The sequence below is a fragment of the Armigeres subalbatus genome, chromosome 1 (genome assembly GCF_024139115.2).
Source record: "Armigeres subalbatus isolate Guangzhou_Male chromosome 1, GZ_Asu_2, whole genome shotgun sequence".
NCBI classification, from domain to species: Eukaryota; Metazoa; Arthropoda; class Insecta; order Diptera; family Culicidae; genus Armigeres; species Armigeres subalbatus.
In genome coordinates this window covers 230,386,972-230,670,661 of record NC_085139.1, presented here as the reverse complement: position 1 = coordinate 230,670,661, position 283,690 = coordinate 230,386,972, and the positions used below count along the sequence as shown (strand labels likewise).

Below are 283,690 nucleotides of genomic sequence, written 5' to 3'. Positions count from 1 at the left end.
AATGTATTTAAATTCTTGATCCCACCAAAGGGTATCAACTTTAAAATTAATGCCGTTTGAATGTGTGGAGCCTGTAAACATATCCCATTGCATTGGAAAAGTGGCAGAAGAGGTGCGTCTCGGTTTATTTGCGTGCTATCATGCAAACGCCAGCAAAAATAAACAAGACGCAAATTTTCTCTGTGAGTTATGAGAGGAAGAAAAAGGGGGAAAACTGGTCCGGTAGCTCTGTTATCCTCGGTGGCAAACAAAGGAAGCATTCACGAAATGATGTCGACAACGATGACGACGAAGGCAAGCGGCTTGGGTTGCGGAATGCGAATGCCGAAGGGCTGGAGCGATCCTCGAGGAAGGGAGGTTTTGTGACGATTTTTCATGCTTCTGCGCAGTTGCAGGTGAAAAAAGGATTCGACGAGGGGTGTGCAGATGGAAGAGATTTATCGATTTATATATTGGGAAGCTTTAGAGATTCGACTGAAATATTTCAACGCGATGGGGGAATCGTCAAATAATTCAAAATGAAGTGTTGCATATTTACGTTACTGTTGGCGCAGTAACCATCGAATTGTTTTGTATCATAGTATGCCAGTAACATATATGACATTAAATATATCATTTTAGCCTCTACATTTCGAACCAAACAGACGTGTTATAATTTAATTGTCCATTAGGTTATGGGCTCCAGGCAGTTGCTAAGGAAACAGTTCTGTTTGGCGAGGTGAAAATTTTTTCAACCCGGAGAAAAGAAAATGGTTGGAGAAGGAGGAAACGGATCTCAATATAGTTCCGGGGAAACCAAGTTCGAAATGGTACCAGGAATCAACCCGCCATCGGAGGTCGTTAGCCGAGCAGCTCGGTATCGTTACCGCGGCTAGTGTTAATCGGTTCGGAGAATTACAGCTCGTGGTCTTTCGCGACCAAAATGATCCTGATCAAGGAACAGACGTGGTGCGCAGTGAAGGACCAGCAGGATGGTGAACCGGCGGTGAGCGATGAGATTTCCAAGCAAGCTTTGGCCACGATATGTCTAAACGTCCGATCCCAAGATCTACGAACTAATGCGGACTGCCAAAACCGCAAAAGAAGCGTGGGACTATTTGCTGGATTCCTACGAGCATAGCGGCTCGACACGAGAGGTTGTGGCCTGTTGAGAAGACTGACGGGAATCCGACTGATTGGCGCTGAACGGGATGAAGAAATCATTTGCCAAACGACACAGGAGTACGTGAACGAACTGTTTATGGCGTGTCACCAGCTTTCGGAGGTAGGTTTCAAAGTGGACGACACCTGGTTAGCAAGTTTGTTGATGAAAGGCCTGCCGAAGCAGTACGAACCGATGATCCTGGTATTGAAGTCGCTGGGAATGCAGCTTACGGCGGACATCGTCAAGGCGAAAATCTTGCAGGATGTGAAGGTCGGCAATAATAATGGTGCGGAGCAGAAATCTGGAGAAAAGTCTGCGGTGAAGTGTTTCCGGTGCAAGAAGTCGGGACACTATGGATCCCAGTGCCAGAGGAAATTTAGTGAGAAGAAGGAAACCCGATTAGAAGCCCGTGGAAACAAAGTGATCACGCTGCATTCAACGCATCAACGTCGTCAGAGGTCAATGCCGACTGGATCTTTGATTCCGGTTCAACGACGCATCTGTGCCGGAACAGTAAGTTTTTGGAAGAAGCTGAAAATGTGTCGTCAAGTATCAACGTAGCGAATAATGCGAAAGCTGACATCATCTCCAGGGGTGTCGTCAATATGGAAGTAGACATCGGAGGTTCGTTGTGTAGTATCACCATGTGCTGTGTGTTCCAGATTTGGCCTTGAATCAGGTGACGTTCGACAGAAGCTCGTGCAAGGTCGTTAGCCCCACGAAGGAGATCGTAGCGGTTGGACAGTATTCGGATGGTCTGTACAAGCTGAAGCTGGTCAAGAATCCGAACGTTCCGAGCTATGACATCGTCGCTCTAGCAGCACACATATTTAACATAGGTTACTGCAACTCATATGAGACCAGATTAAGTCACAATCAAGTTGCTGCAACCATTTTTGTCTAACTTGGGTTGCTCGGGCGATTGGGACATCTTTCGGCCAACAGGGTATGAAGCGGCTGAGGAAAATAGCCACAGGCATGCAATTTGAAAACGAAGAATTGGAGAAATGTGTTCCCTGCATTTAAGGTAAGCACCAGTGGCAACTGTTCAAGGTAAAAGGACATCGTGCTGATCGGATGCTCGAGCTGGTCCACTCCGATCTCTGTGGGCCAATGAAGACGGTATCGTTGGGAGGAAGCAGGTAATTCCTGACATTCATCGATGATGCGAGCAGGAAGGCGTTTGTATATTTTTTTCAAATCGAAGGCAGACGTTCTGGAAGCATTTAAAGATTTCAAGTCAATTGTCGAGAACCAAACAGGAGAGCAAATCAAGCAGATCAGAACGGACAACGGCAAGGAGCACGTTAATTGTGCGATGCGGCGGTGCTTGCGTCGAGCCGGGGTCCATCACGAGACAACGGTTCCATACAATCCGGAGCAGAATGAGCTTGCAGAACGGAAGAACCGAACGTTGGTGGAGCGTGCCAAGAGTATGCTGTTAGATGCTGGGCTTGGAAAACGATTCTGGGCAAAAGCGGTAGCCACTGCTTCATACGTCGTCAACCGTTCACCGACAAAAGGTCTTCAAGTCGCTCCTGAAGAGAAGTTTACGGGAAAGCGTCCCGATTTGTTGCACCTACGTGTGTTTAGAACCGAAGTCATGGTGCACATTCCGAAGGAGAAGAGACGCAAATGGGATGAGAAATCAAAACGTTGCAGCTTAATGGGCTACAGCAAGAGCTCAAAAGCGTACAGAGTGTACAACTTCAAGACGCAGGACGTAGCAGTGAGTCGTGACGTGATATTTCTGAAGGAAGGTCAAGTTACTCCGAGAGAAGAAGATCCCACCTAAGAAGCACCTTTAGAAATGGTTGTGCAGAACGACATGGATGTTGCAGAGAAACAGTTCGTAGACGGTGAAGAAAACGATCTGGAGGCGCAAGATGACGAGCTCAGTGAAACCGAGTCCGAGGAATAAGAAGACGCCGACAAGACGCTGATCGACCCTGACCTACAACCTGCTGCGCTCCCTCCACAACCAGAGGACCCACAACTTCCACAGCTTCGCGTAAGCCCAGGTGATGCGAGCGTCAAGCCACAGACGTTCCAGGAAGCGATTTCGTGCGAGGATAGAGATGAAGAATCAGACCTGGGAGCTCACCGATTTGCCTGCTGGAAGGTAAGCACTCCGTTGCAAGTGGGTGTATACGGTCAAGACCAATCCAGATGGATCCACCGAGCGGTACAAAGCCCGTTTAGTGACTCTCAAGTCAAGGGTGCCGACTACGAAGAGACCTTCTCGCCCGCTATTTGATATCGTTGGCTGCCAGGTTGGACCTGAAGATTCACCAGATGGATGCAGTAACAGCGTTTCTGCAAGGTGAGTTGGAAGAGGACGAATTTTCTATGGAGCAGCCAGAAGGACTCGTCAACCCTGCCGGCCGAGGAGTGTCTGCAAGCTGAAGAGATCGCTATACGGACTGAAACAATCCAGCAGGATTTGGAACCAGAAACTGTATGGCGAATTGAAGCGCTTTGGACTAAAGCGATCGAAATACGACACGTATATGTACTATCAAATTGAAAACGGCCAGATCTTGATAGTAGCGGTGTATGTCGATGACCTCCTCATCTTTTCCAACAACCAGCGTTGAGGGAACCATCTCAAAAAGCAGCTTACGTCGAAGTTCGTCATGAAGGATCTTGTGTGTTTGGACCAGGAACAGTATATTCAGCAGCTACTCGAACGGTTCGGCATGGGGGACTGTGATCCAGTTGCGACCCCGGCGGACCACAATCAAAAACTAACGAAGCAGATGAGTCCTAGCAGTGAGGAAGAACGAAAGCAGATGAAGAAAGTTCCGTTCCGTGAGCTGGTAGGAGGTCTCCAGTTCCTGGAGTGTTGCACGCGCCTTGACATCAGATGATGCGGACTGGGGAATCGACATCGAGACGCGACGGTCCATCACGGGAGAAGTCAGGCGGACCGATATCGTGGAATTGTCGAAGGCAATCGACGAAGCTATCTGGTGGCGATGACTACGACAGGAGCTATCCGGCGTTTCTGAGAAGATTACCATTTTTAGCGACAACAAGAGCGCGATCCACCTAGCGAAAAAGGAAGTCGGTTACTCTCCACGCAGTAAGCACATAGACATTCGTCATCATTTTGTACGCGAGAAGATCGACAAAAATGTGATCGGTTTGCAGCACGCTGGAAGTCAACAGCAAGTTGCGGACATATTTACAACGGCGATTCCGGCTCCCAGATTCGAAACTGAAAGACGAACAATAGGCATTGGACGAACTCTTTTGTATCATAGTATGCCACTAACATATATGACATTAAAATATATTATTTTAGCCTCTACATATCGAACCAAACATACGTGTTATAATTTAATTGTCCATTAGTTACAAACAGCCTTCTTCAGCAGTATTCAAATGAAAATTTATATAAATCGTGGTGAAGCATCAAATGGCCATTCGCAACAATCGTCAGTGGATATGTATCGAGGCGCGTAAACCGGTTCTGTTCAGGATCGGCATTTTTAATGGAAGATAGTGGATGTGTAACGAATATTTTTACAGGACTGGAAAATTTGATGACAATAATCAAGCATCAGTGACGGCCGTCAGTGAATTTAATCTCACGGTAGCGTCTGTAACCATTTTACATTGGAAAGTAAAATTTTATTGCTGGATTGTTCTTAATATTTGAAAGGCGCATCTTTGTGTATAACTTTCTGTCGCATCTATCTTCCGACGACCGCTACAGATGTCAAGAACGACGCCATCCTATTTTCCACCATTAGCTTGTGCTTAGTAATGTGGTGAAAATTTCTCTCAATCAAATTTGCTTTTGTATATAATAGTGCACTAAGAAAAATCTCATATGAAAAATAAAATATTCTTGTAACATTGGGACAAACAGTTGGTTGCTGTTATTGTAGGGTGCTGTCAATACGATACACCGCACCGCGCGGCTGTTGTAATGTTTCCAAAAGCGCATTTGCACAAGATTCCACGCGGCGTTCCACATTCGAAAGAAACAACCGCACCCTAGGAAACGTCGCAATATTATCTCTCCATAAGAATCGAGTATACGGGCAGCAAAAAATGCTGTGCGTCGTTTCCTTTGGGGAGCACCGTGTGTACTTTTGGACAAATGCGTTAATAGTAGTTGTTGTAAATACTCAACAAGGTCTCAAGAAGCATGAAGCTATGTTAAATATCAGATTAGAGAGCGCATCGCCCTGCTTCACGTAACAAACAAATCGAATGTCTCGCCACATATTCTAATGCTCGATTTGGACTCATCCAACGTCACACGAATCTGCCTAATAAGCTTTGCCGAAATGCCATGTTATAGAATTATCTGCTACAATTCGTTCCGCTATCCATCGACAAAGGTCTCCGAAAATTCGAGAGAGTACCTCGCCGAAGTGGCCTGTGCGGTATATAATAGTCTTCGTCGTCATCTGCAGCCCACCATAGATGGTACGCAGCACTTTCCTTTCGAAAACTCCAAGTGCGCGTTGGCCCTCCACGAGCATCGTCCAGGTCTCGTGTCCGTAGAGGACTACCGGTCTAATGAGCGTTTTGTAGATTGTCAGTTTGGTACAGCGGCGAACTCTATTCGAGCGTCTTGCGGAGTCCAAAGTACGTACGATTTCCAGCCACTATGCATCTCCGAATTTCTCTGCTGGTATCATTTTCGGCAGTCACCAGTGCACAGTGGTCCAGGTGGTATACAAAGCGGTAATAAGTTGTTCAAGCCGAACATAGCAGAGCTAGAAAAAAAAACTTTGTTCTACAAAGTTGCTCCTAACGGTGAGGGGCTTATTGAGGTTTTCATAAAAATTAGGGTGGGCCACATTTGAAAAAAATGGAAAATAAAACTTTTTCATTTGCAGAGATACGGCTATACAATGTTTCGCAAAGCTATAGTTCAGCTAGATTCCAAGAATTTTGCTAAAAAAATTATTGCTCTAGCTCGTAAATTGACTGATTTAGAGCAATTTTCCCAAGTTTACTTAGGGTGACCCTTAAAAAAACAGTTTTTTTGCTCTAACTTTTTTGTTTCAAACTTCTCAGCAATGTGATGTTCAGACCACTTTTTGTGCTTTGCAGGGCGCAACTTTTCATGGACTTAGCGTTGCCATATCTCATGCGGATCAAAAGTTATTGAGGTTTTTCTTCGAAAAAAACGTTTTCTTCTAACGGCTGTATCTATGAATGGCACAAACATTTTTTCAATCTGATTTCTCGACCTTATTCTACTACTTTCAGGCTTCATTTCAGGGTGTTTAAATCGAGGGGATAATTGAAAATAACCCCATATTATTGCAATGAAAAATTACAGTTTTTTCCATTTTCAAGCAATAATTTGCTATTTTTAAGTGTTTTGCTTCCATGGCTTACTTCGTGATATGGCAAACGCCACACCATTTTGTTATAGAGCCTGAGTAGAAGCTAATATCTTGAAAACAGCAGTAATTAATAAACTTTATATAAATAAGAGGTAACATGACAAAGAATAATAACTAAAATTAATATCCAAAATAAATACTTTAGGCATAACATTATCAGATATTTTAATTCAAAACGAAAAATAATTATGTTTTGCCTTTGATATTGTAATAACAACATATGTTATGCCTTAAATATTTTGTATATTACTTTTTGTTATTTCGTATCTTATACATGTGAGTAATTCTCGCTGAGACCGGGCCACTATTTGCACGAGGTCTTTGAAAATGCCCAAATTTATGTTCATTCGAATGCTTTCGGCGAGTTTATTAGGGATCCGAGTTAAATTTTTCAGAAAGATGGACCCCTCGTTAGTTATGGACGAAATCACTTTTATGGACCCCTCGATTTTTGTCAATTCTTTTTTTTTCACCAAAACTGTCATAACTCCAACATTTCTCAACCGATCTTAGGGATCAGCATATCGTTGGAAAGAGGAAGAGTGTATCCTCAATTTGCAATAATAACAATGGGGCTGCCATATTTGATTTGGCTGCCAACTTGGATTTATTTTTTAAACTATTTTTCCGCTAGATTTGCAATCACCGATTTTGAATATCACCACATCGATGGAAATCTTAGCTTATATAGAGCTTTGTGTTCAAAAATCTCAGGTGTATGCTTTTTTTTATCAAATGTTATGTACAATTCGCCAAATTATTTTTAAAGGCCCATCTGACGAAAGAACATTATTTTTATGGTTGATATGAGACTACGACATCAGTTCATTGATTTCATACACTATTCTACGCCAAATATATTTTGAAAATGAAGAGCATATCTACAGCAGAAATTTATTTGGAAGGCTCAAAACTTTAATCCAATACCAAATCCAATATGGCTGCCCCATTGTTATTATTGCAAATTGAGGATACACTCTTCCTCTTTCCAACGATATGCTGATCCCTAATGTCGAATTCGTTTTTAAAAAGTTCCAACCTAGGTTGGAACCAGTTCCAACCTAAGTGCTGTCAAAGTGTTTTTTTATTCGCTCAGGTTGGAACTAGGTTCGCACTAGTTCCAACCCCAAAGCTGCCGGGTTCGCACTGTAAGATCGGTTGAGAAATGTTGGAGTTATGACAGTTTTGGTGAATCCAGAATTTATCGACAAAAATCGAGGGGTCCATAAAAGTGATTTTGTCCATAACTAACGAGGGGTCAATTTTTCTGAAAAATTTAACTCGGATCCCTAATAAACTCACCGAAAGCATTCGAATGAACAGAAATATTGGCATTTTCAAAGACCTCGTGCAAATAGTGGCCCGGTCTCAGCGAGAATTACTCACATGTATAAGATACGAAATAACAAAAAGTAATATACAAAATGTTTAAGGCATAACATATGTTGTTATTACAATACCAAAGGCAAAACATAATTATTTTTCGTTTTGTATTAAAATATCTGATAATGTTATGCCTAAAGTATTTGTTTCGGATATCAATTTTTGATATTATTTTTTGTAATGTTACCTCTTATTTATAACAAGTTTATTAATTACTGCTGTTTTCAAGATATTAGCTTCTACTCAGGCTCTATAACAAAATGGTGTGGCGTTTGCCATATCACGAAGTAAGCCATGGAAGCAAAACACTTAAAAATAGCAAATTAGTGCTTGAAAATGAAAAAAAAACGGTAATTTTTCATTGCAATAATATGGGATTATTTTCAATTATCCCATCGATTTAAACACCCTGAAATGAAGTCTGAAAGTAGTAGAATAAGGTCGAGAAAACAGATTGAAAAAATGTTTGCGCCATTCATAGATACAGCCGTTAGAAGAAAACGTTTTTTTTCGAAAAAAAAACCTAAATAACTTTTGATCCGCATGAGATATGGCAACGCTAAGTCCATGAAAAGTTGCGCCCTGCAAAGCACAAAAAGTGGTCTGAACATCACATTGTTGAGAAATTTGAAACAAAAAAGTTAGAGCAAAAAAACTGTTTTTTCAAGGGTCACCCTAAGTAAACTTGGGAAAATTGCTCTAAATCAGTCAATTTACGAGCTAGAGAAATAATTTTTTTGGCAAAATTCTTGGAATCTGACTGAACTATAACTTCGCGGAACATTGTATAGCAGTATCTCTGCAAATGAAAAAGTTTTATTTTCCATTTTTTTCAAATGTGGCCCATTCTAATTTTTATGAAAACCTCAATGAGCCCTTCACCGTTAGTAGCAACTTTGTAGAACAAAGTTTTTTCTATCTTTGCTATGTTCGGCTTGAACAACTTATTACCGCTTTGTATGCTACCTGGACCACTGTGCAGTGAGCCCAAGTACACAAATTCTTCTACCACCTCGATTTCGTCACCACCGATGCAAACTCGCGGTGGGTGGCTCACATTGTCTTCTCTTGAACCTCTTCCTATAATGTACTTCGTCTTCGACGTGTTGATGACTAGTCCGATCTGCTTGGCTTCCCTCTTCAGTCTGATCTAGGCTTTCTCCATCTTCTAAAAGTTATGTGCCATAAATCTATGTCGTCGGTGAAGCCAAATAGCTGGACGAACTTATTGAAATTTGTACCACTCGTGTTAATCCCTGCTCTTCGTATTACCTCTTCCAAATCGATGTTGAATAGCAGACACGAAAGACCATCACCTTGCCGTAATCCTCTGCGGGTTCCGAAGAGACTCGAAAATGCCCCTGAAACTCGAACTATGCACATCACCCGATCCATCGTCGCTTTGATCAACCGTGTCAGTTTATCCGGAAATCCGTGCTCGTGCATTAGCTGCCATAGTTGGTCCCTGACGCAGACGCTTTTTCCTCCGGAAAATCGAGTTTTGTCTGTTCCGCGCCCATTTATATCGTGCCTTGTTAGCCCTCGTGCGGTGTTGCAGCAATCTGCATTGAGCCCATGCTGCATTCTTCTATTCCACTAACTGCTTAGATTCACCGTCATACTAGTCGTTTCTCTGATCCGGCGGCACCGTGCCAAGTGCAGCGGTTGCGGTGCTACCAATGGCGGATCGAATATCTCTCCAGCCATTTTCAAAAGACGCTGTTCCTATCTGCTCTTCCGTTGGGAGTGCCATTTGCAGCTGCTGAGCGTAGCCTTGGGCTAGTCTACCGTGTTTCAGCCGCCCAATGTTAAGCCACGGCGTCCGACTTCGACGAGTGTTGTACACCGTCGAGAGTTTTGAGCGCAGTCATACTGCAACGTTGTAGTGATCGGATTCAATATTTGCATTGCGGTAAGTGCGGACTTTCGTGATGTTGGAGAAGAATCTACCGTGGATTAGAACGTGGTCGATTTGGTTTTCCGTTTCATGGTCAGGTGATCTCCATGTGGCCTTGTGGATATTTTTGCGGGAAAAGACGGTGTTTCGGACGGTTGTAGGACAAAAGGTTGAAGATCAAAAGGTAGAAGGACAAAAGGTCGAAGTTCAAAAGGTCGAAGGGACAAAAGGTCGAAGGACCAAAGGTTGAAAGGACAAAAAGTCTACCTTCTATATTATTTCTTCTTTCTTTTGCCTCCGTTCTTCTTTCCTTCATCTTTCTTCCTTCTTTCCACCTTTTTCTTCCTTACTTCATCCTTTTTTTTCCCACTTTCTTCCTGCTTGTTTTTTCTATCCTTTTTTAAACTTTTTTACTTCCTAGTTTCTTCCTAATTTCTTCCTAATTTCTTCCTTTTTTTTCCTTCTTTGGAAGTTTCTACTTTCTTTCTACTTTCTTTCTTCTTCATTTTCTCATTTCTTCCTTTTTCCTTCTCTTTTTCTTCTTTCTCTCTCCCCCTTTTATTCTTTCTTTTTGTTTCCTGTCTTTCTTCCGTATTTCTTTTTAGTTTCTTCCTTTTTTTCCTTCTTTACTCTTTCTTTTCTGCTTTTCTCTTCTTTCTCTTTTTCTTCCTTCTTTCATCCTTTTTTCTTCCATTCTTCTTTATTTCTTCCGTTTTTCTTCTTTCTTTTTTCATACTTATTTCCTTTTTTCCGTTTTTCTTCTTTCTTTCTTCCGTCTTTATTCCTTCTATCCACTTGTCACTTCTTGTCACTCTTTACTTCTTATTTCTTCCTCTCCACTTCTCACTTCTTATTTTTCACTTCTCATTTATCTATGATCACTACTTCCATCTTGCATCTCAATTTTCAACTACTAACAACTACCATCTCATTTCGTGTCTTTTTATTCTTTCGACCTTTTGTCCTTCGACCTTTTGACCTTCAACCTTTTGTAGATCTCCCTTCGTGTGGGCAGTGCACGTTGATGATGCTATAGTTGAAGAAACGGCCTTTTATCCTCAGCTTGCACATTCTTGCGTTGATTGGCTGGTGCACTTTTCCCAACACTATGGAGCTGGTTCCCAGCTCGTTGGTGGTGCCACAGCTTTGCTAAAAGGTAGCCGCTCGATGCCCGCTTTTCCACACTTTCTGTCCTGTCCAGCAAATCTCCTGCAGCGCCACGACGTCGAAGTTGCGGGGATGTAATTCATCGTAGATTATCCTGTCGCAACCTGCGAAACCGGATCACTACCTTGTAATTGCAAAAATTCGGGCGCGACTTTCCAGCGTCACGAATTCACGAAACAACAGAACGATGCGTTTCAATATCCAACGCTTGTCAGTTGAAGGAGTTACTGAACAGTACCACCAGAAGCAGGACGAGCGGATAGGAGATGTCACCAGATGTGGTGACGTCAACACATTGTGGGAAAATATTTACAAAGCTGTGACTACAACAGCGCAGGAAGTGTTAGGCACTGCACAGCGACGCCAACGAAATGTTTGGTTTGATGAGGAGTGCCAGCGAGTGACGGACGAGAAAAATGTTGCTAGGAGTCGAATGCTAGTTGCTCGTACCCGTTCCAACAGAGAGCGGTACATTGTAGCAAAGGCAGAAGAGAAACGAATCTACCGCAGAAAGAAAAGGCAACACGAAGAGAGAGTGATAGCTGAAACGTAGGAGAACATGGATAGAAACGATATGTGGAGGTTTTACGCAACTGTCAATGGCGCGCGGCATAAGACTGCGCCAGTGACCGCAATGTGCAATGACCGAGAAGGGAATTCGCTGACAGACAAGACTATGGTGGCAACCAAGTGGAAGGAGCACTTCGAATATTTGTTGAAAGGTGAAAATGAAGTTGTATTAAAGAGCAGGATAGACATAGTCGGCGACGGTCAAGATGTGGAACCACCATTGCTGGACGAGGTGAAGAAGGCTCTGAACGAGCTGAAAAACAGTAAAGCTGCTGGGAAGAACGAGATCCCGGTCGAGCTTCTCAAACACGGAAGTGAGCAGCCGCATCAATCAATCCACCACATTATCCAGGAAATATGGCACGGCAGGTGCACGGCGTGGAGCGCAGCGAGCGAGATGGGCAGACCAGGTGCAAAACGACTTGGCGAGCGTGGGGCGTATCCGAGGATGGAGAGATGCGGCCTCGAACCGTGTATTGTGGCGTCATATTGTTGATTCAGTGTTATCTGTTTAGATGTAAACTAAATAAATGAATGGGAGGATGAAGAACTGCCTACCGGCTGGTTGGATGGCCTCATATGCCCAATTTATAAGAAAGGGCACAGACTAGAGTGTGCCAATTACAGAGGGATCACCCTTCTGAACTCGGCGTACAAAATCCTGTCGCGTATCCTGTTTAACAGACTGAGACCGCTTGAGGAGTCCTTCGTCGGCGAATACCAGGCAGGTTTCGACGGATCAGATGTTTAGCTTGCGGATGATCCTTGATAAATTCCGGGAGTACAACTTGAAGACTCACCATCTGTTCATTGATTTCAAAGCAGCGTACGATTCAGTGAAGAGAAATGAGTTGTGGCAGATAATGTCCGAACATGGTTTTCCGGCGAAACTGATTAGACTGATACGTGCAACGCTGGATGGCTCGAAATCAAGTATTCGGATTGTAGACGAAGTGTCAACCTCATTAGATTCGATCTCAGAGCAGTAGTGGAGCCTTTTGTCCCACTGAAGAGGGAGACGGCGAGGATAGGCTTAACCATTAACTCTACCAAGACAAAGTACACGGTGGCATGTAGAGATAGAGGAAGACCTAGTGGTGTTGCTGCAGAGGTAGTGCTTGATGGGGATGTGTTTGAAGTTGTTGAAGAATTTGTTTACATTGGAACGTTTGTGACATGTGAAAATGACGGTTCCAGTGAAGTGAAAAGACGTAACCAGCTTAGGTCCCGCAGCATGCAGACGGAAACGAAATTTGCTTTATATACAAAACTCTGATTCTACCAGTGGCCCTTTATGGACATGAAGCATGGATGTTAAAAGAGGCCGACCGGAGAGCTTTTGGGGTTTTCGAGCGAAAAGTGCTGCGTACAATACTCGGAGGGAAACTTAAAAAATAATGTGTGGCGCAGACGCATGAATCATGAGCTGTATGAAGTATACAAAGAAGAAAATATTGTGAATCGTATAAAATACGGCAGACTTCAGTGGGCTGGTCACTTAGTGCGAATGTCTCAAGAAAGAATAGCGAAAACAATATTCAACAGAGAACCAGATAGGGGCCGGCGACTTCGTGAAAGGCCACGAACACGTTGCCTGCACGCGGTGGAATCGGACCTGGGGACCCTTAACGTTCGTGAAAACTGGAGGAACATCGCCCAAGACCGACGATTATGGAGATCTACAATACGCCAGGCACAGATGTGATGTAGCCAACCAGGTATACAGGTAGGTATTAATGGAGTGATAACCGAGCGACCTGAAATATGAGATCACATTCGGTTTTGTTCCGGACAACACGTAGTGTACGACTTTCACAGGTATAGGTAGGTATCTAAACAAAATGATCACGGTGTTCTTACAAGAAAAGAGATTTTCTTTTCGAAATGAAATACGATCCATCGATTTTAGGTTGTATAAATATGCGTTTATTTACCACTTCTTCTCATCTTCGGTAGTATATTTGCAATAATAGCTTAATAAAAAAGAGCATTTACCAGTCAGTGTTTAGGCTAAAAAGTTCGTGCCCTTCGCGATCATGTTAAAACGTGACATAATTTCTCGAAAAAATATCAAAAGAAACAATCTAGAATCTAGACAAAACTGACTCGACTAAACGGATTCGAATACTTTCTTACTTAGTTCTGCATCGACAACGTTACTTACTGATTACTTTACAGAGTAGACTACGGTAGTACCACATCTATACACAAATGCTCTGCTTTGGCTTACACCCGTCCTATATCTTAACAATGGCCACGAGATTGCAACAAATTATGGAACCTATTCCACGAGATTAGTGTGATATTGAAACATGACTCAAAGCTTGAAGCGTTTACGCAAAAACGGATTGAAAAACTTAATGCGATTTAATGTAAAACGGTTATCATTTTTTTCTTTCACGATTTTGGCAGATAAGCGCGATGGAAACGATTAAATATTTACATTCGTTTATGTGTTATTTTTTTGTGTCGTATATATCTGTTTATAATAATGTTAAAAATTTCCTCAAAAATTCAATAAACAGCTCAATATGCTTTTTTGATTACATGGTCTTTCCTATTTTGATTCATATTAAAATGTCTGATTAAAATGTATTGATTCGTTCGGGCGGCGGTAGTCGGTACAAAGAACGGTGCGCTTTTGTTGATCGTAACAAATGAGATGAATTCGGTTTACATAAATAGCTAAATGTTCCCACAGTTTGTCATTATCGTTTGACTCGATTGTTACTATTTGCTACATGTGTGGTTCTAATCTGACTGAATCGGTTCTGTCTCTTTCCAGAAATGCGCGCGAGTTTGTTGTGTTTTTGCCATTCGATTCCAAGTTGGTTCCATTAGGGTGATGCTTATGCGCTCTGAATGACCTTACCAATTTCGTTCACTGCAATTACATGCAACCGTCATGTACACCACACAAAAAAAGGAAAAACGTCAATCAAGTGCAATTGTTTTAATTCAGAGCGCAATTTTAGATCTTGTTCCACCCTATTATGCAAATGTTAACGACAACCCATCCCAGGCAGTGATCTAATCCGACAAGAATTCTTGCTGTCCAGAACCGCAAAACTCTCGCTACAGAATGCTTCCTTTCGTTCACCACATCACGATTTCAACTGCGATCACGGTGGTCGTGCGCATCGATCGTCTTGTTTAAAACCACTAACTCGGTTGACACAAATGGATCACGCTTCCGTCTCACACCAACTCCAGCTCATCACGCTTGAGGATGACCGCACAGTTTCCCCGGAGGAAAAACATCGCACCGAATGTCGATTGTTGCCTCTTTTCGTTCGGAATGCTGTTCTAGTTTCGAATTTTCCCAATGCCCGTTTTATTTGTTTACCAACGAATCAAATTTTGATGATCCGCTCCCATTGAGGATGCCCCATGTCAATTGTGGTAAACAAATCGCCAATGTCGACGTTTTAGAATCACGCTTTGTTAACCGTTGGCGTTGTTGTAGCGATGGAAACTGACCTACTGATGACGACGACGCGCTCTAATGGCGAGAGGCGCCGCCCGTTATTATAAACCGGGGTACGCGTGGCCGAATTTCGGTTCGGTTTGTAAAGTAAACGTTTTGATAGCTTCCGGTGTCGTCGCCGCGCCGCCGTCAGGGCCAGCTCCGGGGGATACTTTCTGGTCATGATCGTCACGGATGAGAGATGATGGTTGAGTTCCTGTATCTACGCGTGCGGAGTTTGACATTGACTTCGAATCATCGTCGAATGATGGATGGAACGGTATCGTGCGTTTTCTTTGTCTGGTTGGATCATTTTTTCTTTCGGTTTGTAACATATGAGTGAGTTAGGTCGCGATCGTTTTCCATTTGTTTGCTTATGAAATGCTTCGAAAAGAGGGATTGTTAACTTTTTATTTTCAATTTGGAACTAGATCTTGGCTGGCGTTTGATTGTTTACATCGACGAACACTTGTGAACACATGTGTAGTGTAATGAGACGATATTTATGCGATGCGGAACCTTTTCTTTGTGGTGTTAGCATTTGAAAATGTTTTCTATTCTGATCCTAATTCGACCAATGGTTAAAGTATAGTTTACTGTAAACTACGTTTTAGAACCTATTGCATTGCTAATCTAAAGCTATTTCTAATGGGCGCATTGTTATGAACGTGTTTGCAACAGCTTAACGGTAAACTAATACTTCACGATTTCAGAAAAAATGAAGAACAAATGAACAATTTTCATTCAAATAGCTGAAAACAGCTTTTTAAAACTTTATATGATAATTGTTAGATCAACCTTGACCTTCTCAACCTTGAGAAGTATCACTTCGAGCTTTTACCTTAATTGAGGTACCCCTTATTTTTTGCTGCAAATGAAAATAGGCATAACTTATAGGAGATATGAAAAACGGACCTGAAAACTAACTGGACATACGGCTCTCAAAAAAATTGTGTGATATTTCCGCCATTTCGTGAAGGATTCCAATACAAATTAAGTTTACATGCCAAGCTTTCTATAAGACTTTTAAGACTTGGAGGTTTCCGAACCATCAAAAACGCTTATGACCCTCTTAAAAGTAGGCTTCAACGCCTCTTAGAAGAAGGCTTCAAAGTTTCTTACACGAAGGCTTCCGATCTTCTTGAAATAATGCTTGTAAGCTTCTTGAAAATAGGTTTTCGAGCCCCTTGAAATGAAGTTTCTGAGACTCTTGAAAGGAGACTTCCAAGCCTCTTGAAATGAGGCTTTCGAGCCTTTTGAAAACAGGCTTCCGAGCCTCTTGAAAAAAGACTTCCGAGCCTCTTGAAAGGAAAGCTTCCGAGTTTTTTGAAAGGAGGCTTGCCGAGCCTCTTAAAAGGAGGCTTGCCGAGCCTCTTGAAAGGAGGCTTGCCGAGCCTCTTGAAATGAGGCTTCCGAGCCTCTTGAAAGGAGGCTTCCGAGCCTCTTGAAAGGAGGCTTCCGAGCCTCTTGAAAGGAGGCTTCCGAGCCTCTTGAAAGGAGGCGTCTGAGCCTCTTGAAAGGAGGCTTCCGAGCCTCTTGAAAGGAGGCTTCCGAGCCTCTTGAAAGGAGGCTTCCGAGCCTCTTGAAAGGAGGCTTCCGAGCCTCTTGAAAGGAGGCTTCCGAGCCTCTTGAAAGGAGGCTTCCGAGCCTCTTGAAAGGACCCAACAAACAACGGCAAGCTACAAATAAGCATCTAGGTTGAATTATTGTTTATTTGTGATCTTCGTAGCTGAATAAAATGGATGCTGAATAATTTGCTAGACAGATTTCATTTCAGCATTTAATCTAACTAATATTCGACATGGCCTATTTATTTGTTTACTACCTTTATTTGAAGTCGAACAAACGTTTTCGTTTTATCACATTTCAGCACATTAGGGAAGTTTAACAATGTGCTAAACTAATGATTTTTAAAGTTCCCTGTTCGACTATGATGTGATGCTCTGAAAAGGTGGTCGAATTGAGTTTGAGTAGTAAGTTAATAAGCAAGCATTAGACATCCTTCTTAACCGTTGTCCTTCTTAACCATTGGATTTCACATTTATTTGATCTATCGCACAGTGGAAAAAAACATTATGCTTTTTAGTTTGAAAGAAAATTTGAATTCTAGATCTGGAAAATTTGATTTATAGGAAAATAATGATTTTTTTTCAAGACATTCTTTTTATATTCGTGATTTATTAAGCTGTCGGAGATTGTAACGAACAAAACTGCTGGAGCAATGAAAAAATCATGCATTCATGCGCAACTAAATTTACTAAAAGCCGGACATAACGCCGTTGAATAACGTCGGAAAATTATTGAATCTTTGATGTGTGGAATCCCAATATTATCGCATGGATGTTGATCTTTATTACGGCGAAATTGGAATAATCTTAGCATTTGACAATCATATCGCAACCGTTTATCGGCCGAATATACATTGAATTTATTTTCTTCATAAATTCATAAATAGCATTGGGGACGTATTTTATTTTATCGTTTTTCGACATTATTTTTACGTACTTTTCCTAGTGTGCGATGGTTATGACTGGCTGAATAATGGTTGAAATATAAATCATGTACAGTTATTAACAAACTGTGGTTTGACAGATCGACTTATTGAATAAGAGTCCAGTTATGATTCATATTCAGCAATAAGTTTATTTATGTTATGCATTGAGTGAGCCATATCTAACAAATCAAGGATGGCGCAGATATCAACGTTACTGGCAGATGATCAAATGACAGCAGTTCGAGACCCGATTTAGGAAAATTTTAAAATGATTATATGAAAATAGCAATTGCTTCAAAATACGTTCATTGGAGATGATGTTACCTTCTATGTGTTATTATTTTCGAAGAATTCACATGTAGCTGAATTGAGGCTTAGTAAAATGCTTATTAAAGGTTTAATGAATCAGTTAATAAATTTGTTTTTCAAAATGAGATGTTGTAGTTGTATAACTTCGCCAAAATTGTGTGAACAAAGCTTGAACAGAAGTTGTGATAAGAAATAGTACAGACATAATTCAACACAGCGCTGAATTAAATCATCACACTGATGTTAGTTCAACTAGTGAATGTTTGTTGGGGAGGCTTGAGCCTCTTGAAAGGAGGCTTCTGAGCTCTTGAAAGGAGGCTTGAGCCTCTTGAAAGGAGGCTTCTGAGCCTCTTGAAAGGAGGCTTTGAGCCTCTTGAAAGGAGGCTTCTGAGCCTCTTGAAAGGAGGCTTCCTGAGCCTCTTGAAAGGAGGCTCTGAGCCTCTTGAAAGGGAGGCTTCTGAGCCTCTTGAAAGGAGGCTTCTGAGCCTCTTGAAAGGAGGCTCTGAGCTCTTGAAAGGAGGCCTGGAGCCTCTTGAAAGGAGGCTTCTGAGCCTCTTGAAAGGAGGCTCTGAGCCTCTTGAAAGGAGCTTCCTGAGGAGGCCTCTTGAAAAGAGGCTTGAGCCTCTTGAAAGGAGGCTCTGGAGCCTCTTGAAAGGAGCCTGAGGAGGTTCTTGAAAAGAGGCTTCTGAGCCTCTTGAAAGGAGGGCTGAGCCTCTTGAAAGGAGGCTTCTGAGCCTCTTGAAAGGAGGCCTGAGCCTCTTGAAAGGAGGCTTCTGAGCCTCTTGAAAGGAGGCTTCTGAGCCTCTTGAAAGGAGGCTTCTGAGCCTCTTGAAAGGAGGCTTCTGAGCCTCTTGAAAGGAGGCTTCTGAGCCTCTTGAAAGGAGGCCTGAGCTCTTGAAAGGAGGCTTCTGAGCCTCTTGAAAGGAGGCTTCTGAGCCTCTTGAAAGGAGGCTCTGAGCCTCTTGAAAGGAGGCTTCTGAGCCTCTTGAAAGGAGGCTTCTGAGCCTCTTGAAAGGAGGCTTCTGAGCCTCTGAAAGGAGGCCTGAGCCTCTTGAAAGGAGGCTTCTGAGCCTCTTGAAAGGAGGCTTCTGAGCCTCTTGAAAGGAGGCTCTGAGCCTCTTGAAAGGAGGCTTCTGAGCCTCTTGAAAGGAGGCTCTGAGCCTCTTGAAAGGAGGCTCTGAGCCTCTTGAAAGGAGCTCTGAGGAGGCCTCTTGAAAGGAGGCTGAGCCTCTTGAAAGGAGGCTTCTGAGCCTCTTGAAAGGAGGCTTCTGAGCCTCTTGAAAGGAGGCTTCTGAGCCTCTTGAAAGGAGGCTCTGAGCCTCTTGAAAGGAGGCTTCTGAGCCTCTTGAAAGGAGGCCTGAGCCTCTTGAAAGGAGGCTCTGAGCCTCTTGAAAGGAGGCTTCCTGAGCCTCTTGAAAGGAGGCTTCTGAGGCCTCTTGAAAGGAGGCTTCTGAGCCTCTTGAAAGGAGGCTTCTGAGCCTCTTGAAAGGAGGCCTGAGCCTCTTGAAAGGAGGCTTCTGAGCCTCTTGAAAGGAGGCTTCTGAGCCTCTTGAAAGGAGGCTTGAGCCTCTTGAAAGGAGGCTTCTGAGCCTCTTGAAAGGAGGCTCTGAGCCTCTTGAAAGGAGGCTTCTGAGCCTCTTGAAAGGAGGCTTCTGAGCCTCTTGAAAGGAGGCTCTGAGCCTCTTGAAAGGAGGCTCTGAGCCTCTTGAAAGGAGGCTCTGAGCTCTTGAAAGGAGGCTTGAGCCTCTTGAAAGGAGGCTTCTGAGCCTCTTGAAAGGAGGCTCTGAGGCCTCTTGAAAGGAGGCTTCTGAGCCTCTTGAAAGGAGGCTTCTGAGCCTCTTGAAAGGAGGCCTGAGCCTCTTGAAAGGAGGCTTCTGAGCCTCTTGAAAGGAGGCTGAGCCTCTTGAAAGGAGGCTTCTGAGCTCTTGAAAGGAGGCTTGAGCCTCTTGAAAGGAGGCTTTGAGCCTCTTGAAAGGAGGCTTCTGAGCCTCTTGAAAGGAGGCCTGAGCCTCTTGAAAGGAGGCTTCCTGAGCCTCTTTGAAAGGAGGCTTCTGAGCCTCTTGAAAGGAGGCTTCTGAGCCTCTTGAAAGGAGGCTGAGGCCTCTTGAAAGGAGGCCTGAGCCTCTTGAAAGGAGGCTCTGAGCCTCTTGAAAGGAGGCTTCTGAGCCTCTTGAAAGGAGGCTTCTGAGCCTCTTGAAAGGAGGCTTCTGAGCCTCTTGAAAGGAGGCCTGAGCCTCTTGAAAGGAGGCCTGAGCCTCTTGAAAGGAGGCTCTGAGCCTCTTGAAAGGAGGCTTTCGAGCCTCTTGAAAGGAGGCTTCCGAGCCTCTTGAAAGGAGGCTTCCGAGCCTCTTGAAAGGACACTTCCGAGCCTCTTGAAAGAAGGCTTGCAAGCCTTTTGAAAGGAGGCTGCCGAGCCTCTTGGCAGGAGGCTTCCAAGCTTCTTGGAATGAAGCTTCCGAGCCTCTTGAAAAGAGGCTTCCGAGCCTCTTGAAAAGAGGCTTGAGCCTCTTGAAAGAGGCTCTGAGCCTCTTGAAAAGAGGCTTCCGAGCCTCTTGAAAAGAGGCTTCCGAGCCTCTTGAAAGGAGGCTTCCGAGCCTCTTGAAAGGAGGCTTCCGAGCCTCTTGAAAGGAGGCTTCCGAGCCTCTTGAAAGGCTTCCGAGCCTCTTGAAAGGCTTCCGAGCCTCTTGCCTTGACAGGAGGCTTTCGAGCCTCTTGAAAGGAGGCTTCCCAGCCTCTTGAAAGGAGGCTTCCGAGCCTCTTGAAAGGAGGCTGGCCGAGCCTCTTGAAAGGAGGCTGGGCGAGCCTCTTGAAAGGAGGCTGGCCGAGCCTCTTGAAAGGAGGCTGGCCGAGCCTCTTGAAAGGAGGCTGGCCGAGCCTCTTGAAAGGAGGCTGGCCGAGCCTCTTGAAAGGAGGCTGGCCGAGCCCCTTGAAGGAGGCTTGCCGAGCCCCTTGAAGGAGGCCCACCGAGCCGCTTGAAAGGAGACTTGCCGAGCCTCTTGAAAGGGGGCTTGCCGAGCCTCTTGAAAGGAGGCTTGCCGAATTCCGAGGATTCCGAGCTTTTGAAAGAAGCTTCCAAGCCGTTTGGAAGAAGGTTTCCGACCCTCTTAAAAGGAGGCTTCCGCGTCTCTTGATGATGCTTCCGAACCTTTTGAAAGAAGCTTCCGAGCCTCTTGAAAAAAGGCTTCGTGGTCTCTCGAAAGGAAACTTACAAGTTGCTTGAAAGGAGGTTCAAAAGCCTCTTGCAACGAAACTAATGAGCTTTTCGGAAAAGACGTCATGCCTTTTAAATGAAGGCTTCCTAGCCTTTAGATTCTAGAATTTAGTCACTCAACATTTTGTTCCACGCTGTGCTGATTGTAGTGACAGGATTTAAAAGGTGATTTATTGATCGACATGCATATTGTGTACCCCGTGCAGCACACATGTTACACATTAATCACAATAACTTAAATATGACCACCAATAATCTTCCTGAAATCAGCAGAAGAAGTCAATGTTTACGATTGCGACTTTCGCCCTTATGAAACAACAATGTCGAAATATACTAAAATATGTTCTTGTAGTACCGGTACTTTGGCTGCCAGGTCGAAGTAACCCAGATGTTAGTCACGCGAACAAGAACGATATAAGCAATCTTGTACTTTTGAATCAACTGTCAAACTGCTTGACCGTGTGTACGTTCTATTATACAAGTGACGCAATACTCCTACATTTACGCAACCGTTTATCGGCCGAATATACATTGATTTTATTTTCTTCATTAATTCATAAATAGCATTGGGGACGTATTTTATTTTATCGTTTATCGACATTATTTTTACGTACTTTTCCTAGTGTGCGATGGTTATGACTGGCTGAACAATGGTTGAAATATAAATCTTGTACAGTTATTAACAAACTGTGGTTTGACAGATCGACTTATTGAATAAGAGTCCAGTTATGATTCAAATTCAGCAATAAGTTTATTTATGTTATGCATTGAGTGAGCCATTTCTAACAAATCAAGGATGGCGCAGATGTCAACGTTACCGGCAGATGATCAAATGACAGCAGTTCGAGACCCGATTTAGGAAAATTTTAAAATGATTATATGAAAATAGCAATTGCTTCAAAATACGTTCATTGGAGATGATGTTACCTTCTATGTGTTATTATTTTCGAAGAATTCACATGTAGCTGAATTGAGGCTTAGTAAAATGCTTATTAAAGGTTTAAGGAATCAGCTAAGAAATTTGTTTTTCAAAATGAGATGTTGTAGTTGTATAACTTCGCCAAAATTGTGTTAACAAAGCTTGAACAGAAGTTGTGATAAGAAATAGTACAGACATAATTCAACACAGCGCTGAATTAAATCATCACACTGATGTTAGTTCAACTAGTGAATGTTTGTTGGGGAGGCTTCCGAGCCTCTTGAAAGGAGGCTTCCGAGCCTCTTGAAAGGAGGCTTCCGAGCCTCTTGAAAGGAGGCTTCCGAGCCTCTTGAAAGGAGGCTTCCGAGCCTCTTGAAAGGAGGCTTCCGAGCCTCTTGAAAGGAGGCTTCCGAGCCTCTTGAAAGGAGGCTTTCGAGCCTCTTGAAAGGAGGCTTCTGAGCTCTTGAAAGGAGGCCTGAGCCTCTTGAAAGGAGGCTTCTGGAGCCTCTTGAAAGGAGCTTCCTGAGGAGGCCTCTTGAAAAGAGGCTTCTGAGCCTCTTGAAAGGAGGCTTCTGAGCCTCTTGAAAGGAGGCCTGAGCCTCTTGAAAGGAGGCTTCTGAGCCTCTTGAAAGGGAGGCTTCCTGAGCCTCTTGAAAGGAGGCTTCTGAGCTCTTGAAAGGAGGCTCTGAGCCTCTTGAAAGGAGGCTCTGAGGCCTCTTGAAAGGAGGCTTCTGAGCCTCTTGAAAGGAGGCTTCCTGAGCCTCTTGAAAGGAGGCTCTGAGGCCTCTTGAAAGGAGGCTTCTGAGCCTCTTGAAAGGAGGCTCTGAGCCTCTTGAAAGGAGGCCTGAGCCTCTTGAAAGGAGGCTTCTGAGCCTCTTGAAAGGAGGCTCTGAGCTCTCTTGAAAGGAGGCTCTGAGCCTCTTGAAAGGAGGCTCTGAGCTCTCTTGAAAGGAGGCCTGAGCCTCTTGAAAGGAGGCTCTGAGCCTCTTGGAAAGGAGGCTTCTGAGCCTCTTGAAAGGAGGCCTGAGCCTCTTGAAAGGAGGCCGAGCCTCTTGAAAGGAGGCCTGAGCTCTTGAAAGGAGGCTTGAGCCTCTTGAAAGGAGGCTTCTGAGCCTCTTGAAAGGAGGCTCTGAGCCTCTTGAAAGGGGAGGCTTCTGAGCCTCTTGAAAGGAGGCCTGAGCCTTGAAAGGAGGCTTGAGCCTCTTGAAAGGAGGCCTGAGCCTCTTGAAAGGAGGCTTCTGAGCCTCTTGAAAGGAGGCTCTGAGCCTCTTGAAAGGAGGCTTCTGAGCCTCTTGAAAGGAGGCTTCTGAGCCTCTTGAAAGGAGGCTTCTGAGCCTCTTGAAAGGAGGCTTCTGAGCCTCTTGAAAGGAGGCTTGAGCCTCTGAAAGGAGGCTTCTGAGCCTCTTGAAAGGAGGCTTCTGAGCCTTGAAAGGAGGCTCTGAGCCTCTTGAAAGGAGGCTTCTGAGCCTCTTGAAAGGAGGCTTCTGAGCTCTTGAAAGGAGGCTTGAGCCTCTTGAAAGGAGGCTCTGAGCCTCTTGAAAGGAGGCTCTGAGCCTCTTGAAAGGAGGCTTGAGCCTCTTGAAAGGAGGCTTCCTGAGCCTCTTGAAAGGAGGCTGAGCCTCTTGAAAGGAGGCTTCTGAGCTCTTGAAAGGAGGCTTCTGAGCCTCTTGAAAGGAGGCTCTGAGCCTCTTGAAAGGAGGCTTCTGAGCTCTTGAAAGGAGGCTTGAGCCTCTTGAAAGGAGGCTCTGAGCTCTTGAAAGGAGGCTTGAGCCTCTTGAAAGGAGGCTTCTGAGCCTCTTGAAAGGAGGCTCTGAGCCTCTTGAAAGGAGGCTTCTGAGCCTCTTGAAAGGAGGCTCTGAGCTCTTGAAAGGAGGCTTCTGAGCCTCTTGAAAGGAGGCTTCTGAGCCTCTTGAAAGGAGGCTTCTGAGCCTCTTGAAAGGAGGCCTGAGCCTCTTGAAAGGAGGCTTCTGAGCCTCTTGAAAGGAGGCTCTGAGCCTCTTGAAAGGAGGCTTCTGAGCCTCTTGAAAGGAGGCTTCTGAGCCTCTTGAAAGGAGGCTTCCGAGCCTCTTGAAAGGAGGCTTTCGAGCCTCTTGAAAGGAGGCTTTCGAGCCTCTTGAAAGGAGGCTTCCGAGCCTCTTGAAAGGAGGCTTCCGAGCCTCTTGAAAGGAGGCTTCCGAGCCTCTTGAAAGGAGGCTTCCGAGCCTCTTGAAAGGACACTTCCGAGCCTCTTGAAAGAAGGCTTGCAAGCCTTTTGAAAGGAGGCTGCCGAGCCTCTTGGCAGGAAGCTTCCAAGCCTCTTGGAAGGAGGCTTCCGAGCCTCTTGAAAAGAGGCTTCCGAGCCTCTTGAAAAGAGGCTTCCGAGCCTCTTGAAAAGAGGCTTCCGAGCCTCTTGAAAAGAGGCTTCCGAGCCTCTTGAAAAGAGGCTTCCGAGCCTCTTGAAAGGAGGCTTTCGGGCCTCTTGAAAGGAGGCTTCCGGGCCTCTTGAAAGGAGGCTTCCGAGCCCCTTGAAAGGCTTCCGAGCCTCTTGAAAGGCTTCCGAGCCTCTTGCCTTGACAGGAGGCTTTCGAGCCTCTTGAAAGGAGGCTTCCGAGCCTCTTGAAAGGAGGCTGGCCGAGCCTCTTGAAAGGAGGCTGGCCGAGCCTCTTGAAAGGAGGCTGGCCGAGCCTCTTGAAAGGAGGCTGGCCGAGCCTCTTGAAAGGAGGCTGGCCGAGCCTCTTGAAAGGAGGCTGGCCGAGCCCCTTGAAGGAGGCTTGCCGAGCCCCTTGAAGGAGGCCCACCGAGCCGCTTGAAAGGAGACTTGCCGAGCCTCTTGAAAGGGGGCTTGCCGAGCCTCTTGAAAGGAGGCTTGCCGAATTCCGAGGATTCCGAGCTTTTTGAAAGAAGCTTCCAAGCCGTTTGGAAGAAGGTTTCCGACCCTCTTAAAAGGAGGCTTCCGCGTCTCTTGATGATGCTTCCGAACCTTTTGAAAGAAGCTTCCGAGCCTCTTGAAAAAAGGCTTCGTGGTCTCTCGAAAGGAAACTTACAAGTTGCTTGAAAGGAGGTTCAAAAGCCTCTTGCAACGAAACTAATGAGCTTTTCGGAAAAGACGTCATGCCTTTTAAATGAAGGCTTCCTAGCCTTTAGATTCTAGAATTTAGTCACTCAACATTTTGTTCCACGCTGTGCTGATTGTAGTGACAGGATTTAAAAGGTGATTTATTGATCGACATGCATATTGTGTACCCCGTGCAGCACACATGTTACACATTAATCACAATAACTTAAATATGACCACCAATAATCTTCCTGAAATCAGCAGAAGAAGTCAATGTTTACGATTGCGACTTTCGCCCTTATGAAACAACAATGTCGAAATATACTAAAATATGTTCTTGTAGTACCGGTACTTTGGCTGCCAGGTCGAAGTAACCTGGATGTTAGTTACGCGAACAGGAACGATATTAGCAATCTAATACTTTTGAATCAACTGTCAAACTCCTTGACCGTGTGTACGTTCTATTACACAAGTGACGCAATACTCCTACATTTAAGAAGCTTGTGCTCGATTGGAACAACCGATTTGACAGCAAGCGCGCTGTTACAATTGTGACACTGCGTCTCTCTGTTATTAATCCAGCCTCGTTACTACGAAGTATATGAGAAAATATAGTCAAACCTCCATGAGTCGATGTTCTATGACTCGATATCGACTCATGGAAGCAAATTATGCCATATTAAAAAAATATTTTCTGGGTTACTGTGATGGTTCCTTCAAGTGGCTTTCCAAAGATTTGCTATCCCTCATCTTGATATTTCCATGAGTCGATGGTCCTTTCAATATCAACTCATGGAGGTTTGACTGTAATTAAATTCAACCTGATTGATTGTTTGGCTACCGGAATAGCGTCGTTGCTCTTTTTAGGATATTCTGATATTGCACAGCCAGTAGGGGAAGTGGGGGTAGCACGCCCATTGGGGTTAAAACGCGCCACCCCTGAATAAGGTTAAATATCCCCATTTTAATTATTTTCAATAGTCTATACGATAAAGCAATGAAAAATATTGCCATTGGATACATATATTTCATGATTTTTCTCTAGTTATACATGAAAAACTCGAAAAAACGATTTTTGCGTGTTTTGATGCAATTCTAGCTCGGTGGAATTTAGTCTTTCTGTCGCTGTTATACATTGATAAATTAATAATTGAGCCATGAGCCATGCTGCTTACTCGTGTTCTTTATGTTCCACACGAAATCGTCGTCAAAAATGGTTTTAAAACGATTTTATGGGCCTTCAAACTTCTGAGGTCGGTGTGGGGCATTACGCCCATGCTCATTTCGTATGACCGAAACAGCTGAAACATTCGGTTTATTGCCTTAATGTAGGCAATTAAAATGAAAATCAGTACGATAAGCACATGCGCGTTTTAACCCATCCACTGGCGCATCTCACCCCGCATGGTTTCAAAATCATTTTTTTTCGGGTGCTTTGCAGGATATAAATGCCCACTACCCAACCCTCGAGACATCGATCTTCTTAAACCCCACCTACCGAACTGAACTCAATGGCGGAACGCCGACCCTCTTCACCGGCTATTCCACAGAATTTGGAGAATTTGGCTTCATAACCGCCAACCGTTCATCTCCTCTAGTGACTGCTTGGTGGTCATGCTTTCCATCCCACTACCTCCAAAAGACACCGCTGGGACTACGTTGACACCGACTGGATTGCGATTGTCTGCTGGTAAATTTGCTCGAAATACAAGCTCCTTTTTTACTACACTCATCCTTGACGTAAAGTTTCGTTAAGTTCTGTAGAGACGAACAAGGTCATCAAAGCTAAGAGAAACGCTCTTTACAGCTCTTAGGATGCGGCCTCCGAGGGACTCGCATAAAGTAACTGGTTTGGAGACATACCGGGAAAAACACGAAGGCAACATGCACCAGGGCGCGAAAAGAAAGCAGTGGGAGGAGTTTCTTGACTCGATCAAACCGGCTTTAACTGAAGCGGAACTGCGAAGGAAGGTAACCGACCTTAACGGAAACGACTTCCTGTTAACCGGCAACAAGGGAAGTCGAGACAATTTCCAAGCCGAAAATTGCCTAGTCCGGTACCGGGATTCAAACCCAACCATCCTCAGCATGATCTTGCTTTGTAGCCGCGCATCTTACCGCACGGCTAAGGAGGGCCTCTAAATCGGCAACATGATCCTAAAGAATTTCTGAACACCTCCGGACCCATACTCATTTATTATGAATAAGCTCTTCTCACCACCTATGCTACGCTTAGACAAGCTTAGTGCCTAGTGATCGTGATATCGAAGAGCGACATCTCTACCACCGTGGATGTCTCCAAAAACTGGTCGATTTTTCACACATCTTGTATATCAAAGGTCGTGCAACCGCCGTCTATGAGAGAGATTAAAAGCAGATTTGTAGGTATCTGGCAGCACGCCTTTCGTCTTGATATGGAACGAGTTCCTACCTGAGAAACACACATGTAACATAGAAGTTTATGTTACCTATCTACCATCGAATATTGTCACATTTGAGTTGTAGCAACCAAATCGGTCCAAGTTGTGCTGCTCCTCCTGCTTAGGTGATGCCCTCAAGGACGCTTTTGATCACGTGGAAAACATGCGGATATCGTCTCTCTCGACATCACAAAGACGTTTAACCGCACCGGAACCTCCTAGTGCTGAAGCGACTCAGTGGTGGGACTTTACCGGAATCAACGGAATTTCCTTCCTCTTGAGTCGCTATATCCGAGTTCTCATTGGGAACACACCGTCGAAATCCTACAGCAAGAAAACGGGACAACCCCAAAGGCCGGTATTGACGGTCACACACGACTACCGCCTTTGGCAAAACCGGCATCAGCCCAAACCCAGGTTTCATAGCACAACACGACTTGGTACATCTAAGAGGTGAAGGTCGATGGTAGAGTTGCTGCACACGAAATACGACGGCTATGAACACCGGAACGCGGACAGGTCCGTTTTCAGCATGAGAGTCTCTGGCAACCTCTCAACAGTTCACAATCCAACACTTTTTTGCGAATAAAACCGCTATCTTTATAGCTGCTAAGCAAAAAGTGAGTTTTGTGCCAGTACACGAGCAACTACGGCAACTACGAGGATCTCTGGCAGACACTCTTAATTTTGGGAGCAGCTCTTTCTAATAAACATATAAGAAATGTGAGGGACAAACGCCGTCGAGCATTCCATATTTTTATGTCTCTTATTGGTATCGCATGCCCTACTGGGATACTGCCACCTCGCAGCCTTATTAAGCGCTTCCACTGTTATGACCAGCAAGGTTTTTAAACCATGTTACCAGTTTTGTGTTCGTATATCATGACGCTGACACGATGATTCTTTTATGCCCAGGGAAGGCGAGAAAAAATATCCAGGACCAGACGCGAATCGCACCCAGCCACTTACAGCATGGTCTTGCTTTGTAGCCGTATAATTTACCGATTGATATCCCCACAAAATCACGCTGAAACTAAAGAGAATTTTTCGTCAAAAATACCAATGATTTTCTTGAAAATTCCATAAATCCATACAATTTCCCAGTGAAATTTCTAAAAGCTTACTGTAAAAACTAAGAAGAAGTAAGAGTGGACATTCCGAAAGATTTCCTATTAAAATAAAAAAACAAACTCGTTAAAACAGTATGGTTGAACGCACAGATAGAAAAAGTTGTTGAAATTTACATGAAAGTAATGCAAAAAGGGAATGCCAAAAAGAGTTTAAATTTAAACGATATTATCATCTGAATGTATGCAATTTGTATTGCATTATGTCACGTTTTAAACGAATAAGTGTCATAATGCTATGTACAATGCATACATTTGGGGCGAACTTGTAAGAAAAGATCCATGTACGCCCAGAATAGTGTAATTTTCACGTCGATTACTTCAAATACTATGAAACTTTCTGACATCTCGTAGAATGTTGAGACGAAGCGACGGGTAAAGTTTGGGTTGCGATTAGAGCGCATATTAGGGGTCGAAAACTATTTATACCCCTTAAGCGGGTGACGGGGTACCCGGGTACCCAACCATATAACAGTGCACAATGGTCCCAGAGTCGAATCTAGAAAGACAAAAATGTTTGCGCCAAAACTATTAGTTTTAGATATATAGTGTCTTTGTGAAAAAATTTCATATTTTTTGACGATTTTTTTCCATGTAGTGAAATTAGGGTGGTACCTATATTTCAGAAGTTCATAATATCAACTTTTTAATTTTTCGGGAGAGACTTGAGCAATGTTCCACAAAGTTGTAGAGCAATTAATTTTGAGCAACTTTGCTGAAGAAACCATTTTTCTATCACTTATGGTTCACAAGTTATGAGCTTTTTAATAAATACGTTAGGGCGGCCCCTAAAATCGGTACTCTTTACATAACTTTTTATACATTCATTTCTCGCATAAACTTTGTTCCGAGCACTTTTAGGACTTTTGAAGACGCACATTTTTGTTAAAGAATCATGGATCTATCTCTTATGACAAAAAAGTTATTCGAGTTTTTGTATGAAAAACATGTTTTTTTCATATGCGTATATTTCAAAATGGAGCAAACCGATTTTCAATCTATTGGTTCTATTCGAAAGCTCACACTTTTCTGCGTTTATGGTGGGAAAATTGAGAGAGCGTTTTTTGTTCAAAGCGTTTTATTTCATTTTGAAAAAAATATGTTTTTAATCGAAAAACGGCTATAACTTGATAAGTAAACGAGATAGGTACATGGGTCTTCAACAAAAAGATGTGTCTTTAGAAGTTCTAAATGTGGTCCATACAAAGTATCCCTCAAAAATCAATACATAAAAATATATTTAAAAAAACGGTTTTCGTAAGGAAATAAACGTTAGATCGATAAATCGGTTTGCTCCATTTTGAAATATACGCATATGAAAAAAAACATGTTTTTCATATAAAAATTCGAATAACTTTTTTGTTATAAGAGATAGATTCATGGTTCTTCAACAAAAATGTGCGTCTTCAAAAGTACTAAAAGTGCACGGAACAAAGTTTATGCGAGAAATGAATGTATAAAAAATTATGTGAAGAATACCGATTTTTAGGGTCCGCCCTAACGTATTTATTTAAAAAGCTCATAACTTGTAAGCCATAAGTGATAGAAAAATGGTTTCCTCGACAAAGTTGCTCAAAATTAGTTGTTCTACAATTTTGTGGAACATTGCAAAAAAATTAAAAAATTGATATTGTGAACTTCTGAAATATAGGTACCACCCTAATTTCACTACATGGAAAAAAATCGTCAAAAAATATGAAATTTTTTCCCAAAGACACTATATATCTAAAACTAATAGTTTTGGCGCAAACATTTTTGTCTTGCTAGATTCGACTCTGGGACCATTGTGCAGTGGGCCTGTATATTTATATGAGTGTTTGATTATATGAATCTTTGCGTATGTCACTGGGACAAAGGGTGCTCAAGTGCATGTATGTATTTTTGAAGGTGTGTGTGTTTTAGATGCCACTTGTGGCCACCTGGAAGATCCGGAACATCCGTGAAAATGGTCAATTCGTAAATTCCATCGTAAAGCGCCGGGATTTTTTTTAGAACCATTTTCTGCCAAACCCTGAGTATGGAATTGATGCTTTGACCCACATACGGACCATTGTGTTCACTGGGTGGTACCCTGGAAGATCCGGAACATCCGTAAAAATGGTCAATTCGTAAATTCCATCGTAAAGCGACGGGATTTTTTTAGAATTATTTTTTGTTAAACCCTGAGTATGAAATTGATGCTTTGACCCACATACGGACAATTCTGTTCACTAGTAAAAAAAAAGACAGGAACACCGTCTTCGACCAGAGGTCGTACAGACTGAACAATTAACTCCTAACATGAGACAACGAACAGGACACAGAACACCCAGTGGACCAGTGGAGAATTTTTCGTTCACGAAAAGTTTCCTCCTTACGGTGGCGGGAATCTGGGTAGTCCCCTGCAACATCCGGAATATCCGTAAAAATGGTCAATTCGTAAATTCCATCGTACAGCGACGGGATTTTTTAAGAATTATTTTCTGCCGAACCTTGAGTATGGATTGATGCTTAGACCCACATATTGACCATTGTGTCCACTGGAGTGTCCCTCGGAAGACCCGGAACAACCCGGAAGATCACTGAGTATGGAATTGCTGCTTCGTCCTACATACGGACCATTGTGTCTACTGGGTGGTCCCCTGAAGATCAGGAACCTCCGGAAAAATGGTCAATTTCTATATTCCATCGTACAGCGGCGGAATTTTTTTTAGAATTATTTTCTGCCGAACCGTGAGTATGGAATTGATGCCTTTACTTACATACGGACCGTTGTGTCTACTGGGTGGCCCCTGGAAGATCCGGAACATCCGCAAATATGGTCAATTTATAAATTACATCGTACAGCGACGGGATTTTTTTAGAATTGTTTTCTACCGAACCCTGAGTATAAGCCTTGACCCACATACGGACCATTATGTCCACTAGGTGGTCCCCTGGAAGATCCGGAACATCCGCAGAAATGATCAATTAGTAAATTTCATCGTGATGCGTCAGGTTTTTATTTCAAACAATTTGTTGCTAAGCCCTGAGCATGAAATTAATGCTTTGACCCACAAACGGACCATTGTACCCTTTGGGTGGTCTCCTGGAAAATCCGGAGTTCCCGTAAAAATGGTCAATTCGCAAACTGAAGCGACGTCATTTTTATAAAACTAACCATGTGCGTCAAAGCATCAATTCCATACTTAGGGTTCGGCAGAAAATAGTTCTAAAAAATCTCACCGCTTCAGAAGGGAATAATCGAATTGACTATTTTTACGGATGTTCCGGATCTTCTAGGGGACCACCCAGTGGACACAATGGTCCGTATGTGAGTCAAAACATCAATTCCATACTCAGGATTCGGCAAAAATAATTCCTGGCGCTTAACGATGGAATTTACGAATTTATAATTTTGACGGATGATCTGGATCTTCCAGGGGACCACCCAGCTTATACAATGGTCTGTTTGTGGGTCATAGTATCAATTCCGTACTCAGGATTCGCCAAAACATGTTCTAAAATAATCCAGTCGCTTTACGATGGAATTTACGAATTGATTTTTTTACGGATGTTCCGGATCTTCCAAGGGTCCAATGGTCCATATGGTCAAAGCTTCGATTTCATGCTCAGGATTTGGCAAAAAATGGTTAAAAAAAACCCGTCGCTTTACGATGGAATATTCGAATTGACCATTTTTACGGATGTTCTGGACAGTGTTGTAAAATGTCATTTGCATTCGTTCGTAAAATTTTCCCAGGACTTTTTTCAGAAGTTAGCTATTGATTCTTGATGTATGACGAACTCATAGCGCTGAAATGTGCCTACAACTTTATTTAACAATATATTGCCGTTAATATGTAATCTGTGGCGTGGGAGGCAAAATGTCATTCAAATGACATTATGTCAAATGACACGTGACATTTTGGAGAGTTTTCACTCTCCAGCCTTAGATGTTATATTTAAAGCAATGTACCCTTGAACAAAAATATAGCCCTACTCAAGCTTCATGAGTACATCTAAAATTATGATGTGAATTTTACTTCTGAAGAAAGTTATTAACAAATTAGTCAAATGACATGCAGATGACATTTTACAAGCCTGGTTCTGGATCTTCCATGGAACCACCCAGTGGACAGAATGGTCCGTATGTGGGTAAAGGCATCGACCCATGCTCAGGGTTCGGCAGAAAATGGTTCTAAAAAAAACCCGTCGCTTTACGATGAAATTTACGAATTGACCATTTTTACCGATGTTCCAGATCTTCCAGAGGAACACCCAGTGTGAGTCAAAGCATCGATTCCATGCTCATGGTTCGGCGAAATATGGTTCTAAAAAAAATCCCGCCACTTTACGATGGAATTTACGAACTGACCATTTTTACGGATGTTCCGGATCTTCTAGAGGATCACCCAGTGGATACAATGGTCCGTATGTGGGTCAAAGCATCGATTTCATGCTCAGGGTTTGGCAGAAAATGGTTCTAAAAAAATCCCGTCGCTTTACGATGGAATTTACGAATTGACCATTTTTACGGATGTTCCGGATCTTCCGGACCACCCAGGGGCCTCTGAATACACACACTTCTCAGAAACCTCACTCACACACATGCGTATACATAGACACAGCGGGCAGCAGGGACTTTGTCCAAGGGCTTGACGACCCCTCCCCATGGCCACTGCGAGTTAGACCGGGACCATCGTCCCTAACCCCTAATCCCAAGGCGTCAAGCGACCCGTGCCGAGGGGATGCATGGCCAGGGGGGTGAAATAATAAGCTAGGCCTTTAGAGGAGCCTGTGGGGTACCTGGGCACCCTCCACAGTAATTGTCCCTTACCGCGTCATGCTGGGCTCTGGCGTGGTGGACCTCTTTTCCCGAGCAACTCGTGGGACCAAAATGGAAAACCAAGGCAATTCTTCAACTAGTGGTAGTAGTGTAGGCGACAACCCCTTCGCAAGAGGTGGGTTGTTCAGGTCTTCGAGGGCCTTCGAGGTGGCAACGGAACAGCTGGACGCCATCATCGACTTTGCGTCATCGAAGCATAGTCAAGAACAAGAGGAAACCGAAGACGTCAAGGGCCGAAAAGGAGGCCCAAAGGTAGGCGCCAATCGCTCCAGGGGCGATGCCCTAGTCATCACGGCGGACGAGGCTAAGTACTCGGATGTTTTGAAGGCGATGAGGAGTGACGTCAAGCTCGGTGAACTCGGCGCCGACGTACGTCGAATAAGACGTACCCGGATGGGCGAGATGATACTCGAGCTGAAGCGGGGCGTCTCGCAAAAGGGCGCCACCTACAAGAAGTTGGCGGAGGAGGTCCTAGGCGAGACGGTCAAGGTGAGGGCACTCACGACGGAGGTGAATCTAAGGGTTAAAGACCTGGACGAGATCACTGAAGTCGAAGAGCTCGTCACGGCACTGCGGCGACAGTGTGAAGTGGAGACGACCACCGCAGCCGTTCGGCTACGGAAAGGTCCGGCAGGGACGCAGGTAGCATTGGTTCGGCTATCTGCAGCGGACGCCTCCAAGGTAGTCAAGTTAGGGAGCGTCAAGGTAGGATGGTCGGTATGCCCTGTGCGCATATACGAGCAACCCGAAGTTTGCTTCAAGTGCCTGGAACCGGGGTACAAGCAATGGGACTGCAAAGGCCTCGCCCGAGTGTTTGGTGTGCGCAGGTTTAGAGGAAACGGCGGAACACGTGTTGTTCGTGTGCTCACGTTTTCGCGCAATGCGTGACCACATGCTTGCCACATGTGGTCTGGACACTACCCCGGACAACCTAGTTCGGAGGATGTGTAAAGATGAAGTTGACTGGAACGCCGTTTTATCGGCTATCGCCCAAATCGTCTCGGAGCTACACAGAAGGTGGCGCGTGGACTCAAGGATGGCTAGTTCAGGCGCAAATAAGAGGTGGTCCAAAGGATCGGAGTCGGCTTCATGGGTCATACCGGTGGTCATGCTCTGTGGTCGAACTCGATCCTTTTATCGAACAAGTGGCCGCGCGAAGAACAACATGGTATCGTCGCTTTCGCGGCGTCGGTCAACCGGGCGAGTTCCAAGCCCGAGGACGGAAAGGGGTCCTCGTCAAGCCTGGGGCAGGCGTAGGCCTCGCGTCGGCAAGTCCCTCTGTGTGCTGGCGAATAGGCCCTATCGCAGAAAGGTCAATTTGGGGTGCACGCGGCATCATCATTCTTGATACTAGTCGTGCAGAGGGAAGCAGGCGCGAAGTCGACCCTTCCCACCTTCCGAGGACATAGGGCGTGGTAAGGCCACCTGGAAAGCCGGCAACGCGCTGGCACGATACCATGGTGTTCTTCTAGAAAAGCGAGTTACGATATTCGGTGCTGCAAGGACACGCAGCTAACCTCGAGGGTGCGTTGTGCACTGGCCCCCCTTTGAAGCATTACTTTCTGGTTGTACCGAAGGGACTATGGGCTTGGCGGCAATTCCTGGTCAACCCAGGATGTCTGTTGAGCAGATTCCCCCTCCATTGTTTAGGAAGAAAAAAAAAAAACATAAATGCCCATTGTAAAGCGGTTGGGTACCCGGGTACCCCGTCACCTATCTACGGTGGGAAAAATCGCCACTCACATAAGGGTTAAAACTCGGTAACCCGAAATGATCAGAAAGTGTCAAAAAGTACGGTTCAATTTAGTAATTGTGTTTGCTGACTGTTTCGGTAAACTTTTTGTTAAACTTTTTGATTGCTCAGTTTTTCAGTAAAAAATATCGCCTAAGAAAAATGTTAAAATATTTAAATACAAACTTATTCTTCTTCCCAAATTTATCATAATAAAAGATGAGAGAAAAAATATGACTATATCACGTAACGTTGCCATCGCTAAGTTATTGATGTTTATTGTTTACGTCAAATTAGTTATGTTCTTGGTCCTAATTAGTAACCCCGGGTAGTGGCTCAGCTCCACAGAACAAAGTTCGCTGATTTTTTTCAAATTCGCTGTTCTATCATGTTCTAAGCATTGCTGTACAATTACAGTAAATTATGAAAACGTTTACAGGAAGTCGGTAATTTCCAATGGAATAACTGACTTTCTCGGTAGATTTCATGATTTACGGAGCAAACCGTAAAAAAATCACAAAAAATATCGATAATAAGTGTAAAAGTTTTTAGGCCGAATATGTCATCTGAAGAACAAACCATTTGGCCGAAGCATATCTAGCCTAGGGTTATTGGGCCGAAAAAAATATTTGATCCAAAGGAACATTGGGCCGAATAGTTCTATTTACTGAAAAAAAAAATGGTTGGCCAAGCGCTCAATTAGCCGAAAATTCCGTTCGACTGATTTGTTCATTTTGCAAAAAAAAATAGGTAATTTGATAGAAAATGCCTTTTGGTCGAAAGCAGAATGGACATTTTCGGCCAAATAGTCAGTTCTCCTTATCGACCATTTCCACCAAATGGCATTTGCGGTCAAATGATCTATTCGATCAAACGACATTTTCAGTCAAACGACTTTTTCGTTTCACGACTATTTGACAGTTTGGTCGAATGTCTCTTCTGGCTGTATGTCACTTTCAGCCAAATACTCTACTCACTCTTAAAGCAAAAACTCAATGCTATCTGGCAGACTGTGCGTGAAACACGGCCGCCAATCACCCCTTCTTGTTCCTCTACAGTAAAACCCCATAAGGAACTGTCAGACTGTTCGTGATGAATTTACCTTCGTAGTCGCGAATTAACCACAAAGCCGAAAAAATGTTTGACCATTAGATTAATATCCATCTGGCTGAAAATGTCATTTAGTCGAAATGGACATACGGTTGTAAGTGTCGATCTGCCGAACTGGTAATTTGGCCGAAAAAGTCGTTTGGACAAACAGGTCATTTTACCAAAAATACCAAATGGTCGTTTGGATTTTTTTACTCTGTCAAATGACCATTTTGGCCAAATGGTCTTTTTGGCCTGATGACCTATTCAGCCGAACAACTATTTCTGCCGACGACTTATTGGGGAAAACCAATATTTCGGCCGAACTACCAGTAATTCAAGGTAATTCAAGGTGGTAGTTAATACCTGTGGAGGTGCTCATAGACATAGAAACTCTGCACTGGCGGCGCCAGCCATTGGTATTCAATGGGGGAACCACTTGGTGCAAGCACGCTGTCTTTGAGAACTATAGCGTGCTTGCGACAACTGGTGCCACACTTCTCGCTCCGGTAGCGGAACTCTTGCTTACAGATCGGTCATGCCAAGAAGATGAACCATTAAGGTCACTCCTGACGGAATCCAAGATTAAAAGTGCTCGCGTTTTCGGGGGCACACCACTCGATTCAGAGGCGGCGCATAACTGTCATTTTTGTTAATTTAGCTTTGCTGCGTCGCAGCAAGCGTGAAATAATAAGAATGACAGTTGTGCGTTGCTTGCGTATCGAGTAGTGTGCCCCCGAAAACGCGAGAACTTTTATTCTTGGATTCTGTCAGGAGTGACCTTAAATGAAATATCCCAATATGAGACCTACTAGACCATTTTATTTACTTCTAACGTTTTTGACCGTCTTTTTTGGAATTGGTTCCAAAGACTATTTTCGTGACCAATTCAGGAAAAAATATCTCAAAGTGGAAGACTACCAATTATTTTTTTTTAATTTTATGTTGAAATTTTTTCATTGATTAAAATATGTAAAAATAAATTCTTTGATACTTCCTAAAAACAGTGAATAGTTTTCGATTATTCAAGTTCAATGTGATTTCTGTGTCAGTCAATGAAAAGCTGTCATATACCAAAAAGGCGGACCTTGGAATTCAAAATATAGGTTATGTGTGTCAAACTATGTCCGCTTGATCGATCAAGGTGTAGGTGGAACCAATAAGCGGTTAACAAGGTCCTATACATTTTGTTTTGTCAAGCTGGCAGAGAGCAAACTCCCAGCGACAGTGGTGATCATGGTATCGTTGCTAGAGTCTGTAGAAGTAGCCAATAGGAAAATAAGTTTTTTTTAATCATCGAATATAACATTTTGTTTTTACTTTCCTTGACCCAGGGGGATCCGGGATAGCGGCCATAAAATGAATTAGTTCGGACTAATATGGGTATCAAACTTTATGAGTTTCAAACGTCTTTGCGGATATGACATTTTTGTTTTTCCTTTCAAGTCAACTAGTCACTTTATAGCCGGTTCAAGAAGTCCTTGGAGATCCGAAATAGTGGCCAAAGAAGGAACCAGACAAGTAGGTAGTTTTTTTTGTTCCAACTCATCCTGTGGTCTACAAAGTGGCCGGTTCCGGAAGTCCTTGGGGAACCCTGGTTAGTGGCCAAAAATAGGTTTCAAACTTCATGAATTTTCAATGACATAGTAAATATGACACTTTTGTTTTTATTTTATTCAACTGGCCACTTTGTAGCCGGTTGTGGGAGTCCCTGAGGGACCCGAGATAGTGGCTAAAAAAGGAATCGATTCCGACCAGACAACGTGGGTATCATACTTCATGAATTTCAAAGGACTTCGCGAATATAAAATGTTTGTTCCTTGTTTTAACCAAGGACGGAAATCTTCGTTTTACTATCAGTTGCATCGATGCTCAGTAGGCAGCTTCGTCATAGATTCGTGTTTGTTTTGATCAGACGCTCGGCGATGCAGGCACGAACATCTCTCAGCATGCTGTCAAACTTCCATACCAAATTTACCGCCCGATCTTCAATAGCCGATTGATAATCGAGCGCAAAAAATGAATATCTTACCGGGGCTAGAATGAATATTTTGAATTGCGGTTAATTTGCACCGATAAATGATGATTATTTTACTTTATATACTAAACAGATGCATATATTTCAGGAATCTGACTTCAAAATGTTGAATCCATGCACCGCAATATGAAATGATATTCATATTTTGAGATTTCAAATTGAATATCAATGTGCCAAGCTGAAGATTCATTTTGACACCGCACAAAACAACGCTGACACCGAGAGTCGACGCTTGCTGCTGTTCGTGCACATGCCGTCCTATTCATTCGCACATTCAAATTCGGGAAGGACTAGCAACTTGATTGTGTGTTGGATGTCAGCTGTTTGAGTGTAGTTGAACTGACTTTTTCTGTCTTTAACTCAGTCGGTTTCAGAAGCTGCCAAAAATAGAAGCAATCTGTACCAGGCAATATGACTATAGTGATTCTTTAATTTCAAATGACATTGCGAATATGACATTTTTGTTGTTGTTTTCAACTCAACTGGCCTTTTTGTAGCTGGTTCCAGAAGCCCCTGGGGATCAAAAATGAAATTAGTCTGACCAGGCAATATCCATAATTCAATAATATCCGAGACCTATCTAAATACAATACATCAAATTTAATAATTTAACAATTTAATCATCCTTTTCCAACGAGCCATACCGGAATCCATCAGTAGCTCCGGACAAAGAGCTTTTCGCTAAAGGTCTGTAGGGACGCACATAGTCGTCAAAATTAGGATAAAAGTCCTCCAAGCTCTTAAGAGGCTTCCCTGGGGTCCGCGTAAGGTAAGTGCTTTAGAGACATACTAAGGCCCCCACAAAACAATCGTAATACAATAAAGGTAAATTTTGTTTGCTAGGCCTAAATACTCTTCTTAGTTGCTCTGAGAAAATGCAGTTTTCTAGCTGATGACTTTGTTTTCCCTTGTTTGACTGCATTCAGACCAAGTATTTTGTTTCTATTTTTGTTTTGTGGTGTCAATTGTTTCATAAACGTTTCACTTGCCTACCAGCCATAAGTTAACCTAAAGCATATCTTGATTTCCCAAAACAATTTTGCTTTTGCAGCGTTTTGTTTTCATATTACATAAAATTATGCACCACTAGTTTTCCAAGAAATTGTGGTAGTAGCGGATATTCGGATATAAGGATATTCGCTCGGCCCCGACATGGCGCGGTTGGTAGCTGGTCATGATTCGGGGTATTTTTTTGTGTAAAAGAGAGAAAGTAGGAGGAGTAAGAAAAAGAGATAAGAAATGCTCTCCGGTGGGAATAGACGGAGGAGCAAAGGTACAAGATATGATATAAAAAAAAGAAAATAAAAACAGAAAAATGCGATGAAAGGAATTGAGAAATGCTCTCCGGTGGAAATAGACGGAGAAGCAAGAGTACAAGATGATCTGAAAAAAAAGGAAGAAAAAAACTCAGTTTTGAACTTTGGTAGTGATGGACAGAGTACAAGGACAAAAAAAGAAAGAAAGAAAGGAAACAGTTGGCCTTTGCCTGAGATAGACGTAGAGCCACAAAAATAATATGAAATGCAATGAAAAAGAACGATGGTTGAAGATTTTCTGATTTTGTTGTTTGATCGATGTTTTTGGGACTAGATAACTAACATGACAGAGAATTGAAAATTCAACAAAGTGTTGTTTTGCGATTTTTTAAACCAAATACAATCATAGAAAAGAGTAGAGGTGAGCGGGATTGTGGTAGTAGCGGATTGTGTTAAAATAATAATCGGAGATACGAAATGAAAGCATGGATTATTTGAATGAGATTTGAATTTCTAAATCGAAGCAATCGGCGTTCGAATAGTAGGCGCCCATTAGCACACGAATATGAACTCGATTGACAGAAAAAAACAAAGAACGAGACGATACTAATTCGAATATTGGGTACATCTTCTATGTATCACTAGAGCTACTCGTTCTGTCAGAGCATACATGTGAGTACACAGCCCATGATAATTCAGATATTCGACGGATGTCCTAAGGATATTCGCTCGGCCCCGACAGAAATATGACTTAAATAATAAGCTTTGTCAGTCAGTTTAGCACGATTTAGTTTAGCAATGCAACAAGCCCTCAAAGTTCCCTAAAAACCTGGTTGTGTGTACGCTAAACGCTACCCGCTAAATACGAACATCATCGATTTTAAAATTCCTATCAAAAAAGTTGCTGTAAAATGTGTCTCAATTTGGTGTGGTCGTGGTGTGAGTATTCAAAATTAGAGTCTCAAAAACCGGATTCGGTGGGCTATTGGTTTAATGTTTTACAGCTTGGACAATTGTTTCCTAGTACTACGTCGTCCCCCGCAATATTGTTTGACTTTTGGCTAGTATCGATTACAAAGGTACATTTTTGGTTTTTTTTTTGAAGATTATCAATACGTATTCCTATTTTTATTATACTTCTTGTGTCGACAGTTTCTATTTCGTTTCGATCCAACGTGGTTTACATATTTTGGGTTTCATTTTTCGTTCCATAAACATTGAGTATTAACCTTCGGAGTGGTCGAGATTAGTGAGAGAGGGTTACAAATGGGAGATCGATATCCATAGAACAGATACATTGGTTGCATAGTTGAGCAGAGTTTCCTAACAGTTACAGAGAGGAAATAGATAGGAAATACTGGTGAGTACATAAAGGCTATAACGAACAAGAGGGGGGTAATGGATCTTCCGTTTCGTCGGTGCGCAGCACCGCAGCTAATCACATTTAACGACCGCCGACCAGCAACAACCGGCAGTAGTCGGGATCGGATTACATATAAGCCGGTTTCATTTTGTACGCTCGTTTCCAAATTTCGCACAGACAAACGGTGCTGTGGAATCGGTAGAAGATGGCCAACGGCATGGAGACGTGGGTGATGATGGTCCACGCCCAGAGCCCGTAGAAGTGCAGCTGGATTGGGTGCGACTCGGCGCGGGACTTTTCCAGCGTGTTGATGGCCCACATCGCCAAATTGCTGACCAGCAGAAAGGTCACGATCTCCCGACCGGGTTTCTTTCGTATGTGCTCCTGGGTGGCGGCGGACCGCCGGCTGGCATCCAGGATGAACATGGTTTGGCATGCGGTTTCCACCAGGGAGGCCAGGGCAGTGATGAGGACCAGCACCGTGTCCCTTCGCATCATGAACTGACCGCCGATGACGGTGAAGGTACTGTAGAGGAAGGATCCGGTTTGGCCTCCAACCAGCAGGATGTCATCCAGGCTGAAGCTCCGGAACGCGTCGTACTGCATGTGCCGGACCTGAATCATGCCTATGAGGGTGGCAGCGGTCGTCGTGCCGTACAGCGTTAACTCGCAGATGTTGACTTCCGTGACGGCCAGATTGATGAACTCGGGTCGCGAAATGAGCACGAAGAATAGGATCAGCGAGATGATGGTGAGAACCAGGATGAGAATGCCGATGAATAACCCTTTGTGCGCTCCGGCGCAATCGACCGAGTAGTGATGGGGAGACCGCTTCAGTGGATGTAGACTCTCCTGCCGCTGGGGTGGATCGGCTTGGGGTCGACTGATACTGCGCCACATCACGTACAGAATGGCGGCGCAGATTAGCGAGTATTCGATTGTGCATGGAAACAGGAAAGGCGAAGCGTCCTGGACCAGGGTACCGATGATGTTTGACCGCCGACATTCGAAGATGTTGTGCGGGCCTTTGAGTCCTCGCGCTACCCGGAGATGGGCTTCGGTGTCCGCCGGGTGCGGGATCATTTTGTGACCTGGAATGATTAAGAGGTTGATTAGAGATGTTCCTTCACTACTGGGAGATTATTGAGATAAAGTTTCTGTGCTTGTCTCCTGACAACGGATGCCAGTTTCCGAACTGAATTTCCAGATTTGTTAAACTACGCTGTTTCGAGTTTGAGCATGCGAACGCTACAAATCGAGTCCACGCGTCGACAAATTAAACATCCGGATCGCATCATCCGTCAATATTTAGAAAAATTGAATCACAAATTGATAGTTTTTAGGATTAGTATAAAAACTCGTGTTGGATTCGAGTAGCTGGATTTAAGTTTTAGATCTTGAATTCATGAACTCAAGTTGTTGGAATCGAATTGTTAGACTTGAGTACTTGAACCCGAGATCTTCGATTCATGTTCATAGGCCTATCTTCGAATATATTAAGTCTTTGAACTCGACTGAACTCGTTTTTCGAACTCATTTCGAGATCACTAGTTTTTGGACTACAGTTTATAGGAGTGCGCCAGTGGCGACGTTTGTCACAATCCTAATCAGCGGCGTCGTGAATCGGTGTTCATTAGATCGATTTTTTATCTTCTTGGAAACAAAAATAGTGAAGTTCTACGGAAAAATAAAATATTCCGCACTTTTGTGTTGGACATTCTTTTTAATTTCGCAGACATTTTTGAGAAATAATTATTGAATTTCTCCATGATTTTTTAATAATTTTAAGAAAATTAACCAGTCATCTGGTTAATTTAACTGGATTTTTTAAAATTTCCACTGGAAATTCATCGTAATTTCCAAAGTAATATCATCCAAATTCTCACGGAGATTTGTTTCCATTTTTTATGGAATACTTTTTTCAGAACTCCCACGTTGAAATCATCAGAACTTCCAATGGTTCTGAAGCTCCTCTAATTGTTTATTGAAATTAGGAAACAGCACTTGCTGTTTACTAAAGCAGATATTCAATAGCTTCAAAACCATCGAAGTAGGCCTAATGCAAACCAGAACTGACAACCACATTATTAGAAATCAAAGCAATCGGGAAATGTATCGGCAGTCACATGTAGTGAATTATATTTGGCATAAGGTGTTTCAAGAGGCTCCCGTACTGCCGTAATCTGATAAAGTGACGTATGCGTCAAATCACAAGCTACATGTTTTTCATTTTTCTGTTATAAGAGCTCGATGAGTTAACACCATTTTTGGAAAATGGCGTATACGTTACTTTTTCAGATTACGGCAGCGTAGAATCTGGTTTTAGGCAAGCGGGAGCACTTATAGTGAAAATGTGTTGTTTTATCTTATGTGGAAGTGATGTGATCGTACAAAAGAAAAAGAAGTCTTAAAAACGGTAACGATGTTGAGTACATATTTTCATTGTAATGCTTTGATCGTGAAACAGAACACAATATCTAAAATTAACGTTTTGACTCAAATTCCGAACACTGGGTTTTAAATGGCCATTTTGGCTTTATTCGTGTAATTTTCTTCACACGAGTTTGAATTTGTTTGTAATCTTGATCCTCAATACGACAAACCGATGGAAATTTTGGTTTGAAGGCGCTATAACCCCAGTGCTCAGAATATGAGTCATGTTCGGGATTTGAGCCAAAACGGTCCAAAAAAAATGTAAGTATATCTTTTGAGGGGAATATCCTCGATTACTGAGTCAAGAAATGGTAAGAATTAGAACCACTACACATTATTTTGTGCTTAAATTTGATTGATTTTTCATTGGCACAACTCCTTTGACTAACTTCTTCTTCTTCTTAATTGGCATTACATCCCCACACTGGGACATTGCCGCCCCGCAGCTTAGTGTTCATCGTTAAGCACTTCCACAGTCATTAACTGCGAGGTTTCTAAGCCAAGGTACCATTTTTGCATTCGTATATCATGAGGCTAACACGATGATACTTTTATGCCCAGGGAAGTCGAGGCAATTTCCAATCCGAAAATTGTCTAGACCGGCACCGGGAATCGAACCCAGCCACCCTCAGCATGGTCTTGCTTTGTAGCCGCGCATCTTACCGCATGGCTAAGGAGGGTTTGACTAACTTAACATCTGTAATATGTACCTAGGGTCATGATGAGTGCAACTTAGTGACACAAATTTTCGTAAAGAATAAGAGTGTTGCTCGCATATAAAAAGCTCAGTATGGCTTAGTGTTATTAATAATTGTATGATCGCGGGTAGCACTCGCATAATGTACTCAGTGTGACTTACCCAAGTAACATTTTGAATTCTATTTGGATTTATTCAAGTTTTATTGCAGTTTTATCAAGGATTCGCATAAACTGTAGAGTTTTATCATAGCTTTCATCTAGTCCAAGTTACCTCAAAGCTAAATTCTCTTATAATAGTTTTATGATATGCTCCAGGTCCATTTTAAGCTGTTTATTTTGATAAATTATGCAGCAAGAGCACTATATCCCAATTGAAACCAAATAGTTTTGAGAAAGTTTTATGGTACTCTTTATTAAGAAAGAACGATCTTGAAAATGCCATTATAAAACTTCCTTAAAACTATGTGGCTTTGAGTGGGAGAAAGTGCTCTTGTTGAAGAATACATCAAAATAAACAAAACATAATGTCAAATTGGACGCAAACAAGTGGATCAAAGACAAAAATAATGTAAATTTATCCCATATATGGAAACTCCATTTGCGCAAGCATCTGTTTTTTTCTATCGAAGCTTTCTTTCTATCGGATCATCAGCTGCAGTTTTCTTTCTATCGGATCAAATTTACCACCAGCTCCATCAGCTGTCTTGATCTTCCAATATCAGGCAGATTTCATATCCTCCCATTTATCATATGATCGATAAATTTTCTTTAAAATACATTTTCTCGATTTTTGGGCGTTCGTAATCATAACCAACTGGGTACAATACACAGGAGAATTTCTCCAGTTTTCAACGGACGGTTGAGCTACGCAACAAATACTAGCAAGTTAAGTAGATTTTTGAAATCTTTAACATATTGTTGCAAAATCGCGACCGAAAATCATTATCGAACTATCAACTCTACTCGTATTTCGAAACTGGTTTATTTTTAATAAAGAAGTATTAACCATTTACTCTTTGATTAAACATAACCCTATAGATGTTTAACTGACAGGTAAACAAATAAGTTATATGCATTTCTTTTTCAGTTGAATTGCATGTTATTATATGACAATATTCGCAAAACGGATGATTTCGGATGAACATGGAAATCAAAACATTTGGCGCTTTAATTATTTGTTCTCGATTGTTATTGATATAGATAGATAGGTATTATGGACCCCTAGGAGCAGTAACCCTATTGAGTTTTCATTCAATTCAGCATTTTGTGCAGATATTTAGTTTAGTTAATATTTAACGGCGAACTCTTTCCAAATGAACGACTTGTTTTCGTTGGAATGAATTGTTGGCAGTGGCTGATTGTCGACCCGCCGCTATCACATCCAGGCGCTATGGTATATGCGCAAAATAGCCATCATGAGTTAACCGCCATGAGTTAACTAACGCGGATTTTCTCAATATTAGGAACTTTTCATGAAAAACTATTTGGTACCTGTTATGTAGGAAGGTGTCCGCTACTACGCCTACCAAATATTTTTTCGATGAAAGTGCTTAATTTTGAGATATCGAACCTTAGACGCCTTTCGCCATACTGAATTCAGAAAGTTAACTCCAAGTGTGCCGCTGTAAGCACGCTCAATGCAGGCGATTCATTGTAAACAACATGTTATAATGAGAGCACCAAACTTATAACGCTCTTCAATACAACTTCTTAGTTTTGACCAGTACTAGTTAATTTTATTCAAGACAAACTAAGCTTCGTCAAGATTGCGATAAGTCTAGTTCAATTTATCATGCTCCTGCATAAACCTAACAGGTTTTGTATGAGATAAAGTGGTTTTAATCCAATCTTATGATGGTTTTCGATAAAACTATTGAAATCATGGCGGATTATCGTCTGCGTCAAATTTCTTGATAGAAGCCATTTCTATATGAACGATGAAAACTATTTGTTTTAATTTTACATGCATGAGTCATTTCATAGATTGGGGCATAAAACAAATATTGTTACATCTGCGAAATAAAAAGTAGAGCAAAATTTATTTTTTTTGGTATGTACAATATTTTAAATAAAAATAGTTTTTAAAAATAATATTTTATAAGGCGCATTCAATATTTGTTCGAAAAAGCATCGACAAAGTGGTTGTGGTATGTGGAATTACACGATCACAATGCAATTAAGTTTCAATTTATCAACGTATCCATAAGAATTTTCATCATTATGAGATACTGTTCGATTTGGTTCAGACAAAATTCAATATAAACAAGTATAAACATCAGCGGATCTAGATAACGAAAACACATGCTGTCAAATTCCTTAGTAATCCTAAAAGGGTTTTATGCTGATCTTTCATGCCATCATAAGCTCACTTTGATAAAACTAACAAGTTTTAAGCGAACCTTGGAAAATGGTCTTGAACACCTTCTCAAGAGTGGGCCTCTTTCGTCTTATAGTGGTTTTATGGCTGTCTTGAAGCAAGCTTGTAGGACAATTGGCTTTAAATGTGGTTTTAAGGCACAAGTCTAGAAGTGTGCTTCAAGTGCATCATAAAATTAATTTTGCTACTTGGGTTAGTGTTGCTGAATCCGACTTCCGAGATCTCCAAGTGCGATGCTTCCACTGGCACTGACTAGATACCGCAAATATGTCAAATACAGGCCAAACAGCAGTTTTGTTTTGCATCTCCGTTCATACACATGTAGTTACATGTAGTGAACCATCTCTGGCATGAGGTGTTTCAAGAGGCTTCCGTTTACCTATAGACATCCTCCACAGAAATCCCAATAAATTCTCTCTGGGTGTTCCTCTGATTTTCTTTTTAAATATCTTCTGATTTTATGCTGGTAGTCCTTCTGAATTTCTCCACAAAAATTTCCTGAGTTTTCACTAAATTTCTAATAAGTTTTCTTTCGTATTCCCTTCAATAATCCTTTCGAATTCCCCCGACAAACTGTGTTTCACCGAAAAGTTTTCCCAAAATTTCACGAACATTTCCTCTGTGACATGCGTGGATAATTATTTAACATTTTATAAATTCCCACAAAACAAACTCGAAGTTCTCACAAATATTTCTTAGAAATTTCCTAAAGAAACCATTTGGAATTTTCTCCTGAAACATTAGGGGATTTCGTCGGGATATGCTTCCAAATTTCCTAAGGAAGACCTTCGGAATACATTTGAAAAACTCTTTCCTCAGGAAACGCTTCTAAATTTTCTAAAGAAAATCTCCTAAATTTTCTCGAAGAACTCTAAGGAAATACTCTTCAGAATTTTCTATGGAAACACTTCGAAAGCTCCTAAGGAACGCTTCGACATTTTTTTTCTGGAAACTGTTCGAAGTTGCAAAATTCCCTAAGAAACGCTTCGACGTATCCTCGGAAAACGCTTCAAATTTTCCTCGGAAAACGTTTCGGAATTTCTTTGATAAACGCTTAGAAATGTTCTGCGAAACGCTTTACAATTTCCTCGTGAAATCCTTGGAAATTTCCTCGGGAACGCTCCAAGATTGTCTCTTTGGAATTCCTTTGTGAATTTCATCGAAATTTACTTAGGAAACATTTCACATTTTCATCGGGCAGCGCTTCGATTTTTTTTCTAGAAATTGCTTCCAAATTTCAACTTGAAACCTAGGGGCTTCAAAATTTCCATTGTTTCAAAAAAAAATCCTCGGTAAGCACTTCAAAATTTTTTCAGGAAACGCTTGGAAATTTCCAAAGGAATCGATTCGGAGTTTCGTTGAATTTAGAAAAATTCGAAATTTTCTGTGGAACGCTTCGTAGTTTCCTCGGAAAACATTCCGAAATTTCCTCGGAAACTCTTTGGAATTTATTAGGAAATTGCGTCGAAATTTTCTTCGGAAACGCTTCGTATTTTTTTTTTGAGAAAGCACACCGAAATTTATTTGGGAAACGCTTCGAACTGTCCTCATGAAATGATTTCGAATTTTCTCAGGAAACGCTTCGAATTTTCTTGTGAAAATATCCTAGGAAAAATCTCCGGAAAATCATTGGTAAGCGCTTCAAAAGTTTTGTGAAAAACACTTCAGAATTTCTTAAGGAAACTCTTCGGAATTTCTCCGGGAATGACGTCGAAATTTCTTCAGCAAGCATTCGAAATTTTCTCATGAAACACTTAATCCTTTCCTTGAGAAACTTTACGCGTCAGAATATTTCCGAGAAATGTTTTTTCGTTTTTTGGAGAAATCGCTTGAAAATTTCTCCTGGAAACGTTGAAAAATATCCTCCCAAGTGTTTTGAAAACTCCTCGTAATTTCTTCGGGAATTGCGTCCAAGTATCCTCAGGAAATGATTAGCATTTTGAACGGAAAATGCTTCGAAATTTCCTCGTGAACGGTTCGAAGTATACTCGGGAAACTCTTCGGAACTTCTTCAAGTGTGGTGTCGAAATTTCTTCATTTACTTCAGGAAACACTTAGAAATGTCATCGGGAAACGCTTACAATTTTTCCCGAAAAACTTTCTGGAATTCACAATAAATAATTTTGAAAATTCAACGACGTGTAAAATTGCAGCTTATCCCATCAAACGAATTAACATTCGATATTCAATTAAATTTGATTGAATTTTACAAGCAAGCACCGTTTCAATTTATTTCGCTTTAAAAGAATAGTGAGATCGATTGAATGTTACGTTTATTTGCATGCTCCAAATATGTGCATGAAAATAGATTTAAAATCACAACATATTTTTATCTGTGTTTCTTTGGAAATGGCTTACATCTAACCTCGGAATTTTCTCAGGAAATGCTTCGAATTTTTATGAAAATATCCAAATTGCTTTGGTATTTCATTGGAACCGCTTCAACTTGTCGTTGAAAACACTTCAGTTTTTCTTTAGGAAACGCTTAGAAATTTCCTTGGAAAACCATTAGAATTTTTTTTTAGATTGACGTCAATTTTTTTTTTCAGGAAACATTTCGAGATTTCCTCGGAAAATTCTTCCAAAATTTCTCGCGAAAAGCTTAGACATTTTCTTGGGAAACTCTTTGGAATTTCTTCGTGAGTGGCTTCGGGATGTGTTTCGAAATTTTCTCAGAAAACGATATTCTAAATTTCTTCTGAAAAGGCTTGAAAATTTCCCCGCAACTCAAAAACTCCTCAGGAAAATTTTTGGATTTTTTTTTTCAATAAATGATAAGCATTTTAGACGGGAAATGCTTTAAAATTTCTCCAGGAAACAATTCAAAATTTCTTCGTAGACGGATCGAAGCATCCTTGGGAAACTCTTCGAAATTTCTTCAGGAGTGCAGTTTTTATTTCTGCAGCTCGGCGGAGTCCGCACAGCCGTGTGCTCAGCAAAATAAAAAACCGATATCCCGTCAAATTGAGGTTTGTTAGCTGGATTTCGGCAAATTATTTGCTGATTTTCAGCAACTTTGACAGATATCTCAGCGAAAAACATGTTTGCTGGGGCTCGACTGTGCGAACCTCGGTAAAAGTTGAACAAATAGCTGAGATCCCAGTAAAAAAAATATGTGTTTGGAGTCGAAACTTCAGGAAACACTTAGTAATAACCTCGGGAAATGCTACAAAGTCTTCTCGGGAAACTTTCTATAATTTCATTTGGGAATAATTTCGATTTTTCCTCGGAATTTTCTCAAGAAACGCTTCGAAATTTTCTCCGAAAATTCTTCAGGATTTCTTCGGGAATGGCGTAAAAATTTCTTCAGGGAACACTTCGGAATTTCCTCAGGAAATTCGTGAAGTGCTTCGGAAATTCCTCGAAAACGCTTTGAAAACTTTTGTGAAAAATCTTTCTTCTCGGGAATTCTTGTTTGGGAATTGCTTCGATGTTTCCTCAGGAAACGCTTCGAATTTTCTTATAGAAGTTTCCACGGAAATCGATTCGGTATTTTATTGGACAACACTTTGACATTTTTTAGGGAAACGCTTCGAAATTTTTTCAAGGAACCCTTCGGAATTTCCTTAGGAAGTTTTTTGAATTGTTTCGGAATTTCCTCGCTATCGCTTCAAAAACTTCTCGGAAGAATCTTTGGAATTTCTTCTTCTTTTTCTTCTTTGGGAATTGCTCCGAACTTTCCTCAGGTAGCACTTCGAATTTTTTTTATGGAAATTTCCACGGGGATCTGGGAAGGAAAATGAAATTTTCTCGTGAAATGTTTAGACATTTCCTCGGGAGACTCTTTGAAGTTTCTTCATGAATTGCTTAGGAATTTCCTCGGCAAATGCTTCAAAATTTCGTCAGGAAATGCTTTGAAATGTCTTCTGGAACCGCTTCAAAATTTCTTGGTGAACGATTTCAAGTATCTTTGGGAAACTCTTCGGAATTTCTTCGGGTATGGCGTCGAAATTTCTTCAGGTAACACTTCGAAGTTTTCTCAGAAAACACTTGAAGTTTTCCTCGTGAACGCCTCGAAAATTCCTCGAAAAATTGTTTGAAATTACTTCAAAAGTTGCATCCAAATTTTCTCCAAAATGATTCGAAACTTCCCGGGATTCAATTTTTCTTATGGATATGCTTCGACATTTCCTCGAGAAACGCTTCAGAATTTTATTGGAAACCGCTTCAAAAAATTCTAGGAAAAAACTTTAGATTTTTTGCGGGAAACGCTTTGAAATTTCTTCAGGAAACACTTCGGAATTTCGTCAGGAAGTTATTCGGAATTTTCTTAGGAAGCGCTTCGAATTCCCTCGTGAATCGCTTTGGTATTCCCTTCCTTTTTGCCTTTCTTGTACAACAAAGTTGTACCGAAAGGCTATCATTTCACTCCAAAATCGAACTTTTTATAGAAGTCTCGGAGACCCATGATGTTATATACCAATCGACTCAGCTCGTCGAACTGAACAAATGTCTGTCTGTCCGTGTGTATGTGTGTGTGTGCACATGAAAACCGAAAAACATTAGCCACTTTTTCATATAGTAATTCTTAACCGATTTTCTCGCAACAAGTTGCATTCGACAGGGGACAAAGCCTTGTTGATCACTATTGAATTTGATAACGATCGACCATTGCGTTTAAAAGTTATTAAGAAAATGGAATCGAACTATATAAGCGCCATATAAGGTTGGTGTCTTGGCTAAATGCGAGAAAGGCAGTATCACCACTCGGTGAATTAAGTTGGGTTTTTTTTGAAAAACACCTCAGATTTTCAAAAATTGCATCCCAATTTTTTTTTTAAATGATTAGGAATTTCTCGGGATCCAAATTTTTCTTTACATGCTTCAAATTTTCCTAGAGAAACGCTTTGGAATTCCATTGGGAAGCGCTTTAAAAATTCCTTGGAAAACACTTCTTCGAGAAACGTTTCGAAATTTCTTCAGGAAATACTTAGAAATTTCCTCGGGAAATGCTTCGAAAATTTCTTCAGAAAACATTTCTTTGAAATTTCGTCAGGAAATTATTCGGATTTTCCTCAGGAAGCGCTTTGAATTTTTTTCAGGAAATGTTACGAAATTTCCTGGGGAAGCACTTCAAAATTTTATTCGAAAGCGCTTTAAAAACTTCTTGGAAAACACTTTTTTGAGGAAAACGCTTCGAAATTTCCTCGGGCAACGCTTTGCAGCTGTTTTGGAAAACGCTTCGAAATTTCCTAGGGTCGATTATTTTTTTTGGAAAACTCTTCGGGATTTCCTCAAGAAACGCTTCGAAATTTCTCCAGCAAATGCTTTGAAATGTTTCCTGTCGAAAACTTCTCGGGAAAGTCATTGGAATATCTTCGGGAAATGCGTCCAAATTTCCTCAGAAATGATTCGCATTTGTCTCGGGAAACGCTTCGAAATATACCGCGAACGCTTCATTATTTCCTCGGAAAATGCTTCGAAATTTAATTGGGAAACACTTAGTCATCTACTCTGAAAACTCTTTCGAATTTCATTGCGAATTTCTTCGGAATTTCTCCTGAAATTCTTTGAAATTTCTTCATGAAACGCTTCGAAATTTCCCCAGAAAGCGCTTTGAAATATCTAATGTGAAATGTTCAAAGTATCCTCAGAAAACTCTTCGGAATTTCTTCGCGAGTGGTGTCTAAATTTCTTTAGGAAAACCTTAAAAATATTCTCGGAAAGCACTTCGAAAATTCCCTGGAAAACACTGGAATTTCTTCGGGAAATACTTCGACATTTCCTTGGAAAAGGCTTCGAAATTTTCTCGTGAGTTGCTTAGACATTTCCTCGGGAGATTCTTTGGAATTTCTTCGTGAGTTGCTTCGGAATTTTGAATTTTTCTCGTGAATGCCTCGAAAATTCCTCGGAAAAATGTTTAGAATTTCTTCAAAAGTTACATCCAAATTTTCTCCAAAATGATTCGCAATTTCTCAGAATTCGAATTTTCTTACGGATATGCTTCGAAGTTTCCTCGAGAGACGCTTCGGAAATTTATTGGAAAGCGCTTAAAAAATTCCTTGGAAAACGCTTTGGAATTTCTTCGGGAAACAGTTCGAAATGTCTGCAGGAAACACTTCGAAATTTCCTCGGAAAATACTTCGAAATTTTCTCGTGAAATGTTTAGACATTTCCGCGGGAAACTTTTTGGAATTTCTTCATGTATTGCTTCGGAATTTCCACGGGAAATGCTTCAAAATTTCGTCAGGAAATTATTTGGAATTTTCCCAGGAAACGCCTCGAATTTTCTTCAGAAAACGTTTCGAAATTTCTCCAAGAAATGCTTTGAAATTTCCTCCGAAAATGCTTTGAAATGTCTTCTGGAACCGCTTCAAAATTTCCTCGTGAACGGTTCGAAGTATCCTCGGGAAACTCTTCGGAATTTCTTCGGGAATGGCGTCAAAATTTCTTCAGGTAACGCTTCGAAATTTCCTCAGAGAACGCTTCGAGTTTTCCTCGTGAAGCGAAAATTCCTCGAAAAAATGTTTGGAATTTATTTTAAAAGTTGCATCCAACTTTTCTCCAAAATGATTCGCAATTTTGGAAAGCGCTTTGAAAATTCCTTGGAAAACACTTTGGAATTTCTTGAGGAAACACTTCGAAATTTTCTCGGGAAATGCTTCGAAATTTCGTCAGGAAAATATTCGGAATTTTCTCAGGAAATTCTCCGAATTTTCATCAGGAAATGCTTCAAAATTTTCCTTGAAAAACGCTTAGGAATTTCATTGGAAAGCGCTTGGAAAATACTTGGTTTTTTTGCGGGAAGCGCTTATAAATTTCTTGAGGAAACAATTTGGAATTTACTCGGGAAATGCTTCAAAATTTTTTCGGGAAACGCTACAAAATTTCGTCAGGAATTTTTTCGGAATTTTCTCAGGAAACGCTTACAATTTTCTTCAGGAAATGCGTCGAAATTTCATTCGAAAGGGCTTAGGAGTTTTGCGAGAAACGCTTCGATTCTTTTTCAAGAAATCCTTCGAAATTTCTTCGGGAAACGCTTCGAAATTTCTCTAGGAAATGCTTTGAAATGCCTCAGAAGAATGCTTTGAAATATCTTCTGGATCCTTCCTCGTGAACGGTTTAAAGTATCCTCGGGAAACTCTTCGGAATGGCGTCGAATTTTTTTCAGGTAACGCTTCAAAACTTCCACAAAAAACGCTTTGAAATGTCCTCTGTTTCCTCGGAAAATGCTTCGAAATTTCTGCAGGAAACGTTTTAAAATTTCATCGGGAATTTTTCGGGATTTTTTCAAGAAACGCTTAGAAATTTCTTCAAGAAATGCTTCGAAATTTCCTGTGGAAGCGGTATCGAATTTCATTAGAAAGCGCTTCAAGAATTCCTTGGAAAACACTTTTTTGCGAGAAACGCTTCAAAATTTTCTCGAGAAACACTTACGATTTTTTGCGGATAACGCTTTGAAACTTCTTCATGAAACACTTTGGAATTTCGTCAGGAAACGCTTCGAATTTTCTTATGGAAATTTCTCGTGAATCGCTTCGGTATTTCAACTTTTCTTGGAAAACACTTCAGATTTTCGAAAACTGCATCCCAATTTTCTCCAAAATGATTCGAGTTTTCTTATGTATATGCTTCAAAATTTCCTCGAGAAACGCTACGGAATTTCATTGGAAAGCGCTTTAAAATTTCCTGGGAAAGCACTTCTTCGAGAAACTGTTCGAAATTTTCTCGTGGACATTACTTCAGGAAACGCTTTGGGGAAATGCTACGAAATTTCTTCAGGAAACGATTCGAAATTTCATTCAAACGTGCTTCAAAAACTCCTAGGATAACACTTAGGTTTTTTGCGGGTAACGCTTCGAAATTTCTTCGGGAAACGCTTTGCAACTTTGTCGCTGGAAACGCTTCAAAGTTTCCTCGTAATGGTTCGAAGTATACTCGGGAAACTCTTCGGAATTTCTTCGGGAATGGCGTCGAAATTTCTTCAGGAAACGCTTCGAAATGTCCTCAGAAAACGCTTTGAAATGTTCGGAGACGAGCCAGCCTAGGGCTGAAAGTCTCCTTAATAAAGATTTAAAAAAAGGTTTCAAATGTCTTCTGGAAACATTTCGAATTAAGCTCGTGAACGCCTAGAAAATTCGTCATAAAAATGTTTGGAATTTCTTCAAAAGTTGCATCCAAATTTTCTTCAAAATGATTTACAATTTCTTAGGATTAGAATTTTCTTATGGATATGCTTCGAAATTACCTCGGAAAACGCTTCTTAATTTCATTGGAAAGAGCTTCAAAATTTCTTCAGAGAACGCTTAGAAATTTTCTGCGGAACGCTTCGCAATTTCCTCATGAAATGCCTCGCTTCGGAATTTCAGTGAAGAGAGAAACACTTTGGATTTTCTTCACGAATACAGTCAACATTAATTTCGAAAACGCTTTGAAATGTTCTGTGGACCGCTTCAAAATTCCCTTGGAGAACTCTTCGATATTTACTCGGGAAACAATTTGGAATTTCCTAAAGAACCACTTTGAAATTTCTTCTGGAAACGCTTTGAATTTTTTCAAGAAACGCTTCAAAATTTCCTTGCGAAACGATTCAGAATTTCCTCGAGAATCGTTTCGAAATCTTCTATGGCAGCGGTTCTCAACCTTTTTCTTGAGAGGTACCCCTTCGAACTTTTGTATTATTTGAGGTACCCCCTATTTTTTTGCTGTAAATGCAAATAAACGTAAACTGTAAATGCAAATAAGATATATAAAAAACGGACCTGAAATCTAACAGGATATATGCTGCCGCTAACCGCAAATCAGTTCCATATGTGTATGGATGCCACATTGCCACATACAGACGGGACTGACAGGTTAGCGGCAGTATAGCTCTCCATAAAGTTGGCTGAAATTTTCATTATTTCGTGAAATTTTCTTATTAAATTTAAAATTAGGTTTACACATCAAGCTATCTACTGGAGTTTTATGACTATTAAGACATCCGAGCCTCTTGAAAGGAGTTTTCCGAGCCTCCTGAAAGTAGGCTTCCGCTTCTCTTGAAAAGAGGCTTCCGAGCCTCTTGAAAGGAGGCTTCCGAGCCTCTTGAAAGGAGGCTTCCGAGCCTCTTGAAAGGAGGCTTCCGAGCCTCTTGAAAGGAGGCTTCCGAGCCTCTTGAAAGGAGGCTTCCGAGCCTCTTGAAAGGAGGCTTCCGAGCTTGAAAGGAGGCTTGAGCCTCTTGAAAGGAGGCTTCTGAGCCTCTTGAAAGGAGGCTTCTGAGCCTCTTGAAAGGAGGCTTCTGAGCCTCTTGAAAGGAGGCTTCTGAGCCTCTTGAAAGGAGGCTTCTGAGCCTCTTGAAAGGAGGCTTCTGAGCCTCTTGAAAGGAGGCTTCTGAGCCTCTTGAAAGGAAGCCTGGAGCCTCTTGAAAGGAGGCTTCTGAGCCTCTTGAAAGGAGGCTTGAGCCTCTTGAAAGGAGGCTTCTGAGCCTCTTGAAAGGAGGCTTCTGAGCCTCTTGAAAGGAGGCTTCTGAGCCTCTTGAAAGGAGGCTTCTGAGCCTCTTGAAAGGAGGCCTGAGCCTCTTGAAAGGAGGCTTCTGAGCCTCTTGAAAGGAGGCTTCTGAGCCTCTTGAAAGGAGGCCTGAGGCCTCTTGAAAGGAGGCTCTGAGCCTCTTGAAAGGAGGCTTCTGAGCCTCTTGAAAGGAGGCTTCTGAGCCTCTTGAAAGGAGGCTGGAGCCTCTTGAAAGGAGGCTTTGAGCCTCTTGAAAGGAGGCTTCTGAGCCTCTTGAAAGGAGGCTTGAGCCTCTTGAAAGGAGGCCTGAGCTCTTGAAAGGAGGCTTCTGAGCCTTGAAAGGAGGCTCTGAGCTCTTGAAAGGAGGCTTCTGAGCCTCTTGAAAGGAGGCTTCTGAGCCTCTTGAAAGGAGGCTTCTGAGCCTCTTGAAAGGAGGCTTCTGAGCCTCTTGAAAGGAGGCTCTGAGCCTCTTGAAAGGAGGCTTGAGCCTATTGAAAGGAGGCCTGAGCCTCTTGAAAGGAGGCTTCTGAGCCTCTTGAAAGGAGGCTTCTGAGCCTCTTGAAAGGAGGCTTTGAGCCTCTTGAAAGGAGGCTTCTGAGCCTCTTGAAAGGAGGCTTCTGAGCCTCTTGAAAGGAGGCTCTGAGCCTCTTGAAAGGAGGCTTGAGCCTCTTGAAAGGAGGCTTCTGAGCCTCTTGAAAGGAGGCTCTGAGCCTCTTGAAAGGAGGCTCTGAGCCTCTTGAAAGGAGGCTCTGAGCCTCTTGAAAGGAGGCCTGAGCCTCTTGAAAGGAGGCTTCTGAGCCTCTTGAAAGGAGGCTCTGAGCCTCTTGAAAGGAGGCTTCTGAGCCTCTTGAAAGGAGGCTCTGAGCCTCTTGAAAGGAGGCTCTGAGCCTCTTCAAAGGAGGCTCTGAGCCTCTTGAAAGGAAGCCTGAGCCTCTTGAAAGGAGTTTTCCTGAGCCTCCTGAAAGTAGGCTTCTGCTTCTCTTGAAAGAGGCTCTGAGCCTCTTGAAAGCAGGCTTTGAGTCTCTTGAAAGGAGGCTTCTGAGCCTCTTGAAAGGAGGCTTCTGAGCCTCTTGAAAGGAGGCTTGAGCCTCTTGAAAGGAGGCTTGAGCCTCTTGAAAGGAGGCTTGAGCCTCTTGAAAGGAGGCTTCTGAGCCTCTTGAAAGGAGGCTTCCTGAGCCTCTTGAAAGGAGGCTTCTGAGCCTCTTGAAAGGAGGCTTCTGAGCCTCTTGAAAGGAGGCTCTGAGCCTCTTGAAAGGGAGGCTCTGAGCCTCTTGAAAGGAGGCCTGAGCCTCTTGAAAGGAGGCTCTGAGTCTCTTGAAAGGAGGCTCTGAGCCTCTTGAAAGGAGGCTCTGAGCCTCTTGAAAGGAGGCTGAGCCTCTTGAAAGGAGGCTCTGAGCCTCTTGAAAGGAGGCTCTGAGCCTCTTGAAAGGAGGCTTCTGAGCCTCTTGAAAGGAGGCTCTGAGCCTCTTGAAAGGAGGCTTCTGAGCCTCTTGAAAGGAGGCTTCTGAGCCTCTTGAAAGGAGGCTCTGAGCCTCTTGAAAGGAGGCTTCTGAGCCTCTTGAAAGGAGGCCTGAGCCTCTCGAAAGGAGGCTTCCTGAGCCTCTTGAAAGGAGGCTTCTGAGGCTCTTGAAGGAGGCTTCTGAGCCTCTTGAAAGGAGGCATCTGAGCCTCTTGAAAGGAGGCTTCTGAGCCTCTTGAAAGGAGGCCTGAGCCTCTTGAAAGGAGGCTTCTGAGCCTCTTGAAAGGAGGCTCTGAGCCTCTTGAAAGGAGGCCTGAGGCTCTTGAAGGAGGCCTTTGAGCCTCTTGAAAGGAGGGTTTCGAGTCTCTTGAAAGGAGGCCTGAGCCTCTTGAAAGAAGGCTCTGAGCCTCTTGAAAGCATGCTTCCGCATCTCTTGAAAAGAGGCCTGAGCCTCTTGAAAGGAGGCTTCTGAGCCTCTTGAAAGGAGGCTTCTGAGCCTCTTGAAAGGAGGCTTCTGAGCTCTTGGAAGGAGGCCTGAGCCTCTTGAAAGGAGGCTTCTGAGCCTCTTGAAAGGAGGCTTCTGAGCCTCTTGAAAGGAGGCTTCTGAGCCTCTTGAAAGGAGGCTTCTGAGCCTCTTGAAAGGAGGCTTCTGAGCCTCTTGAAAGGAGGCTCTGAGCCTCTTGAAAGGAGGCCTGAGCCTCTTGAAAGGAGGCCTGAGCCTCTTGAAAGGAGGCTCTGAGCCTCTTGAAAGGAGGCTTCTGAGCCTCTTGAAGGAGGCTTCTGAGCCTCTTGAAAGGAGGTTCTGAGCCTCTTGAAAGGAGGCCTGAGCCTCTTGAAAGGAGGCTCTGAGCCTCTTGAAAGGAGGCCTGAGCCTCTTGAAAGGGAGGCTTCTGAGCCTCTTGAAAGGAGGCTTGAGCCTCTTGAAAGGAGGCTCTGAGCCTCTTGAAAGGAGGCTTCCTGAGCCTCTTGAAAGGAGGCTTCTGAGCCTCTTGAAAGGAGGCTTCCGAGCCTCTTGAAAGGAGGCTTCCGAGCCTCTTGAAAGGAGGCTTCCGAGCCTCTTGAAAGGAGGCTTCCGAGCCTCTTGAAAGGAGGCTTCCGAGCCTCTTGAAAGGAGGCTTCCGAGCCTCTTGAAAGGAGGCTTCCGAGCCTCTTGAAAGGTGGAACGCTTCAAAATTTCTTATGGATATGCTCCGAAATTGCCTCGGGAAATGCTTCAGAATTTCACTGGAAAGCGCTTTAAAAATCCCTTGGAAAACACTTTGGAATTATTTTGAAAACTTTTCGAAATTTCTTCAAGAAACACTTCGAAGTTTCCTCGGGAAATGCTTCGAAATTTTCATGGGAAATGCTTAGACATTCCTTCGGGAAACTCTACGGATTTTTTTTCGTGATTTATATACTTCGTAATTTCTGGGGGCCCTCCTTAGCCGTGCGGCAAGACGCGCGTCTACAAAGCAAGACCATTCTGAGGGTGGCTGGGTTCGATTCCCGGTGCCGGTCTAGGCAATTTTCGGATTGGAAATTGTCTCGACTTCCCTGGACATAAAAGTATCATCGTGCTAGCCTCATGATATACGAATGCAAAAATGGTAACTTGGCTAAGAAACCTCGCAGTTAAAAACTGTGGAAGTGCTTAATGAACACTAAGCTGCGAGGCGGCTCTGTCCCAGTGTGGGGATGTAATGCCAAGAAGAAGAAGAAGAATTTCTCCAGAAAACGCTTAGAAAAAAATCCTTAGAAAACGCTTCGAAATTTCTTCTTGAACGATTCAAAAAAAAATCTTGTAAATCGTTGGAATTTCTTCGAGAATTGCGTTCGTAATTCCTCAAGAAATTATTCGGTCTTTTCTCGGGAAATGCTTCGTTTTTTTTTTGGGAAACGCTTAGACATTTCTTCGTGAAAATCTTTAGGATTTCCTCTGAAAACGCCCCTAAATTTCTCTGGAACGCTCCGTTATTTCCTTGGGAAACGCTTTAAAATTTTCTCGGAAAACGCTTTGACTTTTCTCGTGATTTCTTTTTAATTTCTTCTGGAAACGCTTCAAAGTTTTCTCGGATAATTCTTTGTAATTTTGCCAGAAGTTGCATTCAAATTTCAAAAGTTGCATTCAAAAGTTTTAGAATTTTATCAGGAATCGCTTCGAATTTTTCTTATGGAAATGGCAGCCAAAACCTGCAGGCGGCAGCAGCGTGGCGCATCGGCGCACACCTCTACTTGACTTTTAGGAATCGACTAAGGCTCTTGAACTCGACTTGAATGCGTAAACTCGACTCGAGTTTCTGGACTCGATTTCGGTTCTAGAACGAGACTCTAGTTCTCTTCTTGGATTTGATTCGAATTTTTCAAATCGATTGAACTAGGCTGAACACGTTCTTGGACTCGACTCAAGTTTGTGAGTTCGACTTGATTTCTTGAGCTCAACTCGAGCTCTTGGACTCAACTATGAAACTTCATTCTTGCCATTCATGCATCGGTCTTTGTTACTTCAACATCACGATTGGGAATAATTAGCTTCGTATGGGACGACTTCATTGATTTTCCTGCACACAGATGGTTTCAAATGGTTTCAATTAATAAATCACTCACCCAATCGATGCGATATCCTCAGCGTCCTATTCTCCGGATTGTAGAAGGTCAATATTTCGTGTTTGGTTTCCTGGATCAACACGGAAAACCACACCGACAGATTGGTGCCGATCATGTGCATCAGTCCGAAGCGAGCCATAATCTTGTGTCGGTAGACTTTGATTTGCTGAAAAACAAAACAATCGCGCCCCAATCAATCATCGATTCCATCCCGTGGCATTAGCTCATCAAACCGAAAACGAAAAGATCACCGCCTTACCTCATTGTTGAGGAATATGAAATACATTTGGATGAAGATGAATGCCATCCGGGTGGCCGGGGTCAGCGCCAGGAGCACGTTGTGGCATTTGGTGTCCCGTTCCAGCTCGAAGTACTGCCCGAACTCCAGGCCCGAGTAGATCATGCTGCCGATGCCGAACGCTGAAATGGCGAAGAAAAATAATCGTAAATTAAATGTTCAAATACTGAAATTATGCACCGCTTCTATTTCGCATCCATACCGACGGCCCCCATCCGGAGGTAGAAGCTGCCAAAGTGCTGAATCCGGGAGGACGATGTCGCCGACGCGAGAGACATTCGTCGCGTCGGGAGTATGACCTTGGGCTCGGAGCTGGCCGTTTCATCTTCGCTGTCCGATCGTTCGCCGCTGTCGGAGGAACAGGTGGTGCTGGTGCGGCGGATGATTTTCGCTTTTTGAGGAGTCTCTGGAATGTTGGGATTTGATTTAGATTGATTGCGGCACGTGATCGCCAAATGGAAAGCTGGTGCTTACTTTTTACCGGTGAAATGGGAGGCGTTTTGGGCCGGCCCCAGAGTAGCGTTACGTACATGAATAACAGGAATACCATACTGCCTATGTAGAGATATAAATAGAAGCCCTGTGGAAAAGATGAAAATCAGCAAAATGAGTTCCCCACAAAGAAATTCAGTAGTCACTCTTCTATAGCGTTAACGAAATTTCAGCAAAAAATGTCAGCGGTTCGCATTTCCACTCAACTTGTGAAGCATTAAATTTATGATTGTATCAAATTTAGCCACTCTGTCATCGCTCCCGTTTCGGAGTCACACTCAACACACCCATTACTCGCTGCTCTCCCCATCCGATCCATTATCCACTTTCCCGCGCACTTACCTCATAAAACGAAGGCGGAATGTAGGTGGAGATAACCTCGGCCATCGGAAAGGCAATCCCCATAACGACGAGCAGCTTCCCGTAGAGTGCCGATAGCGTCGTCGCCAGAGCTTCACCCCTGTGTGAATCAGAATCGGAGAGATGGGATTAATGAATGATTAGTGAAGGGCTCGCTGGCACGGAACTTACGGTTTAATCTCCCGCGGCGGCTGATGGTGATAGTAGATTGGTTCGGGTAATCGCGAAGGTCGCCGAGTGGTGTTCAGGATCGGGTGCAGATGGTGATGATGGGAATGGTACAGCACGGCCAGGTGCTGGGTGGTGGTAGTGGTTGACCCCATCGCTGCAGGCTGCCTCTGCATGATGCCCGGTGACGGTTGCGGCGGGGTGGGTGTAGACGATCCAGGAATGATGACCACGGGATTCGTTTTGACACTGAGAGTTGGCGTGTGGATCCGCTGGAAGGCGGAAGAAGTGGACGACGAACCAAGGTGCGTCTTGCTCTGGGTCTCCAGCGAGGAACCGATACGGGACTCATCCCCCTGGAGGGGAAAGTCCTGGGTATGAACTTCGTGTGGTAGCTGAGGATGCTGGGAAATCGAAGGAGGCGTTGGAGTGGTGGCCATTGCCAAATGCTGTGACGATTGTGCCGGTGACGTGTGATTGCTGAACGTTTCCGGTGAGACGATGGCATTCTGTGGTACCGACGGGGATGGCATCAACGGCTGCAGAGGGAGGTCGATGTCTCTGGAAGAATGTAAGCAAACAAAATAATTGTTATATTTCTTAAAAATATTTGAGATAGCTGTTAGGACCCATTTATAACAATTTTCGGAACAGCTGCATAAGGTTGCCGAGATTTATGCAGCATTTTATCCCGCTCGACCGTCGTCAACAACTGGCAAAAGCTACAAACCGACTGAACCGGGTGATTCCGGACAGAGTAAATCGTTCCATGATTGTCGTAAACCAAAACGGAAGAGACTGCGTAAAAAAACATCTCTTTTATTTCGTCAATTGTATCCACATTAAAAATCACCACACCGTAGAGACGCCTCATAATTTTTGCATCGTCTGACCCATTAGCAAGATGAATAACACCCCGGAGGATAATCATGGCAAGAGTCTGACATATTTTGTATATCGACGGATTGTTAACAGTCTTCCCAACTGGGTAACTCAGAACAGCACTTTGTCCGAAATCCGAGTTCAAACTAGTTGTGATTTGCACGCAAATTGATACACAGTGGAACAAGGTCGCGAAAAGCTTGTTTGTTCTTAGGTATCTCTTTATTTTGTGCAAATGAATAGAATCGATCAGATTATCATATGTCTAATTTAAAAGATTATACCGATTTCAACTTAAGCGAATATTTGTAAAATTTATGTATTATTTTATTATTATTTTAAATTCAAGCATGATATCTGATAGTTTATAACTTCATTCATTCTGCTGCAGAAGTTTAAATTTAGCCCCACAAATGTTTTGAATTTTAGGTAAATTAAAAGAAACTTACGGTTGAGCCCAACCAATTTTTATTTTCTTGTCCATCTTGTCAGTCGAAATGCTGACCAGGATTCACCCCGAATGCATTGGTCCATGTTCCACTAACTATTAACTATTAGAGGATATAAGTTTTTTTTTTAATTAATTGCCTTGCGATCCTTACAAGTGGTACTGACCCTTCTTAAATTACGCATTTCGAATAACGTTTGCACAGAGCTCCGCCACTGTGTCCCAACCCACCATCGTCCGTCAGTCAGTTGGACGGTAACGAGCGACCATGCGGACGCTCCACGTTCAATTTTTTGATGGGGATACTTTATTTCTTTTATTGGCTGAGTTCATCTCACTTCGCAGCCGGACGAAAAGCGTTGACATAATGGAATTTAGGGATTCATCCGCTTGTTAACATGTCGTCACGGTGAACCGGGAAAGAACGTTGTCGAGAAATCTGTCTTGAACGTGCCCAAGGAATGTGAGGAGATTTTGTACTCGACGGAGCGAAATGGATTAGATCTGCTTAATGTCCCACGAGTTGATGCTTGCTGACAGAAATGGTGGGATTGTTTGTTGTTCAAGCTAGTAAACTTTTGATCAGTAACAACGAGGAATGCTGTTGAGTAGTTCCAATACATATCGTAGCGGGGAATATAAAACCCACGAGATGTGAAATTGCTAATTGAAAATTATTCTGTCTTTCGATTGATACAACATCACGAAGAATGTTTGACTGCCGACTGTAAAAAAAATATTTGGGGGAAAAATTTCATTCCGAGCGTGCTGATTTTTAACAACGATCTGGAATACGAACTTTTCAAGTGTAGTCGGCATCAGTAGCAGGAAAACAGTTCTAAAACAGTAAAAATGGATAATACTATGAAATCTCATATGTGAATATGTACGTTATGTGGCAGATATTGATTTGGAAAATGTATTGGAGGTAACCACTTTCCCTTCGATGGGACTCGAACCCATGACCCTACAGTACGCTAGACTGGTGCTTTAACCAACTAAGCTACGAAGGACCTCCGTCGGCCTTCGCAACCTAGCGGCTACTGAACGAGCTCGAGAATGTGGACGTGTACAATACACATGTGGAAGTATTGGCTTGATAAATGGATTGCGAGTGATTTGACTATGCGTCCAATTTGGGAATCTCGAGCTCGTTCAGTAGCCGCTAGGTTGCGAAGGCCGACGGAGGTCCTTCGCAGCTTAGTTGGTTAAAGCACCAGTCTAGCGTACTGTAGGGTCATGGGTTCGAATCCCATCGAAGGGAAAGTGGTTACCTCCAATACATTTTCCAAATCAATATCTTCCACATAACGTACATATTCACATATGAGTTTTCATAACATTGTAAATTAACGTCCAAGTCGGGTGGCTTAATCCCCGGAAATAGGCAATTACCTTTGATTGAACTGGATAATACTATTTGAAAAATAGTGTTGCTGATGTTGTACAAACCATTATAAAGAATCCTCACTCTTAAATGCAGAGTGCCGAAATTGAATTATTGTATTTAGATCAATTGTGGGGTTAATTCGACAAAGAACGGTACATATGCCAAGTTTCCAAACGAATTGAGTCCTTGAATAGAAGGAGTTTTGATTTAATTTACTTCTGATACCTTTGGCCCCATAGTTCATACACTTTTGTGACCGAGTGAGTGCCGAGGTCGGTCCAAGGATTCTGAGTGTAGGTATCTGTTCCGTTATTAATAACATGCTCCTATGTCAATAACTTTCGCAAAACAGGCACTTTAGCTCAATTTTTGTCGTGTTTTATTGTTATCCGGCGTGCTCACTCCTGAAAAAAATCACTAGAAGGAAAAATAAAGCAATTTGCGCACCAAATCTTTGTTTTCGAATGGTATTGATTTGGGTACATGGTATGAATTCAAGGAGCAGTACCATTATATAGCTCTCGTTTCAATGGTGACCCGACTACCCGATGCCGGTGCATTTCACCCCATGATCTATTCAAATAGTTCCCGGCGGTGGACGTAGCCTATTCCGATTAATCGATTTCGTGCGCCTACCTCGTTTAAGGATGTCAGCTATCTTGGTCATCACCTGGAAACCGCATTCCACTGTTCTGCATTCTGGCATATTCTTCCGACGATGTTATCGGTGCTGGTTTCCATTTTGAATGACTCCAACATTGCATTCCTCTCTTAGAGATGTTCGCCATCACCCTCAATAGTGCCGCTATCGCTGTTGACGCGCGCTTTCATATGCAGTTGACATGACTTTTGAAGCTCAACTTATCGTCGAGCAGCACCCCCCCTTCGCTTGGAGGTCGCAATCCGGTTTTTGTCAACCATCATAATATTATATGTATTATGATGCGCCAACTGTAGCTTCTTGCTATACGCAACCAATTCCTCGACGAGACAAATCGAATATGCTGCAGTCAATTTAACCTCCTGGATGGACTCTCCGTACACGGCCATGGTTACGTCATCGGCAAATCCCACTAACTTGACTCCTGGCTTCAACCTCAGCAAGCCATCGTATATCACGTTCCACAGTAGTAAATCCAGGATTGCTCCCTGCGGGACACCTGTCGCGATGGGAGATCAAGCCAAACCTTCTTCTGTCTCGTAAATCAATACTCAATTCTGAAAGTAGCTTCCCAGAATTTTGTACTGCCCGTCCGGTACTCCCAGCCAAATTAACTAGTTTGCGATCTCCATCCAGCATGGACTGTTGAACGCATTCCACACGTCGACTGTTTTGACTGCTCAGTAACGGATACCACGCCGCTTGCATTCGTTTGTGACCTCTACAGTATCAACCACCAGCCGTTCAGGAATTTATTTGCCAACTAGTTGGCCCGGCAGATGTTGTCCTGCATAGTAGGCGTAAATGCATGTAACGATGCATAAACGAAATTCTCATACGAATCTTTGTTTTAGTTTTTTACGATTTACTCAACTTTGCTTATGATTTTCACATTGGGAAATATCATATAAACCCGTCGGAAACTATAACGAACGTAACTGCTGAAGGAATGAAGAAAATCCGTCCAGCCGTTTTCGAGTTATGCGGATACGAACACAGACCATTTCATTTTTATTATATAGAAGAAGAAGAAGATAGCTTCCCTACAGATTGGTGTACACTTGGGGCTTTCGCACCTCTAGGCACCTCTTCAAGTTGGCGCACTGACACAGTCTGTCGAAGCAGGCTTTTTTGCTTACTTTGATAGCCTTGCTTAGAGCCGGTCTTGTCGCTTCCGCCGAGCATGCCCTTTGCACTGTCATTCTAGCCCTGAGGCAGGCTGTACGAAGGGCTACAATATGCTCGCTCCACCAGTATACTTGTGGGCTGCGAAATGGTGAGTTGAAAACTGGGAAGGAGCGACCTACACAGCTCTGGTCCTCACAAGGTTCCAATCTCACGCTTCCACGGGTCTTCCGATGACAATTGACCGCCACATTGCGGTTGCGTACTTAGCTGGTAGTGCAGCCTGGGCACTGTTGTCCTTCTGACATCAGCTAGAGTGAGTGGGTGCGACCAAGGGGACCATCGTCCCTAACCCCTAATCACAAGGCGTTAAGCGAGCCGTGCCGAGGGGATGCATGGCCAGGGGGGTGAAATAACGGAGCCTGTTTGGTACCTTTGGGCTAGGCCTTTAACGGAGCTTGTGGGGTACCTGGGCATCCTCCACAGTAATTGTCCCTTACCGCGTCAAGCTGGGCTCTGGCGTGGTGGACCTTTTTTCCCGAGCAACTCGTGGGACCAAAATGGAAAACCAAGTCAATTCTTCAACTAGTGGTAGTAGTGTAGGCGACAACCTCTTCGCATGAGGTGGATTATTCAGGTCTCCGCCTAGGAGGCCAGAGGCAATAGTCGGCAGCTCAGTGCGCAGCGCCAGCGTGGGTCACTTAACCATCTCCCAGACTCCGCCAGAAGAGGTTATTGACGGCCCATGGCTTGTGAAAGCGATGAACCGCAAACGCGATGGGCTTTCGGCCTTCGAAGTGGCGACGGAACAGCTGGACGCCATCATCGACTTTGCGTCATAGAAGCATAACATCAGTAAGAAACTCAAGAGGAGCTTGCTGAAACTTCGAAAGTCGATGCTGGAAGCCAAGCTGGAAACGGCGGTCAGGACGGCCAAGTGCGAACCCGTGAAATCTGTGGAGTCGAGGTCTACCCAGACTGAGGCCCAAGAATTCGCGGATTTGGGCAAGGTCAAATCGACCGAACGCGGAGGGTTACTACCCCGAACAAGGGTAGTGGGGCTGGGAAGCTAAACCCCGGCCAGGTACCTCCAAAACCGGGGGAGGAAGGACCTGGAAAGGTCCGTCCACCCATGAAAGACAGTGGTAAGGGGTTACGGCAGGCTGAGAGCTCCCAGTCGCACCAGACCAGGGAAATAGAGGGGGGTGACGCCTCCTGGATCCTGGTCAAGAACAAGAGGAAACCGAAGACGTCAAGGGCCAAAAAGAAGGCCCAGGCGAATGAGGGTAGCAAGAAGTCTAGGGTAGGCGTCAATCGCTCCAGGGGCGATGCGCTAGTCATCAAAACGGACGAGGCTAAGTACTCGGACGTCTTGAAGGCGATGAGGAGTGACGTCAAGCTCGGTGAACTCGGCGCCGACGTACGTCGAATAATACGTACCCGGTTGGGCGAGATGATCCTCGAGCTGAAGCGGGGCGTCTCGCAAAAGGGCGCCGCCTACAAGAAGTTGGCGGAGGAAGTCCTAGGCGAGACGGTCAAGGTTAGGGCACTCACGACGGACGTGGATCTAAGGGTTAAAGACCTGGACGAGATCACCGAAGTCGACGGGCTCGTCACGGCATTGCGGCGACAGTGGAGGCGTCCACCGCAGCCGTTCGGCTACGGAAAGGTCCGGCAGGGACACAGGTAGCATTGGTTCGGCTATCTGCAGCGGACGCCTCCAAGGTAGTCAAGTTAAGGAGCGTCAAGGTGGGGTGGTCGGTATACCCTGTGGGCATATATGAGCAACCTGAAGTTTGCTTCAAGTGCCTGGAACCGGGGCACAAGCAATGAGCCTGCAAAGGCCCTGACAGAAGCAAGATCTGTCGACGCTGCGGATTGGAGCGGGACATAAGGCACAATGCTGCACGAACCCTCCCAACTGTTTGATCTGTTCCAGCAAAGCTGCGAACAGCAAGCACCCCATGGGGGGTTCGAAGTGCCCGGCGTTTAAGCGTGCTGCAAAATCACAGTGCAGGTAACGCAGCTAAACCTGAACCACTGTGATGCAGCCCAGCAACTGCTGTGTCAGACAGTTGCTGAATGGGGGACGGATATCGCCATCATAGCAGATCCTTACAGGGTACCCGCCAGGAACGGTAATTGGGTCACCGATGGGTCTAAAATGGCGGCGATATGGACAACGGGGAAATACCCAGTCCAAGAGTTGGTGTCTTCAACACACGAGGGCTTCGTCATTGCCAAAATCAACGGGGTCTTCTTCTGCAGCTGCTATGCGCCTCCTCGATGGTCGATCGAGCAGTTCGGTCGAATGCTAGATTGCTTGACGCAGGCCGTAGGCCGGTGGTGATAGCGGGGGACTTCAACGCTTGGGCCGTGGAGTGGGGAAGCCGATCCACGAATCAACGGGGGCAGATCCTGCTGGAATCACTGGCTATGTTGGATGTGGACTTGGCTAATGTCGGTACCAAAAGTATCTACAGCTGGAACGGGGCCGAGTCGATTATCGACATTACGTTCTGGAGCCCTGGCCAAACGAGTAGTTCGAACTGGAGGTAGGCTACACTCACAGCGACCACCTGGCGGTTAGCTACAGTATCGACTTTACGACCAGCATTCAGCGGACGGAAGAAGGGGCGAGGCCTAGCCCTCGTATGTGGAAGACATCATACTTCGACGACAAGGTGTTTAAGGAAGCGTCACGACCCAAGTCCCTGGCCTCCCTTTGTGGAGCTGCCAGAGGCCAGGGTGGCCGACGAGGGAAGAGTAACTGTGGCGGAACTTGCCGGGATTGCACAGTAGTGTAGGTAAGGCGCCAGGACCGGATGGTATTCCGAACCTGGCCATCAAAGCGGCCATTGCTGAGGCTCCCGAGATGTACAGATCTGTCATGCAGAGATGCCTGGACGAGGGAGTCTTCCCTGAAGCATGGAAAAGGCAGAGCTTGGTCCTATTGCCAAAGGCGGGAAAACTATCGGGGATCCGTCGGCATATAGACCAATATGCCTGCTTGATACGGCGGGAAAGGTGCTCGAGAAGATCATCCTCAACAGGTTGTTGATACGCACGGAGGGTGCGGATGGTCTATCGAGTAACCAGTTTGGCTTCCGAAAGGGTAAGTCGACCGTAGACGCTATCTTGTCGGTTACCAAATCCGCGGAGATAGCTATCCAGCGTAAGAGGAGGGGTGTTATGGGGAGTTCGCTATTGTGCAGTAGTGACTCTCGACGTGAGGAATGCATTCAATAGTGCCAGTTGGGCAGCTATTGCAGATGCGCTCCTGCGTCTTGGAATTCCCGAGTACCTGTACAAGATTCTCGGAAGTTACTTCCAGAATCGAGTACTGGTATACGACACGGAGGCGGGTCGGAAATGCGTTGACATACCTCAGGGGTTCCGCAAGGTTCCATACTGGGTCCGATGTTATGGAACGTCATGTACGACGGTGTCTTGAGGTTGAAGTTCCCGGTGAGCGTGGTAATCGTCGGCTTCGCTGACGATATTACGCTGGAGGTCTACGGCGAATCGATCGAAGAGGTGGAGTTGACTGCAGCCCACTCGATCGCAATTGTGGAGGAGTGGATGAGTTCCAGGAAGTTAGAACTGGCTCACCACAAGACTGAGGTGGTTGTTGTTAACAACCGAAAGTCGGATTAACAAGCGGTGATAAGGGCAGGCAACTGCACGGTCACCTCTGAACGCTCCATCAAACTCTTGGGGGTAATGATCGACGATAAGCTCACCTTTGGTAGCCACGTCAATTACGCCTGCAAGCGTGTCTCCACAGCTATGTTGGGATTGTCCCGGATGATGTCCAATAGCTCTGCGGTTTATGCCAGCAAGTGCAAGCGTCTGGCTAGCGTTGCTCTGGCCATACTGAGGTATGGGGGGCCAGCTTGGGGCACGGCACTGCGTATTAACTGCTACAGAACGAAGTTAGAAAGTACGTATACCTAAGCTCATGTGCCTAAGAGTTGCAAGCGCGTACCGTACCGTGTCGCACGATGCACTTTGCGTCATCACCGGTATGATGCCTATTGACATCGTTATCGGTGCAGACATAGACTGCCGCTAACCGCAAGTCGAGCACATCTGTATATGGGGCTCCATATACAGATGTGCTCGACTTGCGGTTAGCGGCAGTAGAGTGCTTCGATGATCATTTAGTGATCTAATGGCAGCGTGCGTGGGACAATTCCACTGAGGGTAGATGGACACATAGACACATAGGTTGATACCGGAGATAGGTACGTGGGTCAAGAGGCGCCATGGGGAAATCACTTTCCACCTGACCCAGGTCCTTACATGCCATGGTTGCTTCAGACAGTAGCTACACCGGTTCGGACACTCGGCCTCGCCCGAGTGTCCGGTGTGCGTAGGTTTAGAGGAAACGGCGCAACACGTGTTGTTCGTGTGCCCGCGTTTTGCGTGACCACATGCTTTCCACATGTGGTCTGAACACTACCCCGGACAACCTAGTCCGGAGGATGTGTAAAGATGAAGTTGGCTGGAACGCCGTTTTATCGGCTATCGTCCAAATCGTGCAGTTTGTGCTCAACGTCGACAAAAATGTTTTCATTCTCATTTCTACATTTTTGCATGTTCTAGACAGTTTTAGATAATTTTAAAATACGCTCTTTGGTGGGTATTGCGACATGAAAACTTTGAAAATAAAAAAGTTAAAACAGTTTTATTGGATTTTCTTAGTCATATTTGATTTAACTGCAACTCGACAATGGGCAAATTGTGCCAGTCAATCTCATACGCATAACGAAGTACAAGTAATGAACTTTAAATTAATACATGGACCGTTAGAGTTGTAAGCGAATGTAAGGAATGTTTCATAAGCCGTGGTGTTCTTCCATGCAAAGCAGAAATCAATCTCCCATCACAAGGAGTTGATGAACCAATGCACCATGCGTCTCCATATGCTTGTACATATGCTTATACGTCAAACACGTTCAAAGCTTGTTGGCATAAAAAGCAAAAAATCTCTAAAAGTAATGAAATTACGAAGATGGTGTCTTCGACAAAGTTTTTCAGGAGAACTTTTGCTACAACTTTCGCGAGATTTTCCAATCAGAAAAATTCTGATTTCAATCCGCCAGACTTTATATCTATAGGGACTTTACAGTCGACTCTCTACATCTTGATGTTCTATATCTCTATATCTCTCCCTATGTCGATGGTTTTCTTGGTCCCTTCTATTTACATACATATTTACTTTCTACTTGTCTATCTCGATGTGTTCTGGTTATACTTGGTTCTAAATTTTCTCTCTAGGCTACTAGACCATACTTGAACAATAACAAACACTTCAAAAATAAGAGATGACAGTTGTTTTGTTGTCGTTTTTCAAAGTGTTCGCGCGTCACTTAGACGGGTTCTTTCGGACACCTTTCAACTTTTAAAACTCGCGACGTATTGAACATAAAAACACTTTATTGCGCGAACATAGAAAACGTACTCTTTTATTGACGACACGAGAGGCGAGATAAATTAGTTCTTCTCGCGACGGTTGTTTATTCTGAACTAAACTTTACATATGTGCATGAACAGCTGATCAACGATCGGGAAGCGATCGCAGCACAAGGGATGCATACCTACACGACACTTTCCGTGCGACATGAAACAGACCAAAAGTTTGCTGCAGAGAAAAGAGGAAGACTAGTTTTACAGATAGTGTGGAACATGTTTGGTCACTTATTTTCTGTCTGCTTCAGACTGGCGCAACCACAAAGCAACGAGATTTTTTCGATCTAGTGCCCATTTCAATATTCCTTCTATATCGAGATATGGAGAAGCGACTGTTGACTGTATCACATTGGCAACCCGTTAACCAAATTGAACCTTTGCCATAGCAGCTGTTTTCGCTAACGCGAAGCGTTCTGATTGTATTTAACCTTTCAATAACCTCAAGCCACCGCGAGTATCCTGGTTCCCACTTGCCAACTAACAAAAACCCGTTCCTTGCACACCACTCGTTATTCAAACCTACAAGCAGCAGAGACGTTACAACATGCTTGTGAGACGCCTACCGTTCAACCAGACCACGCCCAAAAGGCAGCGAATTACGCAAGCACGACAAAGAACGCCATAATTTTGCATACCTTTCACGTATATAAAAACCATGTCCCCTTGTGAGTTGATTAATTCAGTTTTCAATCATTGTATCAGACACAACAAGAGAAATAATCCACAAATCGTCCTCCACCTGCCCATTGTGCACCTCGCCTTCTTGTTCCCGTCGGATCGTTGTCGAGAACCATTTTCACCGGATTACTGTCCGACATTCTGGCTACGTGCCCGGCCCACCGCAGTCTTCCGATTTTCGTGGTGTGAACGATGGATGGTTCTCCCAACAGCTTATGCAACTCGTGGTTTATTCGCCTCCTCCACGTATCGTCCGCCATCTGCACCCCACCATAGATGGTACGCAACACTTTCCATTCAGAAACTCCCAGTGCGCGTTGGTCTTCCACGAGCATCGTCCAGGTCTCGTGTCCGTAGAGAACTACCGGTCTTATAAGCGTTTTGTAGATAGTCAGTTTGGTACGGCGGCGAACTCTATTCGATCGGAGCGTCTTACGGAGTCCAAAGTACGTACGATTTCCAGCCACTATGCGCCTCCGAATTTCTCTGCTGGTATCGTTGTCGGCGGTCACCAGTGAGCCAAGAACACGAATTCTTCAACCACCTCTATTTCGTCACCACCAAAACAAACTCGTGGTGGGTGGGTGGTCCTATCCGTTTAGCTTCGCTTTTCAGTCTGATGTAGGCTTCCTCCATCCTCTCAAAGTTACGTGCCATGATATCAATGTCGTCGGCGAAACCAAATAACTGGACGGACTTCGTGAAAATCGTACCACTCGTGTCAATCCCTGTCCTTCGTATTACTCCTCCAAAGCGATGTTGAATATAAGACACGAAAGATCATCACCTTGCCGTAACCCTCTACGCGTTTCGAAGGGACTCGAGAATGCCCCTGAAACTCTAACTACGCACATCACCCGATCCATCGTCGCCTTGATCAATCGTATCAGTTTATCCGGAAATCCGTTTTCGTGAATTAGCTGCCATAGCTGGTCCCGATCGATTGTATCATATGCGGCTTTGAAGTCCATTACTAGATGATGTGTGGGCACGTTGTATTCGCGGCATTTCTGCAGTACTTGGCGATTGGCGAACACCTGGTCCGTGCGTGGTGGAGCGTTCACCCATAAATCCCGCCTGGTACTGCCCCTGCCTGGTACTCTCTTGCAATTGGTGTTAGTCGGCGGCATTAAATTTGGGAGAGTACCTTGTAGGCGGCGTTCAGCAATGTGTTTGCGCGGTAGTTGCTACAATCCAGCTTATCGCCCTTTTTGTAGATGGGACACACGACACCTTCCATCCACTTCTGCGGCAGAACCTCTTCCTCCCAAACCTTGGTAATCACCCAGTGCAGCTCTCTAGCCAGTGCCTCACCACCATGTTTAAATAGCTCTCTTGGTAGTTGGTCAACTCCAGGGGCTTTGTTGTTTTTCAGCCGGCCGATCTCCTCCTGGATTTCCTGGAGAATCTGAGCCGGAAGTGGCATGTCTTGCGCGCGTTGTCTGCCATATCGCCATTCAGGTGCTCTTCGTAGCGCTGCCGCCACCTTTGGATCACCTCACGCTCGTTCGTAAGAAGGTTCCCGTTTATGTCCTTGCACATATCAGGCTGTGGCACGTGGCCCTTACGTGAACGGTTCAACTTCTCATAGAACTTTCGTGTGTTATTAGCGCGGTACAGTTGCTCCGTCTCTTCACGGTCTCGATCTTCCTGCTGGCGCTTTTTCCTCCGGAAAATCGAGTTTTGTCTGTTCCGCGCCCGTTTCTATCGTGCCTCGTTCGCCCTTGTACGCTATTGCAGCAATCTCGCCCATGCTGCATTCTTCTCTTCTACTAACTGCTCACATTCGCCGTCATACCAGTCGTTTCTCTGATCCGGGGGCACCGTTCCAAGTGCAGTGGTTGCGGTGCTACCAATGGCGGATCGAATATCTCTCCAGCCATCTTCAAGAGACGCTGCACCTAGCTACTCTTCCATTGGGAGTGCCACTTCCAGCTGCTGCGCGTATTCTTGGGCTAGTCTACCGTCTTGTAGCCGCCCAATGTTAAGCCGCGGCGTCCGACTTCGACGCGTGTTGGACACCGTCGAGAATTTTGAGCGCAGGCATACTGCAACGAGGTAGTGGTCGGATTCAATATTCGCACTGCGGTAAATGCGGACGTTCGTGATATCGGAGAAGAATTTACCGTCGATTAGAACGTGGTCGATTTGGTTTTCGGTTTCTTGGTTAGGTGATCTCCATGTGGCCTTGTGGATATTTTTGCGGGAAAGAAGGTGCTTCGGACTACCATTCCGCGAGAGGCTGCGAAGTTTATGCATCGTTGGTCGTTGTCATTCGATACGGTGTGCAGACTATCCGGTCCGATGACCGGTCTCGTTGGTGGTGCCACAGCTTTGGTAGAAGGTAGCCGCTCGATGCCCACTTTTCCACACTTTCTGTCCTGTCCAGCAAATCTCCTGCAGCGCCACGACGTCGAAGTTGCGGGGATGTAATTCATCGTAGATCATCCTGTCGCAACCTCAAAAACCTAGCGACTTGCAGTCGCTGTCAGTCCAGAATGTACGTATCAATCGTTTCAATCAGTATTCATAACTGTGTCTGTGTCTAAACCTGGGAGTCCAAACTATTGGAATGTTTGATTCCCGAGCTCACGGTAAGTAAACATGAAAGCCGTCATATATATGTGGTGCTGCCAGTTGGGACCAAACGAGGCCTGCATCAAGTCAGTCACGTTTCGGCGGCTATTCAAAACAAATTTTCCCAAGACCTGTGGGTGGAGGTCCTTCGTCTGTTACCCTTCTAGTACATCATCCACGCAACTACGGCAATTATGAAAAACATGCCGACAACCAGAAATGGTTGTTCGCAGTAATCACATCAGTGTCTTATCCAAATCGAATATTTTGTGTTCACTATATAGGCACTTCCCTGTATAGTGTCGACCTGTTGACGGTCGATCGGTGACGAGCCAACGATTACCAACAACTGCTGTCAAATGTTTTCTATTGAATCAAATCATTTTCACTTTGCGTATATTTCAATCCATTTTGCGCATATTCCTACAAAAGAAATGAAAGATATCAGACGGCATTAAAATTAAAATCACGGTAAGCTTTGCTATTTGCCTCCAAAAAAAAATAAGAAAAACTGAGACCTCTTTCTTTCCAATATACAAGCACTATTTTATAGAAATCCTTTGGTGCATGACTTCCATTTCCGTTAGTCTTCGCTTTCTCTTCCGCTTCCACAGGTACCATATTAACCATCAGTCATTCAGTCGGTCCATCAAGCCTACCAGTGTTTTTTTTTTCAAAGCTTAAAAGGAAATAGGAAATTGCTGACGCCCGTTTTAGCATCTACCGTACACAACAGGTTGCGAAGCAAATGGATCCACGTCCCATCCGTCCCGTCGTTATCGTTCTGCTGATGCTGACGATAGTGGAGAAGGATCCAATACACACAGAGATGGGAGTGGTGTAAAACGCACCAACTTGTCATGATTTCGATGACAAAGTGAACGTCATCAAGGGCAGATAAATTGCTTTGAACATGTTGAAATGTTATTGAAATTTTCGTAAAACTGTAAATTAAACACCGAAAAAAGCTTACAGATCATTCTTCCCAATAAAGTAGACTGCCTCGCCAACAGGATGGCAGCGCTGCGACGCGGATGTGGAAAGAGTTTCCGCAGTTGGGTTTTAACATCGTGTGGAATTCACACCGAATGGAAAAATCATCGGTTCCATGGTCGTCGTGGTTGATGCTTTTCAACCCGTTGTAGCCGGCTTTGCAGACCCCTTCCCGGTTCCACCGTTTGTCGATTTGCCATTGAAATTATTCGATGCCTGAAGCGCCGGCACTTCAGGTGTTGCCTTCAAGTGGCATTAGAGGGCGATGAAAGAGAACAGTAATTAACCGAGCTTTTTATAGATTTCCCCCGGTGGGAATGTGGGTGCAGTTGAAAGAGAAGGTTCGGAAAAGCTGAATATTAACTAGCAATCGGAATGGCTTTTTGACGGCATCTTGACTCGTCCGATTCTTGAACTGATGGGGCACCTCTTATGTCTGCTTGAGGTGGACGCGTTAGTATTAGAGTCTAGAGCAAGGTCTAGGGTCATCGACCGTAGAAAATAAGCGAGAATATGGCTTTGCCGATGGAGGGATGCGGTGTCGGGGCAATGGACACCAGCGATGGCCGAAAGCGGAGATAGTTCATCGATGTGGAAAATGAAATTGTGCATGTCTATTAGCAGACGGAAATGAAAAAAAGTCCGCTCGCCTGTGATAGCGAATAGCGATTCCGTTGAACTGTAAGGATTATAGCCGAACTTTGCTTTGCTTATATTAAGCAATATATTGAAAAAATATTAATTCCAATGCCAAATTGTAAAGTTGAAGGATAGAAACAGTACTGAATATTTAAATGTGTGTCATTTTATTACACACTCACATACAGACATTACCCAATTCGTTAAAAAGCGTTGATTGGTATGCAACACTCAGTCCAGATATCCTATCAAAGGTTTTCAAAAAATGTTGAACGCTATGCCCTTGAACAAATATGTATCCTGGCCTAGGCGTCATGTCGTACCTTTCTCCCAACAAATAAAGCTTCCCGAAAACACACAAATCTATATCGAAGGGTTGCCTCTGATGGCCTCCGGCTTGATATTTGATTTTTTCATCCACCTCCATCTTCAATCATCGTCGTCAGCCAAATCTCGCCCCGGCAACGGTCGAAAGAAAATTTGATTGAGAAGAAATTGGAATCGATGCCGAGGGAGGGAAAAAAAGGCTGCCATCGACATTCCATCAGACATGCCGACCAACAAAAGGCGGCTGCTGATGATTTGGTGGGAGGATTTGTTGTTTGTCTTTTCGTCAAAAAATAAGGGAGTAGTATGGGAACTGGTGTCATGTCAAGTCGTGAGAAGATGTTGGAGAACGTAATCCGATTTGGGTGACCAAAAATCGATGATTTAGGGCCCTTGTTAGATTTGGATGCCATTGCTGACATATTGGTATATTGGTATTACATACAGGAGTAGCGAGCAATGCTTTCCATCGATAGTTTCTTGTTCTATATTGTAATAAATATGGTCGGTCGGAAATTGTTAGGCTGAAAACGGTATAGTCTATCTTTGGCTAGAAAACTCATTTGACCCAATCAGCAACAATTTGGCAACTATTTAACCGAAGCAATCATTTAGCCGAAAATTTAGAATAGAGGCAATTTGGCAGTAGGTCCCGTAGCGTAGTTAGTAGCAAATTCGCTTCACAAGCTGATGGCCATAGGTTCGATTATCAGACTCCTCCAAACCCTTGCCGATCTTAGGAAGCGCAACCGATACTGGTGGTGTTCTGGAGAACGCGCCTTACCGACACGGCTGCCTGATGACGACTAACAAATAACTCTTCTCGGAGGCATTTCATCAACGTACCCCGATAAATGACAACCGAGCAATGCAATGATAACGAATTTATTAGGCACTCTTTGTTTGTTAACCGTTATTGTGCCGTGATCTATTTTTAGTAATTAATTGCTCATAATTGTTTTTCGTTGGCGATTCTTCTCATAGTGAGTTCATTGTGTTCACTTGTCCACATCCGGATTCATATTTAAAAACTCCAAGTACGCGTTGTTCCTCTACGAGCATCGTCCAGGACTCGTGTCCATAGAGGACTTCATGGGCGTAGCCAGGATTTTTGGCAGGGGGGGACCTTTTTTAGATCTTCTGAATTGTATTTTTGGCAAAAGATACAAAAAAGTTGTATTGGAATTATTGCATATTCTGCACACTTACATTTTTTCGCCTGTGCAAATTTCGGTTAAAGTTCATTTGCTGAAATATCGGCTTAATAAACGTTTGATTACGTCGGCTTCTATGAGTGCCGCAGTGAACAAAGTACTTTTTCAGCTGAGATATCACCGACAATCGCGAACCTCGCGCTCGGCTGGTCGGATCTCGGCAAAAGAGTCAACAAATGCTGAGCTGAACTGAATGTGTGAACTTTTATAAAAATTCATGAATTTTAGTACTTGATACTATTTCCTTCTAAGTTCGAAAAACTTTGAAACCAAATCCACAACCAACAGTAACTGACCAACTGAGGGCAGAAGAGACTATCCAGTAATCCCATGGCCGGATAGCTTTTGGGTTTTCTGCAACACAAAAAAAACTCACAACCGCTTCACGGACAGTTGTCGTGGGTGGTTCTGGACCGTACGGTACCAACGTCTTTTCTTCTTGGAATAAATGGCTGGCTTAGCAATCTTAGCTGGTCGAGAGGGACCATTCTTCTTGGCGATAAAAACCACCGGCCAGCAGATTCGTCAGATAATGAACACGGTTTACGAGAACCTGACATCTTCGTGGACAGAACCGAGTGCTGGACGGAAAATCAGTTAAAAAAAGAAGTTAATATTTTGAAAATGATTCTGAAGTTGCCTCCGTGGTATAGTACCAATGAACTTCATAGAATTTCTAATATTGAGACATTGCAACAAATGTCCAACAAAATAATTTCGGGGGGAAGGGTCATTTAGTCGAATGCCACTAGATCGAACAGACCATTAGGCCGAAAGTCAATTGGCCGAAAGGGTTGTTTGGCCGATTGGGTCATTTTGTCGAAAAAGTCGTTTCTATCGAATGGGTCATTTGGCCGAAAGGGTCGTTTGGCCGAATGGATCATTTGTCCGAAAGGGTCATGTGGCCGAAAGGGTCACTAGGCCGAAAGGGTTGTTTGGCCGAATGAGTCACTTGGCCGAAAAATTCATATGACCGAATGGGTCAATTAGCCGAATGGGTAATTTGGCCGAAAGGATTATTTATCCGAAAAGGTCATTTGGCCGAAAAGGTTATTTGGTCGAAAGGGTCGTTTGGCCGAAAGGGTCATTTGGCCGAATAGGACATTTGGCCGAATAGGTCGCTTAGTCGAATAGTTCATTTGAAAAGTGAGAAATTAGGAATGAGAAGAGACGTCTCACTTCTCACTCTTCATTTTTCTCTTCTCACTGTAAAAAGTGAGAAGCGTGAAATGAGTAGTGAGACGTCTCACTACCCACTTCACACTACTCACTTTTCACAGTGAGAAATGAGAAATGAGGAGTGAGAAGTGAGTCGTCTATCTTCTCACTTCTCATTTCTCGCTGTCAACAGTGAGAAGATTAAAATAAAGAGTGAGAAGCGAGACATCTTCCTTCTCACTCCTCATTTATCACCTTTTGCTGTGAAAAGACGTCTCACTACTCACTTCGCGCTCCTCTTTTTGACGTAGGATTTACGTCTTTCTTTACTATACTGGGTGTGATTAAGGTTTCTGGAAATCGAGAGCGTTACGCTGAATGGGAAGATTTCGAACGTTACTAGCGTGTTTATCTTTCGATGGATTTTGGAGATTTATATATCAATCGACTCGGATACTCTCCAGAAATTTGCCAATTTCATATGAAAATTTTAATTTTTGTCGAAGTCATCAAAAATTTCATATGTAATAAATCTCATCCACTCCTAACACGGACATCAAAATTCTGTGAGTCACGGACCTTCGGGTTCACAGCAAGATTTTCTTTGTGTATAAAAAAGCAGTGTCTGCCGTGTGCGATTCATTACAGTTTGTGACAGCAGCGCGTACTGACGTGCTTTTGGCTCGCGCATTTTTCGTTTCGTTCGATCGTTCGCTGTGTTCGCTACACAGCATGCAGTCGCCAGCGGGAGACCTGCCGGTGGGTCTGCGAATATGCATGAAAGAAGATGGCGCATTTTTTTGCCATTCTGTGCTTGATGATGGTCGGATGCAGTGGTATCGGTTGGAATAAATGCGATCGCCCATCGCATCGCTCGGAGCTCACCGCTAGAGACCGATGATGGCTGAGGCAGCGATGGCAGCAGAGGTAGATGAAGAAGAATAAAATTAGCCCGGAGAGATTTGGATTCCTCATCCACGGAAAGTTATGGGTTTCATAATCCATTTGATACCGGGATGAGTACGAGTCATGGCATATGACTGACCATATGTTAAGTTGTGATTGGTACTAAACGACGAACTAGTACTACTAGTAGGGTTACTGCTTCTTGACTTGTGTCTTATTGTTGTGATTTTTTTTTGAGTAAGCACGCATGTTAGCAAAAAGAAGCAACGAAATTGGTGCTATATTTCTTTGTTTGGAAAACGGGTCTGAAAATTTTATTAACAAAAATTTTTAAACTTTAAATAATATGATCAATAAGAAATCTATAAATGCCCTACATTTTCTTGAGTAAATAGGGGCTTAATAGTAAGAAACAAATCAATTCTAATTATGTATTCCAATATTTGTTTTATTTCCAGAAGTTTTGAATAAACAAAATAATAATTCTACACAGCATACCTATACCTATAATCAAACTCCATAGATTCAAAAGTTAAAAGTTATATGTAAATACGTTACGTTTATACAAGCCCTACGTCTACTCGCGGTTATGTTAAAAACATTACTAGCCACTTTTACAGCGAAAAGTGAGAGATGAGGAGTGAGAAGTGAGACGTCTCACTTCTTACTCCACATTTCTCACTTCTCACTGTGAAAAGTGAGTAGTGCGAAGTGGTTAGTGAGACGTCTCGCTACTCATTTCGCGCTTCTCTCTTTTAACAGAGAGAAAAGAAAAATTAAGAGTGAGAAGTGAGACATCTCTCTTCTCATTCCTAATTTTTCACTTTTCAAATGAACTATATTCGGCCAAATAACCTACTCGGCCTAATGACCCTTTCGGCCAAATGACACTTTCGGCCAAATGACACTTTCGGCTAAATCACACTTTCGGCCAAATGACCCTTTCGGGCAAATGGGTGGAAGGCAAAACGATCGGCCGGTCACCGTAATTTTGTTCTGCTTTGCGCGGGTGAGTAAATAGATCAGAAAGTGAAAGTTTGTTTCTGAGTTCAGTGCGAGATTTTTCTTGTTTCGGACAGCAGAACGATCGCGCGATCGGCCGAAATATTGTGTTCTGCATTGCGCGGATGGTAATAAAAATCAGTTCAGTGCATGATTTCTCGTGTTTCAGGTATTGCGCTTTGATCCGGTCGAGACAAGTGCGATCTTCTATAGCTTGCAGTAGCCATCGGGAAAGTAAGTACAGTGCGTGTGTTATTCGTCGCGAGCCGGATTAAAAAAATATCTTTTTGATATTCGGCGGATAATGCGCTTGTATTGCGCTTTGCTCCGGTCAAGTAAGGGCAAGTAAGTACAGAATACTGCACGGTTCGGTCGTCAAAACTCGATCCTTTACAGTTTGCATATGCCATCGGGCATGCATGGTGACTATTGTCCATGCTCGTTTCATATACACGTCGAATGATCTGGTATCGTTATAGTTCGGGAAGTAAATCAATAGATATACATTTGGTCGTATTCCTGCTCGGTGTACAGGTAGTTAGTTTGTTCTACTTTGTGCGGCCGAATCATGGCTAGGTAAAATCACTGTGTATAAAGAATGGCACGGTCGTATAGCTTATCAGAGTGAATCCAGATCCAACGATGCCTACCAACTAACTGATAATCCTTCCTGTGGTTTTGTAGAGACGTTTGACCCTTTTGGCCAAATAACTCTTTAGGCCTAATGACCCTTTCGGCCAAATGACCCTTTCGGCCTAATGACCATTTTGGCCAAATGACCATGTCGGCCAAATGACCATTTTGGCCAAATGACACTTCCGGCATAATAACCCTTTCGGCCTAATGACCCTTTCGGTCAAATGACACTTTCGGCCAAAGGACTCTCTCGGACAAATGACCATTTCGGCCAAATGACCCTTTCGGCCAAATGACCCTTCCGGCCTAATGACCCTTTTGGCCAAATGACCATTTCGGCCAAATGACCCTTTCGGCCAAATGATCCTTCCGGCCTAATAACTCTTTCAGCCAAAGGACTCTCTCGGCCAAATGACCCTTTCGGCCAAATGACCCTTCCGGCCAAATGACCCTTCCGGCCAAATGACCCTTCCGGCCAAATGACCCTTCCGGCCAAATGACCCTTCCGGCCAAATGACTATTTCGGCCAAATGACCCTTTCGGCCTAATGACTCTTTCAGCCAAATGACTTTCGGCTTAGTAGCATTCGGCCAAATGGCTTACGGGCGATTGGGTTTCGGCCAAATGACCCTTCTTCTTCCAAGGAACTTTTGTTCCAAATCTCAATGTATGCTTGAGTCAATGGTTCTTTCATTGTATTATAGACCCTTTTTAGAGCTCGGATCACGTGATCTATCCAACGAACCAACTTATGAATGATATATGATATGATGTCCCAGTAGATGCATTGAATTGTGTTACGGTACAGGGTAACAATGGTCGACGCACTTGCTTGAACAAAAATATGCTAATCAAATTGACAATACAAAAAAAACGGGTCGATAACGGGTCATAGAACATCGCCTCATGGAGGTTTGGCTGTACTTGATCATCCATGTCCGTGTACGCAGAACATATCGCAGGTTAACCTGATTGTCTTTGTGCATGTTGGCTCAAGATTATTTTGGCATAATGGTATATTATAATATTATTTTTATACCGATAATGAGGATATTGCGAAAGTCTTGATTGATCTAGAAAGTACTATGAACTAAATTCAAGAACATTTGAGGGGTATACCGAAGATGAGGACATTGTAAAAGCCTGGATTTATCCGGTAGATACTGTTAGCTGAACTCCAGAACGTTTAGAAGTACTATGAGCAGTATTCTAGTAGGGGTAGCGGGGGTAAAGTGTTTATCCCCTGTTTATGAATTTCTCGTATTATTTTCCATGCTACACCATAAATCAAGCATTTCATGCTCTCCGAGCTATTTAAATTCATGAAATATCTATTTAACAGCTAGATTTTAGCAAAATTTTGCGCGCCTTCGCAAAATGCTAGTTTGATGTAATTTCTGCACTGTTGCATTTAAGCCATGAAAACTCTGAATTAGTAGTTCTAAACCAAAATATCGTTCGCATCGTTCATTTTGCTTGTTATGAAGCGGAAATGGTTGATGGAAGATAGTTTTTCAAAAAAAAATTCTAAGTTTAGGTGTTATTTGAAAAACATGTAGCTATGGGGGTAAATTGGTCATGTCGCCTGGGGGTAAAGTGGGCAATGTTCTGTCAGAGAAATGGAGACAAACTAGCTCAAATTTCAACCTTAATCGGTTCGGCTGACAGTGGGATCATCAATCAGGGGTTGAAGAAATGGGGGATCTGGTCATTTACGCTTCACACACACATTTTCTTACACTCTCTACATTCCTGAGCCCCACCGCCTGACTATTTTACCCAGCCCAAAACAAAATTGAACTATTTTGGACTAATTTTAAATGATCAAAATAACATATTTAAATTTTTTTTCCAAACTTTTTTCTCAACAGGCTTTGTTAACCAATAAGATAAGCTTCGACACACCTGCATTGAACAATGCAATTTCTTGATAACCACATAATAAACAGCAGTAGCAGTTCTTAGGGTGTCCAATTTACCCCCACCACCCCTAAATAGCTTTAATTAAGTGAACACCGACGATGAGGACATTGCAAAAGCCTTGATTGAACTTATAGGTACCGTGGGCTGCACTCCTGACGTTTTGGAGTACCTTGAGCATCTCGTATTCCTGAAAATTAATCCCAGGCATAACATTCAAGATGGCTCAACTTGTCTGAGTATTCAGAACTATCAATCAAAGTGATTTAGGATTCATCCATGTCAGATTTATTTGCATGCTCTCAGAAGTGAAATATAAGGTTTCGAATATCTGGGTCTTCAGGGTATAGTTTTGCTGAAGAAAGTGGTGACCTTTCTCTCTTCTGTGATTTAACACAGCCAATCCAAAGCGCTGGGCATAATATGACCCATCTATCCTGAAAGGGTTAAAGAATATGGTAACAGTAAAAAATCGCAATACTTAATTAAGTAGTAATCTAAATTAATGATTTTGTGTGTGTTAAAACTACGTGAAGTTAAACGATTTATAATGATATGGAAGTGCTAATATCATCTTCCAAACTTAGACGCACATGTTCATGATAGAATTAGAGGCGAAAGTATAGAATTGATAGTTCCGTTAGGATACGGCAGGCATGAAGAATGTTTTATAGAAGTCGATTTGAAAGCGAGCGGAGGGCAATATTTACACGACCTTCCTTCTGCCAAACTCCCGTATGAAGGGGGAGGGAAGAATATCAGTGTGGGAGCTGATATATCTCCACTGGCCAGCATTTTCATATCATAAGTAGTAATGTTATTATTGAGTTTCACAATTGAGAATTACAATTTGCAAATAGTCAGTAACATTTCAAAGAGAATTCTTGAGCCTGAAAAGTTTCGAGTTTTTTTGAACTTTCATTTATTATGAATCTTGAATTCCCTAATAAGTTTTTACGAATCTTTTGAATTTTAACAACATATTTCTGAATATGATTGGATCGTAAAGTGCACATGTTTAGGGGAATTCATATCAGTACCCGTTCAATCTTTCTTACATTTAAGGGGAAGGCGACGGATTGAAATTGCACAAGAATATTGCGAATGAACCATTTTATAGCTGATTTTTCTCGATAATGTACCCAATACTATTTCAGTGAGTACGAGTCATGAATGCAGACCATTTTTCTACAGATGTTGTAGGTTCTCCAAACCATTCTGGATTTCAGAGCCTTGGTCTACCAGATCAGTTACGGTTGTTACAACACCAATAGCAACCCATGGTGCCCAAACAGACCCTTAGAGGCAGAGCGCATTATTTATGATCTAGATATGTTCCAACCGGAAGTTCTGCAAGTCATTCTGGAGTTCAGACAAATTGGTCTGCCTAGTCAAATTTGCTCAATACCAAGTCAATATGGGGGCAGCAGGGACTATGTCCAAGGGCTTGACGATCCCTCCCCAGGCCATCTACGAGTTGTGGCGCCTGCCTAGGATGTGGTGGGGTTTGACAGTGGGCCCTGTTAAACCTGTATAAAAAGCTGCATGAATCCGCAAATAGGCTCCGCCAAAGCGACCGTGTGCCGCTCAAAGCGCACAAGCCCAAGTCCTGGTGTTAGGTGGGACGCTAAACAGCCCTGACACGACGGCCCTCCGACGAGACAGGAGGTTTGCGCAGGCCCAATAAGCCGCCTTTAAAAACAACTATTACGAACGACATAGAAGATAATACGACTCGATACAATCGGCAACGACCTAGGCGACGAATGAAGGATCACGATTGGAAGCTTGGAACATGGAACTGCAAGTCACTAGGCTTCGCAGGCTGCGACAGGATAATCTACGATGAATTACATCCCCGCAACTTCGATGTCGTAGCGCTGCAGGAAATCTGCTGGACGGGACAGAAAGTGTGAAAAAGCGTGCATCGTGCGGCTACCTTCTACCAAAGCTGGTGCACCACCAACGAACTGGGAACCGGCTTCATAGTGCTGGGAAAGATGCGCCAACGCGTGATTGGGTGGCAGCCAATCAACGCAAGGATGTGCAAGCTGAGGATAAAAGGCCGTTTCTTCAACTATAGCATCATCAACGTGCACTGCCCACACGAAGGGAGATCCGACGACGAGAAAGAAGCGTTCTATGCGCAGCTGGAGCAGACATACGATGGATGCCCACTGCGGGACGTCAAAATCGTCATCGGTGACATGAACGCTCAGGTAGGAAGGGAGGAAATGTATAGACCGGTCATCGGACCGGATAGTCTGCATACCGTATCGAACGACAACGGCCAACGATGCATAAACTTTGCAGCCTCCCGCGGAATGGTAGTCCGAAGCACCTTTTCCCCCCGCAAGAATATCCACAAGGCCACATGGAAATCACCTAATCAAGTAACGGAAAACCAAATCGACCTCGTTCTAATCGACGGTAAATTCTTCTCCGACATCACGAACGTACGCACTTACCGCAGTGCGAATATTGAATCCGACCACTACCTCGTTGCAGTATGTCTGCGCTCAAAACTCTCGACGGTGATCAACACGCGTCGGAGTCGCCCACCGCGGCTTAACATTGGGCGGCTGCAAGACGGTAGACTAGCCCAAGACTACGCGCAGCAGCTGGAAGCGGCACTCCCAACGGAAGAGCAGCTAGGCGCAGCATCTCTTGAACATGGCTGGAGAGATATTCGATCCGCCATTGGAAGCACCGCAACCGCCGCACTACGCACGGTGGCTCCGGATCAGAAAAACGACTGGTATGACGGCTAATGTGAGCAGTTGGTTGAGGAGAAAAATGCAGCATGGGCGAGATTGCTGCAACACCGCACGAGGGCGAACGAGGCACGATACAAACGGGCGCGGAACAGACAAAACTCGATTTTCCGGAGGAAAAAGCGCCAGCAGGAAGATCGAGACCGTGAAGAGACGGAGGAACTGTACCGCGCTAATAACGCACGAAAGTTCTATGAGAAGTTGAACCGTTCACGTAAGGGCCACGTGCCACAGCCCGATATGTGCAAGGACATGAACGGGAACCTTCTTACAAACGAGCGTGGGGTGATCCAATGGTGGCGGCAGCACTACGAAGAGCACCTGAATGGCGATGTGGCAGACAACGGTGGCGGTATGGTAATGAACCTAGGAGCACGCGCGCAGGACATGCGACTTCCGGCTCCGAATCTCCAGGATATCCAAGTGGAGATAAGCCGGCTGAGAAACAACAAAGCCCCTGGAGTTGACCAACTACCAGGAGAGCTGTTTAAACACGGTGGTGAAGCACTGGCTAGAACGCTGCACTGGGTGATTACCAAGGTTTGGGAGGATGAGGTTCTGCCGCAGGAGTGGATGGAAGGTGTCGTGTGTCCCATCTACAAAAAGGGCGATAAGCTGGATTGTAGCAACTAGCGCGCAATCACATTGCTGAACGCCGCCTACAAGGTACTCTCCCAAATTTTATGCCGCCGGCTAACACCAATTGCAAGACAGTTCGTGGGGCAGTACCATGCAGGATTTATGGGTGAACGCTCTACCACAGACCAGGTGTTCGCTAAACGTCAGGTATTGCAGAAATGCCGCGAATACAACGTGCCCACACATCATCTATTCATCGACTTCAAAGCCGCATATGATACAATCGATCGGGACCAGCTATGGCAGCTAATGCACGAAAACGGATTTCCGGATAAACTGATACGGTTGATCAAGACGACGATGGATCTTGTGATGTGCGTAGTTCGAGTTTCAGGTGCATTCTCGAGTCCCTTCGAAACGCGTAGAGGGTTACGGCAAGGTGATGGTCTTTCGTGTCTGCTATTCAACATCGCTTTGGAGGGAGTAATACGAAGGGCAGGGATTGACACGAGTGGTACGATTTTCACGAAGTCCGTCCAGTTATTTGGTTTCGCCGACGACATTGATATCATGGCACGTAACTTTGAGAGGATGGAGGAAGCCTACATCAGACTTAACAGCGAAGCTAAATGGATTGGACTAGTCATCAACACGTCGAAGACGAAGTACATGATAGGAAGAGGCTCAAGAGAGGTCAATGTAAGCCACCCACCACGAGTTTCTATCGGTCGTGACGAAATCGAGGTGGTTGAAGAATTCGTGTACTTGAGCTCACTGGTGACCGCCGATAACGATACCAGCAGAGAAATTCGGAGGCGCATAGTGGCTGGAAATCGTACGTACTTTGGACTCCGCAAGACGCTCCGATCGAATAGAGTTCGCCGCCGTACTAAACTGACTATCTACAAAACGCTTATAAGACCGGTAGTTCTCTAAGGACACGAGACCTGGACGATGCTCGTGGAGGACCAACGCGAACTGGGAGTTTTTGGAAGGAAAGTGTTGCGTACCATCTATGGTGGGGTGCAGATAGCGGACGGTACGTGGAGGAGGTGAATGAACCACCATCAGCTGTTGGGAGAACCATCCATCGTTCACACCGTGAAAATCGGAAGACTGCGGTGGGCCGGGCACGTAGTCAGAATGTCGGACAGTAATCCGGTGAAAATGGTGCTCGACAATGATCCGACGGTAACAAGAAGGCGAGGTGCACAGCGGGCAAGGTGGATCGATCAGGTGGAGGAAGATTTGCGGACCCTCCGCAGATTGCGTGGAGAAGACTTTTATGTGCAGCACAGGCCACTCCGGCCTTAGTCTGATAATAAATAAATAAAACTTTCGGCTTAGTGGCCTTCAGCCAAATGGCTTTCTGCCAAACCACTCTTCTCCGTTCAAAAATTCTATTTAATGAGAATTTCTTTGGATATCAACGGATCCTTCGGAATTTCCACTTGAAATTTTTCTTCTTTTCGAAGAGCTTTACAAAATTTCAACGGAAATCGAGGCCTGTTCAAATATCACATAACGCAATGGGGGGTGGGGGGTTGTTCTACTTTATTACGATTTGTTATATGGGGATGGAGGTATTTCAAAATATTGTTAGCGTAACAAATTTATCACATAGCTTTCTTTGAAATAAAATAAACTATATTTACATTACGTGACAATTGTTTTATTATGCTTCAAATTCCATTAAAAAATAATTTTTTATTAAAAAATTAAATTTGTTACGTTACGCTTGGGGGGTGAGGTAGTTAAGATAATTGTTACAGTTTGTTACGAGGGGGTAAAGGGGTTCTTGAAAATCGGGATACCTCCCCGAAAGACATTTGGCCTAATGCCACTAGGCCGAAAGTTATTTGGTCGAATATACCATTAGGCCGAAAGGGTCATTTGACCGAAAAGGTCGTTTGGCCGAAAGGTTCGTTTAGCCGAAAGGGTCGTTTGGCCGAAAGGCTCGTTTGACCGAAAGGATCGTTCGGCCGAAAGGGTCATTTGGCCGAATGGATCATTTTTACGAAAGGATCATAAAGCCGAAAAGGTGGTTTGAACCTAAAGGATCGTTTGGTCGAAAGGGTCATTAGGCCGAAAACAATTTGGCAGAATGGGTCACTAGACCGAAAGGGTCATTTCGCCGGAAGGCTCATTCGGCCGAAATGGTCATATGGCCGAAAGGGTCGTTTGGCAGAAAGGGTCGTTTGGCCGAAAGAGTCGTTTGGCCGAAAGGGTCGTTTGTTCGACAGGGTCGTTTGGCCGAAAGGGTCGTTCGGCCGAAAAGGTCATTAGGCTGAAAGGGTCATTTGGTCGAAAGGGTCATAAGGCCGAAAGGGTCGTTTGGCCGAAAGGGTCATTAGGCTGGAAATAATTTGGCCGAAAGGGTCAGTTGGACGAAAATGTCGTTTGACCGAAAGAGTCGCTTGGCCGAAAGAGTCATGTGGGCGGAAGAGTCGTTTGGTCGAAAGGGTCATTTGGCCGAAAAGGTCATTTTGCCGAAAGGATCATTTGGCTGAAAGGACCATTTCGCCGAAAGGGTCGTTTGACCGAAATGGTCATTTGGCCGAAATGAAGGGTAATTGACCCTTTTGGCCCAATGACCCTTTCGGCAAATCGACCTTTTCGGCCAAATGACCCTTTCGTCTAAACCCAAATGACTCTTCCAGCCAAACGACCCTTACCCTTCCTTTTGGCCTAATAACCCTTTCGGCCAAATGACCCTTTCGACCTAATGACCCTTTTCGGCCTAATGACCCTTTCGACCCTTCTCTCAAAATAATTGTGAGCTCATAAATTTTCCGAAACTGACCTCAGATTGTTGATGTTATAAGTTCTCCAAATATTTCTGGAGTTCAGACGAATGGATCTACCAAGATAACTGTGCTCGATATCAAGCCAATAACAACTCATATAGGCCATTAGAGGCCATATGTAACATTTGCGATTTAGATATGTCCAAACGGGATGTTTTAAATTCTGCAAGTCATTCTGGAGTTCAGACAAATTGGTCTGCCAAGTCAAATGGGCTCAATACAAAATCAATAGTAACCCATGGGGTTCATACATGCCTTTAGAGCCCATGTGCATGATTCAATGTTGAGACATGTCCAAACCGGATTTTCTAAGTTCTCCAAATCATTCTGTAGCTCAGACCAATTGGTCTATCAAACCATGGTGTCCATGCAAGCCCATAGAGACCTTGTGTGTGATTTATGATGAAGATATTTCCAAACTGGATGTTCTAAGGTCTCCAAATCATTGTGGAGTTCAGACCAATTAATCTACCAAGTCAACCGGGCTCATACAGGCCCTTAGAGGCCATGTGCACGATTTACGATCTAGATATGTCCATGATCCATGATATGTTCAAGTCAACTGTGCTTGGTAGGAAGCCTGTAGAAATCCATAGGCTATTGACACTCAGAGACAATGTGCATGATTTACTATTTATATCTGTCCAAATCGAATGTTCTAATCTTCTAAATCATTTTGGAGTTTAGACTATCTTGTTTACCAAGGCAATTCGGTTCGATACATATCCAATTGCAATCCATGATGTTCATCCCGAGCAGCACACATATTGCACATCGACCACAGTAACTCATATATGACCGGATTCAGTCAGAACCTGGTTACTGCAATCAGATTTGCTTAACTTGTGCTGCTTGTGATATAGCCGCCTCGATACCATGCGCATGATTTACGATATGATATGTCAAAATTGGGCTAATTGGTTTGGAGAACTTAGAGCGTCGTATTCGGTAATTTCTAAACCATCTACCATGCAGACAATAATCAGGGACTTGATTGGAGTCTGTTCACCGCAACAGCCCTGCGTATCAGCTATCCCCACTGCAATCCAACCTCGTCAATCTAACGATTAAGAACAGTCGAATGCCAGATATGACGTGTATGAAGATGGTAGGAGATTATAAAGGTATAAGTAAAAATAGATCTGATTTGTTTTGATTGGAAAAATTGGAAACTATATTTGAAAGGTAAAATGAATTAAAACTTAGCGTAAATAATATTAAAAAGATCTTATTAACTAGATTACAGTACAGAAGAGTAATTCTATACTCTGTTGCGGTTGGCTAAGTATTGAATTTCAATAACGGAGACCTAAAATTGTTAGCAGATAATACCAGCTAAAAAAGCTTGAATTGCAATGAGAATAAAATATATGTTTATAGATTCAAGCTGATCACTACAGCATCACGCTAGTTTTCTGCTAGAAGAACTCCGGAATATTTCCCCGCAACAGATCTTAAAGAATTTTAGTCAATTTGACTATCGATTAAATGCCGAATGTAAGACAAACCCGATCACGGACGAGGGCACAGCAGGAAAATGCTAACCTCACTCCGAAGAATGTTGATCGGATGTCCAGTAAATCACCGAAAGATGATTTTATCCCCTCTATAGTCGATGAGGGTGAAGGTGAGTCGCATGATTGTGCTGTTTGCGATCGAGCAAACAATTCCGAACGGCACATGGTTCAATGCCAAAGCTGTAACCGTTGGCACCACTTTACCTGTGCTAATGTCAACACGGCCACGGTACGATCTTCCAGCTTTGTATGTGTGCTGTGCAAAAGGGGGGGGGGGGCTCGAGAACCAGCATCAAGTCTAATCAGTGGAGTTTCAAGCACATCTAGTACTCGAAAGGCCAGAATGAATCGTGAGCTGCAGCGTCTAGAAGAGGAGAAAAAGTTACTTGACGATTTGGAAAAGGAGCGGATTGAGAAAGAGAGGGCTTTGAACGAGAGGGAACTTCGTGAGAAGCTAGAGCGTGGTAGGCAGTTTATCGCTCGAAAACATGATCTTCTGAATCAGCAGGAGGATGAAGAAGGAAAGAGTGTACGCAGTATGCGGAACAGTCAACGAAGTGCACTACGAACGGAGGATTGGGTAACGCAGACGGAATCAGTGGATTGTGAGTTTTCCGTCCAGGGAGCCGCTGAGCAGGAGCCTGTGTCAACGTCTGTGAATGCCAATCACCACGAAGGAGCAGATCTAGAAATCCCGCAGGAAGCAGTACATCCTTCTTCAACTCCAGTGAAGGTTATTTCATCCGTAGTTTCATTACTAATCTGTCAGAAAGGGATAGCGCTGGGATCAGAGGTGATATCGATCCCACGGACCTTGGGAAGCATCACAATCGATGATGAATCAGACGAGACTCCAGAAGGCGCCATCGGTGGGGATGTGCGTGGTCATGGAGAAAAGAAAATTACGCCAGATTTACCGCTCGTGGATCTTCAGCCATACGCAGATTTACTAAAGGTTGAAGAATTAACGTCGCTTGGTCCAACCACGGACGCAAGATCAAACGTAAATCGATTTGGCGCTCACTGTTACAAACGTTGGAGTGTGGAAACTGGTGCGCTCCGGAAGCAGAATGTTTTACAACTGCAAAAGCGAACTGAATCAGAACGAGAGACCATTCAAGATCTATTGGCGAAACATGAGTTGGACATCGATACGAGACGCAAGCGGGAGATAGATCTAGTGAACCGGATTAAGTGTTTGCAGCTGCAACACGCGGGAGAATTGAGATCGGTTCGTGAATCAGGAACAGTGTTGCGAGCTCAACTTGAACAGATGGATCGGGAGCGACGAAGTTTCAAAGAACAGGTTGAGACACTCTCGAGGCAACTCGTTGAAGAAAAGGGACAAAGATGTACTTCAGAAACAGATCTGCGAAACCAGCTAGAGCAACGGAACCGCGAATGCAAAGTGCTTCAGCTACAAATAGCGGAACTGGAAAGCGAAATTCAGGGCCTACGGACAGTGGAGCTGTAGCTGCTGTCTCAAATAGAAGCGAGTCGTCAACGCGAAAATGACGTCATCCGTCAGCGGACTGAAATAGAAAAGGAATACTGGGAGTTGCACGAAGAAGTACAACAAATCATTAATCGGTACGAAGATCGGTCCGCAGGTAACAGTTCTTCCCCTCCGTTACCTCCTCCACCGGCGTCATGGTTAGAATCTTCTAATTCAACTACCATGGGAAGTTCCAATCACTGCGACATAAACTTTCCCTTGCCTCCTCCTCCTCCACCGTTCTCGGCTGCAGGCATGACAGGTAGTTTTCCGCAGTTGTCTACACATGCTTTAGGCTTTGATTTTGTAACCGGTCACGTTGGTCTATCTCCTCAACAACTAGCTGCTAGTCAGGTGGTCATTAAGGAGTTGCCAAATTTCTCGGATGATCCAATCGATTGGATTGGCCACTTTTCATTAGCAGCTTTCAACATTCAACAAATGCTTGCGGATACACTAACGCAAAAAACCTTCTGCGTTTGCAGCGTAGTTTAAAAGGGAGTGCAAAGGATGCCGTAAGCAGCTTTTTACTTCATCCGTCGACAGTGCCTCAAGTCATGTCCACTCTACAGCAGTTGTTCGGCCGCCCGGAGCAAATCGTCAACAATATGATCGCAAAGGTTCGGGCAACCCCTCCTCCAAAGCCCGATCGGATGGATACTCTAGTCAGCTTTGGATTGGTAGTACAAAATTTGTGCGGACACCTAAGAGCAGTTGGGCTTGAACAACACCTGTCAAACCCGATCCTACTCCAGGAGCTTGTTGAAAAGCTGCCAGACTCGGTGAAGTTCAGCTGGGCTCTCTACCAAGAACAAGTTCCGGTGGTGGATCTGAATGTGTTCAGTGCATATATGGCAAGAATATCTTCTGCCGCGAGCGGTGTTACACCACTTTCTAACATCCATCTGAAGGAAGAGCGAAACCGACAGAAGGAGAGATTGTTCGTCAATGCACATACGTCGACTAAACACAGAGAGAATCGTCTGGAAGAAACGGAGAAGTCTAAAACTCATGCCGGAATGTATAAAGTAAGGGATGGTGGTTTGAGCAATGCCAAATCATGAGCTATTTGCCGTGTCGAGGATCACCAAATAGGAAATTGTACGTCATTTAAGGGGCTAGATTTGGATGGCCGATGGAAAGCGGTAAAAGTGAATAAACTTTGTGCTCGGTGCCTTACATCACATACGAGGTGGCCATGCAAGGGAGAGGTGTGCGGGATAAATGATTGTCTGAAACGTCACCACCGTTTGCTGCATTTTGAGCCTCCTGAAACGTCTAAAACAACGAATGCGGTGGTTGCTGTACATCGTCAGTTATCATCATCCACACTATTTAGAATTCTTCCTGTCACACTATTCGGACCAAAGGGACAACTCGATACTTACGCATTCCTCGACGACGGATCATCGGTGACGTTCAGTTGCAGATGCCCTCGGAGTAAGCGGAGCACTGGAATCATTGAGAATCGAGTGGACTGGAGGGATTAACAAGACATTTGTCGAGGCTCAAGTCGTAACAATGGATATATCTGGAACAGAAGGGAGCAAGCGGTACAAAGCATCAGAAGTATACACAGTTGAAAACCTTGGTTTGCCGAGCCAGACTACTGACTACGCCGAGCTTTCATCACGATATACCCACCTCAGTAAACTTCCCGTAAAAAGCTTCAAGTCGGCTGTTCCGCAAATACTGATCGGTCAAAGCAATGCTCACTTACTAGCTACCTTGAAGCTGAGAGAGGGGAAATGGAACGAGCCGATTGCAACGAAGACAAGAATCGGATGGGCAGTGTGCGGTAGACTCCGGAAACAACCAACGGGCACGTTGCACAAACAGTTTCACATGCTTGCGGAACCAACTATCGTGGACCTTCATGAGTACGTCCGCCACTTTTTCGACGTCGAGAGTTTGGGTGTGGCCATCGTGCCAAATGTGAAAGGCGTAGATGAGCAGCGTGCTTATAATCTGTTGGAGGCAACAACGCGCCGGACGAACAGAGAAAAGTACGAAACGGGATTGCTCTGGAAACATGACTACGTTGAATTCCCGAACAGTCGACCGATGGCCGAACGACGCTTCAAAAGCCTAGAAAAGCGTTTAGCACGAAGTCCAGAGCTTTATGACAGCGTTCGCCGGCAAATTTCCGAATTTAAGTCCAAAGGTTACATACACGTAGCATCTGAAGAAGAAATCAAATCATTTGATCTTAGGCGTATGTGGTTCTTGCCAATTGGCGTCGTTATTAATGACAAGAAGCCAGGAAAGGTTAGAATTATCTGGGACGCAGCGGCGAACGTGGACGGCGTGTCGTTGAATTCTATGCTGCTCAAAGGTCCGGATCTCCTAACGCCATTATTGTCGGTACTGTTCCCTTACCGAGAACGCCAAGTGGCAGTTTCAGCGGATATTAAAGAAATGTTCCTTCAAATTTTAATCCGCGAAAAAGACCGCAGTGCTCTACTGTTCCCGTACCGAGATTCCCCAGATCTACCGATGAGCATCATGGTATCCGACGTGGCGATCTTCGGAGCAGCATGTTCCCCAGCGCACTCTCAGTATATAAAGAACATGAACGCGACAGAGCAAGAAGTGGAGCTGCCACGTGAAGCAGCGGCAGTGAAGAAGCGTCATTATGTGGATGATTATGTTGATAGTTTCGATACGGCGGAGGAAGCATTTGAAGTGATGAAAGAAGTGATCGAAGTGCACAGGACAGCAGGCTTCTTTATGCGCAACTGGATGTCAAGCGACAGAAGCTTTCTAGCGAAGTTGGGCGAGACACAGACAAGTCAGTTGAAAGCAATGCTGCCGGAGAATGAAATTGGACTGGAAAGAGTATTGGGGATGGCGTGGATGCAAGAAGAGGATATTTTCATGTTTTCGTTACAATACGTCATCTCATCGACGATTCCGTGATTCCAACGAAAAGAGAAATGCTACGAACGGTAATGAGCATATACGACCCTTTGGGACTGGCAGCGTCGTTCATTGTCCACGGTAAAATCCTGATCCAAGAAGTGTGGCGAGCTGACACGGATTGGGACAACAAAATTCCAGATGAAATCGCCGAACGCTGGGCGACATGGATAGGGGTGCTGAAAAAAATGGATGGTCTTCGTATTCCTCGGTGCTATTTTCCAGGTTACGAACCGGAAAGTTTAAAAAATGTGGAGCTACATGTGTTCGTGGACGCAAGCACTCAGGCCTTCGCAGCAGTATCATATTTCCGCATTAAAGACCGTGGGCAAATAAGAGTCAGTTTAGTTTCGTCGAAAACGAAAGTGCGCCACTTCGAGGACTCTCTGTATCGAGGTTAGAGTTGATGGTAGCGTTGTTAGGAGCTCGCCATCGGAAAATTATTGTGGAAAACCATACACTAAAGATACAGATGACTTATTTTTGGAGCGACTCATCTACAGTTTGTTCGTGGATAAAATCGGACACACGTCGGTACCGTCAGTTCGTCGCCTTTAGAGTTGACGAAATACTAAACCTCTCAAGTATTGATGAAAGGCATTGGATTTCTACAAAAGTCAACGTAGCAGATGAAGCCACCAAATGGGGGAATGGTCCTTCGTGCAACGTAAATAGCCGTTGGTTTCGGGGGCCAGAATTTCTCTATGACAACAGAATAAACTGTGCAATGAGCCAAAGAGAAGATACAGACAGAAGTAATGAGGAGCTGAGGGAAGCGTATGTGTGCAGCCATATAGTCATACAACCATTCGTAGATACCGACAGATTTTCACGATTTGTGGCATACGTTCATCATTTCGTGGATAACTTGCGCACTTCTAGGAATTGTGAGTCTATGGGAACTATTTGAGTAACCAGTGAGGAAATCAAGAAAGCGGAGAGAACGTTGTGGTCGATTGCACAGTCTGAAGCGTTTCCAGATGAAGTCGCGATTCTGAAGCAGAATGTGAAACGCAGTAGTACACACCAGAAGCAAGTCGGAACATGTAGTAACATGTTCGTAACGCGGACGAATTCGGGGTGTTGCGGGTAGGTAGTAGAGCTTCAGAAGCACGGATTCTAGCCTACGACACGAAATTTTCCATAATTATGCCCAGAAAACATAGAGTGACGGAACTGCTGTTGGACTATTACCATCGGAAGTACAGTCAAGTGCGAATGACGAAACCGTAGTCAACGAGGTACGGCAGAAATTTCACGTGCCGCGGCTGCGTGTCGAGGTAATAATTGACATAGTCTCAATTTACGTCCGGATTGAACATTGATGAATTCTTCTTTTTGGTCAACTCGACGGTAACTCTACAATGACTTAGTTCATTATCCTCCCAAGGCTTGGGAAACCTTTGTCGCTGACCGTGTCTCTGAGGTTCGAACGTTGACTAGGCCGCATTCTCCGTTGGATGTTGCGAGCAAATCGGATAATGCTAAGTACCAAAAAGTGTGTCTCACATTGTTTGTACACATGTTCTTTAAAATATTTGTAGTGTTCCTCTAGCCTTTACGTATACTTAGTATACAAGAAAGGAAAAACGAGAAAAAATGCTACAAATTTCCGGAGCAGATTGTCACAAATTACGATACGAATATTTATGAGAATCTTCCTCCCATAAAAACAAACACCAGCTGGTAGCTTCGCAAACATCCCAATACCAATCCCCCCTCCGTTCCGTTCGCAATCAACGACAGTACACTACGGGAGCCGGGAACGAATTCGAACCGCCAAACATCAAGCGTGAGCAAAATTGTTTAAATCACTTGACATAATTTATGCCGAGCACGCTATCACTTTAACGAGTATCTGTGCGATACAGCAGCGACAGCAGCGGAATCAGCGCCCTTCAGTACCACTGGATCTGGTGCATAGAGAGCAGTCAAGTTGATTTTTAATGAGATGATGGCACTCATTGCTCTGCATGTTGCCGATTTTTCGTTGTTTGGATTGTTTGGATTGTGTCACCGTAAGAAGACAAAAAAAATGTAAGACCGATTTGGAGCTTGTTTTCGGTTTTCCAACGAGGAATGGAAAATTGATGACGGGAGATATGGAAACCGAATTCCATCAACGACCAGGTGTCCTTTGGCCTGAGGGAGTTTCGGCACGGAAGTTGAACCGTACACGATCTCGATCCAGAATTAATTAATCTCGTGTCTGGCGGCTATCGGGTATCAACACTCAGAGGACGTCCCGAAAGTTTTTCCATTATCACGCTCCTCCCTCGTCGGATATTTCGGTTTTCATAGCCCCAGAGTACACACGAGCCCGAATGGATGACGTCGATGCGAGGATGTCAAGAGGAATGATACAACTTTTGCAGCCGATACGTGGGATACAACGGCAACGGAATAGACTTTTTTTCTGTGGAGTCCGGACAAGAAGCAACTAATCTAATTTGCTTTGGAAGTTGGGAAGATAATCAATTTTGGCTGACAACGTCGTCGGGTTCATACGAAGTGCTGTGACCTTGACAATCATCCATGGGGAATAAGACCGGCTGATAATGATTTATGTCAGACTGGGTGGGGTGTAACTTTATTTTATGATAGATGCTTCATTAGCGAAAACTTTCCACAGTATTTCTCCTCCGTTTTATTTGCACGAATGTGGAAGGAAAAAACGATGTCTAATAAAATAGCCAGACCGGCAAAGGTACGGTATTGCCGAGCCGGGTTGGATCGATTTGTCATCTGGTTGATAAGATCTTTTAACCTAGCCCTGAAGCATGAGGGTTTCCCCAAACACCTGCGACGTGATTCCCTGTCGCATTGTAATAAAAGCATCAGTGGAACCTTGCAATAACTTGCATGCAGCGACCCAGGAATAGAGTCGGCAACAGTCGTGTGTGGTTAGGAGAACCTTGATGGTTTTTAGTACTTTCACACATATTGATTAGTTTTATAACATTACCTTATGATCCTATGACTTTTCGGAAATTCTAAAATAAGACAATTCCCTGACAGTGGGCTCCGTTAAATTTCTACAAAAAGATGCGTGTATCCCCAAGCAGGTCCTACCAATGCGGCGTGAGTCACTTAAAACGTATTAGCGCAATCTCAACCTACCGAGCGTCTGTTTACCAAGAAGGTACGGCTCACAACAGCGTCTGTTTCCGACGATTGGGCGGATGATCATCGTCCGAGTGCCAGTGGGGGACTATAAAAAAAAATTATGCACCATTGTCCTCCGTCAAATTAGGGGGTTGGTGACTGGCTCTGCAAGCCAGCCCTAAAAAAACAAACAAGCAACGAACGATCAACAAGAGAATACAGACCGGAACGATCGGCGAAAACCACAGCGACGAAAAGGGAATAGCGATTGTAACCTTGGATTGTGGAACTGCAAATCTCTCAACTTCATCGGAAGCACACGAAGGCATGCCTCCGGGCCCAGACAAAACCTTATGTACCAAAATTCGTACATTTTTCGTACATCAAGGCCCCCCAAAAACTGTCGGCCCCGAGGCCCCCTTCCGGCAAAGCCCGGCCCTGAAGGATGCAATCTACGCGCAGCTCGAAAGCTAGTACAACAGCCGCCCACGCCATGATGTAAAAATCACCATAGGAGATTTAAACGCTCAGGTTGGCCAGTTTAGACCGACTATATTGGATAGTTCAGTGCCTGAGTGCTATCAGATGCTCATCGACCCCCAAAAAGCCTTCGTGACGCTAGCCGAGATGTGCAGGGATAAGAATGAGAGTGTATTGATGGAATCAGGACCTCGAGGAATATTGAAATGGCGAGGAACACTTGAATGGCAAATCATTAAAATATACCGTTGGATTGAATTTGGATTTGATTTGGATAGGATTTGGATTTGATTTGGATTGGATTTGGATTGGATTTGAATTGGATTTGGATTGGATTTGGATTGGATTTGGATTGTATTTGGATTGGATTTGAATTGGATTTGAATTGGATATGGATTGGATTTGGATTGGATTTGGATTGAATTTGGATTGGATTTGGATTGGATTTGGATTGGATTTGGATTGGATTTGGATTGGATTTGGATTGGATTTGGATTGGATTTGGATTGGATTTGGACTGGATTTGGATTGATTTGGATTGATTTGGATTGATTTGGATTGGTTTGGATTGATTTGGATTGGATCTGGATTGGTTTGGATTGGTTTGGATTGGATTTGACTTGATTTGGATTGATCTGGACTGATTTGACTGGATTTGGATTGGATTTGGATTGATTTGGATTGATTTGACTGATTTGGATTGACCTGATTGGATTTGACTGATTTGGATTGATTTGGATTGATTTGACTGGATTTGACTGGTTTGACTGATTTGGATTGGTTTGGATTGGATTTGGATTGATTTGGATTGATTTGGATTGGATTTGGATTGGATTTGGATTGGATTTGGATTGGATTTGGATTGGATTTGGATTGGATTTGCATTGGATTTGCATTGGATTTGCATTGGATTTGGATTGGGTTTGCATTGGATTTGCATTGGATTCTGATTGGATTTGGATTTCAATTGGATTTTGACTAGATTTGGACTGGATTTGGATTGGATTTTGATTGGATTTGGATTTGCATTGGATTTGAACTGGATTTGGATTGGATTCTGATTGAATTGGGTTTTAAATTGAATTTGGATTGGATTTGGATTGGATTTGAATTGGGTTTGGATTGGATTTGCATTGGATTCTGATTGGATTTGGATTTCGATTGGATTTGGACTAGATTTGGATTGGAATCTGATTGGATTTGGATTTGGATTGGATTTTGATTGGATTTGGATTTGGATTGGATTTGCATTGGATTTGGAATTGAATTGAAATTGGATTGGATTTGAATTGGGTTATGTTTGGACTGGGATTGGATTTGGATTGGATTTGACTGATTTGACTGGATCCCTTTGATTTGGACTTGTACTTGACTTGAACCGGATTTGGACCGATCCCTTAACGGATTGGACTCTGGATTGACCGGACTTAGACTGGATCTGATCTGGATCGACTGGACTGGATCTGACTGACCTGACTTGGATCGAACTGGATTTAGACTGGATCTGGACTGACCTTTGGACGATCTAGGACTGACCTGGACTGAATTTGACTGGACCTGAACTGATCTAGACTGGATTTGACTGGATCCTGGATTGGATTTGATCTGGACTGACTGGACTGACCTGGACTGACCTGGACTGATCTGGACTTGGATCTGGACTGACTTGGACTGATTGACTGACTCCTGGACTGAATTTGGACTGGATCTGGACTGATCTGACTGGATCTGGACTGGATTCTGGACTGGATCTGACTGGATCTGGACTGGACCTGGACTGAACCTGACTGAACCTGACTGATCTGGACTGACCTGACTGGACTGACCTGACCGACTGGACTGACCTGACTGGACTGGACTGACCTGACTGACTGGACTGACTGATCTGACTGGATCGGACTGGATCTGGACTGGATCTGGACTGGATCTGGACTGACCTGGACTGGATCTGACCGATCTGGACTGATCTGACTGGATCTGACTGGATCTGGACTGACTTGGACTGGATTTGGACTGATTTGGACCGACCTGGACTGAATCTGGACTGACCTGGACTGGATCTGGACTGGATCTGACCGATCTGGACTGACCTGACTGATCTGATTGACCTGATCTGGACTGACCTGGACTGACCTTGACTGGACCTGGACTTGACCTGGATCGATTTGGACTGGATTCTGACCGGATCTGGACTGACCTGATCGACCTGACTGAATTGACTGACTGGATCTTTGATCGACCTGACTGACTCTGGATCGATCTGGACTGGATTTGGACTGACCTGGACTGACTTGACTGATCTGACTGACTTCGGATCTGGACTGACTGACTGACCGATCTGACTGGATCTTGACTGACCTGGACTGACCTGACTGATCTTGACTGGATCTGACTGGATCTGACTGATTTGGACTTGATTTGACCGACTTGGACTGACTGGACTGGATCTGGATTGGATCTGGACTGGATCTGACTGGATCTGGACTGGATTTGGACTGGATCTGGACTGACCTGACTGATCTGGACTGGATCTTGGACTGATTTGACTGACCTGACTGGATTTGACTGACTTGACTGGATCGGACTGACCTGACTGGATCTGACTGATTTGACTGGATCTGGATCGACCTGGATTGATCTGGACTGGATCTGGACTGGATCTGACTGATCTGACTGGATCTGGACTGATCTGGATTGACCTGACCGATCTGGATTGATCTGACTGGATCTGATTGGATCTGGACTGGATCTGGACTGGATTTGACTGATCTGACCGACTGGATTTGGATCTGACTTTGGACTGATTTGACCGATCTGGACTGGACTGGACTGACCTGGATCGATCTGGACCGATCTGACTGACTTGGACTGACTTGACTGGATCTGGACTGGATCTGGACTGGATTTGACCGACTGGATCGACTTGACTGGATTTGACTGGATCTGGTTGACTGGATCTTGGATCGATTTGGACTGGATTTGGATTGATCTTGACCGATTTGACTGGATTTGATCGACTTTGACTGATTTGGACTGGATCTGGACTGATCTGACTGATTTGGACTGGATCTGACTGGATCTGGACTGATCTTGACTGGATCGGACTGACCTGACTGATTTGGATTGATCTGGACTGATCTGGACTGGATTTGACTGGATCTGGACTGGATCTGGACTGATCTGGACTGACTTGACCTGACTGATCGATTGATTTGGACCTGACTGACTTGGACTGGATCTGACTGACCTGACTGGATCTGGACTGACCTGGATTGACTGGATCTGACTGATTTGGACTGGATCTTGACTGACCTGGACTGGATCTGGATTGATCTTGGACTGGATCTGGACTGGATCTGGACTGACTTGATTGGATCTGGACTGGATCTGGACTGACCTGATCGATCTGGACTGACTGACTGGACTGAACCGACTTGGATCTGACTTGGATTTGATTGACTTGGACTGGATCTGGATTGATCGACTGGATTGACTGATTTGGACTGGATCTGGATCGATTTGGACTGATCTGACTGATTTGGACTGATCTGGACTGGATTTGACTGGATTTGGATTGGACTGACTGGATTTGACTGGATTTGGACTGATCTGGACTTGACTTGACTGGATCTGACTGATCTGGACTGGATCTGGACTGGATCTGACTGGATCTGACTGGACTGGATCTGGACTGATCTGGATCGATCTGGACTGATTTGGACTGGATTTGGACTTGACTGGATTGACTGGATTGATTTGACTGACCTGACTGATTTGGATTGATCTGACTGGATTTGACTGGATCTGGACTGACTGGACTGACCTGGATCGATTTGACTGATTTGGACTGGATTTGGACTGACCGATTTGGACTGGATCTGACTGATTTGGACTGGATCTGGACTGGATCTGACTGACTGGATCGACTGACCGATTTGGATTGATTGATTGATTTGGACTGGATTTGATTGATCTGGATTGATTGACTGGATCTGGATTGATTTGACTGGATCTGACTGGACTGATCTGACTGATTTGGATTTGGATTTGATTTGGATTGATTTGGACTGGACCTGACTGGATTTGATTGAATTTGACTGGACCTGGACTGGATTTGGATTGATTTGGATTGATTTGGACTGATTTGGATTGATTTGACTGGATTTGGATTGGATTTGGATTGATTTGGATTGGATTTGGATTGGATTTGGATTGATTGGATTGATTTGATTGGATTTGATTGATTTGGATTGATTTGGATTGATTTGGATTGATTTGGATTGATTTGATTGATTTGGATTGATTTGGATTGATTTGGATTGATTTGGATTGATTTGGATTGATTTGGATTGGATTTGGATTGATTTGATTGGATTTGATTGATTTGGATTGATTTGGATTGGATTTGATTGATTTGGATTGATTTGGATTGATTGGATTGGATTTGGATTGTATTTGGATTGGATTTGGATTGGAATTTATTGGATTTGGATTGGATTGGATTTGGATTGTATTTGGATTGGATTTGGATTGGAATTTATTGGATTTGGATTGGATTTGGATTTGGATTGGATTTGGATTGAATTTGGGTTGGATTTGGATGGTATCAGAACCCATATGTTTTTCTATTTGAACAATATGGTTCGCAATGAGTTATGGAAAATCTTGGAAGAGAACAGCTTTCTCAAGAAGGCTGAGAAGGATTATTATTATTATAACCTTTATTAATGAGGTTTTAGCCCTAGGCTAGTTCACCTCAAAAGGCTGAGAAGGACTTGCATGCACTCCGGGTAATCAAAATATGTCAAAGCTGGAAAGATGCTCATCGCATGTTGCAAGAATGCTGGACAGACTCTGAAAGATGCAGTTCGTTTTCGATCCGGCAGGTTATAAAAGGCTGGAAGTGCAGCTATCCAGGTGAGGGATCAGGCACAACACGATTAGGCGAACGTGAGGCGCAACCAAGGATGGAGAGATGTGGTATGTGGTCCAGATAGTTGACGCCTTTTAACCGGAACCTTCGGACCGACCTCGGTACCTAAGAAACAAAGCGTATAGTCGGGGTGCTAGTAGAGTAATCTGGGCCCCCACAATGCGGACGACTTTCCCATACTGGAATGGGAGAATTCGACGGAGGACGTTGGACTCAAACCTTCAAGGAGCGAAGGAACGCAAGAGCACAACAATCAACGCAAAGAAAAGACAAACCAAACCGATGTATCCCACTTTTTGCGGTCGTTTTTCGGTGACATTAACCCAAAGAATAAGTCCCCCTGTTTCTGCGGTCAGGAGCACCTTAACCCGGCAGGACCCAAGTCATATCCAGCTCAATTCCATTAAACAGAAGCAAGCAGTAGCAGATCTCCACGGGACCGAAGAATGAACCCCGCATCTCTTTTCCTCGTCGTAAACAACGTTACTGGAGGTAAAACTTTACTTTCAGTAAACTGTCAAGGGCTACCGGAACAATCTGCACATTCTGGAGTTGCTTACTAGTAGCAGCTTCTCCTGCGTAAGGGGCCTAATATACGCTCCGACATGTTGTACAACTTTGACTCCACCCCCAAGAAATTTGGTTCGGTCGGAGTAAAGTCGGAGACCGTCTGTAGGCAAGTTATACACCTTTTGAACAGTACAACTTGCCCACAGACTGTCTAATTTTACTTCGACCGAACAGGTTTCTTGGAGGTGGAGTCAAAGTTGTACAACATGTTGGAGCGTGTATAGGGCCCCTTACGCAGGAGAAGCTGCTACTAGTAAGCAACTCCAGAATGTGCAGATTGTTCCGGTAGCCCTTGACAGTTTTACCTCCAGTAACGTTGTTTATTGTTTACAGGAGGAAGACAGCGTCTCCTCAACCTCTTTGGATCGCTTCCTTGGAGGACGGTATATATGGGTGAGCAAGGTAGAGACTAATATCCGACATTTCGTCGCGATAGGAGTTCTCCGGCACACACCTTTCGACACCATCCAGTACAGTTATGATCTCTCCGTGATGGGAGTCCACCCCCGTGGAATTTGAATAATCACCGTGATCATGGTCTATTTCCGATGCGGACGTATACCATATGTTGCGTCATGCTGTAGTGGACAGTGCTGCTGGGTTCTCCAAGGTGGAGCGCGAATCCAAAGCTGCCTTCATGCAGCGTATCCGTCGACAAGTGCTAATTTCTCAATTGAACCAGCAGGATAAGAATTGCCTTAATGCAACAACGACGGACCAGCGAATGTCAACAAATTGCAACATAAATTAGCAGCTGGTGGACCAAAGAAGTTACTGCTGGGAGACAGAAACACATACATTCGAGTTTTTTAGAACAATGTTACCTATATTCTTTTTCTTTGGAAAAAACATTTCCTCAATCTGCCGCGCTAGCTTCTGTTCCACGATAAATCACCAGAGCGGAAGGAGAAGTGCCTGCCGTTTTTCGTGAAAGGGGACTCGTCGGACCTTCGCCCTGACCTCCGGAGACTGATTGCCCGGGGCCTAAAGTGCCCCTTTCGACTGTGCGTCGAAGGTGTGAAACTAATGACTGAGGGAAGGTCCCACTTCGACAAGGTGCTGGAGTACCTAAATGCGAAACGGTTCCAGTTTTACACCCACGACGTCCCCGGCAGCAAGCTGCTCAAAGTCGTGCTGCGTGGCCTCGACGACGAACTGTGCGCTTATGAAGTGGGAACCTATAAGCGAAAGGATAATCGTTGGCAGAAATAGAGCACAGGTTCGAAACCTTACTATAATCCAATGTGATGCTCCAACCGATGCTGCCGATCTGCAAGACAAAAAGAACTTCTACAGTCAACTCAATGCCGTCGTAGATAGAATTCCGAAGGGTGATATCAAGATCTGTTTGGGCGACGACGACGCGAAGAGAAGCCAAAGGCCCGATAGAGCGATCGAAAACCCGAGGAGCCAAAGTCTTAGCCCGTCAACGATACGCGGCTCTTGAGAAGAAAGTAAAACGCACATGTCGACGGGACAAGCGAGCGTGGGCAGACTCTCTGGCCGACGAAGGAGAGAGAGAGCCGCCGCAACCGGGGACATTCGCCCCCTCTATGATATCTCACGACGCTTAAGCGGGGCGAAGATGAATGCAACGATGCCTGTGAAAGACGCGAATGATCAGGCATCGTTGCATTCATCTTCGCTGATTATTGACCGACCCAACTGACCAGCTGAAACGCTGGTTCGAGCACTTCGAACAACTTTTTCAACTGCCAGCCAGGCCATCACCACCTCGGCATGATCTGTCTAGGATCCGACGTATAACACGCGTCAATACCGAAGCTCCATCACTGCTAGAGATTCAAACAGCCATCCAAAGCATGAAATCGAATCGGGTCGAGGTAATATCTGGGACACCGCAACTTTTCCGGTCGACTTGATGCAAGGTATCTTAGTGAAGGTGCCCAAAAAGGGTGACCTGACTGTATGCGATAACTGGCGAGGCATTATGTTGCTGTATACCGTTCTCAAAGTTCTGTGCAAAATTATCCTAGCCTGGATTCAGGAGAAGATCGATGCGACTCTCCGGCAGCAGCAAGCCGGATTCCGTGCCGGAAGATCCTGTGTGGACCATATTGTCACGCTCCGCATCATTCTGGAGCAGGTCAACGAATTCCAAGAGTCCCTTTACTTGGTATTCATTGACTACGAAAAAGCTTTCGACCGTCTCAATCACGAGAATATGTGGGGCACTCTGAGACGCAAGGGGGTTCCTGAGAAAATCATCGGCCTCATCGAAGCACAGTACGAAGCCTTTTCGTGTAGAGTGCTGCACAATGGGGTGCTGTCCGACCGGGTCGTAGCTGATGTGAGGCAAGAATGTATTCTATCACCGTTACTGTTCCTCATCGTAATTGATGAGATTCTGGTAGATGCGATTGACCTTGCGGAGCGCTCCTCCTCGGCAGGTTTAGTCATCAACGTCAATAAAACCAAATCGTTCGATGTAAACACCGTGACTCCTTCCAGTTTCACAGTAGCCGTGCAACTAGTGGAGAATGTTGAAAGCTTCCAATATCTTGGTAGCCAAATGGCGTCAGACGGCGGTACCAAGATCGACATAGGCGCACGGATCAAGAAAGCAAGGGCTGCCTTTGCGAGTTTAAGAAATATCTGAAAAAACAGGCAGATAAGTGAACGCACCAAAATACGAATTTTCAACTCTAACGTGAAATCTGTGCTGTTATACGCTAGCGAGACATGGTGTGTATCAGTGGAGAACACTTAACGGCTGCAGGTGCTCATTAACAGATGCCTGCGGTATATAATTCGGGCCTGGTGGCCTCACAACTGGATCTCAAACAACGAGCTCCATCGTCGTTGTCACCAGAGGCCGATAGCAACAGAAATTCGGGATCTGAAGTGGGGCTGGGTCGGCCACACTCTACGTAGGGGCGGAAACGAAATCTGTAAACAAGCATTCGAATATGGAACTCAGCGGGACATCGCAGCAGAGGCAGACTCAGAGGATCATGGCGGCCTCAGTAAAGAAATAAAAGAAGTCAACCGAAATCTAACTTGGCAACAGGTTAAAGCGATGGCCGGGCAACGCTCAGGATGGAGATCTTTCAAGTCGGCCCTTTGCACCACCGGAGGTGTACAGTATCCATAAGTAAGTAAGGGGCCGTACACATATTACGTAAGCACTTATGGGGGGAGGGGGGGTCGGTCAATATCTTACGCTCCATATAATTAAAAAATCTTTTGTATGAAAAAAATCTTACAAGGGGGGAGGGGGGGTCGAAAAACCCAGAAAAAATGCTTACGTAATAAGTGTACGACCCCTAAGTATATGCCGATAGCGTGGTGGTGTGACTAGAGCGCATCCCTATGGTTGTTATTGCTAATATTCTGGGCAATTTCTACAATTTTTATAATTGTTCTGCGATAATTCTTGCGAAAATTGAGTGAGAGATAAAAGTGTTGAAACAAAAAAGGAATTTCGTCTAATAGGCACGATTTTCGTTAACCTTCCAAGACTAGCTACAGAGGAAAGATTGATGGGTGAATTATGTTCCTCACCATAAACAACGAAAACAGATTCTCCCTAGGTCCTAAAAATGCTTGCTTTGGTCTCATCGAAACGAAGAGTTTTGATCAGAACTAGTGCAACTTGCACTTCGATCTCAACAGCTCTCAGATATTGATCAATAATGCCGCCGGTCAAGTCCTTGCAGCCAGTTGGGAAAGGAAGTAAATGTTATTGTGATTATTGTTGCTACTCTCTCCAGCTCCACAATAATCACGGGAAGAAAGCTGTGTTAGTTGGGTAGGGTAATCAGAAGCACAGATCGGGATGAACTATGGAAAGTGATGTGACCTACACACTTCGAAAAAGCCATGTAATTTTAGATGCTTCGAGACCAGCACCCACGAGCACCATTATTGATGCGAAATTGTGAAACTAAGTTCACCATTAATTTAACACCACTGCTTCATTGAAAAAATACTCAGAGGTGCAGCCCAATCGGGTTGTCCGCCACAGTGACGTTGAACTACGTGGGAGTACTGGTAGTTTTCGTGATTGTCTGCTGAGATTGAGTGAGCATTACAAACCACCCAAGTAACACCAAGCATTACAATATTGCACATATATAAATTACAAATCGGCATGCTAAATGCTAATTGCATTAGATCTGTTTTAACGATGTGTTGTTGCATTTATTTATCAACTGTCAGACAACGATACTCTAAATCAGCAGTACGAATGCAGCGATACATTACTGGTGCTTTATTTCAACATGCCAAAGTAATGAACCATTAATTCGGTCTTATAATTGCCCTTTTCCACTTTAAGTCAACTTTTAGGGCTGTGTTTTTTACATGCATATATAGCTTCATGGTTACTTGGGCATGGTGATGTATATAATTTTAAGAACAAAATTTGAAAAGGATGATGAAAATAAAATTTTCAAATAATCAAGGATGAACAACACTCTCAAGCGAACACATATCCAAATTATCAATTGATAAAAACTCGCTAGAGAGTAAAAGTTGTTCTATAATTGTATCTCGATTCGAAGCATTGGTAAATGCTACTTTTGAACTTATTTTCCTTATTCTAATAGATTACTGAGTTGAAAAGCAGGCCAAGTTCCAGTTGGAATGTAGTGCTATGGAAGAAGAAGCTTGCGATGCACTTACGAGTTTGACTGATTCACCAAAACCGATTGCTAAACTGTTAGCAAGTGTTCAGTAGTAAATAATCATACATAAATATTGTAACACACTGGAGTCAGCTTTTACGCGGAGGATATGGGCCGCGTAAATTAAAACAACGTAAAAAACCGCATAAATTCCAAAATATATCTAAATGAATCGCGTTAATCCCAAAATTTTAGTGAAAAAAAATTGCACAAAAAGCTATTTGTGTAAAAAAACGCGTGTACATCAGTGTACATCGGGAATGAAGCGTTGACTCTTCCTTGATCGGATGGTCCAAGAAAATTGAAAATCCATCGAGAAACGGCTGAGATATTAACGATCAAAGTCTATCATATTTTCGTGACGTTTTTCGATTTTTAGCAAACGTAAAGTGTACCCCAATATAGAAAAGACAGACGTAGTTCTACGTCAATAAAACAATAAATTTCCAGACGGGAATTGAACAATGGTGTACTACGTGAGTTCCTCTCACGCTACCTCTCAGCCATCTCAGCTTCTTGGAAGAAGAGAGATCGAAGTAAAACAGATTCTACATTCTACCGTGAATGCTATGTTCACTGCATTTACCCGTCGCGTCGTCTGCTTGAGTGTCGCTTTTGTTGTCATTTCCATAACCCATTGCACCGCTTGCTGTGTTTTGGTTTCAGGGGATGAAGTTCTTTTTCATTAAAACTGTGGTGGTTGGACTGAAACTTTCGTGTGCATCCAAGTTGACTGAAAAATACATCTCAATTCATATTACGTCCTGTGTTATTGTGTCATATAATTCATTTACGTCACATGTAAGATTCATATTTTTTTGGTATGTATGCAATTTATCAGTCAGTAGCCTGCCGTAGAGTGAAGTCGTGGGAACTTCAGTTCCCTTACCTATATACAAACAACAGAGAAGTGTACACACTCAGTTTTTATTTCTGCAGCTCGGCAAAATCCGCACAGACCGTGTGCCCAGCAAAATGAGAAACTGATATCCCGTCAAAAATGAGGTTTGTTAGCTGAGTTTCGGCAAGTTATTTGCTGATTTTCAGCAACTTTGACAGATATCTCGACGAAAAACATGTTTGCTGGGGCTCGGCTGTGCGATACTCGGTAAAAGTTGAACAAATTGCTGAGATCCCGGTAAAAATTTGTGTACACAGTAAAATATTATGAAAATTAGACACGACGGAAATCATAATTGAATGTAAAATTCGGTAGCAGAATGTGTACCAGTTCTTATTTTTCAGTTTCTGTGATGTAAATGTTAAAATCATTAAAATTTCAATCCAGTATATCTTAATTTTACACGATTCTATCAGAAACCTTGACGAGCGAGCACGTGGCTGTCAAAACAAATCAAAACAAACTTTATTGCATTTCATACAAACCGCAGCTGGCATCTGTTTTATTCATATAAGCATCATCCAAAATAGATTTCTTCACATATAAAAACAAAGCAGCCTCTATCGCATTTCATCGCTGTAACTCTTTGTTTCTTGCCTATTCCGACGAGAAATCTGTGTTGCTTTCAGAAAAATCAATCTCCAAAAGTTTCGTTTCGAAAGACATTCCGTATCGTGTAAATTGCTGTGTAAAAGCTGTCGTTTAGTCTGATGGAGAATATTTAAATCACCAGAACGCGTAACCTGTTCTATCTGGAGCGACTCACTTTCAAGTAGTGGAAATACTCGAGTGGCTAACGAGGTAGGGTCTCATTCTGCAGAGCGAAGTTCGATTCCCCATGTTGGCGCTATTTTATGTTCAAATAAAAATATGAACAAATAAATCACAGCACGTGTAAATTTAATATAACTTTATGTTGCTGAACAGGAGGTCAATTTGTTACATCTACTTCAACGGAAATTTACAGGTTTCATTCAAACTGTGTAATGTGTATGATTCTCTTACTGCCGCTAACCGCAAGTCAGACTTATCTGTATATGGGCACCATATACATATAAGTCTGACTTGCGGTTAGCGGCAGCTCACCGATAATATAAATAAAACAAAAAACAAATAAAAAACTATTTGTTGAAGTGTTTTATAATTGATTCATTCCACTACTAAAAATACTAGCCGCTGACGATATAAAAATAAAACAAGTAAGAAAGACTTGTCCCAACCAAGATCAATACAAACAGGTGTTGCAGTGTTTGCATGTTGCAGCCATCTTGAATTTTTATATGCACAGTTAAAAATTATGAAAATTACAGGCTATGAAAATATTTGAAACCATATTTTTGCATTTAATAGCCTTTAATTTTACATCCAACTTTTTCTTGTACGCAATATTTAATGCAAGCTCCATAGTAATAACGACCTGTAATTTTGAAATGTGATGGAAAATTGAGTCGAATCGAATGGAGCCTTTTTGTTACATCATATATGCTGTAACATTTTTATACTGTGTGGAATAGCCACCAAGTTTGTTTATGTTTTGTACATTTTTCACCCACGCTCTCTAGTCTCTCCCATCTACTGTCGAAGTGAGTGAACCCTGATATAAGAACCCTGGTCCCAACCAAATTCGTTTGTTTTACTTTAATATTATCTGCCCAACTAGAATTAGTTAGTCAGTCCCACTCTAGTCAGCGCCTCTAGAGGCAGAATCGCATAACAAGTGTAGTGGACGATGGATTTATCGAGAGTGTTATGTCTGTTTGTCTGTAGTAGAAGCGATAGCCTTCGAGCACCGCTGAAATTAACAAAAATTATAATCGATAATTATTGGATTCTTTCTTTCATACATCCAATAAACGTTTCTTTTATCAACATCTGAAACATCAACAACTTAAATGAAAACCTAATTTCTGCTAAAGGTAAACGGATAACCCATAGTAATGGAGTAACCACCTGTAAAATGTAACGTTTTTCCGGATATATCACATAATAGATTGGAAATGGGGATACAAATCGCTACCGATCGGGAATTTCAATTCCATCCACGTACTTCTCGTTACCAATCTAAATAAAATGTGTGTCGGTATTTCAATTGAATTGGCTTTCCATTTTTCTTCCATCCTTCTTACGGGCGGTCGGACAACAGAGCAGCACCCGGTAGGGAATACAAATCAATAAAAGATAAGTGGAATCGTTTTGGTCCTACAATTTGTTTCATCTCTCTATGGTACACGGCAAAATATAGCAGAGTACATACTTGCTCGAAAATATGGCCCTATAATATTTTCTTTTCATATTATGAGATCATTTATAACACATCCACATACAAATATGGTATGGAATGTTGCTGCTCAGAGGAAAATATGGGCCAAAAATTGCACTTATTCATTGTTAATACCCTCCGCAATCAGAGGCTCCCCCATTCAGCGAGGGCAGCGGTTCCTAACCTACGAACACATCAAAATACATCCAACAATTTGAAGCAACACACCACCAGCTGACTGGAAACCTCTGCCCTCGGGCAATTGCGACAATTGTGTTTTATCGTGTCGCGTCGACGGTCATTTCGAGTGCATCAACACTGTCTACCCGCGCTGAAACGGAAACCGCTAATGCAATCACTTTGCCCTGTACTAACCTGTCGTCTATGTCCAACGTCGGAAGCGGCGGCAACGGTAGGTCCATCCCGGCGGCCACCGACGGAATCGGATGGTCACCCAGTTCCGGCATCGGCGGCGGTACCGGTTCCAGTTCCTCCATGTCATCATCCAAATCTTCCGGATCCTCGGGAATGATTGCGGTTCCGGAGTGGCTGGTGCCGCAAGCCGACATCACCGTCACGTCCGGTATGCTGGCGGTGGTGCTGCTCGCAGTGATTGGGGCCAGGGCGCTCGGGGTGGTAACGGTACCGACCGGCGTTTGGCAACTGTGGGGAGCCCCACCGGAGGCTTGCGTTACGACGTCCTCGATGTCCGAGTCGATGCCCTGGGCGAAATCCATGTAGAATGAGTCGCGCGAATCGCTCGACCCGCGGCGCAGCTTCAACGATAGATCCGGCGAACTATCCATTTTGTTCGGGTTTGGTTTGGCTTTTGATTTACTATTCCGTGGGGCAAGAAGTTAGAGCACTTTCACTGGACTGGAATCTTATCTAGAGAGGTTGGAGGAATGAGAAACACTTGTAGATCCGGTGATTAAAACGTGTTGCAATTGAAAATAATAATAGATTCATATCGCTCGTTAGATACATAGATGTTGTTTTCAAACCATTATTTTTCATGAAATGGAAGCTCTTCATAATATTTTTTTTTATTAGATCGGCGTTTTACTATTTTGTAACAAAATTAATTTGCCCCAAACGACATTTGAAATTCAAACTAATTTATCGTTCGCATATTCCAATCAGAAAAGTGCTGCATCATTAAACACGAGTCATGGTATCTCTGTGAATTTTATAAAAAATCAGTATCCATAGGTAAAACGGCTTTGTAGTATATTTCTGAGTATCATTCAATTCAATATTCAATATTAATCATTTCGATCCTATAAAATTCGGCTAGATGACTTCCACCTTATTCGAACAAATGTCTTTCCGCCGAATGACTTTCGGTCAAACAACGGGAAGAACTGTTTTCCCGGAAGGTTTCGGCCGAAAACTATTTGGACGAAGACCGCAATGCCGAAACTTGTTTGGCAGAATATGCCATTTAGCCGAACAAACCATTAGGCCAAAACCATTCCCTGTGTCGCATCGGACCGAGTCAGACGCATTTAGTTTGGATCTCTCACGCGAACTCGATCAAGTGCTTTTTTACGTTGCCAAATAAACGGCACCGAAGTTTCGCAAGGTGAATTCCTGGCGACCAGAAGGAAGCGGGCTGTAATTGGTAAATTACCAACCGGTAATCATTACAGCGCCGTGAATATCAGCATTCGGACAGAGCATCATCCATCCCCGTACGACGACGTTCGTAGGCACCTACAAAGGCAGAAACAAAACGGCTAAGTACCTATTCGCTTTGTATTGTTTGCATGCGGTGGAGTTGGGTACACTTTTTCTCGATAGAAAGAATCGGACAGTGCAGAAAGAGTGGGCATTAGCCTGGTCCAAAAAATATTTTTTCTTAAATAAATTTATTTAAGTTTTTTCTTTGATACATGGACGAAGTGAGTGGAGGCGAAACGCCTCCCAAAGACAATGTCGTTCGCACGCGATTTTACCAGGCCACATCACCTGGTCCCTGGGTTGTTTACTTTCGGCAGAAAGTGAAAAGTATTGATTTTTAGGAATCAAACGTGACTTGACGCGTCGTTTTCCGAAAACTGATTTTCATCAGATCAATCGGAACAAACTACGTGTAACCGCAGCTACATTCCAGGATGCAAATGCTATCGCAAAAGACCAGAACTATAATGTGGAATATTTGGTTTATGTCCCCTCGCGGGAGGTTGAGATTGAAGGCGTAATTAACGCAGCGAGCCTGACTTGCAAGGATGTACTTGCAGGAAAAGGCCGTTTAAAGAATGCCCTGCAATCTACCGTGGATATTCTGGACTGCAAGGAATTGCATTCAGCAGCCATGGTAGATGGTAAAAAGTATATTCGAAGTCAGGTTCGCTACGAGTAACGTTTGCCGGTTCGATACTCCCAAAATATGTAGATATCGAAAATATGTTGTTTCCGGTGCGTCTTTTTGTACCCAGAGTTTTCAATTGTACCAACTGCAAACAGTTGGGGCACACTGCCGAGTTTTGCGACAACAAGCCCCGTTGTGGCAAATGTTTTGAAAAGCATAGGGAGAAGTCCTGCCAACAACAAGTTACAAAGTGCGCTTATTGTGGCATGGACCCTCCCCATGGTTTGCAAGAATGCCCGGTGTACAAAAAGCGCACCCAAAAAGTTAAGCGTTCGTTAGTACAGCGCTCTAAGCAGTCGTATGCAGAAATGGTGAAGTCGCAAGACACATCCGCAACTGCCAACGCAACGGCTGCTATTTCAGCTGCCGTTCAAGTAAGTGATTTTTATGATGTCATTTCCATAGACGAATCGGACTCTGACGTAGCCGATATGGATGATTCTGCGGAGGTACATGTACCCGAAAAGAGGAAGAAACTGTCTTCCCCGGGATTGCGCCGTAAGAAAACAAAAATCATCCCTAGAAACTTGCATAAATCTGATGGTAATGGGGGATTATTCAAAATTCCGAAGCAGCCTGTCTATACTGCTCCTTTTGACCCATGTTGCAGTAAGACATTCCCGCCATTGCCTAAAACTGATGTTACAAAGAAACATCAGTCAAGGAATATCTCTGAGCAGAAAACTGCTACTCGCACTTCCAAGAAAAGAATCTCGTCCAAGCGAGGATTGATATCCTTTAAGGACCTTGTGGATCGTATTTTGAACTTATTCAATATTCCGAATTCATTGAGGCCAATCATTGACCTCTTTATTCCAACAGTTGAAAGTTATCTGAAGCAATTGACTGTTTCATGGCCCTTCTTGCAGGACTTGTATCTTTCGATGGATAATACGGCCATACAAGATACAATCACTGTGCTGCAGTGGAACTGTCACAGTCTGAAACATAAATTGGACGTGTTTAAGTTTTTAATTCGCAACTCCGATTGCGATATATTTGCACTCTGTGAAACATGGCTTTCTTCTGAAGATGAAATCAACTTCCACGATTTTAACATTATTCGCCAAGATCGGAATGATCATTATGGTGGCGTTCTTTTGGGAATCAAAAATGTCACACTTTCTACAGAATTCCCATTCCGACTGTTAATGGTTTAGAGATCGTCGCTTGCCAAGTAAATGTAAAGAATAAAGACCTTTGCATAGCTTCAGTGTATATTCCCCAAATGCCTCACTTAATCGTCGGCATCTTTGGAGCGCAGTCTCTCTTTTATCATCCCCAGTTTTAATACTGGGTGATATGAATGCACATGGTATTGCATGGGGCGAAACTAGAGACGATAACAGAGCGCCTATTTTCTATGATTTGTGCGACGATTTCAACTTGAATATTTTGAACACAGGCGAAGTAACTCGAATAGGACCTCAAGGTCAGGAAAGTCGAATAGATCTGTCTTTATGCTCTAATTCACTATCATTAGATTGCACGTGGAAGGTAATCCAAGATCCCCATGGTAGTGACCACATGCCGATAGTCACCACAATCAAAAGCGGCTATCAACGATCAGTGCCAGTTAATGTTCCTTTCGACCTCACGAAAAACATTGACTGGCAAAAATTTGCATCGGCGGTAAAAAATGGTATTGAATCAACTGATATTCTTCCTCCACTGGATGAGTATCGATTCCTTACCGAATTGATTCATAAAAGCGCACTAGAAGCTCAGAAACGACGCGTTCCAAGTACATCTGTCATAAGAAGACCAGCCACTCCTGGATGGGATGATGAATGTACTAAGTTGTATTCCGAGAAATCTGATGCCTTCAAGGCTTTCCGTAAACACGGAAGGTCAGAGCTTTTTGAAGAGTATTTGAGGCTCGAAAGAAAACTCAAAAATCTTCTCAAGGCAAAAAAACGTAGCTACTGGCGACGTTTTGTCGAGGGACTATCACGAGAAACCTCAATGACAACACTTTGGAAAACGGCTCGCAACATGCGGAACCGCATTTCCACCAATGAGAGTGAAGAATACTCCAATCGATGGATATTCAACTTCGCAAAAAAGGTCTGCCTAGATTCCGTACCAGCAGAACCGCTATTTCGAGAATCAGTCACTGATCCCGGTTCATTGGGTGGACCATTCACAATGCTGGAACTTTCTATGTCTCTTCTTTCATCGAATAACTCTGCTCCGGGATGCGATAACATCAAATTCAATCTTCTTAAAACCTCCCAGATATCGCAAAAAGACGATTACTTGACCTGTACAACTGTTTCATGGAGTACAACATTGTGCCACCTGAATGGCGACAGGTCAAAGTAATAGCTATTCAAAAGCCTGGGAAACCAGCGTCTAATCACAATTCATACCGACCGATTGCCATCAGGTATCAGGTATCAGGTATCAGAACGTCGGCTCAGGAGGCACGTTCCCCTCAATTTGGGAGATTTGTGCCATCGCCTTCACTGGCCTTTCTCATCATTTACCTGACGGAAAAGTAAGTGAAAAGAGGAAAGGAAGAGGAAGTGAAGTTGGAAAGGAGAATGGAACCATTTATAGGAAAGCCAATTATGTAGACTCACACGCATTCAGCTAGGGACTAAAGAGTGGTGTCACAAAATCACAGAGGATGTAACAATTGACGAACGTCAAAGACGAAACACAGAGTGCACTGTGAAAAACGCATAATGCGAATCCATATAGGTAACATACACAAAGTACATTGTAAAAAAAACGCATAATGCGAATCCATATAGGTGACAATTTGTTGAAAACTAAGTAAAACACATATTCATAACCCCAATCTTATTTAACCTCACGTTGAGATTGAACAAGAGTAACCGAAGCTGAACGTCAAGGACGAGACACAGAGTACACTGTGAAAAACGCATAATGCGAATCCATATAGGTAACATACACAAAGTACATTGTAAAAAAAACGCATAATGCGAATCCATATAGGTGACAATCACAAAGTGCATTGTAAAAAAACGCATAATGCTTATCCATATAGGTGACAACTTGTTGAAAACTAAGTAAAACACATATTCATAACCCCAATCTTATTTAACCTCACGTTGAGATTGAACAAGAGTAACCGAAGCCGAACGTCAAGGACGAGACACAGAGTACACTGTGAAAAACGCATAATGCGAATCCATATAGGTGACAATCACAAAGTACATTGTAAAAAAACGCATAATGCGAATCCATATAGGTAACATACACAAAGTACATTGTAAAAAACGCATAATGCGAATCCATATAGGTGACAATTTGTTGAAAAAAACTAAGTAAAAAAAACATTTTCATAACCCCACCCTTATTCAACCCCAAGTTGAGATTAAACAAGAGTAGCTGAAGCCAAACATCAAAGACGAAACACAGATTACACTTTGCAAAACGCATAATACGAATCCATATAGGTGACAAAAACCCAAAGTACATTGTAAAAAAAAAACGCATAATGCAAATCCATATAGGTGAAAATTTGTTGAAAAACTAAGTAAAAAACATATTCATAATCCCACACTCACGTTGAGATTGAACAGAGTAGCCAAAGACGAGACACAGAGTACACTGTGAAAAACGCATAATGCGAATCCACATAGGTGACAATTTGTTGAAAACTAAGTAAAACACATATTCATAACCCCACTCTTATTTAACCTCACGTTGAGATCGAACAAGAGTAGCCGAAGCCAAACGTCAAGGACGAGACACAGAGTACACTGTGAAAAAACGCATAATGCGAATCCATATAGGTAACATACACAAAGCACATTGTGAAAAACGCATAATGCGAATCCATATAGGTGGCAATTTGTTGAAAACTAATTAAAACACATATTCATAACCCTACTCTTATTCAACCTCACGATGAGGTTGAATAATAGTAGCCGATTATCTCGGAGAAGTAAGAAGTCAACTACGCCATAGCTCCGGTTAGCGCAGCGAGGGCTAAAATACTGTGAAGGGGGCCCTGGTGCTTCACAGGCTCCGTTTGCGGTTAGGTTCTTATTAGACCCCCCTAACCATTCATTTGTAGGCACGGTAAGCATAAAGCCGCATCCCACCGAAAATTAGGGTGGCCGAACCTGTATGGTGGACTTTTACCACTGGAACAGGCAATCCGTAATGTTATTCTTAGCCAGATAACCAGCTGCCGACACCACACGGCTATCTAGGCTGTTCGTGGAGAGAAGTTGACATTGACTTTACGTCAACTCTCAATGTGGCCGAACAGTCGACTAACCGATTGCCATGCTATCATGCATGAGAAAATTATTGGAAAAAATGATCCTTTCAAGAGTCGACCATTGGGTCGAAGAAAATGCATTGCTTTCAAATACTCAGTTTGGATTTAGAAAAGGGAAAGGAACAAACGATTGTCTAGCGTTGCTTTCTTCAGATATACAACTGGCCTTTGCGCACAAGGAGCAATTGGCTTCAGTATTCTTGGACATTAAGGGCGCTTTTGATTCAGTTTCCATAGAAGTACTGTCAGACAATCTGCACAGTAATGGATTACCCGTTATTTTGAATAATTTCTTGTACAATTTGTTGTCAGGAAAACAAATGAACTTCACACTCGGCACTCTGACAACTTCCAGAAATAGCTACATGGGCCTTCCCCAAGGTTCGTGTTTAAGTCCCTTGCTTTATAATTTCTATGTTAAAGATATTGACAATTGTTTGGAAGGACAATGCACGCTCAGACAACTTGCAGATGATGCCGTGGTCTCTCTAAGAGGTCCATGTGCAGCTGTCTTGCAAGGACCATTGCAAAGTACCCTGGATAATCTGACTGTTTGGGCCAGACATTTAGGGATCGAGTTTTCACCGCAAAAAACTCAGTTGGTTGTGTTTACTAAGAAGCGGTATCCTGCTCAACTGAAACTAAAGCTGTTGAATGATGACATCAACCAATCTTTATCTTCTAAATACCTTGGGGTCGTGTTTGATTCCAAATGTACCTGGAAACTCCACATTGAGTATTTGATACAAAAATGCCGGAAAAGGATCAATTTTCTACGTTCTATCTCCGGAACATGGTGGGGTGCTCACCCGGAAGACCTCATCAAACTCTATAGAACGACTATTCTCTCTGTTTTAGAGTATGGCTCCTTCTGCTTCCTCTCAGCAGCTGATTGCCACCTGACCAAATTGGAACGAATTCAGTATCGTTGTTTGCGTATTGCCCTTGGCTGCATGCATTCAACGCATAACATGAGCCTGGAGGTGCTTGCTGGAGTCACTCCTTTAAAGCACCGTTACTGGGAGCTCTCGCTTAGAATACTCATCAAATGTGGAACAAGTAACACACTTGTTCTAGATAACTTCGATAATATGCTTGAACTAACTTGTCGTTCAAGATTCCTGAGAGTTTATCTCAACTACATATCATCAGATCTTTGTCTTCCGTGTTATAATCCCCCTCGAGTTCACTTCACCAACGACAGTTCCTCAATTGTATACTATCTGTCCATGAAACATGCTATTCAAGGAATTCCAGATCATCTTCGACAAATATCTATTCCCTCACTTTTTTCTGAAAAATATGAACATGTCAATTGCAACAACAGATATTTCACTGATGGTTCTCGCATCAACGGATCCACTGGCTTCGGTGTTTTCAATGTGACTTCAACCACCTTCCAAAAACTTCAGGAACCGTGTTCGGTTTATGTTGCTGAGCTGGCAGCAATTAACTTCGCTTTGGGGATAATTTCCAATCAGCCCGTAGACCATTATTTCATCTTCTCGGATAGTCTTAGTTCTATCGAGGCACTCCGGTCGATGAAACCTGTTAAGCACGCATCTTACTTTCTTACAAACATAAGAGAGCAGATGCGTGTTTTGGTCGAAAGATCATTCAAGATTACCTTTGTTTGGGTCCCATCTCACTGCTCAATCTACGGCAATGAGAAGGCAGACTCGCTGGCAAAGGTGGGCGCACAGGAAGGTGAGGTTTATGATAGACAATTCTCGAGTAACGAGTTTTTCCCATTAGTCCGTCAGAGTACTCTTCAAAGTTGGCAAAGGAATTGGACACACAATGAACTCGGACGGTGGCTATTTTCCATAGTTCCAAAAGTTTCTGGGCGAGCGTGGTTCAGAGGTGAGGACTTAAGTCGAGGCTTCATTCGCGTGATGTCGAGACTTATGTCCAATCACTATTCACTAAACGCACATCTGTACAGAATAAACCTTGTCGATAGCAACTTATGTAGGTGCGGAGCCGGTTATGATGACATCGATCACGTAGTTTGGTTCTGCTCGGAAAATGACGCCTCCAGAGAGCGACTATTGGATACCCTAGTGGCCTGAGGTAAACAACCCTTCAGGGAAATTCGAGGTGTTTTGGGGGATCGTGATGCGGTCTATATGCAGGCCATTTATAGTTTCATTTGTGATTCTGACATCAAAATCTAATTTTTTTCTTCTTCTGTCAAAGTTTTTTTTGTACTGTCTCTGTCTCTATGTTCCGTAGATCTCCGTTACTCAGGCCATCCGGAAGACGCTCCCAGTAGAACCAATCCTCGAGCACGACGACACGCCACATCGTCCCTTACGCCAAATGCCCAGATCAGCAGTCGAAATTCCTTGATTCCGAATCCTAAGCCTCGTCCATCCTTTAATATTGTAAACTAACCTCGAGTCACCACGAGCTGGCTCCTATCCCTCTCTTACTAACTGAAAAAAATGACATTGATTGTATATATCACAAAGAAATATGGCTCCGTAAAGTGTTATACACGCCTGAGCCTACCAAATAAACGAACTTGAAAAAAAAAAAACCAAACATCATGGCACCAAATCCGGCGGCGGAAGGGCAGCGACGATAACTGTTATGGAGGCTGCAACGGGCAGCGCAGCGGCACTAAGGCTCAGAAAAAACATCGTTATGGGCGACAAGCAACCGAATCGAAAACCACAGAGGAACGAAAGCCTTGCCATCTACATTTACAAGGAGTTGAAGCAGGTCCAGCTGGCCACTGGCATCTCGTCAAAGATGATGAGCATGATGAAAAGCTGTGTAAATGACATCTGTGTAAATGACATCAGCACTGCCCTTATGTCCGATTTCCGTAAAATCTTAAATTAGCTTAAGGATTAGAGCCTAGTCCGTAAGGGGTCGTACACTAATTACGTAAGCACTTATGGAGGGAGGTCTGACATTTTCTTACGCTCCATATAAATAAAAGATGATTTCTATGGGAAAAATCTTACATGGGGGAGAGGCGGTTGAAAAACCCAGAAAAAATGCTTACGTAATTAGTGTACGGCCCCTAAGTTGCACGATTTTGATGTCTGTTCCTGCGATGCACGTACGGGATTGGTTGGCTTACCAATTTGTAACAGTCCTTAGCCTCTTACTCAGCAACTCCTATCCCTACTACCTCGTTGTTCTGGCCGGGATACGAACAACCTTAGGGAAAATCGGGTAACCAACCTCGGTGGGAACTATGGTCGTACGCTGACAGGGAAGAGGGGATTTGCTCCTCTCCGGAGGCGCAAATCTCATCGAGCGTCTGTTCTCCCATGTTAGGAACGGCTCACAACAGCGTCTGTTCCCCATGTTAGGGGCGGCTGATCATCGTCCGAGTGCCAGCGAGGGACTCTAAACTAAACAGTGCACATAAGCTGCATCGTGTCAGCATCGAGAAGGCAGCCCCTTCAACGCGATGTAGGTAGCACAACCTTGGTAAAGTAGTCTACCGAAGATTCTACAGTTACCAAGAAAGGCAAAAGCAGAGCAAACGGATTGGTTCAACGGCAACAGACCAGGCAACGAATAAAGAATCTTGGAACGTGAGAACTTTGAATTAACCCGAACGTGTTGGGTTCCTGGCTCGTGAGCTGCAGAAGGTCGGCGTGAGTGTGGCAGCAATCCAGGAAATACGGTTGCCCAGAACTGGAGAACGTGAATTCTGGACGGTGGATCCCATAGCGAACACTTCATTCAAGTAACACATCTACTATAGCGGCGATGACAGAGCAGAACGAGGAGTTGGCTTAATGGTGATCGGGAAGCAGATGAAGCGCGTTATTCGGTGGAGGCCGATGAGCGACCACATTTGCGTGTTGAGAATGAAGGACAAATTCTTCAACTATAGCCTTATCAGCGTCTATGGCCCCAACAAACGATAAGCCTGATGACGTGAAAATTGGCCAACACACGACGTAAAGATTGTCATCGGGGATGCAAATGCGCATATCTGAAGAGAAAGCTTCTTTCGTCCTGTCATTGGTACGGAAAGCCTTCATTCCACTACCAACAATAATGGTCTGCGACTTGTAACCTTTGCTACTGCTAGAGGGATGGCAATGAGCAGTACCTACTTCGCACGTAAGAATATCCGCAAACACACCTGGCAACATCCGAGTGGAGACACTTGCTCACAGATAGACCACGTGCTGGTCGACGGACGACATTTCTCGGATGTTATAGATGTAAGGTCCTTCAGAGGTCCGAACATCGACTCGGATCACTACCTTGTAGTTGCAAAAATTCGGGCGCAACTTTCCAGCGTCACGAATTCACGAAACAACAGAACGATGCGTTTCAATATCCAACACTTGTCAGTTGAAGGAGTTGCTGAGCAGTACCACCAGAAGCTGAACGAGCGGATAGGAGATGCCACCGGATCTGGCGACGTCAAAAGATTGTGGGAAAATATCCACAATGCTGTGACTACAATAGGGCAGGAAGTGTTAGGCACTGTACAGCGACGCCAACGAAATGGTTGGTTTGATGAGGAGTGCCAGCGAGTGATGGACGAGAAAAATGTTGCTAGGAGTCGAATACCAGTGGCTCGTACCCGTTCCAACAGAGAGCGGTACAGTGTAGCAAGGGCAGAAGAAAAACGAATCCACCGCAGAAAAAAAGGCAACTCGAAGAGAGTGTGACAGCTGAAGCGCAGGAGAACATGGATAGAAACAATATGCGGAGGTTTTACGCAACTGTCAACGGCGCGCGGCATAAGAATGCGCCAGTGTCCGCCATGTGCAAATACCGAGAGGGGAATTTGCTAACAAACAAGATCAGGGCTGGATTTAGCCGGAAGGAGCCTCGGGTCGACAGCTTGTGGGGGCCCCAAAATGTGCAAAAAAGGTAGGTTTTGGTACATAAGATTTGTGGGGGCCAGGGGCCACGGCCTCCCAGGCCCAGCCCCCCTCTAAATCCGGCCCTTGACAATACTATGGTGGCAGCCAGGTGGAAGGAGCACTTCGAAGATTTGTTGAACTGTGAAAATGAAGGTGTATTAAGGAGCAGGATGGACATAGTCGGCGACCATAGTCGGAGTTGTGGAACCACCAACGCTGGACGACGATAAGAAGGCTCTAAACGAGCTGAAAACAGTAAAGCTACTGGGAAGGACGAGATCCCGATCAAGCTTCTCAAACACGCAGGCGAGCAGCTGCATCAATCAATCTACCACATTATTCAGAAAATTTGGGAGGAAGAAGAACTGCCTGCCGGCTGGTTGGATGGTCTCATATTCCCAATCTATAAGAAAGGGCACAGGCTAGAGTGCACTCTAGTACACTCACACTGTACAGAGGGATTATTCTGAACTTGGCGTACAAAATCCTGTCGCGTATCCTGTTTAACAGACTGAGACCAATTGAGGAGTCCTTCGTCGGCGAATACCAGGCAGGTTTTCGTGAGGGCCGATCAACGACGGATCAGATGTTTAGCCTGTGAATGATCCTTGGTAAATTCCGGGAGTACAACTTGCAGACTCACCATCTGTTCATTGATTTCAAAGCAGCGTACGATTCATTGAAGAGAAATTAGTTGTGGCAGATAATGTCCAAACATGGTTTTCGGGGAAACTGGAGGAACATCGCCCAGGACCGACGATTATGGAGCTCTACTATACGCCAGGCATAGGTGTATCAGCGCTGTAGCCAACCAGGTATCCAGGTATCTACCAAAGCTCCATTGCCCGCCATTGCATGAGTATGTATATTGTGTTGCAAGTACAATGGCATAGTGTCCCAGGGAGTCAAGAATGTTTCCCATCCGAAAACATCTTAGACCGGAACGAGAATTGATCTAGCCATCTCCGGTTTGGCTATCCTAAGCCTTTGCTCGCAAGTCTAGTTGGAGACCAAAAATAAAATATTGTTCCACAATCTGAATAAAAATAGTGAGAATGCATCTAATACTATTTTGAGAGTCTATTCAGACTACAAGCTTTATCACTTGATAAGGGGTATCTTGATACCAAAGTTCACACATCTTATTGAAGTTGTTTTTTATGTCAAGTCATAAAGATCGTAATCTGAACAGACTGTAAGCTTCATTGAAGCATTCAAGAATGTTTTAACGTATGGATAAAGAATTATGACAAACTTTCCCCTATTCAAATTTTCATTTGGATCTGGTTGGCTGTAGTGACTAGGTGACTGCTCTGGTTAAATCAGAACTCGTCATCTTCTAGTTCACATTCTAATTTGTTTCTAAAAAGTCGACTAAGTCGACACTGTTCAACAGTGACTGTTGTATGGCCAATTAGTCCTACAAACGGTTTATAAATTCCATCATCCGAGCTACCGGAATTTAGCTTTTTGTAAATTTGCGGTGGCAGGTTATAAATATACGAGACGAGCCAGCCCAGGGCTAAATGTCTCGCTAATAAAGACAAAAAAATGTTATGAATAATATTATCTTAAATTTTTAAGATAAATACACGCAATTTAAAAAGCTCACTAATTTTTAATGAACATTGAAGTTGCTCCATTATGGATCATTCATCTGCTAAGGAAACGTGACTTGAGAAAATGCTAAATATGTATTTATCGCTGACACTTAATAATTTATTTAGATTATTTGCCTACTCAGAACTCTATTTGACCATGCTCAAAACATGAGTCAGTATCGAAACGCAGTTAAAGTTATAAAAATAATATTTTGGCCATAACTTTAGAGATTGTGGTCCTATCTAGATCATTGTTTATACAAAACAATGAAACAGCACCATCGAATGCAACTTGTTGCAATAAATCGGTTAAGGAAAAAACAAATATTTTGGCGGTATGTTCTGAGCCCATAGTTCGATCTGACCCATTTTCAATAATAAACTCCCCGTTAAAGGAAACTTGTTGCCAGTAAATTGGTTGAGGATAAGTGCCGGAAAAATTAATGAGTTTTTGATATCATTTTGCGTAAAAAAAATTGTTTTTTGGCCATTACGTCCAATCCGACTAATTTAAAATAGAAAACAATGGGATAAGATTATGTGAGCAAATCAGTTAAGGGTAAGTGCCTGAAAACTGGGCGAGAGTTTGTTTTAAACGTTTTTGGCGTAGAAAATGTATTTTGACCATAACTTCTAATCCCATAGTCCGATTCGGGCAACTTTCAATAGGAATAATGGGATAGGATTCTGCGTCGAATGTGACTTGTTGCGAGCAAACCGATTAAGGGTAAGTGCCTTAAAAATGGGCGAGACTTTTTGCACACACATATACATAAAAATATACACACACAGACATCACCTAGGGGCAGCAGGGACTTTGTCCAATGGCTTGACGAGCCCTCCCCATGGCCACTGCGAGTTAGACCGGGACCATCGTCCCTAACCCCTAATCCCAAGGCGTTAAGCGACCCGTGCCGAGGGGATGCATGGCCAGGGGGGTGAAAAAATGAACTAGGCCTTTAACGGAGCCTGTGGGGTACTTGGGCACCCTCCACAGTAATTGTCCCTTACCGTGTCATGCTGGTGGACCTCTTTTCCCGAGCAACTCTTGGGACCAAAATGGAAAACCAAGGCAATTCTTCAACTACTGGTAGTAGTGTAGGCGACAACCCCTTCGCAAGAGGTGGGTTGTTCAGGTCTCCGCCTAGGAGGCCAGAGGCAATAGTCGGCAGCTCAGTGCGCAGCGCCAGCGTGGGTCACTTAACCTTAATATCGGCTAAAAAAACGCCGGTAGAGGTTATTGACGGCCCATGACTTGTGGAGGCGATGAACCGCAAACGCGATGGGCTTTCGGCCTCCGAGGTGGTGACGGAACAGCTGGACGCCATCATCGACTTTTCGTCATCGAAGCATAATATCAGCAAGGACCTCAAGAGGAGCTTGCAGAAACTTCGAAAGTCGATGCTGGACGCCAAGCTGGAGAGGGCGGTCGGGACGGCCAAGTGTGAACCCGTGAAATCCGTGGAGTCGAGTCCCAGACTGAGGCCCAAGGATTCGCGGACTCGGGCAAGGTCGAATCGACCGAAGGCCTGCCAGCGAAGACGGTGGTACCAAAGTCTACCCAGACTGAGGCTCAAGTATTTGCGGGTACGTCGGGGGTGACTGCTCTAACGGAGCAGACACAAAAACGGGGGAGACAGTCTCCAGGGGATGAGCTCCCTGGGGGCCGCTCCAAAACGCGGAGGGTTACTACCCCGAACAAGGGTAGTGGGGCTGGGAACCCCGGCCAGGTACCTCCAAAACCTGGAAAGGTCCATCCACCCAGGAAAGACGATGGTAAGGGGTTACGGCAGGCTGAGAGCTCTCAGCCGCACCAGACCAGGGAAATAGAGGGGGATGACGCCTCCTGGATCCTGGTCAAGAACAAGAGGAAACCGAAGACGTCAAGGGCCGAAAAGAAGGCCCAGGCGAATGCAGGTAGCAAGAAGTCTAGGGTAGGCGCCAATCGCTCCAGGGGCGATGCCCTAGTCATCACGGCGGACGAGGCTAAGTACTCGGACGTCTTGAAGGCGATGAAGAGTGACGTCAAGCTCGGTGAACTCGGCGCCGACGTACGTCGAATAAGACGTACTCGGATGGGCGAGATGATCCTCGAGCTGAAGCGGGGCGTCTCGCAAAAGGGAGCCGCCTACAAGAAGTTGGCGGAGGAGGTCCTAGGCGAGACGGTCAAGGTGAAGGCACTCACGATGGAGGTGAATCTAAGGGTTAAAGACCTGGACGAGATCACCGAAGTCGAAGAGCTCGTCACGGCACTGCGGCGACAGTGTGAAGTGGAGACGCCTACCGCAGCCGTTCGGCTACGGAAAGGTCCGGCAGGGAAGCAGGTAGCATTGGTTCGGCTATCTGCAGCGGACGCCTCCAAGGTAGTCAAGTTAGGGAGCGTCAAGGTGGGATGGTCGGTATGCCCTGTGGGCATATACAAGCAACCCGAAGTTTGCTTCAAGTGCCTGGAACCGGGGTACAAGCAATGGGGCTGCAAAGGCCCTGACAGAAGCAAGCTCTGCCGACGCTGCGGATTGGAGGGACATAAGGCACAATGCTGCACGAACCCTCCTAATTGTTTGATTTGTTCCAGCAAAGCTGTGAACAGCAAGCACCCCATGGGGGGTTCGATGTGCCCGGCGTTTAAGCGTGCTGCAAAATCAAAGTGCAGGTAATGCAGCTGGCTTGCTCGGCCTCGCACGAGTGTTTGGTGTGCGCAAGTTTAGAGGAAACGGTGGAACACGTGTTGTTCGTGTGCTCACGTTTTCGCGCAATGCATGACCACATGCTTGCCACATGTGGTCTGGATACTACCCCGGACAACCTAGTTCGGAGGATGTGTAAAGATGAAGTTGGCTGGAACGCCGTTTTATCGGCTATCGCCCAAATCGTCTCGGAGCTACACAGAAGGTGGCGCGTGGACTCAAGGATGGCTAGTTTAGGCGTAAATAAGTGGTGGTCCAAGGGATCGGAGTCGGCTTCATGGGTCATACCGGTGGTCATGCTCTGTGGTCGAACTCGATCCTTTTATCAAACAAGTGGCCGCGCGAAGAACAACATGGTATCGTCGCTTTCGCGGCGTCGGTCAACCGGGCGGGTTCCGAGCCCGAGGACGGCTGGGGTAGGCGTAGGCACCGCGTCGGCAAGTCCCTCTGTGTGTTGGCGAACAGACCCTATCGCAGAGAGATCAATTTGGGGTGCACGCGGCATCATCATTCTTGATACCAGTCGTGCAGAGGGAAGCAGGCGCGAAGTCGACCCTTCCCACCTTCCGAGGACATAGGGCGTGGTAAGGCCACATGGAAAGTCGGCAGGGAATGGAATGCGCTGGCACGATACCATGGTGTTCTTCTGAAAAAACGAGTCACGATGTTCGATGCTGCAAGGACACGCAGCTAACCTCGAGGGTGCATCGTGCACTGGCCCCCCTTTGAAGCATTACTTTCTGGTTGTACTGAAGGGACTATGGGCTTGGCGGCAATGGAAACGGTTTAGCGGGTCGGGGATGTAGTCTTGCCTCCCTCGTTTGCTGTTGGAGGTGGTCCCTAACCCCGCACTTCTTGGACAACCCAGGATGTCTGTTGAGCAGATTCCCCCTCCATTGCTTAGGAAGAAAAAAACACGTAGGGGAAGTGTACCGATTTTGGCCACCTTAGTGCCTAATTTGGCCAACCCTGAAATATGCATGTTTTCCAAAAAATATCGAACAGTTTCAACAGTGAAGAAGCATGAGGGATATATCTCCTGTTAGAACTAATAGAACCCTCGAAAATTGCTTAATTTTTGGAGTTATGCGAGAAACTGGCCAAATTAGGAACATGGTCAAAACTGGTACAGTTCCCCTATCAAAATCCGAAATTTTCAATTTCATCGTGAAATCTGTGCTGCTATATGCCAGCGAAACATGGTGTGTTTCAGTGGAGAACATTCAACGGCAGATGCCTGCGGTACATAACTCCATCATTGTTATCACCAGAGGCCGATAGCAGTTGAATTTGGGATCAGAGGGGGGGCTGGGTCTGCAACACCTTACACGTAGGGGCGGAAACGAAAACTGTACACAAGCATTGGACTGAATTTCCCATGAAAACAAGGATATTTTTTTATGGAAATTGGAATGAATTTTCCGTGGAAACTCGGATGAGCGTCTTTATCGACTAAATTTGAATGGATTTTTTTTTTTTGGAAACTTGAATTAATTTTCTCTGGAAACTTGAATAATTCTTACGTGGAAATTGAATTAATTGACCTTTGAAATTTAAAAAAAAAATTTCTTGTGGAAATTCAGATAATTATTTCGTGAGAATTTGGATGAATATATAGTGAAAATTAGGGTAAATCTGTAGTGGAACTACGGATGAATTTCTCTTGTAAATCTGTATGAATTTCCCGAAGAATATCAAATGAGTTACTCGAAGAAAGTTTAATGAAATTCCTTTGGAAACTTTGGAAATTTCATGGCAATTCAAATGAACTTTCTGTGTTAATTTTCCTGTAATTCCTTAGAAGAATGATTTTTTTCCGGAATTTGAAAGAATTTGTTTCTGTGTTTTCTTAGTAAATTTCATTGGAAAGTTCTTTCCAATTTCGGCGGAGAATTCTTTTAAATTTTAAAGGAAATTATTTCGAATTCCTACGGGATAGATTTCCGAATTCCACCACTTAATTACCCACGAAAAAGTTCTTCATAATTTGCGTAAGTGACGTATTGTTGAGTGTTGATACAAGTCAGCAAACAATGTTTGCGTTTAGAACACAGCATGAAGGTAATAGTTTTTTTTTAAATTCTTTATTACCGAGACTTTCAGCCCGAGGCTGGCTCGGCTCGAGGTAATAGTTTATGGAAAGCAGTGATTTCATTAACTACTGTTGGTACAGTTTGTGAACTAAATTTATTGCAACTTATCACTTACTTCTCTTAAAAAAATAATAACATTCTGCGCAGATTCATTTCCCAGTAGAAACTTTTCTTTTGCCTTCTGACCTTTTCTCACAAGAAATTTCACCCTTTCCGAAGCAAATACTGGTTTTCTTCTATTTTTTTTTTTGTTGTTAAATTGATCTTAAATATTTTAGTAAGATCCATCAATCATTTGTAACTGATTACGGAATAACATTTTATCAACGGCAGTGCTCTTACTTTGTACATTTTATTGAGTTCCTTGAAATCCAGTGCAACAGAAATGGAAATGAATAGGATGATTTTTTCTTCTTGTCCAACATTTGCGATTCCACTAAAATATTAGTCCTGCTGCTTGAGTGGTAAATGACCAAAAACCACCAAAAACATGCAATAGACGACTTCGATCAATGGTTTATGGGACACACCACTTCCAAATGTGAATCCAGAGGTTCTCTTGTCTCCATTGACGACTCAATGGCGACACTCTTACATTGCCTTCCCAGTTAATTGAAAGAACCTTACAAGCGCCGGTGTAAATCAAAACACGAGAACTATACTAAAATATGCACTTCACAATTTGGCATAGAGTTCAAACCTTTATTCTCCTATATCGTAGTGCAATTTCCCTCGATTTGTTTGATTGACGCATTGTGCAGCAACCAATGACATGTTCAAACTGTATCAACTGAGCTTAGCTAATTTAGACACCTTAAAGATCATTTTAATTTGAATATCTTATAACAGTGAAGATTATTTCATCTACACTATGCATCTCCTGACTTTAAGCATCACGCCAAAAAACCGGTTCACTCCAAAAGCCTTTCTGTAAGTGTTGAAGATCAGTTTGTGATAATTAGATTAATTCCATTTTTGAATTTTCAGTTAAAATATCAACCATCAGTTTTATGATGGTTTTATACATCTCAATACAATGTTAGAAAGAAGAGAAAAAACAGAAATGAAACTATTGGTATAATAATTTTTAACACTTCTCTGTCGAAAAAATACTTCCATTCCACGAAAAGAGGATCTGTTAAAAAAAACAAATCAGACAACATCTTACTTTGCACATAGCGCGTTCGGTGTCCTTTTCCACGCTTGTGTGGGTCTTCACACTTTTCCTGTTATCACTGACGTCACAAACACAATGCTCTCAAATGTGATTTCTTCTCAGCTTTCACTTCCTGAAGCTCCCGGTTTCTGGTAAATGCGTATCCATCTGTGTTATTGCACTGCTCATTCAGAGAAAGTCCTCGTCATCAGCTTCCTCGAATACCGATACACACCACCGTTGCGTTGTCGAGGCAGCTGAACGAGAGTGAGATCCGAGTCTCGACTCCGACGTTTTCACTACGGCCGTAGTACTACCATAGTAGGATCCTTGGGCCGCCGCCCTCTCTCCTTCTCCTCCCACGTATCCTTGCTCTCCCTCAACACTCTCACCGCCACCAAATGGGCAACACTCTTGGTATCCTCCCAGTAGGGACAATTTTTTCACCACTTGTTTCACCAGGCGCAGCAAATTCGATTTCCCAATTTGAGACTCACATGCACCGTATCGACACAAATTCCATCGCCAGCATTTTTCCCATATCCGGATGGCGGAGAAAATTCAATTATGCACAGCCGACAATTGCATTTTCCACAACACGACACCCGGCAGTGCCAGAGGGCTTCCGACGAGGACCCCGCCAAACAACTTCCTTCCAAGCCAGCGAACCTCCGAACGGCCACGGCAGTAAATCACTCTTCTGGATCCACTCCCCTTAAATCAACATTCGTGATGGCCTCCACTATGCTATCTCCTAATATCTATATGGAAAACACTAAACTATGGTGGATCACTTCAAAGGACTGGATAACCTAAACAGTGATATTGGGGAAAAACAACGGCGCAAATAATTCCGAACTGCTTGATGCTGCTGCTGCTGCTGCTCGGAGCAGAACCACGACGATACTGGCAGTGCGACGATTGACCCGTTTTCCAGCCTCAGTGGATTATCGAAACGACGACACCGACCTAGACTGGCTGAATAACGACCGTCGTCATCGGAACGGGGAGTGTAAATTCTCTTGCACTCTCTCGCACACGCACCAGATGTGGGGAAATTTGCGAGAATGTAACTTGGATTCCTTCTCGCCGATGATGATTTTCCTTCCCACATTGTGTGGAAATTTTAGCAATCGGCAATGTCCTTTATTTTTGCTGCTCCGAGAGTGCGCTCCGTTGCTCCCCGGAAAATGATCGAAAAATCATAATTCGAGAACAAGTTCGTCGAGCATGCATCAATCCATGGACGGGCAGTTTGACATAAATGGGGAACAACGATGAACTTGTGCTCTTTCTCCGCGTGCCTTAGGTGGATTCGATATCCACTACGACACATAGCTATGCTCTAGAAGTCTAGATTAATGACGACGATGACAGTTTTGTGTTTGAATGAATGAGGGAGGAAGGAAAAGTCCAAACTATGTGCGCGGGAGAAAGAGAGTTGGGTTTTATCGCGGGACCAAATTTTGTGACTCACGTGTTCGAAGATGACACAGAAGGGTCATGTTTTGGCATCGGGGTGATTCATCGCTTCGAATGATGCTGGACGGAGATAACGGACGAAAGTAAAGTGCATCTGCTTTGATAGTGTCTATTTTTTCCTGATGTATCAGGTAGTTAGGGTAAGTGCCTAATTTGGCCAATCCTGAAAAATTCATATTTTCCGAAAACTATCGATCAGCGTCAACAGCGCAGAGGCATCATATATCTCCTGTTAGAGCCAATGAAACCTACAAAAATTGTTTTATTTTTAGAGTCATGCGAGAAACTGGGTAAATTAGGAACATGGCAAAAACTGGTACAGTTACCCTAGTGGATTAAATTACCGTATCATCTTTTTCAAACTAACATGAGTCCTACCATTTAGGCCGCCTTTCAAATGACGGCTTGTCCGACAAGAAAAAAGTTTGGCCTAGTCTTCTTATTTTTAACGTGCCGTAGGAGGCTATGCGGGGTCTGTCTAGGATGTGGTGGGGTTCGACAGTGTCCTTCAAAGCTTCATGTGTCCTCCATCAAAGCGACCGTGTGCCGCTCAAAGCGCACTAGCCTAGTCCTGGTGTTGGGTGGGACTTTAAACAAATTGACCCGACTGACCGAGCGTCTGTTCACCAAGGAGGTGCGGCTCCAACAGCGTCTGTTCTGGCATCCAGCGGCTGAGTATGAAATGCTATTCCCCGGAAGCTATACCTAAGATGGCAGCCCCATCCCGGTGGATAGGGAACCTTGGGCCAACAACCAACTGTTCCCGAAACATCAATTTGTTCGAGTATCCGATAATGAAAGAATACGGACTGATTTTACGGCGACGACTCTTAGCGCGAAACAGCGGACACGAATAGGAACATGGAACGTTTTAACCCTAGCCCAGCAGGGTAAATTGGCACAACTTGCCAATAAGGCACGCCGCATGAAACTTGAGATCCTGGGAGTGAGTGAAGTCCGTTGGCCAAACTTTGGAGAACACATAACGCCGATAAGTTCTGCTATACTCTGGTTTACGAGGTGGTCCCCGGCATCGAGGAGTTGGCTTCCCACTAAGCGCCCAGGCACACTCTGCGCTTATGAAGTGGGAACCTTTAAGTGAAAGGATAATCGTTGCTAGATTTAGAACACGGGTCCGAAACCTTACTGTAATCCAATGTTATGCGCCAACCGATGCTGCCGATCTGCAAGACAAAGAGAACTTCTACACTACAGTCAACTCAATGCCGTCGTAGAAAAAATTCCGAAGGGTGATATCAAGATCTGTTTGGGCGACTTCAATGCGAAGATCGGATCCGACAACTCGAACCATGAGCGCATTATGGGACGCCATGGTCTCGGAAAAATGAGCGAAAACGGAGAGCTGTTTTGTGGTAAAAACGACATGGTGATCGGGGGATCGCGCTTCCCTCATCGACCGGTTCACAAGGTCACGTGGATCTCCCGTGACGGCTTTACAAAAAATCAAATCGACCACATCTGCATCGGCCGAAAATGGAAACGGAGCCTCCTTGATATACGGAATAAACGTAGAGCCGATATCGCGTCTGATCATCACCTCCTCATCGGCGAAATACACCTGCGCATTGCGCGGATTCGTCGGCAGGAGAAAAGAGTTGGACGACGATTCAACACACCCCGACCAGTAGATAGTAACAGATTTATATCAGGCCTTGTTATTCTGTTACAGCAGTTTTTTATAACAGCGGTTGTTATAAAAAATGTACCATTAGTAGTTAAAATAACAAAAATTGTAACAAAATCTCCTCTAGTTTTAACAAAAATATTACTGAATATGTTATTTTTTGATCAAAATTATAACTCGTTGTGTTACATAAAAATGGGTTTAAACAGCTTATACTATAACAAATTATGTTCTTGAAAATATTATGATTATCCATAATGTAGGCAATTAACTTTGTCCAACTGTTTCTACTTTGAATATAAGTTCAAGTTATACTGTAGGTGGTACCTTCGTTTTTTTTTTCCAATTGCTATCTACCAAAAATGTAGGCAATTTTTTTCGCTAGAAATAAACATAACACATTATGTTATAATCATGTTATGACGATCATTAAATTTTCTTTCCTCCATCTTTGGCAGAGAATTTATAACAAAATTATTGCAAGTTTTGTTAATTGTAACACATATTGATATAATTGTGATAAAATTTTGTTATGACTAACTGGTCGGGACGCCGACTGGAAGATGCCACGGTGAAACGATTCTTCGTTGAAGATATTCCGGAATGTGACAGCGTGGAAGACCAATGGACCGCCATCAAGAATGCCTTCATCACCACCAGCGAGAACAATCTGGGCGAATTGCGCACCCAGAGAAAACAATATTAAATTATTATTAATGGATCGCCGATGAGACCTGGAGGAAGAAAGAGGAGCGAAGAGAAGCCAAAGCCGCGATAGAGCGATCAAAAACCAGAGGAGCCAAAGTGTTAGCCCGTCAACGGTACGCGGCTTTTGAGAAGGAAGTAAAACGCTCATGTCGACAGGACAAGCGAGCGTGGGCAGACTCTCTGGCCGACGAAGGAGAGAGAGCCACCGCAACCGGGGACATTCGCCTCCTCTACGATATGTCACGACGCTTAAGCGGGGCGAAGATGAATGCAACGATGCCTGTGAAAAACGCGAATGATCAGGCATCGTTGCATTCATCGTCGCTGATTATTGACAGACCCAACTGACCAGCTGAAACGCTGGTTCGAGAACTTCGAACAACTTTTTCAAGTGCCAGCCAGGCCATCACCACCTCGGCATGATCTGTCTAGGATCCGACGTATAACACGCGTCAATACCGAAGCTCCATCATTGCTAGAGATTCAAACAGCCATCCAAAGCATGAAATCGAATAAAGCCCCAGGGGTCGACCGCATATCGGCCGAGATACTCAAAGCTGACCCCATGACATCCGCTCAACTACTGCATCGTTTATTTCGTAATATCTGGGACACCGCAACTTTCCCGGTCGACTGGATGCAAGGTATCTTAGTGAAGGTGTCCAAAAAGGGTGACCTGACTGTATGCGATAACTAGCGAGGCATTATGTTGCTGCGTACCGTTCTCAAAGTTCTATGCAAAATTATCCTAGCCCGGATTCAGGAGAAGTTCGATGCGACTCTCCGGCGGCAGCAGGCCGGATTCCGTGCCAGAAGATCCTGTGTGAACCATATTGTCACGCTCCGTATCGTTCTGGAGCAGGTCAACGAATTCCGAGAGTCCCTTTATTTGGTATTCATTGACCACGAAAAAGCTTTCGTCCGTCTCAATCACGAGAATATGTGGGGCGCCCTGAGACGCTAGGGGGTTCCTGAGAAAATCATCGACCTCATCTAAGCACAGTACGAGGCCTTTTCGTGTAGAGTGCTACACAATGGGGTCCTGTCCGACCCCATCCGGATCGTAGCTGGTGTGAAGCAAGGATGTATTCTATCACCGTTACTGTTCCTCATCGTAATCGATGAGATTCTGGTAGATGCGATTGACCGTGAACCAAACCGCGGGCTGTTATGGCAGCCTATAACCATGGAGCACCTAAACGACTTCGAATTGGCTGATGACGTTGCACTCCTCGCGCAACGGCGCTCTGATATGGAGAGTAAGCTCAATGACCTTGCCGAGCGCTCCTCTTCGGCAGGTTTAGTCATCAACGTCAACAAAAACAAATAAACACGGAGACTCCTTCCAGTTTCACAGTAGCCGTTGAAAGCTTCCAATATCTTGGTAGCCAAATGGCGTCAGACGGCGGTACCAAGATCGACATAGGCGCACAGATCAAGAAAGCAAGGGCTGCCTTGTGAGTTCAATAAATATCTGGTAAAACAGGCAGATAAGTGAACGCACCAAAATACGAATTTTCAACTCTAACGTGAAATCTATGCTGTTATAGTGGAGTACACTCAACGGCTGCAGGTCATCAACAGATGTCTGCGGTATATAATTCGGGCCTGGTGGCCTCACAACTGGATCTCAAACAACGAGCTTCATCGTCGTTGTCACCAGAGGCTGATAGTAACAGAAATTCGGGATCGAAAGTGGGGCTGGGTTGGCCACACTTTACGTAGGGGCAGAAACGAAATCTTTAAACAAGCATTAGACTGGAACCCAGCGGGACATCGCAGCAGAGGCAGACTCAGAGGCTCTTGGCGGCGAAGCCTCAATAAAGAAAAAAAAGAAGTCGACCGAAATTTAACCTGGCAACAGGTTAAAGCGATAGCTGGGCAACGCTCAGGATGGAGATCTTTTAAATCGGCCCTTTGCACTACCGGAGGTGTACAGGATTCATAACTAAAAAATGACGTAGGAGGCTTTGAAACAAATTTCAACTATTGAACGGCATTCAGCCCAATGACTCTAGAGCTAGGCCACCCTCTCTTATTGAAAGCACATAAGAGGTGTCAAAATTCCACTTTAGGGAGATAGATATTTCCATTTATTTGTGTTCATTAAAATGCATTGTAGCAGTTAAAAAAATCGTTTTTGCCTTTCTCGTACAACTAAGTTGTACCGAAAGGCTATCATTTCACTCCGAAAACGAACTTTTTATAGAAGCCTCTGAGACCCATAGTATTATATACCAATCGACTCAGCTCGACGAGCTGAGCACATGTCTGTCTGTCCGTGTGTATGTATGTTTTTTTTTTTTTTATTTATAGAGGGATGAAGGCAAATCTGCTTACAGACACCTGAAATTATCACTCAGGGAGTGGGGTTGGCGCGGTCGGCGGAAGGCCGGCCCGCCGGACCCACTAAACCCACCCAAGTAACAGAAGGTTACTTGAGTTACCCTCTCTTCACATGCCCTGTTCCCCCCCGGGACTTACTGGATGTCAGTACTTCGGATGGGGGCTGTGCTCATACACTTCACGTGTTCAGCCTCTAGCAAGCACAGCTAGTTCGCTACATTTTCTCATCGAAGCATTTTTTATTCGGTTTGCGCGTCTCTTAATCTTTGACGCTCACTGTCTCTCTTCCTCATGCCATTCAGCACCACTGCATCTTTGAGCCATTTAGCTCTCGACGTGTTCGCAGTCTACTCAGATAGTCCCCGGCGGCGAATCCATCCTACTCCGACGGGAAGTCCCCCGGCTTCCCCGAAAACCGACGACCCGTGGAAGTTTATTGCGTGTCCAACACTAATGTCTCACCTAGATAGTCCGAGGCACTTTCTCACTTCAACGGGAAACCGGTTGGGTGCCAAAGTCGGTCCAGAGATTCCGGGTGGAGCATAACGTCCGGTTCACTGGCGCTTCTACTACCCAAAGCCGATTATTCGACGCGTCACGAACTACTCAGCATAGTCCCCGGCGGTGGATCTAGCCTACTCCGACTAGAAGCTTCCCGGTAGCGGAAACTCTCCCGAACGGAACTTTTGTTAACATTGAGCTGTTCGGCTCCCAGCATAGTTTCCTTGACTTTTTGATGCACTTTTTCGTTGAGCCATTTAGCTCCCAGCTAAATCGCGGGCTACTCGGATGGTCCCCGGCGGCAGATCTATCCTACTCCGACAGGGAGTTCCCCGACGTTGGAATTTCCCTCGGAACCGACGACTCGCTTCTGTGTAAGACTTGTTGAATATTTTTACCACTTTTAACATTTCTGGTGTTTTCCAGATCAGCGCAGGACGGGAGGCCTTTCTTACTTCAGCGAGTGACCGGTCCGAGTGCCGAAGTCGATCCAGAGATTCCGGGTGGAGCATAGCGTCCGGTTCAATGGTGCTCCGACGACCCGAAACCAGTTCTACCAACGCGTTACGTTCTACTCGGCCTAGCCCCGACGATGGATCTAGCCTACTCCGACTAGAGGCTTCCCGGCGGGGATACTCTTCGAAATTAATCTTCTGTATTCTTGAGCCATTAAGCTCCCAACTGGATCGCGATTTACTCAGATAGTCCCCGGCGGCGGATCTATCCTACACCGACAGGAAGTTCCCCGACGACGGAAGCTTCCCCGTGACCGACCGTGCTATTATGATCGCTTCCAGACACCCTCTGGTCTTCACGCCATTTTCGCTGCAGCGATTTCATGATCTGCGTTACCACTCTTCCTATTTCGTTCCACGTATTCTCATTCTTGCACATTTCTTGCACGATGTTCTCGGGTTTATATTACTAGCGCTGCCTACTGAGAGCACACTTCGCTCTGTCCTGACTCGAGGACAGTCGAAAAACACGTGCTCCGGTGTCTCCTCGCAGTTCGGGCAGGTCGGGCAAAAGGGGGACTCTGCGTGTCCGAATTTGTATAAATACTTCCTGAAACATCCATGGCCTGACAGAAATTGTGTCAAGAAGAAGTTGACTTCCCGTGTTTTCTGTTAACTTACAACGACAGATTTGGAATGAGCCGATATGTCCACCTTCCTTTCGAACTACTGTCCCAAGCCAGCTGCCACTTCCTCATCGAATCGGCTCTCGCAATCATGCGAGCACCAACCGTTCCTCGCAGTCTGTAGCACTCACAGTCCTCCTCCAATAAGATGTTTATGGGGTCATTCCTACTATGGCACAGACCGCATCCATCGATATGGTACGGTATGCACTTGCCACTCTCATGGCCATCAGCCTATAGGTGCTATTGAGCCGAGTAAGGTTCCTCCTCGTGATTTCACCAGCCGCCCAGACAGGAGCTCCGTATCTGAGAATTGACGTAGATACGCTGGCCAGGAGTCTTCTCTTACTGCTACTAATCGCGGAACTGTTTGACATGATTCTGGTAAAAGCTGTGATCGCTTTAGTTGCCTTCTCGCAAGCATAATCAACGTGGCTATTGAAATTGAGCCGGTCGTCGATCATTACCCCGAGGTGCTTTACCTCTCGCTTTGAGGTGATGGTGGCTTCTCCGGCCGTAATCGTACTATGCTGTACTGCTTTTCGGTTGCTGATCATCATCACTTCGGTTTTGTGATGGGCCAATGCCAGCTTTTTCCCGCACATCCAGTTTTGGATTATTTCTATCGCCTGCCCTGCTCGTACTTCTACCTCTTCTATTGTTTCACCGAATACCATGAGAGCCACGTCGTCCGCAAACCCAACGATCTTCACACCTCTTGGTAGTGTTAGCTGCAACAGCCCATCGTACATCGCGTTCCACAACGTCGGCCCCAGAATGGAGCCTTGGGGAACACCCGCTGTTATGCCTATTCTCTTCAGGCCTTCGTGTGTTTCGTAGACCAACGTCCTATTCTCGAAGTAACTCTTCAGAATTCTGCACAGGTACCCTGGAACCCCCATTCTGTGTAGGGAGCTGGCTATTGCTTCCCAGCTGGCACTGTTGAACGCATTTTCCACGTCTAAGGTTACCACAGCGCAGTAACGGTTTCCTCTCCTCTTTTGCTTCTTGGCTGCTTCGACGACTATCCGGATGGCGTCAACTGTGGACCTGCTCTTCCGAAACTCGAACTGCATGCTTGATAATCCGTTTGCACCTTCTGTGTGGATCGCCAGCCTGTTAAGGATGACTCTCTCAAGGAGTTTTCCGACCGTGTCTAGCAGGCAAATAGGCCTGTAGGCCGATGGATCTCCAGGTGGCTTACCCGGCTTCGGCAACAGTACTAACTTTTGCCGCTTCCAGCACTCGGGAAAGTTTCCTTCGTCTATGCAATTCTGCAATGTGGTGCGAAACATGTCCGGGTTGACCTGGATCGCCGTTTTCAAGACCAGATTGGGGATACCATCTAGTCACGGAGCCTTATTAGTTTTAGGCTTTTGCTGCCGTAACTAGTTCGAGGTTAGTGACACGGGCTTCATCTCTGCTGGTGATGGCCTCACCATAAGGTGTGGGAGGCCAGACTGGTGCTTCGTGATGCGGAAACAGTCCCTCAATAATTGCTTTAAGTTTTCTGGGCTCCTCTCTAGCGGTATCGCTGGGCCTTTAATCTTAGCCATAGCGACCCTGTATGCATCCCCCCATGGGTTTGCATTCGCGTTGTGGCAGAGCTCTTTCATGCAATCTGTCTTACTGAGCCTAATTTCCTTTTTGAGAGCGGCTTTGGCCGCCCTAAACATTGGTCTGCGGTCTTCTCTTTCTACATCGCTGCGGGCTCTCTGCATCCTCCTCCTTGCTCGTAAACAGCTACGACGGAGTTCTGCGATCGTTTCATTCCACCAATAGATTTGCCTACGTGCATACCGTGGCTGTACCTTTCTCGGCATGGTTGCATCGCAGGCTCGGGTCAATGCTGCAACCAGCTCGTCTGGACTCAGATTTTGAAGATTGCGCTCGAATCGCATTGCTTCCGCAAACGCAAACGAGTGTACCCTCCCTCCGACACAATACAGGACCGCTTGATGGTCGCTATGCGGTCCTCGCAGACTCTCCAGTTCGTGTTCCTTGCTAAGGCAGGACTGCAGAAGGTAACATCAATGATGGACTCTCTGCCATCCCTTCGATATGTGCTCGTCGACCCTTCATTAATCAAGTCTACATTGAGCCTGGCAAATGCTTCTAGTAGACTCCAACCTCTAGGATTAGTGCAACGTTTGCCCCACTCTACTGCCCAGGCGTTGAAGTCCCCAGCAATGACGACTGGCCTCCTGTCGATAAGTTTCTCTGCTACCTTATCCAGCATCTGGTTGAACTGATCAATCGTCGAAGGCGGCGGTGCGTAGTAGCTACACATATAGATTCCGTTAACTTTGGCGAACAAAAAGCCTGCAGCTGCATCTTCCTACCGTACATATAGCGGCGGTTCCTGCTTCAGCCGCTACCCAATTACCGTTTCCTGGTGGGATCCGGTATAGATCAGATATGATTGCAACGTCGCATTTCGAGTCCCTCGCGGATTGCCATAGCAGGTGCTGCGCAGTATCACAGTGGTTGGGGTTAATTTGTATTACCTCCCCTGCAATTTACTTGACATCACCTGTTTGTACGCTGTCCATCGCTTCTACAGATCTGGCATTTTGGTGGCTTTTTGCAGCTTTGTGCCTTATCCGCATCTTCTACAATGTTTGGACCTATCAGGGCCCTTGCCATTCCGTGCCAGGTGGCCAAAGTCTTGGCACCTGAAGCACACCTCTGGTTGCTGAGAGACGCTCAACGAACACACCGACCAACCGACTTTTATTCTGCCGATTCGCAGTGCTTTGTCAGCAGCATCTGCCGGAAGTTTTATAGCAGCGATCTGCGTGCCTGATGGACCCCTTCTTAGTCGGATTGTTATGTCAACATCGCCCAACTCGAGTTGCTCCTTCATTGCGATAGTTACCTCGTCCGCCGTGGTAATTTCGTCCAGGTCCACACATTGGAGGCACGCTTCAGGCGTCATAGCTCTCACCTGTGCCTTATCACCCACCACCTTCTCCGTTAGCTCCTTATATGATGAGCTCTTATTCGTGGAGTCCTTTTTCAGCTCAAAGATCATGTCACCCGGCCATGTGCGCCTGATTCTCTGTACATCTGCGCCAACGTAATTCAATTCCGGAGCTATCCTTATTGTTCGCAGGACCTCCAAATACCTTTCCTCGCTAATTTTCACCACCAGTGCTTCACCCTTCTGCTTCACGCTTTTTCGGTGATTTTTTGCCGCTCGTCTATTTTGCTGCGGCTCTTCTTCGTCTTCTTTTGGACCACCTGCCAGGGGGTCCCTAAGTTGCCTTCACCAGCTTGGTCCGGCTGTGCGGCAACCATTTGTTTGCGTAGAGCCTCCCTTTGTTTTTTGGAGCCTCCTGGTCGCTCGTCTCCTGGCGAGGATCTGTTCCTCTTAGGCACAGAGACCGGTGTGTCTTCCGGCAGCCCCAGCTTCCTTTCTCCGTTATTACCAAGTCCCCCAGGGACCAATCCAGGTGTTTCCTGTAATGGCGCCGCTGATAAAAAAGCGTTTTTGGCTGTAGCCAGTTCGCTCTCGGCATTTTCTGCTTTCTGCGTCAGATTATTCCAATCTGTCATTGCTGACCCGAGGGCTTTTCGGATCTTTAACACCAGCTCTTTGATATCCTTGTGCACGTTGTGTTTCTTATCGACGAACTCGTGGAGCTCTTCTGCCCATTTCTTTGCGATAAGAACCTTCGGCTGTTGTTGGGCTATGTTCCACCCATGGCTCGTGGGCAACTGCTGTTGCGATTTGTCGCGTTGTTGCTTCTGCTCCTTTATCTGCTGATGCTCGCTTTTATGATCTTGGCTGCTCACTCTAGTGGTTTTTCGCTGTAGTACCTCTCGATGCTGTTCTTTTTGTTCTTGGGTTTGCTGAGGCAGAGACCTCGTCACTTGTTCCTTCGTTGCTTTCTGGAATTTTATTCATGATAAAAGGTTCCCCATCCGGGCCGTTATCTCTACCTGCTGTAGGTAGTCGCCTGTTGTGATCCCATGGGTCCCTATGTAAAGAGTGAGGTCCATGCAAGGGTTGACTCCGGTGCCTTATAGCACCGTGTTCAGAGCCGGATCGGCGTAAATCAGGAATGCTACATCTGAACCTACTACCACCGATATTGGTGGCAGATTTTGAGCGTTACCGGAGGCCTGCCAGGTTGTTTATCGGGACGGAGGCAGTCGAACTATTAGCCTGCTTGCCATTTCAAAAAGATGTCACTCGTTTTTACTCAGGAAGCAGAATAGCTCGACCGTCAGCTCATAGACACCTAATCCTATCCATAAATCAAGATTCATCCGATGACGTTTGCCGTTGACCAGTATACCATAATCAGGATCTTACTGGTATCAATCCTGATGTGCCGGTTGGCACTCCTGCTGGGCTTGTGTGCTTTGAGCGGCGCACGGTCGCTTTGGTGTGTGCACAAAAGCTATAAAAAACATTAGACAACTTTTCGTATAGTAACCCTTAACCGATTTTCTCGCAACAAGTTTCATTCGACAGGGGACAAGGCCTTGTTGATCACTATTGAATATTATTACGATCGGTCATTGCGTTTAAAAGTTATGAAGATACCATACCGATACCATATAAACCCCATATAAGGTTGGTGTCTTAACTAAATGCGAGAAAGGCACCACCAACGCTAGGTGGATTAATCTGGGTTTTTTGTTCTTGCTTCTGGACCTTCATTTTCAATCGACCAGAGATGCTCGATCGGATTAAGGTCGGGAGACTGTGCTGGCCACCTAACCCATAACCTTGATACGCATTTTCAGAAAAACCAGCTTGATGTGTGATTCGGAGCTTCGTTTGGTAGGAGAGTATGTCTGCGCCCAAACTTTAACTTTTGTGCACCCAAAACGGATCTATCACAAACGCCCGAACGTCACTCGCCCGAATGACAAACACCCGAATTCCATTCGCCCGAATAGACCAAACGCCCGAAAATACCATTCGCCCGAATGGACCATTCGCCCGAAAAGACCATTCGCCCGAATAGACTTTATGCCCGAATAAACTCTTCACTTTACTTGATGAAAAGATTTTTTGTGACTAATACAAAGAAATTGTATATTTGATGTCCTACTTATCTCATATTTTGTTGTACACGTCTCTCATGTATTTAAATATTCGTTTCGTTTATGTGTGAAATAATAAGAAAAATAACACGTTATGTACTTTCTTTTTCATAATATTCAAATAATGACTTGATTTCTTTATATACGTATGCATAAGCTTCACACCTCGGGAATTTGGTCCGCAGATTTTTTCGCCTGGGCACAGGGATCAAAATCCGACGGAAAACTTTCCCGAGGTGTAGAGCTCCATTTTACATTGATTATAAATAGAAGCTACTCATCACAGTCTTGCAATCCATTCACATAGAAAAAAAAAGTCAGTTTCAATCGCTTAGCATTGTTGAGAGAATCAGATATTAAAATAAGATTTATGTATGCTGGTCACTTATACCGGTCCACAATTATCCTGAAATGAATTAAAACCTGACGGAATAATTAGAGCTGTAGCGAAAAATTACGTTGCAATGGTATTCATTTAAACCAATCGTCAAAAATAAGAGGCGGAATTAGGGATTCACCCTTCTTTTCTTCATACATTATTCTTTCTAAATGTATTGAAGACATGATTTCTTCCTTAAGTATTAAGGTTCAAGCAAAATTTGTTTTAAAGATAAGCAAAAACGAGCCACGTCGTATAATGTAACGCCGGTGACGACGTGATGAACTCTTATAACCATCAGAATGTGACGATATATATGTGCATATCAACAGATGCTATATGACAACATTGGACGCAGAACCTTTCTTGCGATCGACTATCCATGGTAATTATGGGAAGATCTTTCTATTTCCTTCAACACATCATTCAGTGTTGTAAGCACAAGCCAAGATTTGGATAATTGACGGAACATTCTCAACTGCTCCACAACAATTTGCTCAAGTGTTCACAATTCACGGAACTGTAGGCGAAGGTCAACACCGTCGATTCGTTCCCTTGGTATTAATGCTAAAACACGGGAAGATATGATACAGCCTTTTGTTCATTGATGGAACGAAATTTATCAGTTTACGTTACATCCAGAGTATATACCATTGGATTTTAGGATGATTGAGATTAATGCTGAGGAACGTGTCAGCCCGATTTCATGTTTCTTTCTCCTCAACCAAAGTTTTGTTTTTTAGAAAACATCAGCGATTGGGATTACAATCGGCATACAGGAAGGATTACAGACTTCAACTTGCCTATAAAAAGTTTGTGCTAAAAATGTGCTAAGGTACATTTTTCATGTAAAGATATAACAAAGGCATTCAAGGAGGTTCGAAAATCTTGCTCAAACGTCATTTTTTTATGTAAGCAAGTATTATGTGAATGGGGTGTACCCGTTAGGCAAATGGGCGTTATACATAAATGACTCAAAGAAGGCAGAATTATCCCTAACGTCCGTAATGTGTAACATCCATTACGCCTAACGTACTTATGCCTAACGTAGTGGACTCATGTGAATGGTCGCCAAACAACGCACAAAAAGACCACTAGAGACCTACTTTTCTCCCCTTCACTATGGTCGGTCTATGAAAATACCGGTGTCAGGCCATTAGGCCGAAGGTCGTTAGGCTGAAGGCCATTAGGCCGAATTTTTTACTTCTCACTACTCCCTTCTGACGTCTCACTTGTAATTTCTCACTTCTTACCTCGTACTTTTAATTCGGCCTAATGACTACTCGGGCTAATGACCATTCGGCCTAATGACCTTCGGCCTAATGACCTTCGGCCTAGCATCGAAAATACCCTAAACAGTATTTTGATACGAGGAAGTCCTCCGTTTTACAGCGTTCCAAAACAGTTTCAACTAGAAGAAAGAAATGCGACCACTGATACCCTACGACCATCGCAGGCTAAAAAGACATCTAAAATAGCAGGAAAGAATGAAAAACTGGACAAACTGGTACGTTCATATATTCCAGGTGGTTGGCATATTTTTTCTTTTCGGGAGTTTGGTCTTTTCGGGCGAATGGAATTCGGGCGAGTGTCAATCGGGCGTTTGTGATAGAATCGCTCCGGGAACTCCACCGAACTTCTTCCGGAAGTTTCTCCAGAAGCTCTCAAGGAAGTATGAATCCGGAAGTTCCTCCGTGAATTCTTTTTGGAATTGGCCACTTTCACGGATGTTCCGGATCTTCCGGAGTACCATTACCGTACAGTACCGAAGACTTTTATTATTGATTGCAAACACAATTCGCCAGGATAGGTGGTTACGAAAAAATCGCGATGCTCTGAGATAAACTTTTGGAATTGACCACTTTTACGAATGAACCGGATCTCCCGGAGGACCGTCTCTTAAGCACTTGGAGGTCACAGAAGACTTTCCCTATTAATTTGCCAGAATGAAAGGTTAAAATCGCTGTGCTGAAGTTTTGGAATTGTTGCAGATATTCCGAAGGATTGTTTCTGCGCCATTTGTAGACCACAGAAGACTTTCACTATTGATTGCACTAGCAAACCGCCAGTATGGATGGTGACGAAAAAATCGCTATGCTCTGGGGTGAGCCTTTGGAATTAGCCACTTTCACGGATGTTCCGTATCTTTCGGAGCACCGTTTTTGTGACATTTGGAGGTCACAGAAGATTTTCATTATTGATTGCATCCATAACTCGCCAGGATACATCATTATGGAGAGTGCCCAAAGCATGACGTGAAAATTGTTATCGGAGACGTTAACGCTCAGGTCGGTAGAGAGGACTTTTTCCGTCCCATAATCGGTAGGGAGAGCCTTCACTCCGCTACCAATGACAACGGCCTACGGCTGGTAAACTTCGCTGCTGCCAGAGGGATGGCCATCAGTAGCACCTACTTTGCACGAAAGAATATCCGAAAGCACACCTGGAGACACCCAAATGGTGAAACTTGCAACCAGATAGACCATGTTCTGGTGGATGGGCGCCATTTCTCGGCTGTTGTCGATGTGCGGACATTCAGAGGTCCGAACATTGACTCTGATCACTACCTCGTTGTCAGTAAAATTCGATCACGGTTGTCAACTGTATCGAACGAAAGATCACAGCGAACGATGCGTTACAATATCCAGCGATTGTCGGCGGAAGGATTATCGGCTGAGTACCTCCAGAAGCAATCAACGTTAGCGACAACATCAACGATCTATGGGAGTCGATCCATGGAGCGGTGAGCACAACAGCACGAGAAGTGGAAGGCACTGCACAGAGGCGACCCAGGACGGGTTGGTTCGATGGGGAGTGTCAGAGCGTGACAGACGAGAAGAACGTTGCCAGAAGCCGGATGTTGGTGTTGGGTATCCGATCGAATAGAGATCGGTACAAGGAAGCAAGAGCAGCCAAAAATCGAACCCACCGCAGGAAGAAAAAAGAGTACGAAGAACAAGTTATTAGTGAGGCGCAGGAAAAAATGGAGCAGAACGATATGCGGAGGTTTTATGAGTCTGTCAATGGCGTGCGGAGAAATACAGCGCCATCTCCCGTCATGTGCAACGACCAACAAGGGAATTTGCTGACAGATAAAACCGAAGTGGCTGCCAGGTGGAAGCAACACTTCGAAACTTTGTTGAATAGTGGAAGTGACGGTGCATCGGTGAACAGAATAAATATTGGCGACGATGGACAAGCTGTGGAGTCACCTACACTAGATGAGATTGAAAAAGCTGTTAAAGAGCTGAAAAACAATAAGGCTGCGGGGAAGGACCAGCTCCCGGCTGAACTTCTCAAACATGGCAGTGAGCAGCTTTATGAAGTTCTGCACCATATTATGTCGAAAATATGGGTAGACGAGGAAATGCCTGCTAGCTGGTTGGACGGCCTCATTTGCCCTCTCTTTAAGAAAGGGCACAGACTGGAGTGCGCCAATTATCGAGGAATAACCCTCCTTAATTCGGCGTACAAAATTATGTCCCGTATTCTGTTCAACAGATTGAGACCGCTTGAAGAGTCCTTCGTCGGCGAATACCAAGCAGGTTTTCGTGAGGGCCGATCAACGACGGATCAAATGTTCACCCTGAGACAAATCCTTGATAAATTCCGGGAGTACAACTTGCAGACACAAGTTTATTGATTTCAAGGCGGCGTACGATTCAGTGAAACGGAATGAATTATGGCAGATTATGCTTGAACATGATTTTCCGGCGAAACTGATACGGCTGATTCGTATAACTTTGGACGGATCGAAATCAAGTGTAAGGGTTGCTGATGAAATATCGACGTCATTTGTTACCTTAGATGGATTAAAGCAGGGTGACTCACTCTCAAATCTACTGGCAATATAGCGCTCGATGGAGCGATTAGGAGAGCTGGCGTGCAAAGAAGCGGTACCATTATCACAAGATCGCATATGCTCCTGGGATTTGCGGACGATATCGATATTATCGGAATTGATCGCCGTGCCGTGGAAGAGGCTTATGTGCCTTTTAAGAGGGAGACAGCGAGGATTGGACTCACGATCAATTCCAGCAAAACGAAGTATATGGTCGCTGGCAATCAACGTGGGTTCATTAGTGGTGGTGGTAGTGAAATGGTGCTGGATGGTGAAAAATTTGAAGTGGTGGAAGAATTTGTGTATCTTGGAACATTATTGACGTGCGATAAGGATGTTACCCGCGAGGTGAAAAGGCGTATTGCAGCTGCAAATAGGGCTTATTACGGACTGCGTAACCAGCTTAAGTCCCGTAGTCTGCAAACGAAAACAAAACTCGCGCTGTATACTACTCTGATTCTTCCGGTGGCTTTATACGGCCATGAAACATGGACGTTAAAGGAGGCTGATCGGAGAGCTTTCGGAGTGTTTGAGCGTAAGGTGCTGCGGACAATACTCGGCGTAAACAGGTGAACGGTATCTGGCGTCGTTGCATGAATCACGAATTGTACCAGGTATATAAAAGGCTGGATATTATTAAGCTTATACAACACGGCAGACTACGGTGGGCTGGTCACGTTGTTCGTATGCCGGAAGAACGTCAAGCGAAGGTAATATTTAGTAGAGAACCAGGAAGAGGCCACAGGCTTCGTGGAAGGCCGCGTACACGATGGCTTTTTGCAGTTGAAGAGGACCTGGGGGCGTTAAATGTTCAGGGCGACTGGAAGCGATTGGCCCAGGATCGAGTCCAGTGGAGAAGGATACTCCATTCTGCGTAGGTCCATCGAAGAGCTGTAGCCCATCAAGTATCAAGTAAGTAATATCCAAATTTGAAATTCAAATAGTGTAAAGATCTGTTGCGGAATCACCGTCAAGCCATGTTTCTGTAAGCACGATTACATCCTTATTTGAATTTGCGTCTAAGAAAAATATTCTGTTAAGGCCATCGACAAGCCACCGGGGTGTTTCAAGCACACCGCACCAGTGGATGACATGCCTCATGTCGAGGCCCCAACAAGGCATCATATCACCACTTATATTGCATTATATACTTACCTCTTTTTGTCATACCTTGCTCCATACCTGGAGCATTACATAGCATACCTGAAACGAGACAAAATCCATAACAATAACAAATATAACACAATAATCAATGAAAATTACTTACCTTACAATCTTTCTGTAGATCAACAACATTTGTTTGTGTACAATGCATTGTTATTGACACTTCCAGAACAGTCAGGCAAACAAACACTAGACACAATATCTTTAGTACAATAACAGAGCTTGCATACAATAGATTAGACAGATAATAGTTGTATACAATTCTGCAATATTCCATAGGGTAGAGCTACTATAAATAAGATACCGTACTATGTAGAAAAAGTTAGTTCGTAATAAATCATCAAGTGGATCGGATCGTTTTCCTTATACCCCGGCCAGTTGGCCGGGTTCGGATTCCTTAATCCTGTAGCCTGTGTACCAGGCACTACTAAAGCGTTAACATATTCAGTTGGCTTTTTTTTGTCGATGGATATTTAAATCGCTTGGCAATTAGCATACTATTATCGTGGGTTATTTGTGTAAAGATGTACCCGGCGCTGTTAAATGTTTCGAATAGTATTAATAAGGAAGAATCGTCGCGGAATCTAAAGCCAAATGCACTTGCGTTTTCAAGGGCACACCATTCAAAACGGAAGCAACACACTACCGTCATTTTTATTATTCCAGCTTTGCTGCTTTGCATGCGTGAAATAATAAAAATGGCAGTTGTGCGTTGCTTCCGTTCTGAATGCTGTGCCCTTGAAAACGCGAGTGCATTTGGTTTTGGATTTCGGAAGTCTTGTCCTTAACATTTCGAATTTCCGCGAGATTTTCTTCCTAGGGAATTTTGATTTTAATTTTTAAGGGAAATATTTTCTAACATCAACAGCAAACTCTTCAGCATTTCCACGGAAAGTTCCGAATTTACGCCGGACATCTTCCAAAAAAACGTGAAAAAATCTTCCGTATTTGTGCTTAAAATTCTTCCTGATTCACACAAAGAAATTCTCCTGCATGGGAGCTAGTAAACCTTCTAGATATTCAGCTTAAAAACTCTTTAAAAATTGCCATGAGAAATTCTTCGATGTTCCACATGGAACTATTCCGAGATTTCATGGGAAATTCTCACGGGAAGTTCTGTATAATTTCCACGGGATATTCTTCTAAATTTCCATCGGAAATGCTTTCGAATTTTCAAGGAAAATAGTTTGATAATTTTATTCTAAGCAAACTCAATCTCAATTTTGTATCTACCATCATTCGGGACGCTCTTTTCTATGCCTTCAACTGAACAACGAATAGATAATAAAATATTCGTATGTATGGCAATAAACTAAATGTGACCAATTCATCCCGGGAGATTTGCCATTCCCAAATTACTTCGAGCTATCCAGTAGAACGATTTCTTCTCTTATACCACTCAAATGTGAGCGAACGTACATTTCTCAGTTGTGTTCTTCGATTCCATGCAGGAGAATAAACTTCGCGAGAGAAAACTTCCTTCTTATGGTTTCCTTCACGGGAAAACTATGTTTACGTTTTGTTTACGCTTTCCCGCGTGCGCGTTCTCTCGTTCTCAGATTGGGTGTGTTACTTCAATGCCAGTTCCATATCGTCGTCCTCCCCCAACCCGAGCGCGAATCGGGAAGCTGTTGTTTATCGGTATCATGTCGTCATCATCATCTGACTCGGTGGCAAAAGATACAGCGGATACGACGACGAGTGAAGTGCGCTCACTTAGTCACGCGCCACTTGAACTTTACTCCGGCGACAACGCCGATGACCCGATGAAGAGGTAAAGTGCGATGCAACCCGACCCGGGTTGAAAGGAGAAGTGGTCTCGTAACTCTCGTAAGGACGTTTAAAAGACCGTCGTTAGTCAGAATGACGAATCGTGTACCAGAGGAGATGCGTCCCTCTCGTTGCGTTGCGGGGGAAAAATAGGAATTCACCTGCATGGATGGATTGTAATTTCTATTCGAATGAGCGCTTCCGCTTCCGGCTGTGATTACAACACGGTGATGAGCTGCAGTCGACCACAATGGATCCGCCGGGATGACTTCCCCGAACATGACTTCAAAAGCGCAAGTTAATGGGGGAGGCAGATTCAACCCTGAATCAAGGGCGCCATAATGTGTAATGCAGAACCTTTGTTGGTAACATGTTTTGGAATACGCTCCGTTGGCTACCGATTGATGTGTAGTTAGAAAACAGATCAGAGGAATTAGACGCCGCTCCATAATTATGTAGGTCGCAAAAAGGGAACACGGCGGTTCCGGTAGATGGATTTCTAAATAATTTTGCGAGTAAATTAACAGAAGCATTTTACAATATTATTCCAAAGTTTAGGAATCGAATCAAATCTTTCAGAGATATGAGATATCATAAATATCAAATTAAATCCAATGATATGCCCCATGCATTTTTTTCTGAAGAATTTTAAACATAACTCCTCAGTAAATATTCCACGTCTGATTTATTCGAAATTGATCTTAAAGCAGAGAAATGTCCATTTAAAATCACCAAACTTAATTTTGTTTTTTTTTTCATACATAATGACAGCTTCCCGCCATTCTATTCTCATTTGCACTCCCCCAGAATAAACCCCGCTACACCAGTGAGCCAATGGGATGAGTCAAAGTAGTAGCAGTTGCCAAGGATAATGCTCTGTGACTCTGTTTTTGTTGTGACGCCTGGAAGCACCTGAATGCTGCTGCTTCTGTGCTACTGTGTGCCTACTGCTGCATAATCCCCCATACCGCCCAGTCATTAGACGACACGGCGACGACGACGACGTAGTTATCGGTCAAAACAAAGGAAGACCCATACTTCATCACCCGCCGCCCGGGCCGTGCACGCTGCCAAAGTTCCACGCGAGTGTGTCGGTGTGGGCTCGGCTCGTTGTTCGTACGAAATATGTAGCAAGTGGAAAACTGGGAAAAACTAGGGAGGACGACTCGACTCAACCGCACACACAGAGGTCACACAGTGCTGTGGTGATGAAAAGGTGCAGCCAGCATGGTCCACGGAGTTGACTTTCCCATTAACTATGGATGGGAGACATTGCGGAGTGGTTGCACTACAGTCAGTGCACGAAACTGGAAAATTAATGATAAAGTGTAGTTTTTTCACCTTTTTCCTTCTGAGGCTCACAATGCATTGTTGCTTAGAAAAAGGGGTGACATTACACGCTCTGTAAATTTGAGCTATAATGAAACAACGCAAAATAGTACGAAGTGATGAAGTATAGCAACATTTTGTCACGAAGGGAAGTAGGTATGCAGCCAGTAGGTATGCGGCAGATCTTTTCAGAACAATGACCCGGAGTTGTAGCTTGAGATGGATTTAGTGATTGTAGAACAAATACACAAAAAAAACAAATCTGACAATTATTGTATAACATCTTGGCATATACTACTCTATAAGCTTTTTATACAGATATTGTATTAAAACAATACAAATCTTTAAGATTTCAATACAAAAAAATGTATTGAAATCTTCCGAAATTGTATATGCCAAATTATTATACAGTTCTGTAAGGTTCTTATGCAGTATTTTAAATCTGCCATCCGCTGGTTGGGAGTACGTTTAGGAAATTAAAACATGAAAAAACTAAAGAGAATTGTATCCTCGTTTCCAACTTCATATACGTGACTTTTCATTACTCAAGACGTTTTGATACTGACGCCACAATACACGGTTCAATTCCACATTTTGCCATTCTCGATTGCTCCCCATGCTTGCCAATTCATTTTGAACCTCTTTGCAGGGTTGCTGTCCGGCGTTCTTGCAACATGCCTTGCTCTTCGTATCTTTCCAGCTTTATATACCTTCTGGATACTAGGGTGGCCGTATAGTTGAGCTCTTGGTTCATCCTTCGTCGCCAAACATTTTTCTCTTGTACACTGCCAAATATGATCCTAAGCACCGGTCTCTAGAACACCCCGAGTTAGAGTTTCCTTTATGGGGCAGCAGAGACTATGTCTAAGGGCCTTACGACCCCTCCTCCCCACGGCCTCTGCGAGTTAGGGGGCCTGCCTAGGACGTGGAGAGGTTTGGCACTGGGCTCCGTTAAACCTCTACAAAAAGCTACATGAGCCCGCAAGCAGGCCCTAGCAAAGCGCACAGGAGCCCAGGGAGTGCCAATTGGCATGGCGAGTGTCCCTACTTCGATGCTTTCTTTGTCGAATTCAGTGAAACCGTCTTCATCACAATCACTCGATAATTGCGGATAGAGCCAAAAGATATTTTAGTTACTAGATAAAGATTGTCGCTTCGGTTCCCTTGGTTCTGCTGTCCGGAACATGTTGGGTACCAAGCTGTCAAATCGTATGGATATTCCTCCTTTGACATTTAGCTCCCCTATCCTCGCCAGCAAACGATGTTCCGGACAGCGACGACAGCGACAATCTTTATCTAGTAACTAAAATATCTTTTATAGAGCCGCTTTTCTGCACTCAAGAGAGTAGAGGAATATTTTGAAATCACTCCCATAAACAAAATTATTTTGCAGTTACTTGACTGTCAAACATTTCTCGCTGAAGCTCGTAAAACTTCGTAACGAGTGCTTTTTAGTTGCATTTCTACTAATTTACTATTCGAAATATAATGTGAAAATTTTTGTTACAAAGAATCCAAAACTCAAACAAAGTTTATTTTTATTTCTGCCTCAAATATACAGTGGGTCTAAAAAGTATTCGTCTAGCTGCATATTCTTTAGTAAAATGCAAAACTTGGGCGTGATAGAAAAGAAATCAAAAAACATTCTTCTAAATTTGGTAGAAAACTTATCAACACATGATTATTATTCAAAAACAAATAGAAATTTCAATTACTTTTTCTGGTATGTAGAGAATATCTAAATTTCGTCAATTTCGCTCGCTCAAAAAGTATTCGTCTATTCAGAAAATAATCGAGTGAAACACGAATATAATAGTTTTATTCGCATGTAGGGGAACGGTTCGCCACTTCATCTCATAGCTCCTATTTCCATCCCATCAAAAACAAAGCAATGGAAAGGAATTTGGTTTGTTTATTATTTTTGTGATTTTTTTCAGCAGTGAGCACGCGTAATGACAAAAAGAAGCGACGAAATTGGTGCCGTATTTCTTTGTTTAGCGATGAGATGGATATATGTACAGTGAGATTGAGATCGGAACAGTTCCCCTAGTTACACTAGCTCTAATGATGTCTAACAACATTTTTGTCAATATTCAATGACAGATCAAATAATGTGTTTGTTTTGTTTGAACTTGGCGCGGAAAATGGAAGCACCATGGGTGGGAAAAGTAAAAAGATGAGTCAAAATGAAAAAAAAAACTTATTCTACGCGTGCATAATTAGTGCAAGTTGACTTATGACTTTGCAAGAAATGTGGGTAGGCCAAGGGTAGCAAGAATTCAACCATGTAATTGGTGATTGATCGCATCAACGCCACAAAAATCTATCAAAACAAATAACAGAGTGGTCGTCAGCGATGGTAAACTGATAACGATGAGCGATTTATTGTGCGGAAAATTAAAAAAAATCCCTAAAAACGAGTGCACCCAAATAGGCAATACGAACAGAAATGCCTGTAAAAAGTATGGGTATAATGGGCGAGTATCACGGAAGAAAATTCAAGTGAGCCATCAAATTATCAAAAACAGCTCGATTTCAGCTAAAAATATCGCTGGAAAAAGGATGACTTTCGAAATCAAGTCATGTTATCTGACGAAAGCAAGTACAGCATGTTTTGATCAAATGGCCGATGTATGGTATGGCGGAAAATGAATATTGAGATACAGCCGCAGAATCACTTTTGAGCAGTAAAGCATGGTGGGGGCTCCGTCATGGTCTCTGAGGTGCTTGAGCGCAACCGGTGCGGGAAAATTTCACATTATTGAAGGAATTATGTATCACAAAACGTTCATCCGCATTTTGAAAGAAAATTTGAACGCCAGTGCTGGGAAATTGGGCTTACAGGGAACATACATCTTACGGGGTGATAATTACCTCAAGCACACATCCCAAAGTACTAAGCTGTAACTACTCTATAATACACCAATCAACTCAAAACGTCTCCTCAGATCCCAGATATGAATCCAATTTAACTCCATTGGAAGGTTCTGGACGACAAACTTTTCGTGAAATTCGTGAAAGTCATATTTCCAACAACAACGAATTGAAATTAGTGTTGAAAGAAAAATGGAAGAATATTCCGCCCCCCATTACGGCTAATTTGGTCAGTTCCATGCCACAAGAACTACAGCCCGTCATAGATACACAGGGGAATCCAACGAAATATTGAATTCCATTCTACAACTCCTGTTTTCGTTTCATAAGCGCGCTAAACCTGACTAGACGAATACTTTTTGAACCCGTATTCAATGAATTGTAATGTTTTGTTACCTGTGTTTTTGTTATTGTTTTATGTTTCTGTTTGGTTTTTAACAATAAAGATGAATTGATTAATTTACGACACAATGTAATCGATAGTTTTATTTTTTGAGCTTACTAGATTCTATCTTTGACATTTTCTAGAAAACTCTCAGCTAGACGAATACTTTTTGGACTCACTGTAATAACAATACTTCTCAATATTGCGCATAAGCCCCAAAATTTTATTCCCACCTTTGGGTTTCCGCGCCGAGCACTCAGCGCCAGACTCGGCGACAAGGAGATAGTCGTCAAGTTGGTACTCCTGATTTTTTGACAACTGATGTCGATTGGTTGTGTGAGTGCACCGGTGTCAAAAAATAGAGCTTTTTGCTGAAAATTTAATTGTCAAATGCACATTTTGACAGTAATATAGATGTATGAGTGATTAAAATGTGTAAATGCTCAAAAACTCCATATAAAAAAAATATAAACTTTGCCTTCATGAAACTTCACTCGCCATTCCAAAACGGGTAGAAAAAATTGTAAATGACGTCATGATGCAATGGTTCATAATAGCCCTGTTTGTCTGTCCGTTGACTAGCCAAACAGACGCAGCACGCGGGGAAATTCTCACAAAAAATAAAATATTTGACACTTCAATTTTTTTTTACTATCAGATGCAGAAAACAAAACCAGTGACAACCTTAGACAACCAGACACAGCATTTGATGAAAAAAATCACACACAACAGACGTTGAAAATTTTGATTGAAAAAATCATAAGGGTTGTGTACAAGACACGACCGCCCGACGTAAACTACGTAAAACAGTTTGGTGAAATGAAGAATCTAGTGCCAGTGCAAGAATACATGTTTGCAGCAGCTCTCTACAATACGCGCTCGTTATTCTGCTACACGATCCAAGCCATAGGCTAGAATAACAAAACCAAATAAGAATCTTGAAAGAATTAAACTTGACTGCCACTGAAGCCATCCATGCGAATACATATTTGTAGCATCTCCCTCCGACGCACGCTCGTGATTCTGCTACGGACGCCAGGCAACTTTATGGCGCCTCCAAGCGGTTAATTTGCACTTTGAAAATAGCTCGCCTCGCCTCAATCTTCCTTTGTATAGAATGGAAGCCCTGAGAAGAACCGATTTTTCCAATATTCCATATGTATTTGGAATAAAATTTGCTCAGCAACTCCGCCGATGCTTAGAGATGTCGTAAAATCTCGATTAATCAATTAGTAACTAATCGATTACTCTCGATTCTTGTCGATTATTGAATCGATTAATCGTTGGGAAGTAATCGATTTAAAAATATATCGATTATCACAACAAGTAATCGATTAATCGAAGTAATCGGTTAATTTGCGACATCTCTACCGATGCTGGGACCGCTCTCCGCGATATTTCAAATGAAATGCCACGCGCGCGGGGGAAAGCAGTTTTCTTATAATCAATAAAGATGGCCCATTAGTACCGCCTCTTTGTTGGCCGGTATGACTGCAAATATTGTGTACCCGTCACACACTTACTAAAGGGCGTGACTACAGGTTAAACTTTATTGATTACAAGAAAGCAGCTCTTCCGCGCGCACGAGCCATTTCGTTGGAGATGTCGCGAAAAGCAGATCGTAGTCCCACCATCGACTTCGGCGGAGCTGCTACCGGAAATTTCATTCTCATCGATGGTGTGGTTCATGCGGTCGTTCGCGCTCAGATTAAATTTTCTTGTCTGAAGTACTAATGATTGGCTACCATCAGAGAAAGTAGCTCTTAAGTCACAACTTGAGGCGAGATGAATTTTGTTCAAAGTAAAACTTAATTACTTGGTGATGGCAGATTGTTTTCCATCGGTAGCAGAATCACAAGCGCGCGTTACGCTGCCGTTAATTATTCGCGTGGATAGCATTAACAGTCAAGTGAAATTTCCCATCAAGATTATAATTCTAGTAGGTAGCCTGCTACTTGTTTAAGGTTTTATTTCCATCTATGCGAATACATATTTGCAGCTTCTCCTTCTGACGCGCGCTCGGACCGGCACTAATGCTATGATTCCGCTACCGATACCAAACAATTATGCTTTGTTCTATGGAAAAAGTTCGTCTTATATCAACTTTCTCAATCACTTATCAATCACTGAATCATTGATCAAAATTAAATCCACAGCAAGAAGAGTAGTTAAGTGCTAGACAAACATCATATAATTGAGCTCAGAATCACGCTAAAATATTTCACTGAAATATTTTCTAGTTCCTATCGGTTGCACTATAGACAAATTATTTCAATTTAACCTTCCTCCCAAACATAATGGTGGTTCTGAAAAGATCCGATTCATTCCCAATTATGTGCCTCACCAACAACAACTACTGGACTGCGCGACAGCCATCTGATGATTCGGCTCTACGCACGCCGTTTATTGCCAGATCCAAAAATGCTGCTTGTAAAACGGATGTAAAGATGTACTGCTGTTGCCACGACCGCCACCACCATCGAACGAAAAAAATTTATCCGCACCACCACAGCCGTTGTCGCTAGGACCGCTTCTGGACGCCTTGGTCCGCTTTCCATGAAATCCAGAATGAAAATGACGCGCGCACGCAAAACACGCGGCTTTTTATACACAGGAAAAACGAAGCTGTGGATCAAAAGGCCCGTACCTTACTGCAATCTGATGTCCGTGTTGGGGATTTATGAACGGGATTGATTATTTTTGAATTTTTCACCCGGTTTGGAAGGAAATAATATTTTCAATAGTTTGCCGTTGATAATGAATAGAATAATTAGCTAATTGGTGGAAAGTTTCCGAATCTATTAATAACAAAATCTCGAAAATCCGTCGAGAGATAAAGTCGCCATTACCGTTTGAAATCTTACATGATTTCGTGACGGTCCCCAATTTGGAAATTTTCATTTTGCACCCTGTATCCGAGGCTTCCCCTTAGACGTAGTTAACGTCAAAATGCGCGAACAAAAAAACACGTCCGCACGTGCTGCTGTCTCGAACTGGAATGGACAACGCGCGCATGGGAGAGCAGTTTTCTTATAATCAATAAAGATGGCTCATTAGTCCCGCCTCTTTGTTGTCCGATATGACTGCAAATATTGTGTAACCGTCACACACTCCCCAAAGGGGCGTGGCTACAGGTTTAACTTAATTGATTACAAGAAAGCAGCTCTTCCGCGCGCGCGAGCCATTTCGTTTGAGATGTCGCGGAGAGCAGACCGTGGTACCACCTTCGGCATCGGCGGAGCTCCTACCGGAAATTTTATTCCCGGTGATGGTGTGGGTCGCGCGGTCGTCCTCATTAACATTAGCAGCGCTCAGTTTAAATTTTCTTGTATGATGTAGGAGGAATGACGGCTTCGGCAGGTTTTGTTCTATTATTTTCGGTAAGAGGGGGGGGGGGGCGGTTTGTTGACCAAATTTTATGAAATTTGTCCACAATATTCTTTGATATGCTATGATATGATATGATATTTGATATGAAGTACTAACGATCGGCTACCATAAATGAAAGTGGCTCTTGGGAGCGTCCACAAATTACGTAACGCTTAGAGGGGGGAGGGGACTCGGGGAGGCACTACACACCGTGTTATATTTCCTATCTTTTGTCTCTTTCTAACATTGTCACCTCGTAATTTTGGAGTGGCGTATTTCGGTTTTCAGTTGTTTGATGTAACTGTAAATGTATCAGCATGTAGATTCTAGATTGCGAGTAAGCACGCGCCGGTGATACTTTTTCAAAATCATATTTTTCTTGGAAAAAAAATTAAGCATTAATGATAATCAATAGTATCAATAGAATTGGCGAATTGCTGAAGGATTTCCGAATCGATTGATAAGCAAATGTCGAAAATAAGATAAAGACGCTATTAGCGTTTGAAATCTATCCTAATTTTTGTGACAGTCTCGAATTTGGAAATTTCCGTTTTAAACCCTGTATCTGAGTCTTCCCCTTAGACGAAGTTTACGTCAAAACATCAATACTGACGCCATACAATTTTTTTCAGTCATAATGCGAATCAATTGTTTGCATGGTCTCCTTCCGATACTTGCTTGAGATTCAACTACCGACGTTAGCGTTGCGCTTTGAATAAAGTTCATCTCGGAACCGATTTCTTTTTCAATCAACAGGAAAAATACAAAATTAGTCTTGCGGGAAAATTTCATGTTGTGCCGACAACATCCAAATCGTTGAAAACGCCACATTAGTGAATAAATTACTGTAGCAATCTTCCGATGACAGCCTATGCTCGGACCGGCACTAATGCTATGATTCCGCTACCGATGCCAAACAATTATGCTTTGTTCTATGAAGAAAGTTCGTCTAATATCAACATTCTCAATCACTAAAATTATACAACTCCGAATTACGCTAGAAAATTTCACCGAAGAATTTTCCAGTTCCTAACGGTTGCAGTTTAGAAAAATTATTTCAACTTAACCTTCCTCCCAAATATAATGCTGGTCCTGAAAAGAACCGATTAATTGCCACTTATGTGCCTTATCAGCAGGCACTGGGCTGCGCGACCGCCATCCGATGATTCGGCTCAACCAACGCCGTCGATTGCCAGATCCGCCGAAGATGGGACACGGATGAAAATGATGTGCTGCTGCTTCCACGACCGCCACCACCACCGACCGAAAAAATTTCATTCGCACCACCACACCGCTGAGACAGCCGTGGTCACTGGGACCGCTTCTGGACGCCCTGGTCCACTCGCCGTGACATCCAGAATGAAAATGACGCGCGCACGCGAAACACGGGGCTTTTTATACACAGGGAAAACGAAGCAGTGGATCAAAAGGCCCGTACCTTACTGCAATCTGATGTCTGTGTTGGGGATTTATGAACGGAATTGAATTTTTCACCCGATTTGGAAAGAAACAGCATTTTCAATAGTTTAACGTTGATAATCAATAGTATCAATAGAATTGGCAAATTGCTGGAGAGTTTCTGAATCGATTGATAAGCAAATGTCGAAAATCCATCGAAAGATAAAGACGCTATTAGCGTTTGAAATCTATCCTAATTTCGTGACGGTCTCGAATTTGGAAATTTCGGTTTTACACCCTGTATCTGAGTCTTCCCCTTAGACGTAGTTTACGTCAAAAAAACACTTGCCACGGGCGCTACTGCGTCTACAAATAAACAAGTTATATCAGAAACGAACATAACCACATCCTTCAATATTTGGCTCCGGCACAATAGAAGTTTTTGGCTTCAGCATGACAACCAAATCGATTCTATTCGCACCACCCAGCTCAAAACTACCACACAACTATCTTGACGGCAACCGCACTAACCCTTTGTACCTACTTCAGAATTTACTATGCAGCTAGTTAAGACCCCCGCACATAGGATACGTTTGCGTTGCGTTCGACACATTTCCCATGGGAAAACTGTCAAACGCAACGCAAACGTATGCTATGTGCGGGGCTATTTACAATTTGATTCCACTTCCATCATTGGGTAAAACATAGTTCATTTTTGTGTAAGATTCAGGGTCCATAATGCTCACTCAATCTCAGGAGCACAGGATGCTCCCTCACGAAAATTTTCGGGGAGAAATTGCTTTTCGGGAAAGAAAAACTGCCTGGAGAGTGATAACCATTTTTCGCTCACTTTGATTACCGCCAAACGTTGGTTTGCTCTTTTTCTTTCACATTCGAGTCTTTTCGTGGCACCATAAATGCAAATGGTAGTAGCTTATGTGGAACAAATAACTTATCACTTCCATACAGATAGCGTGGTGGTGTGGCTAGAGCAAGCGCATCCCCACAGCTATTATTGTTACTATTCTGGGTTCGAATCCCGGCGCGGCCATACAATTTTATAATTGTTCCGCGAAAATTCTCGCGAAAAATGAGTGAGCGGTAGAAGTGATGAAACGAAAGAAGATTTTCATCTAACAAGCAAGATTTTCGTTTATCTTCCAAGGCTGATTCTCAGGGGCGGATTTAGCCAGAGGGGGGCCCCGGGGCCGAAAGCCTGTGGGGGCCCTAAAATGTACAAAAAAGGTTAGTTTTGGTACATAAGATTTGTGGGGGCCCGGGGCCACGCCCCCCCCGGACCTCCCCTAGATCCGGCCCTGCTGATTCTTGAGAAAAGATTGATGGGTGAAAGATGATCCTCAACATAAACAACGAAAAAAGATTCTCCCTTGGCCCGAAAAACGCTTGCTTTGGTCTCATTGAAACGAAAAGTCGAAACCCTGGAAGATTGTTAAAAAAATCCAAAATGCGTGTTGAAAACCAACTTTACTCACAATACTTTAACGAGAAATTATGCTCACTCACATGTGAGTATTGGTATCCAAACTCACCTGCGAGTTACTCACTGCGTGAGTAATACTCGCTGTGAGTTTGGTATCCTACTCACTGCGTGAGTATGAGTATTTAGTGAGTAGCTCACGGCCTGAGTACTACTCACAAAATGAGTAAAGAGTGAGTATTTTTTTACTCACGAGTAAGAGTTTCGCAACACTGGATTTAAGTCGGCCGAATAGGTCATTTGGCCGAAAAGGTCATTTGGCCGAGAAGCACATTTGGCCGAAAAGGTCATTTGGCCGAATATCCCAATAAGTCATTTGACCGAAAATGTCCTTTGGCCAAAAAAGTCATTTGGCCGAATAGGTCATTTAAAATCTGAGAAAATGGGGGGCAGCAGGAACTATGTCCAAGGGCTTAACGATCCCTCCCCACGGCCTCTGCGAGTTAAAGGGCCTGCCTAGGACGTGGTGGGGATTGACAGCAGGTTCAGTTAAACCTCTATAAAAAGCTGCATGTGTCCGCAAGCAGGTCCTATCAAAGCGACCGTGTGCCGCTCAAAACGCACAGGAGCCCAAGGAGTGCCAATTGGCACATCAGGATGAATGCCAGCGACATCCTGATTATGGTATTCTGGTAGCGTGTTAACGGACCTTGTCTTGGATATAGTAATATTATGAAAGCGAGGGCTGGCAGTCTGACATTCTACTCTCTTAGTATCGCCGGGTGACACTGACTCGAAACGACGAGTGAGCTAATGGCTAGGCTGTCTTCCGTCCCCTAAAACCGTGCCGGCCTTGTAGCACGCTGTCCAATCCTGCCACCAAGCTGCTGGGTGCTGGGTGAGAGTAGGCTTAGATGCCCTTTCCTGACTTGCGCTGATCTGGCTCTGAACACGAAAGCGTCAACCCTTGCATGGCCTCCCTGCATGCCGTAAGGTATGTAAAGATAACTATGGGATCATTAAAGGCGACTACTCTAGTAGGATTCGACGGCACCCACAAGGGGGACCCAGTTACAATGAGTGAAGCAAAACCAGATAACTCTTTTGATGATGCGTTAAGCATGGAGGTGGTAGACCCCTTTGTCAAGGAGGGTTTGGCGAGGTCTCCTCCCAGGGAGGCGGAGAGCGAAGTGACGGAGGCTGCAACTAGCAGCACCGGAGTCTCCCCAGCTGTGACAGGGTCCCTAGTAGCACAACTCACGCTGATTTGGTTGCAGCAACTTTAATGTGACCAAATTTGGTTGCATTTGATTTACTGTAACTGCTCTACAACATGTGTGTTACTCGGGGTATAGCCCTATCAGCACGCTCGGCGGGCCACTACCCGGGATACGAATGGTCGCCGAGCAACTCGATGATATCATCGAGTTCGCGAACGCAAAGCAGAACAACAGTAAGGAACTGAAACAGAACCTTCTGATGCTTCGCCAAGCTGTTCGACTCGCAAGACAAGAACAGGATGCGTTTATCAGGCGGGTGGTGGAAAGAAAGAAGGCCGACAAAGATGCTCAAACTGATGCCTTCTCCTTCCTTGCAGGAGCAACCATGGCCCAAGAGGCGATTGATTCCGCCTTGACGGCCAATAAAAAAAGACTGCGCCTAACCTGAAACGGCTCAGGCAGCAATCCGGCGAAGGCGTTCAGAGCAAAGCCATAAAGGCCAAACGTCGTCTGGGCGGAGCATATCGGGGTGTAGAGGAGCCCGAAGGGCGTCGTCCCGAGAAGATTACTTCTCGACCCAAAAAGGCGAAAGGCATCAACCAGGCGCAAGTCGCTGGGCCGCAAGATGGTACCAGCCAACCTGTGCCATCGGCACAAGGGACCGAAAATCCTTGACAGCTGGTCAGTAGGGCAAAGCAGAAGTCGAACGCATCTGGACCCGCAAAGAAAGCTAAGGACAGAGGTGAGGCCTTATTGGTGAGAACGGATAAGGCAAGGTACGCTGCAGTCCTTAAATCGATGCGGGCGGCCGAAAAGCTTTCGGCGCTGGGTCAGAACGTGCGAAGCGTCAGACGCACCAAGACCTTTGAAACGATTTTGGTTCTGAAACGCGGAGCGCAGGCTAGTGGGACTGACTACAGGAAGCTGGCCCAAGAGGTCTTGGGTGACGACGCCAAGGTGAGGTCGTTGGGGGCGGAAGTGACCCTCCAGTGCAAGCAACTGGACGAGGTCACGATCGCGGACGACGTCGTCTCTGCCGTCAGAGACCAGTGCGGTACAGAGGTCGACAAGACCTCTGTACGTCTAAGAGGCGGTCCCTTTGGCACGCAGGTGGCCTACCTTAGGTTACCGGTTGCGGAAGCCAAAAAGGTAATGGAGCGAGGGAATTTGAAGATCGGCTGGTCAGAATGTCCAGTAGGGCAGTTCACATTTCAAAAATGTTTGAAAATTCCAACTCCCATATGTCTATTAGCATCATTTTGATAATATAGGAGTCCTGGCAAAATTTCAGGCAATTCGGTGGCGATTTAGGGGTGGCGCGAACTCAATTTATGTTTATATGGAAATTTGTATGGGAAAAAATTAAAATTTATTCAAGTCTCGCTACAAATGTCAAATCGTGATAAATTCAAATACACATCCCCAACCTCCATTTTTGGAATCTATTTGAGATCAACTAGTGGGTAACTCATTAATTTTGATTTATATTTCCACTGCTACGTTAAGGCTAATTACACCATTTTAGACATTTTTCTCATATTCACACTGTCAATAGAACCGTTCAATCCACTCACAACTAATGTGTTATCCCGAGGTCTCATTTATATATATTCCAAAAATGGAAGTTGGGGATGTTTATTTGAATTCATCACGATTTGACAGTTGTAAGGAGACTAGAATAAATTTTAAGTTTTTCCCATACAAATTTCCATATAAACATAAATTGACTTCGCGCCACCCCTAAATGGTCACCGAATTGCCTGAAATTTTGCCAGGACTCCTATATTATCAAAATGATGCTAATAGACATATGGGAGCTGGAATTTTTGAAAATTTTTGAAATTTGAACTGCCCTAATGCCCAGTGAACAAACTCCTGCCGCCTTCAGTGGACAGGTGCTATCGGTGCTTAGAGTTGGGACCCAAGTCCTATGACTGTAAGGGCCCAGGCCGTAGCAACCTGTGTCGTCGTTGTGGTGAGGAAGGGCACAAGGCGCATGAATGTGATAATGCACCAAAGTGCCTTATCTGCGCCAGCAAAAAGCAAGCCTAGAACCACGTCATGGGTGGGTCTTCGTGTCCCATCGGAGAGAAAAATCAGAATAAGCCGTGCAAGTAACACAGCTGAATCGTAACCACTGTGCAACTGCCCAGCAGCTGTTGTGGCAGTCGGTCTCGGAGTCGAGGACTGATGTCGCCCTCCTGTCCGACCCGTACAACGTCCCTGTCGATAATGGCAATTCGGTGGCGGACGGGTCTAGGATGGCGGTTATTTGCACGACGGGACGGTACCCGATCCAAGAGGTGGTACACTCCTCTGCTGAGGGTGTTGCGATAGCTAAGATCAATGGTGTGTTCTATTGTAGCTGCTATGCCCCACCAAGGTGGCCATTAGAAACGTTCAATCAGATGATAGATAGGCTATCGTCTGACCTAGTGGGTCGTAAGCCGGTCGTCATAGCACGAGATTTTAACGCTTTGGCAGTTGAGTGGGGCAGCCGCTGCACCAATCGAAGGGGTCAAGCGTTAGTGAAGCTTGACGCAGTGCTAGTCAATGATGGTTCCGCTAGCACGTTCAGAAGGAACGGGGTCGAGTCATGGATTGACGTAATGTTTGTCAGTCCTGGTCTGGCACCAGACTTGGACTGGAGGGTGGACGAGGGTTACACCCATAGTAATCATCTAGCAATTCGCTTAAAGATCAACTATGGCGTGCAACATCCGAGGTTCGGGGATCCCTGTCAGGTCCGGGGGGTGGAGAACCAATCACAGCGAAGTTTTCACCGCAACCCTGGGACTGGAAGCCAACACTGAAGGTCTAAGCGGGAATGCGTTGATAGCTGTCCTATCACGCGCGTGTGACGCCACCATGCCGAGGAAAGCCCTACCGAGAAATGGCAGACGGCCAATATACTGGTGGAGTCCCGAGATTGCGGCCCTTCGATCAACCTGCATCAAGGCCAGACGAAAGATGCAACGTGCCCGCACCGAGGATGAAAGAGCGGACCGCCGTGAAGTGTTTCGAGCTGCGAAACTGGCCTTTAACAAGGCCATCAAGAGCAGTAAGAGAGCGTATTTCCATAATTTCCGGTGAATGGATAGCGGTTTTGGTCATTTGGCCATAAAGGTCATTTGGCCGAAAAGGTCATTTGGCCGAAAAGGTCATATCAAGACAAAATTTTCAAAACGACTTATCTGCTTTTGTAAACAAAGATTCAAACGATGATTTGACGAATCTGATAGCTCTCATACGCAAACCAACACCATCAATAGGTAGTTGAAAATTTTGTCTTGATTTGGCCGAAAAGGTCATTTGGCCGAAAAGGTCATTTGGTCGAAAAGGTCATTTAGCCGAAAAGGTCATTTGGCTGAATAGTACATTTGGCCGAATAGGACATTTGGCTGAATAGGACATTTTCACGAATAGGACATTTTGCCGGATAGGACATTTGGTGGAATAGGTCATTTGGCCGAATAGGTCATTTGGCCGAATGGGTCATTTGGCCGAAAAGGTCATTTGGCCGAATAGGACATTTGGCCGAAAAGGTCATTTGGCCGGATAGGTAATTTGTAATCTGAGAAAATGAGGTGTGAAAGTGAGAAGGCTCACTTCTCAAAACTTATTTCCCACTTCTTACTGTGAAAAGTGAGTAGTGCGAAGAGCGAAATGAGGAGTGATAAGTGAAACATCTCTGTGAGACGTCTCACTTATCACTTCTGTCTTTTCACAGTAAGCAGAGGAAAATGAAAGGTGAGACGTCTCACTTCTCATTTCTCATTTCTCAGTTTTCACTGTAAAAAGTGATGTCCTATTCGGCCAAATGACTTATTCACCCAAATGACATATTCAGCCAAATGATCTATTCGGCCAAATGACCTACTCGGCCAAACGTCCTTTTCGGTCAAATGTCCTTTTCGGCTAAATAACCTTTTCGGCCAAAGTCCCATTCTGCCAATCGATCAAATGTTTTTCGGCCTAGTTGCATTCGGCCAAACGATCCTTTCCCATCTGGAATATATCAGTAGAGCCAAGTAGAAACAAGATCTTCATATCCTTTTCTGTCTGACATGCCACTACCTGAATCACAGTGAAGATTCAATACGTCATCCATCCTCAAAATTTCTTATTTATTATTTATGATATAATATTATCACATAAGGTGTAATTAAACGATTGGTTGGTAATTGTGGCAATTCCTTTACGGATTATCAAATAACATACAAGAAATTCTTGGTAACAACACCACTACCGCAGGAGCACTCTGTAATTTCCTCAAAGACTCCAAACTCTTGCATCAAATCTGAGCATCAGCAGATATCCGCAGAAAAAAATTCACAGTGAAAAGGCTAAATACTTCGCCGAACCAACTTTAATCTTCTCGTGGCTTTTAGCATAATATTCTATACCTAATTCTGCAAGAACTGAATAAGTATCGTAGCTCTTTATCGAAAACGTCATGAGTAATATTGTTTCAAAACCCAGCGCTTCATTTTACCGAATTTCTATTCAAATGATCCGTAATAAATGTCATATCGTGGTGGGGCATATTGAGGAAAGATTAATCTGCAAGACGTTGCCTTCAGAAAGAAATAAATGAACCAGTGCAACACCAAGTGATTTATGGCCTCGGTTCGACACGTCGGATAATGCCATACGCTTGACTTGAATCTTACTCCCCCTAATGTCTTGCTCTATAGTCTATAATGTTCGTTTGCTTCCAAAGCGTTTCTTCATATTCGGTGCAAACACTGCCACAAATCGAAACATTCCCCGATGCAGATTTCTCACTCTAGCAATAGAAGTGGGACTGGAGAGACTACACTCAACAGATAGAGGGACTTATATTTTGGAACGATGCAGCCGTAATAGAACGAACATTCGACTTTGGATGTTTGCGGAAAATATGCGAAAGAATCACGATAAGGATTTATGACCATCAGGAAACGGGAAGTTACCCATTCGCTAAACGAATTGGATTCGGATTTCCGTTGTACCAGGATCTCCTATTTACAAACCATCAACACATTTACCCTATTTCTTAGTAGTGTGACTAATAGGAATTTGTGTAAATCGCACTACGATTCAAACGCCACGGGGAGGAAGCTTTATTGTTAGATAAACTATTGTAAGGACTATAGGACCTTGGATTAGTGGATTGGATAAGTGTTTAACTTTAAAAGTGTTCTACGCCAACTTTTTTGAATTAAAATTATGAGAGAAATTACAAAATAAGATAAATAGGAACAACCACGACCTATTATTCCGACAGAAACCTAAGCCACGGACTGGCTGGACCACCAAACCCATCACATCACATTGCTTCAACGCATTAAACGTAAACAAAGTCCCCCTCCGATTTATCGCTTATTACGCAACGTTTGCACTGCAGCTTCCCATTGGGTTGGGTTGATTCACAACCATTGCGTAATTGCGATTCGCCGGAATTTGTATTCCAAACAACCGTCGTTGTCGTCTGCCCCTTTCAAGACTTCTTACTTACCACCGTCGTCGTCGCCGCAAACTCTCTCAACATTTTATGTATGGCAGAAACGATTGCGTTGTTCTAAATTCCGTCGCCCTTCCGAGTTGGGGGAAAGAAAAGATGCATCCACTTCACTCCAATCCAGCCAGCCAGTCAGTCAGTCATTGTTCCTAGACAACCCCTCGTGACTCCCGTTCCGTTCGAGCCGTCACGCGGCGCGGCACACGTTTGTCCCAGCATCAGCAGCTAACAAGTCTTAACCATTCTTAGGATCGGGTAGCGGTCTACATCCAACGCTCCCCTAACCGTCGTCACCACCGTGATGCATATTGGCGGAAAATTGCTTATGAGAGAGATTTGTTTACAAAACGTGCGCTGAATAGGTTATTCTTATGTGGAGCTACTCGTGCTCGTTATTGCCAGTCGAGTCCGCGCGGGTGAGTAAATCGCTTTCCCGACGGCGGCGGCGCGACGGTGATCATCAAGACGACGAAGATTGCGTAAAATGCAACAGCATAAGAGGAAATGTTCACACTTGAATTTTCCGACGGCTTTTGATTGCAAGAAGTCGGAGGGGAAGATCTGAGAATGATGTTTTGTTTTTCCAGTCTCTTCGCTTCGTGGCATTTCTCTATAAAATTCAATTTTATGATGGTTATGCTGCTACTGACATGTGTGGAGATAAGAACTCGAAAATTATTGTTTATTTATTATTTGTAGCCACTTTCGAATCAACTAGAATCGGTTTTGTTACTTCAGATAAATGCGAAGACATTTGGCGATTACATATTTTAAGCCAAAACATTCAGATAAACAGCGGAGTCAAATTCGGTCCGGTGATTCACAATACATATGCATCACAGATGCTTCGGGGTTTTGTTGCCTATTTACTATGATCTACAAATGAAATCACCTTTTGCTGTTGATATCTACGGTATTTGTTTCATGATTAAATGCACACCGCTAACAATTTAACTAATATGACAATTACCTTTTCTTAACATAGCTAGTTTAATTGTTCTTAACAATAACCACTTTTGTACGGGTCTATTGTGGAGAGAAGCCTTAGATGAAATCACTTATTTTTCACTTTTTTTTGTATATAACCGTACTTATAATTGATCAACCGTACTGATTGTTCTTCCCGTCCAATTTATTTTTTTACCATACTTCAAGAGAATCTAAAAGAAGAAACACACAATAGTTTTTATACACCATATATTTTTTATCAAAACTTTACGCTACTTAGTAAGAAACACAAGGCGCACACTACTATTATATTCATAGTCAGGAACTGGGTGATGCGAATAGAATCGACTTGGTTGTCAAACTGAAGCCAAAAATTTATATTTTGCCGGAGCCAAACATTGAAGATTGTGGTAATGTTCGTTTTGGATCTTATATTGGGAAGTATTGTTATTATTTGGGGAAAAATAAAAATAAACTAAGTTTAAGTTTTGTATTCCTTGTAACAAATATTTTCACATTATATTTCGAGTGGAAAACTAGTAGGAATGCAACTAAAAAGCACTCGTTATGAAATTTCCCGAGATAAGCCATCGTAAAGTCATGTAGAGTCTCGCGCAAGAGAAAGAGAAATTCGAAGAGCGGGAGATGATTGACAGCTAAGTAACTGCAAAATAATTTTGCTTATGGGAGAGATTTCAAAATATCCCTCTACTCGCTTGAGAGCAGAAAAGCGGCTCTATCCGCAGCACCCAGGTCAGGAACAGAAAGAGACCTAATTCCTTGCGGTGATTACCCTTATAAATTTTTGTTTGAATAATTCAACTCACGAAGTTTGGCAACCCGGTTTTAAGAGGTTGGCTGCCCTTCCGCGCAGGGAATCATCAGCTGACGTCGAGAGATAGGTTGCGTCCTGTCTCAAACCGCTGTAAGCAAATTATTCCAATGGAAAGGTAACAGGTGGTATTATCATAAGCGATTTGCTCTGCATTAAGACAGCTGTTGGTTTATTTATTTGATTTGGCTGCACTGTGTGAGAATATGCCACGAATGGTGCTATCGGGCACGAGAACCGAATATGTAGAGCTCTTGGACCTCTCTGGCAACACAACTTACGACGGCGACGTCGAAACCGAACCAACAAATCCTCCCGACCTGACACCCCACTCATTCGTTCGCAGACATCAAGTAAGAAAGCACCTCTTCTAATTAGATTAGTTTTTCCATGTGTCATTAAGGTGAAAGTAATAAATTACTAGTTATGTGAAATCGTCTATTTGCAATAAATTAATTAAACGAATATAAAATCCAGCGTAAAAATTATTGAATAGCTGTGCAAAGTTCTGTGTCGTATTAGAAGCAGTAGAAGATCTGTGCTGAAGCACTTGCTAACAATTTCTCCCTACCGAGTGCCTTGTGATAAGTTGTGGCTTAGACAACGACATAATTGCATGCCAAGAAATACCTGTGCGGATTCGGATTGAGGCCTGAGTAAAGGATTGATGCACCACAGGCAGCTCTCATCTGAAGGCATCGAAATTCCGTTGGATAATACCACGGAAAATAACCACAACGTAGGGGTAAGCGCCATCATATTTTTTGGTGCCGTCCCGTGACCAGTATAATAACCGGACCGCATGGTAAGCCGTCTACTGGGCGCTGCCATTTTTGATACCGGCTCGTTGGACGTTGATGTTGGTGCTGCTGATTAGTTCAACTACAAGGCTCGAATTATGGAGCGGAAGGTGAAAACCTGTCCAGTTCGATTTTGCGGTTATCACAGGTACCCTTTAGATCAGCGGTTCTCAACCTGGGGTACATGTACCCCTGGGGGTACATTCGCTGGCCTCTGGGGGTACCTCGGACAAAAATCCGTAATGGCGGACGTATTACAATTAAAATCAAAACACATTTATAAAGTTTTTATACTTGTGTAAATAATATGCAAGGCGATGAATAAATCGAAGTCAATTGAATCCTGCCTTCAACAACCGGAACAAAAGATCAAAAGGGCAAAACCTCGAATTAACAAATTTAAAAAAAAAACTGTTCAATGCAATCCAACTGATCGAAACAAAATGTTGAATAATATAAATATGTTAAGAATATGCTTCTGAACTAAAATCTAGAGTCTAAAGGTTCGGAAGCCTCCGTTTGGAAGGCATTAAGGCTTTTTTTTAATAGTTCGGTTGCCACGTTGCAAGAGGATTGAAAGCATCCTTCTTCCAAGTAGCTTGGAAGCATTCACAGATAAGAACATGTTGTGGTTTTAAATGTATTTTATGCACATTTTGGAGCATGCAAATAAGCATAACAATCAATCGATCTTACTGCTCTTTTAAATCGAAATAAATTGAAATTGTTCTTGCTTGTAAAATTATGTCAAACTTAATTGAATATCGAATGCAACACGTCGTTAAATTTTCAAAACTATTTGTTATGTTCTTCCAAGCAGCTCGGAAGCTTTATTTCAAGGGGTTCGGAAGCCTTCTTTCCAGAGTCTCGAAAGCCTTTTATCAAAAGGTTCAGAAGTCTCTTTTCAAGAGACTCGGAAGAATTCTTTCAAAAAGTTCGGAAGACTCTTTTTAAGACTCCCGGAAGCCTTTTTTCAAGTGGTTCGGAAAGCATTTATCAAGAGGCCGGGAAATCTCCTTTCAAGAGGCCGGGAAATCTCCTTTCCCAGGAGGCCCAGAAGCCTCCTTTCAAGAGGCCCGGAAGCCTCCTTTCAAGAGGCCCGGAAGCCTCCTTTCAAGAGGCCCGGAAGCCTCCTTTCAAGAGGCCCGGAAGCCTCCTTTCAAGAGGCTCCGAAGCCTCCTTGCAAGAGGCTCGAAGCCTCCTTTCAAGAGGCCCGGAAGCCTCCTTTCAAGAGGCCCGGAAGCCTCCTTTCAAGAGGCCCGGAAGCCTCCTTTCAAGAGGCCCGGAAGCCTCCTTTCAAGAGGCCCGGAAGCCTCCTTTCAAGAGGCCCGGAAGCCTCCTTTCAAGAGGCCCGGAAGCCTCCTTTCAAGAGGCTCCGAAGCCTCCTTTCCAGAGGCCCCGAAGCCTCCTTTCAAGTGGCCCGGAAGCCTCCTTTCAAGTGGCCCGGAAGCCTCCTTTCAAGTGGCCAGGAAGCCTCCTTTCAAGAGGCTCGGAAGCCTCCTTTCAAGAGGCCCGGAAGCCTCCTTTCAAGAGGCCCGGAAGCCTCCTTTCAAGAGGCCCGGAAGCCTCCTTTCAAGAGGCCAGGAAGCCTCCTTTCAAGAGGCCCGGAAGCCTCCTTTCAAGAGGCCCGGAAGCCTCCTTTCAAGAGGCACATAAGCCTCTTGTCAAGAGGCCTGGAAGCCTCCTTTCAAGAGGCCCGGAAGCCTCCTTTCAAGAGGCCCGGAAGCCTCCTTTCAAGAGGCCCGGAAGCCTCCTTTCAAGAGGCCCGGAAGCCTCCTTTCAAGAGGCCCTGAAGCCTCCTTTCAAGTGGCCCGGAAGCCTCCTTTCAAGAGGCCCGGAAGCCTCCTTTCAAGAGGCCCGGAAGCCTCCTTTCAAGAGGCCCGGAAGCCTCCTTTCAAGAGGCCCGGAAGCCTCCTTTCAAGAGGCCCGGAAGCCTCCTTTCAAGAGGCCCGGAAGCCTCCTTTCAAGAGGCCCGGAAGCCTCCTTTCAAGAGGTCCTGAAGCTTCCTTTCAAGAGGCCCGGAACACTCCTGTCAAGAGGCCCGAAGCCTCCTTTCAAGAGGCCCGGAAGCCTCCTTTCAAGAGGCCCAGAAGCCTCCTTTCAAGAGGCCCGGAAGCCTCCTTTCAAGAGGCCCTGGAAGCCTCCTTTCAAGAGGCCCGGAAGCCTCCTTTCAAGAGGCCAGAAGCCTCCTTTCAAGAGGCCCGGAAGCCTCCTTTCAAGAGGCCCGGAAGCCTCCTTTCAAGAGGCCCGGAAGCCTCCTTTCAAGAGGCCTGGAAGCCTCCTTTCAAGAGGCCCGGAAGCCTCCTTTCAAGAGGCCCGGAAGCGTCCTTTCAAGAGGCCCGGAAGCCTCCTTTCAAGAGGCCGGAAGCCTCCTTTCAAGAGGCCCGGAAGCCTCCTTTCAAGAGGCCCGGAAGCCTCCTTTCAAGAGGCCCTGAAGCCTCCTTTCAAGAGGCCCGGAAGCCTCCTTTCAAGAGGCCCGGAAGCCTCCTTTCAAGAGGCCCGGAAGCCTCCTTTCAAGAGGCCCGGAAGCCTCCTTTCAAGAGGCCCGGAAGCCTCCTTTCAAGAGGCCCGGAAGCCTCCTTTCAAGAGGCCCGGAAGCCTCCTTTCAAGAGGCCCGGAAGCCTCCTTTCAAGATGCCCAGAAGCCTCCTTTCAAGAGGCCCGGAAGCCTCCTTTCAAGAGGCCCGGAAGCCTCCTTTCAAGAGGCCCGGAAGCCTCCTTTCAAGAGGCCCGGAAGCCTCCTTTCAAGAGGCCCGGAAGCCTCCTTTCAAGAGGCCCGGAAGCCTCCTTTCAAGAGGCCCGGAAGCCTCCTTTCAAGAGGCCTCTTACAAGAGGCCCGGAAGCCTCCTTTCAAGAGGACTGGAAGCCTCTTTTAAGAGGTCCGAAGCCTCCTTTCAAGAGGCCAGGAAGCCTCCTTTCAAGAGGCCCGGAAGCCTCCTTTCAAGAGGCCCGGAAGCCTCCTTTCAAGAGGCCCGGAAGCCTCCTTTCAAGAGGCCCGGAAGCCTCCTTTCAAGAGGCGCCGAAGCCTCCTTTCAGGAGGCCCGGGAGCCTCCTTTCAAGAGGCCTGAAGCCTCCTTTCAAGAGGCCCGGAAGCCTCCTTTCAAGAGGCCCAGAAGCCTCCTTTCAAGAGGCCCGGAAGCCTCCTTTCAAGAGGCCCGGAAGCCTCCTTTCAAGAGGCCCGGAAGCCTCCTTTCAAGAGGCCCGGAAGCCTCCTTTCAAGAGGCCCGGAAGCCTCCTTTCAAGAGGCCCGGAAGCCTCCTTTCAAGAGGCCCGGAAGCCTCCTTTCAAGAGGCCCGGAAGCCTTCTTTCAAGAGGCCAGGAAGCCTCCTTTCAAGAGGCCCGGAAGCCTCCTTTCAAGAGGCCCGGAAGCCTCCTTTCAAGAGGCCCGGAAGCCTCCTTTCAAGAGGCCCGGAAGCCTCCTTTCAAGAGGCCCGGAAGCCTCCTTTCAAGAGGCCCGGAAGCCTCCTTTCAAGAGGCCCGGAAGCCTCCTTTCAAGAGGCCCGAAGCCTCCTTTCAAGAGGCCCGGAAGCCTCCTTTCAAGAGGCCCGGAAGCCTCCTTTCAAGAGGCCAAGCCTCCTTTCAAGAGGCCAGGCCTCCTTTCAAGAGGCCAGGAAGCCTCCTTTCAAGAGGCCCGGAAGCCTCCTTTCAAGAGGCCCGGAAGCCTCCTTTCAAGAGGCCCGGAAGCCTCCTTTCAAGAGGCCTGAAGCCTCCTTTCAAGAGGCCCGGAAGCCTCCTTTCAAGAGGCCCGGAAGCCTCCTTTCAAGAGGCCTGAAGCCTCCTTTCAAGAGGCCCGGAAGCCTCCTTTCAAGAGGCCTGGAAGCCTCCTTTCAAGAGGCCCGGAAGCCTTCTTTCAAGAGGCCCGGAAGCCTCCTTTCAAGAGGCCTGGAAGCCGCCTTTCAAGAGGCCAGGAAGCCTCCTTCAAGAGGCCCGGAAGCCTCCTTTCAAGAGGCCCGGAAGCCTCCTTTCAAGAGGCCCGGAAGCCTCCTTTCAAGAGGCCTGGAAGCCTCCTTTCAAGAGGCCCGGAAGCCTCCTTTCAAAAGACCTGGAAGCCTCCTTTCAAGAGGCCTGGAAGCCTCCTTTCAAGAGGCCCGGAAGCCTCCTTTCAAGAGGCCCGGAAGCCTCCTTTCAAGAGACCCAGAAGCCTCCTTTAAAAGACCCAGAAGCCTTCTTTCAAGAGGCCCAGATGCCTCTTTTCAAGATGCCCAGAAGCCTCCTTTCAAAAGACCTGGAAGCCTTTTTTCAAGAGGCCCGGAAGCCTCCTTTCAAGAGGCCTGGAAGCCTCTTTTCAAGAGGCCTGGAAGCCTACTTTCAAGAGGCCCGGAAGTCTTCTTTCAAGCGGCCCGGAAGCCTCCTTACAAGAGGCCCGGAAGCCTTCTTTCAAGATGCCAAAAAGCCTCCATTCAAGAGGCCCGGAAACTTCCTTTCAAGAGGCCATGAAGCCTTATTTCAAGACGCTTGGAAGCCTTCTTCCAAGAGGCCCGGAAACCTCCTTTCAAGAGGTCCGGAAGCCTCCTTTCAAGAGGCCCGGAAGCCTCCTTTCAAGAGGCCCGGAAGCCTCCTTTCAAGAGGCCCGGAAGCCTCCTTTCAAGAGGCCCGGAAGCCTCCTTTCAAGAGGCCCGGAAGACTCCTTTCAAGAGGCCCGGAAGCCTCCTTTCAAGAGGCCCGGAATTAGTGATGAACTCTAATTTTTGAAAAATCACTTTAATAAAGCTTAAAAAAAAAAAAAAAAGAGGCCCGGAAGCCTCCTTTCAAGAGGCCCGGAAGCCTCCTTTCAAGAGGCCCGGAAGCCTCCTTTCAAGAGGCCCGGAAGCCTCCTTTCAAGAGGCCCGGAAGCCTCCTTTCAAGAGGCCCGGAAGCCTCCTTTCAAGAGGCCCGGAAGCCTCCTTTCAAGAGGGCCTGAAGCCCCCTTTCAAGAGGCCCGGAAGCCTCCTTTCAAGAGGCCCCGAAGCCTCCTTTCAAGAGGCCCGGAAGCCTCCTTTCAAGAGGCCTGGAAGCCTCCTTTCAAGAGGCCCGGAAGCCTCCTTTCAAGAGGCCCGGAAGCCTCCTTTCAAGAGGCCTGAAGCCTCCTTTCAAGAGGCCCGGAAGCCTCCTTTCAAGAGGCCCGGAAGCCTCCTTTCAAGAGGCCCGGAAGCCTCCTTTCAAGAGGCCCGGAAGCCTCCTTTCAAGAGGCCCGGAAGCCTCCTTTCAAGAGGCCCGGAAGCCTCCTTTCAAGAGGCCCGGAAGCCTCCTTTCAAGAGGCCCGGAAGCCTCCTTTCAAGAGGCCCGGAAGCCTCCTTTCAAGAGGCCCGGAAGCCTCCCTTCAAGAGGCCCAGAAGCCTCCTTTCAAGAGGCCCGGAAGCCTCCTTTCAAGAGGCCCGGAAGCCTCCTTTCAAGAGGCCCGGTAGCCTCCTTTCAAGAGGCCTGGAAGCCTCCTTTCAAGAGGCCCGGAAGCCTCCTTTCAAGAGGCCCGGAAGCCTCCTTTCAAGAGGCCCGGAAGCCTCCTTTCAAGAGGCCCGGAAGCCTCCTTTCAAGAGGCCCGGAAGCCTCCTTTCAAGAGGCCCGGAAGCCTCCTTTCAAGAGGCCCGGAAGCCTCCTTTCAAGAGGCCAGGAAGCCTCCTTTCAAGAGGCCCGGAAGCCTCCTTTCAAGAGGCCCGGAAGCCTCCTTTCAAGAGGCCCGGAAGCCTCCTTTCAAGAGGCCAGGAAGCCTCCTTTCAAGAGGCCCGGAAGCCTCCTTTCAAGAGGCCCGGAAGCCTCCTTTCAAGAGGCCCGGAAGCCTCCTTTCAAGAGGCCCGGAAGCCTCCCTTCAAGAGGCCCGGAAGCCTCCTTTCAAGAGGCCAGGAAGCCTCCTTTCAAGAGGCCCGGAAGCATCCTTTTAAGAGGCCCGGAAGCCTCCTTCCAAGAGGCCCGGAAGCCTCCTTCCAAGAGGCCCGGAAGCCTCCTTTCAAGAGGCCCAGAAGCCTCCTTTCAAGAGGTCCGCAAGCCTCCTTTCAAGAGGCCAGGAAGCCTCCTTTCAAGAGGCCCGGAAGCCTCCTTTCAAGAGGCCCGGAAGCCTCCTTTCAAGAGGCCCGGAAGCCTCCTTTCAAGAGGCCCGGAAGCCTCCTTTCAAGAGGCCCGGAAGCCTCCTTTCAAGAGGCCCGGAAGCCTCCTTTCAAGAGGCCCGGAAGCCTCCTTTCAAGAGGCCCGGAAGCCTCCTTTCAAGAGGCCCGGAAGCCTCCTTTCAAGAGGCCCGGAAGCCTCCTTTCAAGAGGCCCGGAAGCCTCCTTTCAAGAGGCCCGGAAGCCTCCTTTCAAGAGGCCCGAAGCCTCCTTTCAAGAGGCCCGGAAGCCTCCTTTCAAGAGGCCCGGAAGCCTCCTTTCAAGAGGCCTGAAGCCTCCTTTCAAGAGGCCCGGAAGCCTCCTTTCAAGAGGCCCGGAAGCCTCCTTTCAAGAGGCCCGGAAGCCTCCTTTCAAGAGGCCTGAAGCCTCCTTTCAAGAGGCCCGGAAGCCTCCTTTCAAGAGGCCCGGAAGCCTCCTTTCAAGAGGCCCGGAAGCCTCCTTTCAAGAGGCCCGGAAGCCTCCTTTCAAGAGGCCCGGAAGCCTCCTTTCAAGAGGCCCGGAAGCCTCCTTTCAAGAGGCCCGGAAGCCTCCTTTCAAGAGGCCCGGAAGCCTCCTTTCAAGAGGCCCGGAAGCCTCCTTTCAATAAGGTGGGAAGTCCTTTTTTTTTAAAAGCCCAGAAGACTCGTTTTAAAAGCCTATTTCCATCTGACGACACGGAAACCTTTTTTCAAGAAGCTCGGAATTCTTCTTTCAAGATGCTTGGAAGGGTACTTTCAAGTTTCTCATATGCGTCCTTTCACATTCTAGGAAGCTTCCTTTCAAGTGGATCAAAAGCCGCCATTAAAGAGGCGCGGAAGCCAACTTTCAAGAGATTCGGAGACTCCTTTCAATAGGTTCGGAAGTCCTTTCAAAAGGCTCGGAAAACTTCCCTTCAAAGAGCTCGGAATTATTTTTTCAAGAGGCTTAGAAACCTACTTTAAGGAGGCTCAGAGGCGTGCTTTCAAGATGTTCAGAGAAAAGCCGCCTTTAAAGGGGCTCGGAACCCTCCCTTCAAGAGGCTCAAAAGCCTACTGTCTAACTATTCGGAAGCTTGGCGTATAAACTTAGATTGAATTGGAAAGTTTCACAGAATTAAGAAAATTTCAGCCTAACTTATGGAGAGCCATATAACCCGTTAGTTTTTAGGTCCATTTTTCATGGATTACGGAGTTACGGTTATTTTCATTTACAGAAAAAATAGGGGGTACCTCAATCAATGCAAAAGTTCGAAGGGGTACCTCCCAAGAAAAAGGTTGAGAACCGCTGGTATAGATCATCTTGTTCGCGCACTTCTGTATAGTGCCTCACAGCCAAACTTAATCTCGGATCGGATGGCGAAGACTCTACGATTGCGGAGGCAGAAGGTTAATGTAACAGTACAGGGTGCCGGTAAACTTTCGAGTTCAGTACGTGAATCAGTTTCCGTTCAGGTCCAGTCAAGAAAAGGAGACTTCTCGTGCGATATTAATAATAAGCTGAATAAGCTGACGGCCAATCTCCCCTCCCAAAACATTTTCATCGTTGGGTGGAAAATTCCGAAGGATTTGTTCTTCGCCAATCCTTCCTTTAACGAGGTAGCCAATGCTTTCGCTAGAAGATAGTCTGGAGCGATTCTGACGGAAGAATTGATTACTTTCGACAATTACTCTGTAGTAGAACGACGCTGCGAATCCATATACAAGACTACGATTTCTCGGAACACAAAGGGGAGATACATCGTGCGGTACCCTCGGAAGGAAGATAAGCTTGGCAGTTCCAAGGAAAGTGCTCGACGATGATTCCATTTTTTGGAGAAGCGCCTGGCAAGAAACCCGGAATTAAAAAAGGAATATCACGATTTCATGAGAGAGTATCTCTCCCTTGGCCACATGCGCTTGGTCGAAGCGGACGATGATGTAAGCTCTACAGCCTATTGCCTACCCCACCACCCGGTAATTAAGGAGTCAAGTACGACGACGAAGGTCCGTGTTGTATTCGACTGGCTTCTCCCTCAACGAAGCTCTTTGCGTGGGTCCGGTGGTACAGGACGAGCTCATCGATATTATTCTGCGGTTTCGAACATTCCCGGTCGCCCTTGTCGGCGATATTGCTAAGATGCATAGACAGATACTCATTCACCCTGACGATACCCCGCTGCAACGTGTTCTGTGGCGGTTTCCAGAACAGTCTTCTGTGCAAACCTACGAGTTACTCACCGTCACTTACGGTTTGGCTCCATCATCATTCTTGGTCACACGAACGCTCCAACAATTGGCAGCAGATGAAGGTGAAGCTTTCCCCAAAGGTGGCCTGGCTTTGAAAAAGGGGTTCTACGTTGACGATTTCATTGGTGGTGCGCAATCCGTCGAAAAAGCGATTCGTCTGCGCACGGAGCTTAGCACATTGCTGCAGAAAGGCTGATTTGAGCTGCGAAAATGGACATCAAATAGGTTGGATGTATTACGAGGACTTAGCCGTGAGCAAATTGGCACACAATCCGCTCTTCAATTCAATCCACATAAAACTACAAAGGCGCTAAGAATCAGCTGGGAACTTGAAGCTGGCATGCAACGATTCGATTCCCATATTCGAGACAACGATGAGCCTCCGACAAAGCGATCGATTCTCTTGGATATTTCCAAACTGTTCGACCCTCTCGGTCTAATACCTCCCGTAATTGTTAGAGCTAAAATAATAATGCAGGAGCTATGGCTGCTTCTTACGACTGGGATGATCCAGTTCCCGAACCTCTGGCATCAAAATGGGAAATCTATCACCAACAATTGTCAACATCCTCCCAGCATCGCGTTGACTGATATGCGTTACTTCCCTGCTCCGCGAATCAACTACATACCTTCGCAGATGCGTCCCAGGCAGCGTATGGTGCATGTCCTTACGTCCGCTGTGAAGACAGCCGTGGAAGAATCGGTGTTCAACTTCTAGCATCAAAGTCTCGTGTGGCACCATTGAAACGAATCACGATCGCAAGATTAGAGCTGTGTGCAGCAGTGGTTGCCGCACATTTACACGACCGCATCAAGAAAGCAATCAACGTCAGCATTGTCACTTCGTACTTCTGGTCGGACTCGGCAGTGACTCTCCAATGGCTTCGATCACCTCCAAATATCTGGCCAACTTTCGTGGCCAATCGTGTTTCCGTAATTCAACAGTTTACTCATGGCTGCCAGAGGAAGCACGTTCCAGGAGTGGAAAATCCTGCCGACCTGGTCTCACGCGGCATGTCTGTCAAGGAATTCATCGAAAGCGATTTATGGCGACACGGACCGAGTTGGTTGGTCCAACCACCGCAGCAATGGTCGGTCTCGATCCCCCTGGAGTTGCAGAAGAAGAATTAGAGATTAAAACTACAACAGCAGTCGTTCAAACATCAAGTTCCATCCATCCGATATTTCTCCGCTGGTCCTCCTATTACCGTCTGCTCCACGTCACCCCATACGTCTTGCGATTCGTCGCAAACACCCGTTCAAAATATCGTACGCATCCATCACAAGCAACCACGCCCGTCAGTAAGTCTTTGTCGACAATAGAAATTGCCAACGCCAAACCCATTCTCGTTCGATTAGCCCAAAACGATTGTTATGCTGCGGAAATAAAACAGTTAAAGAAGGAGACGGTCTTCTCGAAAAAGTCGAACATCCGCAACATGAGCCCATTTCTTGACCCAGAGGAAGTATTGCGGGTTGGAGGTCGTCTATGTTTTGCTCAAATGCCCTACCAATCAAAACACCTTGCTCTACTATCGTCGAAGCACCCTTTAACACGTCTCATCGCTGAATACTTTCATCGGAAACTACTTCATGGCAGCGGGCGCCAGTTGCTGACCGCGATCCGGGAGCAATTCTGGCCGCCACAGGGTCGAAAGTTAACCAAAACGTTGTTCGGAAATGTTTTCGCTGCATTCGCTCGAACCCAATACCTACCCAGCAGCAAATCGGACAGCTGCCTGCTCAACGTGTCATTCCGAGCCATCCTTTCCGCGTCACAGGCGTTGATTACGCTGGACCCCTCTATCTTTTTTTCCCAGTAGGGTGGGAATCTGCATCCAGACACCGGTGGGCTACCGGCGAACGGGGTTTAGCTATTGCCGACCCGCTAAAACCACCCTGTTCAGAGACCCTGAGTCTCCCCGGAACAGTCTTTTCGGCATTACTTCTGGGAGGGGTCCGTGCTACTACGCACGCCAACATACTAGCTACCCACTAGCTTCAAATCACAACTAGCTACCCGCTAGTTCCTCTACCTCATAACTAGCTACCCACTAGTTCCACTACTACTTAACTAACTACCCGCTGGTACCTCACCCTTGAGACTAGCTACCCACTAGTCGGCGCTATTCGACTGCTGCTCGGCGCGCCAATTGCGCTGCAAGATGCTGGCAATCTGAGTGGTAGCGGCCAAGACCGCGTTCCACTTAACAACCTCTTGACACATCCTCTGGATAAGATTATCCGGAGTAGTGTCCCTCCCGCACACCTCAAGCATTCCGCTCCTAACATCGACGAAACGAGGACATACGAATAGTACGTGCTCGGCAGTTTCGTCGACCCCTGGGCCCGGCAGACGGGAGAGTCCGTATGCCCAAACCTATGTAGGTACCACCTAAAGCAGCCATGGCCTGACAGGAACTGTGTCAGATGGAAGTGAACTTCCCCATGACCCCTATTAAACCATCTTGATACGCTAGGTATCAGCCGATGGGTCCACCTACCCTTCGAAGAGTTATCCCAGTCCCGTTGCCACCTGATAGTCGATGTGACTCTAATGGCTTTACGGGCTCCTCTGGTTCCGCGCATGTCGAAACTCTCCTCGTCTTCCCGTATGACTAGTCCAATGGGTAACATACACGCAATCACACAAGCGGCATCCCGTGATACCGTGCGGTAGGCACTTATCACTCTGAGACACGCTAGCCTGTGTACACTCTCCAGCTTCTGCAGGTTACGTTCGACGCTAAGCGCCGAGGCCCAAGCTGGACCGCCGTATCTGAGGATAGATACTGCGACCCCAGCTAATAACCTGCGTCTGCTGGAGCGCACTCCCGAGCTATTGGACATCATCCTGGATAATGCCGCAATAGCTGTCGAAGCTCTCCTGCAAGCGTAATCTACGTGACTGCCGAAGTTCAGTCTATCGTCGATCAGCACCCCGAGGAGCTTCACCTCCCACTTGGAAATGATCTCACAGTCGCCCACGCGAACCACTGCCTCCTGTACCGACTTACGGTTGTTAACAACAACCAACTCTGTTTTGTGATGAGCTAGCCCCAGCTGCCTTGAGCTCATCCATTCCTCTACCATAGCGATCGCGTGGGCCGCCGTGAGTTCTACTTCCTCAATCGACTCTCCGTAAACCTCCAGCGTTATGTCGTCGGCGAAGCCAACGATCTTAACACCTGGGGTGAACTTCAGTTTTAAAACACTATCGTACATAGTGTTCCATAGCACCGGGCCCAGGATAGATGCCTGAGGGACTCCTGCGGTGATAGAAGCACTACCCTCCCCTTCATCGGTCTCGTATAAGAGTACGCGATTCTGGAAATAGCTTTCCAAAATGTTGTACAGGCCCACCGGAATGCCCAACCGGAGTAACGAGAGCGCGATGGCATCCCAGCTTGCGCTGTTGAATGCGTTCTTGACGTCGAGCGTCACTATCGCACAGAATCGAGTTCCCCTCCGCTTGCGTTGTATCGCTACTTCCGCAGTTTTCACAACCGAGTTGATAGCATCCACCGTGGACCTACCCTTACGAAACCCAAACTGGTTGCTTGACAGGCCGTTCGTACCTTCGGTGTACGGGGTAAGCCTGTTGAGGATAATCCTCTCAAGCAACTTCCCTGTGGTGTCCAGTAGGCAGATTGGTCTGTACGCCGATGGGTCACCTGGTGGTTTCCCGGCTTCGGCAACAGCACCAGCTTCTGTCTCTTCCACCTATCGGGAAACTGCGCTCGTCCAGGCATCTCTGCATGGCTGTCCTGAACATGTCCGGGTTAGCCATGATCGCTGCCTTCAGAGCGAGGTTTGGAACTCCGTCGGGCCCCGGAGCTTTGTTCGTGTCAAGGGTTCGGGCCACCGCAAGCAACTCTTCGTTCGTCACCGCTGCCACTTCAGCCACTTCAGCACTCGCGTTCTGCGGTGCTGGGGTGGCCAAGGGCTTGTGGCATGGGACGGGAAGAGAACCTCGATAATGCGATTCAAACTTTCCGACGACCGTTCGGGAGGCGCCAGCCCCCCTCTGGTCTTCGCCATTACCATCCTGTAGGCATCGCCCCAAGGATTAGCATTGGCGTTCAGGCATAGGTTGTCAAAACACTTCCTCTTACTGTTGTTGATGGCCTTGTTAAGGGCCAACTTCGCAGCTTTGAACGTAAAGCGGCGTTCATCCCTCAACTGCTCAGAGCGAGCTCTCTGCATCCTTCGCCTAGCCCTAAGGCAGGTTGACCGAAGGTCTGCGATTGCCGCACTCCACCAGTATGCTGGAGGTCTACCGTTCCTCGGCGGTGCCCTCCTCTGCATACTGGCATCGCATGCACGTGACAAGACAGCTGTCAGTGCGTCCCCTGTAAGACTGTCGGTGTTACCCTCCAGTCCCAGCGCCGCGGTGAATACTTCGCTGTCGAAGCTTTGGGCCTTCCACCCACGGACTTGACGGGGATTTCTCAACCTCGACTGCTGCACACCACAGCTGATCACGTAGCGGATGGCTAGGTGGTCGCTGTGGGTGTAGCCTTCGTCGACCCTCCAGTTCAGTCCCCCGGCTAGGCCGGGGCTACAGAACGTAACGTCTATGAACGACTCCACCCGTTCCTACGGAACGTGCTGGTTGAGCCGTCATTGGCTAACACGACCTCCAAATTTGCTAGAGCCTCTAGCAAAGCTTGACCTCTCTGATTAGTGCAGCGGCTTCCCACTCCACCACCCAAGCATTGAAGTCCCCCGCTATGACAACCGGCTTCCGACCTACGAGGTCGGACGATAGCCTATCGACCATCCGGGTGAATTACTCTATTGGCCACCGTGGTGGGGCATAGCAGCTACAATAGAACACCTCGTTGATTTTAGCTATGGCGACACCTTCGACAGGTGTGTGTACGACCTCTTGGACCGGAAACCGGCCCGTTGTGCAGATCGCCGCCATCTTGGAGTCGTCCGCGACCCAGTTTCCATTATTGACAGGGACACGGTACGGTTCTGCAAGAATAGCGACGTCGGTCTCTGACTCAGAGACCGACTGCCACAGCAGCTGCTGGGCAGTAGCACAATGGATTCAGATTCAGCTGTGCTACTTGCACGGCGATTTCTTATTGCCACCACCGAAGGGACAAGTAGGTCCACCCATAACATGGTTACGGGCTTGCTTCCTACTAGCGCAGATAAGGCACCTTGGTGCTTTATCGCAGGCCTGCGCAAAATGTCCCTCCTCTCCACAACGACGACACAGGTTACTTCGGTCCGGCCCCTTGCACTCCCATGACTTGTGACCAGATTCGAAGCACCTAAAACACTTTTCGACTAAAGGTGGCTGGAATATGCTTACTGACCATTATTGACCATCCAACCTTCAGTTTCCCGACCGCCAGGACCTTTTTGGCATCCGCTACCGGTAACTTGAACCAAGCTACATGCGTGCCAAAGGGTTCACATCTAAGACGAATAGAAGACCGCTCGACTTCTATATCGCACTGTACCTTTAAAGACGAAATGAGGTCCTCTGCCTCGGTGACTTCGTCCAGCTGTTTACACCGGAGGGTCACCTCGGTGCCCAGAGACCTCACTTCCACTCCCTCACCCAGGACCTCCTGGGCCAACCTCTTATAGACGGTACCGCTCGCCTTTGCTCCACGCTTCAGCACCAAGATCAGTTCGCCTGCCTTGGTGCGTCTGACGCTTCGCACGTCCTCACCCAGTGTCGAAAGCTTTTCGGCACCTCGCATGGTCTTAAGAACGTCGGCGTACCTCTCTTTGTCGGTCTTGACCAACAAGGCTTCGCCTCTGTCCCTAAGTTTCCTTGCGGGGTGAGGACCCTCTTCCCTCCTCTTAGATCTGCTAACGAGCTGCCAGGGATTTTCGGTCCGCTGAACAGTCGTCGCAGGTTGGCTACCATCACCCTTGGGTTTAGTAGCCTGGGCCGCACCGTTGCCCTTCCCTCGTGGTTTCGCCTGATTGGGTGCCCTCTCTCGACGATCGGGCGCCCTATCGGACTCGACCGTACCGCTGTCCGTAACAGTAAGGCGCCGCTTAACGTTACCGGACCGACCCTCTGACTGCTGCCGGGCGCGTTTGGAGCGCGCCGCAGTCCCTCCCTCGCCGACACTCGGGGTGGTACCAATCACCTCTTGCGTCGAAACCTTCCCTCCAAGGAAGGAGAAGGGGTCTGCCTCCTTCTCGCTTCCAACCTCCCTCCTGGTGAGCGTGCCATGTTCGTACCAGAAGTTTCTGTTTCAGATCCTTGCTGATATTATTTCGACCACTCGTGAACTCGATGATCTCATCGAGCTGCTTGGCGACTAACCGGATACCGGTTAGAGGCTCGCCTGGTGTGTTGACTGCCTGAGCATCGCTCTGGCTGTCAACCCCTCCCGCTGGGGTAGTGCTAGTCCCGTGCAAACTAGCTACTGCCTCAACACCATTCTCCTCCCTAGTGGGAGGAGACCTCGCTAGACCCCTACTTGCGAAGGGGTCTCCCGTTGCGCCTACGGCGCCCCTACCTCTTGAAACTGGAGTACTTGACATAGCTCATGGGTCCCCCTTGCAGCTGCCATCGAATCCTACTGAAGTAGTCGCCTCTATGATCTCATGGTTGTCTATGCTTGCAAGCAAGCAGGGAGGCCATGCGTGATTTGACACTTTCGTGTTCAGAGCCAGATCGGCGTTAGTCAGGGAGTTCATCTGAGCCTACTTCTGTCTGGTCACCAGCCAGACAGTAGAATTGGACAGCGTGCCGCAAGGCCCGCTACGGTTTTATGGGACGGAAGGCAGCCTTGTCAATAGCCCACCCGCCGATTCGAGTCGGTTTCACCGGCTCTACTAAAAGAGTAGAATGACTCGGCTGTCAGCCCTCGCAATACACAATATAACAATATACAAAACACACAACCTTTAACACGCCTGCCATAACCGTAATTGAGACTTAAATGGCAGTCTAAGTCTCAATGCGCTACCGCGCTCCCTCGTTTGTAGTTCATTTAGCCGCCTAGCCCTTCAACTGCCGTTGATACGCCATCGTTTCCAGCGAGCACCGCGCGGAGGCGAACTACGCTGCCCGCCGGACCCCTCTATCTTCGTCCAATCCATAAGCGCGCCTCACCTGCTAAAGCATACCTGTGTGTTTTCGTATGTTTTTCGACCAAAGCCGTGCATCTTGAGCTAGTTGGCAACCTGACTACCCAAGCCTTTCTGTGTTGTCTCCGGCGCTTCATCTCACATCGCGGAAGACCAGCTCATATCCATTTTGACAATGGGAAAAAAATTGTAGGAGCAAAAAATGGTTTGGCTGAGCTTTTGCCAGATTTCATGACGAATCCACACATAATTGCATGCCAAGAAATACCTGTGCGGATTCGGATTGAGGCCTGAGTAAAGGATTGATGCACCACTGGCCGCTCTCATCTGAAGGGATCGAAATTCCGTTGGATAATACCACGAAAAAGAACCACAACGTAGGGGTAAGCGCCATCAACAGCTAATGATTCAATCGCCAGTGAGGCTGTCAGTTTTTATTTTAGTTTCTTTTTTTCTAGGTTGGGTGTGGGTATTAGGATCTCCCTGGCAGGCGTGATAAGTGACGAGGATGTTTGTGGAGGAGCCAATAAACTATAATTGAAACCAACAACGGTTATAGATAAAGAGACACAAACTATGATGACAAATACCATCCATTTCGTATAGCTACGTAGTCCTACGTCACTTTTGCGTACAACCCGATTGGGCTGCACCTTTGAGTTTTTTTTTCTGGTTCAACGAATAGATAACATTATCCAGAGTTTCCGACAAATGTTGCAGCAAGATAAGCTTTATTGAACATCTTCTTCTTATTGGCATTACATCCCCACCCTGGGACAGAGCCGCCTCGCAGCTTAGTGTTCATTAAGCACTTCCACAGTTATTCACTGCGAGGTTTCTAAGCCAGTTTACCATTTTTGCATTCGTATATCATAACACGATGATACTTTTATGCCCAGGGAAGTCGAAACAATTCCCAATCCGAAAAATGCCTAGACCGGCACCGGGAATCGAACCCAGCCACCCTCAGCATGGTCTTGCTTTGTAGCCGCGCGTCTTACCGCACGGCTAAGGAGGGCCTTTTATTGAGAGCTTTATTGAACTAGCTACAGCTTATCTACTTCTAATCAGATTTCATGGAAACAGTAACTCGCTTGTTATCTGTGCATTTATGTAGGTACATGCATGAATGTGGAGTCGGAAATCGCAATTTTTTTCAGTACCTTGAGTGCGCTACGTGACAGAGGTTCCATTTGGATTGCAACTGAGTTCGAGTTGTACTTAAGAAAGTTCAAAATAGTCATCTGCTGTTAACTCTATCAATACCTGAGGCCCAAGATTATCGATACTATGATGAATAATAAAAAAAGGTAATTGGTCGTCAGTATTATAAAAAAAATGATGATACTATTGAAATAGCAAGTATTGTTTTGAATTTAATACGAAACAATAGATACAGCTGTTGTTATACGTTTTATATATCACAAATCTGTGCAGTGTGCAAAGATCGTTTACCAATATTACACGTGTGATGTTATCGATGTTATTATGAACAACAATCATTGGCTTAATGCAATTATGCAATGCTTCGGGATTTTGTTAGCTAAGGAATGATTGAAGTACTGTGAAACACGTTTTTATTAATAAGAAGCTTGAAGTATTAAAAACACAATCAAGTTGGGCAATTCAAAAAACAAAATGGCGGTTGGCACGATTTGGAAAAAAAAACCGTCGCTGAGCAGGGCTGACAATAGTCATCGTCACAGCACGAAAAAAAGCAGTAGCGACAAGTTGTATTGTCGGCATAGCACCAACTTAGAATTCGGAAGTCGGGACTTCCGAACCGAACTTTATTCCGAAGTTTTATCTGTCAAACTAATTGATACGTTGTTTAGCGCATGCTTAGGGAAATCCAGCGAACCACTTCTGAAGTTGGGAAAGTTGCCTTTATCCGAAGAAAAATCCAACTTCGGTATAAAAAGCGTTCCAACTTTGTTCCGGATAGACAATAAGTGTGGACGGCTCGGCGTTTTGTTTTGGTAAATTTGCATGGCAACCATCGTCACTCAGGAAAAACTGGCCATTGGATTCCTCAATCTCCTTGAATTTAAGAAAATAGCTTGTTAACTCCTATTTCTCCAATGGCAGTTTTTTAATCATCGCGGCGACTAAGATGTTACATATTTTCGATTTATATTGATCTGGGATAGTTAGAATGTTGTAGTATTCTCCGCATATTGTATGTTTTTTGTTGTGGGAACTCAAGTTATCGTTTATCTCAAATTCATCGCTGTACAATGACACTGGCAAAATTATCTCTTTTCTATACTTTTCTTTAATACGTCTCCACACCGGATCACTTACAAAACTACTTACTTTTTCAGAATTTTCTAGCTTATGCGTATGTGCTATGGTATCTCTTAAAATATTTCCGATACTGAAAAATGCCTTCAGTTGAAATTGTACATCATTCATTATAGTACAATTTTGTTTTTCTTGCAAGTCACTTGCATTTGATTCTGAGCCGATTTTATCGGATTCGAAAGTGTTTTAAAAACTTATGGTCAGAATTGATAAAATCGAGCGGATTTTCTAATCTTCTTAAGTAGCCCCTAAGTTCAAACTCTACTTCAGGATTTTACGATAACGAAGGTAGAAGAATATTAATATAATTAAGAATATTATAAAACAGATTACTTCGACAATTCCTCCAGGCATTCTATCGGGAAATCCACCAAGAATTCTTTAGGTATGCAACCTATGCTTCTTTAGCAACTTCTTCGGAAATGTCTTCAGGTATTCCACCACAAACTTTCTTCAAGAATTGATCCAAAAATTCCATCATTAATTTCTCCACGAATCTCGTGGAATTCCTCCACGAACTCCACCAGCTCTGCAGAGAGTTCTCCAGTTATTTTTTTTCGTGCTATCTTCTGTAAAAATTTCTGGAAAATCTCATATAGAATTTCGCGAAAAATCTTTGAATTTCTTGTTTAAATTAAATAAAAACTTTCGTGAAAATTTCGAATACCTAGTTTTTTGTAAAATTTCATCGTATTCCGCCAGGAAACTAATACAGACATTACACCGAAAATGGAGAATTCCTATAGAAAGTAACGATGGAATTTTTGGAGGAATTCCCGTAATAAATTCTCGGGGAAAATCTTTCAATCCTTCTAGGAGGATTTTTTGAGGGAATTTTATACTCCCGAAGGAATTCTCGAAGGAACTCCCGGAGGATCTGCCGGTGGAGCTCCCGGAGGCAATCATGAAGGGATTCTCGAAGAAACTGTCGATGGAACCCCTGAAGAAATTTCCGAAAGAACTCGAGTTGGAATTTTTGAAAGATTTCCAGAAAAATTCCTTAAGAAAAAAAATCCTAAATGAATTCCTGAAAGAGAACCTGAATGAGTTCCCGGAGGTGGATCTCCCGACGGAATTTTCAGAAGAACACCAGGAGGAACTGCAAGTGAAATACCCAGAGGAACTGCCGGTGGAACTCCCGGGGTAATACTCGAAAGAGCTCCCGAAGGAATTCTCGGAGGAACTAGTGGAGGAATTCTCGGAGGAGCTCCAGGAGAAACTATAGTATGAACTCCTGGAGGAATTTTCAGGTAAATTCCTGAAAGAAAGCCTGAATGATTTCACGGAGGAATTACTGGTGGAGCTCCCACAGGAATTTTCAGTGGAACATCCGGAGAAACTGCCGGTAGAATACTCGGAGGAACTGCCGGCTGAGCTCCCGGAGGCAATCATGAAGGCATTCTCGGAGAAGCTGCCGATGGAACCCCTGAAGAAATTTCCGGAAGAACTACCGGAAGAATTTCCGGAGGAACTCGAGTTGGAAGCTCTGAAGAATTTCTAGATAAATTCCTGAAGAAGTCCTAAATGAATTCCTGAAAGAAAATCTGAATGAGTTCCCGGAGGTGGATCTCCCGACGGAATTTTCAGAAGAATACCAGGAGGAACTGCAAGTGAAATACCCAGATGAACTGCCGGTGGAACTCCCGGGGAAATACTCGAAAGAACTACCGAAGGAATTCTCGGGGGAACTCCTTCGGAAATTCCTGGAGCAACTCCTGGAGGAACTATAAGATGAACTCCTGGATGAATTTTCAGGTAAAGTAAGCCTGTACTACTGATGGAGTAAGCCTGAACTACTCATACCAGCGCAGTGTTAATTCACTGGGTCGGGAACGAGGGGCGGATCACTTTTAAATTTGACTGAATCCAAAATACGTATTGATAAAAATGTGTCAAAAATGTAACAATTAATCTAATGCGTTGAAAAATGCGAATAAAAGCGCAATGCATTCAAAAATGCGTTTAAATACAAAGTGCGCTAAGAAATGTTTGATGGTATAAAATACATAATGCTTTACAAATGCATTAATTCCTTGGATAATGCGTTGTTTTCAGGAATGCACGTGACAGATTTGACAGATATATACGTCATATTTTTACATTGTTGTTGACATTGACTTTAGTCATTAATTTCAAGAAAACTTGATACAATAGACGGTTTCCTCTTCCAATCGATAAAAGTCACCGAACTCTAGCTGCAGCAAGGTACTCGGCAGAACGTGGAACGTTATAGACGGAAGCAGAGACAGCAGACCCGCCTTTTTCAGGAGAAGAAACGCCGCCTGGAAGAAGCGGAGTGCGAGGAGATGGAACAGCTGTGCCGTTCTCAAGATACACGCAAGTTCTATCAGAAGCTCAACACATCCCGCAAGTTCTTCGTGCCGCGAGCCGAAATGTGCCGGGATAAGGATGGGAGCATCTTGACGGACGAACGTTTATTTATTTATTATCAGACTAAGGCCGGAGTGGCCTGTGCTGCACATAAAAGTCTTCTCCATTCATGGCTGCACTTCGCCAACCACGCAGTCGGCGGAGGGTCCGCAAATCGTCCTCCACCTGATCGATCCACCTTGTCCGCTGTGCACCTCGCCTTCTTGTTCCCGTCGGATCGTTGTCGAGAACCATTTTCACCGGATTACTGTCCGACATTCTGGCTACGTGCCCGGCCCACCGCAGTCTTCCGATTTTCGCGGTGTGAACGATGGATGGTTCCCCCAACAGCTGATGCAACTCGTGGTTCATTCGCCTCCTCCACGTACCGTCCGCCATCTGCACCCCACCATAGATGGTACGCAACACTTTCCTTTCAAAAACTCCCAGTGCGCGTTGGTCCTCCCCGAGCATCGTCCAGGTCTCGTGTCCGTAGAGAACTACCGGTCTTATAAGCGTTTTGTAGATAGTCAGTTTGGTACGGCGGCGAACTCTATTCTTACGTGACGGACGAACGTGTGGCGATCGAAAGGTGGAAGCAGCACTACGAGGAACATCTGAATGGCGCTGAGAGTACAGGCAGTGAAAGTCAAGGCAGCGGAGGAGATGACTACGTCAGTTCAGCGGACGATGGAAGCCAACCAGCCCCCACCTTGAGGGAAGTTAAGGATGCCATTCAACAGCTAAAGACCAATAAAGCAGCTGGTAAGGATGGTATCGGAGCTGAGCTCATCAAGATGGGCCCGGAAAAGCTGGCCACTTGCCTGCACAAACTGATAGTCAGAATCTGGGAAACCGAACAGCTACCGGAGGAGTGGAAGGAAGGGGTTATATGCCCCATCTACAAGAAAGGCGACAAATTGGAGTGTGAGAACTTTCGAGCGATCACCATCCTTAATGCCGCCTACAAAGTGATATCCCAGATCATCTTCCGTCGTCTGTCACCATTAGTGAATGAGTTCGTGAGAAGTTATCAAGCCGGCTTCGTTGACGGCCGCTCGACAACGGACCAGATCTTTACTGTACGGCAAATCCTTCAAAAATGCCGTGAATACCAGGTCCCAACGCACCATCTGTTCGTTGATTTCAAGGCGGCATACGACAGTATAGACCGCGTAGAGCTATGGAAAATTATGGACGAGAACAGACTGATCAAAGCAACGGTGGATGGTGTGCAAAACTGTGTGAAGATTTCGGGCGAACACTCCAGTTCGTTCGAATCGCGCCGGGGACTAACACAAGGTGATGGACTTTCGTGCCTGTTGTTCAACATTGCGCTAGAAGGTGTCATGCGGAGAGCCGGGTTTAACAGCCGGGGTACGATTTTCAACAGATCCAGTCAATTTATTTGCTTTGCGGATGACATGCACATTATCGGCCGAACATTTGCAAAGGTGGCAGAACTGTACACCCGCCTGAAACGGGAAGCAACAAAAGTTGGACTGGTGGTGAATGCGTCAAAGACAAAGTACATGCTTGTGGGTGGAACCGAGCGCGACAGGGCCCGCCTGGGAAGCAGTGTTACGATAGACGGGGATACCTTCGAGGTGGTCGAGGAATTCGTCTACCTCGGATCCTTGCTAACGGCTGACAACAACGTTAGTCGTGAAATACGAAGGCGCATCATCTGTGGAAGTCGGGCCTACTACGGGCTCCAGAAGAAACTGCGGTCGAAAAAGATTCGCCACCGCACCAAATGTGTCATGTACAAGACGCTTATAAGACCGGTTGTCCTCTACGGACATGAAACATGGACAATGCTCGAGGATGACTTGCAAGCACTCGGAGTATTCGAGAGACGGGTGCTTAGGACCGTCTTTGGTGGTGTGCAAGAAGACGGTGTGTGGCGGCGAAGAATGAACCATGAGCTCGCCCAACTCTACGGCGAACCCAGTATCCAGAAGGTAGCTAAAGCCGGAAGGGTACGATGGGCAGAACATGTTGCAAGAATGCCGGACAGCAACCCTGCAAAGATGGTGTTCGCTTCCGATCCGGCAGGTACGAGACGGCGTGGAGCGCAGCGAGCGAGATGGGCAGACCAGATGCAAAACGACTTGGCGAGCGTGGGGCGTATCCGAGGATGGAGAGATGCGGCCTCGAACCGTGCATTGTGGCGTCAAATTGTTGATTCAGTGTTATCTGTTTAGATGTTAACTAAATAAAGGAATGAATCCGGAGAACCTGGCGGTGGAATTTCCAGAGGAACTACCGGTGGAATTTCTGGTTGAACCTCAGGAGGAATTCCCGAAGGAACTCCCGGAGAAACTACCGAAGGAATTCCCTAAGGAACTACTTAAGAATTTCTGGAGGAACTCTCGGAAGAATTCCCGGAGGAACTCTTCAAAGAGCTCCCAGAGGAACTCCCGAAAAATTTCCAGATAAACTCGCAGAGGAATTTCAAGAGAAAGTCGCGAAGCAATTCCCGGAGGAAATCCAGGAGTAATTCTTGGAAGAACTCCAGGAGGAATTCTCGGAAGAGCTCTCTCAAGAATTCCAGGAGGAACTCCTCGAATAACTCCCGGAAGAGTTCGTAGAGCAACTTCCGGAGCAATTACAAGAGAAAGTCGCGAAAAAATTCCCAGAGGATTTCCCGGTGAAATTCTTTGAGGTACTTCCGGATGTACTCCATTAACAATTCTTGGAAAAACAAACAGTGGGTAATGTCTGTGACATAACCGCTAAGTGGACGTAGGACTTGACTTGACCATGCCTTTAAGATACATAATATGTCCAAATTTCTCACATCAACTATTTTGGATAAATAATCGGCGTTGCATACCATTCCTTGGCAAAATCTTCTCATCAAACCGAAACAGAAATCATATCTACCTTGAACAAGAATAATCAAAAACAATTCAGGAAGTATCTGTCCGGTCACGGAATATTAGCCTCGACAGTGGCAACCTTCCCACTGAAGGACTGCCTGAAATAAGCCACAAGTTGGCCAAGCAGGGGATGTAGGGCCTCCTAATCCGTGCGATAGCGACTGAAGGAGAACATTATTTTTAACTCTTAGAGCCTTGAAAAAGGCTGTTTGCTTCGGCTAAGTCCAAAAAGTAAGAAAACGATCTTTTCAAAAAACCGCGAATTTCTAGTGGTGGTATAAAAAAGAATGCGAGCGAATGCACTTTTCTTTTATACCTTATTTTGAATCTTCTCCGCTTCCCAATTGGTGGGCCAATCAGCCAGAGTCTTGTATCCCGCTTCTTTGTCAGCCAAAGCGTCATCATCATCAACGCGTTCGAGAAGGGCTTCTTCTTTTTTACGCTTGTTGCTCGCTGCTAGAGTCTATTTCCTAACGGGACTTTTCGCTTGATACAGGCCAATAAGCCGGGCAAGCAAGCTTAGAATTGCAGTTCAGGTGAGAAGTACGTGTTCTTTTCTGAGACAACATTGTTAGTAGTAGATGGAAGGAAAAACCCGGACATGGGATTTCGGGTGATAAGATTGAGAATTGGTAACATGGGACGATCATTCAGTCACGTTCGCTTTGTGTGCGGTCAGTATCAAACAATGTTTATCTAGATATTTCTTGATCAATGCCAAAAAATCCAACATTTGATGAAAAATCGATTGATAGTTTATTAATGTTTGAGCTGTTATCGGTGTTTTTTTAATCCAAATATCCAAATATTATGTGAGAGATTTGGACATCTTATGTTTTTTTAGGCATGGTCAAGCGAAGTCCTTCGTCCACTTCGCGGTTAAATCAGAAAAATTATCCACTGTTAGTTTTGACGCTACCGTCGTCGGGGGTGACAATGGGTCAAATGGGGGTGAGAATGGGTCACTGTTTCAACTACTTAGAATGCTTATAGAATAGATTAAATGTATCTGAGGGCAAGAAGACTAAAATATAAGAGACCTTTTTGAACGAGTTTGCTATCCGACCTCCAGGCTGCCGGTGAGAGCGTTGACCCATTCTCACCCCCCAGACCCATTGTCACCCCCGATGGCGGTATTTATGAAAATCATGCATAAAATTTTATCACTAGAATATTGGATTTGGCACCCAAGTACAATTTCTATCCCGAAGGGTATTGAAAGCATTGATATTGATCTCTATTATTGGCTCTCTGAAGAACCGTTTGTTTTTTTAAACATACATGCTGCATCATGTGGCTTTTCTTCAGCCTGTCTCGGCTCAGCACCGATGCCGGCCGGTCTCGGCTCGACTCTGCTGCTGCTGCCGGTATCTGCTTAGCATTGCTGCTTTGTCGGGTCTGTAGGGTGGACTGCTGCTGTACTGGCTAGGTTTCGGCTGATGATGGTGGCTTCGATGACTTTATTCCCTGCTAAAAGGTGTGAATGCTGTTCAATCGATGATGCGGTTGCTTCGCTTGTCCCGGTCAAAATGGAAGGAAAAAATCGCGTTGCGCTATTTTATGGCTTCTCGGCAGACCCAGCGGCTGCTCATTCGCTGGTGTCTGCACCAATCAGAACGTGGTAATGGAATGATGCAAGAATTATGCGGTACCCATATTTATAGGTTCCCTTGATCTCAATGTTTTTCATTGAAAACAGTTTCATGCCTATTGAAACAAGTTTTTCGGGTCTTATCAAGCATGGACATGAAAGGCATACTTGAAATCTGTCGATTGAGGGGCTTACCGCAGAAATTCGTCCATTGAGACGAACGCTATTAACGTTTAAAATCTTTCAACACAGCGTAACGCGGTCGATTTGAATATTTTGGAATGACACCCGGTATAGTAAAGAGAGACGTAAGTCCTACGTCAAAAATTCTGGAGGAACTTCCGAAGGAATTCCAAGAGAAAATGTCGGAGGAAAAATATCGTTGTTGCATCATCCGCCAAAACCCAAAACGGCCTTTTTTGCAGACGTCATCCATATATGGAGAAACTGGTGGAAACATGTTTTGGTGGGACAATATTTTTGAAGGAATTGCCTGAATGATGTCCTGGAGTAGTTTCCAAATGAATTTGCGAATGGAATTCTGAACGGATTCTTGAATTAAGTCATGGAGAAACTGCAGGAGGTGTTCTTGGAAAATACCTGGAGGAATTATCAGAGAAATATCTGAAGGCAGCCCAAAAATTGTTCATTAAAACAGATGAAATTATCCTTAAACAATTGAAAAATGCTCCTTAAAAAAAACTGATCATTTTTCCTTAAATTATTGAACAAATTACCTTGAAATATATAAAATGCTCCATAAACATTTGAAAAGTGTATTGTAGAAACGAAAAAAATGTACCGTAAACAATTGAAAATGCTCCTTAGAAAAACAAAGATTTGCTATTTAACTAATGATAACTGCGCAGTATATTGATTTAAGAATTATTGTGAAATAGTTGAAAAAGTACCTTGAAAGTGGCTGTCATAAAATAGAATCTTATGCACCATTGTATAGCCCCTGGAGTATGAAGCTGATTGTTTTGCTTGGTAACCCTATTCAACAGAAAAATGCTCCGAAAACTAAGGAAATGCTCCCTAAGAAGAAGAAATACTCCTTAAACCAATAAAAAATGCTCCTTAACCTGAGAAAATGCTCCTTGAACTAAAAACAGGGCTCCGTAAAAAAATGAAATGCTCCATGAACTTATACAAAATGTAATCTTAGCCTACAAGCAATTCAAAGCATTGTTAAAGAAATTGTGCATACAACTGTACATCGCATAAAAATGCTTGACGATACGAATTTCATTAAAAGCACATTGCATATAATGCTAATAGGTTTATTCATCAATTTCCCTGCATAACCACAAAAGATATCTTAGTTACAAGATAAATATTGTCGCTTCGGTTCCCTTTGTTCTGCTGTCCGAAACATGTTGGGTACCGAACTGTCAAATCGTGTATTTGTATTTTTCCTTCATTGACATTTAGCACCCTATCCTCGCCAGCAAAAGATGTTCCGCACAGCCACATTGAGGGTAACACATAACACAATACATTGAGGGTAACACCCATAAAAAATCACAAAAATCCGTAGAATCTGACAGTGGTGACCCCGTGGACGAAAATGTATGGGAAGTGCCCCTTTTGACCAATTCCCCTATAGGCAGGCGCAGCGCAGGTTCGCAATTGCTTGAGTCCACCAGTTATAATGTGTCCCGGATCAGCTTCCTGGGAGAGTGAGATGGCTTAAGCGCCACTCCAAAGGAGACCATCCACCTGATTTACAAGCTTGCCCGGCTTTGAGACCTTCCGGAGGGGAGGATCAAGGTTACCCTGATTGCGGGAAGGAAGCTGACTTTCCGGCTGTAGAACGGCCACCGTACTTCACGAGAACGAGTAAGATACCCCCACTTCAATTCGAATTCAGTATGACCAACTTTGAGATCGAGTGAAGAAATTAACTCTAGAGCGGATTTATCATCACCGGGCCAATTTCAATATTTCCACATCATCACAATACGCATCAAAATAGGGAGTTGTTTACTGGGCTGATAGTTTCCCTTAAACTAATAAACTTACCGAACTCGAAGTAACATGAGACTCAAAAGGACATTAGATAAATATTCATGCAGTAGTAAACCTCTAACTTTCTTCAGTGTTGAAATTCAAATTTATTCTCATGAGAAACACATTTGTACCGTTCGCTCTACCATAAAGCTCTACCACAAAGCTCAGTTTCGTACCATAATTTCATTTATTCTCTCTTTCGCTAGGCCTAGTCTATCTTCCCTTTCTCTCTCCTCTACCTTTCCACATTGCGTGGGTCTACTTTCTACATGTGCGTGATTATGCCGTCTGCTTCTCTCTCTTTCTCTCCGTCGAGGGCGATCTCGGCAACAGCAGTAGCTGATCTCCTACCAAGCGCGCGTGCAAATAGCCGGGCTACAGACTATTGTATTTCATCCCGCTCATTGACAATGGGATGTTTTCGATTTTGGTGTGCCTTTTACGGTCACATGGCCATGGACAACGACACAACAAAAAGCATGCAAATATAGTACTCACGACCTAGGATTTACGATGAGCATGGACGGGAGGGCGGCGACGGAAAACGATCACGGCCGTGATGTGATGTCAGCATATGGATTCTCCTCCCTCGCTGATTCGTAGACTTCCGCTAAGCGTGGTGCATACGCTTCGGTGGTCCGTTGGCGCGCAAGACGATAATGCCGCTAGTAAGTCTCGCCGTCGGGACGCTGATGTAGGGCCGCACCGGCCGTGCGCGCGATGACGTCGGCAGATGTTAAGCGACCGGTGATGATGCGTACGATGACGTCGATGGATTCTACACGGACCAAAGCTTTCTTCTCGTCGACGTGGACCGCGACGATCGAACTACGGTTGGTTTGCCTGCCTAAGGCGCGGGAACTTACGGACGCCGCCTTCTTCCTGGCCGGAAACCCCGGGAAAACTTTGCAGCCGATAGGTGGGGTCTAAGAGCGGTCGTAACGAAAGGTGTGATGTGTCGGCAATAAACCGATGCTGCTACGAATCTGGATTGTTAAATGAAACACCACGCACAATGTTTCCATTATATATTATAATTCAACAAATCTTCGGTGTTCTCTTTACCTTCTAATCTTCGTTTCTACTCGCACTAGTCGCCTACCAGAATTTAATTGCGCTTTATGCTATTGCGCTTCACTACAGAGAAAGGGAAATGAAATTTAGCTAACTACTTTTAAAGAATCATGTCACTAAACACCTTTTTCAACACACCACGGCGCGGTTCACTAAATAAGACCACTCCAGCCTCTTCCACGTATCGTCACAAAGTGAACGATTTGAATCTTGGAATGTCCTCAGATACCGCGTATTATGGTATTGTCCTCGAAATTCGCGAATTCAGACGAAGTCCAATTTGCGAACCGAATCTCAAATTCGATTGTACCCAACCCTTTGAAATAGTGGCATTTCATTCCGAAAGCCGATTCTAGCCAGAAAGCAAGCCTCCTCTCCGAGAAAGGTAGAATGCCGATGTAAGGAAAGGTCAACGTATTCCTTTTGTTTGACCCGCAGGTCGTTGGGCGCTAATTGATATGCCCAAGGAGTAGCATCATGACGCGATAAGAATATATCGCCATGTGCTTTGGCGCTTGTAGCTGAACGTGTTGGGAACTCGAAGTATATATTTTTAGCGTGGGTAACTCATATGTTCATTTTGTGCGAGATGTTTTAGCGGTGATTTATTCTAAGATTTATTGTGAAAAACGATCAAACCAGTTATATAAAGAACTAAACTACACATGATAATTACTTTAATCAATATTTCAACGAATATATACAAATTACAAAAGCGTACTTGCTACACAGTAAGCCGGTGGCCTCCCGTTCCTACACACCAAAAAATTATTAATATTACAGGTGACGTATTTCAATAAAATGACACAAAACCATTAACTAAATCGTATATTTTCCATTGTCAGGTGAAATAGAATTACATGTTAGGGAACCTAAACATATCACCGGTGCAACGCACTTAACGCATACAAGCAGTCGATGACTTGATGGAGTGAAATACTTGTTCAGTGCAAATCGTGGAACCTATTTTACTTCGATTACCCGTCGTTCAAGAAACGAAGATAGCTGAGTGGTAACATGTTGGGCTCTCACTCAGCGGGTGTATGTTCAATTCTCGTTCCAATTTATTTATTTTTTTTGTCAATAAAGTTGTGATGTAAAATTAAAATATCAAAAGTGACGCTCGTATATGTCAGCGTCACAGCACCTAAAATTACATGAATATTTTTGGGTGTGTAGGTACTTTTGGTACCGACATTAGCCAAGTCCACATCCAACATGGCCAGTAATTCCAGCCGGATCTACCCCCGTTGATTCGTGGATCGGCCTCTCCATTCCACGGCCCAAGTGTTGAAGTACTTCATTATTTTCTTTGTAGCCGCAAGATGTTGCAAATAGGCTCCACCTCTTGCGCTTTTTGTGTCACAAAGGAGTTCCAAATACGACGCGTTGTACATAAGTAAGACCTTTAGTAAGTCACACCTCAATTGTTGTTACTCACTGAGAAACAAAAGGTGTTGCTTGGGGTCCCCCGCTATCACCACCGGCCTACGCCCCATCAAGTTACCCGTCAAACAATCTAGCATACGACTGAACTGCTCGATCGACCATCGAGGAGGTGCATAGCAGCTGCAGAAGAAGATCCCGTTGACTTTGGCAGACAGACATCAACTCTTGGACTGGGTATTTCCCCGTTGTCCATATCGCCGCCATTTTAGACCCATCGGTGACCCAATTACCGTTCCTGGGGGGTACCCGGTAAGGATCTGCTATGATGGCGATATCCATTCAACAACTGTCTGACACAGCAGTTGCTGGGCTGCATCACAGTGGTTAAGGTTTAGCTGCGTTACCTGCACTGTGATTTTGCAGCACGCTTAAACGCCGGGCACTTCGAACCCCCCATGGGGTGCTTGCTGTTCGCAGCTTTGCTGGAACAAATCAAACAATTGGGAGGGTTCGTGCAGCATTGTGCCTTATGTCCCTCCAATCCGCATCGTCGGCAGAGCTTGCTTCTGTCAGGACCTCTGCAGTCCCATTCCAGGAACGGTTCCAGGCACTTGAAGCAAACTTCGGGTTACTCGTATATGCCCACAGGGCAAACCGACCATCCCACCTTGACGCTCCCTAACTTGGCTACCTTGGAGGCGTCCGCTGCAGATAGCCGAACCAATGCTACCTGTGTCCCTGTCGGGCCTTTCCGTAGCCGAACGGCTCCACTTCACACTGTCGCCGCAGTGCCGTGACGAGCTCTTCGACTTCGGTGATCTCGTCCAGTTCTTTAACCCTTAGATTCACCTCCGTCGTGAGTGCTAGGACTAGGACTTCCTAGGACTTCCTCCACCAACTTCTTGTAGGCGGCGCCCTTTTGCGAGACGCCCCGCTTCAGTTCGAGGATCATCTCGCCCGTCCGAGTGCGTCTTATTCGACGTACGTCGGCGCCGAGTTCACCGAGCTTGACGTTGCTTCCATCGCCTTCGTCCGAGTACTTAGCCTCGTCCGTCTTGATGACTAGGGCATCGCCCCTGGAGCGATTGGCGCCTACCCTAGACTTATTGCTACCCTCATTCGCCTGGGGCTTTTTTTGGACCATGACGTCTTCGGTTGTTCTTGACCAGGGTCCAGGAGGCGCCATCCCCCTCTATTTCCCTAGTCTGGGGCGGCTGAGAGCTCTCAGCCTGCCGTAACCCTCATCCCCTGGAGACTGTCTCATTGTACGTGATTGGTTGGTTTACCTATATCTAAACTTTCTATTAATTTATCAGTTATAAATATTAAAACCCTGATTAATCCACCTTGCGGTGATGATGCCTTTCTCGCTTGTTCAAAATAGTTGATAAACATATATGAAAAGTCTAAAATAACAATTGGTGAATAAGACTTATTTTTCACATTTATTTATACCAGATGAACCGGCCTAGGGTCGAAGATCTCGTAAATAAAGATAGATTGAATTGAAAATTCACATTTGTTATAATTGCTGCCGGATGCAATTTGTTGCAAGCAAATCGGATGAGGTTAAGTGCCCGGAAAATGTGATGAGGTTGTGCAATTGCACAAATCGAGTTTCAGGCATAGTATAAAAATTTGTATTTTGGCCATAACTTTTGAGCCCATAGTGAGTTCGGGATGATTTTTAATTTGAAACAATGGGACAGGATTCGCCGTTTAAATAATCGGTTCAGGATAAGATTTCGAAAAATGAGTTAGATTTGTTTGCACACATGCACATACACATACTTCTTCTGAAAAAGTTCGTATCGTTTGCTTTGAATACGAGAAAAGCAAAAAAAACGGGGGGGGGGGGAAACAAATGTTTCCATTTGTCAAACTTTCGAGTGCTTTCCTATTAAACTATTAAATCCAAGAGCCTCATACGCCTGTCACTGGCGAACAAAGCTCGTGTACTCTGCATCGAAGCTTAGAACCGGTGTTAGGGCGCAATTGTTAATGCGAACATTTTTATATTCGATTAGTTACTGTAAATAAATTCTTTTTCGTGTCCAAGTCAGGTATCTCAAGCATCCCACATCGTTATATTGCTGCATGATAAAATATCGAAAACAAAAGTATGCATAAAAATTGCCTCGCCATAACAAAAAGGTGGTAGAGAATTAACACTGTTGTTTATAGTTTAGAACCAAATCCAGATGTCGCACATGTTGGGGTAGGGAATCAGTGCTCCGCCTTCTCCCCCTGATTAAATCAAAAGATGTTTTAGTTACAAGATAAAGTTTGTCGCTGTCGTCGCTGTCCGGAACATCTTTTGCCGGCGATTATAGGGGAGCTAAATGTCAAAGAAGGAAAATCTATACGATTTGACAGCTTGATACCCAACATATTCCGGACAGCAGAACAAAGGGAACCGAAGCGACAATCTTTATCTAGTAACTAAAATATCTTTTATTAAATCGAAAACAAAAACCGAAAACGTGTACATGTGTGAACCGGTCTGCAAAAATTCACTCGATGTTCGTTCAAAGTCGGGTCAATCTTAAAAAACAGCACTTATTCGATTTTTGTTTTGAATTTTTTTAAATATTTAGTGGCGTAAAAAATATAGGTTAATTGGGAATGTTGACCTTAAATAAGCCAAAGAATCTATTAAGGGAACGAACATTTTTGACGAGAAAGGTAAATTTTTGCTGATGAGCAGTTCCATTTTTGTCATTATCATTCAAACACTTTTCAACAAGATTTATAAATTTGATCCGACTTAAAAAAATCTGAAGAGAATTCTACTGGGGTTGCTTTTCTTTATATGGAAAGCATTTTGCAGTAATTGGTATGAATGTATGGTTAAAATTGATTATTTCAATTTCTAAACTGATCCAAAATTATTTATCGAATCACTCTTTACAGGTAAACGATTCAAGCACAAAATCTGATAGATAACGCGTGACAGAGCTAGTGTTACCAAAATCAGCATTCTTGAGTTCATATTGTGCAATACTTTATATCGTAATGGTAACATATATCGGAAAATCGAAAATCGTTGCTTACCTTCGTGTAATTTGTTATGGATTATAGCAAGGCTGTTTTCGATCATTTAGTAATATAGTTTCGATAATTTAGTAGTTTGTCAATAACTTATTCCAGAGGTTAAATTTCAAAAGTGATATGTGGAGGACTTCTAGAGCGAAGGTTTTTACAACTCTGCCTAATTGTTGTTTCTATTGCACTAATAACAGAGTTATAGCGCTAGTTGCAGTAACTTATTATACAGACTGCTCGAAATTTTGTTTTGTTTATCATTTAGTATTAGTAACTAGTGCTTCAACTCTGTTATTAGTTGAATTAAAACAACAAACTATTAGGCAGAGCTGTAGAAAAATAATCGCACTAGAACTCTGCTGTAACACGTTTTGACATTTGAATCATTTGTTTGAGAAACTGCATAAGTCCATTTTACACTATTTCGAGAAAACAACAAAAAACTGTTTTTGAACGAACTTGCATCGAATAGTTTCTCAAACAAACGAAAATTTTTTCGTGCATTCCTGAACAAAAATTTTTTTTTTGTTTTTTTTTTGCCAGAATACGTATTTTTGGATGAGGATTCAGAATATATAAAAATCTCATTTTGGCCAAAAATGTTACATATGCAGTTTCTCAAACAAACGGTTCATTTAACCTCTGGAATGAGTCATTGTAGTTTGTGAATGATCGAACTAAGACTATTAAATTATCTAAAACATACTTGGATTATAGAAAAGTTTGAATACTTTTTCTACTGACTTCCAAAAATAGAAAATTTTCTCCGAAGCCTACCAAAACTCATTTTCTCCTGCATAATCCGAGTGCTTTTTATTTGAATTCTTCTAACAGACATGCTGTCACTATGAACGGGGTTCCAATTATTTGGTCTAGCAAAGTCCAAGATTTAGGACTTATGTATAGCATGAATGAATTAACTATCAAAAACCACACAGAAGGTATGCAAGCAAAAAGGTACAAGTGAATATTCATAGAAAATCAAAATCTTAAAATATTTTTTGCAATTCCTGATCATAATATCTGGTTTACAGTTCGTCTTTGAGTAATAAAACGGCCTACTTTTCCATACTAACGAAATGAATGCTTTAATGAACATTGTGCAACTCAAATGGGTTGCATAATATTCATTATCACACTCATTTGGGTGCTATAATGAAAAACCAACACCAAAACAGTCGTTACGTGACTACATTTTGCTAAATTAGCTTGGGTAAGTGCTCAAATAGTGTATTCTATGCGCCCCGTAATAAATTAAATAGTTTGGCGGTCATGACATCCAAAATTTCCAAAGGCAAGTACATCTATCGCTTCACGGCTCATTGAACTTTGCAATGTGGCACGGTAACATGGAATCTGATTCTTCTCCGCAGCAACATAATTTATTGGCAAGAATGATCATGTGGAGAAAATTAGACTACAATTTTGGAACAGATTTATCAAATTAAAGTCCATTTTTCGTCATTGCAAAAAATAGCGTGTGCAACTCGTTGCAAAACTCGATTTTTTCAGCACTCGTAGTATTTATCCAACTCGGCAAGCCTCGTTGGATAAACGTACAACTCGTGCTGAAAAAATCATCTTTTTGCAACTTGTTGCACAAACTACTATTTTTGATTTACAAACTAATTGTTAGGCCAGCCATGTTTTACATATACTGTGCCAATATGGATTATTTGCTGCAACGCCAGGAAGAATGCATTTACAGAGGATTCAAAATAAAATGTTGAAATTGATTATGAATTTGCTCCCCTGCGCACCAAAACAATAAGAATATTACATGTGACTTATTTGAATGAAATGACCCAAAAGCACCTGACGTAAACTCAATCGCACCGTTTTGACTCAAATCCCGAACATGGCTTAAATTCCGATATAACTAAACTTTTTATCGGTTCAGTTCAGATTATATGCCACCGAACCAAAGCACAGCCCCCGGTGCGTGACCGCACGTATGCACAAGCAGCCTATGTCTTGATGTAGTGAAATAGTTATTTATTGCAAATCGCGTAGCCTCTTGTTCTTCGAACACTAATATTGTAAGAAACAAAGATAGCTCAGTGGTAACGTGATAGGCTCTCATTTAGAGGATTTTATGTTCGATCCTCGTGTAAGCCATTTTTTTTCAAAACTCATATTTTCTAGGTGTGTGGTATAATACGCATTGCAAGAAAAATTTTGAATACTAGAAAATTCAAGCGCCTTTAAAAAAAAAATGTATTTAATATTTTCCATGCTAATAACCAATGGAACGTAATGCTGTGTATTGTTTATATTTATATTCATGACATTTCTATAATTGAATCCATCTAATTATTTGGAATATTTGAAAGAATTCAGGTCTTAGATGATGGAGGTAGGAAATGAAACATAAATACATAAGTTGAGAATCGATATGTACTCAACAGTTTTCTTTAATGATTGTTAGCAGAAACAATATAGCTTTTGATTTATCTTGGTAGTAATCAAACTTGCCCACCGAGTTTCAGTAGACAGTAAACATAAGTAGGAAATTATATTCCATTGCTTCAATGCACAAAAGAAAATATGCTTTACTGAATAGAAAAGGCATAATCTTCTATATAATAAAAATGAAATGGTCTGTGTTCGTATCCGCATAACTCGAAAACGGCTGGATGGATTTTCTTCATTCCTTCAGTAGAAATATTCGTTATAGTTTCCGACGGGTTTATACGATATTTCATCATGCAAAAATTACGAGTAAAGTCGAGTAAATCGTAAAAAACTAAAATCATGGTTCGCATGGAGATTTTGCATGGGCAGTTCACAAGGCGCATTTTCGCCTACTGTGCAGGACAACGTCTGCCGGGTCGACTAGTTATTCAATAAAATTAGAAGCTTGCGAGTTTATGGTGAGACCGGGGATTTCCCTCTGCGCGTTATTTCCGCGGAGCTATCCAAAATTTTCTTTTTTTCCGTAATACATACTCATGAACCAGTTTCCCCAAATCTCATTTGCTCGGATCAACATTCAACCCATCTGAGCTAAAAATAGAACATTGCCGCCCGCAATGCGATGTGTGTTGGTGATGCTTCCTTCGGCAATATTCATCCGACGGCAAGAGACTGAAGCGAATGCGCATGCGTCCCGCGTCTTCCCGCACACCAGCTGCGCTCCCATATGCTGATTGAACGCCACAAAGAATGATGCATGCATATACGTAAAAATAGAACAGAAGCACGGCTTGCCGCTGATGCTACGATGGTTAAGCCGACCGATCCACAGTGGCGGAAACCCAGACAAATCCCAAAACAAATCGTTCTTTCGTGAAGCTTATATTATTTTAATTTTGCACATTTAGTCAATGATAATTCCTCAATTTGTTAATTGTAGTTGGTAAATTTAATTTTTGGTGACTTGGTTTAAGTTGATGGTGTAACATATATGTATGGGAAAATTAAATTTGACTAAATTTTGTATCGGGAAAGATTCGGAAAGAACTGATATGATGCATTGAAATATATATTTTGTCACTTAACAGTGGTTAGTTTGGCGAATTGCGCCTTGCTGCACCAAAGCGGGAAATTTACTGTTTCAAGATTAGAATGAATCGCCTGCTTTGAGCGTGCTTACAGCGGCACAGTAGGAGTTAACTTTTGAAAATCAGTATGGCGAAAGGCATCTAATGTTTAATATATCGAAAATAAGCCCCTTAATCGAGAAAATATTTGGTAGGCGTAGTAGCGGACACCTTCCTACATAACTGGTACCAAATAGTTTTGTCTTGTCTTGTCTTGTCTTGTCTTGTCTTAGCACATGCACAGCCAGTATTGAAAAGCATCCTGGAAATGTCGGTTGTATTCCCGAGCATTTTCTTGTCTGCATTAATATTTGCAGCATATCATAAATATGACACAAGTATTAAAACGGCCAGGCCCACCGTGCAGGCTTGAATTTGGGAGAAAATCCAAAACATCCCGTCAATCATATTATTTAGTAATAAATAACATGATCAACGAAGAGTTTTGAATCTACGAAAGGAAGAAACGAGGACAACCGTACCAACCGTTTCACATTCAGGGGGAAAAATGATTGACGAAATCGTTGGGAGTGACTTTGCTAAGAAGATTAATGTACACTCCTTGGGTCCTCAACGTCTTGGGATGGAGCACAGTTTTTAGTCTAGTGCCCTGGCTTATACACTGATGGGCAAAAGTATTCGCAAAAATTCAGATAGATTACTATGAAAACATGACGAATACTTATGTACATCAGTGTACATATAGACCTAGGTTTAAGCGCCATTACTCGCTCTCTGTAACGAGAAAAAGAAAAGAAACAAAAGCGATGAAAACAAGCGAAAACTCATGACGATAAAATTATACCATATACTTACAACATCTCCATATTTTCCATGCTTGGAATCGTTTTTTTTTTGTTTAAATTACCCTCGTCAAAACACAATTTATTGAAATTGCTTACCACAAATTTTCGCGAAAACTAAAGAAAAAATGATCAAGAAAGAACAGCCCTTCCGAAAGAAAATTATGAAATAATAATAATAATAATAATAATTGAGGAACGTTCAGATTATAAACTTCATTGTACAGACCCCATGTTTCTGATATGTATAACATGTTGATTACAAATGTGTATTAGTCGTCTAACCATTCTTAATATATTTCAATGTTCTTGTTAACATATTAAGTTAACAATATTAAAACTCGTCTCATTGTACGAAATAACATGAATTAAAATATACCGTTCAATTGAGTAGATTGATAGATGTCTTGTTTTTTAACTTTATTTTTGGTAATTTTGATACCAGTGATCAGTTCTACACTTAATTCGATATATGGGATGTAGCTTAGAAGCATATAGATGAAACATATGGGAAACACTCTTGAAGATGAATCGTTTATATTTATATTATACTGAAAGCATAACAAAATATATATCTTTTACTTACTACTGGTCCATATTTTCGTGTCTGGAAACTCGACATCAATTATTTCCGTAAAAAACAATATTACATTTGATCACTGTTCGAGTAATCAACTTTGATACTCAGCAAAAACAATAATTCCTTTCAAAAAGTAACGAAAAGAAATTAAAAGAAATTGTAGCTTCCCGATACAGATAGTCACCTCAAAATAAAGTAAAAAATTGCTTTGACTCTGACGAACCCGATGAGCAGTATGAAGTAATTTTTCATGATTTGGTCAATCTTACAGGAACTCAGTTTTTATCATATTTCTCAAATTTATATCTGGTGGTTCTTGAGCAATATGAGTTTCTACTAGATGGATCGCAATCCTTTGGTGTACAATGCTTCAAAGTGTACAAAGAATAAGAAAAGAGTAATCATCTTCAAATACTATAAAATTGCAATTTCGATAAGAACTTTATGGTTTTTGAATATTGTGTCTGAAAAAAATCACATGTTTCCAAAGAAAAGCATAACATTACAAATGAAATCTTTACTTCTAGTGAAATTTAGAGTTACGATAGAAAGCCTTTCAATATGTAGAATCTATAACGATGACAGTTTCATTATGAAATACGTGTATATTAAATAATAATACTTGAAATTCGTTACAAATGCCATTGGCACTAATTTTCTTGATTAAAAACAATCACTTAAGCACAACGTGGTTACGATGAACGTAAGGTCTTTTATCTGTAACGTTATACACAAAATATTTTCTGACATAATATTATTAGATGCTCACTGGCATTTTGAGAAACTTCATAAGATTATACATAAGAAGGAATAATGAATCTTCTCATAAAGTGTTCAGACATTTCAAGCAATTCCATTCATGGTAGCCGCAAAATTGCGACGAAGAACGACCGACATTACATGGTTTTATATGTGATTATAAGTTCGCAACCTAATTGCTAAGATTATGCACACAGTTTGCTTTGAAGCGTAATTTGTTTTATCAGTTTTCCCACTATAAATGTTTGCAGACCAGGTACGACAATATTGTATTGTAACGATATGCATGAATATCTTATCATCATAAAGGATGTCCTTATTCGAGCTAATCGGGTTAATATTTTGTTTACTCTTTCGTCATACGCGACTATATTACATATTAGACCAATATCGCGATTTTAATTCATATGTTCAAAGTTATATATATCATTAGAACATGTTTTCTAAGCAAATACATATATCGAATATATACGTCAACATTTGATAAAATGGTAAAACGATATTGCACTTACCTTCCCGAGTGCCCTAAATGTACTTACCTCCCATTGATCTAAATTGACTCACTATCCATAAAATCATATCTCCAGAGGCTCTCCACATCGTTTTACCCAAAAGTTGCACTGTGTGAGTATCGACAATGAATCCTTAACGTCGATTTTCTGGGCCATAGTGCCGCAATTCCAAGAAGAACAGCCATCATATTTTGAAGCAGGATCAAATTCAACTGTAGGCTCAAACTTCAAACAGCTTAATTATCAGGTCATTGACTCTTGTAAACTTATCTTGCATTTCCTTGAATGGATTTCTTCAAAATATTAAAATCTATATTCCTAATTTATGAAATCGGGGAATTTGGGATTGAAGAAAAAATTGACGCATAGAAAATCTAACTGGTACCAAATAGTTTTTCATGAAAAGTTCCTACTGTTGAGAAAACCCGCGTTAGATGTCTTTCGCCATACAAACTTCAGGTGGTTAACTCTTGCCGGCTATTTTTACATATACGTTAGCGCCTGGGTACGGCAGCGGCGGGTAGGAAATCAACCACTGTATCTGATTCATTAAGACGCTGCTGTGATCCTAAGTCTTCGGCTTCCGGAAGTCTTTGGATAGCATAGCATATGTCGGATAACTATTTAAATTTCAAAATGAATTCAGCGTTACAAAATTACTGTTGCTAAATTTTAAGCGCAATCGTAGGTTTAGTCGAGCATTTGTATGGGGGACCACCCCTGCGCGACGGCACATTGCCATTCCTTCTTTTAGGCGCATTCGAACGGGAAAGCGTTGAACGTGTTAAACAAAGCACGATGCTTTTTGAAATTGCTATATGACGACTGAGGAGTATTTCCAGGCTGTTATATAGGGTATTTGTGCTTTTCTTAGCGCTTGATAGCAATAAGACATGAGAAAAGTTATGTCTAACGTTTAGCAGAGAAGAGGATTTTAATTATTGAACGGATATCCTATCGTAAAAAGGTTACCCGAAATTACTTGTTGCGAGCTAATCGGATAATGATAAATGCCCAAAAACGTGTCTCACATTTTTGTACACATACACACACACATACATACATACACACATACAGACATCACCTGAATTCGTCGAGCTGAGTCGATTGGTATATAACACTATGGGTTTCCGTGCCTTCTATAAAAAGTTCGGTTTTGGAGCAGTTCTATAGCCTTTCCGTATACTTAGTATACGAGAAAGGCAAAAATCAGTATTTTCATATAAATGCAAAGAAGCGTTGACTCATCCTTGATCCAATGGTAAAAAAAAAAATGAAAATCCATCGAGAAACGGCTGAGGTATTAAAGTTTAAAGTCTATCATATTTTCGTGACGGTCACAGATTTTCGCAATCGTGTACAGACGTAGTGTACAGACGTAGTCCTACGTCAAAATGTTACTTAGGTCCTTTTGAAAAGTTAAGCGAGAATTGTTTTCTGTGATTACACCGACATTATCATATTGATCGATCAATCCAATGCACAAGATTTAACAGCACAATTTTTTTTTCAGGAGCGCAATGGCCACTAAAAAAGCTAAGACCACCTACAAGAGTTGCATCCGCACAGGAGAACATGGCCATAAATACCAACGCAATCTTGCGTATGTAATATGTATGAGATTGGTTCGTCGAAATTGTGGATTCAATTTTTATTTCGAATTTGATGAAGCCGGCAAATTCGACGACATAGCTTTTCAAACCAAACGAGAAGATGCCATAGACCAAAGTTTTTATACGCAGGTAAAGCATTCCGAAAACTTTTCCAAAATCGAACACAGCGAATTGTTTCCCAACGATGACAACGAGAAACGTAATGGCAATTTCAGTATGTTTAAATACATGAAATCACATTTCATCTTTCAAAGGACAAATCGAAGCAAGAAAAAAATGATCCTTTACACAAATCGGATTTTGCACGAAAATTCTGAGCTGCTGAAATTAGTGTCAATTGGCACTGATAAGACTGAGAAACTATTGGATGAAGTACTAGGAATGATAGTTCCAGAAAGCCACCGAACCACACCGAAACATGTAACATTCATACCTACCGATAAAGCCTGCAGGCTGTTTGTGGATTATTTCAATCAGGAATTTGTTGCGCTACAGGATAGTATAGTCAATCTCTTCAAAACTGGTCTAATTCCTGATAAACTAAGCACTCACAAATGCCTTTTGAGTAGGATTCTCAAACAAACGCCAAACTATATATCCTTCAGTGACGGCTTCGACGAGCGTAACCCAAACGAAGGCATAGCCAATCTCTTTCGTTTAATCAAAGCCGAACTGAAAGTCAAGAGTGAGACGGTCGCTCCGAAAAATGAGCTTTTCAGTACTTGGCCCCATGTAAATGAACACTTGATGACGATTAAAAATGCCATGGTTGAGCTAGTCAAGACTGAAGCTGTTCCTGACATATTGAGGGATTATAAAAGTGCCTTGAAGGGAATTATTGAAAAATCAGAACAGAGGCTGTGTTTTGCGAAATCATTTATTGAAAACAGTAAATTGTGCACGATGTTGGAAAACGGATTAAAATCATTGGAAAATATTGTAATTACACCAGATCAGATGTTTCTTCATGATAAAAATGTCAATCATAAAACTTTGCCTAAGGAAGAGGAAGAATTTCAAGTTGTCGTAGATGCATTATTAGAACTTGTTAGGAAAGGAACTGTCAATGATGTCTTGAAACAGTACAGAATTCCGTTGCAAAAGGTGCTGGAAAAATCCGAGGGGAATAAATACAAGTTTAAAGAAAGTTTTATCATATCAGGTATATTGAGCAACAAGTTGATCGAATGTCTTGGGGATGTGGGTGAAAAAGTAATAACTATCAAGGAGAAGTTCTTGGATGATCGTAGTTCAAAGTTCAATATTCCTAAGGATGAGAATAAGATTCAGCTGCTGGTAGACGCCATCGTAGAACTATTTCGAACAGGAACTATTAAAGAAATACTAAAAGATTACAAATCTGCATTGAACAATATTTTTGCTGAACCGGAGGGTAATGAAACGTTTAGATTCGCAAAATCCTTCTATGAACATTATGAACTTCAAAAAATACCGGAGAACTTAAATCAACTCGAGGTAACACCCAATGAAATGTTTCTGGATAAATGTTTGCCTGAAGAAGGTAAGGAGCTTGATTCTGCCGTTGATAAACAATTGCCATCAGATTGCAACGAATTTGAGGCTTTGAAAGAAGCTATGAGGGATCTATTCGAAACAGGAACTGTGGCTGATATTTTAAAGGAATATAAAGTGGCACTTAACAGAATCCTTGAAAAATCCACAGATGGGAGAAAACTAAGATTCAAAACTAATAAAAACGGCGTTCTATGCAAGCTACTGGAAAATGATTTGGGAAATTTGAATAAAGTTGAGATCATTTTACCGTCAATGCTATTTGATGCCAAAAATTCCAAATTCAAAAATTTTCCATCGTTTGACAACGGTATTCTTCTACTTAAAAATGCAATTAAAAATTTATCGAAAAATGGTGTAGTTGATAAAGTCTTGCTCAAGTATCAAACTCCTTTGCAGGAAATTTTGGTGAAAAATGTTGACGGAACAGTAAAGTTCGCCTCGAGTTTTAATGATCAAAGTGAAAATCAGTGCATCAGGCTATTGTACGAGTTGTTGAAGGCGGATTCTGTCGATTTGAACTCGGTGATAAAACCACAAAGGCCCATTTTTAAAACTTTTTCTCTGCCTTGTTTTGACAGCGATGTAGCAAGGGTTAAAAATTCTCTCACAAAATTGTTCAGGACTGGCTATGTGGATGATGTGCTGATCGATTACCAAGTCGCTTTGAAAGATGTTCTGCAGCCATGCTACAAAATTGGATTTTCAGAATCTTTCACGGAAACCAGTAAAGAGTTTAACATTGGATTGCTGTTCAAGAAGCTGCAGGAAGACAAAATCAACTGCTCGGATAAGCAATTGGCAGTTTATGTGAAAGAGCCAATATTAGACGACAGTACTTCTGGGGTAAGACATATGCCATTTTTTGTGGAGAGAACAGATGTAGAATCATTTTTTGAACAATTCATCTTGTCGCACAGTCAACCGCATGATTTGTACCCTTTCGTGGTTGATGAACTTCATCTACATATGAAAACCTGGATGAGAACTGACATTTTTGGCAACTTGAGAGACAAGGACAGCAAGCTAGCATTCGAAACGTTCGAAGAAAATTTCAACAAGGCATTGAAAGGCGGGACAAAAGAAAATGAGAATAACATTTTAGATGAGCTATCATTTGATGGTTTCGCAGGACAGTTACAAACTGAGTTTGAATCGAAATATCCGGAGTTGAAAACAAAGTTTTACACCAATAGATATGTCATTCTGAATTCTCCAGAGGACGATGTGGGTGAAGGTGATCGGTCATCGAAGGCACATAAAAAGCGTATTGGAAAAACTAATTCACCAGCTGTGAAAATGTCAGATCAACAACTGGCAACCGATTTGAAAGACAAGTTCAAGAACGATAAGTGCTTTATTTTAACTGCTGACCCTGGAATGGGCAAAACGATGCTACTGCGTCATATTGCTCTTGGAATGCAGAATCTTGACATGGGAATTGTACTTTTAGTTCCTTTGGACAAAATACGGAAGTCATTAAAGGAAGTTACAGCCGAAAAAGTGCTGAATGTACTCCAACCAATTTTATCGCCTGGCAACTTCCAACATATTCTGGATTCTTCAAAGAAAGATAAACCAATCACGATATTGTTTGATGCGTTCGATGAAATTCACGCCGATAACAGAGATATTGTTATTGAACTGTTCAAAGTTCTTTTGCGAGCGAAAAACTTGCGGCTAATAATTAGTGGAAGGAAGCACATTGAGAAACCTCTGCTAGAGGTTTGCAAGACAGTTGATTTGGTACCAGTTATGTTGGCGATATGTCCTTTGGAAAAGGAAAGCCGAAAATATATAATAAAAAGCGTCTGGGCTGGGTTCGATTACCAAGAAGAACAGTTTAACAACTATTCTGATAGATTGCTTGTTAAATTTGAAGTAGAAATTCCGCTGGCAGTTGAACTGTTGGCTGTGCTCTTCAGAGAAAGATTTTATTCTTTTTGCAAGAAAAACGCAGAGGACCAGAAAACAGAATTGGGCGAACTCGAACGAAATCGTTTTGAACAAATTAAAATCTATGAAATGTTTTTGAGTACTATTTTCAGAACAGACGGAACACTTGCTGAGCTAGAGGAAACCTTCTCTTTATTTCATCCTTCAGTTCGAGGCAGATTAGACGAACATACATTGCTGGCAATAAAAACACTTGACGTGAAAGAATTAAATCAGGTTTTTAAAAAACATAAAAATCGTGTAATGTATAGAAAATTTTGCCAAAATTGCTTCAAGACTTCTGACAAGTCCATTATCGTTGAAATTGTTGATAGAGAAATCAAATTCACTCACCAGTCTTTTGCAGAATTTTTAATTGCTGTATATTTATTCGAAAATCTTAACGATCACAAGGCAGTTCTATTAAACATATTTCGCCAGAACGAAAATATTAAAAAAAATGCTATGATGATGTTTGAAAATTTGTATGTGGAAACTAAGGAAGGAAACGATGAAAATGAACAAATGTGGATTGAAGATCTTGAGGAAGTTTTCAGACAATGTAACGAATTGGCATTTTTCGCGTGTGAAAGCAGATGTCCAGAATTAGTTAACTATTTCCTTAGTAAAATAAACATAGAACAGCTGAAGAGTTTGGAAGGGTATGATGAAATGCTCCATGTGGCGACTGAGACAGGAAGTTTCGAAATTTGTTCCTTTTTAATAAATGATTACAAGTTTGATGTCAACAGGCCAAAAAATGGTACTCCTGCTATCTGTGTTGCGGCTAAGAATGGACATATAGAAATTGTTGAGTTGCTTCTATTGAAGGGGGCTAAAATCAGTGCACAAGATATCCATAGTCGGACGCCTCTTCACTTCGCTGCTCAAGGCGGTCACAGTGAAATAGTGCTTTTGTTGATTGATAAAGGAGCAGATATCGAACTATCTGATTATTTTGGCGAAACGGCAATGCATTATGCTGCCACCAACGGACGGGTGGATGTTTTGAGAACTTTGATTGCTAGAAAGGCCACAGTTGATGTTCAAAATGAAGACGGGAGCACGCCTCTGCTTTGTGCCGCTGAAGAGGATCACACCGAAGCAGTGTTTTTGTTGATTGATAATGGAGCAGATATCGAACTATCGGATGAATTTGGCAAAACGCCAATGCATTGTGCTGCCTCCAATGGACGGGTGGATGTTTTGAGGACTTTGATTGCCAGAAACGCCACAGTTGATGTTCAAAATGAAGAGGGAAGCACGCCTCTGCATTGTGCCGCTGATCATGATCACAACGAAGCAGTGGTTCTGTTGCTTGATAAAGGAGCAGATATCGAACTATCAGATGAATCTGGCGAAACGGCAATGCATTATGCTGCCTCCAAAGGACGGGTGGATGTTTTGAGGACTTTGATTGCTAGAAATGCCACAGTTGATGTTCAAAATGAAGACGGGAGCACGCCTCTGCTTTGTGCCGCTGAAGAGGATCACAACGAAGCAGTGCTTTTGTTGATTGATGAAGGAGCAGATATCGAACAATCGGATGAATCTGGCAAAACAGCAATGCATTGTGCTGCCTCCAATGGACGGGTGGATGTTTTGAGGACTTTGATTGCCAGGAAGACCAGAATTGATGTTGTGGATGAACATGAGAGGACGCCTCTGATATGTGCAGCTGAAGAGGATCACAGCGAAGCAGTGCTTTTATTGATTGATGAAGGGGCAGATATTAAACTATCGGATGAATTGGGCAAAACAGCAATGCATTATGCTGCCTCCAATGGAAGAGTGGACGTTTTAAGGACTTTGATAGCCAGAAAGGCCCTAATCGATGTTGAGGATGAAGATGGGAGGACGCCTCTGATTTGTGCATCTGAAGAGGATCACAGCGAAGCAGTGCTTTTGTTGATTGATGAAGGGGCAGGTATTGAACGATCGGATGAATTGGGCAAAACAGCAATGCATTATGCTGCCTCAAATGGAAGAGTGGACGTTTTGAAGACTTTGATTGCCAGAAAGGCCAAAATTGATGCCCAGTGTGAAGATGGTTGGACACCTCTTCACTATGCTGCTGAAAAAGGCCACATCGATGCAGTGGCTCTGTTACTTGATAAAGGAGCAGATATCGAACTATCGGGAAAATATGGCACAACGGCAATGCATGTTGCTGCTTACAATGGAAGAGTGGACGTTTTTGAGGCTTTGGTTGCCGTAAAGGCTAGAATTGTCAAATTTTCTACGAGTCTTCATTGTGCTGTTCTAAACGGTCAAATCGATGCAGTGGTTCGGTTGATTGATAACGGTGCAGATATCGAACTTTTGGATAAAAGAGGCCAAACGGCAATGCATTATGCGGCCTCATATGGAAGAGGGGATGTTCTGCGCACTTTGATTACCAAAAAGGCCAGAGTTGATGTACAAGATGAAGATGGTAGAACGCCTCTTCACTATGCTGCTCACATCGGTCACATCAGTGTAGTGGTTTCTTTGCTTGATGTAGGAGCAGATATCGAATTAGCGGATAAAAGTGGCAAAACGGCAATGCATTATGCTGCTGCAAACGGGAGAGTTGATGTTTTGAGCGCTTTGATTGCCAAGAACGCCAAAATTGATGCACAAGATGAAAATGGTTGGACACCTTCTTACGTTGCCCCTCTCAAATATCAATTTGAAGTGATGGATGTACTATATCCGGCAAAGCATGATGCTGCTTCAATTGAAAGTGCGGATGATTTGGACACTTTGATTATCAAAAAGCCCAGAATTGATGCACAAGATCAAGATGATTGACCGCCTCATTGTCACTTTTCAACGGTCATAAAAAAACTGTGATTTTGTTAGTTCGTGAAGAAGCAGAAGAAGAAGCAGCATCAAACCATCACAGCTAACTTGCACTAAGGAAATGCAAGACAATGGTGACGACATTGGACATTTGAAATTGTTTTGCTTATTAGCAACAGAGCAAACGTTCCAGTTTCGAAGAAGGAAAGCCGACCGCCATACGAACTGTGCGGTCTGGTTTGGCCATGGAAGGGCCCTTTCTTATGGGCTTGTTTGCGTCCGCACCCGTCGGTTGTTGAATGAGGAGAGGGGCCCGACTCATGGCCTGCTGTTGGCTGATCAATGACTATGAAATCTCGCTTAACTTTTCAAAAGGACCTAAGTAACAGTTTTTTCATGAATTAATTTGAGTACTGCAATCAAAAGCTTTCATGTTGTTCTGTTGATTGCGCTATTCAAATTAATTCATGAAAAAAATGGTACTTGGGTCCTTTTGAAAAGTTAAGCGAGAAATCTTCCGTTATACGGGAGATTATTTCTCGCTTAACTTTTCAAAAGGACCTAAGTAACATTTTTTCATGAATTATTTTGAATAGCGCAATCAACAGAACAACATAAAAGCTTTCGATTGCAGTACTCAAATTAATTCATGATAAAAATGTTACTTAGGTCCTTTTGAAAAATTAAGCGAGATTTCATTCGTCAATTATAAACGAACACTGGGTAATGTCTTTGACATAACCTCGAAGTGGACGAAGGGCTTGACTTGACCATGCTTTCAAAGATACATGTGTCAGCGTTGTATTTCCTTTTTTAGCAACACCTTTTCAAAAAAAAACTACGTCGAACATGAATGATCAAAAAAAAATCAGGAAGTTTCTATCCGGTCATAAACTGTCAGAATATTAACCTCGACAGCGACATCCTTTCTACTGAACGACTGCCTGGAATGAGCCACCAGTTGACTCCGCAGCGATGTAGACTGTATCTCTGCCCTTCGACTAAAGGGTTCATACGATAGCGACTGAAGGAGAAAATTATTTAACTCATATATTTAGCTTTGAAAAAGGCTGTTTGTTTCGTCTTAGTCTAAATCAGCGGTTCTCAACATGGGGTAAAGTAGAGTGGGGCAAGAGTACGCACTTAGTTTTCAATCGATCATGTGGCTCTTATGAAGCAAGCTTCTGCATATCAAATCAGTGTCGATGATTCATATACTCTTCCTTTATGTTACCCAGTGGAAAAAATATTGAAATTATTGAGATTCGTTTTAGTAGAACCCTTATTGCAAGACAAGTGAAAAACGCACTCTTACCCCACCGGTGGGGTAAGAGTGCGCATCGGGTGGGGTAAGAGTACGCATTTATCCAATCATGTACTTTAAGTATATATTAACACAAATAAGAGTTAATAACATTTAATTGATGTTTAATGAGCATATATTAGGGAATGTTTAAAGATTACGTAACACTTAAAGGGGGAGGGGGTCCTAAAAATGTGCACTTTCATACGGAAAACCATTGTTTTTTATATATACAAAAAACTACAGAGGTAAAAATATATATCAGGTGGCGTATACAAAGGCATTTTCCTTAAAGAAAGTCCACCAATCACGTAACGTAAAATTTGGCTATTTCATCACCCCTTTCCCCCCCTATCTTACACTATTTGTATGAATCCTCTAAAAATTATATGGATCGTCACACATCTCACAACCCCTCCCAGCTAAACGTTGGGTAATTTATGAATGTTTCTTTTGATTAAATGAAGTTATCATTTAGATGAAATTGTGTTTTCATACTATGTTTAGGTGTACAACAAGTCCTGATACAATTTCATTATTTCGCTTCAGTGCTTTGTTCGCTAAGTCCTTTGTTACACCGAATTACTTCAACTTATCCTCAAAACTTGTGATAATTTCAAATTCTGTCCCTTTTTTCTAAGTTGTGGATCTTTACGCTTTGGAAGAAGTCCTATTTCGGCCGGAGATACGGGTTTGACATCATAACTTAAAGATTCATTTGCGTACTCCGGCTCCTGCGTACTTTTACCCCACAGTCCCAAAAATTATTCAAGTAATGGTTTTGACTTCTTGGAAAACCAACCGGATTGGTGTTCTGTACCATAAAGTACTCTATACAATAGGTTATCGAAATGGTATAATGTTAACCTGATTGAACGTATATATGGAAATGAAATACTAGTGGAAATCCAATTATTTTTAGCAAAATGTCCAAAAAGTTATCTAACTCCATATCTCCCTTGTTGTTTATTCAAATCGTTTACAATTACACATGATAATAGTTGGCCAGAATACCTGTCAAACTGATGCAGTGCTGCTAGTTTATCTTTTTTTATTACTTCGAAAAATCGAAAACGTACTCTTACCCCACGCGCACTCTTGCCCCACTCTACTCTATATGTACCCCTGGGGGTACCTTCGCTGGCCTCAGGGGGTACCTCCGACAAAAATGCGTAATGATAACAGATATTTTACAATTCTAATAAACACTTTTTGATAATGTTTTCATAATTGTATAATTTTTCCTCTTGATGAAACGAAATTTTTTTTTGTAATAATATGCATGGATCAGTTAATCAAAACCTAATAAATCCTGCAACTACAACCAGCACAGTGTATGAAGAGCTGTGTTTGGCACGGAAAATGTTGGGTAAAGCGTACCATTGGTACTTCGCGTACCTGAAGGAATAAAATAGACCCCATCTCGCGGTCCTTAGCCTCTTATCCAGCAACTCCTATCCCTACCTCCCCGCGGTGCTGGCCGGGATACGAGCAACCTTAGGGAACTATGGTGGGAACTATGGTCGTATGCTGACAGGGAGGGGGGGGGGTTGCTCCTCTCCGGAGGTGCAACTCTTATTGAGCGTCTGTTCTCCATGTCAGGATCGGCTCACAACAGCGTCTGTTCTCCATGTTAGGGGCGGCTGATCATCGTCCGAGTGCCAGCGAGGGACTCTAAGTGAAACTGTGCACCATGGTCCACCGGAAATAAGGAGGAATGGTCCTCCGGAAATTTAGGGGGTTTGGTGTCAGGCCCTGCAAGCCAGCCTTTAAAAAATCATAAGCAACGAACAATCAACAAGAGTATGGACCGGAACCATCGGCGAAGACCACTGCGACGAAAAGGGACTAGCGATTGGAAACTCGGTTCGTGGAACTGCAAATCTCTCAACTTCATCGGGAGCACACGCATACTCGCCGATGTGCTCAAGGACCGTGGATTCGGCATCGTAGCGCTGCAGGAGGTTTGTTGGAAGGGATCAATGGTGCGAACGTTTAGAGGTAATCATACCATCTACCAGAGCTGCGGCAACACACACGAGCTGGGAACAGCTTTCATAGTGATGGGCGATATGCAAAGGCGCGTGATCGGGTGGTGGCCGATCAATGAAAGAATGTGCTGGTTGAGGATCAAAGGCCGGTTCTTCAACTTCAGCATAATCAACGTCCATAGCCCACACTCCGGAAGCACTGATGATGATAAGGACGCATTCTACGCGCAGCTGGAACGTGAGTACGACAGCTGCCCAAGCCACGACGTCAAAACCATCATAGGAGATTTGAACGCTCAGGTTGGCCAAGAGGAGGAGTTTAGACCGACTATTGGAAAGTTCAGCGCTCACCGGCTGACGAACGGAAACGGCCTACGACTAATTGGTTTCGCCGCCTCCAAGAATATGGCCATTCGCAGCACCTACTTACAACACAGCCTCCCGTATCGGTACACCTGGAGATCACCACTGCAGACAGAATCACAAATCGACCACGTTCTGATTGATGGACAGCACTTCTCCGACATTATCGACGTCAGGACATATCGTGGCGCTAACATCGACTCTGACCACTATCTGGTGATGGTTAAACTGCGCCCAAAACTATCCGTCATCAACAATGTTCGGTACCGACGACCGCCGTGGTATGACCTAGAGCGACTGAAGCAACCTGATGTCGCCACTGCATACGCGCAGCATCTTGAGTCAGTGTTGCCGGAGGAGGGTGAGTTCGATGGGGCCCCTCTTGAGGACTGCTGGAATACAGTCAAAGCAGCCATTAACGACGCAGCGGAGAACAACGTCGGGTATATGGGTCGAGGTCGACGGAACGATTGGTTCGACGAAGAGTGCAGACAGATTCTGGAGGAGAAGGACGCAGCGCGGGCGGTCGCGCTGCAGCAAGGTACCCGGCAGAACGTGGAACGTTATAGACGGAAGCGGAGACAGCAGACCCGCCTTTTCAGGAGAAGAAACGCCGCCTGGAAGAAGCGGAGTGCGAGGAGATGGAACAGCTGTGCCGTTCTCAAGATACACGCAAGTTCTATCAGAAGCTCAACGCATCCCGCAAAGGCTTCGTGCCGCGAGCCGAAATGTGCCGGGATAAGGATGGGAGCATCTTGACGGACGAACGTGTGGTGATCGAAAGGTGGAAGCAGCACTACGAAGAACATCTGAATGGCGCTGAATGTACAGGCAGTGAAAGTCAAGGCAGCGGAGGAGATGACTACGTCAGTTCAGCGGACGATGGAAGCCAACCAGCCCCCACCTTGAGGGAAGTTAAGGATGCCATTCAACAGCTAAAGACCAATAAAGCAGCTGGTAAGGATGGTATCGGAGCTGAGCTCAACAAGATGTGCCCGGAAAAGCTGGCCACTTGCCTGCACAAACTGATAGTCAGAATCTGGGAAACCGAACAGCTACCGGAGGAGTGGAAGGAAGGGGTTATATGCCCCATCTACAAAAAAGGCGACAAGCTGGAGTGTGAGAATTTTCGAGCGATCACCATCCTTAATGCCGCCTACAAAGTGATATCCCAGATCTTCCGTCGTCTGTCACCATTAGTGAATGAGTTCGTGGGAAGTTATCAAGCCGGCTTCGTTGACAGCCGCTTGACAACGGACCAGATCTTTACTGTACGGCAAATCCTTCAAAAATGCCGTGAATACCAGGTCCCAACGCATCCTCTGTTCGTTGATTTCAAGGCGGCATACGACAGTATAGACCGCGTAGAGTTATGGAAAATTATGGACGAGAACAGCTTCCCTGGGAAGCTTACCAGACTGATCAAAGCAACGGTGGATGGTGTGCAAAACTCTGTGAAGATGTCGGGTGAACACTCCAGTTCGTTCGAATCACGCCGGGGACTAAGACAAGGTGATGGACTTTCGTGCCTGTTGTTCAACATTGCGCTAGAAGATGTCATGCGGAGAGCCGGATGTAACAGCCGGGGTACGATTTTCAACAGATCCAGTCAATTCAGTTCAATCAAAGGTAATTGCCTATTTCCGGGGATTAAACCACCCGACTTGGACGTTAATTTACAATGTTATGAAAACTCATATGTGAATATGTACGTTATGTGGAAGATATTGATTTGAAAAATGTATTGGAGGTAACCACTTTCCCTTCGATGGGACTCGAACCCATGACCCTACAGTACGCTAGACTGGTGCTTTAACCAACTAAGCTACGAAGGACCTCCGTCGGCCTTCGCAACCTAGCGGCTACTGAACGAGCTCGAGATTCCCAAATTGGACGCATAGTCAAATCACTCGCAATCCATTTATCAAGCCAATACTTCCACATGTGTATTGTACACGTCCACATTAGAGGAGCGTGAGTATTTAGAATGTCTGGCGGCTATACACATTCTTCATCAGCAACGGTACTGATCAAGTGAGGTTGTGTAAGCTATTTGCCAGTCGGTCGTCAAGCTCAGACCCGACCGCATTGCGTAGGCAAGAGCACGCAACTCAAGTTCAGTTCAATCAAAGGTAATTGCCTATTTCCGGGGATTAAACCACCCGACTTGGACGTTAATTTACAATGTTATGAAAACTCATATGTGAATATGTACGTTATGTGGAAGATATTGATTTGAAAAATGTACACATGTGGAAGTATTGGCTTGATAAATGGATTGCGAGTGATTTGACTATGCGTCCAATTTGGGAATCTCGAGCTCGTTCAGTAGCCGCTAGGTTGCGAAGGCCGACGGAGGTCCTTCGTAGCTTAGTTGGTTAAAGCACCAGTCTAGCGTACTGTAGGGTCATGGGTTCGAGTCCCATCGAAGGGAAAGTGGTTACCTCCAATACATTTTTCAAATCAATATCTTCCACATAACGTACATATTCACATATGAGTTTTCATAACAGATCCAGTCAATTTATTTGCTTCGCGGAACATTTGCAAAGGTGGCAGAACTGTACACTCGCCTAAAGCGTGAAGCAACAAAAGTTGGACTGGTGGTGAATGCGTCAAAGACAAAATACATGCTTGTGGGTGGAACAGAGGGCGACATGGCCCGCCTCGGAAGCAGTGTTACGATAGACGGGGATACCTTCGAGGTGGTCGAGGAATTCGTCTACCTCGGATCCTTGCTAACGGCTGACAACAACGTTAGTCGTGAAATACGAAGGCGCATCATCAGTGGAAGTCGGGCCTACTACGGGCTCCAGAAGAAACTGCGGTCGAAAAAGATTCGCCACCGCACCAAATGTGTCATGTACAAGACGCTTATAAGACCGGTTGTCCTCTACGGACATGAAACATGGACAATGCTCGAGGAGGACTTGCAAGCACTCGAAGTATTCGAGAGACGGGTGCTTAGGACCATCTTTGGCGGTGTGCAAGAAGACGGTGTGTGGCGGCGAAGAATGAACCATGAGCTCGCCCAACTCTACGGCGAACCCAGTATCCAGAAGGTAGCTAAAGCCGGAAGGGTACGATGGGCAAGACATGTTGCAAGAATGCCGGACAGCAACCCTGCAAAGATGGTGTTCACTTCCGATCTGGCAGGTACGAGACGGCGTGGAGCGCAGCGAGCGAGATGGGCAGACCAGGTGCAAAACGACTTGGCGAGCGTGATGCGTATCCGAGGATGGAGAGATGCGGCCTCGAACCGTGTATTGTGGCGTCAAATTGTTGATTCAGTGTTATCTGTTTAGATGTTAACTAAATGAATGAAAAATGAATAATGAAGAGCTGTGGGACAAAACGAAGAGTGATTAAAATCTAGAACCTAAAGGCTCGGAGGCTTCTATTTGCCTTTTTACGAAAAGCTAAACAGCTCCGTTTCAAGAGGCTCGGAAGCCTCCTTTCAAGAGGCTCGGAAGCCTCCTTTCAAGAGGCTCGGAAGCCTCCTTTCAAGAGGCTCGGAAGCCTCCTTTCAAGAGGCTCGGAAGCCTCCTTTCAAGAGGCTCGGAAGCCTCCTTTCAAGAGGCTCGGAAGCCTCCTTTCAAGAGGCTCGGAAGCCTCCTTTCAAGAGGCTCGGAAGCCTCCTTTCAAGAGGCTCAGAAGCCTCCTTTCAAGAGGCCTCAAGCCTCCTTTCAAGAGGCTCAGAAGCCTCCTTTCAAGAGGCTGGAAGCCTCCTTTCAAGATGCTCAGGAAGCCTCCTTTCAAGAGGCTCGGAAGCCTCCTTTCAAGAGGCTCAGGAAGCCTCCTTTCAAGAGGCTCAGGAAGCCTCCTTTCAAGAGGCTCGGAAGCCTCCTTTCAAGAGGCTCAGAGCCTCCTTTCAAGAGGCTCAGGCCTCCTTTCAAGAGGCTCGGAAGCCTCCTTCAAGAGGCTCAAGCCTCCTTTCAAGAGGCTGGAAGCCTCCTTTCAAGAGGCTCAGAAGCCTCCTTTCAAGAGGCTCAGGAAGCCTCCTTTCAAGAGGCTCAGAAGCCTCCTTTCAAGAGGCTCAGGCCTCCTTTCAAGAGGCTCAGAAGCCTCCTTTCAAGAGGCTCAGAAGCCTCCTTTCAAGAGGCTCAGAGCCTCCTTCAAGAGGCCTGGAAGCCTCCTTTCAAGAGGCTCAAGCCTCCTTTCAAGAGGCCTGAAAGCCTCCTTTCAAGAGGCTCAGGAAGCCTCCTTTCAAGAGGCCTGGAAGCCTCCTTTCAAGAGGCTCAGAAGCCTCCTTTCAAGAGGCTCAGGAAGCCTCCTTTCAAGAGGCTCAGAGCCTCCTTTCAAGAGGCTCAGAAGCCTCCTTTCAAGAGGCCTGGAAGCCTCCTTTCAAGAGGGCTCAGAAGCCTCCTTTCAAGAGCTCAGGAAGCCTCCTTTCAAGAGGCTCAGAGCCTCCTTTCAAGAGGCTCAGAAGCCCCTTTCAAGAGGCTCGGAAGCCTCCTTTCAAGAGGCTCAGAAGCCTCCTTTCAAGAGGCTCAGAGCCTCCTTTCAAGAGGCTCGGAAGCCTCCTTTCAAGAGGCCTCAGAAGCCTCCTTTCAAGAGGCCTGGAAGCCTCCTTTCAAGAGGCTCAAAGCCTCCTTTCAAGAGGCCTCGGAAGCCTCCTTTCAAGAGGCTCGGAAGCCTCCTTTCAAGAGGCTCGGAAGCCTCCTTTCAAGAGGCTCGGAAGCCTCCTTTCAAGAGGCTCGGAAGCCTCCTTTCAAGAGGCTCGGAAGCCTCCTTTCAAGAGGCTTGAAAGCCTCCTTTCAAGAGGCTCGGAAGCCTCCTTTCAAGAGGCTCGGAAGCCTCCTTTCAAGAGGCTCGGAAGAATTTCCAGAGGTATTTAAAACTAAGGAATTTCTGGGGAATTTCCGGAGAAATTCATGGAGCAATATCGGAAAAGTTTCTGGGCGGGTCTCCTGAGGATTCCTACGGGAATTATCAGAGAATTACTGGGGAAGTTTCGTGAGTAGCTTTTAAGAGAATTTTAATTTTGAAAGCATGAAATACGGAAAACCGAGTTATCTAAAAAAAATATGTGTATAGATGGTTCTTATGTTTACGTGTGATAGAAGAAAAATCAATAAATTGTTATTATTCTTTATATTATTGTACAACAATTTTGGAAATAAAATAATGTGTTACATTTCTACGAAGGTATTTTAAAATCATGAAAGAAAATTCCCTAACCCAGCTGCCAAAAGCACGAGGTTTCTGCTGGCTGGTTTTTACGTCGTTTTCATTATTACATCGAATATATTACGTCAAAAATCGCTTACATCCTTTAATTCTGAGAAGAAAGTGCCAAGTACGTCACTTTTTTGTCACATAAAACAGATGTAATATCACACTTGATTTACGACGGCGATGATGTGCATCGAATCCGGTGTGATATTACAATTTTTTTTTTGCTGTGTAACGGAACTATCAATTCTATACTTTCGCCTCTAATTCTATCATGAACATGTACGTCCAAGTTTGGAAGATGATATTAACAATTAAACTAATATTATTTGAATAATCATCGTTTTTCGATGCGAGCAGAATGGAATGAAAATTAGACTGACTGCCGGCAGAAGAGCTTGCTTTGTTGACATTTTACAGCGTGCTTTGTAAAGCGATATCACTGATGTTGGTAGTAATATTACGCTGGTTTCGCGTTAATAAGCAATTTGGCAGGTAATTTAGCGTTGGATCGACGTAACTGAAAAAATAATTTTCTCGATTGAATGCTGCGTCGAGGAATGCAATAAAGCGTCAATATTGAACAATATTACATAACAATCGTTATTAGGTACGTGCGTTTTTCATGTACGTTCCACGAAAATACGTTGCGGTATATTAATATTTTTTTTTGCTGTCGTAGGGGCTAAAACCAACGAAAGCAACTTCAATTTGCAAAAACGTTTCTCCTGAGCTTACGATTTGGTACGGACGAGTTTGGTAAAAAAAAAGTGTCTCTTTTATTGGTTTTCAGGACTATGACAAAAAGACGAAACTGCCTGCCTCAATTTTCAGTTTTCATCTAACTTATTCATATCAATACTTTAATTACATTTTAAAGACTCACACTCCTTTAAACTTTATGTTTCCGTCCACACAGCAGCCGGTGCTCCAACGTCCGATTCGTTCCAGTTCCCACCCGTTTGCAGTGAGAGCAAATGAAATGCTTGGATGTCGTGTCTCAAGTGGCCACTTGAAGACAATGTTTCACTACTTGCTGCTCCCACCTGGAAGGGAAATGTTATCTTTGGGCACTACCATAGTGAAAAGACGCTTTTTTCTTTTCTTGGAATAGCACTCGACTCTACAATTATGCTAATTTTCACTTGTGTTGTCGCAAAGTGGGATTTCTTTCTAAGGAATGAGATAATTAGGAATGTTTTTAAAGTTTAACGATTCGCATTACTAAGTAATCCTATTATACTAGAGATTAATTATAACCACGGAAAAACAAGGCTGGATAGATTACCGGAAACTGCCACGAGTCCTGCATATACGTCGCAACGCAGAGCATTTAAGTTTAAAGTATAATATGCTTCCGGTTCCAAGTGGTAAAAGTAGAATATAGCTCTACACATTACAGCTTAAAATTCTTTGCTTTTGATTTGATACAATTCTCAGACTGACGAAAAGATCGCTACAAGAATACCCTCCCGTTACCCTTCCCAGTTTATTCAAGTCGTTACCAATGTAATCGCATGAAGAAAAATCTTCGTCCTTCCGCGGGACTGACTCGCATGCTGTCTCATTCATTCCTTGCAAATTTCTTCGGTGATTAGTCAGTCGTTTAAACGACGTCGTCGAGACCCGGTGGAGACGTCGGAGGTGGCGTTACCGGTGCCGCATTCTTGCCGCTGTGTATGCAACTGGACCACAGAAGACCCCCGCAGGACATGCTTATTACGATGTAGATTACGAACAGGAGGATCGCCGCGATCAGGCAGTACATCCGAACCGATCGCCAGAACATGGTTCGAGCCAGGTTGCGCGACGTCTGGCGGAATGTTACCGACTGTGAAGCAGATACGTTTGTTTGTTAATTGCAAAATAAGCTGAATTCTGCTTTCAAAAACTCACATTATTTCGTAGATTCTCCGTCTGGTTGACCAGCAGTTCCAGCCGTTCGCCCCGGTTCGTGATGTTCTCGATGTTCTTCACCATGATGTCCTTGAGTTCGCCGATCTGGCCGTGCACCTGGCTGATGGCGTCCACGTCCCGCGATTCGCTGTAGTGCTTCATGTCCTGGGCCAACGTCCGGGAGAACTCGCTGTTCATGGCGAACGCGATCGCCGTGGCCACCGTGAGACCATAGGTTTGGATGAACTTTTTCTTGATCTCGGTCAGGAAGTAGAAGGCGCGTGATCGTTCGAAGCCCTGGGGAGAGTAAGAAGAGTTTGAAGTTTTGTTGAGCTATAAACTAAGCAGTCTCAATGGACATTACACTCAGCCTCCGGGCCACTTTGGAACCATTCGTTCAAGTACAAATTATTTATTATTTCAAGTCTTCTTACCAAAAGAATGTGAACCAGATCAAACGAATACCGCTTTGTGTTGACATCAGACAATCTGAGCTATTTTCATATTCATATTTCAAATAAATCTAGAAAACATATTCACTCTTCCAAATCAACTAAACATAAATCAAGCGGACCAAAAGTGCGCTAAATTTTGATAACATTGCTTCGAAATACATTAACTGACTTGAATTGCCATAAAAAATGCTGATTATTTCTCTCCACGCTGCACAGCGGCATCGTTCTAAGCCTTCATTATAACAAATTATCCCCAATCACAAATAATGCCACCATGACTCAAACCCACAGTTTCCCCCGCCGCCGAATAGATAGCAGACAAACACCGCATACTCACATCGTCCGTAATGCACATGTAGATGATCCTATTCTCGCAGATGTAGTGTATCAGATAGTTCCCGTGCGAGTAGGTCAGCTTGTGGTCGTCCAGTTTGATCTTCGGTATGATCTGCTCCGTCACCTCGGCGAAGTTTCCGACGCACTCGGCATACTTGGCCAGAACGGTGGGCCCCCGCGTGATGACACTGTACAGGATGGGCATCGTGCTGGAAAAGTTCCGAGAAGAGAAGCAAAGACGGGGTCAGCGTACGCAGCAGCAGTGCACAATAATCGATTTATGGAATGCAACCCCTCGAGTTCAAGATCGCACCGGTTGAGACGGCGTCGATAACGCACGTACGCCTTATCGCTATCCGGAGGGAGATGGATTAATAATTTGATTTTCCACTTCGTGCAGCGCACAAGCACTCGGGTGCGAGCTATGCTGGTTGACGTTCTGCGGAACAGCGATAGTTGCATGTATACCAATAGTTCGGCGAAGCCATATAAGATTCTGGCTGCCGCAGTGAGTAGTCGACTGGGCCATTCTTCAGGACAAGGGATGGCCAGAGCTACAGACTTGCTATGGTGATGTCGAAAGCGAGTGCAAGTTTGACCCCTAGAACAAAGAGTTCTAAACTGTATTGTTATTCATCGCTAGCAAATACATTACATATTAGCTTTGAATTGTCTTTTGGCAACAATACATGCTCATTGATTCTAATTCTTGGAGTATCATGGAACAAATAATTAATCAAAATATCTCATTGATATTGAAATACCTATACCTACATATCTATTGAAATTCCTGTGGTTGTGTTTTAAGAAGTTTCATTATAAAGGGCAGAGACGATGGTATTATATAGAGACACGCGGAGAGAATAATAGCAATTCTGGCTTCACGGCCAGCAGACAAAAAAAAAACGGTGCGATCGGCAACTTAAAAATTGTTAGAACTTGAAGTGACTCTCAGTGTGAGCAGTTATTTCTGTTTGCTAACTACATATTTTCTCTTCTTAGCACATTTCTTTATATTCAAGAATAAATATGATTTACCATATAAATTTGCTATGAGAACTCTGAAAACACTTCATTTACTGAACTATTCAAACTTTTCATAATTCCTATAATGTTGACCACAATACCTATCTTGCATTTAGTAGCGATTGTAGTTTGTTTACTTTGCTCGTTTGTTCGCGTTTGGTGGTTCGTTTGGTACTTTCGGCTTCACTGTTTGCGGGTCTATATCTATAAACAACGTCTCTGATAAAGGGTGGAACGGTAAAAACTTGGTTGATTTTAATTCGGTGTATTTTTTTTAAATCAGGTCTAAAAACCTGGAACACCCTCATTGCCATTTACAAATCAGTTGTCAAAATGGCGTCGAAACAATAAGTACGGGTATTAAGTTGTTCACGCTTAGCAAAACCCCAATCTTTCCTACGCAAATCCTAAAAATAGCTGAGAGTGACGTCATACCAATCGATGAAACATTAGTCAAGGCACAGCCCCGAGTCCTAAATGATAGGTTCACAAATTTAAGCAAAGAAGTAATATTCAAAACTGTTTGATTTGAAGGCGTTTTTAATCTGTGGGTGTGGTGTATTTTTCAAGATAAGTAGCTCTAGGGTAAGGGAGGTATTTTGGACCACATTTAGGAGATGCCAAACAATTTTCGAATAAAAGTTAGATTTTGTAATTTGATCAATTCTATGCAACTAAAAAGTGGCGAATACTAGGTAGGATTTGTGGATAAAAATGTTGTAAATCTCACCGAAAGAACCAAACTATCATAAATTCTGAAGATATGTAAGATTTAATTTTGGACCACCTGTTTTCATTTTGGACCACCTATTGGACATATTTTGGACCACTCGAATATTGTATTGCTTGCAAAGTTATGTTATATAGTGAACTCTCCCCCTGATATTGAAGGGACCATCGAGTTAGGGAGGTATCGATATACGGAATATATTTATATTTGGCCGAATGCCATTTAGTCGAATAGTTTAAATTTGTTTCATAAAGTAAGAGAAGTGAGATGTTAGAGTGAATAGTGAAAGCAAGAACTGGGAAGATAGAAATGAGTACAAAGTAGTGAGAAGTGAGTACTAAGAAACGGATGTGAGTATTAAGAGTGTGATCTGTGCAGTAACATGTGAGTAGGGAAGTGATACATGGAAGTGAGAAGGAGATGTGATAGTTGCAAAGTGAGGATAGTGTGATGTGAGTAGTTAGTTAAACAGAAGTACGGGTGAGCAATGAGAGATGATAGTTGGAGAAGAAATGAGATGTTGAGTAGTGAGAAGTGAGTGGAGGGACATAAGACATAAAGAAGAAGAAGACACAAGAAGGAAGATGATAAAAGAAGGAAACAGAAAAAATCGTTTCTCACTTCTCGTTCCAAGGCTCTCTCAGTTTTCACTTTACTGCTACCTTCTCACCTCATTTCCCATTATTTACTTCTTACTTCTTTCTCACCTTCTTCTCCACTATCCACTTCTCATTTCGCACTTTTCACTATTTATTTCTATCGCACATCTCACTTTTCAGTACTACTGAACCAAATGTCGCACTTTAACTTCACTTCCCACTATTCATTTACCACTACTCACTTCTTATCCTGGATTTCTCACTGCTCACTTTAACTCTCACTATTCATTTCTCACTTCTCACTTTGCACATCTCACTTTTCACTCCATACTTCTCATTTTTCACTTTTCACTTCTCACTTGTACCTTCTATAATCTCACTCTGACTTCTCTTCTCACTTATTACTTTTTGCTTCTATTATATATTTCCTTTCTTTCTTTTCACTTTTCACGTCTCGCTTCTCATTTTCACTTCTTCTAATTTCTTCTAATTTCTTTAAATATCTCACTGTCACTATAAACTTTTCACTTTTCACTATTTTTTCACTCTCACTTCACGCATCTCACTCTCACAATACTTCTATTTTTCCTTTTCACTTCTCACTTATACATTCTTATATCTCACTTGAATTCTCATTTCTCACTTACCACTTTCTCTTGTAACTTCTAACTTTTCCTTTTCAATTCGCACTTTTCTCTCCTCACTTTGAGTTTCTCACTCTAACTTCTCACTTTTCATTTTTAACCGCCACTAATCACTTCTTACTTCGCACTTCTCACTCTTCATTTCTCACTTTTCGCATCTCATTTCTCATTTTTCACTTCTAACTTCTCATTTCTTACTTCCCACTTCTCATTCTCACTTCTTCGCTTATCACTTTTCATTTCTGACTTCTTATTTTATCGTGCATGTAAGTGTTCAGACAAATCGAGTTAGCGAGGTAAAATACATTGGAAATTACTTGACTGACTTGAGAATATCGAGTAAGGAGATATCCACTTACGGAGGAACGCAGTATGCTAGATTCAAGGGACTTGAATTTCATCGAGTAAGGGAAAATATTGAGTTACAGAACATCGAGTTAGGAAAGTTCACTGTATTAGATTAAATAGTGATCTCCAACATTTTCGCTTTTTTATCCTTAAAGTCCTTGTAAAGAATACATTTTAAAAGCACTTAAAAGCTAAGAACAATCTACATACTAGCTAAGGTATTGAAACTTATTATTACAATTTGGTACAGCATTATCAAAGCAAAACAAACGTGCGGTCCATGGCGTGATGTATGCACCTGATCATTCCTACCCTGCCATATTTTTTTATGTAGTGTGCCAGATCTGTTCCATTTGCGTCATAGATAGTATTGGGTTGCCGGTGCTTCTTGCTCCTTGCACATTCTTTTCCGAACGAAACATAATTGGAACGCGGAACTCTGTTGCATTGGCAACAGCACGGACGGAGAGCTCTAGTAAAGATTGGTTCTTGACATGGAGCTTTCCTTACGATTTTCGATGGTAAATGAAAACAGTTACATGTTCATTTAATAGACATTTTCTAGGGTTTACATCAATGAATGGTAATTTATAAATGCAGTATGAACAGTATTTATGAATGGTTTGATACTAGGAAAAATGGTTGTTATACAAAAGTTTTATAATTATTACTATTTTCTGTATTTAAATAGCCCTTGGCTTGCTCACCTCTGGTAGCAAAAGGCAAAAGTTTATGAGATCTAGAACTTAAAAGAAGATATATCGAAAATATGTTCGGTTTAATAAAAATGAACCTATTTTGGACATGCCTCAGAATACTGATTTAAGCTTAAATGTTCGCTCGATATATGAAACTGCTAAAATTAGGTTTTAATAAGTTCATAACATCATCACATGTTTTAAATCTATGTACAAATAAAACAGCTTTTGAAACTTGACTTCAATTTTACAATGTCGTCTTGGTTTGATCTGATCCGAATCAACCAAGTTCCATGATGCTCCCAGCCGCAGATCAACCCAATTATGCCCTCTGAGTATTTGTCTTTTACTTGCGTCTCAAATCCACATATGAGATGTTATAAGATCTCCTAATTCTCTGAGTTTGAATCAAATGGTCTATCGAATCAACCAAGGCTCATGAAGTCCCCAGCCGTGGCATCAACCCAATTATGTCCTCGAATATTTTTCACTTGCGTCCAGTTTCAGGTAATTGAGATGTTGTAAGATCTCCAAATTGTTCTGAGTATGAGTAAATGGTTCATCGAATCAACCAAGCTTTCCATGAAGTCTCTAGCTTGTCTTTCACTCTTGCGTTTCAAATCCAGGCATAGGAGATGTGTAAGATTTCCAAATTGTCTGAAGTTTGAGTAAAATCTACCGAATCAACTAAGACTTCCATGATGTCTCAGCCGCGGTATCAAATTGAGTAAAATGGTCTATGAATCAACCATATCCATGCTGTTTCCAGCAGCGGTATCAACCAATGATGTTCTCCGAGTCTTTAAGTTCCACTTACGTCAAATCTAGGCATAGAGATGTTGAAAGATATCCAATGTCCTGGAGTTGAAACAAATGGTCTACCGAATCAACGAATGCTTCCATAATGTCCCCAACCGCAGCTTCAACCAATTATTTCCTCTGTGTATTTGTCTTTCTGCGTCACAAATCCAGACATATCAGATGTTGGAAGATTTCGAAATTATTCTGGAGGGTGATCAACGACGGATCAGTGTTTAGCCTGCGGATGATCATTGATGTATTCCGGGAGTACAACGCAGACTTACAATTCTTGTTGGTGTATCGGTAACCACCCCCTCTCCCTATTTTTTAATGATAAAGGACATCAATGTGCTTGCTTATAGTTCCATTCTAGTGTTCTTCCGTTTATCCTGAGGACACCATTACTAGGACCTGATTGTACCAATTTGATCAATGATGATCGGATTTAACGAGACGCGCCCGAATTCAACTTCGACTGACAAAGTGATGTTCTTAAAGAGTTTTTAGAGTAATGTTTCATTAACAACATACACTGTCGGATGATCTAATTAATAAACAATTAAGATCATAAATAAAGTACAACATCTCGTATGCCTGGATTTGTAATGGAAGAAGACAAATACTCGGAGGTCATAATTGGGTTGGTAGCGCGACTGGGGACATCATGAAAAATTTGGTTGATTGAGACCATTTGATTCAAACTCAAGGACGATCTGGAGATCTTACAACATCTCAATTGCCTGAAGCTGACGGCGAAAGACAAATATTCAGAGGACATAATTGGTTGATGCCGTGGCTAATTCGGAAGCCTTGGTTGATTGATAGACCCTTTTACTCAAACTCAAGACAATTTGAAGATCCCCAACAACTCAAATGCCTGGTTTAAGACGCAAGTGAAAGATAAATACTGGAGGACATAATTGGGTTGATACCGCGGCTGGGGGCATCATAGCCTTGGTAGATTCAATAACATTTACTCATACTCCAGGACCATTTGGAGATCTTACAACATCGCCTCTGGGGCCCTCTTAGCTGCGGTAAGACGCGCGAGGTTGGGTTCGATTCCGGTGCCGGTCTAGGCAATTTCGGATTGAAATTGTCTCGATTCCTGGCATAAAAGTATCATCGTGCTATCATGATATACGAATGCAAAAGGTAACTGGCTTGAAACCTCGCAGTGAATATGTGGATGCTTAATGAACACTAGTGCGAGGCGGCTCCGTGCCAGTGTGGGGATGTAATGCCAATAATAAGAAGGAAAAGAAGAACAAATCGCCTATGCCTGGATTTGAGACGGAACGCAATTACTCAGAGGACATAATAGGGTTTATACTGCAACGAGGACATCATGGAAGCCTTGGTTAATTGATAGACAATTTTACTCAAAATCCAGGACATGGAGATCTTAACATCTCAAATGCCTGGATTTGAGATGCAAGTGAAGATAAATATGGAGGAATAATTTGTTGATACTCGGCGGGGCATCATGGAAGTCTTGTAGATTCAATGGACCATTTACCATACTCCCGACCATTTTAAGATCTTACAACATCTCCTATGCCTGGATTTGAGACGTAGGAAGACAATATTCGGAGGACATGATAGGATTAATTCTGACTGAGGACATCATGGAAGCCTGTTAATTGATAGACAATTTTACCAAAATCCAGGACAATTCGGAGATCTTACAACATCTCAAATGCCTGGATTTGAGACGCAACATAAAGATAAATACTCGCAGGACATAATTGGGTTGATACCATGGCTGGGGGCATCATAGACCATTTTACCAAACTAGGACAATTCGAGATCTTACAACATCTAAAAGCCGGATTTGAGACGCAAATAAAGATAAATACTGGAGGATATGGGTTGAGATATATGACATCATGGAAGCCTTGTTGATTCTGTAGACCATTTGATTCAAACTCAGTACAATTTGAAGATCTTACAACATCTCATATGTTTGGATTTGAGACGCAAAACGAATACTGGAGGACATAATTGGGTTTATAATGCGGCTGGGCATCATGGAATCCTTGTTTTGTTCGTGACCATTTGATTCAAATTCAGTACATGGAGATCCTAGAACATCATAATTTGTTATCACACATGTTTCGTATATAGTTTACATTTATTTTAAAAGTTCACAGTAGACAACATGCTTGAAAACATTTTCTGAAGCTTCATACATGCTGTAGTATAAACAGGTTCTTAAAGGCACCGAATTATCATCGTATGCTAGTAGGGATGCTCAAAATGTGTTCTTATGTTCCAGGTGATGTCTTTTAATGTTATTTTATCATTTCTATCATCATCATATGAAAAGATATCATTTTTGGTAATGAAACATAAATAAGTTCCAGAAGCGCATTTTTCTAGTGAAAATTGAACACCTAGATACAATATTTTGCCATCACCAGAAACTGAAGAAGGCAAGAGGTTGGTGAAAAAACTGAGAAAATCGGTTGAAAACCACTGAGATATAGCCATTTGAAAATTTAGTTACAACGATTTTCTGCACGAATGTATCCGCTTAAGTTTTTTACGAATCAACTCTAGTGTTAATAATTGATATATTTTATAAGAAACAAATGTAGGAGATACCATGGATAGTTTCTTTTGCAATAAAATTTCAAAGTTGCATGTTTATTTAGTTTTGTGTGATATAATGCAAAATTCATCCAGGTGGTCCAAAATATGAGCCTGGTCCAAAATACAGCCGTTATCCTAATAACCAATATATTTACGTAAAAGACTTCTTCCTAAACGGGTTAAACAAACTTGATGATAACAGTCCAAACATTATTACCACAATTTGCGTAAACAATTTAGAAATAAATATTTAAAATAAGCTATCTATAGATTTTTATCAAATGTCGGATTTTTTATCAAAGCAAACGTGACTGAATGATCGTCCCAAGTTACCAACCCTTAATTTCAACACCGAAATCCATGTCCCATCTTACTAACCCGAGTCAACTGCGGGTGTATCAGTCTCCCCTATTATATTGTCGCAGAAAAGAATACGCACTCCCACCTAAACTGCAATTCTTAGTTTGCTTGCCTGGTTTGTTGGCCTGTACCAATAATTCCCTTTAGAAAATAGACGCCAGCACCGAGCAACAAGAGTAAACATTAAGAGGTCCATCACGAACGATGATGATGATGCTTTGGCTGAAAAGGAATATCCTCAAAGGCATGGTCAAGTCAAGTCCTACCGTTCGCAGTTATGTCACAGACATTATCTACTGTTCGTTTTAGGGAATTAACCAGAAGGTCATTCATCCCCAAAGACTGCACACGGCAGAAACTGCATCTTTTATACACAAAGAAATCTTGCGGTGGACTCGAAGGCCCGTGACTTACATCATTCTGATGTCTGTGTTAGAAATACACGAACGGAATTGGTTACATCTGAAAATTTTACTGGTTTGACAAGAATTTAAATCCAACAGCTTATCGTTAATAATCTTAAGACGGAGGTTGTCCGAATCGATTGATATAGAATATTAAAATCCATCAAAAGATAAAGGCGCTAGTAACGTTTGAAATCTTCCTTTAGCGTAACGCTTTCGATTTCCAAAAAAAAATGACATCCGTATAGTAAAGAAAGACGTAAGTCCTACGTCAAAAAGACACACACACATTGTCCTTTCCTTTTAATACAAAAATGAAAAAGTAATGTTTCTCAAGATTGATCGAACATTCGCCCGATTTTAAACATACATCAGGTGAATTTTTCAGCTCGGTTCGCACATGCAGCACTTTTTCGATTTTAATTTTAAAATAGTTAGAGGTTCAAAAATCTGGGTTCTTTGGGAAGTTTTCAAATAAGCCAAAGAATCCATTGAGACAACAAAGGAAGAGGTAAACCAGTCAAGGGCTGAAAACCCTATAATAAATAATTTAAAAACGAATAAAACGATTTACAATTTTTGACGGGAGAGGTCAATTGTTTTGAAACTCTACATAACTAGGTAAACTGTTCCGCTTTCCATCTCACGGAACATATATTCATCTCATTGAGAAACAAAGAAATACAGCACCAATTCAGCTTCTTTTTGCTGACATGCGTTCTCACCTGCTGAAAATAAAAAGAAACAAATCAAATTGCTGTCCATTGATTTGTTTTTCGTAGGAGGCAGTTTGCCGAATACCGTTCGGATGAATGCCATTTGACGGAAAGTTGTTGGGCGAATATACCATTCGGCCGAATAGAATTAGGCCGCAAGACATTTGGCCAAAAGAGTCATATGCCGAATAAGTCAGAGTACAATTCTGTTAAGAAAATTCATTTGAGCTTTTATGGAATGTCTTCACTAGTCATAAGACGAGTTTGTACAATCCATTTAATTCCACCACTCAATTGTAACTTGACAGATACGTATTTCGACATCAACAGTAAGGAATTAATGGGATTGTTCAAACTCGTCTTATGTCAGAGTACAAGTTTGTTCGTGTTTGTGTTGCACGCAGAACGAGCGGGTAACGAAAATGTCGTTCTGCTTTGCGGGTGAGTAAATTGATAAGAAAATGAGTACATTATTGCTGGAATTCATTAGTGAGTAGAGGGGCAAGAGTGCGCGTGGGAAGAGTACGTTTTCGATTTTTGAACTTATAAAAAGATAGACTAGCAGCACTGCATTAGTTTGATAGTATTTCGACCAACTATTTTCATGTGTCAAACCATATACTGAATAAATTTTAGGGCTGACGCAGGAACGGTGGGGCAAGAGTACGCATGCGAACATTTAAGTTCTGTTGTCAAACCCGTATCTCCGGCCGAAACAAGATACTTTCAAAGTGTAAAGATCTAAAACACAGAAAAAAGGGACAGGAATCGAAAATTATCACAAGTTCTACTTTTAAAGTAATTTGGTGTTAGAAAGGACTGAAGCAAAATAATAAAATTGTATTTGGCGGCGGCTGATCATCGTCCGAGTGCCAGCGAGGGACTCTAAGTGAAACTATGCACCATGGTCCTCCGGAAATTTAGGGGGTTTGGTGTCAGGCCCTGCAAGCCAGCCTTTAAAAATCATAAGCAACGAACAATCACAAGAGAGTACGGACCGGAACCATCGGCGAAGACCACTGCGACGAAAAGGACAGCGATTGGAAACTCGGTTCGTGACTGCAAATCTCCAACTTCATCGGAGCACGCATACTCGCCGATGTGCTCGACCGTGGATTCGGCATCGTAGCGCTGCAGGAGGTTTGTTGGAAGGATCAATGGTGCGAACGTTTAGAGTAATCATACCATCTACCAGAGCTGCGGCAACACACGAGCTGGGAACAGCTTTCAGTGATGGGCGATATGCAGGCGCGTGATCGGGTGGTGGCCGAGCAATGAAAGAATGTGCGGTTGAGATCAAAGGCCGGTTCTTCAACTTCAGCATAATCAACGTCCATAGCCCACACTCCGGAAGCACTGATGATGATAAGGACGCATTCTACGCGCAGCTGGAACGTGAGTACGACAGCTGCCCAGCCGACGTCAAAACCATCATAGGAGATTTGAACGCTCAGGTTGGCCAGAGGAGTTAGACCGACTATTGGAAAGTTCAGCGCTCACCGGCTGACGAACGGAAACGGCCTACGACTAATTGTTTCGCCGCCCAAGAATAGGCCATTCGCAGCACCTACTTCAACACAGCCTCCCGTATCGGTACACCTGGAGATTGTGGACAGAATCACAAATCGACCACGTTCTGATTGATGGACGCACTTCTCCGACATTATCGACGTCAGGACACATCGTGGCGCTAACATCGCCACTGACCACTATCCGGTGATGGTTGAACTGCGCCAAAACTATCCGTCATCAACGTTCGGTACCGACGACCGCCGCGGTACGACCAGAGCACTGAAGCAACCTGATCGCCACTGCATAGCGCAGCATCTTAGCGCGTTGCCGGAAGAGGTGAGCTGATGGCCCTCTGAGGACTGCTGGAATACACAAAGCAGCCATTTACGACGCAGCGGAGAACAACGTAGGTATTGGGCGAAGTCGACGGAACATTGGTTCGACGAAGAATGCAGACAGATTCTGGAGGAGAGACGCAGACGGCGGTCGCGCTGCAGCAAGGTACCCGCAGAACGTTAACGTTATAGACGGAAGGGAGACAGAAGACCGTCTTTTCAGGAGAAGAAACGCCTGAAAAGCGGAGGTAGGAGATGGAACAGCTTCCGTTCTCAAGAAACACGCAAGTTCTATCAGAAGCTCAACGCATCCGCAAAGGCTTCTGCCGCGAGCCGAAAAGTGCCGGGATAAGGATGGGAGCATCTTGACGGACGAACGTGTGATCGAAAGGTGGAAGCAGCACTACGAGAACATCTGAATGGCGCTGAGAGTACAGGCAGTGAAAGTCAAGAGCGGAGGAGATGATACGTCAGTTCAGCGGAAGATGGAAGCCAACCAGCCCCACCTTGAGGGAAGTTAAGGATGCCATTCAACAGCTAAAGACCAATAAAGCAGCTGGTAAGGATGGTATCGGAGCTGAGCTCATCAAGATGGGCCGGAAAAGCTGGCCACTTGCCTGCACAAACTGATAGTCAGAATCTGGGAAACCGAACAGCTACCGGAGGAGTGGAAGGAAGGGGTTATATGCCCCATCTACAAGAAAGGCGACAACTGGAGTGAGAACTTTCGAGCGATCACCATCCTAATGCCGCCTCAAAGTGATATCCCAGATCATCTTCCGTCGTCTGTCACCATTAGTGAAGAGTTCGTGGGAAGTTATCAAGCCGGCTTCGTTGACGGCCGCTCGACAACGGACCAGATCTTCTGTACGGCAAATCCTTCAAAATGCCGAATACCAGATCCCAACGCACCATCTGTTCGTTGATTCAAGGCGCATACGACAGTATAGACGCGTAGAGCGTAGAAAATATAGACGAGAACAGCTTCCTGGGAAGCTTACCAGACTGATCAAAGCAACGGTGGATGGTGCAAAACTGTGTAGATTTCGGGGAACATCCAGTTCGTTCGAATCGCGCCGGACTAAGACAAGGTGATGGACTTTCATGACTGTTGTTCAACATTCGCTAGAAGGTGTCATGCGGAAGCCGGGATGTAACAGCCGGGTACGATTTTCAACAGATTCCAGTCGATTTATTTGCTTCGCGGATGAATGGACATTGTCGGCCGAACATTTGAAAGGTCAGAACTGTACACCGCCTGAAACGTGAAGCAACAAAAGTCGGACTGGTGGTGAATGCGTCAAAGACAAAGTAACATGCTTGTGAACAGAGCGCGACAACCTGGGAAGCAGTGTTACGATAGACGGGGATACCTTCGAGGTGGTCGAGGAATTCGTCTACCTCGGATCCTTGCTAACAGCTGACAACAACTGTTGCCACCATATTCAAGGACCACCCTACGTGGGAAAGCTTGTGCTACCTGTCTAGATGAAACTCAACCTACATATTTCTATTGAATTCATTACTTTGTTCAATATATTCAGTTACAGTTTGAAGTTTGTAAGAAACGTGTACCTTTTACTCGACTCCGTTTTCCGAAATACTTCGTCCATTAATCAATTCCGTGAATTTCTTTTGGCTCCGCATTACCATATGGTCCTTCGATAGCCGGATAAGAAAAAGCGTAGTAAATCGCGTCTTGGAGATCATAAGTACGTAACCGGTCGTATCTTAGCCACCTTGCTTCATAGTGCTTTTACCAGCCGGTATTACTTTGTGCAAAGGACAGTGTGAACCAAAAGAAAGGTGACTGATTTGGACAATGGTGCATATTAGAAGAGATGGATAAGCTGATACGTGGAGCGTAAGTCGCTAGAACCGCGACTAAAAAGAATTGAAGATGTGGTGATAAAGCTTAAGCCAGAGGATGTCGAAGAATTGACATACAGAGTGAGTTAGATGCTTTAAGTGAAGTGTGGTCCATCTATTGCATTGTTCACAAGAAGATAATGGATGCTACTGTCGAGGAGATAAGTACGAAGAAACAGTGTCCAAGCAATGTTCGAAGAAAAATACATTCAGTGAAAAACCGTTTGCTGAAGATCATGAAGGTAGTTAAAAATCGTGAAATTTCTACTAACGGTCAACAAACAACTCGGAAGATATTATAAGCGCTCGCAGAACAACAAGCACAACTCATTCGTATGATGTCTACGAACATGGCTGCCGGCGGTGCTTCTACTTCATCGTCATTGCAAATCGCTCAGCAGCGTCGATACCACTCTCAGAGCTCAGGCTTCCAATGAATCTACCACTTTAGTGGGGACTATCTTTGAATGCAATCACAGTGATCTTTTCGATAGTATGGTACATCAGAACGTATCGCTCAAAGACAGCCCACAAAACGCAGCATATTATCACAAATCGCTAGTTTGTACGATCCACTAGGCCTAATTGCTTCTGTGGTCGTTAAAGCAAAAATTGTGATGCAGCGGATGTGGGAGCTGAATAGTGGCGACTCATCCTCCGAGTGAGTTATCTAAAGAATGGTTTGATTTGGTGCAAAGTTTCCCACTTCTCAATACATTTCAGATCCCACGAAGAGTACCGTTTTGACTTGAAGTCCGGACACCTAAGCACTGCTGAATTTTCAGTTGAATATTTCAAACGGAATTAAGTACTTGGCACTTAGTGATAGCACATCCTGTCAAGATTAACTTATCAAATTTGCTGTAGTGTACTGAAAATTACATTTTGTATGCACGAAATAGCTAATATAATCGAAAACATTGAACATCGCTTGCTTCGAAATCCGGACATAGTATAAGGGATGCTTCAAATACCGGACAATTTTGCTTCGAATTTCCGGACACTTCGATTTTGGCCTATATTGATTTTTTTTTGTCTTTATTAAGGAGACTTTCAGCCAGAGGCTGGCTCGTCTCCGGCCTATATTGATTCTCAAATAGTCAATTTAGTCCGTTCAAAGACAACTAGGATATATCATTCATATTTCTCGATTAATATAAATCCGTAAGGTATGGTTTCTATACACATTTGTATGGAAATCTGGCATCCCCCGGCTATGTGTACCATCCGAAGTTTCTGCTCGAAATTGACCAGGACTACCAAAAACAGCTTTTGAAACCAAGGGAGCATTTAACTTCAATATACAACATTAGGAATCTAATAATTTCATACATCCCCCCACCATCCCCCTCCTTTCATTTTTCAGGTAGAACGCTTTTGATATTTGACGTGTCTGCGGGTAATGATTTATTTTTCCAAAACTACCTTTCAAATTCAACGTGGATAAGCTGCAATAGATCATGAGAATCATTAGATAACCAAAATTCTTTTCTAATAAAAAATACCAGCAATAAATATGATAGGGGGAACTGTGCTGATTTCCATTTCACGCGAAACAAAGAAATATGGCACCAAACTCGTCGATTCTTTTTATCAACCTGCGTGGTCACTGCGGAAAAAATCACAAAATTCCTTTATTTTTTATTTTGTTGAGACGAATATGAGAATTAAAATTATGCATTATCTTATCATTGTTAGAAATACTTTGAAATATAGACATTAGTAGTATTTATGTGTCTTTTAAAATCCGTTTCAGTTTGCTATTAGAAATCAAGGATTGAAAGGAGCGAGCGAAAAAAATAATTCACAAAAAATGTGAATTGTTAAGAAAATACTTTTGAAGACAACCTTTCACTAGAAACTGAGAGCAAGTTTTGCTACTTGTGTGCACCAATATAAAGTGATACCATTTATAATATTGTATAAGTATATATCGATAAGCTGAGAAGCAATGTTTCTTTGGGTGTAGCAATCAAATCTAATGAAATTGTTACTATCTTGCTCATTACGAGATCATTTGATTTCAATTAATTTAACTGATAAGCAGTTATTTAACATCATTCAGCATGTCCGGAAATCGAAGCAATTGTAAAACTGCCTCGAAGTCGGACATACAAAATGTAATAAAATTATAAAGCTATGAATTCTCAAGCAATTTCTCTAAGTCATGACAAAGAGTTCTATCATATATTTATTAAATTACTAATACCTCTTGCAAATGATAGAATATAGAACATATGAGCTTAGTTTTTTAATGTTGAGTCTTAAGCTGCATTCTAAGAAAAACGAAATTCACCGTTGATTATGACATGCCCTCAACTTTTACCTCTAATTTTCAAGTTTTTACTACAGATCACGGATTACTTACATTTGTTAAAATGGTTTCAAGTCGTGAAATCTTTCCTCACTGATACCAAGAAATACTTGTTGGGATGGTAAATGTCAAATAACAATTGAAGTGTCCGGCTTTCAAGCGTCCGCAATTCGATGCAAAACGATAATCAGCATGCGAAATTGGTCTCGTTCTACTCTGCACCTACTGCGACGCATCCGATGTGGCAATGGGCGCTTGCATCTAACGCGCTTTGGACGTCATGGAATTACTCTTCTCATCTTCTGTGTGCCAAATCTAAACTGGCACCCATCGGTAATACAGATCAACAATACCTCAGCTAGAGTTGTGCCTGCTGTATTCTCGCGCGTCTGATGACTAATGTAAGCTGCTCTTCTCGATACGACTTCACGAGATCCGAGCATTTTCTGACTCTAGAGTTGTATTGGCGTGGCTAGCTGGAGGCGCATCAAAGTGAAAACTTTTGTCGCCATCGTGGGCAGATTTGTACATCATGCCATCGATTAACTGGTATCATGTTGGAACCCGACAATCCTGCAGATTTGATTTCCCGAGGACATTTCCAGGTCATTACAAAAATGTCCTCTGGTGGTTCGCCTGCCTGAATCCACAAGTATCTGATATCGCTTTCATTGAACACCGATGTTGATTGCAGTAAACAACGACAAATTTCGAGAGAGCAGAGTAACACTGCACTAGTGTGTCTTACTATATCGACAATACATTTCTAGAAGGGCTGATGATATATTACCGAATCTTAGCTTCTTCTCGAATCACCGCCGCATATTACGTTTCTCACCCTGAGTTCCGTGAATGACAGACTTTCTCCGGTCGAAGTCAATTTGCGCTTCGAAGTATCTACAACATATACGAGAAAGCTTTCCGAATGAAATCAGTCGGTTGCAGAGAAACCTGGAAGTTCAAGCGAAGCAGTTCATTACACTACTCCGTCCCTTTTGGACGAAAACGGATTAGTTAGGGTGGGCGGTCGACTGCAACACGCTGAGTTAAGTTACGATTCTAAGCATCAAATATTGCTTCCTCGACACTCGATTTGACATCGCTCATTCTCGTTAACGAGCATACGAACAGTTTCATTGGGCCTCAGTTGCTGTTGGCATCCTCTCGGAAGCGCTACTGGATTCTGCGGGATGTGCCTCCGTAAAGTATGCCGCGATTTGTGCAAGCAGATCCAGACCAACACCGATCCAGCAAATGGGACAGTTACCGCGGATCGCTTAAAGCCTCAACCTCCATTCGTACACAGGGTTGACATGCGGACCTGTGAATATTTTGGAAAAAACCCGCGCTGTACCTTCCAAGGTTACATTGCGTTGTTTGTGAGTCTCGGAACAAAGGCGGTACCTTGAGGCGGTCTCAGATCTTAGTGCATCAGCTTTCTGGCGCGTTACCGTTTGTCAGTCGATATGAGTGCCCTGCAAAATGTTCTGACAACGCAACAAACCTACGATCAGCAGCGAAAATACTCCGAGGTATGCCGTCAAATTAGCCAACGAACACAGCGCCGACGCATGACTTCCTAACAGATAAACAAGTGCAGTGGATGTTCATTCCGGCCGTTCACCTCATCATGGGGCTTATGGGAAGCAGGAATAAAGGTTGCAAGCTTCTTGGCAAAATCGGAAGCAATCACAACTATACATTTGAGAGCTGAGTACTCTTCTTCTCAAATTTCTGCCTGCATGAACCTCGTCAATCTCCAAATTTCAAATGATCCGAAAGATCCTCAACCAACACCTGCTCATTTTTTGATTGGGCGCCCCTAAACGCACTACCGGAGATAAGTCGCTAGAACATCAAATAGGATCATTAACAAGATGGAACTTTGTACAACGATGGCGCAAGAGTTCAGAGTACGTTGGCAAAGTGAATACGTGACCACTCTACAGCAACTGAGAAAATGGCAGAAATCACCAGTGAACGTTGCGTAGGTGATTTTGTATTGTAGGAGAAAACGATAAGCCCCAGCAATGGACGTTGCCGTGTCCTCCAAGTATTTTCCGGCACGGATGGGTTAGTAAGAGTTGTATCTGTAAAAACGGCGAATGGTATTTGCGCGACATCAAAAGCTTCGTCGGTTTCCTTTGGATAGCGAATATGTTCCCTATCTCGTGTGATTTAAATTACGCAAGTAATTTGGTGGGCGGATATGTTGCCACCTGTATTCAAGGACCACCATACGTGGAAAAGCTGTGCTACCTGTCTAGATGAAACTCAACCTACATATTTCTATTAATTCATTTACGTTCATATAGTTCAGTTACTTGAAGTTTGTGAAACGCGTGTACCTTTTTACTCGACTCCGTTTTCCGAAATACCCTTCGTCCATTAATCAATTCCGTGAATTTCTTTTGGGCTCCGCATTACCAACAACGTTAGTCGTGAAATACGAAGGCGCATCATCTGTGGAAGTCGGGCCTACTACGGGCTCCAAAAGAAAGTGCGGTCGAAAAAGATTCGCCACCGCACCAAATGTGTCATGTACAAGACGCTTATAAGACCGGTTGTCCTCTACGGACATGAAACACGGACAATGCTCGAGGAGGACTTTGACAGCACTCGAGGTATTCGAGAGACGGTGCTTAGGACCATCTTTGGTGTGCAATATCGGTGGCGGCGAAGAATGAACCATGATCGCGAACGGCGACCCAGTATGCGAAGGGTGCTAAAGCCGGAAGGGTACGATGGGCAGGACATGTTTGCAAGAATGCCGGACAGCAACCTGAAAGATGGATGTCGCTTCCGATCCGAGCAGGTACGAGACGGCGTGGAGCGCAGCGAGCGAGATGGCAGACCAGGTGCAAACGACTTGGCGAGCGTGAGGCGTATCCGAGGATGGAGAGATGCGGCATCGAACCGTATTGTGGCGTCAAATTGTTGATACAGTGTTATCTGTTTAGATGTTAACTAAATAAATGAAATGAATAGTCGAAAACACAATTTCATCTAAATGATAATCTTTAATCAAAAGAATCATCCATAATTACGCAACGCTGAGTTGGGGGGTTAGATCTATGACGATTCATAGAATTTTTAGGATTCATATAAAAAGTGTAAGGTAGAGGAGGGTGATGAATTGAAATTTTCCGTTACGTAATTAGTGATCTTGTATATATATAAAACAATGTGTAATCGACCACGAGTGCATTATTTCTCTTGTTTGGACAGCAGAACATGCCGATCGGCGAAATATTGTGTTCTGCCGGTAAAGTTATCCGATCACCGGAATTTTGTTCTACTTCGTGGTGTAAGTTGATCAGAAATGAAATTTAGTTCGCATCTGTGTGTGTGGTCGATCTTAAATCATTTAGGTTCTTCGATTGTTTTGTTTTAAATCAAACTACACGCTATATACGGCAGACCGTTTACCAAAACGAACCCTGCCATACTCCCTACTCCATATCAACATCCCAGTGATTTATGAAGTGCAGATGACCTGTCGGCTTCTATCAAGCGAGTATCACGTCAACAATTTCACCTACCGTAATTATATCGGACACGGCCGCTGGTATTGTTTATTTTGTGGGTCACCAGTTTCAATACTGAAGATGATGTTAGTCCCAAACTTCATCTATTGGTTCTTCTGTGTAATTACAGCTGGCCTGGCAATAACGGAGTAGCAACCGTTGGCGGTCAATCATGCTCATGCTCAATAAAACAATGTTTTTCGTGTGAAAGTTCATATTTCGAGGACCTCCCTCTCTTACAGAGTTACGTAATCTCTAAACATTATGTATTATAATTTCAATAAACATAAATTAAATGTTATTTACTCTTGTTGAAAGTTGCGTATTCTCTCCTTATCGATGCTACTCTACCCCACCGGTGGGCAAGAGTGCGTTTTAAACATGTCTTGCAATAAGGGTTCTACTAAAACGAATAACAATGATTTCATTTTTCCACTGGGTAACATATAGGAAGAGTTTACGAATCGTTGATTATGATACGATATGCATAGTTGCTTCAAGGGCTACATAATCGATTGAAAACTAAGGCGTACTTTTGCCACTCTACTCTACATGAGAATGGATGGCAAGCTCCATTAATTTGGTTCTCTGTGCAATTCCGCAAGTACTGGTTAATACTACACGGTGAATAATGAACACGCTCAATTTAATCTGTTCTATCTATTGAATGTCCAAACCCAATCACTAATGATTGGTAGTGATATTCTTTTGATTTCGGACATTTCAAAAGTGTGTTAAATATAGACAATACCAAAACATCAACACTATTGATTAAAGTGCTTCTCTCTGGGAGTTGAAATGGTTGGCACTTCGATCAGCACCAATAATCTCTCACTAGATTTGGAAGTGATAGTTATTGCTTTTAAGATGATCAATATTGGTGCTGTTCTAAAATAGATGACAGTTTGTACTAACTGTTCTGCTTTCTTCACAAGTATATTCAAGTGAGATGGAGTCATGGTAAGGTGTAGGACTTTCAAGCGACGGTACGCTAATCAAATCTAGACTTCGGTGATTATTTTTTATTTTTCTAGTTTATAATCAAAATAGTGTGATCAAATGGAAGTGCTGGTCTTTGAATTTAAAAAGGTCAGCTATCAGTTGATTGGATTCTAAAGTAGTGCATGAATGTAAATAATTTCGGACTGCATATTTTTACCGTGTAGCAACTATTCAGTATAAACTTAAATTGTAGGTAATAATGTTATGCTCATGTTCATAGGTCATTTGGCTAATAAGAATTTGGCCGAATAGCTTTGGCGAGTTGGTCATTTGACTGAACATATCATTTGCCGAGCAGGACATTTCGACGAATAGGTCATTTGAAAAGCGAGAAAGAGTGTGAAAAGGGAGACGGCTTACTTACTACTTATTTCTCTTCGCCGTGAAAATGAGTGGTGTGAAGGAAAAGACGTCACACTACTCACTATCACTTCCATTTTCAAATAAGAAGTAAAATGAGCAGTGAGATCTCTAATCTCATTCTTATTTCTCACTTACTTAAAAGTGAGACGTCTCACTACTCACTCTACACAGTGAGTAGTGAGAATGAGAGGAGAATGTAAACACCCCACTTTCACTCCTCACTCTTATAGTGAAAGAAAGTTTTAAGGTGAGACGTCTCGCTTCTCTCCTCATTTCACTACTTCTGCAAAAGTGAGAAAGTGAAGTGAGTAGAGATAGCTCACTTCTACCACTCGTAAAAAGTGGAGTGAGACGTGTAACAACGCGCTTAACACAGTGAGATGAGAAATGTGGAGAGAAGTGAGATGTTCTTTCACTCTTTTCTCACTTTTCACTGTAAAAGTGAGAAGCGTGAAGTGAGTAGTGATACACAGACAAACGGACGAAACTGTTAGTGAAAATAGTTCGTCTATTATTCTACATCTTCTTATAAAAAATCTCGTCACCGAAAAAGTTTAACACTAATGCCATCGTTGTACAATCACTAAATCTATGATGTATCGACAACGCTTCTAACGAAGCCCCTGAGTATCTTCTTTACGTCAACGTAATCTTCTTCAAGCAAAGCTCACACTTGAGTTTTAATTTAGCTTGATAACCAACAATACTATTAAACTAAATTGGAAAACAAGTAACTATGGATACAAAAGTAGAAATGCTATCATCTTCCAACTTACGTAATGTCTGATAGCTTGACAGTAAATGATGTCTTGATATATGAATGTTATGAATCGTTACAATCATGTGATGCCATATCCACGACTTCTTCTCAAGCTCCGTAGAAAGAAGAATATGGGTATATTCCATCGCAAGAATGGTTGACTTCTCATATGCCACCTGCAAGATTTAGAATGTCAAATTTCTATATACACACATTTAGATCAATTTTATTGACAGTTTCATTTTTCAATTGGTCGTTCTGTCGCAACCATACTGTTTATGCCATTTAATGCTGCCAGATCGATAATGATAGTGATAGTGAATTCTTAAATGGTTTGAAAACTAAATAGATCGCTTACCGAAGTTGGATTTGTTTGCAAATGTATTCCTGTCGTCCTGATTTTCAACGTGATTGAGAATATTACTAACGAACTGACTGATTCTGCATTCCTATTTTCAAATTCGTTTACTTTGGGATTGAAACCGTCCGGGTGTTTAGGGTTGTCAATGGTCTCAGGAGTTGAGATAGGTCGTCTGCCTTCACTGACAGTCTGAAGGACGAAACAGAATCATCCAAAGGGCTATAACATGTACATTTAATCCATTTTTCAGGTACTCTCAGTTGTTACTGCTTTCCATTTTCATCCTTGAGAGCTACAAAATTTTGATTGCATCCTAGACACAATGCTGGAAAATGGTAACTTGTAACTTTCTTCAAGCTAAATAGGATTGGATCGACTGGGATACATTATAAATTCGACCCAACCAAGTTCAATAACTTATTGTCTGGATACAGCTAGAGATTATAGATGAATACACTGCCCAGATTTCATAGTTGACGTATCAATGATCAGAACGTAATATTACTTACTATGCGTTTAAGGGTAATTTAACTGCTGTTACATCGATCGATGCATGATTCAAATCTAATTAAGTTTTCACTGAAATGCGTTAAATTGGTAATGTTTGTCCGTGAATCATCTCAGTTACATCGGAAAGTGAATGGTTGATACGTCAACTATGAAATCAGGCAGTACAGTAATAGGTGGGTGAAAATTCATTTTCAGTGCAAAACGAAAACACACCTGGCTGGCTCTCCCATACTAAAATCCAAGATGGTGAATCGAATTTGGCAGATTGGATTAGTGGTGTATTTTCTTGGATTACAGTGCAGCTAACCAAGCTCTCGTAGTTCATCAAAATGGCAATAAATTGTTTATTTTGTGCATTAATGAGACGCTTCTATGATGCAAATAAAGGTTGCCTCAGTCGAATAATTTTCCAAGCGTCAAATGCCAAAGGGCTGACTTGCGCATGGTGGTGATTCACTGCTCACTTTCACTGTAAGTCAGTCTCACTTCACTTCGCACTACTCCACTTCCACAGTGAGAAGTGAGAATTGAGAGTAAAATGAGACTTCTCTTCTCCCTAATTTGTCACTTCACTGCGAAAACTGAGTAGTGAGACGTCTCACTCACACTACATACCTTTTACAGTGAGAAGTGAGAAAGCAGTAGAAGTGGACATTCACTACTTTCCTTCGTGCTTCCCTACTTTTACTGCGAAAAGTGAGAAATTAGGAAAGAAAAGTGAGACGTCCACTGCTCACTTCTCATTCACTGCTCACGTGAAAGTGAGAAGTGAGTAGTAAGATATCTATCACTTCACACTCTCACCTATTTTCACACTTAAACTTTTACTAACTGTAAATGTGGGTAATGGGTAGGAGAAGTCCACACTCACTTCTGCGCATCTCAATTTTTACATTATCATCTCACTTCTCACTTTTAGAAATGCAAAGTGTTAAATGAGACATCTCACTACTCCCTTCTCACAGATGACCTATTCTAATTGACATGTTCGGTCAAATGACCTATTCAGCCAAATGTCGGTAATAATGACCATGATTCGACCGGATGACCTGTTCCAAATGTAACGCTATGGCCGATGCCCACGTAGCGTTTTTTCAAGAAGATCGATTTTAGAGATGAGACAATGAAAATCGATTGAATTTTGCGTTTATTTGCATACTCCAATATGTGCATAAACACATTTAAAATCATTTTTATTTGTGAGACTTTCTTTATCTGGTACGTAGCCTGAATATTGAAAGTTATTTAAAGTATCTTTAAACCAAAACCATCATTTTACTTTTTCGTAAGATTCAAATTGTTCTCCAGATATAAAATTTGCACATTTTATTTTCTCTAGTAAAAAGGCGCCAGTTTCGCTAAGCTGGAGCTCACGCTAGGCTCGATGGAATCATTTGATGAAATAAATAGTTAAAGTTTCCATCGATCAACAAATAACTCCATACTTGACGAGATTAACAAACTTTCCCTCTTATTCTTTCTCATATTTTATCATACCCGTCTCAACTCTACATTGTCGTCTACCTGCATATGACATGTGACCACCAGTTTGCGAAACGCTGTTGCCAGACGATCGCAGAAGACCAGCAGCGCACCACACAGCCCAACCAAGTGAGAAATACTCGCATTTCATGTCGTCTTATCAGCGACTATTGAGCTGCTCGGCGCTGATGTGTACGCAGTGCATCTCGCACTAAGCTCGGTAAACGACATCGGAGAAGGTTTTTGAATTTTCTGGAAAACAATGACTACGAAATGTAAACACGCGCCAGACGTCGCCTCATCCTTCGTAGGGCGTATAGAGTGCTCAAGGATGAATCACTTCACTATGTTATGTTAGTTATGCACCTCCTATATGGTGCATTCGAAGCAGGAAGCCATTGTCTGCCGCCATCCCAGTCTAAATAATACTTACCAATTTTCAAATTATTTCCTACGCAAAGGTCGCACCAACACGATTAGTGTGGAACAAAGATTTCACTTTAACAGCAAAACGGGGTCAAAGAACATCCATTCACAACACTGGCCCAATACGACATTTGCCTTTTCTCGTGTGTTTTCGCACTGCAGAGCTAAGAATGTTTAACTAAATCACAGCTTCGATAAAATTACAGTACACAAAACCATTCAGCATATGTGACTCAACACGATTTCCACGGGAAGTACAATACTGTCTATTCGAAACTATGGTGAACAGTTATTTGCTAGTTTCCGGGGCTTCCGCGAATTTTAATCACATACAATCACTGCAAAATATTGTGATCCGTAAGCATCCTCATATTTTGATGCACTTCACGGCGTAGAATACGATACTGAGCAAAATTACAAGTACCTGGTGTTGACAGACTCTGATGACAGCAGCTGTCAGCCATTGTTGTTGCTACACTTGACATAATGGCAACGCTGCTGCCTCCATCTTTTATCTCGACCGAGAAATGGACGGCCGTTGATTTGTGTACCACAGTTTTAAGGTGCCTTGGCTTCTTATTGGATTCAATGGGAATCTTATTAGACTAAAAGTCTAATAGCGAAATTAAATGGAAATAGGACTTATCTACAAACATATCTTACTGGACAGCTTTTATATCAGAGCGTTCGATTATTGTGCTGTTTCTCACTGTGTATCAGTTTAAGGCTCAAACTACCGTCATCCAGTCATTGACGAGAAAGACAGCCACGTGCTCGTACCACCCCCGTAGTAATAAAACTACCCACCGAGGAGAAAAAGCAGTCTCCAGCTGGATGGGGGAAGTATTTTTGTTTCAAAACTACATCATCCAATAGCGAAGGCATAATTATATCCGGTGGATGCTTCATTTGGTTGTATTTCGCTTTAGTTTCAAAAAAACTGCCTTTTGCAACATTTTTTCCCAAGAGAGGAAATCGACGATTTACTCTCACGCTCTCTGTTCTGCACAGCTGTTCAAAGCAGGCTCTCTTGCTACATTTAATCTCGTAGTCTAGAGCTCTGCTCGCTGTCTGGAATACCCCTCGTCTATCGACTCGCTCAGCGTCTGTTCTAGCACGTCGTAGCCTTCTTTTAGCTCTAAGACAGGTTCTACGAAGATCTGCGATCGTGTTCGACCACCAGTACACTGGTTGTCGATTGCCTGGGGGCTGGGTCCTCCTTGGCATCGCTATATCGCAGGCACGTGTTAGTACCTCTGTCAATTCGTTACCGCTCAATCCTGTAGTCCGACTTTCCCAACGCAGCGCTTCCTCCAACAGTTCCTGGTTGAACTGTGAGGTGCGCCATCCGGGATCAGTTGCACTGCCTCATCTTGTCGTACTTTTCCGGGTATACCCGACCATAAAACGTACTTCCTGATGGTCGCTAGAAGTATGACCCTCGTGGACCATCCATCCTGGTTATTCCGTTCATCCAGCGCTGCAAAAGGTGACATCGATACATGAATCACCGCTCGGTCCACTAAACTTTGGCACTTGGCCTTCGTTCAGCAGGACTACGTTCAATACCGCTAGTGACTCTAGCAGGATATATCCTCTAGCGTTAGTGAACCGGGAACTGCAGTCCTCTGCCCACGCATTGAAGTCACCTGCTACAATTACTGGTTTTAGACCAGTTAGTTTCGCCGCAAGAATATTAACTACCCTAGTGTACTGCTCTATACTTCATCTAGGAGGACAGTAGCAGCTACAAAAGTAAACTCCGTTTACCTTTGCTATGACAAAACCCTCATCGTCGGGAGAAGATATTATCTTCTGGATGGGGTATCGCCCACAAGTCCAAATTCCCACCATACCGGACTTGTCCGCAATCCAACTGCCGTTTCCAGCAGGGATGCGGTATGGATCGGACAGTAAGGCAACATCAGCTTTACACTAAATAATCGACTGTTGTAGCAGCAGTTGAGCCGCCTCGCAGTGGTTCAAGTTTAGCTGTGTTACTTGCATGTCTGGACCCTTCTAGAGGCCGGACAGGCCTGAGCACCGGCGAGATGCCTGTTGTCTGCCCCCGGAGGACAGATCAGACATCTTGGTGCAGCCTGGCAGGTGCGAGCCTGGTGGTTTTCGGCTCCGCACCTACGGTACAGCTTACTACGGTCAGGTCCCTTACAGTCATAGGACCTATGACCGTGGCCAAGGCACCTGTAACAGGCCTGACTGGGTTGGCTGGTGCTCAACGAGCACACCGACCAGAACACTTTCATTTTAGCCTTATCCAGCACCTTCTTCGCCATGGCCAGAGATACTTGGAAAGAGGCAACCCCCATTCCCACGAAGCTTTTCGTAACTGAATCGCGGAGTCATGGATCTCGACATTGCACTGATCTGTCAGTGCATTCACCAGATGTCCGGCTTAGGTTATCTCATCCATGCCCTTGCACTGGATGTTCAAAACTTGGCAGCACAGGGTTCAAACTTGAACCCCATCACCCAGGACCCTTCTGTCAACTTTTATACTCGGAACACTTCCGAGCAGCATCCGCTTCAAGACGAGAATCATCTCGCCTTTCCATGTTCTTCGGATGCAGTTGACATCCTCCTAGACTAGAGAGCTTCTCGTTGCCTCTCATAGTCTTTGAAGACATCGGCGTAGCTTTTATCGTCAGTCTTGACGATAATCGCTTCGCCTCTGTCTTTTCGCTTGTCACTGCCATTGGAAGGCACACCCTTTTCCTCATGGGCTCTACCCTTCTTAGCAGTGACCTGCTCCGCTCCATGTGTCGCACTCCTTGTGATGACTGCTGACGACTGCTGACGACTCCGTTTAACCTTTTTTGGTTCACGACCTCCGTCCACGACAGGTCCTCCTCCCGGCGATCCTCTGATATCCTCCTTGGTGGAGGTACCGTTTTCCTCTCGTTCCTATCCGCTCGGACCTTTTCAGCTGTCCTAACCGAATTTTTGTTAGCTACTTCCAGGTCCGCCTCCTGCGTGACTTTACTTAGCTTAGGAGTTGCTCTGCTGATTGCCATCCGCCTTTGAAGCTCTGCCGTTTGGCTCTTCACCAGCTGCTTCCCCTCTGTAAGGTCATCACCGCCTAGCTCACCGCCAAATCCTTCTCGTGTGCGGATCTTGTGCTCCGCCTTCTTACTGGCCTCCAGCAAGGTCTTCCACCCCGACTTCGCCTCCACGACTAGAGCGCATTATGGCCTGTTTCAAGTCCTTGCTATAGTTGACCCGGTTATCTAGAAAGGGCATGATTACGTCCGAAACGTCCGTAATCACCTCCATTGTCTGGCCTCCACTGTCCTCGCGGTTGGTCATCACCGAGTTTATGACCTTGGTCAGAGTGGGGCCGTCGATTTTTACATCAACCGGCACCTCATCTGACACACCATCGCCTCCCCCCGGCGACCTTTGGGGTGACCGAGGCTCGGAAGCCTCCTTTCAAGAGGCTCGGAAGCCTCCTTTCAAGAGGCTCGGAAGCCTCCTTTCAAGAGGCCCTGGCCTCCTTCTCAAGAGGCCTCAGCCTCCTTCAAGAGGCTCAGCCTTTCAAGAGGCCAGGCCTCCTTCAAGAGGCCCCAGCCTCCTTCAAGAGGCCCAGCCTCCTTCAAGAGGCCTCAAGCCTCCTTCAAGAGGCCTCGGAAGCCTCCTTCAAGAGGCCCGGCCTCCCTTCAAGAGGCCCAGCCTCCTTCAAGAGGCCCCAGCCTCCCTTCAAGAGGCCCCGGAAGCCCTCCTTCAAGAGGCCTCGGCCTCCCTTCAAGAGGCCCAGCCTCCCTTCAAGAGGCTCAGAAGCCTCCCTTCAAGAGGCCTCGAAGCCTCCTTCAAGAGGCCTGGAAGCCCTTCAAGAGGCCTGGCCTCCTTCAAGAGGCCTCAGCCTCCTCTCAAGAGGCCTGGCCTCCTCAAGAGGCCCGGAAGCCTCCTTCAAGAGGCCCAGCCTCCTTCAAGAGGCCCCAGCCCTTCAAGAGGCCCGGGCCTCCCTTCAAGAGGCCCCAGCCTCCTCTCAAGAGGCCCGGCCTCCTTCAAGAGGCCCGGAAGCCTCCCTCTCAAGAGGCCCGGAAGCCTCCTTCAAGAGGCCTCAAGAGCCTCCTTTCAAGAGGCCCAGCCCTCCTTCAAGAGGCCCGGGCCTCCTTCAAGAGGCCCGGAAGCCCTCTCAAGAGGCCCCGGAAGCCTCCTTCAAGAGGCTCAGCCTCCTCAAGAGGCTCCAGCCTCCTTCAAGAGGCCTGGAAGCCTCCTTCAAGAGGCCCAGCCTCCTTCAAGAGGCCTCAAGCCCCTTCAAGAGGCTCAGCCCTTCAAGAGGCCTCAGCCTCCTTTCAAGAGGCCCAGCCTCCTTCAAGAGGCCAGCCTCCTTCAAGAGGCCTGGAAGCCTCCCTTCAAGAGGCTCAAAGCCTCCTCAAGAGGCCTGAAGCCTCCTTCAAGAGGCCTCAGCTCCTTCAAGAGGCCCAGCCTCCTTCAAGAGGCCCAGCCTCCTCTTCAAGAGGCCCGGAAGCTCCTTCAAGAGGCCCAGCCTCCTTCAAGAGGCCCGGAAGCCTCCTTTCAAGAGGGCTCCGGAAGCCTCCCTTCAAGAGGCCCGGAAGCCCTTCAAGAGGCCCGGGGCCTCCCTTCAAGAGGCCTCAGCCTCCCTTCAAGAGGCCTCGGAAGCCTCCTTCAAGAGGCCCAGCCTCCTTTCAAGAGGCCCCAGCCCTCTCAAGAGGCCCCGGGAAGCCTCCTTTCAAGAGGCCCAGCTCCTTCAAGAGGCCCAGCCTCCTCAAGAGGCTCAGCCTCCTTCAAGAGGCCTGGAAGCCTCCTTCAAGAGGCCCCAAAGCCTCCTTCAAGAGGCCTGGAAGCCTCCTTCAAGAGGGCCCCAAAGCCTCCTTTCAAGAGGCCTCAGCCTCCTTCAAGAGGCCTCAGCCTCCTTCAAGAGGCCCAGAAGCCTCCTTCAAGAGGGCCCGGAAGCCTCCTTCAAGAGGCCTCAGCCTCCTTCAAGAGGCCCAGCTCCCTTCAAGAGGCCCAGCCTCCTTCAAGAGGCCTCCCTTCAAGAGGCTCCCAGCCTCCTCAAGAGGCTCAGAAGCCTCCTTCAAGAGGCCCAGCCTCCTTCAAGAGGCCCCAGCCTCCTTCAAGAGGCCCAGCCTCCTTCAAGAGGCCTCAGCCTCCTTCAAGAGGCCCAGCCCCTTCAAGAGGCCCCCTCCTTCAAGAGGCCCGGAAGCCTCCTTCAAGAGGGCCCGAAGCCTCCTTCAAGAGGCCCGGAAGCCCTTCAAGAGGCCCGGAAGCCTCCTTCAAGAGGCCCAGCCCCTTCAAGAGGCCTCAGCCTCCTTCAAGAGGCTCAGCCTCCTTCAAGAGGCCTGGAAGCCTCCTTCAAGAGGCCCAGCCTCCTTCAAGAGGCCCGGAAGCCTCCTTCAAGAGGCCCAGCCTCCCTCTCAAGAGGCCTCACCCCTTCAAGAGGCCCCCCAGCCTCCTTCAAGAGGCTCGGAAGCCTCCTTCAAGAGGCCAGCCTCCTTCAAGAGGCCTCAGCCTCCCTTCAAGAGGCCTGGAAGCCTCCTTCAAGAGGCTCAGCCTCCTTCAAGAGGCCTCAAAGCCTCCTTCAAGAGGCCTGGAAGCCTCCTTCAAGAGGCCCGGAAGCCTCCTTCAAGAGGCCCCGGGAAGCCTCCTCTCAAGAGGGGCCCAGCCTCCTTCAAGAGGCCCAGCTCCCTTCAAGAGGCCCGGAAGCCTCCTTCAAGAGGCTCAGGCCTCCTTCAAGAGGCCCGGAAGCCTCCCTTTCAAGAGGCCCGGAAGCCTCCTTCAAGAGGCCTCAGAAGCCTCCTTCAAGAGGCCCAGCCTCCTCAAGAGGCCTCGAAGCCTCCTTCAAGAGGCTCAGGAAGCCCTTCAAGAGGCCTGGAAGCCTCCCTTCAAGAGGCTCCAGCCTCCTTCAAGAGGCCCCAGCCTCCTTCAAGAGGCCTGCCAGCCCTTCAAGAGGCCCAGCCTCCTTCAAGAGGCCCGGAAGCCTCCTTTCAAGAGGCCCGCCAGCCTCCCTTTCAAGAGGCCTGGAAGCCTCCTCTCAAGAGGCCCAGCCTCCTTCAAGAGGCCTCAAGCCTCCTCAAGAGGCCCAGCCTCCTTCAAGAGGCCCGGAAGCCTCCTTCAAGAGGCCCCAGCCTCCTTCAAGAGGCCCCAGCCTCCCTTCAAGAGGCCCGGAAGCCTCCTCAAGAGGCCCCAGCCTCCTTCAAGAGGCCCAGCCCCTTCAAGAGGCCCGGAAGCCTCCTTCAAGAGGCCCGGAAGCCTCCTTCAAGAGGCCCTCAAGCCTCCTTCAAGAGGCCTGGAAGCCTCCTTCAAGAGGCCCAGCCTCCTTCAAGAGGCCCAAGCCTCCTTCAAGAGGCCTCGGAAGCCTCCTTCAAGAGGCCTGGAAGCCTCCTTCAAGAGGCCCAGCCTCCTTCAAGAGGCCTGAAGCCCTTCAAGAGGCTCGGCCTTCAAGAGGCCTTCAGAAGCCTCCCTTCAAGAGGCCTGGAAGCCTCCTTCAAGAGGCCTCAGCCTCCTTCAAGAGGCCTGGAAGCCTCCTTCAAGAGGCCTCGGAAGCCTCTTCAAGAGGCCCGGAAGCCTCCTTCAAGAGGCCTCGAAGCCTCCTTCAAGAGGCCTGGAAGCTCTCCTTTCAAGAGACTCGGAAGCCTCCTTTCAAGAGGCTCGGAAGCCACCTTTAAAGAGGTCTGGAAGCCTCCTTTCAAGAGGCTCGGAAGCCTCCTTTCAAGAGGCCTGGAAGCCTCCTTTCAAGAGACAGACTAGGCCGCTTCCCTGTCCAAAGCCCTCCGGTGGAACCATGAAAATTTCCCACGAAATCGTTCCATTGAGGAAGGCAGACTTTACGTCCATCTAATGGACTGCCATCCTCTCATGGTTTGCCATAGACAGAGATGCACGTAGGGTGTCCAATTTTACAACTGGTGAGTTGGTTTCCGAATAATCAAATCCATACCGCTGCGTAAACCTGCCAGGCTCGTGGCATTGAAGCGGTCCTCTCCGCCGTCCTCATTTCGTTTAGTTGGAACCTGCCAGAAGCTTCAAGTACCAAGTAAGAAAGATTCAAATCCAAACATTTTGTATACTTTATTAGGCTATAAACAGAAAATCTTGTCTTCACATCTTCTAGCAACACTTCTATTTTCTCCAACACAAATAAAGCCTTCATATTGTATTCCATTAACCCCAAGTGACATACATCATTTCGTTTGTTTGCAAAATTTCTATCAACATTCTATGCTTCAGCACATACGTCGTGAAAAAAAAAACACCGGTGAACCAGCGAAGACAATCCAATAACAATCGCTTTTATTAGGTCGATAACTTATCACAGAGATAAGACCTGGAAGAGGGTCGTCTCCTTCGGTGGTCGGTCCTAGATACCTTATCGTGGTTGTATCTCGTCCAGTTTCACCAGTTGTCTTCCGTCTTTCGGCTCGGATTCACAACTTGTTCAAAGTGTAGTGCAATTCTGCGAGCGAAAACAAGTAAGTAACTGTGTCTAATCTATAGTACTAGAAACCTGACGCGTAATGTATTAGACGCTACTGCATCTTACGCGTAGATGTTACACACAGCTAAGTTACAATGTGAAGCAAGATTGGCTCATTCTATTATCACCTCCTAGTCTCTGACAGATGACTACGGTGGTACGGCGCTAGTCTTATCGCACTTTTAACTTAGATACACTCAATTGCATTTCTAATGATTGATTTCTGCTCGATTCCATTCACATTCAAGCATCACATTGCTAAGGGACCCGAACCGGAGATGATATCCAGTAAGTTACCTGACCTTTTCCCCTAAATAAATCCAGAGTAGAAATCTCATTGCCAACAATTCGACTCATTTTTCACGTTCTTCCATCCATCTACACTGCTAATCCAATTGGAATTATAATCGCATGGGTAAAATTTTGATCACGCTTCCAATCCAAATCATTTCGAATTTGAATTCACCCCTCTTTGATTATTGCTTTGATCTAACGAAGAAGTTCCTTTTGTGAAACTGAAAATAGAGCTGGTTGACGAGACGGGCTCCGGCAGTGGGAGCACCACCCGCAATGCTTTGCTGCTGGCAGCAGGAATTGGGGCGGCCACCCTAGCAGGATACGGAGTCTACAAGTTGGCGTCGCGTTACCTGGAAAATCTACCGCCCAAACAGTGAGTTTCTGATTCGTCCAGAATTTTAGACAACAAATTACGCATCAAAATGTCACATTCCTCAGATGGCGCCGGGTAGGCGAGGTAACCGATCTTCACGTCTATCCCATCAAGTCATGCGGCTCCATACGCGTCACGGAAATCAACTGCTCCAATCTGGGACCCCAGCTTGGTCTTCTCCGGGATCGCATCTTCATGGTGGTGCAAACGGACGGGACCTTCATCACCGGGCGCAGCCACCCAACGCTGGTGATGGTGCAGCCCCGATTCGACGACAAGTACGAAACGATGACCCTCTCCGCACCGGGGATGATGGACATCAGTGTGGACGTAAAGCGGCAGCTTACGGTTGAACCAATCAAGGCGTCCGTTTGGGGCCAAACCGTAACGGCAGTGGATTGCGGCGAGGAGGTGGCTCGGTGGTTGTCGCGGTTCCTTCTTAGCGAGGACTTTGGTTTGCGCTTGGTGTTCTATCCGCTGGACTACCCGACACGCGATGTGAGGGAGAAGAACAGAATCCACCTGAAGCTGACTCCGAGGGACTCGGGGGCTCTGCACGACGCCACCAGTTATATGTTGATTTCGGAGGCTTCGGTGACGGACGTGAACTCGCGAATAGAAAGGCCGGTGACGGCATTGCAGTACAGGCCGAATATTGTGGTGAAAGGACCGGGAGCTTTTGAAGAAGATGATTGGAAATGGATTAAGATTGGAGAGACGATATACAAGAATATCAAACCGTGCACCAGGTGAGTCAAACCGATAGTGTGTTATTTGAATATTGCTTTGGACGTGGTTATCTGTTGTTGGCTTTGCCGTTATCAGTCATTGTTCTGTCAAAAAGTAATAAGGAATATCAATTAGAGGCTACATGATTTCTTTATTGCGCAATAATAAATCATATTGCAACAGTAAAAAAAACCTCAATTATACACCTCTTGATGCCTTTCTCATAAACTTGTGAGCCCATAGTCTGATCTGCCTTTTTTCTATAGGCAACAAACGAGCTAGATTTCACATCGAATGCCAGCAAATCGGTTAAGGATTGTGCCAAAAAAGTGAGCATGAGTTTTAGCGCACATACACACAGGCATCGAATCAATTCGTCAAGCTGAGTCGATTGATATCTACATAAAACCTTGGGGCTTCGGGCATCCAATAAACAGTTATTTGTGTCCAGTCTCGCGTCGCGTTTTTGTGTGTGTGATACAGTTCTTGCGTTAGCACAAATCTCAAAAAAATAGTGATCGTACCGTAGCTTTTTGTTACACTTAGCATACGAGAAAGGCGAAAATAATAAGAAAAGGATACGTTCTCTTGATTTATATTCAAACCACCCGACTTGGACATTAATTTTAATTAAGAAAATTATTTTGGGATTTTTAGTGGAATGTCTTCACTTGTCATAAGACGAGTTTGTACAATCCCATTGAATTGCACCACTTAATTGTATCTTGACAGATACGTATTTAGACCTCAACAGTAAGGCCGTCTTCTGGCCGTCTAAGGCCGAGACACTGAAGACGGAGGTACGGGTATAAAATATTCCGCGAAATTGTAGTTAAGCCAGTTTTCAAGAATCTAGCTGAAAAAAATATTTCTGTAGCTTAAATTGACTGATTTAGAGCATTTTTCCCAAGTTTACTTAGGGTAACCCTTAAAATATTTAGCATATTTTGGCTCTAACTTTTTTGTTTAAAATTTTTCAGCAATGTGATGTTCAAAAAGATATTTTAGTCACAAGATAAATATTGTCGCTGTCGTCGCTGTCCGGAACATCTTTTACTGGCGAGGATAGGGGTTCTAAATGTCAATGAATGAAAAATACATACGATTTGACAGTTAGATACCACATATGTTTCGGACAGCAGAACAAAGGGAACCGAAGCGCCAATCTTTATCTGGTAACTAAAATATCTTTTGATGTTCATACCACTTTTTGAGCGTTGCAGGGCGCAACTTTGTATGGACTTAGCGTTGCCACATCTCATGCGGATCAAAACTTATTGAGGTTTTTCCTCGAAAAAAAAAAAAACGTTTTCTTCTAACGGTTTGAATAGTGCAAACATTTTTTCAATCTACATAGCAAGAAGTCATAGAAATTGCTTAAATCGAAATTCACTGTGAAGTAGACACACAAAATCAAATAGAATTTAATGGTTTCAATTTTTTCCACAAGCTCTTAAGTATTTGTTTCGCGAGAACGCATTGGAAATCGGTCCAGTATTACAAAAGCTATAATTCAAAAAGCGTATTTCCAGAGAAAACTCATTCGAATTTCCAGAGGAAATGCATTTGAATTTCCAGAGGGAATTATTCTGAATTTCCAGGAAGATATTCAATTTCCAGAATTATTCGAATTCAGAGAAATTCATTCCAATTTCAGAGGAAATTCATTCGAATTTCAGAGGTAATGCATTCGATTTTCCAGAGGAATTTATTCGAATTTCCAGAGATCCATTCAATTTCCAGGAAATTGTTCCAGGAATTCAGGGAAATTCATTCAATTCAGAATTCATTTCAATTCAGGAAATTCGAATTTCATTCCAGGGAAATTCATTCCAATTCAGGGAAATTCATTCCAATTTCAGAAATTGTTCAATTCCCAGGGAAATTTCCAATTCAGAAATTGAATTTCCCTGAATTGGAATGAATTTCCTGAAATTGAATGAATTTCCCTGAAATTCGAAATGAATTTCCTGAAATTGAAATGAATTTCCTGAAATTGGAATGAATTTCCTGAATTGAAATGAATTTCCTGAAATTGAATGAATTTCCTGAAATTGAATGAACTCTCAGAATTTCCTCTGAATTGGAAATTGAATTTCCTCTGAATTCGAATGAATTTCCCTGAATTGGAATGAATTTCTGAAATTGAATGAATTTCCCTGAATTGAAATGAATTTCCTGAATTGAATGAATTTCCTGAAATTGGAATGAATTTCCTGAATTGGAAATGAATTTCCTGAATTGAATTGGAATTGAATTTCCCTGAAATTGAATGAATTTCCTCGAAATTGGAATGAATTTCTGGAAATTGAATGAATTTCCTGAAATTGAATGAATTTCCTGAATTGGAATGAATTTCCTGAAATTGAAATGAATTTTCCCTGAATTGGAAATGAATTTCCTGAATTGAATGAATTTCCTGGAAATTGGAATGAATTTCCTGAAATTCAGATGAATTTCCTGAATTGAATGAATTTCCTGAAATTGAATGAATTTCCTGGAAATTGAATGAATTTCCTGGAAATTGAATGAATTTCCTGAAATTGGAAATGAATTTCCTGGAAATTCGAATGAATTTCCCTGAATTCGAATGAATTTCCTGAAATTCGAATGAATTTCCCTGAATTGAAATGAATTTCCCTGAATTGAACAAATTTCCTGAAATTCGAATGAATTTCCTGAATTGAAACAATGAATTTCCCTGAAATTCGAATGAATTTCCCTGAAATTGAATGAATTTCCATTGAAATTGGAATGAATTTCCTGGAAATTGAAATGAATTTCCATTGAAATTGAATGAATTTCCATTGAAATTGAATGAATTTCCATTGAAATTGAATGAATTTCCATTGAATTCGAATGAATTTCTGAAATTCGAAATGAATTTCCATTGAATTGAAATGAATTTCCTGAATTGGAAATGAATTTCCTGAAATTCGAATGAATTTCCTGAATTGGAAATGAATTTCCTGAATTGAATGAATTTCCCTGAATTGGAATGAATTTCCTGAAATTCAGATGAATTTCCCTGGAAATTGAATGAATTTCCTGAATTGGAAATGAATTTCCTGGAAATTGGAATGAATTTCCTGAATTGAATGAATTTCCTGAAATTGGAATGAATTTCTGAATTGAAATGAATTTCTGAATTGAAATGAATTTCCTGAAATTGAAATGAATTTCCCTGAATTCGAATGAATTTCCTGGAAATTCGAATGAATTTCCTGAAATTGAAATGAATTTCCTGAATTGGAAATGAATTTCCCTGAATTGAAATGAATTTCCTGAAATTGAAATGAATTTCCCTGAAATTGAATGAATTTCCCTGAATTGGAATGAATTTCCCTGAATTGAATGAATTTCCTGAATTGAATGAATTTCCCTGAAATTGAACGAATTTCCTGAATTGGAAATGAATTTCCTGGAATTGAAATGAATTTCCTGAAATTGAAATGAATTTCCCTGAATTCGAATGAATTTCCTGAAATTGAATGAATTTCCTGAAATTGAATGAATTTCCCTGAAATTGGAATGAATTTCCTGAATTGAAATGAATTTCCTGAATTGAACAATTTCCTGAATTGGAAATGAATTTCCCTGAAATTGGAATGAATTTCCCTGAAATTGGAATGAATTTCCCTGAATTCAGATGAATTTCCCTGAAATTGAATGAATTTCCCTGAATTGAATGAATTTCCCTGAAATTCGAATGAATTTCCTGGAAATTGAATGAATTTCCTGAAATTGAATGAATTTCCCTGAAATTGAATGAATTTCCTCTGAAATTAAATGAATTTCTGAAATTAAATGAATTTTCCTCTGAAATTCGAATGAATTTCCTGGAAATTCGAATGAATTTCCTGGAAATTGAAATGAATTTCCTGGAAATTCAAATAAATTTCCTGAATTGGAAATGAATTTCCCTGAAATTGAAATGAATTTCCTGGAAATTGGAATGAATTTCCCTGAAATTGAAATGAATTTCCATTGAAATTGAATGAATTTCCATTGGAAATTGGAATGAATTTCCATTGAAGTTGAAATGAATTTCCATTGAATTGAATGAATTTCCATTGAATTGAATGAATTTCCATTGAAATTGAATGAATTTCCTGGAAATTGGAATGAATTTCCTGAAATTCGAATGAATTTCCTGGAATTCGAATGAATTTCCCTGGAATTGGAAATGAATTTCCTGAATTCGAATGAATTTCCTGAATTGGAATGAATTTCCCTGAATTGAATGAATTTCCTGAATTGAAATGAATTTCCTGAAATTGAATGAATTTCCTGAAATTGAAATGAATTTCCCCTGAATTGGAATGAATTTCCTGAATTGGAATGAATTTCCCTGAAATTGAATGAATTTCCCTGGAAGAATTGAATGAATTTCCTGAATTGGAATGAATTTCCCTGAAATTGGAATGAATTTCCTGAGAATTGGAATGAATTTCCTGAATTGGAATGAATTTCCCTGAAATTCAATGAATTTCCCTGAAATTGAATGAATTTCCTGAATTGGAAATGAATTTCCCTGGAAATTGAAATGAATTTCCCTGAATTGGAATGAATTTCCCTGAATTGAATGAATTTCCTGGAAATTGGAATGAATTTCCCTGAATTGAAATGAATTTCCCTGAATTCAGATGAATTTCCTGAATTGAAATGAATTTCCTGAATTGGAATGAATTTCCCTGAAATTGAAATGAATTTCCTGAATTGAATGAATTTCCCTGAAATTGAATGAATTTCCCTGGAAATTGAAATGAATTTCCTGAAATTGAATGAATTTCCTGGAAATTGAATGAATTTCCTGAATTGGAATGAATTTCCTGAAATTGAATGAATTTCCTGAAATTGAATGAATTTCCTGGAAATTGAATGAATTTCCTGGAATTCGAATGAATTTCCCTGAAATTGAATGAATTTCCTGAAATTGAATGAATTTCCTGGAAATTGAATGAATTTTTCCCTGAATTGAATGAATTTCCTGAATTCGAATGAATTTCCTGGAAATTGAATGAATTTCCTGAAATTCGAATGAATTTCCTGAATTGGAATGAATTTCCTGAATTGAATGAATTTCCCTGAATTGAATGAATTTCCTGAATTGAATGAATTTCCCTGAAATTGAATGAATTTCCCTGAAATTGGAATGAATTTCCCTGGAAATTCGAATGAATTTCCCTGAAATTGAATGAATTTCTGGAAATTGAATGAATTTCCTGGAAATCGAATGAATTTTCCTGGGAATTCGAAATGAATTTCCTGAATTGGAATGAATTTCCTGGAAATTCTAAATAAATTTCCCCTGGAAATTGGAATGAATTTCCTGAAATTGAATGAATTTCCTGAATTGGAATGAATTTCCTGAATTGAATGAATTTCCCTGAAATTGAATGAATTTCCTGGAAATTCGAATGAATTTCCCTGAATTGGAATGAATTTCTGAAATTGAATGAATTTCCTGAATTGAATGAATTTCTCTGGAAATTGGAATGAATTTCCCTGGAAATTCGAATGAATTTCCTGGAAATTCGAATGAATTTCCTGGAAATTCGAATGAATTTTCCTGGAAATTCGAATGAATTTCCCTGAATTGAATGAATTTCCCTGAATTGGAATGAATTTCCTGAAATTCGAATGAATTTCCTCTGAAATTGAATGAATTTCCTGAAATTCGAATAAATTTCCTCTAGAAATTCGAATGAATTTCTTCTGGAAACTCGGAATGAATTTCCTATGGAAATTCAAATGAATTTCTCTGGAAAATCGGAATGAATTTCCCTTTGTAAATTCGGAATTAACTTCTATTTGGAAATTAAGAATGAATTTCCTTTTGTAAATTTGAAATGAATTTCTCTTTGGAAATTCGGAATGAATTTCCTCTTGGAAATTCGGAATGAATTTTCCTTTGGAATTTCGGATTGAATTTCCCTTTGGAAATTCGGAATGAATTTCCCTTTGGAAATTCGGAATTAATTTCCCTTTGGAAATTAGGAATGAATTCTCCTTTGGAAATTTGGAATTAACTTCTATTTGGAAATTAAGAATGAATTTCCTTTTGGAAATTTGAAATGAATTTCTCTTTGGAAATTCGGAATGAATTTCCTCTTGGAAATTCGGAATGAATTTTCCTTTGGAATTTCGGATTGAATTTCCCTTTGGAAATTCGGAATGAATTTCCCTTTGGAAATTCGGAATTAATTTCCCTTTGGAAATTAGGAATGAATTCTCCTTTGGAAATTTGGAATTAACTTCTATTTGGAAATTAAGAATGAATTTCCCTTTGGAAATTTGAAATGAATTTCTCTTTGGAAATTCGGAATGAATTTCCTCTTGGAAATTCGGAATGAATTTCCCTTTGGAAATTCGGAATGAATTTCCCTTTGGATATTCGGAATGAATTTCTCTTTGGAAATTCGGAATGGATTTCCCTCTGGAAAAAAAAATGTATTTCCCTTTGGAAATTCGGAATGAATTTTCCTTTGGAAATTCGGAATGAATTCCCCTTTGGAAATTTGGAATTAACTTCTATTTGGAGATTAAGAATGAATTTCCCTTTGGAAATTTGAAATGAATTTCTCTCGGAATGAATTTCTTTTCGGTAATTCGGAATGAATTTCCCTTTGGAAATTCGGAATGAATTTCCCTTTGGAAATTCGGAATGGATTTCCCTTTGGAAATTAGGAATGAATTTATCTTTGGAAATTCGGAATGAATTCCTCTTTGGAAATTTGGAATTAACTTCTATTTGGACGTTAAGAATGAATTTCCCTTTGGAAATTTGAAATGAATTTCCTTTGGAAATTCGAAATGAATTTCCCTTTTTAGATTCGAAATGAATTTCCCTTTGGAAATTCGGAATGAATTTCCCTTTGGAAATTCGGAATGAATTTCCCTTTGGAAATTCGGAATGAATTTCCCTTTGGAAATTCGGAATGAATTCTCCTTTGGAAATTTGGAATTAACTCCTATTTGAAAATTCGGAATGAATTTCCCTTTGGAAATTCGGAATGAATTTCATTTTGGAAATTCGGAAAAAATTTCCCTTTGGAAATTCAGAATGAATTTTCCTTTGGAAATGCGGAATGAATATCCCTTTGGAAATTCGGAATGAATTTCCCTTTGGAAATTCGGAATGAATTCCTCTTTGGAAATTTGGAATTAACTTCTATTTGGACGTTAAGAATGAATTTCCATTTGGAAATTTGAAATGAATTTCCTTTGAAATTCGAAATGAATTTCCTTTGTAGATTCGAATGAATTTGCTTTTGGAAATTCGGAATGGATTTCCTTTGAAATTCGAATGAATTTCCTTTAGAAATTCGGAATGAATTTCCCTTTGGAAATTAGGAATGAATTTCCCTTTGGAAATTCGGAATGGATTTCCCTTTGGAAATTCGGAATGAATTTCCCTTTGGAAATTCGGAATGGATTTCCCTTTGGAAATTCGGAATGAATTTCCCTTTGGAAAAAATTTCCCTTTGGAAATTCAGAATGAATTTTCCTTTGGAAATGCGGAATGAATATCCCTTTGGAAATTCGGAATGAATTTCCCTTTGGAAATTCGGAATGAATTCCTCTTTGGAAATTTGGAATTAACTTCTATTTGGACGTTAAGAATGAATTTCCATTTGGAAATTTGAAATGAATTTCCCTTTGGAAATTCGAAATGAATTTCCCTTTGTAGATTCGGAATGAATTTGCTTTGGAAATTCGGAATGGATTTCCCTTTGGAAATTCGGAATGAATTTCCCTTTAGAAATTCGGAATGAATTTCTTGAATTGGAATGAATTTCCCTTTGGAAATTCGGAATGGATTTCCCTTTGGAAATTCGGAATGAATTTCCCTTTGGAAATTCGGAATGGATTTCCCTTTGGAAATTCGGAATGAATTTCCTTTGGAAAAAATTTCCCTTTGGAAATTCAGAATGAATTTTCCTTTGGAAATGCGGAATGAATATCCCTTTGGAAATTCGGAATGAATTTCCCTTTGGAAATTCGGAATGAATTCCTCTTTGGAAATTTGGAATTAACTTCTATTTGGACGTTAAGAATGAATTTCCATTTGGAAATTTGAAATGAATTTCCCTTTGGAAATTCGAAATGAATTTCCCTTTGTAGATTCGGAATGAATTTGCTTTGGAAATTCGGAATGGATTTCCCTTTGGAAATTCGGAATGAATTTCCCTTTAGAAATTCGGAATGAATTTCCCTTTGGAAATTAGGAATGAATTTCCCTTTGGAAATTCAAATGAATTTCCCTTTGGAAATTCAAATGAATTTCCCTTTGGAAATTCAAATGAATTTCCCTTTGGAAATTCAAATGAATTTCCCTTTGGAAATTCGGAATGAATTTCCCTTTGGAAATTCAGAATGAATTTCCCTTTGGAAATTCGAATGTTTTTTTTTCTGGAAATTCGAATTTATTTTCTGTGGAAATTCGAATGAATTTTCTCTGGAAATTTGAATGAATTCTTCTGGAACGTCCTGGAAATTTAAATGAATTTCTTTTGGAAACTAATGCAATTTATATCGTCTTCATATGGAAAGTTTTCTTTGATAAAGGTGCGCGTCATAAATGCTTTATGTCTGCAGCATACCAACGGCACTGTCTAATCTATGTTTTCGCCTTCAATTCTATATGAAAACGTGTATCTATAATATGACTTTAGCATTTCCATATTACAATAAGTTCAGAAATGTCTTGAAAAGGAAATTTTTGTCTGTCTGTCTATTGGAGCATAAGACTCAGAAACTACTGAACCTATCGACGTGAAAATTATTATGCCGGCGTTTCGAGGCCGTGAGGTTTTTATGATGGTTTTAGACCCCTCCTCCCGCTCTGGCGTGGCGAAGAGCGTTGGGGAAAGCTTTTTCCAATCTTTGTTATGGTGAATTTTGAATCGATTCTTCACTCTAATGTGGGTGATGGTTAGTATCTTATAATAATTGATATCATTGGTTATCAATTGTCTTTGGAAAATTTCTATTTTTTGTGAAGAATAATTTTGCTGCCTTAATATAATATTCACTACCAAACTAATCGCTCGTTTCCTTACTGTGTTCTGCCTTCAAACGGAAAATATAACTTGGCAACGGGTAATTTTACAATTAACAATTGATACAGCTCAATGTTGACATTTTCTCTCAAATTCACAGATGCATCTTCACCAACGTTGATCCGGAAACGGGCATCCCCAGTTCACAAGGCGAGCCGCTCAAAACTTTGAAATCGTAAGTGGATTGCTTTAATATTTTACCGTGTTCTACTTCAACGTTCTCAATTTATAATTTAGCTACCGCAAAAAACCTGGTCTCGGTGATTCACCTGTCGCTGGAATGCAGATGGGAATCCGTAAGGTTGGCACAATTCGCCTGGGCGAAACGGTTTACGTCGGATGCTAACAGTCCCTCCCAAGGCCCCCGCCATCATCGACTGCTGCTGCCATTCTTGATTCATAGATTTTTATTTTATTTTTATATACGCCTTGATCACATGATTGTTAAACACTGCACCAAGTCGGAAGATTATTTATCTTTTTACAGTATTTTGCTTTTATCTATGCAAATAATATCATATTTTATGTGTAAGCGAGTCACTCAATACGAAAGAAAACTCCCCTCTGCAAATGAGTAACGAATTTATTAACACCACGTAACAGGCACACAAGCTATCCATAATAAACAGGATCACCGAGACTGACTTCTCCTTTAAGTCTGAGGCCAAGATGAATTCCAAATGCCGGTGCTTCTCCAAACTCTGCTTTTTTACGGTAGCTGGAAACAAAATTGTCGTTCAAAAATCAATGTTATCCGCGAAAAAGAACTCTCAAATTCTTACCTCTTCAACGTCTTCAAAGGCTGGCCATCGGCACTGCTCACTCCCTTCTCCGGATCAATGTTCGTAAACACACATCTCAAGCATGGCTTCACATACTTGAACACCGTATTGCCAATCTTCACCCATCGCCAGCCATCCTCAGCATAGGCAGGAGGTCCTTTCACTACGAAGCTAGGTCTGAACTGCAGGACAGTAACCTTTTGCTCCAGTTTCGCGTTCAAATCCTCCACCGTCGCCGTGTTGAACAACATGTAGCTAGTCTCGTCCTGTAGTGCTCCGGAGTCCTCGGCACACTGCTTACGGGAAGTCTTATCCAACGGATAGAATCTCAGTCGGTAGCCGTTCGGTTTATCCAGCAGATATGTCGAAAACCATTCCGCCACCTCATCCCCACAATCCACGGTTGGAACCGTTGAACCCCACACTACGCCCTTGACCGTCTCCTGCTGGAACAAAGGTTCTATCGAAATGGTAATATCGTCCATACCCGGCGCGGAGAGAGTCATATTTTTGTACCCGTCATCAAACTGCGGTTGAATCAGCACCATCTTCGGTTTCTGCCTAGCCGTGACCCATTTGCCCTCCAAGTTAGTCACCATGAAAATCCTATCGCGCAACATGTGCCGCTGCGGTCCCAAATCCGAACATATGACCCGACTCATCCGGATCGGGGCGCAGGACTTGACCGGGTAAACGTAAATTTCGTTGATTTCCCCAACTCGGCGCCATCGCTTCGGCGGAGTGTTGTCGATTCGCTGCTTGATGTGATAGGCGCCAATCGCCCCAACGGTTACCGTCCCTATCCCGGCCGCTACCAGTAGGGCCTGTTTAGATGGACTGAGTCCACTGATTTCCTCGACCAGTTCTACGCCCATGCAGATTTGATTAAAATGGCGTTATCAATTAAATATTCCAATTTATATAACTGGCTGCATCGAATGATACCTACTGGAGAACATCGCTTGCTATCGCCTTCCTTGCTGCACACAGTCCGGGCTCGACTGGCGGCGACGTGATCGTTGAACAAAAGACAAATCTTCCAGTTCGCTCACATGTGAATATTCCTCTAGCGCGTAAACAACTCATACGTCGCTATAATACCGGGATGTATTTACGAACAAGAGCAAAAAAATGATAACTACGGACTGATTTGCGTGGCAGCTCTATCTACATATGGACACCAGCGTTCAGACAGATAAGAATAAATCTGTTCAGAAGACCAAGATATTTGCGTTAGCTTCGCGCGATGCCGGTCATGGTGTTTTAGGTAGGGGAGAAACAGTGCAAAGCCACCCATGGGCTTATAAAAATCACTCATATAATCTTTTGTAGGGCACCTCTATGCAGTTATTACCATTACAATTCAATATTAGATACTTTTTATCGAGATGTGGTTCTTCAAACTCACCCGAAAGTTCAATCCAATAAGGTCTACAAACAACCAATGCTTTTGTCATTTATTTCGCATGCAAGTGTATCAGTTTGCACCACCGCGTTTTTACCCAAGGCCATTTTTAAACAAATATTAAATACTTCAGAAAGTCAATAAAGCCAAGTAATCTTGAGTAGGAGATCGTTTAGTTTTATAAATGTTTTATCTGCGTGTTGAAATGATTCAGTATACCAGTTTATATTGGCTATAACAACGAAAAGGCTTACGAGGGGCATTTTAGATCATGATTCCCTACTGTTTCTATACTTCTTTGGGTGGTGATGTGTGGGTGCAGTGCAGGGGTTCAGATGAGTTAAGCGATCGGTGTGTTGGGCGGTTTTGAATTGTAGCAAAATATAAACATTCGTTATGCGCAAATGCAGTGATTTGTTTAGACAATCCTTGCAATAATGGTAGTAATTAGAGTTTTGAGGCGATAGTTTAGAAATTTTGACTAGTAGTTTTGAAGTATCAGAATTTCTTCAGGTCCTGTATAAATATTGTATAAATATAACCAAACTATTTGAAGAATACACCTTAATATTCAGTACAATATTGCCCTAATTTTGTCACTTCCCGATTTTGATTTTTTCCCGTTTTCGACCCAATTTTATCTCGTCCAGATTTTATCACGTTTTTGATCCGATTTTGTTACATCAAAAAATGTTAGTCGTTCTTTTCATTTTTGTAGATAATACCACAAACAACAATGATTTTCATGAAACAAGTTTCACAAAAATAAGAAAAAAAGACCAGGAGCAGTAATCCTACTAAAATAGAGGAAGTACTGCTAATGCGTCAAAGAAAAATATATGGATCATAAAACTGTCGTGACCCGGACGAGATTTCTAGTCTCGACCGTTCGTCGCAACAATACTCAGCAAACTGATTCGCTCTTCGCTTTTGACACGACCATTCTACATGTTTCAAAATAAGGTAGCTTGCTACCCATTCGAAAGAAGTACATACCAAAAGAGCGTATTCAAATTACAAAAATCAATATCACTATATCAATATCAAATCACTTTTTTTCGATACTTTATAGACCTGATCTTATCTACTACATTCTTCTCCACCTCTACTCTCCAGAAGTGTAATAAATGTATAATGACTTTAAAACTTCATATTGTTGATCCTTAAACAAATATTATCCACATCAAACTATCTTCTGACTACTTTTTATAGTCCAATAAATTGAAATTCAAAACTCCCTTCTCAATTCTTTAAAAAGATTTAAAATGTAATACAATCAACCTACGGCTTGAACCGTAACCAAATCCAAATCAAGTTCAAGCTTACATATCTATCCAATTCGAAAGGAATGAAATATGCAAATCCAATTTAAATCCAATTTAATTCAATTCAGATCCAATCTAAATCCAATTCAAATCAAAACAAAATCCAATCCAATGCAAATCGAATCCAAATTCAAATCCAAACGAATCTAATCCAAATTCATTCCATACCAAATCCAGTCCAAATACAATTCAAATCCGATACAAATCAAATCCAATCAAAAACCAATCCACATTAAATTCAAATTCAATACAAATTAGAGTTTCCATCCCGGGACATCCCGGGACAAAAAATCCCGGGATTTCAGAAAATTCGGGATTTCCCGATTCCCGGGATATTATTTTTGCAATCCCGAAAATCCCGGGATAACCGGGACAAAAAATACTGTTTCATTTCCGGTTCGCAAACAGTGTAATTTTTCTTCTTACAAAAGTTATTTGTCTTGAACGTGAAAGCTAACTTAGGTGATAAACTCAAATCATAAAAACCTCCCATCAGACATTTTTTTTTTCCAAGATTGTTTATTTGGTAGGCTCAGGCATGTATATGGAGCCAAGGTTCTTTGTGATGCACAATCGATATCATCCTATTATTAAATTAGTAAGAGAGAAACAGACATGGAAATATCGGAGAGAGTTAATAGAACACCTTCACAAAAAATATTAGATTCTATATACCACTCAATAAAGGGCTACTGACTGACTTTACCAGCAGCTACAGCTCTCTATTAATTAAACGACAAGTATCTTCAGTACAAGATCAGCTACATCTATTTGGCGCCTGCTTCCTACCCATCTCCCGTCTACAGAAAAGTTGTGTAATTGTGTACACTAGCTGATATTCGCCTTGCTAATCTCCTCGCGCCGCCCAACATTGAGTCAGTCTTCCTGAGCTTCTTGCCTCCATAACAATTCTTGATCCACTTCATGTCCTTCCAATCGACGTTCGTACAACAAACTTTCCATCACATGCGCAAGTACAATTGGTTCGTTCCCGATGCTCTGCCTATTTTTTTGGTGTATCACTTCGATCAAAATCAACTCTGGTAAACAGGCTGCAATCAATTTGTCCAATTCTCGGCTTCTGTCAAAATTATATAACAACTTTAATCGCGTAATCTATTAACCCCATTATCGTTAAATTATCGAGTTAACTTACGCTAAATTATCGAGCTCCGATAATAATTTCACAAAAAATTTCTTTGTGAGGGGGTTCCCATATCTCCAATAAGTTATGGGCCCAGTACGATTCTACTGCACATCTTCCATCTTTCGTCACAAGCGTATTGAATGCAATCCCAGAAACTGTTTAAACCCAATGCATATTCAAAACAATGCAAACAGTCAAGCCGACTTCAACCGCCAGCGAACCCTTCTTCTCGGACTCGGCGATCATATATTCCAAAAGGGTTTTTTTTCCTGTTCGGGTGTGCCACTGCGACCAATTATTAGATCTATTGTAGCATTATCCGTATCCTTAGTGTTTAAGTGCATGTCGAATTACTCCAGTGCTATTGAGAAGTAATTCAGTATCGGTTTCGATACAGTTGTTGTTTTGTTTTCTCAAGACCACCATGACAAAGTCCCGCTATTTAGACCTTTCATAGAGAGCAGTCCCATTGAAGGCGCGCCCCTTATCAATCCTTTCTTGAGAAAACAGAACAGTAATACTGTTTTTGGCCATGCCTCGGAGCCCTAGCCACATCCTTGTCTTGCTTCTAGAATATCACCAGTTAAACTCTTAAAACGCGGGATTTAGCTCTGTCTACAAGACCATTTCAAGCAAGAGAATTTGTTCAGTAATAAGAACTTCCGTGTGTTCCTCTCACTACCATTCACCAGTTCAAGAAGAGTTAATACGTATTTAAACCCCTAACTCGATTTTTCCAGCAGTTCAGCCTAGGACCGGGTACCGAGGTTTTTTTAACTAATTGCTTGAAAAGTTGTTTCCGTTGCATACAATCAAACAAAAGGAATTCGAGTCTTTCAACTGTCTGCAAGGTAACATTAATTATGTTTTATTTCTGAGACTGCTGTTGGTAGCGGGGACTAATTACGATGAATCCTTAATTTCCACAACTTATTGCCCTAGCTAAAAAATAAATTAGGCTAGGGCTCTGTTTGGTAAATCTTACACCGCAACACACCACGTCAAAGTGATCTACCGTGATACGGGAAGGTTCCAAAAGGGTACTCTACTTTCCGAGAAAAACGTGAAAATTATTTGCTTTTTGAAGTCGTTTTTTTTTCGAAAGAATTGAATTGAGTTCCAATTTAAAATCAGTATTATATGGCCTTTCTAACATATAAACTTTAGCCCTGAACATTGCATAAAATCGTTTTTAAACCAAAAAATAAGCTTTTCAAGGAAATATCGAAAAATCCCGGGATCCCGGGATTTCCCGGGATATACAAACAAGTTCATCCCGAATCTACCGGAGACGCTTGCCTCTTCCGTTATTTTGTTCTTTTTATTGTGCCGTCTTTTTTGCACTTTTTTTTTCAACCGGCCTACTCCTCTGCCCTCCCGTCAGGGAGCCTAACGGAGACGCTAGCAATCTTCGATTTTTCTACTTATTGTGCCCACTTTTTTGCACATTTCAGTCTGCCGGCCTACTCCTCTGCAGGGTTGCCACTACTTTTTGGGAAAAGTCTGGCATGTTACAAATTAAAAATCTGGCAAAATCTGGCGAAATAATTCGTCGTTCAATTCTATCGTTTTTTTTTATTTATGATATTAATTAATAATTTTTTTTTTACTTAAGGGATTTTAACTAAAAATTTGATCGAATTTTTATTATTTTTAATAAAATTAGAAAATTTTGGTTTTAGCCTCTTTTTGCTTTTGCTCTATGTTTATCAAAATTTATCCTAAGATATTCGTTTCAACAATTCGATTTTTTTAAAAATGAGATTCTTTAAAATTATATCATTTTAAACAATTCAGAAAATTAAGATTGAATTGCTTGTTAGATTTCAGATTAGCTCTGAAATATCTGAAAATTATAAAAAGAATTTAAATAATTAAGGGAACGGCTCCTGGACTTCATCTCATGGCTCCGATGCTCATCACAGGGTTGTAAATATTCGGCAGCACTGGATGAAGGTGATGTTTTTTTATATCATTTTTTTATATTCTTCCTGCTTTGAAATCAACCTCACATTCCCGGAGAGGCAGAAAAGTAAACAACAGAACTCACATCACCCACAGCGCCGCGAAGATGAAATTTACCACAGCAAAATGTACACATTCACCCAGAAAATTGAAAAAAATCACCACGCGTTTAAATGGGCCACTCACAGTCATACGGTAAGGCGCGAACTGAGCAGCATGTCAGAGCGACTTGTGAGTGGCTGAATGCGAAATTGAATAGTCTGTGTTGGAAATGATTTTTCGGCTGCACTCAGTCGCACTCACCACGGCGGCAATGAAGGCGACAGCAGATTTTACTGAGATCCATGTTTTTCACTGCATTGACTGTGAAATATTTCTACCCTGTGCTCATCCCATCAATAACAACGCAATGGAAAAGCATTTGATTTGTTTATTTTTGTGATTTTTTTCAGCAGTTAGCACGCATGTTTACAGAACGAAGCGACGAAATTGGTGCCGTATTTCTTTGTAAGAGATGAATATATGTTCAGTGAGATGGAGATTGGAACAGTTCTCCTATTGGTGAAACTTGACTTCATTAAGAAAAGCGGGGTTCGCTTTTATTTTGAATTTCTAAGTAACACTGAATGAAGTTCAAACCATTTTTAAATTGATCGATAACCAAACAAACGGAGCTTAAATTAAAAATGGTCTACGGTACCCGTAAGCCCACAGGTATTCCAAAAAGAATTTTGATAAGCATAGTAATTAATTGAATATTTGTTAAAAGTGCCATCATATTTTTATAAAATGTCCATAATAGCAGAGGATTTTGATCTTCCGGAGCGTAACAAGTCCATGAGAAGGGGTTAAGACAAGCATTTGTTACTCAGAGTACGATAATGAAAAGATTTGAACAAAATTGCGCTCTGAGTATCGTGAATTGACCACTTTTACGGAGGCTCCGGATTTTCCGGAGGAATTTCGGTGGCCACTTGGATTCATGAGAACGGACCACGTCAATCATTCGCTATTCAAAGACGGATGAGTTTTATGAACTTTTCACTTTTACGTATGCCCCGAATCTTCCATAGGACCTCCGGTGGCCAATTAGGTCCATCAAAATAAGTTTAATGATGTTTCGAATCTTCCATGAGAACGCCGAATTGACGAATAACCAGGAATTAGACAATGATTACATTTATTGGGTTCATTGTTACAGAATGTTGTAAGCATTTCCAGAACTCGAAACGCAAGAAATTAAGCCAAAAATTAGCCTGGCAAGATTCCTTCAAAACCGATTTCTGGAAACCAGCATGGCCAAACTGCAATCCGGAACAACATCCGCGGAAACCATAACTTCACTTTATTTATAAAATATTGAAATTGATTCAAAAATGAGTTTTTGGAAGCGAGATGAAGTTGCGGTCAGATTTCAATTATTGAATGAATATAAAAATAATAATTGAATGACTCATTAGAAATGTTTGAACATGTTCATGCAGGTCATAATTTAAAAAAAATCTGTCTGAAATTTGAAAATTCTGGCATTTCGAGTGGTTTATCTTTTTCTCTTTTTGCTGCCAAAAAGTCTGGCAGTGCCAGATTTATCTGGCATAATGGCAACCCTGCTCCTCTGCCCTTCCGTCAGGGAGCCTACCGGAGACGCCAGCTTTCGTCATTTGCGTTTTTGTTTTGTTTTGGATGCCATCTTTCAGTGCTGTAGTTGCGGGGGGTCGGGGTTAGTCGGCGACTAACAAGCTTTATATTTTGCTTCGAGTTAATTTTTATTTTCAAAATTATAATTTAAATTTTCTTAAAATGCTAGAGCAGTGTAACATTTATATTGTAACATTAGCTTACTTAATTTATGCAAGACGATGTGAAGCACTTTCCGTTGCCGGATATGATGTGATCCACAAAGAGGAATATTAAAATTATAGATGATTCCAAATGAACGAATTGTTTACATACAGAATGTGATGAAAAAATCATATTTGAATACCAATCTGCGCATCAAAAAAGCGTTCATAGTGCACATTTGAGCTCGAACATAACCTGTCGAGGCGTTTATACAAGTATTTATCAATCAGCACGGAGGCGCCTGCAGTGAAAATTTGAGTCCAAACGTGACCAGTATGGAGGCGCCTGAGGTGCAAATTTGAGTCCAAACTTGACCTGTCGAGGCATTCATATTGGATCAAGTACTTATCAAACAGCATTGATGCGTCTGCAAATTTAAGTCCAAACGTGATCAGCATGGAGGTGCCTGCAGTAAATATTTGAGTTCAAACATGACCTGACGCGATGAGAAAAATTCTTCGAATCTCCGACGCAGCGTCTGACAAGGCAAGTTTAAGTCGAAGATTGTTGATACCCTAATAAATAACCACTGTAGTCCTTCAATACTACCGTTTATACTGTATTTAGTCCGACGAAATGGCATTCTTGGCATAGCGTTATTTGGAAGTGCCCTCAGCTGCATGTTGATATTAATTTGCTTCAAAATATCGCTACAACTGTAACTAGTACGGCCCAAGCGGTGTTACGGCGATTCCTTAGCAGCTCCAGATCGATATGCCGATAGCAGATTTTATAACTTGACAGGCGTAATGAATCTCTCCACGGTAGTCTACGCAGAGCAAATCGTAGGAAACGTCGTTGCACGGACTCAATTTGTTCTGCACCGTTCATTGGGATTCCGAACGGGGCGCAGCAATACTCCAGTATAGACCGCACCAGTGAGCAAAACAGATACTTCAGACAGTAAATGTCAGAAAATTCTTTGGCCATAGAAAAATAAAGCCCAGGGTTTTGGAAGCCTTGCCTACAACGTACGAGATGTGCAACTTGTACGTTAGTTGGAAATCCAAAATTACGCCTAAGTCTTTGACATGAGTTAGTCGTTCTATTCTAGTATTCGGGTGCGTGTAGGCCAAAATGGTGGCTCCAGGGCCTAATGGAGTTCCGAACACCATTCTAAAGGCAGCAATCATTGCGAACATCTTAAGGCTAGCTATGCAGAGATGCCTCTATGAGTGTAGTAGTTTTCCCGATAGATGGAAAAAGGCAGAAGTTGGTTCTGTTACCGAAAGCCGGTAAACCGTCTAATTAACATGACGGGCAAGTTGCTGGAGACGATCATCCTCAACAGGCTGACCCGTACTCAGAGGGTACGGGCGGCCTCTCAAGCAATCAGTTAGGTTTTCGTAAGAATGCATTCAACAGCGTAAGCTGGGATGCCATTGGGCTCTCGTTACACCGTCTTAGCCGGGCCTGTATCGGATTTTGAAAAGCTATTTCCAGAACCGTATACTATTATACGAGACCGATGCCAGTCAGAGAAGTGATCCAATTTATGCAGTAGTACGGCAAGGCTCATTATTGGACCCGGTATTATGGATTATGTACGGCGTACTTTTGAAACTAAAGTTCCCTTCTGATGTCAAGATCGTCGGCATCGCCGATGACCTTAGAAGTCTACGGGGATTCAATTCTTGTGGCAGCATACGCGATCAACACACTGGCGGATTGGAAACTCTTCTAGTATTTTGTCCCCATCGAAAACCTTAGATTGGTCCTTGGCCACCGGAGATGTTCCGGGTTTTTCGAGGGTATGTTAATGCATTTTTTCTTCTGCTTGTCATTTTAAGTGACGTATACTTCCATCATGTTTTATCCTTTTCCCAGAAACTAGAACTAGTATGCTGACCAATGCTGGCTGATCGAAAATCCGTAAGGTATACGCAGAAATATGGCCATTTCAGAACAGATGTAACTTTCGCAGATCACCCAGAAACTATTACCAATTGGCCAATGAGTCTTAGGGTCGATTTATTCACCTCCGCTTAGTGCTTAAATCAGGTTTAATCGTATGGGTAAGCACCGTTGATCTTGGCCATCACGACACCCTCAGCGGAAGAGTGTACCACCTCTTGGACCAGATACCGTCCCGTTGTGCAAATAGCCGCCATCCTAAATCCGTTCGTCACCCAATTGACGACAGGAACGTTGTACGGGTCGAACAGGAGGACGACTGCCACAGCAACTGCTAAACAGATGTACAGTGGTTAAAATTCAATTGTGTTACTAGCACGGCTTCTTCTTGTTTGTCTCTCCGATAGGACACGAAGGTCCACCCAAAACGTGGTTACAGGCTTGCTTTTTGTTGGCGCAGATGAGGAACTTTGGTGCCTTATCACATTCATGCGCCTTGTGCTCTTCCTCACCACAACGCACGATGACACAGCTTACTACGGTCTGACGCTTCGCACGTCCTGACCTAGCACCGAAAGCTTTTCTGCCACCCGCATCGATTTAAGGACTTCGGTGTACTTTTCCTTATCTGTTTTCACCAACAAGGCCTCGTCTTTATCCTTTGCCTTCTTGCAGGTCGAGATACGCTCGACTTTCGCTTTGCCCTACTGACCAGCTGCCATATATTTTCGGTCCCTTGTGCCGATGGCACCGGCCGGCTGGTACCCTCTTCTGGCCCGCTGACTTCGTCTGGTAGGCGCCTTTCGCCTTTTTGGGCCGAGAAGTCGCCTTCTTGGGTCGATGCCCTATGTATCCCCATCTGTTCCGTCCAGACAACGTTTTGCTTTAATGGTCGCACGTCGCACTAAGGAGTATCTCACCCCAAATCCTGGCCAAAAGTCAAAAACAATATTTTTAGATATCTCCATATTATTTTTCGTTTTTGTACTCTCAAATAGTAATACTAACTTGCCCTGGGATTTTTGGATCAATATTGATTACTTGTGAGCAATGCTGGCTGCCAAAACTTCACCATAATTTACATGCTAGTTTTATCGCAATTGTCCATGAAAAAATGTTCATGTTTTATCGTGTTTTTCTGGGTTTTTAATATTTTTAAGATGAAAATCAATATGGGTACCAATAATGAGGGTATGTAAAATCGTTTCCAAGCATGATTCGATCTGAAATTGTTTTTAGGTGACCCATAATGATGATATTAATTGCTAGCTTTTTTTACCTTTTTTACAATAATATGTTTTACAAAATTAAACTTTTGATTAGGTTCCAAGCCCGATCAAGCAACAAAATTGTCAGCGTTGGAAAGATTGAAGTTTCCTCAATAAGCTCCACGAAAAACATTTCACGCATCCTCACGCAATCGTGAGTTGTTTTCAATTGAATATAGTGAAGTTTTCTAAGAGAAGATAGGCGAAAAAAATAAATATTAATGATTTTAAGCGACAAAGCTCATAAAATGGTTTGATTTCAAAGAAAAACTGGACTTTGATGAAAAGCATACGAATTTTTCGGATGTAAAAGGTTGTTAAGAAATAAAGCGGTTGAAATGCAACGAATTTATCTGACTTTAACATTATCCTATGACAAATTGATATGGTTGAAGTGAACAAACGAAGCACATTTTCAGCAATCTTAGCAAGTAATAATTAAAGAATGGAAATTAACATAAAAACCATACTCATTGACAGAGTCAGAGGAGGACACCACTCGTCGCAAGCACGCTGTAGTTCCAAAAGGCAGCGTTCTTACGCCAAGTGGTGCTTTACCTAATAATAACAACTTATGCCGCCGGTGGTCATACTTCACTACTAGTGTAATACAAAGAGCACAAAAGCAATAAAACACGATTTACTGTTAATTTGATGCATTTGCAGCCGACAAAATGATTGGCATAGTTTTGGCCACGCTTTTATACTGCGTACTCCTATGTGCGTCGTTTGGCTTTGCTTTGAGCGCCTTCGGCGGATTGCTGCCCTTGCTGTTTCGGGCCGGCCAATGAGGCCGTCAGGGCGAAATCAATCGCCTTTTGGGCCATAGTCACTCTTCCTAGGAAGTAGAAAGCATCAGTTTGGTCACCTTTGTCGGCCTTCTCTCTTCCCACCACCCTGATAAACGCGTCCTGTTCTTGTCTTGCAACTCGGGCGAAGCATCCGAAGGTTCTGTTGCAGTTCCTTACTGATGTTCTGCCTTGCACTCGCGAACTCGATGATATTAACGAGATGCTCGGCGACCACCCGCATCTCGTAGTCACTTGCCGAGCGTGTTTATAGGGCTATACCCCATCACTGCTGGGGAAACTCTGGGGCTATTAATTAATTATTAATTTTTGAATCACTCATTATCGTTAGGTAGAATTAATTTTTGAATCACTCATTATTGTTAGGCCCCCCATGTGGCTGTCGTCGAATCCTACTGGAGTAGTCGCCCTCAAAGATCCCATAATTATCTTTGCATGCCTATCGGTATGCAAGGTGTTCATGCATTGGTTTACACCTACATGTTCAGAGCCAGATCAGCGCAAGTCAGGAAACGGCATCTGAGCCTACTCCCACCCAGCAGCAAAAGCTTGGTGCCAGGATTAGACAGCGTGCTACAAGGCTCGCCACGGACGGGCGGAAGACAGGCTAGTCATTAGCCCACTCGCCGATTCAAGTCAGGGTCACCCGGCTCTACTAAAAGAGTAGAATGTCCGACTGCCAGCCTTCGCTTTCACAATATTACAAAATCCAATTACTATTACTGCGATATCTTGTCGTTAACACGCGGACAGAATGCCATAATCAGGACTTCACTGGTATTGATCCTGATGTGCCAATTGACACTCCATGGGCCCCTGCACCTAGGAGTATGGCAACTACAAAACATCCCCAACCCACCCTCTGATGTATAACTTGCTAGCTCACGGGCAGGGCTATTAGTTTCGATAACAGGGTCGCTAATTGGCTTGAGCTTCCAAGGAAACACTGAAAGAAGTTCATTCATATGAGATGACACTGACTGTCCGATTTGGCCAACAATAGATTTCACTCACACTCAGTATTCAATGGTAACTCGTTACACTGCACATCGAAAAGCATCTTATTCCAATAAAAAGATCAATTTTTAAGGAAATTCGAAAGAGGAAGCTTATTGGTTCCTTTTTGAACCCA

At 43.5% G+C, this 283,690-nt stretch overlaps 5 protein-coding genes and 1 long non-coding RNA gene across 12 annotated transcripts; 2 read left to right on the top strand and 4 right to left on the bottom strand.

Annotated features, from left to right (window-relative positions):
* Positions 1-40,411: 40,411 nt before the first annotated feature.
* On the bottom strand, positions 40,412-211,644 carry LOC134205856 (proton channel OtopLc). 6 transcript variants are annotated; one of them, XM_062681500.1, is made up of 10 exons: positions 131,380-132,071; positions 131,157-131,293; positions 112,495-113,007; positions 61,103-61,660; positions 60,914-61,031; positions 60,554-60,659; positions 60,282-60,485; positions 60,041-60,201; positions 59,782-59,947; positions 40,412-41,892 (listed from the first exon to the last, which is right to left on the bottom strand). In XM_062681500.1, exons 3-10 carry the CDS (start codon positions 112,923-112,925, stop codon positions 40,928-40,930), a joined length of 2,709 nt encoding a protein of 902 aa, XP_062537484.1. In that variant the 5' UTR covers positions 112,926-113,007; positions 131,157-131,293; positions 131,380-132,071; the 3' UTR covers positions 40,412-40,927. The 6 variants fall into 6 exon arrangements, with proteins under 6 accessions (XP_062537484.1, XP_062537486.1, XP_062537485.1 ...); XM_062681502.1 differs by lacking the exons at positions 131,157-131,293; positions 131,380-132,071 and adding an exon at positions 211,526-211,644; XM_062681501.1 differs by lacking the exons at positions 131,157-131,293; positions 131,380-132,071 and adding an exon at positions 169,669-169,839.
* Positions 187,786-217,624, top strand: LOC134205855 (uncharacterized). Its single transcript, XM_062681498.1, has 2 exons — positions 187,786-187,918; positions 210,989-217,624. The coding sequence occupies exons 1-2, from the start codon at positions 187,899-187,901 to the stop codon at positions 217,347-217,349; spliced, it is 6,381 nt and encodes a 2,126-aa protein (XP_062537482.1). The 5' UTR covers positions 187,786-187,898; the 3' UTR covers positions 217,350-217,624.
* LOC134211674 (uncharacterized) lies at positions 198,667-199,024 on the bottom strand. Its single transcript, XR_009979066.1, has 3 exons — positions 198,970-199,024; positions 198,837-198,908; positions 198,667-198,757 (listed from the first exon to the last, which is right to left on the bottom strand). It is a non-coding gene; the product is annotated as an uncharacterized LOC134211674 (long non-coding RNA).
* Positions 217,625-227,368: 9,744 nt separating the features above from the next.
* Positions 227,369-252,640, bottom strand: LOC134211665 (vesicle-associated membrane protein 7). Its single transcript, XM_062688781.1, has 4 exons — positions 252,249-252,640; positions 228,861-229,068; positions 228,069-228,365; positions 227,369-228,003 (listed from the first exon to the last, which is right to left on the bottom strand). The coding sequence occupies exons 2-4, from the start codon at positions 229,062-229,064 to the stop codon at positions 227,779-227,781; spliced, it is 726 nt and encodes a 241-aa protein (XP_062544765.1). The 5' UTR covers positions 229,065-229,068; positions 252,249-252,640; the 3' UTR covers positions 227,369-227,778.
* A 6,770-nt stretch (positions 252,641-259,410) lies between these two features.
* LOC134205853 (mitochondrial amidoxime-reducing component 1-like) lies at positions 259,411-270,681 on the top strand. 2 transcript variants are annotated; one of them, XM_062681496.1, is made up of 6 exons: positions 259,411-259,692; positions 259,946-259,985; positions 260,223-260,367; positions 260,433-261,116; positions 270,262-270,336; positions 270,399-270,681. In XM_062681496.1, exons 2-6 carry the CDS (start codon positions 259,976-259,978, stop codon positions 270,505-270,507), a joined length of 1,023 nt encoding a protein of 340 aa, XP_062537480.1. In that variant the 5' UTR covers positions 259,411-259,692; positions 259,946-259,975; the 3' UTR covers positions 270,508-270,681. The 2 variants fall into 2 exon arrangements, with proteins under 2 accessions (XP_062537480.1, XP_062537479.1); XM_062681495.1 differs by lacking the exon at positions 259,411-259,692 and having other exon boundaries at positions 259,895-259,985.
* A 45-nt stretch (positions 270,682-270,726) lies between these two features.
* Positions 270,727-272,172, bottom strand: LOC134205854 (mitochondrial amidoxime-reducing component 1-like). Its single transcript, XM_062681497.1, has 3 exons — positions 271,893-272,172; positions 270,944-271,808; positions 270,727-270,879 (listed from the first exon to the last, which is right to left on the bottom strand). Exons 1-3 carry the CDS (start codon positions 271,900-271,902, stop codon positions 270,774-270,776), a joined length of 981 nt encoding a protein of 326 aa, XP_062537481.1. The 5' UTR covers positions 271,903-272,172; the 3' UTR covers positions 270,727-270,773.
* Between the last annotated feature and the right edge of the window lie 11,518 nt (positions 272,173-283,690).

Bases quoted from the DNA above. Each gene is read 5' to 3' on its own strand.
- LOC134205854 (XM_062681497.1), bottom strand. The intron at 270,880-270,943 runs GTAAGAATTTGA...TTTTGTTTCCAG, and splicing joins CCTTTGAAGACGTTGAAGAG to CTACCGTAAAAAAGCAGAGT.
- LOC134211665 (XM_062688781.1), bottom strand. From the start codon at position 229,064: ATGCCCATCCTGTACAGTGTCATCACGCGGGGGCCCACCGTTCTGGCC. The intron at 228,366-228,860 runs GTGAGTATGCGG...TACTCTCCCCAG, and splicing joins ACATGTGCATTACGGACGAT to GGCTTCGAACGATCACGCGC. The intron at 228,004-228,068 runs GTGAGTTTTTGA...TCTGCTTCACAG, and splicing joins CGGAGAATCTACGAAATAAT to TCGGTAACATTCCGCCAGAC.
- LOC134205855 (XM_062681498.1), top strand. From the start codon at position 187,899: ATGATGAATAATAAAAAAAG. The intron at 187,919-210,988 runs GTAATTGGTCGT...TTTTTTTTTCAG, and splicing joins ATGATGAATAATAAAAAAAG to GAGCGCAATGGCCACTAAAA.
- LOC134205856 (XM_062681502.1), bottom strand. From the start codon at position 112,925: ATGGATAGTTCGCCGGATCTATCGTTGAAGCTGCGCCGCGGGTCGAGC. The intron at 60,486-60,553 runs GTAAGCACCAGC...CCAACATTCCAG, and splicing joins TCCCATTTCACCGGTAAAAA to AGACTCCTCAAAAAGCGAAA. The intron at 60,202-60,281 runs GTATGGATGCGA...TCGCCATTTCAG, and splicing joins CCTCCGGATGGGGGCCGTCG to CGTTCGGCATCGGCAGCATG.
- LOC134205853 (XM_062681495.1), top strand. From the start codon at position 259,910: ATGATTGATTTCTGCTCGATTCCATTCACATTCAAGCATCACATTGCT. The intron at 259,986-260,222 runs GTAAGTTACCTG...AACTGAAAATAG, and splicing joins CGAACCGGAGATGATATCCA to AGCTGGTTGACGAGACGGGC. The intron at 261,117-270,261 runs GTGAGTCAAACC...TCAAATTCACAG, and splicing joins AATATCAAACCGTGCACCAG to ATGCATCTTCACCAACGTTG.